The sequence below is a fragment of the Nyctereutes procyonoides genome, unplaced genomic scaffold, assembly GCF_905146905.1.
Source record: "Nyctereutes procyonoides isolate TBG_1078 unplaced genomic scaffold, NYPRO_anot_genome, whole genome shotgun sequence".
In the NCBI taxonomy this organism is placed as follows: domain Eukaryota; kingdom Metazoa; phylum Chordata; class Mammalia; order Carnivora; family Canidae; genus Nyctereutes; species Nyctereutes procyonoides.
The window spans coordinates 6,177,366-6,459,490 of NW_026575025.1; the positions used below are offsets into that span (position 1 = coordinate 6,177,366).

General features: G+C 54.2%; 5 protein-coding genes, 1 long non-coding RNA gene and 1 other non-coding gene across 16 annotated transcripts; 1 reads left to right on the forward strand and 6 right to left on the reverse strand.

Annotated features, from left to right (window-relative positions):
* Window positions 1-6,516: 6,516 nt before the first annotated feature.
* NAP1L4 (nucleosome assembly protein 1 like 4) lies at window positions 6,517-50,374 on the reverse strand. 5 transcript variants are annotated; one of them, XM_055310685.1, is made up of 17 exons: window positions 49,486-49,591; window positions 41,533-41,651; window positions 31,589-31,619; window positions 30,656-30,714; window positions 27,785-27,884; window positions 25,767-25,908; window positions 25,454-25,540; window positions 23,741-23,872; window positions 22,924-22,995; window positions 19,756-19,895; window positions 18,341-18,486; window positions 15,908-15,930; window positions 15,545-15,664; window positions 13,128-13,157; window positions 12,644-12,700; window positions 10,959-10,996; window positions 6,517-7,704 (listed from the first exon to the last, which is right to left on the reverse strand). In XM_055310685.1, the coding sequence occupies exons 3-16, from the start codon at window positions 31,600-31,602 to the stop codon at window positions 10,991-10,993; spliced, it is 1,128 nt and encodes a 375-aa protein (XP_055166660.1). In that variant the 5' UTR covers window positions 31,603-31,619; window positions 41,533-41,651; window positions 49,486-49,591; the 3' UTR covers window positions 6,517-7,704; window positions 10,959-10,990. The 5 variants fall into 5 exon arrangements, with proteins under 5 accessions (XP_055166660.1, XP_055166630.1, XP_055166639.1 ...); XM_055310655.1 differs by lacking the exon at window positions 10,959-10,996 and adding an exon at window positions 48,593-48,724 and having other exon boundaries at window positions 49,486-49,585; XM_055310664.1 differs by lacking the exons at window positions 10,959-10,996; window positions 49,486-49,591 and adding an exon at window positions 50,163-50,374.
* Window positions 22,186-22,308, reverse strand: LOC129503260 (small nucleolar RNA SNORA54). The gene has a single exon (XR_008663143.1). It is a non-coding gene; the product is annotated as a small nucleolar RNA SNORA54 (small nucleolar RNA).
* A 6,685-nt stretch (window positions 50,375-57,059) lies between the features above and the next one.
* CARS1 (cysteinyl-tRNA synthetase 1) lies at window positions 57,060-105,456 on the reverse strand. 2 transcript variants are annotated; one of them, XM_055313905.1, is made up of 23 exons: window positions 105,373-105,456; window positions 96,286-96,534; window positions 92,106-92,197; window positions 91,289-91,377; window positions 90,671-90,767; window positions 90,180-90,278; window positions 89,174-89,323; window positions 78,300-78,440; window positions 77,982-78,070; window positions 75,995-76,116; window positions 71,562-71,674; window positions 70,917-71,045; window positions 70,440-70,569; window positions 70,232-70,335; window positions 69,770-69,867; window positions 69,366-69,555; window positions 68,960-69,028; window positions 66,577-66,658; window positions 60,667-60,747; window positions 60,065-60,132; window positions 58,481-58,540; window positions 57,961-58,044; window positions 57,060-57,378 (listed from the first exon to the last, which is right to left on the reverse strand). In XM_055313905.1, exons 1-23 carry the CDS (start codon window positions 105,395-105,397, stop codon window positions 57,244-57,246), a joined length of 2,496 nt encoding a protein of 831 aa, XP_055169880.1. In that variant the 5' UTR covers window positions 105,398-105,456; the 3' UTR covers window positions 57,060-57,243. The 2 variants fall into 2 exon arrangements, with proteins under 2 accessions (XP_055169880.1, XP_055169886.1); XM_055313911.1 differs by lacking the exon at window positions 96,286-96,534.
* Window positions 105,457-106,800: 1,344 nt separating this feature from the next.
* On the reverse strand, window positions 106,801-126,063 carry LOC129501496 (tumor necrosis factor receptor superfamily member 26-like). 3 transcript variants are annotated; one of them, XM_055312665.1, is made up of 11 exons: window positions 125,963-126,063; window positions 119,652-119,739; window positions 118,319-118,447; window positions 115,888-116,002; window positions 114,755-114,834; window positions 112,430-112,537; window positions 112,024-112,062; window positions 111,897-111,922; window positions 110,380-110,652; window positions 108,821-108,863; window positions 106,801-107,765 (listed from the first exon to the last, which is right to left on the reverse strand). In XM_055312665.1, the coding sequence occupies exons 1-11, from the start codon at window positions 126,032-126,034 to the stop codon at window positions 107,461-107,463; spliced, it is 1,278 nt and encodes a 425-aa protein (XP_055168640.1). In that variant the 5' UTR covers window positions 126,035-126,063; the 3' UTR covers window positions 106,801-107,460. The 3 variants fall into 3 exon arrangements, with proteins under 3 accessions (XP_055168640.1, XP_055168656.1, XP_055168647.1); XM_055312672.1 differs by lacking the exon at window positions 108,821-108,863 and having other exon boundaries at window positions 107,598-107,765; XM_055312681.1 differs by lacking the exons at window positions 115,888-116,002; window positions 119,652-119,739; window positions 125,963-126,063 and having other exon boundaries at window positions 112,024-112,537.
* Window positions 126,064-131,041: 4,978 nt separating this feature from the next.
* On the forward strand, window positions 131,042-133,000 carry LOC129503110 (uncharacterized). The gene is made up of 3 exons (XR_008663118.1): window positions 131,042-131,105; window positions 131,681-131,754; window positions 132,755-133,000. It is a non-coding gene; the product is annotated as an uncharacterized LOC129503110 (long non-coding RNA).
* An 8,574-nt stretch (window positions 133,001-141,574) lies between these two features.
* Window positions 141,575-192,489, reverse strand: OSBPL5 (oxysterol binding protein like 5). 3 transcript variants are annotated; one of them, XM_055315048.1, is made up of 22 exons: window positions 192,362-192,489; window positions 165,483-165,639; window positions 163,221-163,303; window positions 158,876-158,956; window positions 158,536-158,637; window positions 157,379-157,582; window positions 156,569-156,653; window positions 154,751-154,922; window positions 154,286-154,481; window positions 152,363-152,547; window positions 151,773-151,854; window positions 150,466-150,564; window positions 150,010-150,106; window positions 149,049-149,147; window positions 147,174-147,271; window positions 146,616-146,705; window positions 146,392-146,528; window positions 145,776-145,961; window positions 145,383-145,509; window positions 144,163-144,307; window positions 143,527-143,629; window positions 141,575-142,562 (listed from the first exon to the last, which is right to left on the reverse strand). In XM_055315048.1, exons 2-22 carry the CDS (start codon window positions 165,616-165,618, stop codon window positions 142,424-142,426), a joined length of 2,646 nt encoding a protein of 881 aa, XP_055171023.1. In that variant the 5' UTR covers window positions 165,619-165,639; window positions 192,362-192,489; the 3' UTR covers window positions 141,575-142,423. The 3 variants fall into 3 exon arrangements, with proteins under 3 accessions (XP_055171023.1, XP_055171024.1, XP_055171025.1); XM_055315049.1 differs by lacking the exon at window positions 192,362-192,489 and adding an exon at window positions 178,081-178,097; XM_055315050.1 differs by lacking the exons at window positions 141,575-142,562; window positions 143,527-143,629 and adding an exon at window positions 143,630-143,695.
* A 40,901-nt stretch (window positions 192,490-233,390) lies between these two features.
* MRGPRG (MAS related GPR family member G) lies at window positions 233,391-234,251 on the reverse strand. Its single transcript, XM_055309592.1, has one exon. The coding sequence runs from the start codon at window positions 234,249-234,251 to the stop codon at window positions 233,391-233,393; it is 861 nt and encodes a 286-aa protein (XP_055165567.1).
* Window positions 234,252-282,125: the final 47,874 nt, after the last annotated feature.

Here is a 282,125-nt window from a genome sequence, read left to right on the forward strand (position 1 = left end):
CTCCCTGGGGGGATGCCCACTCCTGCCCCCACAGACTGGCCCCCAAACGGGAAGCAACCCGTGCCTGTTGACGACAAAAGAACAGATAAACAAGACGTGGGCCATCCACACGCTGGACGGTCACTCAGCCTGAACAAGGAGGGACGCGCTGACATCTGCCACAGCGTGGGTGGACCTGGGGGACCTGATGTTGTGACACGGGCCAGACACTGGGGGACACATCCTGAAGGATTCCACCCACACGAGGGCCCTAGAGTCTCCAAATTCACAGGGACAGAGAGTGGACGGTGGTCACAGGGGCTGAGGGAGGGATGGGGTCAGTGTCTCCTGGGGACAGAGTGGACGGTGGTCACAGGGCTGGGGAAGGGACGGGGTCAGTGTCTCAGGGAGACAGAGTATCTGTTTGGGATGATGGACAGTCCTGGAGACGGACAGTGGGGACGGCTGCACAACAGTGTGAATGTGCATAGTGGCCCTGAGCTGTGGCTTAGAGTCAGTGAAGATGGCCCATTTTATGTGTATTTTACCCACAATTTAAGAAATGTGTTTACATGTGAATATGCACGTGTGTGCAGATGGGGGACACGTGCACAAGTACTGTTCTATTTGGTCTGTGTCCCGAGTGTCCCCAGGCGCCTGCCTCCCTTCCTGGGCAGAACCCTGCAGTTTCGCCTGGTGGTGCTCAGGCCACGCTGGGCTGTGCGATCGTTGTAAGCGACGTAAGCGATGAGGCACGATCACCCCGGGACGCCCCACACACAGGCAGGATGTCGCTAGGACTGTGAACCGTGTGACTGCTCTGAGACCGCGTGCCCACCGCCCACGCTCCCCGCTGAAGGTGCCAGGGGCCCTGCATTCACGCAGCTGCTCTCCAGCCCAGCGGCCACAGCCTGTGCTGTCTCCATGGAGCCTGTGAAGGCCACTTGGTGTGGTTACTTGGGGTTACCTAATGTGACAAGAGATGCCATTAGAGACTTTGAGAGGTCATCCCGGAATATCCGGGTGCTCCCTGAATGCCATCAGTGTCCTCCCTAGAGAGGGTGGAGGGCATGCAGGACGCCTGGGGCCCCCAGCCCCTGGAGGAGCGATTAGGACCCCCCACCCCAGCGCCCCTGGAGGGAGTGGGGCCCCACCTGCGCCTGGATTTGTGCTTCGGGTCTTCACAAGCCTCGAATGTTCCTTTGTCACAACCACCCCGGCCACTAACAAAGCCCTAGGTGTCTGCTGCCAACCCTCCCCTCATCCTGCCACACGGCCTGGTGGCAGGTGAGGACCAACACAGCGGTGGCATTAGCTGGCTTTGGAGGGTGGGGTCAGGGCTTCCCAGAGACCGACCACTGCTGACTTTTGAGCTGGGTTTTCAAAGATGTGTAGTTGTTCTCCCCATCACCGGGCCTCCCCCAGGCAGGACAGGGGAGACGTCCAGCGTGCCCCGCGTATGTCTGCAAGATGGACGGAAATGCTGGACTCAGGCTGTATGGCCGAGGAACCAGGGGAACGGAGGTGCCCCTCTTCTTGGTGGGGACCCCTGGAGGCTTCCTTCGCACCAGCAGCCCAGGGCCCCTGTGGTCTCTAGGCTCTGTGTACGTGCCCCCCTCAGGAGCTGCCGAGGGGCTGGGGGTCCTAGCCCAGGTTCCTCAGCACCCCCCACCCTGAAGGCCAGAGTCCTCATACTCACTCTGCTGCCACCCCCCCCTCCAGGCCCCATCCATCCCGTCCCTCTGCTGCCCCGCACTTCTGAGCATCTTACCTGGACGCCTCTACCTACCTACATGAATGTCCTGGGGCTGTGGTGACAAGTGACCACACATCTGGTGGCTTGGAACAACACAGATCTCTCTACTCCCAGGTCTGGAGGCCAGAAGCCAGGTGGTGAGCCCCCGGCCCTGCACCTTCCTGAGCTGTTTCTCCTGCCAGGGCTGGGCCTGGGGGAGCACCTCACAGTCCCCTCCTCTGCTCAGCTCTCCCAGCTCAGGGAGGGCAGCTCTGCTGGCATCTTCCAGCCCCTGCCAGAAATGGGGGCAGCCGAGACCCCAGGCCCTCCCTGCAGCCTGAGGCGGAAGCCGCCAAGCTCCGCCCAGCAGTGCCTGTGTCCCCCTGGAGTGCACAGTCCACCCAGGGCTGGCTCCAGGCTGGCGGCACGGGGCCACGTGGGCAGCCCTGCCTGGACCAAGGCTTTGGGAAGGAGGGTTCTCCCCATGTCCCCGAAGCAGAGGCCAAGCCCCAAGGAGGTTCAGAGACTGGACTGCCTTCCCCGGGCTCCTGAAAGCCCCCAGCCCGGGTGGGAGGAAGGAGCCCATGGAGGGTGTGGGGAGGGATCTGCCCCGTTTCTCCAGGAGCCCGGCTGGGCCAGGCAGGCCTGCTGGGTTGACAGGGAAAGTAACATCCGGCCGCCACCGTCACTGAGCTGAGTCAGCTGGGCCAGGCTGGCAGGGAATGGCTCAGTGGTGACATCCTGGGGCGGGCAGGGGCTCCACCCAAGTGCACCGAGATGACTTGGCCTCAAGGCGGTGTCTGGGCCTCCCTCTCCTGGTGGGAAAGCAGGCTTCTGCGGGCCACTGTGCCCTGAGCCTCGGGCTGAGGAGGGTCCCAGGCGGACAAGGTGCCTGGATAATCACACCAGATCCAGAGAATAGAAAGCTCGGTCAGTGTCAGCAGAGGAGGGGTCCTGGAGCCCCTGCTCTGGGGGCTCCTGCCTGCCGGCATCTCCTGGTGGGTGCAAGGCCAAATGACTGGGCCTGGGGTCCCTCAAGCTCCCCCACCTGATATGGCTGTGCTCCCTGAGGCTGGAGGGAGGGCGTGTCTGCCTCTAGAGGAAGGGAGATGGGAAGTCGTTCTGCTTGAAAGACCGTCAAGGCAGCGGCCAAAGTTCAGATGTGGCTACAGGCTGGGCGGGCTGGCAAGGGGTGAGGGTGGCAGTGCCCTCCAACGGAGGCCGACCCCACAGTGGCCTCTTCTTGGACCAGAGGCTTGGCTGATGGCCGGAGGTGCTCTCAGTGTGCCTAGGCTAAAGTCCAGGTTGGAGGGTACGTCTCCCACTGCCAACCCTGGGGCCCCCTCTGCAGCCCACCTGGCGTTGTTCCGGTCACCCCCTGGGCACTCGGGGAAGGAGGAGACGGGGAAGACTCATTCTGAGTGGAAGGCAGGCCAAAGGCCAGCAGTATCACCACGACAGGTTGGCTGAGGTCAGGGCACGGGCCATTGGCCTGACTTCTTGAGGGGAGCGGGAGTGCAGGCCACTGGAGGGTGTGGGTCAGGGCCACAACACGGTAGCCATGAACCCCTACAGCAGACTGGTCGCCAGAGTGGAGCAGGTGCTACGGACGAGGGTGTGGGCAACCTCGGCTACTAGCCTGGCCCTGGGTGGCCACAACTCCCAATACACCCATGGGAAAACAGGAATTTTTAAATGAAATGACCCGGATTTGGGGGCACTTCTGAAAAGGCTGCTCCATTGAGACACAGTTTACATACCCACAACCAGACATACCCACGCGAAGCAGTTCCAAGAGTTCACCTCTCCTGGGGTGCCCCGGTTAACCCGCACGTTTGCCGCCCCAGCAGCCTTGGTTGCTGCGTGGACTCTAGAACCCACAAAAATGGGTCATGCACAGGCCCTTCCGTGTATCCGGCTTCACTCGGTCCACGTTTTCAAGGTTCCTAGGCCATCCTGTTGCGGGCTATGCCCCACAGTCTGCCAGGACAGAGCCGAACACTTCCCAGAAGTCAGAGCAGAGGTGGGCATACTTGGTGGCTCGGACACAGCAGCTGAGCCCCGGGGCAGCCACCTGTGTCCACACAAGTCTGCATGGGCAGTCTGGGTGACACAGGAGACCGAGGTCCTGTGGCCTCCAACAGAACCAGGGTGGACCAGGGCAGGCAGTCTAAGGAAGGAGGAGGGTATGGGCCACAGAGGTCATGGGGATGGGAGGTGGCCCTGGACTTTCAGGAACTCTGAGAGAAACTCCATGCTGGCCTGGGGACCCAAGGGACGCCTGGGTAGCTCAGCTTTGCTCAGGGTGTGATCCCGGGGTCTTGGCATCAAGTCCCACATTGGGGGAAGCAGGGAGCCTGCTTCTCCCTCTACCTGTGTCTCTGCCTTTCTGTCTCATGAATAAATTTTAGGAATCTTAAAAAAAAAAAAAAAAGGGTGGGGGACCAAAAGTGGAGGCCAGGAAGGCCTGGCTCCAGGCAGTTCAGGGATCAGCGGGGAGAGCAGGCTGGCTCATGTGGAGCCAGTGACTACCGGAGCTGCTGCAAGCGCCCCAACCCCTTCCCTGAGGTGCCAACAGAGGCCTGGGCAGAGGCTGCACGTGCCAGGCTCCTCGGCCAGGGGACAGCCTGCCTTCCCTTGCCTGTGACTGCCCAGGGGTGAAGTCAGAGGACAGCTGGACAGGCCAGGAGGCAGCACTGTAGTGGACAGCTGGGGACGACAGAGCTTCTTAGGGCTCTGAGCAGGAGTCTTGCCATCCAGACACTTGGGACAATGAAGCACCAGAGAAGGTCCCGGAGGCCATAGGGACCCCGCTCTGTGACTGAGCCCACATGTGGGTGGGTGTGGCATGCTCATACACTCTTATCCCACAGGGAAATGGAACCTAGTGCCTCCAGAGACAGTCACAATCCAAACACTCCTCCCGCTGCCCGCTGTGGTACCATCTGTACCACGTATTTCACCACCAACAGCCAGGCCGTCCAACTCCCCGTCCCACTGACCCCAGGTGCCCAGTCGCTCTCTCCAGCTTCCTATTCAGGCCAGACTCCAGAGGTGGCCGCTGTGTACGCGAGTGCGCAGGTGCATACCCACACGGGGCTGGCCACTACCTGCTCCTAAGTACCCCGCTCTCAGGGGCATGGACTTGGCCAGTCTCTGAGGGAAGGCCCAGGCTGCCCTCCTCCACCCCCAATGCCTGACATTCCAAACCACCACAGCACACACTGGCCACGCACTCTACACACACGCACCCTGGACTTCCGCCAGAGCCTAGGAACTGCTGGGCAGAGAAGCTTTTACAGAGCATGCCCCCCACCCCAGCCATCTCCTCAGCGCCCATCAGCCAGCGCTGTGCCAATCAGAGAAAACTCTTCCTAAGTGACCCACATTTCATCAGCAAGGCCCAGCAATCTTTAGGCCATTGCTTCATAGCGAACATGGGTCCGTCACCACTGAGGATGGTCAGGAACCAGTGGGAAAGGATTCCTCTGCAAGGTCATGCTCAGTGACCCCTGGGCCAGTGGGATCGGATGCTCCCAGAGTTGAAACTGTCCTTGCGAACTTCCTGCAAATCACCTGAGCACATTTTGTGCAATTGCTGCTAATCCTGTAGTGACCCATAAGCTGTGGATTTACAAATAGGTTCATTCTGGTGCTCCAGGGGAACAGAACACTTGAAGAACTTGGGAAGCCCTGACCAGAGTCCACAGGGATGAGAAGCTACCCCAAAGGTCCAGGGGCCCATCCCCAAGAGGTGCTCCCAGCTGAGAGGATGGGGAGCAGCACTCAGGCATCATCTCTGCAGACTGCCCTCAGGGGATGAGGTTTTAATTCTGGGTCAGCTGGAACAAGGCACCCTCTAGCACCCGCAGGTTTGTCGGGTGGAGGGTGGGGGGCCAGACCCAGGTGGGGGCTCAAACACAGGTCCTTCAAGTAGTGAGAACATTCTGGTTCCAGTTGTCTAGGGCACTGGAGGCCCTTGGCGCTCCTTCTTGACACTCCCAGGAAGAAGCCAGGCCCCCAAGCAGGCGCCAGGTGAGCTGGGCTGCAGGAGAAGCTGCATGCATGCCTTCTTCTAGCACCTGTAACTCCCTGGTTAGGTTCATCTTTTTTTTTTTTAAGATTTTATTTACTTATTCATAGACACACACACACAGAGACAGAGGCAGAGACACAGGCAGAGGAAGAAGAAGCAGGGTCCCCAAGGGGAGCCCAAGTGGGACTCGATCCTGGGTCTCCAGGATCACGCCCTGGGCTGCAGGTGGCGCTAAACCGCTGTGCCACTGGGGCTGCCCTCCCTGGTTAGGTTCTGAGCACAGGCTTGTACAGCAGCTGTTTCTGGGGGTAGCGTTTCCTCTTATGAAGGGATGGAAGCTCCACCACTACAGTACAAGTGAGAAGATCAATCAAAAGTGGCCCCTACATGACAATCTTCCTTCCTGGAGCCTTGTGGACCTGAAAGGTATACAGCGCTCTCCTAGGGGAGAGCAGACTCTTTCCCAGGTAGCAAGGGGCCCACCCAGGGAGTCCAAGCCCACCCTGACAGTGAGGTGGGTCTGAAGTACACGTGTAACAGGCAAACTAAACATTGGAGCCTCTTCCTAAGAACCGGTTGTAAAAGCCTCAAAAACAACTCAGAAAGGCTGAGGCCTGAAGCCCGGGGGCTGCCCGTCCCCAGGGCTCTACAGATGCAGTTCAAGAGGATGCACAACCACAGGCAGGGGCTGCCGCGTGGGGGCAGGTGCCAGTACCCCTGCCCGCTCCTCCCACCAGGTTCCCCACAGAGACTACACAGCACAGGATTCATGTTTCACAACTTTAATAGAATATTCTAACTATTCTGTACAAATTGAAAACACCGTATTCAGTTACAAATGTATTATAAGTAAGGCTGAGCACTCTACAGGCCTGGTCAGTGTGGACACTGCATCCCCGGCAACAGAGACCCTGGTCACACACTCGGAAACCCCACACGCCAGCCAAAAACAGGTCACTCTGAACCCAGGGCTTTTAAGACAAGATGAGCATGAGGCCAAGAAATGGGGGTACTGACAAAGCAAGACTTGACATGTACACACTAACAGCAGTGCTTCCCAGCCTAGGCCCCTCACCACAGAAGCCTGGCGAACCCCGGCACTCTGCCCGCAATCCGCCCCCCAAAGCCGTGTGGTCTGCATGTCGTGGAAACGAGCCCCTGCCCTCAGCTGAAGGCAGGACGGAGCGAGGTTCCTTCTACACAGGCCTCACTCCCTGGGAGCCACGACCACACCCACCTGGCGAGTCACCAGGTCACCAGTCACACACATGGTTTTAGAAACTGTAAGGACAAGTGATAGCATGTGTCCCAAGCCCTCACAAAGAGGAAAGAATAAATAAATACAAAGATGAACCACAAATGCTCACGCCTCAGGGCTAGGGTGCACCACAACCCCTACCCCACCCCGAGGAAGACAAAACCAGAGAAAGAATGTTCGAAGGAGAACAGGACCCTACTCTATCAGCTCTCCTGAGACGATGAGAGCACAGGAGACCAAGTGGTGGCAAACACAAAGCGTATGGGTTTCTTCAAGTGAAGAAGGATCCAGTCTGGCTGTGGAGGGGTGTGACTGGTTCTAGAAGCCCTGGAACCACATCCCCAGACAACTGCCCTTGGCGTCAACTGACCTTCCGCCACCCCATCCCCCTAGGGTCTACAGAGCCCTCCGGAAGGCAGGGCCTGGGAAAGTCCACTGAGCTGCACTGCACCCAAGGCCACAGAGGGTGCTGGAATCAAACCTCCTATTTCTGAAATGCATTTAAGTTGCCACTGTACAGGTTAAGCAAAATAATAAGGATAAAGGAAAAGTTAAAGTCAAAATCATGCACTTGAAAACAAGTTAGAAGCACTGCCAATACGGTGGTGCTGCCGCCATGACCAGTCCCCGACGCCGCACCTGCGGGACGCTCACTCCTCACTGCTGTTTGCACTCGGATGGCTGGCTGGGCTCCTTCTGTCAACGAGAGAAGACAAGACTTGTAGGGAACCAATGCTGTCGACCAGGTATCTCCAACCAACAATGCAAACCAAGATTCAATTGACTGCCTTCATTCTTACTGAAACGATGGTTACTGAAAACATACTTTTAAGATTGTAATTTAAAAAAAAAAAAATCAATTTCCCAGAAATAAAGTCTCAGTAGGGCAGCCTTTCTGGTTTCAAGACATGCCGTAAGTCTAAGTCACAGCCCGTGTGTTGGGAAGGAAGAACGTGTCAGGGTCGGAGACTCAGTGCAGAAAGGAGCCCATGCTCCAACACTGCATAGCAGCCTCAGAGCCTCGGGCAACCCCCTGCCCCTGCCCACGTGACAGCAGCAGGCTCCCCTTTCTGTTCCTCGCCTCCCGCTAAGACAGGCTCAGCACCTGAAACAGTGCCACTCCAGCGTGGGCCAGAGGCAGCTGAGCAGCCCCAGAGTCCTGCCAGCACTCCAGAGTGCTCTCTGCTAACGGGCTGTGCTAGCAGACCACAGCTGGGAGGTCACTCCAACAGCTCCACACAGGCATGGCTTGATCCTCCCAATCCCTCCCCAAGTGGGATGTCTACCCCTCCAGAAAGGTATCAGGGAGAGAGCCTCCCCCGCCCCCAGAGGAGCACATTCACTTCAATACAACCTAACACATCTCACACCGTTTAAAAGCGCAGTCAGCAACCCCACGCATTCTGTGCGGAGGCCAACAACAGCCTGAGAGACAGACGAGATTACTAACCATTCTGAGTAAATAAGTAACTGACACCTTCTATGGCTGGAGCTGGACTACATTCTTTGGGAAATCACATTTAAGATACAAAGAAAATTACACATAAAGGATTCCTAAAGACAACCGTGATCTCAGATCCTGGTCTAATAAGCTCTTTATTTGGAAGTCTAAAGGGAAGAGCACACAGACATCGCCGGGACCCACCAGGTCTGACTGGCCCCCGGTCTCAGCCCAGCACCGCCCAGCAGTGGGACACTCTGGGAGGGGGTCCTGCTCATCTAGAACAATGAAGAACCCAGACACCAAAACAAACACTCCAGGTTGGAAAAGATCAAACTCAAACTGTGGATCTGGAGGCAACCCAGGTTAGCGGCCAAGGAAATGACCCACTGGCTCTCAAGCCTGGCTGGAGAAGCGAGGAGGTGCTCCCAGCCTGGTATGGCCGTGGCAGGGGTGGGAGAGTAGCTGGCAACGTTTTGACGGGGAGGGGAGAAGTGTGTGTTTCCACAGTTGTATTTCCAAGAATGAGGTGGGTTAGAGAAGATGGAGCTAAGAAGTGGGAACACCATGGGAACGGGCAGGCAGCACACCTTCCTGAATACGTGTGAGTTACACACGTACAGTGTTTTATAACACTGGGCATTTTACAGTATATGCTGTTTGAATGATATATTTATTTTTAACCAGGAGAATGTATTATCTATTTGTTTAAGATACCTTCAGCAGCTTGGGGTTTAGATAAAGTCTGCTGGAGAGCACGGGGCCAGGCAGGGAGGCAGGCAGGTGGCCCAGCTGAGGACAGCATCTGCACAGACACAGGCCCTCGGCTGTAAAGTCAACACAGAACCCCGAAGCTTCTGATGTCAATTTTATCAACAAGACACTTGTTTTCAGCCTGTAACACAGGCCAAAACAGGATGACAACTAAACCCAGCATCCTCTGTCTCAGGCCACAAAGTCCAATGGCAGCCGGGTTACTTAATGCCACTGATTATCAAAGGACTTAGGTATTTCCAAGGCACAAACTAACAACCCAAACCTGCCTGTTACGGAGCCATTTAAAAGCCAAATTTTAACAGGTGACAACTGCCACCAAGCACACAGCTGACCAGCACAGCTTCACAGGGGCACACAGCCAGGGCCCAAAAGCCTGTGTGACTATGGAGGGAATGGCCTCCCCCATCCGAGAAGCCGGGCCCCTGACAAGGATCTGATGACACTACTGAGGTGCTGGCTGATACTGCAGTCACGTGCCGGTATTATTCACGGTGACTACACCCCAGGAGGGTCCCCTGTCTGAGAGACTCAGGCTGAATAGGTTAAGGATGCTTCCCAGTGACTGGCAGGGTGAGACGGGTTGGGGTGGAGCAAGCCTGGTTGGTCAATTCTTTAGACATGTGGGGCAGTAGGAATCAATCAAGAGCAACAGAACACACTGTCCTATATGCATGTAAATGATCCAGGTGTCTCTTCATCTCACCTAGTTATGACGTTTCTTAACCAGGAGATAGCTGTGCTACCTCTTCACCTCTTAGTTCTCTATGTGAGCCCACCCGAGCGAGCAGAAAGAAAGGCAATGCAGAGAGACTCTCAAAGGCCTGTGGTCTGCTTAAATGTCAGGATCAGCACGAAGCCTTAAGTTCAAGTCCTAGCTCTCACAGCCCCTGCTTTACACACTGACTGCCGCTGCTCTTAGCACAGCACCAAGAACCCCTGACATTTCCAGGGATGAACATCACTGCACCTGCCTCCTGTGGCACCTTCTGACCAGGTGCAACACCCCTACCCTCAAGTGAGGACAGTGTTCCCCAAGGGCGAGGAGCTGATGGCTGGAACAGAGCTGCAATGGCCCATGCTGTAGCAGACGGGGGTGGCAGGTGGGCACAGCTAGCTCTTGCCCAGCCAGTCAGAGCACTCCCAATAACACGCAACAGCACCTGCTCCGAACACTAAGCCACACAGATACCACAGCTTTGGAGATAGTAACTCTAGCACATTCAAAGGTCAGCGAGCCCTTAATGACCTACTGGTCTGCACCACACCTGAATTTAAAAAGTAGAAACAATCAATCGAGACTCATCAAGAAAAAGCACAGTGGGCTGCTTCCTATTGCACAGGTGTGGCTCATTCCAGGGTGGCCTGTGCAACACGGTCCTCATGAAGACTGCACAGTGCCCACCTCCCAGGGCCCTCACGCTCTGTGCTCCTGCTGGAGGGCAGTCCCGTCCCCAATAAAAATGCCACACCAATCACGCCTCTCCGTGGTCAGCAACAAACACTGGGCTCAGCAACAGGAGCCAAATGTAGTTTCTGACGATCAGTTTTAGGAGTACATACAACAGACACCTGTGCAAAAATACTGTTCTTCAGAAAGCCCTGAGCTCAGCCTAGCACACTAGAAGTGTGCCTTGGCCAACAGCTTCCTCTTTATCCACAAAGTCACAATAAAGCACTGTTATAAAGCACAGATCAGAAGATTGGATTAGGAATGAATGGAATTCCACCTTACCTAGAAACGCATGAATGATTAACAGACAAAAATTACACCTAAATGGGGAAAAAATTGAAAGGAACTGTCAGCAAAAAAGAAAGCAAAATGCACAAGATTATACAGGCGGAAACAGCCACTTTCTCATGACACGACTGACTACAAAATCTTGAGCTTGAGATGAGCAACCCCAACCCACCACAGCTGTTCATTTAACACCAAACATCCCTTCTCCCTTGTTTGCCTCCACATGTGCAGACTCAGATATAACAAATCCCTCTGAAAGACAAGACCTGGGCCCTTCTGGCTGCACAGGGCTGGCGGTCCTGGTGCCTCCCAGTTTATCATCCCACCCCTGTGCCCCACCAATGAAGATCCACGGAGCGCCAGTCCTGACAACCCTATACTGTGCCAGATTACTTGTGAGAGAATGCCCTTCCAGAAAACAGACGTGGCAGGAGACAGGTTTGGCAAGGAGAGAGAAGAGGACAAACAACAGAAGGAAGTGACAAGCGACGGAGTAACGGAGCTCCCACTGCAAACCATCCTCAGTCTCTGTTCTCAAATCCAAACCATGAATGTGTGTGTCAGCACCTCCCCCATTCGCCCAGTGTGAGCCACCTGAGGCAGGGCCCCCATGTTACAGAGCTGAGCACAGGGGTGCTTGCACTACAGTTCTCCCGTGATAGGCCAACTGTGCAGAGGTGAGTATGTCTGTAGGCTTATTCCCAAAGCAGTATTTATATGGTACATTTAAAGAAGTTTTAAACCCACCTCTCATCCTTCCCTAGAAGGAGCTGTAAAGCATGCATTTACAGAAACATTTGGGTGTTAAAAAAACAAACACACACACACACTTACAGAGCTGGGTTATTACACTGATAGTTTAGTGCACATTCCACTCTGGGCAAAAACGGAGGACAAACTATGTCTAGTTAAACTGAGACCCAGGCTATAAATGGCAGGTAAGTTGAGTGTTCCAACAGCCTGTGATGTATTTAATACTAAGATGTAGTGAGCTTTCAATTTCTCATGCTAGCAAACAGAGGACATTCATACTACAGCTTCAGGACTACATTAAAGCAGTTCTGGATTTAAGAGATGTGTTAAGTGGCAAAGTAACTTCATTTTAAGTTGATCTGACCATCAGTAAACATTCAGACCTTCAGGTAAAATTAACAGGGTTGCCACTCTCATTTTGTTTTTTTGTTTTTGTTTTTTTTTTTTGTTTGTTTTCTTTTTAGCAATGCTTCCTAGTTTACTTTCAATGATTAGAGATATTTAGACATAGCTTGTGAATATTCTCAGCCCATAGGCAACTACAAAATTATGTCTACAATTCAATTACTCTATTAAAAAAATAACCCCCCAAAGTTCCTTCTTTATACCTTTTCCAAAAACAAATAGATGGAACAGCTTATTGATGTGGTCATTCAGCCATTACCCTGAAAGGACTAAGGGTCTGGAAAACAAAGCTGCTCTCCTGAAATAGCTTATGCAAAGAGAGAGCTTCTGAGTAAGCTTGGAAAGCCTTCCTTCACTGGACACTCACCAAGCACTAAATCCTACCGAAGGGGCTACTCGTGCCTATTCCTGGTCTGTTTTCCATGTTCTAACTAGAGCAGGACAGGTACGCCAGGTGGGGACACAACCCAACAGCACAGCAGCATGGCATCGGTGGACACGGCAGCTCCCCAACAACTGACCTTAGGGTTAATGTCGGCATCGTCCTCATCTTCTCCCTCCTCGTCACCTTCCAACTCCTGCAGAAAAGGATGAGAGCGAGCTGAACACACGGGACTTAAACTCTTGTGGATCGCACACACTCCACACAAATGAAAGCCACCCTCGAATTCAGCAGGAAATCCATGATCACGGTCCATAAGTGCTTAGGTCACTTCCTCTGGACACAATGATTTCTAGGCACCTTTTTGTTCTCAGTGATAATGGACATAAACACACTGCTGAAAATGCGATTTGTTTGTTAAACCAACATTTCCTATGTCAATCGAGGGGCTGGCGACTGGGCAGAGGGCCAGCACCTGCCATCCACCACCCCCTTCCACTGGCTTCAACAGGGTGGAGGCCCCGAGGCAGCTCCACACAAGGTTCCATGACCTCCAACTGCTCTGGCAGGGGAAGCCTAGTGCAGCCTCAGGGAAAAGATGCTCCATGTTCACCATGTCTTACCTCCTCTTCTCCTTCCTCACCCTCTTCAAACTGAAAAAAGAAAGGAAACAGGATTTAGGTCTCTAAAGCACAAGGGCAGCCTGACCCAGGCACAGTCCCTGTCAAGTGCCCCCACTGGTCAGGCCTGTGGGAAGCAGAAGCATGGCCCAGCCTCTGGGCATCCTGGCCCTTGATGCTGTGGGGCCGTCTAGCCATGAGGCCTGCTGTGTTCATAGGATGCTGGGTATCTGAAAACCACTCAAAACAAGGCCTGAGGATGGGGAAGGGTGCAGGAATAAGATGGTCATCATGACACCATATTGGGACCCCTTGGGAAACTGGCTAATCTAAGCCAAACAGGAGCATTTTACTATGCAGATACATGAATTCCAATAGTATTTTATATCTCCTACAAGGGTATTTATTATTAGAAACATGATAAAACCCTGGTGTTTAAGTGTGAAGAGAAGCCTAACACTGTAGTTGGGTGGTTGTGAATGAATTTCTTCTAAGTCCAAAGACACCACAGGTCAGACTTTCATTCAAACTCCACACATCAGACTCAGAACAAGATCAAACACAAAACAAACCTTATCATTACTGCCTGAATGCTACGAGGGACATAAAAATTTAGTAGGCTTTTTCTTACAAACATTTCATTTGTTGGAGCCTGTCCTTAGTGACAGCCCACACAAAACTTCTAAGGGCTTAAGGGCTGGTGGGGTCCACACACCCCCCCAGTGCCCTTCAGCCTCCGAGAGGGAAAGACCTTGGTCTGATGTCTTGTAGGGAACTACATTTTAGCTCAGATTGGAACTACCCTCCAACAGGCTCAAGCGTGGATCTTCTGAGGTTCTAAGTATTATCATTTCACTCTTAACGTGGAGGGGCCTAGAGGGTCCTGTTTCAAACACACCTCACAGTGACATAGAACAGTGCTTCCACAGTGACTGCAGAGCTCACAGGAAAAGCAAGCTAAGCCTAGAGAACATGGAAGACCCATTCCCTCCTGCAACAATGTCCAGCTGTTGTGCAAGGTTTCCAACAGAGCAGACACCTGAAGTTTACCTTTATCCTAACATGCACTATGTAATGGTGCCAAGAAGTGCTATTTTAAAGAGCCTGACAAGTCACCAGAGTCTACCGTTAACCCTGTTTTCAGATGAGGACACTGCAGCACAGAGGCCACACATCTATGAGAGGTAAGTCGGGACCCTGGTCTAATAAGCAGTCTTGAGTGCGGCTCCCCCTTCTAACCTCTAAACTACACTGCTCAGCAGCAGCACCCATACAAAAGCTGTTGTGAGTGAATACACACACAGTCCTAGTCAGTATTACACACTCTGCCTGCATTTGAAGTAAATCAATATATAATGAGCTGCACGTTCGAGTTTTAAAATTGATAGGTATATGATCAAAACTGTGGAGACCATGCAGTCTAGAGATTTCCACTGTGTGTCATCACTAGACTGTTTTGGCTACATTAAATAAAAACTAAACACTCAGTTGACCTCAGTTGCCTAGAGCTTCATTTTACATCCTCAAGCATAACATGGGGCCAGTCCTACCACACTGGACAGAGCAGGCACGCTGAAGACTGTTCCATCATCACAGAAAGTTCTACGGGACTGTGTTGGTCTACAATCTGCTGTGTCAACTTAATAACTTGAGCACTTACACGAGGCAACACTACACTGACTTGTGCGTGTCCATGTCTGCCTGCCCCAAAACTACCTCCCAGCCCAGGGACAGACAAAGCAGTTCCAGATTACACAGCCAGCCCACTCTGGATGGGCCCATCTGCACAAAGGAGAAGTGCGAGGAGCAGGCCCTCGTTGCCTCTGGGCGCTAAGCAGCTCAAACCTGCCTGGCTCTGGCTGTCCCCATCTGAAGCCTTGAGAAACCTCTTAGAAAGGAAACTCAGAACCATCCAGGAAACCTAAGAGCTCTAAAAGCAAGGGAATAAATATCTGAAGCATACTTCTAACAGCACACTATTAAGACTTTATTCCTACAAATCAAGACGACACGGTGAGCCGAGCCCAGGTTGGAATGAAGAACAATCTCAGGTGACCATCAAAAGCCAGCCAGCTAGGCTGTGCTCAGGCAGGGAGAGAGGAAGGAGGGGACTTTGCAACCACACCATCCTTCTGTGCACCATGGGTTTCAATTTTTGGGGGCCAGCACACCACAGGCTAGCACGAGTCCACTCTGTCCTAACCTTTTGCTGTAGCCAGACTTCCGTAAATGAGATTTTCCTCCCATTTCCAAGTCACCCAAAGCTTATAGACCTTAAGCAGGACACGATGAGCACCTGGGGTCTTTTGGGGATGCTGTCCCTGGAGGGGGCTGGCACTCTGCTCTAAGAGTACCCCAGAGCCCTGCTTGTCTGCCCTCCCCCGCCACCAGGGGACCCCCAGGGTCTCCCACCCACATACGTTGTCATCATCCTCTATGGCCTCCCCTGTGAAGTACAGCACAGCCCGCGGGACTATCCGCTCACGAAAGAAGTGTCCGATTTCAAAGTCAGAGGCTAATGTGAATTCCGAGTCTTCATCCTAAGGAGGTAAGACCCCAATGTTAACCTGTTAACTGAACACCACGCCCCCCACCCGCACCGTGCCCCTCACTCTGGGGACCCAGCATTACTGAAAGTGGTGGAGCACATGGGGCTCTGCCCCATGGTGTAGTGAATACCACACACCCCAGGTGTCAGAGGATTAAGGAGGGAGGAGGGACTGAATAGAAGGTGGGCAACTGCTCTGGAGATAATGAGATTCTGATGACAACACAAAGCTTACCAGTGATTCTCCATCCCCAGACGCTAGAAAAAAAAAAAAAAAAAGACAAAACATACGCACGTTACACTGACAACCAAAACCTTTCCAAGCCTATGCAGGCAGATCCATGGAGGTAAGGTGGGACCGTGCACAGCTGGAGCCCCTAATCTCCCTGTGGCCCCCACCAGACCTGTTCAGAAACCTGCTCAGGATGCCAACTGGGGAAAAGCACTTTCCTTCCTAGTTTAGTGGTAGCAGGTGGAAAGGCCTATGAAGTGGCTCCAGACTGTGGCCACTCAGCGCATTTACACTTTAAGGAGACTGTACCCGTGTCCTGCAACCCTGCAGGATTCTCTTGGGGGAGGAAGATCCTGGAGCCTTGTTTCTAAAGCACCACACCTCAGTAGGGTTCACACTGTGTCCATTTGGAAAGGAGGAAGGAGAGAACACAGTGCTGAAGCATTCTTCCCACACAATGGAAAGACTCCCTGTGGGCAAGAGGGTGTTGCTGGTTGCTCCCCACCAAAGAGTGCAGCACAGGGGCAATTACACACACACACACACACACACACACACACACGCATGCACACACGGTTGGCCAGACTCTGCTGCTGCACCAGAGCCTGACCCAGAACGAAGAGTGACGGCAAATACAGGAACTTAAAACCACTCAACAAAGCCCAGTGATGCTCAAATAACAACCACCATTCAAAACCCAGACTTTAGAAATGCTTGTTCAAGGCTCAGTCTTGCCAGGAGCGGGAGGCTTACCACCCTGGCCTCAACTAGCTCTTCCTGGCTTGGCTGCTCCCCAGGGGCTGGGCACCCATATGTGTCAACACCACCCCTATGGCGCACGTTCCCTGAGCCTTGGCATGTGTGCACCACCACGGGCTAAGTTTTGGGTCTGGGAACTCTGGCCTGGGTGCCAAGGACTTTGCTCATGTGACTTTGGGACAGGTCTTATAGATTTAAGGAGAAGTAGGGCGCCAGACCAGACAGCTTGTTTCCTTCATTTTAAAACACATAATCTGAATTTCAGCACCTTTTCCTTGTCTGCCCTGTCACTACTATGGTCACCTTTGATTTGTTTTCACAGAGCTCATCACTTGATATCATACATGACGACTTTAAAAATAGCTATGTTTACATGTAATTTATCTACCAGAGAGCTTAAGTGTACATTAATTACCCCAGGACATTTTCAGAGTCATAACCATCACAGGACAGTTTTAGAAACCCAAAACTCACCCCCCCCCCCGCCAAATTCTGAGTCCACTTAATTTCATTTTGATTATTAAATTACTTAAAACCCAATATTAAGAAACCTTCTGGCAAAGCCACTGCATTTAGGAACCAAAGCCCCTGTTTCATGGAGAATGTATGCAGGTGACCACCAAAGGGGATTCTCTAATACAAGGAAGAAACTTAACAACTACATTTTTGGCTAGTGTTACCACCAAACCAATACACATTTGCATCCTCTAGGATCAAAGACGAATCCCAGAAAGATACAGGGTGGAAGGGCGAATGTCATAGCCTGAGAAGCCAGGGCCCTCAGCTCAGAGACAAAGTCATGGTCTGAGGCTCACACTTGAAAATGGAGCCACCCTGTGGGCAAGGGAGAAAAACTCACACGCCCACCAATTACCTGTGGCAGGGGCGGGCAGTTCTAGATTTCAATCACTTCGTGTTCACGGAAAATAAAGAGAAAATGTTTTCTCCTATTCTAACACTGCCAACCCGCCTGGCCTTCACTTTCAGGTTTAAAAAATTTTGTTAAGGGATCCCTGGGTGGCGCAGTGGTTTGGCGCCTGCCTTTGGCCCAGGGCGCGATCCTGGAGACCCGGGATCGAATCCCACATCGGGCTCCCGGTGCATGGAGCCTGCTTCTCCCTCTGCCTGTGTCTCTGCCTCTCTCTCTGTGACTATCATAAATAAACTAAAAAAAAAAATTAAAAAAAAAAAATTTTGTTAAGACTTCTCAGTAATTTACCCTCAAAACCTGTTGCTCAACCTTCACTTGGTCACTTTATTTTATGACTTAGGTGGAAAAAAAAATTAGTTTCCAAGCTAAGTCTTTCAAAAACAGAAATCCATGATCTGTAAACCCCTCAAGTTCTGTCAAGTCACAGAGAAAAACAAAACAAAACTAAATTTATAAGAGAGAGGGTGGGGAATGATCCCCAAGCTGCGCAGGTGTAACTGGAGTACAACCAGGGACAGAGGCAGGGCTGTGGCAGGAAGGCCTGCCAGCATGGAGCTCAGGGCACACACTGGGCCCTCCCTCCACCCCTACCACTTCCGCACCTCATGAGCACCAGCACCACGGCCCCTAGCATAGCAACTGTGTCTTTAGCAGTCACACTCACCAGAGGACCTGCACCAGACTCTAAGGGTAAGGCAGGGACTTCCCGTAATATATAATCACCATCCGCAACACAACCCACTCACCTTTCAGTGGGCTGAAGAAGTTGAAAAAAGAGTCGTTGGGAACTTGTTTGGTAATTGTTCTCACTGTGCCTCGTCCCTTATGTTTCTGCTTCTTCTTGATTGTTTTGACTGTAACATTTTTCCCTTTCTTCCAATCAATAGCACACCTATGGGGACAGTCAGCCATCACACATGCAGACACAGGCCATAAGAAACACCGACCACGAACACCCATGGTACCAAAGCACAGCTAGAGGACCTGGACAACGTAGGTAGGCAAAGCAGCCTGCCAGCCGGATCGGCACATCTACAAAGTCCATGTGAAGGCTGGAGAAAGGGAAGTGGCCAGGCGACCAGGCTGCCACCGCGCTGGCTAGCAGCACTGCCTGAAGGTGGGGGTTCTGTGACCACAGTGGCATAACGCCCCCCCCCTTGCCAAGTACTCAGAGGGTGTTTCCTATTACCAAGCCGGGTCACAGCTGGGCTAAGAGGCCCAAAAGACGCTCAGGAGCTTGTCACCTGCTGCCTCTGTCCAGACCCCAGAGCACCCTCAAGTCACCCACTCACACACCTGGATTCTCCAGGCAGGACAAAGTGGAGAGGCAGCAAGTTATAGCTGCACAAAGGACTGGCTCCAGGCTGCTGAATGGGCCTTCTTGGGTGCAAATGCAAACCCTGTACCACTGCTCATCCCTCCGTCACTGTGGACCCACAGGGAACCCCTGGCAGCATGAGACTGGTGTCTGCTTGGGAACATGCCTGGTAAGCCGGGCCTACGTGTCACCTAACAGCCTCCCCTTGGGAAATGCTCTCTCAGTCACTCTCACCACTCGAGCCTAGAAGGGTTTTAAGAAAGCTCTGGAACTGCTCATCTGGGAAGATTCAGAAGTACTTGTCCCACGACTAAGGTAATTGTGCCAATTCAAAGACAAAACAATTTCCCAAACCACCTCAAACACACCAAGGGGAAAGAACTCTAAGCCACCTTCTCTTCCTGGTGATTTCCCCTGAAGTCACCAAGGGGCTCCATCATGAGTCAGATAACAATTAAACTGCCCCACCAATTTCCGAATCAAGCAACTGACCCATACTGCCCTGCACGGACTCATTTTCTTCACTCAACAAATACTGAAGGTCACTTATCAGTTCAGTGAGGACAGTGTCATGTAAGGGAGCTTGAGGACCAATCCCTCCATCTGATGAGGAAGCTGGGCTACCAGCCCCCATGGTGGCACATGTGACTCCATGACACATGTCCCAGCACAGGCGGTCATACCCCCCAAAACAGAAAGACTATTTAATAATTTAAATCTTTGTCCACTGGGCTTTTAAGAAGATTAATGACATTTTGCTTTATTCTTATTTTCTCTTACTCGTTAAGTTCTAAAATTATCTGTTTTTATTTCCAAAAAGAAGCTGAAATGGTATGTACTTACCCATCACAGTCAACTATTTCAGGACCTTCGAAGGAAAAGGGGTCGGCCTTGTCTGGTTCTGACTTCATCTTGTATGTTTTTGTCAGGACTGAATTGGTAAAGTAGTCGTTGGGTTCAAAGTGGAACTCTAATACAAAAGACTAAATACAGAAACTCAGGTCAGTCTACAAACCACCAGTGACAGACTATGAACGGCATGGTATGTACTAGAGACCAACTCCTCCCTGAGCAGAATGTCACAGAAACCACTACTGAAAAGTTCAACAGGTATGGCCACATATCAAGAAAAACATCTTTATTACAAAAAAACAGCAGCATCAAGTTAAAACACAAATGGCAGGTGAGGGAATACCTGTCCTGCGTGCCCCTCTGAGGCACCCTCCCCAGTGGAGGTCCAAGCTCTCCTAGGGAACCCCAGCTTCTCCCTGCTGCTGCAGGGCCCACCCTGACAGAGGTGGGGGGTCTGGACTGGGAAACCAGGCGTCAGGGGTCCAGCCCTCCGCCCCTTCTGTACTTGGGCTCAGGCACAGCACTGCCTTCTCTGCTGTATGAAGGGGCCCCTCTATGCAGGGATGGGACAAGTTCATCTTTTGTTCAAAAGCACTGTATAATCTGAAGAGACAAGCATAAGAGGAACAATGGACGCAGGGTGTGTAGAAAGCAGCAGACACAAAATCAAGAGGCAGTAGAGGGGATCCCTGGGTGGCTCAGCGGTTTGGCACCTGCCTTTGGCCCAGGGTGCAATCCTGGAGTCCTGTATCGGGCTCCTGGCATGGAGCCTGCATCTCCCTCCTCCTGTGTCTCTGCCTCTCTCTCCGTCTCTCATGCATAAATAAATAAATAAAATTTTAAAAAAAGAAAGAAGAAAAGCCTGGGAGGCAATCCCTTGCCCCGCATGGCCCACAGGGCCCCACCTGGTAGCTCCAGTCTGAGCAGAAGCAGCACAGGAACACTGTGTTGCTGCAGCTCAGGTACTAAGCTTGCAATTATTTCAAAACAAAGGGAAAAAACCACGATTACAAAAAATAAAGTGTAAAAAATATGCGAAGTGAACCTTTGAGTCTTATAAAGGTCCACCTCTTTTAACCCAGTAAAACTGTACTAAACGGAATCTAAACTGAGGAAACCACCCAAAATTTGAACAAATGATTTAGGTTCGAGTGTGCTGATCATAATGCAACAATTCAAAATAGGGTGGAGGTGGCAGCGGCATGTGTGGCCAACATTAAATAAACCATTTTATAGCCCACAGAGGCAATAATAACTATTTCCCCACCCAGCAGAGCCTATACAACATTGTCCACAGATGTAATTCCTTTTTGCTACAGGGTAAGTTTAGAGACCCTGAAGAGGAGAGGTGTGGTCACGGGAGAAGCAAACACACTGGCCCTGCTTCATTCTGAGGCTGGATGGTTTTTATCTCTTGTTCTTTTTTTTTTTTTTTTTAAGATTTTATTTATTTATCCATGAGAGACAGAGACAGAAAGGCAGAGGTATAGAGAGAGGAAGAAGCAGGCTTCCTGCAGGGAGCCTGATGCAGGACTTGATCCCAGGACCCCAAGGATCACACCCTGAGCCAAAGGCAGACGATCAACCACTGAGCCACCCAGGCACCCTCGTTCTAGTTTTAATGTCTAAAATATCTCGTAACAATTTTAAAAGGACAAAGGTTATGGGGAAACAGACTCCACAGTTGAGAGTTACTTCTACACGACAGATGATGCCTCCTCACTCACAGTAAGTGCGTATGACTTTTATAACGGGGGAGGTAACGAGGGGGAGAAAGAAGACTGGCTGGTGATCTCCCAATACTAAGGCTCCTGTTTGTCTATAAATCACTGTAAGAGATGGAGGAAAATGCCAGACAAACTGAGAAAGAAAACAGATCCAGAAAATCACCAAACAAGTGTAAGAACAAAAGAAAAGAACTGAGCGAGAGGGAAAAAATAAATTAATAGTTAATAAATGTGAGAAAGAAGTGTTAGGGGAAAAAACGGACACAGAATCTTAAAAGAGCATGCACTCCACCACCACCCCACCCCCAAACACAAGCCAACAAGCTCTGGCTGCCCCATGTAGCCTCCAGGGGGTGCCATGGCCCAGCCTCGTGTTGATAACCAACAAGAAGGCCTTGTTGATAACCCAGTTAACCAGGTGCAGTAGGAAAGGGATTCCCCTCAACCTTCGAGCTGACATCACTTCAGCTGGTGCCCAGCACCCCACATCCTCAGAGGGAAAGCTGAATGTCACCTCCCAGAGTGACCCAGGCAGGAGAAGTGAAAGGGACAGAACCAGCGTATCCCCCTGCCCCTTGCCCCAGTAAGTACCTGCAGGAGCAGGGAGAGACATCCCGCGTACACTGGCCCTCATTCCTGAGCTGGGGCCAGTGCTCTGCAATGGGGAGGGAGGAGCCAGGCCCTAGGTCCCAGGCTGTGTCCCCAGGACCTGAACCTGAGAGCCACGAGGCAGTCAGTCAAGTGCCGCTGGAACTGCTGTCACACCGGAATGGAGCCCGTCAGCCACAGCCAGGCTAAGAGGCCACGAACAGTGCCTCTATGAGGACCCAGCTCACTCAGGTTGGCAGGCCCCATTCCCCGGAGGAAAGGAAGGGCTGGCTTCAGTCAGACTCCTCTCACTAGCTACTAAGAGCTGTTTTGTGACAGTCAAAGCAAGGACACGTTTTTCAGGTTTGTCTAACTGCGGTTATTTTAGGTAAAACTTAATAGAGGCTTCTTTCATTAGCATCTTGGGTTCCTATTAAAGTGCTGCTCGTATTTGAGTATATACCTACCATCCTGCTTTACAGACATTAGATCCTCACAAACCTGAAAGATACTGAGAACAAAGACATTGTCCCATTTGACAGGAAACAAGCTAGGTCAGGGAGTGTCAACTAAGTGCCAGACACCTTGGCAAGGGAGTCCACTGCTGCAGACTCCAGCACCCACCACATGCAGCCCATGCCTCGAGCTGTCAGGCTGTGCAGTGCTACTGGGCAAGGCCCAGGAAGGCCACGTGACAACATTCTAGTTCTTGGTGAGCATCTTCCTCAGGACCATCCCCCGCAAGTATGTGACCAGGTTTGTATCCCCAACCCTGGCTCCAAGCCCCTCACCCTCAGTGCCCTGACCTTTTCTGATGCCAATCAGGAGCTCAATCAGTACTCACCATTGGCTGCCCAGGGTCTGAAAACTTCACTTTAATATCCTGCAGGTGCTTCAAGATAGGCTCATCATACTCCTGATCATAAAGAGGAAAAAAAAAATTCTAGTGGGCTTTTTCCAAACAACACACACTACCCCCTTTGACTGGACATCAGACACAATCCCAGATGCTGGGAAGCAGCCCTGGCTGGAATTCTGGCCTCATCAAGTAAGTCCTAGGAAGTCATCCAAATCTGTGCATGGACCACTGGGCCTAGGTGACAGCAACAAGGTGCCACTTCTCTCTGGCACAGAGCACTGGGAACCATCAATGCCAGGCAGGATAGGAAGGAGCCCAGCTGCTTTTACACTACCACTAGATGCCACTAAATATAGGATCGACCAAGCCTGCTGGTCCTCACATCTCTGGAGAGAAAACCAGAAACAACAGCTAGGTCAGCAAGTTATGGACCCTGTTGGCCAATTTCCTGGTCTCCTGCCCTCACATCTTCCCACTTGTTCATTCACAGGAAGATGAGGAAAGGTTCTGAGTCTGTTGGTAAGTGCTCTAGGGGGGAGGCAGCAGGCCTTCATGGAGGTAGGAAGACTACAAGTCTGGCTCACTCTCAGAGGCACAGGTCTTCCCAGCAGCACTTTCAGTGTCAGGTAGCATGGAGGCTTCTAACAGTGAGACCCTGGCCCCAGGAGATCAAGACCACACATATGAGCTATTGGTCAAGTGCCTTTCCACCCCCCAGGAACAACTGCTAAACACAGAGTTAAGTGGTTAACAGATAAATAATTAAGACCGAAATCACTCTATTAGGTGGAAATTTGCTTACCTGGACTAATTCACTTAGCATATCTACATTTCTAAAGATGGTAAACCAGAACTCTGGAATTCCTTTGGGGTTTGGCTCCTCTGCTGTTGCTGCTTCTTTTTCTGCTATGACTACTTTATTTTTCACATCTCCCTAAAAAAAAGAGAGAGAGAACAGAATACTTACCACAAAGTAATAAACTTATATTCAACCGCTTAATGCAAAATGTAAATTTCAGAGTCCTGCACACACTTCTATCAAAAACTGTATTCTATGCATCTGCATCTCCAAGCCAACCATGCATGTCCCATTTTTTTTTTTAAATATTTTTTATTTATTTATTTTTATTTATTTATGACAATCACACAGATAGAGAGAGAGAGGCAGAGACACAGGCAGAGGGAGAAGCAGGCTCCATGCACCGGGAGCCTGACATGGGATTCGATCCCGGGTCTCCAGGATCGCGCCCTGGGCCAAAGGCAGGCGCCAAACCGCTGCGCCACCCAGGGATCCCGCATGTCCCATTTTTAAAGTGACTTTAAGGAACAAAGCAATCAAAGCATTCCATTCAGATGTGATTCTGTGATATAATTTTAAAAGATGGTACAATACCATCAAACTTGGGAAAGGTGCCAAGTGCCAGCTCTATGAGATGTTCATCTTGGGACAACCTGCCATCCAGACTGGAGGACTCCAGGGCCCTTGGCAACAAGGAACGCCAAATGGTGTGTACATCCACTGGTAAGGAGGTGGCTATAAATGTCTGCACAGAAACTCCCATGCAAACATCAGGGAGATGACCGGACAAGCATGTGCAGAGGGATCATTTCTAACATCAGGGCCCAGGGAAAGGGCAGGCCCAGGGAGGTCAGGCACAACACTAAATGGAACCACTTTAAGTGCAAATGCTTCACCACATGGGATTCTTATGCGCAAATGATAAGGAGCTTTTCAAATTAATAGAGGCAGATCTTTCTTGAGCAAGAAGGAAATGATTCACAACTAGATTCATCCATAGCCACAGCTTCAACCAGGCCAGTTCTACAATATATTTGAAAGATCAAAAACATACGGTCACTAAAACTAACATACACTTCAAAAAGAATTCTCTAAAAAAGTAATCCTGATGGAATGGATCATAAAAAGGATAAAAATATAAGTTGCTTGTCTTCCAAACAAGAATCAGGCGGACAAAGTTACCCCACAGCATGCTGGAACTTTCTGGGACACTGGAATAGGATCTGCTGAAGGCTATGAGCAGGGGATGAGAAGCTCCCAATCCCAACTGGCTGGGTGCACTGTGGTTCCTTCACCGCCACTGCTAGTCCTAGAGGAGGGGGGCCCTGACCATGTAGTGAGTGGAGACAGAGGTGTCCTCTCCCCTTGTGGTGTCTGGCTTTTGTCCTGATGGAAGACATCTCCTGATGTTTTCAATTCTGTTTGTTGGATCCCACAGCTCACTATCCTACAGCATGGAGCTGTTTAGACTGAGAAGGGAAATCACATCTGGTTCATGGTATTAACTGACTGACACCAGGCTGCCAGCTGCTCAGTGCTCCAGTCATAAGGAAATCTAAAGGACCAACCTCAGGGTGAAACAGCACCTAAAGTTAGGAGCTCTCTGTTCTTGGTGACGGCATACCATGGATTAAAAAACGTTCAGGTTTCTTACCTCTAATAGCACTAAAACAACACAAGACGCACTCATTCAAAAAAAAAAAAAAAAATACTCACAGCCAATTTATCTTCCTCTTCATTTTCACTGTGCCACTCTGACTCCGCATCTGTTGGCTCAACATCACCAGTGATGAATTCCCTTCTCTAAGTAAGAACGAGACCTTCTTAGAGTTACAGCAACTCAGTCAGAAACTCAAAAGTTCATTCAATTTGCAAATATCTGCGAATACCCAATGCTTTTATAACTTCAGACCCAAAATCTTAGGGTTTGAAGGATAACCATTCAAGGGTCCCCCACTCCATAAGCATGGAGGTCTCCCCTGAAGAAAGCTCTGCCCCTGCACATGCAACGTATGAGAGAGCTGCCCACCTTGTCGAAGAGAGGCTGGTACAGCGCAGCATACTTCCTCTCCAAGTCATGGACCTCCTCATAGAACTTGGCTTCTATGTGGGCGCACCTCACCTGAAGCTGTTTCAGTGCATTGATCCTTCTCTTCACAGCTTTAGGCAGACTGAGAGGAAAGGAAGTCAAACATCCTTATGTCCACTAAGTAAGGCAGCGTGCTTTTCAATCTTCTTAAAATAAATTCAGACTAACAGAATTAACATCCTTATTATAGAAATGAGCTCCTACACATCATTAGAAGGATAAACATCCCAAAAGGTGGCAGGGAGATGCAGGCGGATAACCCACAAAAGAAAAAACACAGGTAAACATGGAAAGAAGGTTCCCACAAAATGTCCAAAGAATGTTAATTTAGAAGAACCACTGTCTGCTCCTCACCAAGTTGGCAATTAAAAAAAATCTCCCAGGTTTGATGAGAGTAAAGGTAAAGAAGCCCTCTAACCAACTCATGCACCTTCAAGGCAAAGCTGAACCTGAATGTTCCTTGGGTCCAGTAACTCTACTTCAAGAAGTTACACCAAGGAAATAACCAAATACTTATGCCTGAGATGTCCACTGAGGCATTATTTGTAAAAGTGAAAAACTGGAAATAACGACAAACTGAACAAGCACAGCTTATCCACAATCATGTTTTCAAGGAATATTCAGCACCCAGTGGAGGTTCATGCTGACACACTAAGTGGAAAATCAGACACAACACAGACAAATGGGGTCTGTTCCCTTCGAGAGCCAGGTAATTTTGAGCTTCTTTGCTTTTTCATACTTCTCCACAAGCAGAGTCCATGATGAGCAGAGAGCTGGACGAGGGGCTTAATCCCACAACCCTGAGATCATGACCTGAGTCAAAATCAAGAGTCGGACAACTAACAACTGAGCTGCCTAGATACCTCAGTACTTTCTGTATTCTAAAAATATTTCAGTTTGTATGCATTACTTTTATAAATCAGAAAAAGCAAAAAATCCTTTTTAACCCATCAAAACTATATGTTTAACCTGAAGCCCTTGGTCACTATGTAGAACAAAGAGCAGATTACTGGGCCTCATCACGGCCCCCACAGCCCCCATGGATGGCATCCATATGGGCTGAGCCCTGAAGGCAGGGCGAGCACTAGCCTGGGCACTCAACCCTTCCTCCAACAACACACAGCATGGTGTCAGCTGCTCCTATGCACAGTACCATTTAGACAGTACACCAGCACAGCCTTAAATCACAAAGGGCCCCTGCTACCCTATCCACAGCTACCTCAGGGGAAAGGCTCTCTACCAAGATTCTTAACTAGGCCCATCTCTAGGACTACTGCTGGCAGGATAAGGTGGAAGCACAGTGGGGGCCGAATGAAATGGCAGACATAACAGAACACCTATATTTCTTTTCTGAATTAATCACACAATTACAATGACCTTTTATCTCACTCTACCTTTCCAATGGAATAAAAATAACAAATGATTTTAAGCAAACTGAGCCCTACTATCCTAAATCCAGCTGTCCTCCAATCAGTTACAGTAACTCCACACCGTCCTCCCAGCAGGCACTGACCATATGGCATGTACAACATGGAACTAATTCTATTCCATGAAACTTTGCCCCTCCCTGCAGCATTTCCTTTCCACAAACGCCAACCCACCCGCCCAGAGTCTAGCCAGAAAACTAGAGACCATTATCATCCTCACCTCTCCTACTCCTAGGCAGTATCACCACGTCCACCTGCGGAGAGCAGGGAGTGGTTGCCTGGGAGCCAGCAGGGAGCCAGCACCCCACCCTGAGCCCTGCCCACAGCCGTCTCTTCACCCCCCCACCCCAGGCCTGTTCTTCTACCACCCACTGAGCCCAGGGCTCTTCTTTAGAACCCAGTGCACGGTTCTCAGGACCCAAAGTCTGCTCAATAAAAAAGACACTTACTCCTGTTCTAAGGAACCAGGAAATCGGTCTTTTCCCCTTTGTTTCTTAAAGTTGTACTGCATCCCACGAATAGCATACTTACGTCTCAATGTAACTTGAAGGAGTATGGGCGACATTATCCAGCCGTTCCTGTAAAGCTGCCAAAACTTGAGGATTCTGCATCACCTGATCAGTGAGCTTTTCTATTAAGAAGTAAAAAACAAGGCCAAAAATTTAAAATATGCCCAACACGGAACAGCCAAGGGCTGAAAATCATCAGTGCACATCTACCCAGCTTTATTTACTTTAATTTCTAAATGCAGCAAATGGTTTCTTAAAAACATGTTTTAAAAAATACTTAAAATTTATTTTTTTTAGATGGGGAGGAGCTGAGGGGGGAGAGAATCTCAAGCTGACTTCCCACCTAGTGAAGAGCTCAACACGGGGTTCAATCTCATGAGCCTGAGATCATGACCTGAGCCAAAATCTAGAGTCAGATACTTAACCAACTGAGCCACCAAGGCACCTCTTCTAATGTATTTTAAAGGCATCTGGCCCCATTACTCAGCTGAGCAGGCGGGTCAGCAATCCACTGAAGGCCCAGGGCAGTTCTAGTTCTTGCTTCAGCTGTTTAAATCTCTAATCTCCCAAACCAAGATGTTCTCACTTCTCAGTCCAGGGGCCTTCTCTCCCTCAGACCTGAAGGGCCCAGAGGCAAGGACAGGGACAAGGTGACTGTCCCTTGGAGGAAATCAGTGCGCACTCACGGCCCAGCTCACATCCCAGGAAGCCCCCTACTCACACTGGTTCCCAGCGTGCCAGATGGGCAAGCGCTCTGGGCCTCCACCTTAACCTACCCAACCTTTCCGCCCAAACTCGCCCCCTCATGAAAGTCACTGGCCTCCTGTGCCATGTTTGTGCTGTTTCCCAATGAACAAACAAGACATTGAGGGGAAGGAAGGGTCCTTCACTTAACCAGAGAGTGGCAAGACACCTGGCCCACAGCACAGTCTCAGTGTTTGCTGAGCTGATGTCTGCCTCCTGACACTGTCCAGGAACCCGAACTTAGCACCCTCACCAGACTCATAAGGCACCTGTAATCTCTCTCTGCCTTTTGTACAGAAGTGATGTGGGCAAGCAAAGGATACGAAGCAGGCAAATCAATTTTAACATTTTAATTATTAACAACTGCTAACATGAAGCACGGTGTATTTAATCTATATAAGTGTGTGTACATAAAACATGAATGTGTGCAATATGTAAAAACTACACGTGTACACAGACACACATCTCTCCTCTACCTCTGGCCACTGGAAGGCAAAGAAACGATGACACCCAGTGTCTATATTCTGATTTTTTAATCTCTCTCTAAAAGGAATAGGGCCCCTTGGAGAAATAAATGGTAGATTCCAGGTCCAGAGCAAGAAAAGTTCAAGGAAAAATGGAACATCACTTAGCATCACAAAGCTACAAAGTACTTGAAACTGATGGGGACATAGCAAAAGGACACAGAAGCCAGCCTGAAGGGACCTGCATTGGCCAACTGAGACAATTTGCATACTGAAAATACTGATGGCAAGCAAGCAAACACTGAAGGAGAAATGACCTAGGAATATACAGTAACAGCAAAGTGGGGGCTGGGAGGGTAGGGAGGGAAAGCCCATCTCTGACAGATGTAACACACAGCAGGACCACCAGAATTAGAGAAACGCACTCATGCAACCACCAGTGCCATTCCGGACTCTACAAGGATCGTCATCACCACTAGTGGAGGACAGGGTAGTCACAGGATGACCAGCAGGCCACTTACTAAAGGGACCCTCACTACGGGGAAGGCTGCCAGACACGTGCCTCCACCAAGTCCTCTATCTCAGTATCCCCGGCCCTTGCGCTTCCCCTGCATCAGGTCACCCATGTGGCAGTCTGAACCTAATGAGGAGGAAACAACCTAATGAATCCAAAGCCTGGGCAATACATAAGACAGCGGGGCACACAGCCTGCGGATGTGTCACTGCAGGGTAGGATAAAAATGTGGGAGTTCTAGAATAAAGGAGACAGAACTAAATTCGGGATGTGACCTTTGGCTGGCCCTGGGCCTGAGTGTGGGCAATGGTTAAAAAGGAACAACCGAGAAAAGCAGGGGAAAAGCAACATGACTACATATTGGCTAACAGCGTCCTGTCAACCCCTGCCTTTCTTTTCTTTTCTTTTCTTTTCTTTTCTTTTCTTTTCTTTTTTAAGGTTTTATTTATTTATTCATGAGAATACACAGAGAGGAGAGAGAGAGAGGCAGAGACACAGGCAGAGGGAGAAGCAGGCTCCATGCAGGGAGCCTGACGTGAGACTCAATCCCAAGACTCGATCCCAGATCTCCGGGATCAGGCCCCAGGCCAAAGGCGGCACTAAACTGCTGAGCCACCAGGGCTGCCCAACCCCCGCATTTCTTGGTTGTGGTCACAGCATTGTGTTTGGGAGCATTCATCCTAGTTTTTAGGAAATTTACACAAAACTGTTTTAGGAGAAAAGGGTCAGGATACCCACAACTTGCTTTCAAACAGTTTAAGGGGGAAAAAAAGTATGGATATATACATTTTAAAATGGAGGATAAAAGAATACATCTATGAATTCATGGACAAAATGATATGAAGCCTGGCATTTGCTTCTAAATGTTTAGGGAAGAAGAAAGAACACAGATGTAAAAGACTGGTCACTGGCTGACCAGCTCCAGTAACAGGTGGCAGCAGGGACCAGGGGACATGCTAGTCACCCTACTTCTGGAAAGCCTGAAGCTCCTAGCATAGGAGTTTTTAAACGAAGTACCATTTCCCACTTGACCAACTCTAACTTCCCTAAACCTTTGAAGCACAGTAACCCTTCACTTATATTATTGCAATAAATGTTTCAAGAATGGAACACACTCTGCTCTGCACACAAACTCTTCAACTGTTACCTTCCCCACGGGCAGTGAACTGACCTGTGTTACTTGCATTTTTAGCAGCCTCCAAGGCATCTGAAGGAACACCATCTGAAAAACTAAAGAAGTACATTTTATAAGTTATTACTATCAAGAAGTTCCAAAAACAAAAACCACAAGGACATTAACATATTTAAAAACCTCTACAACGCCTTCATATTTGGACAGAGCTATAGATGCACAGGTGTATCTACATTAAAAAAAAAACAAACAAACCTATTTAACAACCCCTCATCCCCCATCCCCCTCCACACCCCATAGTTCTCATCTCCAACCCTGACCAAAGCTTCTTAGTTTTCATTTCTATAGTTTCTTTCCCCCAAAATCTGCTCCCCACCCTCAGACCAAACCCACTAGCCAAGTTACATGCATGCTATAGTTTGGTCAGCTGCTAAAGGGATCAAAGAAGAGCCACCTTACCAAGTTTTTAGGACACAATGTCCACTGTGGCTCTGTAAGCTCACCAAAGTCTCTACAAACAATTAAACTCCACAAAAACAGCTATATCGGTTTTCAAAGATGTCTGGATAGAATTTCTCACCAAAAAAAAAAAGAATTTCTCACCAAAATTAAACCATGTCAAACACTACACAAGACTAACATAACCTTCAGAACAAGCCACAAACAAAATCTTTTTTTCACTTGACCACTAGAGGCTATACAATGTAAGGATGGTGTCAAGTTAATCAAATGACTTCACCTGGGAGGTTTAAGGCCTGCAGAGCAACATGACTGCTTCCCATAAAAGGTTTTCCAGTATCAATATTTGAAACACTTCCTATGTTGTGAAGCAGTTTCTTCATGGGCTCAAACACACCCTGGTGGGCGGGGGGGAACCATTCAACCAGAGCTTCTAATGATATTCACTGACCGGTAGCTTGGCTCATGCTCATCAAACTTAAACCCCAATAAACAAAATCCATTTTGGCTTACCTGTTATCTGCCATCTGAATGTTTTGATCTCCTAAGAATTAAAAGAGAGTTGTAATGATTAACATCACTAAATATTCACAAAGAACTTTTCAGGGTGTGTGTAGCAGCGGCTATCTACTATGGGGGATGAGGGTCTACACCAGGAGGAGCAGGAAGGAACTTTCTAGAGTAATGGAAATGTTCTAGATCTTGGACAGACTATTGGGTTTCTCGGTTTTTTATATATATATTTACATATTATATATGTTTATATATATTATATATCTTATATATTTATATATATATTTACATATGATACACACTTACCAAATTCATCAAATCTTACACTTAGGATCTGTGCATTTCAGTGCAGGAACACTTTACTCATTTAAAAAAAAAATCTTTTTGGTGCTAAAATAGAGCTCAGAGTAAGATTAATCAGTTCTAATCTTTACCTTCTCTAATAAGCTTCAGCAATATGGACATATTTATGCTACTAGGTCAATTATTTTGGAACTATTCAAAGTATTTACTAGTGCTTATATGGTCTTTCACATTCTAAGTCACAGGAGAATTTTTATTTTTTTAAAGTAGGCTCCACACCTAGCACACAGCCCAACATGAGGCTTGAACTCACAACCCTGAGATCAAGACCCAAAGAGTTGGGTCTGAGATCAAGAGTTGAGCTGAGACCAAGAGTTGGATGCTTAATCAACTGAGCTCCCAAGGCCCCCCAAGAGGCTACTTGAAATTTTACTTTATTTAATTTAATCTATCACTCCTACACGGAAGATGGTAGTGTTTGTGTAAAAACAAGGTGTGACATACACCAGTACAACCCACTTTTACGAGACATATATAACAAAGGATTATCTCCGAGTTAGGTGGTTTTCTACTTATAAACATTAAAGCTAGGTTCTAGGACACTTACGCCTTACAAAGAACTGGATATTAGGGAAATTTCAAAACCGTGTCTTAAGTGCATAGCTGAACAGAGGTGGTGAAGCTCCTTCATCTCAGATGTAGAGAACACACGTCAGAGACCCCCTCCACCCCACCCCCTGCCAAAGCTCTTCCAGTGACATATCCAATGACAACATTGAATACAACTGGTCAATGTTTTATTCTCAGGTATGTGAGCAAAGCTCAAACTTCTCCATCACAATACTTTAGGGTGAAACAAAACAACAAAAACCTCTGTATTTAAGGAAAATAGCTCCAAATGGAATTTAGGATCTGCAATGGATTTGTATTTAACTCAACTGCACTTTTCTTTGGTCATTTTGTTTTTGCACATGAAGCCCAGGAGAGAAACAGCTTAAGGAATGCTCCAGTGGCTGTGGTCGCCCTCCACCTTGGAGGCCCACGTCAATGAGAGCTAAAAACTCATCAGTGGTTCCTATCACCTGTTGCTAAGTCCAAAGTCCCTCCAAACAGAAACCTGAATCCCTACCCTTTCCAACAGTCCACCTCAACACGTATCCCCGGTTCCTGTTCCTCTTGGGTTTACTGCAGGCATACGGGTGCAACCACAGGATTCCCAAGCTTCCCTTCTCTTCTCCACACTCCACAGACAAGTACAGGGCACAGAGGACTTCAAAATAACATCCAATGACAAGAGCCTACGAGCTGACGTCCATACCTCCCAGTCACCAGCTGTGGAGTCCTGATGGCTTTCCCAACAACACACCTTTGCTGACGTCCATGTGAACATCTTTGTGGCTGCCCAGCTCCCAATTCTTTACTTACACAGCACAAGCAGGATTACAACAGCAGGCTTTCTGGGTTACAGAGCAGGGACAGAAACTGGTACCTACTGCCAACCCAGTCACACAGCGACACCAGCTCTAATTCACCTGTACTGTGTAACAGATAGATCCCATACTACCTCGCACTGGTTGCACACACACTGACTGCTGGCCAAGAGCCTGCTTTCCAGAAGAAGCTGTCATGGCCAGTTCAAGGGATGGGCTCCAGTTTTTACCCCATCATTGAAACACCCAATCAAGCCACACACCTGAACCTACCACCTCCTCTACGAGCCAGGGCCCCATGTGACAGGCACTCTCCAGTATCTTCTACCCAACACCAACTCTGCCAGGGAGGCAACAGTGTGTAGGAGAGGACACGGAGGCTGGGCAAGGTGATACACCTGACCCAAGGTCACCCAGCTGCTATGATGTGGACTTAGGTTTCTATCAACCTTAACAGAAAGGAGACAGACCAAGGCAAGCTACATTACTGGAAACAGAGCTTCCTTGGGAAGAGTAGAGGAAGTGTGATTCAGGAGCTACAGCTGAGTCCACTGAAGGTTCACGCCCGGGTGCTTTTATGAGCAGAATATGAGAGGGGAAAATCCAGTTAGGACCTACACAGCAAGTTCAATGGTTCAAAGGTGGAAGAGATTCTTGGTGGACACTCACTGGTGGAAGACAGTTTCCAACTCCTGTCAATCAAGCTTTCATGGGCAATTAGCCTGACAGTCCTCAAGTCCGCTGTTCTGAGGGTGCATGTGTGAGACTCCACTTTGTAGCCTTCAGTTCCATCTTAGATCTACATCCTCTCAGACTTCCCCCTCTGATCCACATCTTTCACAGAGGGCTCTGCTGATCAACCAATCTGCATGGGGCCTTGTTCAGTCAGAGATGTGGGTAGCTGTGAGCAGACAGCGCCCCCTCGGAACTGAGGGGACATCCTCAGATGTCTGTCCCTCACAGAAGAGAAATGGCACCAGGTTATCCAGACTCACTGAACTACCAACAGTCAAGAAATGGGGAATCTTTAGTCATGTGTCTCCCAGCTGAACTTCAGGAGAAGTCTCAGAAAGAAAAAGAACTCTAGTTTGTACATATGTCTGGGAGGATTACACCTAGGGCCAAAAGTCCAATTACAGCTACTGGCTGGAAAACTTCCTCGACCAGTTTCCCCAGCTGCCCAGATTTAATAAGTCCTTGGGGACCCAGCTTATTTCAGTTCACACTTTGATATAACCTTTCCTAATTTTTCATTCTTGCATTATTTACCCCAATTTGTTAGCATATAAACAGCATTCTTCCCCTCTCTGCTGTGTAGGGAGAAGGCACAGGGCTGCAGGTTTGAAGACTACTTCTGCGACTGTCTAGCTGGGCTCGCTGATATTCTAAAAGCTCTAACTGGAGCAGCGAAGGTCATACCACAACCACAGACTCCAAGTTGCCTTTACAAGTTCTTCCACACAACCCAAGAAAGGAACAAGGCCCAGGCAAAGGCATATCCAAATCCCTATCTACAATGGGGGTATTCCTGGGCACCCACCCAAAGTGTCATCCATCCCTGTTACCATGTACTCTTTTTTTTTTTTTTTTTTTTTTTTACCATGTACTCTTTTAAGACAGTAGGAGAAAACCCCCAAATTGGATACAGGGTGGTAGGCAGAGGGTTTTCCTGCTTTCAGTGGCAGGCGTATGGGCAACATCTCCACAACGTCCTTTCCAGGGGAAGTGTGGAGTGTTATGTTTCTGCCACAGAGAAAGAAATGACAAACGTTTTCTAAAGACAGGATGTTAGGAAGACCCCTTTGCCCAGATTTTCCCCCTGGAATCAAAAAGAGGACCTCATGGTCAAAAACACAGTCATTTACATATAGCACACAGTGCCCAATGCTGTTAGCATCATGGAAATGGTTATAGGAATGTCTTAAATTTCAATATACTTGGATTAACAAGTGAGTCTGATGGTTGTGGATGAGGTTCTAATGCAGTTTTGGGGATTTTTGGTACACTGAATTAAGTTCCCACCATTCACTGGATTTTTGATCAATTCCCCAAGAGGTACCACTGAAAAGCAGCACACCAGCTTCCCATCCAAAGTACCCTACCAGAGGTACATTAATGGAGAACTCGTAGTCTCTTAGATGCCAGTGGGAGTGTACTCATGATCATCTGAGTCCTGCACCACTGCAGTCACAAGTGCTTACCAGGACATAACCTTGACTTCTGCCAATCTTGTAACTGTCTGTGAAACACAGAATAAGGTCTTGGGTAAATGCACAGACTTTAGGGACACCTGGGTGGCTCAGCAGTTGAGCGTCTGTCTTTGGCTCAGAGCATGATCCCAGGGTTCCGGGATTGAGTCCCAGCAAGGTGTTATCAGGGTCCCGATGAGAAGCCTGCTTCTCCCTCTGCCTAGTCTCAGGCTCTCTCTCTCATGAATAAATAAATAAAATCTTAAAAAAAAAAATAAATGCACAGACTTGAGGGTTCTCCTCAATGGGTAAGGAGCACCCAATGGAATGCTATAATGTCTGGTGCCAATTTACCAGAAGGGAGAATATGTACAGCTTCAAAGGCATGAGAGAAAAACCCTGAACCTCTGCTAGAAAGCTTCTCCCATCCTTCCATGGGTAATGGTCAGGCCACCAGTTTGAGTTTATCCTTAGTGTTAATTCCAGTGCAAATCCAACAATCAATAGGGTTGGTGGCATCAGAAAGTTTTTGTAAAGTGGGAACAAAGGAGTGTGTTACAGGCAAACCAGGAGGTGGCAAGGAGGCTAGCAAAAGAACAATTACAACTTTAGGCAGCATGACTCAGTTCCTGAGAGACACAGACTTCCATGAAGGGGGAGGTTCTATAGGCCTGGCCCCAGTACCTTGGGAAGGCTGTCTACTTCCAACGTCATGCATTTCAATCCTTGAAAATTTTTAGTTTTAAGCCACCAGTTGAGATGCAGGCCCTCTGAGGTTTGGGGGCCTTTTTAGATGGCACACATGAATCTAGGAGTCTGTCTCTGAGAAGCGGGTGGCACAGGGGTTCCTCAGTAACACCTGGTAGGCACCTTTCAATGAAGCTGAAGTGAATCTTTATGGAGACATCTTTTCCAGCAGATGCCCTCTCCTGGCTATAAAATGTGATATCTAACATCTTTTGTCTCATGGGAGCTTGCTGTGGAAAGATTGTTCTATCACAGCATGATTATTCTCAATGGATTTAATTAGACCCTTGCAAAACTAAGTATGTACCCGTTTTTTTTAGTTGTGGGTCAAAGCAAGCAAGAACTAAATGAATTGGCTATCCTGTGATTATTTCAAAAGTTCAAAGTTTATGAATACTGAATGGAGTAGACTGAAGATTTAGAAGAACCAGCAACAGTACTTTTAGCCAAGATATCTGGAGGGTTTCAACTAATTTAGCAAACAGCATGTTTATAATTCCATTTGTACACTGGACCAGTCCTGAAGTCTGAGGATAAACAGAGTGGAAATGTAGAACTGGCCAGATGGCACAGACTTGTCCAAGTATTTAGTGGTCCAGTGAAGTAGGTCCCCTAGTCACCATGGTGTTCCCCATGTGGAAAAGTCTTTGCTAAAAAGGAGTTTAGCTACAAAAGAGGCAGCTGCCTTTCTACATGGAAATGCTTCAGTCCAATGTGAAAAGATGCAAATTATCACTAGAACATATTCATATCCAGGAGATGAAGCAAATGTATGACATTCACCCACCAGGCCTTGAACGCCATCGTGTCCCAGGGTGATGCAAAGAAACATCCTGGGCAGAATGCAGAACCAGCAAGATAGCACTTCTTGTGGCCTTGCTGAGGTTTCCTAATACTGATCCATAAACATTATTTCTCAGGGGACCAATGGTATAATCCAGGGACAGTGGTCTGAAGAAGAAAAGCTTTAGATTTTCTGGAAGAAAAAGACCAGAGCCCCTCTTCTGTGTGGTACCAAGAGCCTTTCCTTCAGAGGCCAGTTGTTGCTCTTCCCTGGTTACTCCCTCAGGTCCTGAGGGGATGGGGAAGTGAGGCAGCAGTCTTCTGGGCTATGACAGAGGTCTGGTCAATGGATCTAAGAAGGGCAATGTTTCTTACAGGGGCATCAGTAAGGTGGGTTCCTTTGGCTTCCAGTGACTCAGACTTGCGACACCTAGCAACAGTGAGAACTGCTGGCGTCAGTATCGTGGCCAACAGATTTGGGGCATGAGAGCCATTCTTAATTTTACCTCCACTGGAAGTGAGAAGCTCTGTTGTTTCCTCTAAAATCCCTAAGTCATGCGCCACTCCAAAGGTGTACTGCTATCAGCATCAATGTTTGCTGTCTTGCTTTTGGCTAAAATGCATGTTCAAGTGAGGGCATCTATTTCAGCTGGTTTGAGCTGAACCAAAGGTAAGCATCCAATAAAGCCTCCACAAACTCCAAAATGTTATCACACAGCCAGCACAAAACCCATCACTTCCACGGTTCAGGTAAGAGGCATCAGTCAACCAGGGAAGATCAGTATGTGTCAGAGGAGTTTCTTATAAGACCTCACAAGGGGTCGACAGTTGATCTGTGAAAGTCAGATAGTCATGGGGAGTTCAATCAGGGAAGAAGGGTAGCAGGGCTGAAACTGTTACCATGAACAAGAGGTCTTCACAGGAGATAAGAGCTTGCTGAAAGGTACTGGGCATGGTGTGACTTCAGGAGAGCCTCCAGAGCCTTGAAGCATAAAGACAGTCTCTTCAGTGGTAGGACCTGGGCCTACCATTGGTCCCCATGAGTGGTGGCAGGCAGAGCTTTAAGGCAGGGGGATGGATCTTCAGGTAGTGGATCTAACTCTTGGCCAGAGTAGCCAAGGGATGTGTGATAGCTGCATGTTTTGGGGTTAGTAGTCTGAGGGCATCCCCTTCCTTCTCATATACAAAAAGGAAAAAGGGTAGCTGATTATCTGGGTGTCAAAGGATAGGTGGACTTAATACTTTCCTTCAAAATATTTCTTTTGGGCAGTCCGGGTGGCTCAGCGATTTGGTGCTGCCTTCAGCCCAGGGTGTGAACCTGGAGACCGGGGATCAAGTCCCACGACGGGCTTCTTGCATGGAGCCTGCTTCTCCCTCTGCCTGTGTCTCTGCCTCTCTCTCTCTCATGAGTAAATAAATAAACTCTTTCAAAAAAAATTTTTTTTAAGTTTTTAAATTTTGTTTAATCATGGGAGACACAGAGGAAGAAGCAGGCTACCTGCAGGAAGCCTGATGTGGGACTCAATCCCAGGACTCCAGGATCATGACCTGAGCCAAATGGAGACGCTCAACCGCTAAGCCACTCAGGCGCGCCCCCTATTTCCTTCAAAGTCTTAAAAAAGGAGTTATATTGGTTATCCCAACAATGAGATCAGGTGTGGTATTCTTTCATATGGCACAAAGGGGCTTAGCTATTTAGAAGTTTGGAATGCAGCTGTGACCCAACCCAAGAAAACTCTGTAATTCTTATTTGGTTTTAGGGTATAGAAAGTTTAAAGTACCTTGAAGTCTTTCAGAACTTAGGAGTAGTGCTCATTCTGAGATTAAATTGTCCTAAATCTTGGACCAGAATTTGAACAAACTGCAATTTTTCATTCAAGACCTTGTGTCCCCTTAATGACTACGATTTTTCACAGGTGAACAGGTCTTTAGGCGAGCAGCCTTGGGAAAGTTAGCCATGAAGGAAATCATCTACATATCTGTAGTAAGATGAAGCCTTTAGAGAGACCTATGATATTTAAGTCAGCTGCTATAACTTGTGTGAAGTAGGAACTCTCAGTAAATACTCCAGGCACGACTGTGTCTATTCTTGGCCTTCCCAGGTAAAGGTAAAAGGGATATTATATTTTTATATATACTGCTATCAAAAGAAATAAATACTATAAAAATGCACTGCGTAACTATAATAAACAAAACAATGGTGATCCCTGGGTGGCTCAGCGGTTTAGCACTGCCTTCGGCCCAGGGCGTGATTCTGGAGATCCCGGATCAAGTCCCATGTCGGGCTCCCTGCATGGAGCCTGCTTCTCCTTTTGCCTGTGTCTCTGTCTCTTTATGTGTCTCTCATGAATAAATAAATAATTAATTAAAGAACAAAACAAAACACCACGCCTCCTGTAGGGCTGGATACCAACAGTGTGTATGGACTAGAGACAACAGGAGGAATTACGGTATTTATAAACTGCCTTGAGGTGCTGGACCAAAGTCCATCATTGGCCATGGGAATTTTTAGTGAAAGAAGGATATTTCAAGGACTAATACAAAGGATAATGACCTATTGTCTTTATGACAGGCCTTATGCCCTGGTAAGTCCTCTTACTATTTACAAGATACTGATTTATTCTTGGGAGAGGTTCTGAGAGGTCAATCTGGATATTAACGGGAGGGGCACCATGAATTGTGCCTCAGTCTGTTGAGGATTTTGCACTAAAAGTGGGGGGTACTAGGTTTAGTAGTCAGGATGAGTCCCAAGTTTGGTCTTCTTTGGTCTACAGACTGCAATTAAAGGGGCCTGAATGTTCTGGAATACTGGATTTGAACTCAAGGAATATTTCCCTTTCCAGAAAGAAAAATAAAATGCAATGTATTTCCCCAGGAAATCTCATCCAAGATAATTGCATGGGAGCCAAATCACTGAGGATAAATGGCTGGTTGACTTGCAGAGATCCCAAATAAAAGAATATGGGCTGAGAAACGAGCATGTTGTAGTTTATCCAAGACCCCCACTATTTGCACATATGTATTACTCCAAGGAAGGGAAAATTTAATTTGGATTTGAGCACTGATAGATTAGTTCCTGTATTAACTGATATTGTGAGAAAACTCATTCCTAATCTGGACAGTAGTCTCCCAATCCTACATAATTCCCTTCCCACAAGGCTGGGGAAGAGTGCCCTCAGGATCTCATCACTGGGTTGGTTTGGCTATTGCCTCTTGGGGGTTGCAAGTGCTTGGATTTCAATTTATAGTGGCCCCTCTTCCAGTGTGTAGACTGTCTGCAATAATGGCATGGTCCTGTAAGACATACCTGCTTTGTGGTCTCCACCTATGGGAGGCTCAATGCCAGTCCCATACAGGTTAATCTGAAAGTTTTATGTCCTTGCTTCATCCCATTTACAACCACAGAATCAAACCCCACCAGAGTGGACTCAATATCTATGGGAAGTCTAGAATTTTCCTTGAAAACAGCTTAGGGTCATGGATAAGTCACTAACAGTCACAGTCAGACCCAACAGGCTTTTGGGTGCGTGCCTGAATCTTATTCTGGTCCATGGGCTTGGGGAAAGCCCTAGGGATGACTTCACATAGCCTTCTGGCTATGCTGCAAGCTTGGTCATATAAATGGCTGGTAGCTGGCCTAGCTTAAACCCTAGAGATTGTTTTCATGCAGCACTGGGCCTGACCTTCTCCAACAAGTCTATGGACTAACTGACAGAGATCTGAGCCCAGGCTGGTTAAGTCAAGGTTATAATACTGAATTCCTCCACCCATCTATGAGGATCCTCATAGTTACTTTGGGAAGGCCCTTAATTATAGCCCTAAGCTCAGCTTTTGTCCATGAGGTGCTGGCACTTTAGGGTGGTTTAGCAGCATCCTCAGAAGACAGAATTGTGAAAGGGATAGTTTTAATGGGTTATGGTTGAAGAGGTTTCAGTGACAGAAAGAAGGACGTCAGACAAAGGGGAGGATAAGGAGGCAAAGGGTATGGAAAGAGGTGAGCCAATGCAGGTAGGAGGGAACCTTGGCTAGCACCAAGAAAGAGGCCTCTGACACTGTATTTTTATCCATCTTTAGTTGTTTATTCACTTCAATCAGTCTGGAAACAATATTGTGTAAGGAGGCAATTTGAGAATCCTGAACACGTTTAGAAACCTCCAGATACCAATGAAAAGAACTATCCCACTTGGACTATTTAATTTTGTAGCCATGTTCTAACTTAGTTGGGACAAAGACAAGCCTCAAAGGATGAAATGTCCCCCACAACAGCCATCACAGCACTAAGTTACCCTTCTAGTAAGTATGACCCATGTAGGCAGAAATAGGCATGAGGAAGGACCATTACTTCTTAATATAAAATTGGCCAGGGTTCCTGAAAGAGGGCTACCCTTAGAACATTTAGATGACTGGGATCTCACTACCAGATTAAGAAAAAAGAGGATTGACATGTTCTGAGAGTTCAACCAAAAGAAGGGACTTGATAACTGAGACTCACCAAACCAAGAGTTATGTCAACTCGTGGAAGCAAAGAGCACAAAGGGCTCAAATGTGGGTACTTTGCTCCTCAGTGGCTGGCTCCTTCAGATCCCACTCCTGACACCATGTAACGTAAACCTAGAAGAAAAGAGGTAAACTGAGGCAAGGCCAAGTTACCAGACACTGAGTTTACACAGGAATTGCAGATGAACTGCAATTTGGGACAAGGAAACTGCAGTGAGCTACAAAGGAGTCCACTCAAGGTCTAGGGCAGGTTGCTTTTGTGGGCAGAGTACAAAAGGGAAAATTCAGTAAAAATGTCATGCAGTGAGTTCACTGGCTTTAGGATAAGGAGAGATTCTTGACAGGTGCTCACTAGTTGTAGAGTAAGTTCTGATCTTCTGTAAATCAAGGATTTGTGGAAAATCAGTCTCAGTCTTTAGGTTTAATTTTCCTAAAAACATGTGCATGAGATTCTCCACGTCGTTTCCTTTGGTTCATTATAGATTAAAATCATTGCGCATTTCAAATCTAGACCCTCCTGATCTTTCCCTACCACCACCAATCACTTCACTTCCGGCTGCCGCTTCCACCTGCTTAACTCGAGATGATTGCTGCTGTCCCTGGAACAGATGACAATCAACAATCCTGCAGTGCAGTAGCATTCCCAAGTAGTACGCCGTCTAGAAGAATGGAGAATAATCATGCCCCTCCTATGCAGTGCACTATGTGGTCCCAGGGCCCTCAGCAGTGTCCAGCACAAGAGCTAAAGAGCTATTGAGTGAACACACACTCCACAACAGGACACAGGCCAAAAAGCTTCACCTTCCCGTGGAAGGACGCCACTCCAAAGGAACAGATTCCGTTCACACAACAATCCACTTTATTTCCAACTATGTGAAGCCATGCACTATTTAACACTATTTTTGGTGACATGATGACAAAGCAGTTAGGTTAAACCCAACATAACACTTGCAAAAACAAAACAAAGTGCTCAATCAAGGACAGAAGGAGAAAGAAAATACAATAAGCTTACACAACAGGAAAGAGACTATGTTTAAGGTCTAAACAATTCAAACACAGGACTCCGCATCTAAACACAGAAGACACACAGTGACCTGGTTCTGAGGCCAACCCTGCCGTCTCCTAGCTGTGTAACCAGGGCTCCGACACCCACAAACTAGATGGGGCCTCCCGAGGGGCTGCTGTGAAGTCAGAATGACACAGGCGAGGTGGCCAGCACACGACCTGCTGCAGGCCTCCTCCTCCGGCTTCTGGGACTGCAACACGCTTACACATTGCCCTGCTGCTTGGCAGGGACCAGCAAATCCAGTTCCTCTCAACAGTTCTCCCTTTATATAAGGAAAAATAACCTAGAGTTGGTGACATTATGAATGAGCTAGAATTCCATTTGTCACTTTTCATGTTTAGCAATCCAACTAGTTCAAAGAGAAAGTTACAAGGAACTACTAAATTTGTAGGTTTGAGAAATACAACTACCCATTTGTTTTAAATTTTGGTGTGCTGAAGCCTCATCTGAAGGTCTCCTTTACCTAAAAAGGTAAGTATATCAAAATATGAACACGTCATCAGGCAAAAGAATATCCAAAAATATAAAAAGAATACAGCAATTCAGGTCCCTTGTAGGACTAACAATTTTAACTGGGTCTACAATTCTACATTTGGGCTGATATGCAAAATTCCATGATTACATGAATGAATGTTTTGCTTTTATTTATAGAAGATACCTCACAATCCTATTTATGAATTTCTCGCCCAAACAAAAAAATTTCATGGGAAAAAATTTTCAGTTTTTAATTTTCCACTATAACAAAATTCCCAATTTTATTTTTTATTTATTCTTTAAAGATTTTATTTATTTGTTCATGAGAGACACATAGAGAGAGGCAGAGACCCAGGCAGAGGGAGAAGCAGGCTCCATGCAGGGAGCCCGATGGGGACTTGATCCCGGGACTCTGGGATCACGCCCCAAGCCAAAGGCAGACGCTCAACCACTGAGCCACCAGGCATCCCCAAAATTCCCAATTTTAAAACACTTATTAATCCATAGGCACACTTGGGTGGCTCAGTTGTTTAAGCATCCAACTCTTGAAATCAGCTCGGGTCATCTCAAGTTCATGAGTTCAAATCCCGGGTTGGGCTCCACGAAGGGCATGGAGCATACTTAAAAACAGTAAAAACAAACAAACAAAAAAATCCACCACAACACTTAGCCTATAGCTAGAGTAATATAATTTCAAACTGGGCCACTTTTTTTTTAAGATTTTTATTTATTCATTCATTCATTCATTCATTCATTCATTCATGAGTTGACAGAGAGAGAGAGAGGCAGAGACACAGGGAGAGGGAGAAGCAGGCTCCATGCAGGGAGCCTGATGTGGGATTCAATCCCAGGTCTCCAGGATCATGCCCTGGACTGAAGGTGGTGCTAAACCGCTGAGCCACCCCAGCTGCCCAAACTGGGCCACTTCTAAAAGACAAAAGAGTAAGCTGGAGAATATCGTCATCCTTCACATAATCAAAATTTTTATACATTATCTATCTTAAGTCAAAAGTTCTCAACGTCTTCCCATGAAATGACTGAATAACCAAAATTAAGTTAAATGTAACCAATGTCTAAGACTTTAGAATCTCATTAGTCTATAATTTTTATTAAATGAGGATGGTGTTAAATGAACCCTATAACAATCATGTGGTTCACATAAGTCTAAGGGATGGTGACCCTACCCTATGAACCTAAGGTGAAGTCTGATCAGCCCTGGGGTTCAGGTCCAAGTCCTCCAGGAGTACCAAATCACGTTTCAGCTTAAAACCACATCAGAAAGGACAAAGGAACCATCCACTCTAAGAGGGATCAGGATACCCCCTGCAAGAAATCCCAATGTTTCCACCCACAAGGCATGGTCAATATATGAAGCCCTGGGACAGTCCAGATCTCATTTATAGTGCCCTGACCTGACTGGTTGATTTTTTTTTTTTTTTATCTAGCCTATCATTATGTTCCTTAGCATTAGAAGGTAATTGTGTTGGATTCAATATGCAAGCAGGCAAGTGAAAACATGTCTAAAGTAAACAACCCAAATAACTTACGTAAGTTTCTAATTTAATGGAAAATGTCCATGTTAACTATGTTTGTACTCTTAACAAAAAAAGTGCCCGGGTCTTGAACTTCTAAAGATAGTCTTGAAGTTGGGTTCAAATGATTTTGATCACATATAATGATAGAAAATCTAGTATACATGATTTTCCTTTTCCTTTGGGCATTTATAAAAATTTTTAATTAAAAAATCATATGTAGGGGTGCCTGGCTGGCTCAGTGGTTGGTTGAGTATTCCAACTCTTGGTTTCAACTCATGTCACGATCTCATGGGCAGTGAGATGGAATGCCACATCAGGCTCTGTGCTCAGTTGGGAAGGTTGCTTGAAGATTCTCTCCCTCTGCCCCTTCCTCCCTCACATGCTCTCTCTCAAATAAATAAATCTTTTAAAAAATTAAAAGCAAACAAAGAAACAACAAAAAAAAAAATCATGTATATGTTTACAGATGAACGAAGATCAGCAAATAGTTAATTATTGCAGGTAGGTGTCAGATACAGGGGAGCGTTACTTTTCCATAGGTTTTAAACTTTTTATTATCATGTTAAAAAAAAAAGAGGGATAAACAATGTAAGTTTGTCTTTGCAGTGAAGAACAAGTTCCATGAGGGAAGGGACTTACCTACTTGCTCAATGCAGCAATCCCTAGACCTAGACCTAGCACAGGACTTGGCAGGACACAGCAGCCAAGCAGTCTTTGCTTTACTCACTCACTGCTGTGAAGTAACAGCCCACCCAGGTGCTGCCTGCGCACAACTCCACACGTACCTTAGTCTCTCCCATGGAGTTTCTTAAGACACAGAGGAAGTTAGGGCTGCTTACGAGATCTAACTGCCACTAGACAAGAGCAGACCATCTCTTCAGAAACTTGCTAGAGACTAAGCCCTTGGTTTTCCGGAAGAAAATAAAAAACTTATTTCCTTTCGTTCACCAAACATTCTATTTTTACTTGAGGCAAAGTGGCTCTTCATTGCTTTAACTCCAATTTCCTCTTCCACTCTCCTTTCTCTGCAATTCGTTAGTATATGACTAAACAAGGCTAATATTTCAAAATTTTCCTTACTCCAGTATTTAAAGGTCTTCTCACTCTGTAGGGTCTTCCCGCTTCACCCTGTTTAAATATCACAACGGAGGTGCCTGGGTGGCTCAGTTAGTTAAGTGTCCGACTCTTGATTTCACCTCAGGTTATGATCTCAGGATCGTGAGATTGAGCCCTACATTGGGATCCACACTCAGCATGAAATCTGCTTAAGATTGTCTCCCTCTCCTTCTGGCCCTCCCAGACTCTGCTATCTATCTATCTAATCTATCTATCTATAAATGAAATCTTTTAAAAGTTCACCACCACCCAAGTCCCTACTCCTTCTCTACTTTTCTTCTCAAAAGCACCCATCACCATCTAACTTGTTTATCTGTCTCCCACTACAGAAATATGTTTTGTTCAGTGCAATATTCCAGTACTTAGAACTCTGTCTAGCCAATAGAGAGGCCCACGAAGGAATGAATACAAAGCATTAAAAGCTATTTCCTGGGCAGCCCGGGTGGCTCAGTGGTTTAGCACCTGCCTTCAGCCCAGGGCCTGATCCTGGAGACCCGGGATCGAGTCCGACATCAGGCTCCCTGCATGGAGCCTGCTTCTCCCTCTGCCTGTGTCTCTGCCTCTCTCTCTCTTTGTCTCTCATTAATAAATAAAATCTTTAAAAAATAAATAAATAAAAACTATTTTACTACACATGCAATTTTTATTTTAAAATTTTTATTAAAAAAAATAAAAAAATAAAATTTTTATTCATTTGGCAGAGAGAAAGAGAGTGCGCATGCGCACACATGCACAAGCAGGGGGAGTGGCAGGCAGAGAGAAAGAGCAAGAAGCCTGACATGGGGCTCGACCCCAGAGTCCTGGGATTATGACCTGAGCCGGAGGCAGATGCCCAACTCACTGAGCCACCCAGGTGCCCCCACATAATGTTTTAAAGTGTAATATTTACAAATGTATTCTTATAGCCTTGGTAGATAAATGTCTGAGGTGTACGCTGATTCTTTGTACCACAAAACTATTTACTAGAAATCATCTCGTCTTGTTTGAAACAGGCTTTCTGGATAATATTAAAATGCACACTACCTAAAAAAAAAGTCATGAGCCCAGAATGGAATAACATCTAGTTTTAATAGCTGGCAGAGTATACTTGTAGAAGGAAATTTAAGGCTACACAGTGAGTGGTCAAGATAGGTAGCAGAGACCACAAAGTGCTCTCTTATAGTTTTCTCACTACAGAAACACACTACACCTCTCCTGCTATTAAGTACTCGTGAAATTTAAAATTAAAATGTCAAAGAAACCAGCTCTGCCTTCTCTAAAGCGCGCAGGGTAGAAAACCAAAGGCTGTCAAATGAAAACATATCTACGTCACCACAAAGCCACTTGTTAAAAAATTTCTGGGCAGCCCGGGTGGCTCAGCAGTTTAGCGCCACCTTCAGCCCAGGGTGTTATCCTGGAGACCCGTGATCCAGTCCTGCATTGGGCTCCCTGCACAGAGTCTGCTTCTCACTCTGCCTGTGTCTCTGCCTCTCTCTCTCTGTGTGTCTCTCATGAATAAATAAGTAAAATCTTTAAAATTCTTCACTGCCCATTGATAAGGGTCTCGGAAGGAGTAACGACAAATCCCCTCCTGCTGTCTGGGAAGGCAACTACTAGCTAAACCAGTAGTGATCACGCAAAGTAAGCCAAGACCGGATGACAGTGACTTCCTTTGAGGAACCTGCTCTCGCCCCTTGTAAAACCTCTCAGTGGAGGACTGGCGAAGCTATGTAATCACCAACCTTTCGCTGTGGATGCCTGAACACATTTCCCAGTTCAAGTAAGCATGTCTTAGGTAGCAATTCCAGACCGAACTCCCCATAAGCTCCTCACTGCTGCCTCATCATTCACACGCGGGGCCATCACTCCCAGCACTACTCCCAGCACTGCAGGGTTCTGCCCATTTCACAGAGCTGACGGGGGAGGTCTTCAGGAATGTGCATCACCCTCCCACCCACAGACACTATATATTACTGTTGCAAAACAAACCAAACAAATGTAAGTTCTCTGGCAAAATTCTTGGCAATACAACATAAGTTTATGAAAACAGTTTCAAAACGTTTTACAACTGTGGACAATGAAAATTAAAAAAAAAAAAACAAAACCTAAAAATAAGTATTCTGAACTCTATTGTACCATTTATACGTTCACCTCTGTAGTCCCCTCTTGCTGAAACTAAAAGACTATCAACTGCTCAAGAGAAGAAAAATGCTGAAGAAGACTTCCATCCCACTGAGGCTGGTGGGAACTGCAGATGCAGGAAGCTGCTCCCAGCACCAGGGGCCGCTGAGACCCCGACAGGCTAGAAACACCGTCCTGAGAGACTCAAGTACAAATCCACACACTGTAATGACACACACACCGACTCCAGGGACTTCATCTCTGCAGAACTATGAGCTACCTCACACAGGTAAAAATCCCTACACTCAAAAACACCACAGGAGACTCTGGTCCTCTAAACGGCCAATCCTCGAAATTCTAAAAACGCCTGTACACGGAGGACAACAATCCCAAAGCAAAAGTAAACTTTTCGGAGTTCAGTTCACCAGCATCATCAAAACAAAAACGACTCCATCAGCTCTTGCAAAGAATCCAATCTCTCCAATCGCTATACTTGTTTTGAAAAATAATGCGAAATTCACGAATGCGTTTAATGTCCTGTTTACGACACAGAAGTACAAATGACCGCAGGTATCGTCAACCCCGATCGCCTCGCCGGCAAAGCAGGAAAACGGCTACAAGTGTGTGTGTCAGAGCAGGGACCTCACACAGCAGGATGCTGTGGTAACTACCGGTTTACACGACAACTAAGGAATTCGAGAACGGTCATTCTCATCATACCACAAGTCTTAAGATCACTGTTAGGACGACTCTGAGTGACCTACCTACTTGACCAAACAAGTCCCTTCTGTCACCGTAATCCTACAAGAAATGAAATTTCGCCAACCGTATTTCTATTGACCAGAAGGGTCTTCTCCTCCACGGGACGTCTGAAACCCCGCACTAGGATCCTTTACCTCAAAAGATGAAAAAAAAAAAAAAAAAAGATTCCTTATCCAGAAACAAGGGAAAAAGCAACAAACGGAAACCCTCCAGGCGCCAGGGTTCCTTCTCCTCGGCGGCCTCCCCGCGGCCCGGGTCCCCTCGCGCACACCGGGGGCGCCCGGCCGGCCCAGGCTAAGGGCCCCCGCGTCCGAGCCGGCGGGGACCGCCCCGGAGCCCGAGCCGCAGGGGCCCGAGCCGGGCTCCCACGACCGCGTCCCCGCCCCGCGGCCCCCAGGCGCCGGGCCGGGCGGGAGCAGCGAGCACGTGCGCACGGCGAGCCGCGTCCCCGCGCCGCTCCGCTCCGCGCTCCCGGAGCCGGGTCAGCGCCCGGGGTCCCCCCGCCCCGCGCGCTCCGCAGAGGCGGCCCCGGCGGACGGCGGCTCCGCGGCCCGGCAAAGCGCCAGGCCGCGCACGGGCCGTGCCGTGCCCTCCCGGCCCCGGAGGGCGGCTTCCCCGCGCCCCGAAAACAAAGGGGCCCCGCGGCCGGCGCTCCCGTCGGGGCCGCGGCGGGGGCGCGGGCGGCCGCCCGGGAACAAAGCGCCTCCTGACCTTCAGCGCCGCAGCGGGGCGGGGGTCAGCCGCGGCGCCCGCTCCCCCCGCCGCCCCGGGCCCGCCGCCCCGCCGCCCCGCCCCTGCCGCCGCGGCCTGCTCCCCCCGCCGCCCCGGGCCCGCCCCCGCCGCCCCGGCCCTCGGCGGCCGCGGCCCCTCGCCGGCAGCCCCAGCGCGCCATTACCCGGCCGAGCGCCTCGCGTCCGCTCCTCACGCCTCCTGCGGCTGCGGCAGTGGCGGCGGCGGTGGCCTCGCTCGCTCCAGGGGCTGCGCCGCCGTGGCCGCCAACAACGCCGCCTCCCATTGGCCGAGCCCCCTGGCCCCGCCCTGCACAAGCAAGACGGCCTGCGATTGGGCGGACTCGGCGCAAGTCAACTACGCTTCGGCGCCGCCGGCGACGGCCCATCAGAGGCCGCGACAGGAGGGGTGGGGCGTCGCGCTGCGTCGCGCTGCGTCGCGCTGCGTCGCGCTCAGACCCGCGAGCTGTATGTAAATAAGGTGTGTGACGTGTACGGCGGCGCGCGCCCGCGTTCCTTCCGCCTCCTTAAGGGGCCGGGGCGCGCGGAGGACACGTGGAGGGCACCTGCCGCGCCGCCCCGAGCCCGCCGAGCCCGCCGAGCGGCTCCAGCTGCGCGCCCGCCCCGCAGACCCCCGGCGGCCGCACCGCCCACGCCGCTGCCCCCCGGGCCGCCTGGCCTCCGCGCCCGCCGCTCGCCGCCCGCCGCCCGCCTCCCCGCGCGCGCGCCCCCGCAGCCCCGTCACCGTCTGTCCGAGAGCGCTGGGCTCCGCGGCAGGACGACGGTGCGGGTGGAGAGCGGAGCGGGCCGGGCCGGTGTCTGCGGTCCTGCCCCCGGGCCGCACCTCTGCGCAGTCGGGCGTCCTCGAGACTGTGGCCCCTGGCCGGGCCGCCTCCCCGCGCGGCTGGGCGGCCGCTGGGAAGGCGGGCGGCGAGGGGGACCCGCCAGCCCTCCCGCTGCTGGCGCATTGATGATGCGGCTTTATTTTCCTGTGGCCCCCACGGCCAAGCACCGCGGGCCCAGGTGCTGAGAGCGCCGCAGAAACCACGTCCTTGTGGTCGGCGGGCTGCGAGGCGGGCTGCGAGGCGGGCTGCGAGGCGGCCGCCGCCTGGTCTCGGGGCTGCCCCCCCCCGCCCCGCCCCGCCCCGCCCCGCCCCGCCCCTGGCGACGGCCCTTCCTCGCCCCTTCCAGCTGCAGCCCCTCCCGCTCGCCCCCAGACTCGTCTCCATCTGCACAGGGCCTGTCCATGCCACCAGGTTAGGGCGGCTGCAGGGGCCTCATGTTAACTCCATGGCAGCTGCGCAGGTACGGGGGGGCTGGGGCTGAGTCTCTTGGGGGCTGGCACCCGCCCCTGTGCACACTCAGTCATCCTGGCCAGCAGGCTGGGCAGGGGACCCAGAAGTAAAAGGGCAGGTTCCTGGCCCAGAGCCCCGACCTTCCCAATTCTAGCTGGGTGGCCTCGACAGCCTGTGCTGCAGTTCCTGCACCTTCAGCCATGGGCACTTGTCATACCCCCTTCACGGGGCTGGTGGGGACTCCACTCCATGTCACTGGCCAGTAGCTTGGTGCTGGTGTCCACTGTTCTGATGCCCCCCCCCCCGGGGGCCAGAGGAGGGGACAAGGTACCTGAGGCTACCTGAGGCTCTCCTAAGGAGACTGTCCTGTGAGTGGCTTAGCCTGAATCCTGCTCCAGATGACATCTGGGCCCTGCAGGCCGTGGTGTTCAGTGACTGGGAGCAGCCACCCCCTGAGGGGCCAGAGACCTAGCTCCTGGGCCCAGTGGTGGTCCAGACACTGCGTGGAGACAGCAGGCCAGGCATGGGCACCATGACTATATTTTGTCCCCTGTTACAGCCATAAATGGATTTACTAAGATGACGTGTTAAGTCACAGCAAATGTATTTTTCTGTTAAAGAGAACTAAGGTACGAGAATGAATGTCTCCTGTGGTTTGCGGGGCAGCCACTACAAAGTACCCTGAACTGGTGTCTTAATCACAGGAAAGTTCTTTCTCCCAGCTCTGGACAGTAGAAGTCTGAAACCCAGGTGCGGGCAGGGCTGTGCTCCCTCCAGAGGCTCTAGGGTGTGGATCCCTCCTGCCACTTCCAGGTCCTGGGGGCTCTGGGTGTCTCTGGGCTGGTGGCCAGGTCCCTCCTGTCTCTGCCTGTCCTGCATGGCCTCTTGTGTCTGTGTCTCTCCTTATAGACATCAGCCGGGTGGTGCTTCCGGCCCACTCCTATGCAAACCCATCGTGACCTAAGCACACCTGCAAAGACCCTACTTCCAAATATGGTGGGTTGTGGAGTTCTGGCTAGACATGAATGGCGGGGGCGGGGGGATACTATTCAACTCAGTACAATGTCTGTTCTGGAACCAGCATTCCCTGTGCCCACTGTCTACCTGTCAGGAAGTGGTCCCTGTGGGGTAGTCTCCCTCTGCTTCCAAGGGGGGGCAGCTGCTCCTGGCCTGGAGTTTCTGGAGCCTCCACTCCATGTCAGGGCTGAGGGACGGAGTCCTGCCACTGCCCAGCTCCATGCAGGGCTCTGCCCTCCCCTTCCAGTCCCCAGGGACCTGGGGTGGGACACCCAGTCCCACCGCCTGCCGTGGAACAGTGGGCTCCCTCTCTCACCACATCGGCTTTACACACCGGCTCCCAGCACTTGCGACTCTGTGTCTGAAGGTACCACCCTGCCTGGACCATAAGCTTTGAGGATCCACCAAGAGGCTTCCCAAGAGCCCCACATGAAGGTGGGTTCCATGTCACACCCATGCCCAGAAGGGAGGGCCAGGCCCCCATCTCCTCCCTCAAGACATTTTCATTCTGAACAGTCTCCTTGCCGCCATCCCAGGCCCTCAGACAGACAGACACTCAAGCTTTGCTGACCCCAGAGCCTTGTGCGGATGCCTCCTAGTTACCGAGTGGACACAGTCCTTTCTGATTATCTCCCATGCAGCAGAAGCACCAGCAAATGGATCTGCTCTGGGCTGGGTTCCTTCTTAGCCAGGACAGTCCCTACTCTTCACCAGCTAAGGCCCCCCTCATGCCCTTGCTTTGAGGTCACAGCCAGTTCTCCTGCCCAGGGGTCCCTAAGGTGGCTTCCCACCCCCACCCTCCACACTGTCTACCTGCACCCTGGCAACCTCTGACCACACCACTCTTCCACCCAGCATACTTCCAAAGCTCCCTACTGCCCTCCAGTGAACTTAGAACTGAGGCAGTGGGGTGGGCATCAGTTCATTTCAAAGTCCTCAAGTGATGCTAAGTGCAACCAAGATTGAGAAGGGCTGGGACCAGAACGTCTAGGGAAGGGGCCCTGAGGCCGCACCTCATGGGTTTCCCAGCATCTCCCAGCGCCCTCACTTTGCCCCTGCCCAGCTCTGAGCTCATGCACACCTGGCAATGGCTCCTTTGCACAGGTCCTCCGTGCCCTCCAGACATGAGGAACTCAGAGGATTGACCTCCAACACCCCCTGCTCCGTGCCCTTTCTGCTCCTCTCAGTCCTTGACCTCATTGGCCTTGGCCCAGAGATGTCCCGGGTAGACATCTGGCCCCCAAATCCAGAGGAGGAGACAGAGACACCAGCTGGATAACTGCCCCCAGTCCCAACTTCAGACCTGGCTGGAGCACAGCCAGCCTGGCCCTGGAGGGGACCTGCCCCCTCGTTGCTCAGGGGTGCTGCTTGGTGAATAACCCCTGGAGCTGGCAGGAGGGAGGGTGCACCAGGCCTCAGGGGCACCCCAACGTCCATCCACAGGGTGGTGGCTCCAGGCTACTTTGCAATAAAAGGGACATGGAGACACGGGGAATGAAAGGCCCTCCTAGGGTGTGGATATTAGATGGTGTCCACAGACCACCCAGTGCGGAGCGTATGCATAAGCCTCAGACCCTCGGAAGGAAGGAATCCAGGAGACGGTCTCCAAAGCCTCACAGGCCCTCTGGGACAGCCTTATAGGGATGCTCAGTCTCTGTACTAGTAATTTTCTGCATGGTTTCATTTTTAAGCTAGTCTCTGATAGTTCTGTAATGAAAACACCAAATATTTCACTTTGGGAGAAGCAGGAAGACAAGTCTGGCTCCCAAAGCTGGAAAGACATTTCATGCACAGACTTTTCACAGGTGAATTAATATTATACATTTGAAAACCATTTCCACTCCATTTTGTTCCAGAAGGTTCTCTGGCAGCTTGTGGGGCATCGAGGACACTCCTCCCCAGTCTCCTTGAGGGGATGTATTGGGGGGGGGGCACGACTCCACCAGAGGCCACAGCCCAGCCCGCAATTCACCCCCTAGGCGCCCCACCCCCAAACCCGGCACTCGGAGCAGCGGGGACGGAGGCCAGCCTCCCAAGGTGCACCTGTTCCTGCAGCAGCAGACAGGGCTTGCGTCCTCCACGGAAGATGAGATGATTTCCTGGCGGCAGGCTTTAAAGGACACATGGGCATGAAACATTTCACACAGAAAAGTGGAGGATGGTGTGGGAAGAGAGGCCACCATTCAGCAGTGATCCTGGCCGCTGACCCACAGCCTCCTGCCACTGTCTCCCCTTAGGGATCCTGGTGGACACAACTGCCATGATCACAGCGACAACTGACAGAAGCTCCTTGGTATCATACCAGACCCAGTGCGCATGCCGATTGCCCAGCTGTTCTCAGGGCCAGTTTGTTCAAACCCAACAAGGCTCCTGTGGCCTGTGGTGGTGTTTCTCGTTTCTGCCATTCAGGTCTGCCTCCTGCGCCCCATCCATCCCCCCGCACCAGAGCCCCCGGACAGCCCAGCAGCCTGGGCATTCCTCCTGGAACAGTCGGGGGTGCTCCCCGGCGGCACTCCTCCCCGCACTGCGGTAATGCCCTTGAATAGGAAGTGACACAGAGAGCCTTGCTCCTCCTGGGTGGGGGAGCTGGACCAGTGCACAGGTATCTGCCCACCCCCGCCCAGATCTGGCTCTCATGCTTGTCCCCTCCCTGGGCAATGTGGAGACCCAGTGCCAGAGAAGGAGGAGGGACAGGCTGAACCTGTAAGGTGACACGCCCATCTCCCCTAGCCCCTGTGCCCTACGAGCCACCTGCAAGGTGACACGGTGGCATGGTGAGAATAGCTGTTCCCACCAACTGTCACCCTGGGGGCCTCAGCAGCCGCTGGCAGGCCTGGCCTGGATCAGGTGCCGCACTCGGGTTGCAGACGGAGACGGTCTACTCCTGGTGTCCCATCACTTCTGTGAGCTGGGACCGTGCATGAAGTGCAGCCTCCCCTCCCGCTGGAGCCGCTGAGCCGCCTGGGTACAGCTCCCTGCCCCAGAGAAGTAACTAAGTCTGCAGAGTAAGAAGCTGACACAAAGTCCACCGCCAGGGGTAGCGGATTATTTCTTGGCTTTCTTTGCTTCTGAGAATAAGTATAAATGGCCACATTTCAATTAATCCTGGTTTTCAATACTCGAGTTGTCCCAGATGCGGCCAGTGGAAGTTCCTGAGGCTGTTTTACTATTTTGCAGTAGAGATTCCCGAAAAGCTGAGGTGGCACAAGGCCCGTGCACCCTTCCTGGGGCCCCCTGATGGTGTCCTCTTGCCTGGCCAGAGCACAGAACAGCCCCGGGGGAGCACCGCCCCCCAATCTGGTCAGCCCCTCCTCTGCCCTCTGTTCCCATAGATCTGTGTGTCCAGGGCAGCCCCAGTGGCACAGCAGTTAGGTGCCGCCTGCAGCCCGGGGTGTGATCCTGGAGACCCTGGATTGAGTCGCACGTCGGGCTTTCTGCCTGGAGCCTGCGTCTCCCTCTGCCCGTGTCTCTGCCTCTCATTCTCTCTGTGTCTCTATATAAATAAATAAAATCTTTGGAAAAAAAAAAAAAGATCTGTGTGTCCAGAATGTCACCCAAGTGCAACCATATGGTATTTCCACTCAGCAGGATGCCCTTCTGATATAGACAGTTTTTGGGTTTCACTAGTTTGTCCCTCTTCTGACATGACTCCATCAGCCTTCAAAAGCTTCCCTTTGAGGACAGATGGCTCAGGGTCTCCTTGTGCTTCTGCCCTGGACCTGGGGCGGGCCGTTTCTTCCAGGAGCCTCGAATCAGGCTCTGTGAGGGCTCCCAGCAGCAGAGTTTGTCCCCTGTCTACACAGCCAGAAAATCTCGACTGTTTAAAAGTAGATTATTGGGGCACCTGGGTAGCTCAGTGGGTGGCTGCCTTTGGCTCAAGTCATGATTCCAGGGTCCTGGGATTGAATCCCACATCGGGCTCCCTGCTCAGCTTCTTCCTCTCCCACTGCCCCTGCTTGTGTTCTCTCTCAAATAAAATCTTGAAAAAGAAAAGGTCGAATGTCAGTTCATATTGTTTTTTCTAATTTGTATTTGGGAATATAGTGATTTTCCTTCTTTCCTTTTACACTCGAGTTTTTTCTCTTGCATCAAAACCTGGGTTGCGGACATCAATATTGTATTTGCTTATTAGCAGAGGCCACCACGATGTTGCCAGTCCCTCGCGCTGCTCTGGAACCTTGCATCACTGAAAGTTGCTGTGCCCTCCCGTGGAGCATGGTGGGCGTCTCGGACTGCCTGCAAACTTGAGAGGATGGTGGTGGTCATGCTGTGGGACCTCTGAGGTTACATCCAAAAAGGCACATGGCTCTTCTCGTGGACACGCACCTCCAGAGCTGAGGCTGCCTGTGGGAGACCCTGGTCCAACACCACCAGGTGGAGCCCCACTTACCCAGAGGCACTGGAGAAGGTGGTAAAGTGATAGTTGTTTGCAGCCACCAAGTGTTGGGATGATCTGTCGTATAGCAGTAGGGAACCGGAATGAGTTCATTTCACTGTGTTTTGGGGCCTTGTTTTCTTATTGGTTTAACTGCTTGTACGTGGAATGTTTAGAAGTCTGAGAAGCATGCTGTCTCAACACCAAAACGCCCTCCCCACGCCCCACCTCGGTTCATAACCACCTGCTCCCCGTGCCTTCGGTGCTCCTGAGTTGCACCAGGCACCTGGGGAGAGTCAACTGCTCCATCAGTTCTGGGAAGCAATGCTGCAGTGAGTGGGATATCTCCTGGAGTTTCCTACAAGCGGGGTCACAGGGGCAAGGGCTGAGGATGCCTACGACCTGGTGTTGCCCACCCTCTCCCGCACCCCGGAAGGGCTGCCAGTGACACTCAGCGTTTCCTGACCTGACAGCCCAGCACTGGCGCCTCTGTCCTGTCTAACAGGGTCTAACCTGGCGCCCTGCTTCTGCAGGGCTCAAGGGTGCTGGTTCTGCTGCACCCTCGTTAGGCCAGTTAGGCTCTCCAGTGTTGGGGCGCACTGGATGCGAGGTCCTGGTGACAAACAGCTGCCCTGCTGAGTGTGCTGGGACTTCCCCCCCTTATCTGGGCCGGCAGCTGTGCAGACCTGGAGCAGGGGCCAGGGCCCACCCTGCTGAGCCAGCCCTTTACCACCCCTGGAGTGTGGAGCTGCTGGAGGAGACGCTGAGCTGTGTTTACTCATCAGAACCAGAGGGGCCCAGTGAGCAGCCTTTGTGTGGGGTGTCCGTGGGCTCACCAGTTTGAGCCTGTCTTTTTCCTACTTAAATACCTCCAAATGCACCCACACACCAGAGATTAGCCGATAGCCATCTGCATGGGGGAGAGATTTCTCGGCTGGCTGAAGCAGCTCAACTGAGCCGAGCGCCTAAGTCGGGACCTGCTGAGCCAGCAGCCGGGAGCGGGTTCCGCACAAGCGCTGAACGTGCAGCGCGCCGGCACACAGCACACCCGGCCTCACTGTTGGGAAACATTTATTACTGAAGTCTCAAGCTGATGACGGCGTGGCTTCCGTGAACACAATCCCCAGCGTGGGAGCCGAGGACCACTGTAAACATGATCGGGCGTCATCACTAAGGACGCAGACAGGAAGTCAGCAGGCCACCAATGGCTTGGTTTAGACACTCAGTCCCCTGCCCTTTCATTTGAGGCTTCCGTTTTGAGCCATTTGCAAATACTCCTTGTGGCGCTTCTCCTGAGCTTCATAGAGCTTCTTCACCTTCTTGGCTTGCCCTTTGCTCAGCTCTTTGCCGTCCACGTCGTGTGTGGGCAGACCCTGAGAACAGGGAGAGCACGGGGTTATCAGGGTGCACCTGATGCCCCACTCGGAGCCCAGGGGCACATGGATTCAGCCCCTGGAGCTGCCTGGGCACGTCCTCACCGCACGTTCCACACTAGTGCACTGATTCAGCAGCACCTCTCCCAGCCACTGGGAAGACAGTGGCTGGTCTGGAGGCACCCTCCCGCCTGGGAGCTAGGGCCAGTGTTCCCTCAGGACCAAAGGGGCTCAGTTTTCATGGGAAGGTGGTGAATATGTATCAGAACCAGTAAGGAGAGCCTGAGGGTCTAGAGGCAAAGTGGCTGTGAATGCCGGGACGAGGAGCTCTGGAGACAGTGCCCACGGCTCCCTGACCACACCATGGCCAGCTTGTGAAGGGGACCTGCTCTCTGATCCAGGCCACGACGGGGCTCGGCTGCCGCGATGGAGGGAGGCTGCCTTGGGTGCTCGGGGCTGCAGGCACGGACCCTGAACGGCGCTTCCCCCAAACTGCACCCCAGACAGAAAGGCTGCTCACTCAAGGCTGGAAGCCCTATTACTCCCAATTTAAAGGTGTGACAAGAGAAAAGAGGTTCTTACGTTTTCATCAAACTTGGAGTATTTGTCGCTTTCTGACAAGAACATCTCACTGGGTGGGATCTTCATCTTGGCCAGCTTCGCTGCCTGGAATGCAGAGCCCTGCTCACTGCAGCCCAGCCCACCGGGGAAGGCGTGAACACGCGTCACCCCAGCCCAGCCCTGGGACTCAGAGGGACACAGAAGTCGGGCAGGGTAAGGCCCAGGCAGAGGGAGTTGAAGGAGGGACAAGTCCACCCCGGGCGTCGAGCTTGCTCTACAGGGGGGAGGGTTGTCCGAAGGAGTCTGTGACACGGCCTGGAGCCTGTGGCTGCCAAGGGGCAGCTCTCCCAGCCAGACCTCTCCCTCACCAGGGCCTCCCGGCCTCCCTTTGCTCAGGTGCCATGTGGGGGTGCGTGGGGAGGCCGGGAGGATGCTGTGGTGGGCGCAGGTGGAGCAGGGAGGACCAGAGAGCTGGGGCACAGGGTCAGAGTAGGCACTCCCACCAGGGGAACCCGGGCCCCACGTACACTGCGTGTGTTACCTCTTGCTCCTGTTTTATCCTGGCGGCCTCCTCCTTCTTCTTCCTCTTCTCCTCTTCAACCTACGGGAGCAGCAGGAGCCCCGTGAGCCAGATCTGCTCAGGGCCTCTGGGGGCAGGAAAAGGAACAAAGCAAGGCCTGCTGGCCCCCCGGTGCCTGGACTCTGACCCAGCCACCCTGTGGACAGCTCTGGATACGTGGCGAGCCCAGCTGTGGGGGGTCTGTCTGGTGAGCAGAGACAGCATCACCAGGGCCTGGAGGGGGCGGGAGTTAGCAGGTGCCAGGACATGGGGCCTGGGCCAACCACCAGCCTGGGAGTGGGAGCAGGGCAGGGACCCTCAGCCCGGGTGTTGGGTGGCACCCGTGAGGGGAAGTGCGGACTCAGCTGTGCCACAGACAGGAAAATGCCCTTGTAGGCATCTCGGGTTTCGGGGCTTCCTAGTCAGCAAGGCTGTCGGGTGGGCGGCTGGGCACAGGCAAGTGTGAGGCTGGAGAGAACCTGGGGTACCGGGCAGGGAACTTTGGGACTGGGTGAGGGCAGCGCAGGGCCAGCAGTGGGAAGTAGAGCAAGGGTCCCCACAAGCAGGGGCCACAGGCTCGGGAGAAGCAACCAGTAGAGCAGAGGAGGCCGGGAACAGGCAGAGGTGAGGGTGGCATGGGCTGGGCGGGACTTTCTCTGTGAGGACACAGTGTCTGTCCCCTGGTGGGAATGGCCATGCAGGGAGGCTGCAGTCCTGGTGCTCATTCAGGCACTGCTGACTGGATGGGCCCCACTCAGGGGAGACAGGAGCAAGGCAAAGAGGGCCATGGCCAGCGGCCGCTGCGAAAACCAGCAGGCAAGGCCCGTGTGGGCAGGGCTGCCTTTTGGCACCCTCATCAGAGCCCCGTGTGCCTTTATGCTCCGCATGCACTTGCACCACGGGGAGGAGAGTGGTAAGCTGAGGCATTTGCTTCTTCCCCAACCCAGGGGCAGGGGTGGGCAGAGCCAGCCCCATGTCACCTCTAGAGCCGGGTCACCTGCTGCGCTGCCCTAGGTGAGAGCCCAGCCCCAGGGACAGGACACTAAGCTGGGTGAGCAAGTGGGGCAGAAATGGGAGGTGCAGTAGGGGGTCCCCGGCTCCCAGGAATGCCCAGCTGTCACCACCAGCTGTCCAGAACATGCCTTGCACTCGCCTTACAAACCGTGCTCCCACGTCACCCGCACCTCCTGCCGGTGCTCCTCATGCACCCAGGCCCCTGGCACCAGCCCCACACTTCCTGGGTGGACGAAGGGCTGCCTGGCAGGTCCTCCCTCAGGGACAAAGGACACAGCACTTCTGAAGAGCAAGGTGCGACCAAACTCGTCAGCTGCACGGTTTACAGAAAGGGACTTGTTCTCCCTTAAACTCGGGGGGTAGCTTTTTAAAAAGAGGACCCTTCCTTAGAAGGTAGACCCTTCTTCTGCTACTGCTCCGCCCAGTGGCCCAAGTCCCATGAGGTCCCCTGGTGACAATTCTAGAGTTGGGACCTCACGAGAGAGCTCTGGCAGGGCAAGCACACAGCGCCAGCAGTCTCCCGTGCCCGCGCGGCTGCTCCAGCACACTCACTCGTCTCTTCTCCTCTCTCTCCCTCAGCAGGGCCTCTCTGTCTCCCAGCTTCACCACGGTTGGCAGCCCTGAAAAGCCAGGTGGTTGGTGAGATGAGGCCCAGCCCCAAGCCTGCCTGCACAGACCTTGGGCCCCTGCTGCTCATGGGGCTTCCATGTTAACTGTACTGGTGGGGAGGCCTCACCACTCCCAACACAAGGCCCAGAAGTCATCAAAGGGGACATGCCGCCTGAGTATTTAAAATCTAAAAATTTCCTGTGCAGCTGAAACCCCCACAAAGTCCAGACACCATGAGCCTGGCTGACAGTCCTGCAGGCCATCTTCTGAGTGACAGATCACAGGGAAGGGAAGCCAGTGGCCATAGGAGGGTACACAGGAGGTGTCCTCAACAGCCAGAGCAACAAACCTCCAAGGGCCCCCCCTCCCACGGGGTCACGGGGGCGCCGCCCTGGGCCTCCTCATCACATAAAAGCCCATCATCCTCTGACCCTGGCCTGGGATTCTTTCAAAACCAGCCTCCGACCCCAGCATCCTTCCCACATCCCTGCCCACCACACCCGAAGCTCCTTACAATGGCCCCAGAAGGGATTAGAAGGACCCACCTTCGTGATCTTCAAGCCGCACCCCAAGCTCGGGCAAGATGTCATCCCGCAGAGCATCACTGAGCTGCAGAACCTCAGGGACTGTGGACAAAGACAGAAGTTCAGTCTGACCAGATGCACAAATGTGCACCTTCCCCAGCGCCCTGCAGGGAGTTGAAGCCCAGGCACTGACGACTCTGCTGCCATGAGTATGGAGCAGCCCCCACAGATGGCCAGGGTTTATACAGCGCCTGAGGACCCTGCTCAGTGGCAGGTGTGGTCTGGAGATGCTCCTGGACTGCTCCTGAGAGTCAGAGCAGGAGAAGCCAGGGCCGCACAAAACCAGGTGGGCAGCTTGTCCAGGGAAACCAGGTTTCTACTCATAGGAAAGAGGCTCAGAAACCATCCCAAGCGCCCTGGTCAACTGGGAAGGTGTCCAGCCCCCACAGCCCTGGCCTGGTGAGCCAGAAGAGCAGCCGCGTTCCACACTCCAGGACCCAGGGGCCCAAGGCCACACATGCTCTTAGGTCACCCAGAAGTCCTACAGAGGCTCCCTGCGTTCTTCAGGCCATCCTCAGGCATGCCTGGCCTAGGGCAACGCTCAGCTAGGTCAAATACATCAGCGGCACAGCACCAGCTGTCAGGAAACCTGCTCGGATGCTCCACGCTCCCTCATCCCCTCGCCTTGTGAACCGTGCTCCTGAGTCCACACGCACCTCCCATCCTCCCAACATCCTCAGGGCGAAGCAGCTAGGCCCAGGACCCATGGTTCCAAGCAGCTATTGGTGAGAGCCAGAAATGGGTCTGGAGGCTGGGGTGAGCCCCACAGCTGTCAGCTTCTCTCACTGATGCACAAGGCCCAGCTGAGGGACAAGGAAGGGCCAGAGGCCTGGGGACAGGGGTCCACACTGCCCTTTGGTAACGCTGCCTCTCACTGCTCTCAGCCAGGCCTCGGCCCACCCCAGGCGTGGGCTACAGCAAGCAAGAAAGATGACACACACCAGCAGACAGAGTGGGTAGGGATGAAGAAACCATCAGTGTGGCCTCTGGGCCTGAACAGGATGGTCCCTGCAGGTTCAGACGTTCTTAAACCTCTGGGTCAGTCTGTGGGTCCCAGAGGCAGAGCGAATGACCATGGACTTGCTCCCTCCCAGGCACCACAGATGGCGGCAGATCCAGTAGCACCTAGTTGAGGCCGGTCAAGGCCAGGGGCTCTCAGGGAGCCTGTACTGATCCTGCAACAGCAATCACAGAGTGTGCCCCAGCCAACCTCATGGCCATCCTGTTCCCAGGAGGCTCAGGGACAACATGGCAGGGGGAGGCAGTCTGTTTGCCTCTGAAAACGAAGAGCACAGGAGGGCCTCACCCAGAAACTCTACAGGGGAATCTGGCCTCAGTGAAGGAAACTCAGTGGTTCATGTCTGTGGAATGGGGACATGTCACCATCTCTGAGGGTAGCGACGAGCGTGATAAGATGCCACGTGTGGGAGCAGGCTGTGCGCGGCTCTGCTCACAGGGTCTGGCGGCACCGGGACGAGGCATTCTGTATGTGGCTGTCTATCAAAGCCAGGTCTCAGACTCACAGCTCCCAGAAGGCTGCCTGCCCCACCGTGTGGCCTGCTAAGTCCCCAGCCCATGCCCTACATGCACTTGGGGAAATTGGTGTAGAAGCTGGGCTGTCACAGGGCACGTGACAGCAATCCATCTCGGAAAGCTTTAATAGCAACAAATCCTGTAACATCAGGTGACAAGAGTGCTGGCACCCTGCCTGCCTTATCGTACGGTGGACACACTATGACCAGCATCCTTAGCCCTCCCTCAGGCACCAGCCTGCACTCCAGGCCCAATCCCAAGTGGCTCTGCACACCTTGGCCATGCCCCTGTGAGGAACATCTATGCCAGAAACCAAACACCCCCCAAGCCTCCTGCCCAAGCCTCTGCTGCACCTCATCCATCTCTGCAGCACTGGCCATGGCCCACGGGAACACTCACTGTCCTCCCCAGCTCTCCCAGCCTTCCCAGCATGGCTGATGGGATAACACCCTTTATGCTTGCTCCCTGCCCTTACCCTGCCCACAGCCCCATGGGGATGGCTGGCCCTGGGGAGGGCTACACCTGGGGCAGGAGCTGGAGCAAGCTACCTAGAAGTGGAAAGGAAGCAAGCCAGGGCCCAGCATCACCACCGTCAGCCGACTGTTGGCACCCTGAGAGGTGGAAGGACGCCCAGGCCCACACTGTCCCCTGGGTCTGGGTTCCGCAAAGCTGAGGACAGTGGCCATCACCACCATGCTGAGACCTACCTTGTCCACATAACTCAGAATTCCCCCCCAGACTGTCTTTCCAAACCGTTTGATTACTTTGGGGGCACACCTACTACTCTACCATCTTCTGAGTCACATAATGACCGGGTCCAGTTGCAGAGGAAGGAACTCCCACAATCCCATGACAAGACAAACGACCCTATGAGATATGGGCACAGGGCCTGAAGAGACACCTCTCCAGAACAGATGCACACGTGACCATGAAGCCCAGGGTAAGGGGCTCAACATCACGTGTCATGAGGGAAACACACACCAAAGCCCTGGTGAGATGCCACTGCCAACCCCAAGGGTGGCTGGAATGAAAATAATCATTTTTGTTCATCCAGAAGACAGCAAGTATTGGTGAGCGCGTGGAGAGATTGGAGCTCTCCGGCACAGCTGGCAGGCAGGGGAAACGGGGCCGCTGCTGTAGAACACAGTTCAGTGGTTCTTCAAAGTCACACATACAGCTGCCATACAACCCTCAAGATTCCCCTCCAAGGGACATCCCCAGACCCTGAAAATGAGGCTCAACCAGACACTTGTGCACCTGTGTTCAGAGCAGCACTATTCCTGACAGCCACAAGGTGGAAACAGCCGAACGGGCACCCAAAATGTGTTGTGTGCATGCAAGGGACTGGTATTCTGCCCTGCCAAGGAGTGGAGTGCCGGCTGCGCTGCAGGAAAGCATTCTGTAAAGTGACAGAAGCCAGAGACGAGGGGCACATACTCCTCGGCTGCATGGACATGGGGTGTCTGGACCAGGTTGATCTACGGGTGCAGAAGGCAGGCTGCTGGGTGCGGGGCCAGGGGTTATGGCTGTTCCTGTGACCTGTGGTTGCACAGCACCGTAAACGTACTAAATGCCAACTGCCTCATTCACTTTAACAACAGGTAGTTGTCAGTTATGTCAATCTCACCTCAACGGGCTCTTTTTTTGAAAAAAAGAAAAAACTCCAGTTGGATATTTTTGAGGAATTCCATAAAGCATTCTCAAGCATATGGAAAAACACAGATCTCAGTAGCTAATACAACCTTAAGAGAGGAACAGAGACGGGGGCTGCCTCTGGGGTGGTGGGGAGAAGCAGGAGACCGAGAGCGTGGACACCACCATGGCCGGGGATGGGGAGGAGACCCCTTCGCTGCCTGCAATGCCGATGGGGGTACTGGCAGGCTCTGGGGTGTGTCTACCCAGGGAAGATCCAGGTTTGCAGCTCTGGCTGCAGAGCCTAGGACTGAGGAGAACCCCGGATGGAGCAGGGGTGTCACTCGGGGAAGAGGCGCTGGCAGAGGTGGGGCTGTGACCTGTACAGCAGAGGCCACCCTGAGCAGCAGGGTAATGCAGGGGAACTGCTGCCAAGGGTGAGACCACCACTGGCCCAGCCACCACTGCTGGCACGGCTCTCCCAGGGAAGGAAGCAGCTGTGCAGCCACCACATGCCCAGAAGAGGAAGATGGGCTTCCCTGCGTGTGGTCCCTGGGGGCGCCCCTGGCCACAGGTGCCAGGCACCAGGACCTCGTGGACCTATTGACTCCAAGAGGATCTGACTGTAGCAGGTTCTAGGAAAAGAGGGTCTCCATTGTGGTCATCTGCTAACGAGCATAAGCTCAGCAACATTTTGTGTGAACACGCAGTGGAGACACCCCATCAGCTTTTCCTTCAGAGGCTGCACCTGCCTGGCCAGTGCTTGTCCTCGCCTGACTCAGAGTCCCTGGAGCTCGAGCACTCAGAGGGGTGGCGCAAAGGGAGGGAGTGAGTCCTCCAGGGCGACTGCTGGCAGGGCCAGACACAGGAGTGGAGAACAGGCTGGACACTGCACAGGGAGCCCCATCAGCTCCCCAAAAGGAGGCTCAGCAGAGGATGCCCAAGGCCACAGGAATCTGCCCATAGACAAGAGAATGAGCAAAATGCAACCTGCACACACAGTGGAATATCACCCAGTCCTTACAGAGGAAGGACATTCTAACACCTGCCACAACATGGATAGACGTTAGTCATACCGAGTGAAAGAAGCCAATGACAAGAGGACAAACACTGCACGATTCTATGTATATGAGGTCTATGGAGATCAAATTCATATGGAGAGTGGACAGTGGTCACAGGGCCAGGGGAGGGACGGGGTCAGTGTCCCCTGGGGACAGAGAGTGGATGGTGGTCACAGGGGAGGAGGGACAGGGATCAGTGTTTCCTGGAGGTCAGTGTCTCCTGGGGGACAGAGCCTCACTTGGGACGATGCACAGTCCTGGATGGAGACGAACAGTGGGGAGAGCTGCACAACAGGAATGCGCTTCAGACCGAGCTATGCTCTTGCTCATAATCAAAACAATACATTTCATGTTACAAACATCTTAACAAAAATGAAACAAATGAAGGGGGAACGACGTTCTGGGCACACCTGAGTCCCTGCCCTTCTAGCTTCTTCCCAATTTCCCCAGCCTCTCCTGGTCAGCCGCCCCAGCCCACACCAGGGCTGAGCTCTGGCCAACATGACTGTGGACATCCTGGACCGCATCTTCTTCATCTGTGAGGTAAGCACTGGGCATCTGGGAAACTCGGCTGAAGGCAGGACCCCAGAGCCTCCCCTGAGCCTCTCGTTCTGTCCATCCTGCTCCCCGGGAACAGCAAGAAACAGCACTGTCAGATCCAGGCTCCTCCCCGAGGGGCCGTGGCCTTGGGGCTCCCTGCCCTCTTGCTCTGTCCTCCCTGCAACCGGCGCAGCTCCCTCTGGAGGCTCCCTGGCTGCCCCATCAGTCCTCTGCCTGCTCCATTCTCAGGACACCCCACCTGGACCCACTCTGCAGGGATGGTAGCCAGACGAGCGCGCCAGGGGTGCTTTCCTGTCACAGAGAGGCCTGGGGAGGGAGCGCAGCACAGCAGGTGACAGGTAGCATTTGCAGCAAGTGACTCCTGCACAACTCTCCCTGGCAAGGCTTGAATCCCTGCCCTTTGCTTTCTGCTTTGAGAAATGCTGAGCCGCAAAGGGGGCAGCGTGCATGGGAAGAGGGCTGCAGAGCAGGCCTGGCACGTTCTCGGTTCAGCATGCCCATCGGCACACAGACGGCGCAGGGTAAGATGTGCGCCCCTGCCTGATGGCGCCTGGAGCTCTGTCTCACGGTCGGCAGTGACACAGCATGCTCCAAGTCCCCAAGGACACAAGACGGCAACCAACCTCGGGAATATCGGCAATGCCAGCTGGCTGGGCACGGTGAGGTGGCCCCAGGGGAGGCCCCTTGGGTGCCAGGCAGCTGTCTCCCGCCACACTGGTGCAGCAATAGTTGCAGCAGTTCTGTCTCCCCCAGCTCCCCATGCTAGCCTCCAGAAGCAAGGATAGGTGCTGGCAAGCCCTCTGGCTGCCGGACACACCCAAAGTGGACATGAGCCCCCAGCAGGAGGGAGGGCAGGCAGCAAGATCTGCCTTTCCATTCAAGTAGCACAGTCGAAGAAACCCTGCGTCTCACATATGCGTCCTTGGCCCCCACCCAGCTGTCCTCCCTGTGGGGGACGTGGTGTTGAGAGACACAGTGCTGTCACGACTTGAGGGGGCGGCATTGCAGATGTACTGCCCCAGGCCTGGCGCTGCTAACATCTGTTGGCGCCCAGGGCGGCCCCCCCAGCGAGGAAGAGCCTCACCTTTTTGCTCTCGGGCGATCTTTCGCACACCTTCTCTGAACTCGGAGAGCACCTGCAGGTACGGCATGACCGTGGATTCCAGCTGCAGAAAAAATGGTTTCAAAAAAAAAACAAAAAAAAAAACAAAAAAAAACAAAAAACGGTTTCGCTCAGAGACCAGCTCCGCCTGCATTTTCAGCCAGGGCTTGGCAACAGTGGGGGGGGGGGCGGGTAGGATGGGGGGGGGCGCCACTGCCATGGCCACTGCCTCTGGGCTGGGACACACTCTCCACCTGGCACTCGGTCCACAGCAAGTGTGCGGGTCCCTGTGTGGACAATGCGGGCCAGCGAGAGAAGAGCTTCTGTCCCAGCCCAGCCAGACAAGTTCTGCAAGCCACTCTGCTCAACTATTCTCAGGAGCGGCTTTGTCTCCTCTCAGATACAGGGTTAAAATACCCCATCTATAGTTAAATGGCTCCACGTGGGTGTCTGTAGGGCGGGTTCTCTTCTGGGAGACTACACTGGTCCCTCCTGGGCCAGGAGCCAGACCGTGTCTGCGTCCAATCTGTGGCCACACGCATGCTTGTGCAAGAGGAAGGAGTCTCCAGGAAGTGTCTACCACACACACACATGCGTGTGCGCACATACATGGACTCGCATCTACACCAATGGTTAATGACCTACAGGAACCTGGAGATGCCCCGGGATGGAAAGCCTGCCAGAAGGAAAACCAGAGACAGTAGAATCCAAACTGGAGAAACAATGATTTCATAACCATCTTTTCCTTGACATCTTTCCTATCTTTCCAGTAGGTTTTTAAGCAAGGTCTCCCCCTGCCTCCTAATTAAGTCTTTTGGTGGCTCAGTAACCAAAGCAACAATCTAAATGCAGAAGCCGACTAGGCTGATGAGCCCACAGTGACCTGGCCTCTCGCTGTCCAAGCACGCACCTGGGCTGGGGTGCTGAAGTCGTGTAGGCTGACCGGGGATCGGGATTTTAGTTCCTTATGTCCACCGTGCTCAGAGACTCCTGTGGTGGGCCTCAGCGCAGTGGGGGATGGAGGCCTTAGCCAGCGTGCCTGCAGCATCTGTCTGGAGGAGACCTGCCCCCACGGTCTAGTGGACCACACCAGCATGTGCTATGCACCACTCAACAGTAGCCTGATAAATATGTAGGGCCATCTTCCCCATTCCTAAAACAATTCAGATTTAGAAGCTGACACATAAACTTCAAATGGTGTAAAGCGCAGATCCCACCCTTTGGCCTGGCAGGTCCCGCCTGGTGGTTGCTTATTCCAATGCTCAGCCTTCAAAGGGCCCACAGAGGTCACATGGAAAGGCCCCCACACAACCACCGCACTAAAAGCATTATTTTAAGTTCAAGAGCAGGCGGTCTTTAATGTAGAAAGTGGTTTTTTTCTTTTTCTTTTTCTTTTTCTAAGAAACTAAGTATCTAGCATCCCTTGTTCAAGAAAATACCACAGCTGCGTAGGTTTCCTTTCTGAGAAACACTGAAGAAGGTTAATGCCTTTAGAACAACTAGCTTTATGGCTAATCAAGCCCCTGGAGAGGTGGGCACCAAGCTGAGGCAGTGTTTCTTCACAACACAAACTGGTTTCTCTGCAGAAATCAGTTCTTGGGGAGACACCTATACGTTCCCCCTGCAGAAGAGGGTTCCTCACACCAGCCACTGTCTGGAAAAGAATTGTAAAAAGAGTTTGCCTTTTTACCTTGTATGTGCTTCCTATTTTCCTTTAAATGAGTTCTACCTAAATATCTACTACATATTCTCTTCAAATCCTTAAAGATCACTCCTACAGAGGGAGGATAGAAGTGTGTCTGAGACGAGCCTGAACAAGCATATGCCATGAAGGACAGCCATCGTGCAGCAGAAACTACCAGTACCAGGGCGACACCGGCCACTGCCCAGGAACTTTCTCCCCACCAGACTCATGAATCAGCATGCTATCTGAATCCCCATGTACAAGGACATGAGCACATGGGCATCTATGCCATGTGGCTGCAGCTTAATCAAAGATGGTCCCATCGAGCCTGCCATCCTGGAATTGAGCTCTCAGACAGCAGCACAAGCACCCCCAGTGAATGGTCAGGGAGCGAGGCTGCCATGGCCTCTGCTGACCTTGCACACGTGTGGTGAACAGCTATGTTCAATTCCCCCAGCCAGGTCCAGACATGACCCGGGGCCCATTCTGGAAAGTCCAGTGCAGATGGAACCTAATGTGGGTCCCCAAATGTCCACAGCGTTGGCCCAGGACATGAACAAGGAAGGGGAGGGAGCAGGTGTAGAAGGCAGGATGGTGCTCCTCCAAATGGGCACCACTTCTTAGGGGTGGGGGCGACCCCCAAAGAGGGAGCATCTCTGCACCCAGGTGTGCTCTACTCACATCTGGGCTGGTTCCAGGTCCTCGCACTGGGAATCCCAGGGAGCTTTCCTCTTCAATGGCCCCAAAGATCTAGAAGAGAAACAGACATGCAGGATGAGTGTGTCAAGGGGTCCTGACAAGTGGCCTACGATGACCGGATGCCAGGCCCAAGTGTGCCCCCATCTGCCCTCTCCGGGGCTCTCTGAGTGAGGTCACCAAACCATGGGCCCAGGCCTCATGAGCACAGAGGTATGCACAGTGAGTAGTGTTGTACCAGGCGGGAAGGCAAAAGTGCCCACAGTGAGGACATGCATATGCGTTCTGATACACTGGAGCACAGTGTGAGCTGAGGATGGGAGCAGGTCTCAGCCCCTGTAACCCATTCTTGCTGTGTGCACATGGGGCCTGTGGGTCGAGGACCGCCTACCTTTAGCATGCGGGTGAGGTATAGAGCGATGCTTTCCAGCAAAGCCCGGTTGGGCCTCCTCCTGGCAGCCTTCCTGGTCGCCATGTATAGGTTGCACTGGCTGACCAAAGCCCTCATTTCCTCCAAGACAGTGCGTGTGTCCACGTTGTCACAGAGGGCTTCATGAACCGCTGCCTTCTTGTCGTAAAAGCTGAGTGAGAGGAACAGGAAGGTCGGCGGGTGACATGGTGCACACGTGCCCGAGCGGTCCAGCGGCCGGATCATGGCCCACTGGGTGCTACATGTACTGGGTATGGTTTTGCACACACGGGCGTGATGGTGCTATGCCCCCCACTCCACTGCTGGGCGGGCCATGGGTGGCCCATAACGCAGGCACACTTGCGAACCCCAGAGCAGTCTCCTACCTCTTGTTCAGTTCCGTTTCTTCATCTTCCCACTTTTCAAACCGACCACTAATATCAACGGGAGCTCGGAGGAGGTCTTTCACATTTAAGAAAAACTCCTGAAGTCAGAAAATTCAGTTTAGCGGCATTTAGAAAACTTCATTTGAACAGCATCAGAGAAAGAGCTATCACGGTGAGGTGCGCCTCCTCTGTGTATCATCCGAGAAAGCAGCGCGCACTGACACCAATGCCAGAGGCCAAAGGTTGGAGGGTGTTCCTTTGAGGCAGGAATGCATTCCATTCTGGGTTTAGCCTGAGGTCCTGCCTCTGCTGACAGGTGCGCTGCTAATGCTAGCCAGTCAGCAGGCCTTTCCGGGGAGAGGTGCAGGGCCAGGGCACACCCCGAGAGTGGAGCTGCTTCTCTGTGTCAGTGGACACAGAGCAGGCCTGACCCTGCCGCAGAGAGGAGGAGAGGGCACTCACGTTCATGAACTTCTCGTACTGCAGTGCGGACTCCATAGTGTTGCTCGAGTAATCCAGGGTGTCCTTCCAGGAGTGCATGAGGAAGGCCAGCCGCAGCTGCCGCGCTGGGAGGGGAGATAACAGGGTGGTACCCTCAGCCTCCCAGCCTCTGCAGAAATGGATGTCCAGGTCTCGGGGCGGGGGGGCGGGGGGGGCGGGGCAGCTTTACCTGAGTGCTTCTTCAAGGCGTCTTTGATGGTGATGAAGTTTTTGAGTGACTTGGACATCTTGCAGCCAGCGATGGTCAGGTGGCCCGTGTGGAGGAAGTAGCGGACCCAGCAATCATTCTCGAAGTAGGCCTGCTCAGGGAGGGGTGCAGAGGGCACGGTCGGGGCACCATGGGGCACCGTGTTCCCGCGGTGATGCAGAAGCGGGGGCTGCCTCTCCGAGCTGGGACACCTGGGGCTCAGAGGGCCGGCCCTGGTCCAGGAGCCAAGAGGCTCTGGTCTGGGAGCCAAAGCTCAGGCTGTTCATGTGGGAAATTGGACCAAACGGTTGGGGTTTGAATCCCACCAGCAGGACCCTGGTGTTTGCATGAGGCTCTGCTCAGCACCTCACCAGCAGCACCCCTGGCTGTTTCCACCACTGCAGGGGTAAACTCAAGCCCACCCACCCAGTTGAACCAGTGACCCCAGCCCCTGCCTACCTCCGACTGAGCCAGCTCGTTGTCATGGTGGGGAAACCGGAGGTCAAAGCCTCCGCCATGAATGTCCATCGAGGCTCCCAGGAGAGTGCCCGCCATGGCAGAGCATTCAATGTGCCACCCTGGACGCCCCTAGAGATTCAAAGGACCCAGTGACCGACTGGCCTCCCCCCTGGGTCCCAGCCTTCAATTTTCCCGTGCTCATAACCCTTAAAACCTCTGAGCCTCATTAGAACAGATGTTATGTTCCACACATGAAAAACTCAGGGAAGCCCTTGCTGCCTAGTTCCCAGCAAGCTTTGTAGGCCGAGGTGGGGCTGAGGCTCACGTTACTCCCAGAATTGCCCAGCATTTGACCAGAAGCACATACCAGCAGCCCCATCCCGTGGCTCTGGGCCACCAGGACTGCTGACACAGGGAACACCAGAGGGCAGACTCACCTCCAGGAGCGGGTAACACTCAGAGTCAAAGGCCACCGGGATACAGGGGCCTCGGAGGTAGTCCAATCCGCCCCCACCCCAGCAGCACGTGGGCAGAGTCCCGGAAAGGAAGTCACAAGCCCAGAGGCCCGCGAGGCTCTGTGGCATCTGGGTCCCTAGGACAGGGTGGATGGTGCCGCGGCAGCCCTGTGCCTTCCCAGGAGCACACCTTTCCCCACGGGCACGGCCAGGACGGCTCGCCTGGCTTGGAGGCTTTCCACAGGGCGAAGTCGTTAGGAGACCGCTTCTCACTCAGGCGGTCTGCAGAGATGCTCAGGTCACCTGTGGACACGAGGGAAGCAGGTCACCCAGTGCTGCGTGGTGGGCACGGCAGTGTCACTACAAGGCCGCTCTGGTGGCTACTGGCCAGTGCCTCTCATTTCCGCTTACTTCTTCGGTTAGCACGCCGCTCACTATGACCACGTCCGTGCTGCCCAGTATGTAAGCTCAGGAGTCACAGGGTGATTCCCCAGGGGCCTCAACCACACCCACCAGTTCTCCAGACGCCCCTCTCCCCACCCGCACCCTCAGCCTCATCCCCCGTCTAGGACAAGTCAGGGTACTCGGCTCTGCGGGGTGAGGCCGTGGTATGGAGCCCGCTCTCACGGTGGGGTCTAGTACTGACGGCCTGCACGGCTCCCTGCCTTGGTTTCCTGAGCTCTAAGCACCAGCTGAACCTGCCATGCATGGCCCCTTGGGCCCGGAGGTGGCAAACCAGGACAGCCCTGCTCCCTCTGGGTCAGTTCGGTTCCCAGAAATGGTCAGTCAGGGCCAGATCCCTGGGGACGAGCCAGCTTGCATCCGGCAGGAGCAATGGGAAAGGAATGCATGATCATGGTAGGAGACGTCTTTGGACCTGCGGGACGCATTAGCGGCCGTGAGGGTCCCCTTCAGACAGTGACCAGGTGAGTGAGGACAGCGCCAGGGCCTGCAAAGGCGCCCCGGTGCCCCGGTGCATGGCAGCAATGCGCCCTTCCCTGGGTGCTGTGGCCCCCTGGCGGGCAGCTCCGGAACAGGAGTGACAGCCCCGCCTAGTGTCCCAGGTCGCAAACTGCAGCCCGACCTCCATTACCAGCACCTTTCGAGAACCTTGAAGTCGCCCCAACAGCCTGACAACAGCCTGACAACAGCTGCAGGGAGAGCACCACGCTGATGGTGTTTCCACAACAGACCTGAGGCTACAACACGGGCGCACTGAGTAGGAAACTCGGAAAATATGAGAGAGAATCAGGAAGCAAATGCCAGGATCACAAAGTAAGGGAACTAGGGGCACCTGGGTGGCTCAGTGGTTGAGTGTCTGCCTTTGGCTCAGGTTGTGATCCCCGGGTCCTGGGATCAAGTCCTGCATCAGGCTCCCCACTAGGAGTCTGCTTCTCCCTCTGCCTATGTCTCTGCCTCTCTGTGTCTCTCATGAATATATAAATCTTAAAAAAAAAACAAGAACAAAAACAAAAACAAAAAAACCCGAAAAGACAAAGGAAGGAATCTACCCAAGCAGCAGGGCAAACCCCACCTTTGCTCCTGAGCAGGTCACAGCCACACCAGTGGCTCAGAGTCTGACCCAGTGCCAGCACATTCTTTCAGTGACCCTGTGTTTGGCAGATGATGTGTATTTAGGCTTTTAATTTCCATTATTACAAACATAGTTACTTGTGAATGTACATGATTTTTAAAATTTATGAAAAATTCTGTGACAGAGCTAATAGGATCCCCTTACACACACGCCATCTCCCGCGCTTCAAAAATGTCACTTTGGTAATACTCGCTATTTGCTCTAGATTTTGTAAGGAGTTGTCACACCATCCCTTCTACTCCCCTGCTGTCCCTTCTTGTCTCCCTCCCCAGAGGCAACCCCTGCGACCCCAAGGCGGCTCCAGGCCCCCCTCTCCACTACTGTCCTGCACCCCAGAGGTTGTCCCATCGCCCTGGAAGCAGGACTGTTCCCAAAGGAGGGCACGTGCCTCTGTATTTGCTGCTGGATTCTCCTGCTCTTGTCCCTGGAATACAAAGGGAGTCTAAAGTCCGTGTGGAAAAAAAAGGTCCAAGAACAAGCCATATTTAGGAACTCCGGAGGCATCCGGCTGGCTTCATCAGAAAAGGGAGACTCTCGACCTCAGGGTTGTGAGTTAAAGCAAGCCCCACGTTGGGTGTAGAGATTACTTAAACTAAAAAAAAAAAAAAAAAAAAAGGAACAAGAGGAACCCAGCTGGGGCCAGATGGCAAGGTCTGCTGTACAGCTGCGTGTGCCCTCCCATCCCCAGGGCTCTCCATCCCCCAGACCGTGGAGGCGGCCTCCTGCACCCTGCCAGTCTGTGCGCTCCCTGGCCTTTAAGACTCTGCCGTCTCTAGTCACATTGGTTTTGTCTGGATATATCTGTGAATCTTCTGTGTTCATTCATCAGTATTGCGACATGTTTTCTCATTTCATTCACCTTTGTGAGGAAGCAACTGCTTACTTTTTATGATTTCCGCTCCACTCTCTCAATTGTTTTCTCTTGCTCTCTCCACTGCTCCTCCCTGACCTTTCTGGCAACTCACCCCACCCACCTTCCATCTTTGTTCTTTAACAACTGCATTCAGAACCACAGGCTGCCCTACCCAGCAGGTTGTGCCGTGGGAGGCATTCCTGCAGCTGAGTGGCGTCCCCCGGGGTTTCTTCTGCTATGGTCACTCAGGACTGTGACTGTAAACATGTCTGTACACTGTCCGTGGCCCTTTAGTCCCGGGACCCACCCCATGGTGTCATGCACAGATGACACAGTCTGTGAGACAGGCGACTCCAAGGGAGCCACAGAGAACTCTGCGGCCATGTGGGTCTGGCATGAGTACAGGCGAGGGGCCCTGCCCTGATTAGTGCTAGAAGGCAACCTGCTACACAAAGCCCCACTCCTCATGCACCCCAGGCATTGCATGCCTGGCTGAGCCATCAGCTTGTGATCCGAGCCTGGCGCCTCCCTCCCTCGCTGTGTCTGTCTCCAAGGATGCCGGGCTGCAGGGGCCACGCTGCTGTCCACACAAGCCCCCGACTGCCCTCCAAGGAGATGCCTCCTCTATGCTGACAAAATGCCTTTAGCTTGGGCAGCCCGGGTGGCTCAGCGGTTTAGCACGGCCTTCAGCCCAGGGCATGATCCTGGAGACCCGGGGTCGAGTCCCATGTCAGGCTCCCCGCAGGAAGCCTGCTTCTCCCTCTGCCTATGTCTCTGCTTCTCTCTCTCTCTGTGTCTCTCATGAATGAATAAATTTAAAAATTTAAAAAAAAAATGCCTTTAGCCTTCAATGCCCTGGGGTCTGGTGATGATGCTACTGAATTTAGTCTATCTACCCTTAGTCCACACCACTCATCGTTTCGTGTTAGGTTCTGATGTCTCTTTGTGACAGAGTCCTAAAGGTGAAATTACTTGATCCAAAAGTATGAACACTTTTATGGCCAAACTACCTTCCAGAAAACTGGAGGGAAAACAGCACGGGCCCCAGCAATCCCTGTACCACGGGAATGATGCTTGTGTGGTCTGCCCGAGTCCCTGGAAGTGTTAAGGGTGGAAAATACACCATGAAAGACACTCCTACTTTAGCCTGGTCCAGAGAAAGCCACATGTCCACATTTAATACAGATGACCCTGAACAACGCTGGGCAGGGGGCTGGGGGTGCTGATCCCAGCATGCACTTGAAAATCTGCAAATAATTCCCCAAAACCAAAACCATGAAGAGCCCACTGCTGGATAGAGCCCCAGCAACAGCATGAATGGTACATGAACATGTGTCACACACAGTGTTCTAACCAAATGTAAGCCAGAGAAGAGGTTATGGAAAAAAACAGAAGGGGATGTGTGCAGTACTGCCCTGCCCTTATCCAGAACAATCTGCAGGTGTGTGCCCCCGTGCAGCTCATACCTGTGAGCGTCAGCTATACCCAAATCAAGATGAGCACAAGGGCTGCTGTGATGCACACGTCTTGGTGGGACGAGAGAACCGCTGTACTGAGGTGCTGCCCAGGCACCGATGGTGTGACACCCCTGCTCACACCCAGAGCTGGGACGCTCACGCAGGACCTGACCCTAGGGTTCCTGCCTGGCTTGTCCCGGGGCACCTTTCAAAATAACCATGCAAAGGTGAGCCCCAGCTGCCTCATAACAAACAGGTGCCTGCTGCCCGGCTCTCTGGCTCTGCTCTGCCCCCGTCTCATGGTGCCTACTCTGAACCTGGGCCCCACTTCCTCTGCACAGGAGTATTGAAACTGCCTTCAATCTAAACAGCTCTGGGGTTTTCAGTTCCCAAAGCAGGAGCTCAGACGCCAAGGGGACTGCCTGCCAACCCTGTGTGGGTGACTTCTACACCCTCGTTCAGTGGGTCACAACCTGCATATTCCAAACACACCAGTGCTGGGCGCCCAACACACTGGCCAATGTACCACCCTGACCCTCAGGTGCTCTCGCCACCATGAACGCCAGCCCTATAGCCCCGGCCCTGAGGTCTGTCATGCTTTTCAAGATGGTCTTGGATATACCGGCTTTTTTGCTTCCCTGGAAAACTCCTAAAATCCTGAGGGAACGAGGCTGCGTTGCCTCAGCTGGAACACCCACCACCTGCACCCAGCTGTTTACCTTCCCCTTCCTGCAGGGCTTTCTGGTCTCCAACAGCCTCGGGCACCAGCTTCCCATAGGAGTGTCTCTCACTGGAAGCAAACTTCACCGTATCGAAGTAGACGGACCCATTTGAAGCATAGCTGGAAAATAAGAAGTAGGGTGTGGGCAAGCATGACAGATCTGAAGACGGCCCAGAGCACCTCACAGGAGGACGACACAAAGAGCCAAAGGGTGACACAGGCTGTGGGCCGCTTCCCCTCGGCTCTGCCCTCCATGCCCGGGGCCGGCTTGGGCCTCCCGCAGCTCTGTGATGCACCCAACCCTCACCCGCGGCCACCGCGCAGGCCGAGCACCTGACAAGGACACTTCATGCCCTGGAGGCCAACCCCTCCTTCCCTGCCTGGGCAGCCCGTCCCTCTGCAGACCCTGTGCCCGGCAGCTCCTGCCCTGCCCCTCGCCTCGTGATAGCGCAGTCCTGGGTGCCACGTCCTCACTCTAGCTACATTCTACCCACCTGCGTGGCCCAGCCACGGCTCTCTGCCTCCCAGAAGCAGATTACTCCAGCCCAGAATGATCTGCCTTCTCCCACCACGGCCTTGCCCCGATCACTCAGTTTGGCACACACCCTGGTGTTGCCCTGCAGCGATCATGTTAAGTGACAGGGAGAGAGGAGGCACCATCACTCCCGGGCGGCCTGTGCTGCTCCGGGACTGTGCTAGGGGTTCTGCATGTCTCACGTTGTTGGGTGGATGCCTCGTCTGCCCTGCGAAGCAGGAAGCGAGCTCCTAGAGCAGGAGCGCCACAAACAGGTACCATGTGCTGTAGACACAACACTCCCATTTGAGCCTCCATTCATTGTTGATTTCTGACCATATGGACTTCGAACACTTGCACAGTGTTTCCCGCAGTCAGGTGGTACTAGGATCATAGACCGGGGCCAGGGCAGAGTATGTGGAATCACAGCCAGGTGAGGGCCCCCAAGGGAACACACATGCCCTGGGAGGTGACTCAGAGATAAATGCCCTCACTGCCCGCATGGCAGGGCTGATGCCTCCAGACACCTGGCAGGTCCATGCTCACCAGTCTAGGCCCCATGCTCATGCTCTTAGCTCCGGGCACCCCGGTGGACTGCAGGCCACGAGCTCCTACAGCACCCCCATCCTGGCCTCGGCCCAAGTAAAGGGCCTGCACAGCCCACCTGGCGGGGCTGGGTCCAGGTGCCGGCCTTCATGAGCAAGTCAGTGCTGGGGACTCCTGCTGTAGGCAGGGCATAGCCAGCAACACCCTCTTGCTTTTCCTCCTTGCCTTGAACAAAGAGATGGTGTCCCTACAGCTAAATACCTGTTTGATGGCAGCCAATACCAAGGAAAGCCCAAAGAGCTCTCTTATGAAGCAAGCCTGAAGCTGAGGACCCAGTGGGACAGAGCACAGAGGCCTGCCACGAGGTCAGCGTGTGAAGGGGTGCTGCTACAGTGAGGCTGCAGGCTCAATCATGTCCTCCCCAAATTCATATGGTGTAGTCCTAGCCGCCAGCACCTCGAAACACAAATGTATTTGGATAGAGCCTTCCCAGAAGTTAGGTGAGGTCACCAGGGTGAGCCCTAACCCAGTGTGACTCCTAAGCAGGTGTCTACATAAGAGGGTAACATCAGGACACTAAAGGAGCCCAAACAGCCCATGTGCAGAGCGACAAGTGTGTGAACAGTTTGAGACAGCCACTGCCTGTAAGTCAAGGAAGGGCTGGGACAGATCCTTCCCTCAAGGCCCTCAGAGGAATCTGCCCCACTGGCATGATGGCCTCAGTCATCTGCCATCTGGAGCTGTGAGGAAATACATTTCTGCTGTTTAAGCCACCTGGTCTGTGGGCTTGGTGACAGCAGCGCCAGTGGCACCCTATCCCCCAGAGGGTCCCCGGCTCTGCATCCCCACTCAGAGACGGAGAGGCTGCCTTCTTGGAAAGCCTTCCCTGGATGGAGCCCTGCCCCGCAGAGGGCGCACATCTTACCCGTAGCCATTGTCCACAATCTTCTGGACGAAGTTCACAATCTCTGGCACGTATTCACTAACGCGGGTTAAGACGTCTGGAGGGAGAACCTGGGGACGATGAGAGAAAGTCCCAGTTCTTCCTTCCGCAACAGCAGCCTCAGGCGAGCGCCCAGGGAAGCAGCAGGACCAGATGCTGGCCAAGAAGCCCCTCGTGCCCTCAGTTCTCATTTTAAACCTCATTTAGCGTGCGTGCAATTAGGATGATGGCCTGGGCCACATGAGGCCTTTCAGGCACCAGGGCCCAGAGAGCAAGCGTCAGTCCACTGGCTACACTTACGTTCAGGGCTTCCATGTCTTTGTGGAATTCCTCTTCCCAGAACTTGGGCAGTTTGGAGAAAATAGAATTGTCAGTGACCTCACTGCCGAGTGTGGAGTCCAGCCAGTCAGAGAGCAAGTCCTTTGCTTCTTCCAACAGTACCTGAAGAGAACATGCACAGGCATGTACAAGTTTATAACAGGACTGTGTCTTGTGCACTTGGTCTGTGTTAATCACGGCCTCTAATTCAAAGATGTGCCATGCAAAGCCCTGCTCCATGAGGAGCTGCCACTTCCAAGAGACCATGGTGTTCACATAAAGGGCTTAGCACTGACGCAAACACACTCTGTAAACAGGGGCTTCAGAGGCACGTTCGGGAGGTCTGACTCCTGCCAGCATGGTGCAGGCCAGGAGCGCATGGTGCAGCAGTCCATGGCCAGGACACCGGACACACCGGTGTCAGGTGATGTGCAGAGCCCCCGTCCTAGACAGAGGAGTCAAGACCACAACGTCCTGCCAGATGCCGTCAACTGAAGACACCAGCTCCATTTCACACACCACACGGTGCAGAGTTAATCCAAGACATGTCCTGTCACCACAGCACCACGTCACATAGGAGACATGTCCATCTCTGATGTCATGGCCTGAGCCTTGAAGGCTAGCGGGGACCCTGAGGTTCGGCTGTGGAGGAACCCAGGGTTTTCAGCATGTGAAGGGACAGGGACGTGGGGACAGGAGGGTGGTCTGCAGTTCACTAGTGGGGGCGAAAGGGCAAAGAAGGAAGGGTGGAGGGGGAAGTGGATGTGGACACGCAGGTTGAGTGCATTTGTATGCATGATGCCGACAGAAGAAGGGCAGCTAGATGCTTCCACCAAGAGTCCCAGGTAGGATACCCCTGTGAACACTGCTGGGCTGGCGAGGGGTGAGCGGGACTTCTCAGCACTCTCAGTCCAGAGGCGTGGCACACCAGAGACCCAGCCCCAAGCACAGCACTTGGGACGAGGCCACCCCCGAGCCTGGCCCCCTCCCCGCTGGCCCGCTCACAGCAGGCCCTTTTGCTCCGTATCCCACATCTGGTGCTGAGAAAAATGACAAGCCATAGCACAACGCAAAGAAACAACTTGAAGACACAGAGCAGCAGCAGAAGCAGGTGCAGCAGGGATCCTGCAACTCCCAGCCCAGGGGCTTAAAACCACCAGGATGGACACGCTTGGGACTCTAATGCATAAGCCTGACTGCAAGCTAGAACAGAGGGGCAAGGTGAGCAGAGAGAAGGATGTCCTGAGAAAATGAGGAGACTCTGGAGATGGATGACCCCGAGACAGAAATGAAGAACATCTCTGATGGACTCACCCATGGAGTGGATGCGGCCGACAAGAGGATCCCATCCCAGTGCCAGAGGCTCCCAATGGCAAAGCAGACCATCCACGTTCTTAGGGACCCAACGATACCCAACAGAATGGCCAAGGACCACAAGACAAGCACAGAAGGTGTGACGTGTGCCCATGGGGAGGCCACAAGGAAAGGATGGGAGGAATGAGCGGAGAAACACCTGAACTGCAGACACAGGAAGCTCAGAGAACATCTGGCAGGACGAATGTCCAAAACATGACACCCAGGCATTCCACAGACAAGCTGCAGAAAATCAAAGGTGGGAACCTAGCAGCTCAATAGTTGAGCATCTGCCTTCAGCTCAGGTCGTGATCCTGGGTCCTGGGATCAAGTCCCACATCAGGCTCCCCATAGGGAGCCTGCTTCTCCTGTCTATGTCTCTGTCTCTCTCTGTGTCTCTCATGAATAAATAGAGTCTTTGAGAAAAAAATCAAAGGTCATAAAATCCTGAAAGAAATCAGAAGACAAACACCTTGCCTAAAGGAATAAGATAAGCACTGTATTTGACTTGTCCCTGCAAAGCATACAAGCAAGAAGAGACACGGGGGATATTTAAGTGTGGAGAGGAAACACTCACCACCCCAGAACTCAGAACTCTGTGAGCTTATCCTTCAAAAACAGAGGTAAATAAAGGCTCTCAGGCAAACAAAAATCAAGGGAACTTGTTGCCAGTAGACCTACTTTGCAAGAAATGTGAAAAGAAGTTCTTTAGAGAGAACAAAAATAATAGAGGTCAGAAACTTGGGTCTGCACAGTGAAAGAGAGAAGATGTGAAGGTAAAATGAAAATTTTTATTTTTCCTTTTTAAAAAAAATTTTTAAAAAAATAAAATAAAAATAAAAAAATTTTATCTGACAGAGAGGGAGAGAATGTGAGTGTGGAGGGGCAGAGGGAGAGAAAGAATCTCCAGCAGACTCAGCTCAACCAACTGAGCCATGCAGATGCCCCAAACCTTTGGTTTTTCTTAACTGATCTAACAGATAAGAGTTTGTTCAAAATAGTAATAGCAAGAACATGTCAATCTGCATGCTTATGTACATCCTTTATGCACACAGAGCATTCCCACTCCCATGTTTATAGACATGTAAAATGAGCGACAGCAACAAAGTAAAGACAGGAGGCAGAACTAGGATCATTCTATTATTGTAAAGTACCCCCGGGGCTGTGTCGTATAGTGTCTTTGAAAGTGGATGGAAATTAGTTGTGAGTGTATGTTGCAAACTCTAGGGCAACCTAAAAAAAGGTTAAAAAGAAAAAAGTACAAAATTATATGCCATAAGAGGAGAGAAAGTGAAATCACGTAAAATGCTCAATTAAAACTACAAAAAAAAAAAAAAAAAAAAAAAAAAAAACAGAAAAAGAGTTCCAAAAATAGGAACAAGGAGCAAGGACATCAGATGGAAAACAGTACACACAGTGGCCAGGGACCCGACAATCTTCATGTCACTGGCAATGTCAGTGGTCTAAATGCACCAGTGAGTGGGGGGTGCTCAGTCAGTGAAGTGCCTGCCCTCTGCTCAGGTCATGATCCTGGGGTCCTGGGATGGAACCCTGCGCTGGGTTCTCTGCTCAGCAGGGAACCTGCTTCTCTCTCTCTTTTTACCTTTCCCCCTGCTCCTGCATGCTTTCTTTCTCACAAATAAATAAAAATCTAAAAATATAAATAAAATAAACGCACCACTTGAATGAGTCAGGTGGATCAAAATACAAGCCCCAACTGTACATTGTCGACGAGGAATCCACTTCAGATATAAAGATACATATACATTAAAAGTAAATGGCTGGAGAAAAAAGTACTATGGTAGCACAATTCAAAATCAATCAGGAGTAGCTAGTTGCAGACAGAGCAGACAAGCAAGGAGAGTCATCAGGGATAAAGGAGAGCCTGACAGGACACGGGGGTCAGTTCTTCAAGACAGTGGTGCTGGAGGTGTATGGGCCCAACAGCATGGCATCAAATGACATGAGGCAACAGCACACAGAACTGCAAGGAGAAACAGGTGAGTCCACGAAGGTAGCCAGGGCCACCAGCAGCCCTCCTCAGCCGTGGACAGAGCAGCAGGCAGCAGATCGATATGCATCCAGTGGCACTCAACAGCACCAGCATCAGCTGGATCTAATGCACAACCACCGACCACTTCATCCAACAGGGGCAGAACATTCTGCTCAAGACCATGTGGAATATGCACCAGCACACACCACGAGCTGGGCTGTAAAACACGCCTGAACAAATTTAAAAGGCCAGAAATCATACATTGCATCTACTCTCAGAGCACTGTGGAACAGAACTGGAAATCGAGAAAGAGAGCAGGAAAATCCCCATGATGCACGGAGATCAACCAACACGCTTCCAAAGGACACACAGGTAGAATCTTGAGAAAAAATTTAAAATTTTTGACCTAAATGAAAATGAAAACACACCTTATCAAAATTTGTGAGATACAGCAAAAACAATGCTTAGAGGAAGTCTGTAACACTGGGTGTACCAATTAGAAAAGAAAAGAGGTCTAAAATCAATCATCTAAGCTTCCACCTTAGGAAACTAGAAAAAGAAAGGTCCAGGTCCAAAAATGGAAGAAAAGAAATAATAAAAATTAAAGCAGAAAACAGGAAATCCATTAAGAAAAAATCAACAAAACCAGAAACTGGTTCTTTGAGAAAATGAATAAAATCGATGAGCCTCTAGCCAGGCTACTACCTTAGAAAAAGGAGAGAGAACCAAAAACCAAAGAAAGATATCACTACAGAACTCACAGAAATTAAAAGCATAATAAAGGGGACGCTTGGATGGCTCAGCAGTTGAGCATCTATCTGCCTTCAGCTCAGGGTGTGATCCCGGGATCAGGGATTGAGTCCTGCATCGGGCTCCCGATAGGGAGCCTGCTTCTCCCTCTGTTTCTTCCTCTGCCTGTGTCTCTGCCTCTCTTTCTCTGTGTCTCTCATGAATAAATAAATCTTAAAAAAAAAGGCATAATAAAGACATACTACACACAACTCTGTGCACCCAAGTTAGACAACCTGCATTGATAGACCAATTCTTTGAAAGACACAAGCTACCAAAACCCACACAAGATGATATAAACAATCTGAAAAGTCTATTAGCTATTAAAGAGATTTATTTATTTTATTATATTTTTAAAAGATTTTAATTATTCATGAGAGACACAGAGAGAGGCAGAGACACAGGGACAGGGAGAAGCAGGCTCCCCTGAGGCGCTCTATGTGGGACTTGATCCCGGGATCACGACCTGAGCCAAAGGCTGATGCTCAACCACTGAGCCACCCAGGTGCTCCTATTAAAGAGATTTAATTAATAATTCATAACTTTCCCAAACCGAAATTGCCAGGCCCAGAGGGATTCACTGGTGAATTTTACCAAACACTTAAGAATAAATTATATCAATTTTCTATAGTTTTTCAGAAGACAAAAGCAGAGGGACTACCTAACTCATTCTAGGAGGACAGCATTACCCTGATGCCAAAACCAAAGACATTACAAGAACAGAAAACTAAGGCCAATATCTCTCATGAACATGATGGAAAAATCCTTAACAAAATATTAGCAAGCTAAATCCACAAAAGTCTAAAAAAAATTATATAGCATGGCCAAGCTGGATTTATCACAGGTATGCAAGGGTGGCTCAACAATATAAAAATCAATTAATGTAATTGTTACATCAACAGACTAAAAAAAGTAAAATGCCATGATGGCTTTGAAAGATACAGAAAAAGCAAAGAACAAAATCCAACACCCATTCATAATAAAAACTCTCAGAAAACAAGGAAGAGTGATAAACTCCCTCAACTTGATAAAGAACATCTGTAAAAATCCTAGAGCTAACATCATACTTCAAGGTGAGAAACCAGCTCACCATTAAGATCCAGAACAAGGCAAGGATGTTCCCTCGGGCCACTCCTTTCCAACCTCCTACTAGAAATCTTTGCTAATGCAGTAAAACAAGAAAAGGAAATAAAAGGCATATTCAGGGATCCCTGGGTGGCGCAGCGGTTTGGCGCCTGCCTTTGGCCCAGGGCGTGATCCTGGAGACCCGCGATCGAATCCCACATCGGGCTCCCGGTGCGTGGAGCCTGCTTCTTCCTCTGCCTATGTCTCTGCCTCTGCCTCTCTCTCTCTCTCTCTCTCTCTCTCTCTCTCTCTCTCTCTCTCTGTGACTATCATAAATAAATAAATAAATAAATATAAATAAATAAATAAATAAATAAATAAATAAATAAATAAAATTAAAAAAATAAAAGGCATATTCACTGGGAAGGAAGACATAAAATTATAACAAGTGGGGATCCCTGGGTGGCGCAGTGGTTTGGCGCCTGCCTTTGGCCCAGGGCGCGATCCTGGAGACCTGGGATCGAATCCCATGTCGGGCTCCCGGTGCATGGAGCCTGCTTCTCCCTCTGCCTGTGTCTCTGCCTCTCTCTCTCTCACTGTGTGCCTATCATAAATAAATAAAAATTTAAAAAAAAAATTATAACAAGTGGAATGTGATAAAAGATTTACATTAGCACGCCCTAAAATGAAATAGTATAAATCTAACCGGGTACAAGATCCACATGAGGAAACTATAAAATTTTCATGAAGGAAACCAATGAAGAACTAAGTCAGCGGAGAGCTATTTCATATTCACAGATAGGAGAGTCAACATTGTCAGGATGTCAGCTCTTCCCAGAGTGATCTGGAGATCCAAAGCAACCCCAATCTAAATCCCAGGATGGCATTTTACCCATGTCAACAAGCAGATTCTTAGTTTGTACGGAGGCCAAAGACCCCAAAGAGCCAACTCAATATTGAAGTAGAGCAAAATTGGAGGCCTGACACTACCCAACTTCAAGACTTCCTATAAAACCATAGTAATCAAGACAATGTGATGTTGCCAAAAGAGATAAATAGATCAAGGGAACAGAAGAGAGAGCCCAGAAATAGACCCACACAAGTACAGTTCCCTGTACTGTGACAGATGAGCAAAGGCCATTCAGTAGAAGAAAAAAAATAGGGTCCTTCAACAAAAGGTGCTGTAGCTACCGGACATCCATATACAAAACAACTCTAGATCCAGTATTTTCACCTTCCCAAAAATTGACTCAGGATGGATCACAGACCTAAGAGTGAAATGCAAAACTGTGAAACTAGAAGATCACACAGAGGCAAATCTACCCTAGGCTGCGTGTGGCAATGACTTTTTCGCTGTAACACGGATGGCACAATCCATAAAAGGAAGAAGTGGTGTGCTATACTTCATTAAACATTTTTGCTCTGGGAAAGACACTGTCCAGAAAATTTAAAAAATGAGTTACAGGCTAGGAGAAAATATCTGCCAAAGACACATCTGATAAAGGACTATAATCCAGGGATGCCTGGGTAGCTTGGAGGTTGAGTATCTGCCTTCAGCTCAGGGCGTGATCCTGGAGTCCCAGGATCGAGTTCCACGTTGGGCTCCCTGGAAGAAGCTTGCTTCTCCCTCTGCCTATATCTCTGTTTCTCTCATGAATAAATAAATAAAATCTTGAGAAAAAAAAAAGGGACTACTATCCAAAGTATATAAACTCAATAATAAGAAAACAATCAACCCGATAAAAAATGGGCCAAAGACCTGAACAGGCACCTCAAACAAGAAGATACATAGATGGCAAATAAACACATGAGAAGAGATGCTCCACATCCTATGTCTCAGGGAAATGCAAATCACAACAACGAGATACCATCACACACCTATTAGAATGGCCAAAACACAAACACTGACAATACCTGATGCTAAGAAAATCCAGAACAAAAGTAACTCTCATTCGCTGCTGGGGGGCCGGGGCGGGGGGATGAAACATGGTACAGCCACTTTGGAAGATGATTTGTGGTTTCTTACAAATCTGAACATACTCTTACCATATGATCCAGTAGTCATGCTCCTTGGCATTGACCTAAAGAAGCTGAAAACTTATGTGCACATAAAAACCTGTACACAGATGTTTCTAGTGGCTTTTTCACAATTGCCTAAATTTGGAAGCAACAAAGATGCACTTTCGTAGATGGATGGATAAACAAGCTGCAGTCCATCCAGATGATGGAATGTTATCTAGAACTAGAGACAAATGAGCTATCAAGCCATGAAAAGACATGGAGGACCCTAAAATGTACACTTGGCGAGAAAAGCCCATTTGAGAAGGTCACACGCTATAGGATTCCAACTCTGTGGCATTCTGGAATGGGAAAATCATGGAGGCAGCAAAGAGATCAGTGATTTCCAGGGGCTGGGGGGAGGGATGAACAGGCGGAGCATGGAGTCTTCTTCAGGCAGGAAAAGTACTCTGCAGAGTAGATAGGAACCATGACACAGCTGTCTACACCCATAGAATGTGCACCCCCAAGAGAGAACCCTGGTGTCATCTGTGGGCTCTGGGTGAGGACACTGTGTCGGTGCTGGTTCATCAGCTATAACACACATGCCAGTTTGGTGGATATGCTAATAGTGGGGGAGGTTCTGGGGGGAAGACAGGGCACATGGGCAATCTCTATACCTTCCTCTCAATTTTGCTGTGAACCTGAAACTGCTCTAAAAAACAGGTCTTTAAAGCCACAGATGAAACAGAGAGACAGAATGGAGAGGACCAACCAGTCTGAAACAATGCTTCCATTCAATATTTAAAATCCCGACAGTGTCTCTCCTGGAATAGGACCAGGTGAGAACTCAAAACATACCTGAAGAACAAACACAGAATAAACACACCATGACAGCTCACCCAGGATGGGGGAATTGACCAACAGAAAAGAACCTACAGACCCATACACACAGAGCTGTCACAGAACACAAACATACTAAGTACAAAAACAAAAAGTGGATATGTTGGACTGTGTTAAAAGTAAGACCCTCTGCTATTAAAAGTAGTGAAAAGAAAAGCCAGAGACTGGGATAAAGTGCAACATATTTAAATGACAAAGGATTAGTGTCCAGGAGTAAGAATGCCTATAATCCCATAAGAAAAAGATAGCTCAGGGCAGCCCAGGTGGCTCAGCGGTTTAGCGCCTGCCTTCGGCCCGGGGCCTGATCCTGGAGACCTGGGATGGAGTCCAACGTCGGGCTCCCTGCGTGGAGCCTGCTTCTCCCTCTGCTTGTGTGTGTGTCTCTCTCTGTGTGTCTCTCATGAATAAATAAAAAATAATAATAATAATAAAAAGAAAAAGACGCTCAGTGGAAAATGAGGCAGAGGATGAGTGCTCAGACGAGACCTCATGAGAGACCCAAACCACTAGTTTATGCCCCACTGATAGAAGGAAAGAACCTGACACTCTAAAGTGCCAGTGTATACCCAAATTCATACAACCCCGGAAATGTGTCAGCACAACACACTTGTACAGGCACTTAGGAAAGCGTTACCATACTGCAGGCCCCAACTGCCACCCCCCCCAGAGGCCAGAGCCTCCTCTGGCTGCATCCCTGTGAGACCCTTAGATGTGAGGACAACTCTACATCAAGTGCCATGTACCCTTCCAACAAATCACTGGCTGCATGGGTGGTGCCGGGGACTGACAGCTACCCATCTCCCCAGTTACATGCCCTGCAGCCCAGTAGTTCCACCCCCAGGTTTACAGCCTTAAGAAGCTCCTGCAAATGTGGACCCAGAGACACACAGAAAACAACTCAGAGCTCACAATCGGATGCTCAGCTCACTGGTCATAAGGAAAATGCAAGCCCAAACCACAACAGAATACTGCCTCACGCTCATCGGGGAGGCTACTGTCAGAAAAACAGGCGACTATCCTGGCAGGGATGGGGACAAACTGCGATCGTGGTGCTGCTGTGGAAAACAGTACAGCGGCTCCATGGAATCTTGAAAATCCAACTGCCACACCTCCTAGCGATCCCATGTGGAAGTCTCTGCACAGAAGAACTCAAGGTAGGGGCTTGAAGGGGATCTGCCCATCCCCACTCACAGCTGCATTCTTCATTACAGCCCAAAGGTGAAAACAGTGTCTGTCAGAGCCTGGGATCAGCGATGTGCTACACGCATACCATACAGCGCTATCTAGTCTGAAGAAGAAAGAACATCAGGACACCCACCACAGCCTGGAGGATGTCATACTGAGGGAAAGATGCCAATCATGAAAGGACAGACACCATAGGATTCTACTTCTATGTGGTCCCTGGAGTCCCTAGATTCACGGGGACAGAGAGAGGACAGTGGTCACAGGGCCAGGGGAGGGACAGCATCAAGTGTCTCCTAGGGATAGAGTGGACGGTAGTCACAGGGCCAGAGGAGGGACAGGGTCAGTGTTTCCTGGGGACAGAGAGTGGACACAGGTCACAGGGCCAGGGGAGGGATGGGGTCAGTGTCTCCTGGTGACAGAGAGTGGATGGTGGTCACAGGGCTGGGGGAGGGACGGGGTCAGTGTCTCCTGGGGACAGAGAGTGGACACGGGTCACAGGGCCAGGGGAGGGACGGGGTCAGTGTCTCCTGGGGACAGATAGTGGACACGGGTCACAGGGCCGGGGGAGGGATGGGGTCCATGTCTCCTGGGGACAGAGAGTGGACGGTGGTCACAGCGCCAGGGGAGGGAGGGGATCAGTGTCTTCTGGGAACAAAGTCTCCATTGGGAATGATGGACAGTCCTGGAGACAGACGGTGGGGACGGCTGCACAACAGAGTGAATGTTGCCCCTGAAATGTGCACCTAAAAACAGCTGAGATGGTAAATTTTACAATATGTATATTTTACCATACTTTTTAAAGAAAAGGGTATTAGTAGAACCATTAGGAAAACAATTCACAGCGGCATTGATGGTAACAAAGGGACGTGACTGCCGTCCAGGAAAGGGAGAAACAGCTGGACCCAAGACACCCACCACAGGAAGGCCAGCTACCATGTGGGGCCCCACGCAGAAGCACGCTGAGCGAAGGCTCATCCCTGAGCGGTGTACACTGGACTCTTTCTCATTAAGCTCAGAAAAAGACCCTGCCGGCAATGTAAACTAGGTGAAGAGGAAAGTAACAGGGAAGCAGAAGCTGGGCTGGGCCCTGGTGCAGGTCTTCCCCGGTCTCCAGACAGACAGCTGAGGTGGCGTCTTTTCTGGAGCCCCCTGAGTGCTGGTGAGGATGGCCAGCAGGGGGGTGCTGGCGTGAAGAAGGGCCATGGTGGCCAAAGCTGCTGCAGATGCCTGCCTCTCCAGGGGGCTGGGGGGTAGGGCCAGAAGAGGCCAGGCCACCTCGGGTGCCCTTCCCCTGTGTGAGGCAGGAGCCAGCCCGGGGAAGCCCCGCAGCCCGCTGCAGCCTCCACTTTCCTCCGTTCTCTGCACAGATGTGCCACCAAGAAACACAGAAGAGGCGGCTGGAAGACCCCAGAATTACTGCTGCACATACTCCAGTGGGGCACCGGCCTTCCCTCTCTTGCACCACCCCAGGGTGGCCAGGCCAGGATGCCACTCTCTGAGTCACAGGATGGACCCTGCAAGTGGCTGGGCACCCTAGCAACGAGGAGTGGCGAGTCTGCATAGACCTCACCTCTGCACAGCTGTCGGCCACTTCTGCGGGGAGGTCATTCTGCATGGCTCTCTCCAGAGGCTCTGCAGCCAGCTGCACTGTGTGCTGAATACGCTCCAGCATGTGCTTTTTGTCGGGGTCCGTGGTCTCCTGTAACTTCACTGAGAAGAGCTACGAGCACAGAGAGGCAGACCCATCAGCCGTGGCTCAGTGATGCCCCGCGCTCCCCCAGGAGTTCTTCCCACTTTGTGCATCAGGAAGACACTGCCTCCCTAAGGGGATGGGTTCTGTTCCCCCGATAGGCCCTAGAGCCCAGATCCTCACACCCCCCTGGCCTGGGTCTCTGACATAACAGGACTGTGCTTGGGGCCACAGGGGCGTCACCTGGGGACTTGGTGGGTATCACGAGGGCACCCGTGACCTGAAGGGCCCGCCCCTGGTCAGCCTGAGACTAAGCCCTAATTTCATTTCTAGTTTTTCTTCTAGAGATTGAACACATATACACAGCAATAATTACTAGTACAGCTACTAAAATAGTAATTACTATTACAGAGAATAAAATGACTTATTCTAACCTTACTCTGTTCATGCAATAATTTGTAGCACTGTTGTTCAAAATGAAAATATTAAATTGGAAAGAACTAATTTCTTCCGATTCTGAATCTCCAGTGCCACCATCGTCGGAGGCTCAGCCCAGCGTCCGCGTTGCACTCGGGATACCGTGTGGCTGAGACCTCACCACGGAAGACGCCATCGGAGCATTTGGAGCACTTCATGAGCACAGGTACATCCATGCCGCCGTGACACTCCCCCGTAAGTGGCAGGCACAGACACCTACTCCACAATTCCATCCAAGTGTGTCTTTCCTGGCGACTCTTCCTTCCCAGCGGCCAGGTGACCACATCGATCAGAACTCTGGTGCCCCTCCTGGAGCGGCTTTAGTTCTGTACACTCTGTGAAGCCCACCAAGGATGGCCACTACTCTAGGGACACTGAGGAGTCAAGGAGCAGACAGCAAGGGGCCCACCTTCAGGGCGGCGTGAACATCCTCCAGGAGCTGGGCCGCCCGTGGCTGCTTCTCCCGATACTCCTCAAACAAGTAGTTCTGCCGGGCCCTCTTGATGATCTGGAAAGATGAGAGGGCAACTGGGGGTCGTGTGCCAGCGCAGCAGGCAGGCTCTGAGCCCCAGGTGGCCAGCGCTGAGACGGTCCCCTCCCCACTCTCCTTATGTAGCGCCACACACAGAAACACATGCTGCCACTGGGCCTGCGGCTACGAAGCCCCATGGGCTGACGTCTTATCACCTGGGCCCCTGGATGAGGTTTCTCACAGCATCTACACATCTGAATGCATAACATCACTTGTATAAACCGTGACGCTAACCCACCGAGGGGATCCACATTGTGTGTTATCAGGTCGAGACCTGTGCTGACCGAGGCCCCCTTATTTTATCTACAAATGTCGCTTCCTCCCTCCTGTCACCTGCTGTTCACAAAATGTCCCAGTTAGAGCCCTACCTTGTCATCCACATCTGTGATGTTCATGCAGTAGAAGACATCATACCCGAAGTAGTCACGTAGCACCCTCCTCAGGATGTCGAAGGAGATGTACGACCTAGAGTACACAGGGACAGACCCTTCCTACAACTGTCATGCACCCCTCCCACCCCACCGGGTCTTGGCCCTGAGAGCAGCCCTGGGGAAGGCTTCTGCAGACCTCCACCAGCCAGCTACCATCCTGTATCGTGGGGCCCGTGAGCACCATGGAACCCAGCCTCCTCCGTGCCTGGGCACCCATCAGAGCTGCAGGGCAGGGAAACCAAGGCTCACAGAACAAAACATCTGTATGCGGCCCAGGATGCTGGCCACAGGGAGACAGGGCAGCACTCTTGTGTGTACTCTCCAATTTTTCCATCATCAATATGGATTACTTATGGAATGAAAATTTTTATCTTTTTTTTTTTTTGAAAATTTTTATCTTAAAAACAGGAAATGAAAAGCTCAGCACTGATTTTTCTTTCAAATCTCAGGTCCCCATAGTAGAACAGAGATCTCTAAAGGACTGAGATGCTCCCTGTGGGACCCTCACCTTCACACCCAGTGACCCCATGCTAGGCGCCCAGCAGCGGCTCCTACCTGGCATGCCCCATGTGAGACGCATCGTACACAGTAGGCCCACAGCAATACCACGTCACCTTCTTCCCATGCTGAGGTATAAACACGTCCTTTGTTAAAAATGAAGGAATGACAATCATCAGAGGTGTAAGAGGCACAGTGCAAGGTCATCCAAACCAGACATGAAAAGCACCCCATGGCTTGTTTAAATGAAATTCAGCAAGAATAATTTTGTTTTACTGACAAATGTCACGGACGTCAGGAGTGGATGCGCTCAGTTACTCCTGGATGGAATCCCCGAGACCCTTGTCGCCCTGTCTGCCCCATGAAATTCCAATCGGCCCACGGCGGAAGCCACTGGCCACGCTGAGCAGAACCAACCAAGTAAACTCCATTCAACTAGGATCCAACCCCACCTTCTTCTCCAAACCTGGTCGGCTGCCAACAAGGCCAACCAGGTCCAGTACTTTGTTTTGTTTTGTTTTGTTTTTTTAGGTCCAGTACTTTGCCTGTTCTGTTTGGCTTGCACCTCAACCCCTGCTGCTACCACGTGACCTCTCTGAAAGTGTGCTGACCCCTGGCCTGGCTCTGGGTGATGAGGGATCGGGGGGCTCCAGGGCTGCAAGCCAACAGGCAGGCTTCCCCTCAAGGTAGGACCCTGGGCATGCTCTGCACTGGGACCACATGGAGAGTGAGTGGCAAGTGCTGACAGATCTCAAGTCCTGTCTCGACTGACAGAACCACAGAGCCCGCCGTACCAGACAGATCTGGGTACTGTGTTCGGCAAGGATGCATGCGGCTCCTAGAGCCTGCACCCTCCCACCTGAGCCCTCCTTACCTTGTTCCGGGTGAGGCTGTTGTAAAGGCGGAGCTTGCATGGAGGAGACCCAGCCGGAGGGGACCATTGAGGCTGCCCCCGCCGGCTCTTACCTACAAAGGCAGAAAGAACAGAGATCATGGAAATGCGAGTCACACTGCACCCAAACACTTGGTCTTTACAACACATACTGCTCTTGGTGAAACGTGACACAGGGCTCAGCGGTGCGCAGCTCTGTCAGCATCACCCACATTGCAACTGCTTCTCTATTTTGCTTTGCTCACATTCACAGTGGATCGTATGACCCTAATCACAGCATGGCTTGGGAGCACCTGCGAGACGTGGTCACACCCAGTACAGCCCCCTAGTCCCCAAACCCAGGCCCTCCCGGCCGCTTACAGGCAGTGCAGCGGACACAGCTCGTGGGCTGGGAAGGGGCACGGGCCCTCCACTGCCAGGCTCTACTGCAGCACCTACCTGGGGGTGCCTTGCCCGCCCCCTGCCCTTTGTGGGCCACTTCCCAGAGCAGTACAAGACTGGCCAGACCAGAAACAGCTCACAGCCATAGGAACTCAGTAAGGATAGCCTCCACCCAGCCCCAACTCCATCAGATAGGGGCAGGCAAGTGGCCAGCTCCCCCTCAATTCTGGTCCCCATGCCCCACAACACACAGGTCACTTCCTGACTCGACTGAGCCGAGACGCTGTGGCCTCCACCTCCACACTAGTGCCTGACCAACTCTGGAAACAGTGTGGGGTGACTCTGTCCCTTGCAGCCTCCCAGGACCCCGAGTCCTCCCAGCTCCTGCCACCACTCCTGTTCCCTCCTCAGCGCTGTCTCAGGGGCTGCCCCTGCTGTTCCGTGTCCTGGGCCCACACTTCTGGCTGGACGGAGGCCTGAACCCTGAGAGCCAGAGGGGGTACAGTTCAGTCCCGGGCATCTGGTGTCCTGCGCCTAGAACCCAGCTGTCTTCCCCAGCCCTTGCTCACAGAGCACAGGATGGGCCCATGGCCATCTCCACACTACTTATTCCATCTTCCCAAGCTGCCCTCCTCCTGTCCACTCCTGCCTGCCCCTTGCCCCTGCAAAGGGCTCGCTCTCTCATGCTGGACAGACTGCCCACTGAGACCCCCACAGTCCCGTCACAGAGGAGTCAGTCCCACACGTGGCGTGGCCATTAGCCAAGATGTGGCATCAGCCACAGAGGCTGACTGAGGTAGACAGACGGAGGAGAGGGGAGGAGGGAGGAGGGAGGAAGGAGGAAGCTGCCACATGGATGTGTGTGTGTGCACACGCTGTGCATGAGCAGGCAGGCGGGGAGGGAACAGTCCGAAGGAGAAAGGGGAAGTCGCAGCTTCCTACTCTGGGTGATCGGGTGATCGCCAGCACACCTCGGCCACAGACTTCACTGTGTGGGCAGGCCTACGCCCTCAAGGAAACAGCACTGCTTCTCACTGAGATTAGGTATGCATCTTACGCCCTTGAAGGAAACTGTCTGGGACTCAATGATATGCAATCGGCCCGTACGCCACCATCCATGTTCTCTCTCACTCAGACCTCGTAACTCCTGAAACAGTGACAACATTGCCATCTGGGGTGAGCAGGGACATCGGCCAGAGCCACCACACACTGACGGGAGCCAGCGGGCCAGCAGGAAGTGTCAGGGCTCATGGCACAGAAGCCCCATGCAAGACCATGGACAGTGGCAGGACATGGCCAAAGGTGAAGGAAAGGGAGCCTGGCCACCCTCCACAGGGCCACTACAGTAACACAGCCAGTGGCGGGTTCAAGGAAATCTGGTGTATACCAATTCTGATTTGCAAAGGGGAAAACTGGAAGATACCACATGAGGAAATCTGTCACTGTGTTCCCTGACACCTTCAACTGCCCTGCATGCCCGTGTGTAACCACGGCTCGCCCAGGGCAACGGCCCACCTCCACGATACCCGACAACCCAACAACCCTAAGCCATGTCTCTCTGCACTTGGCACACGCCTCTGCCGCAGCAGTTGCCACCCTATGCACTGACTCTTTGTTTCGGCTGCTGCTTCTGCTTGAACTAATGAACACACATCCATTCATCCGACACACACCCAGTTCCCCCACCAGGCTCTGTCCTAGGCATGGGGCTCCGCACAGACACACATCCCTGACCCAACAAAACCGCACATACCACTCAGGAGACATAGGTCGATAGCAAGGCTCTAGGGAGGTGGCAGGGCAGACAAGGGGGGCCAGTCAGGCCCCGGGGGCACTGCATCCATCCCACCCCCAAGGGAGGAGAGACACACAAGTGAGGAGCACAGAGCAGAGAGCAGTGCCGTGCTATGACACTCCTAAGCCATGGGGCCTTCCTCGGCGTCTCCTGCCTGGGACCTGGCAGCCGTGGCAGCAGAGAGAGTCCCCGAGGGAAGTCCCCTGCAACTTCCAGGCAAAGGACGCAGCGGGAAAAGCCCCGGATGGAGTGGTCCCTCTGTGCAGGCACTGGGGAAGCAGGTGGAAGGAACAGGGGCTGTCCACCCCCCACTTTCCATGCTTGACAGGACACCTTGGGCTTTAAGGCTCACAGCCATGGGGAGGGACATGGAGGGACAGACGGGGTGCCAGCAGCAGGAGCAGCAATGAGATGTCATGGATGCCAGTGGAATGGACTGGGAGGGAATGTGGATAGGGTGCTAGGGAGCAAGGGACTGGGAGAGGCAGCACTCATACCCCAGATAGGATGTCAGAGCCTTGAGATGAGCGGTGCTCGATTCTGGCAACAACAAGGGGGTCGGCAGGTGCTCGAGTACTGGCCTCCCAGAGAATGGGAGAGGGCTCTAGGACCAGGCCTACTTACTGGCCACCTCCTGCCATAGCCTGCGCACACAAGGGGACTTGGAGGCAGAAGGAGTCAGGAGATGCTATGAGTGACACCCAGGGTGTGTCTCCCCTCCCCCGCCCATCTCCAAGCCAGCCTAGCTCTGTCCATGTGCTCTGCCTTGAGTGGCCTTCCTCTGCACGGCTAAAGGCATTTGGTCCTTCTTTCAATGAGGTCATGGATGGGGCACAAACCAGGCACTTGCCAAGGCTGGGAGCCTCAGATCCCCCCTGCCCTCTGCCCCTGGAGAGTGTGCCTTGGGAGCTGGGACCCAGGGGGGACAACATGGCACCTGATTCCACTGATACCACTAGGGTCACGGTGCCACATGCCCAGGAAGCAGACAATGTACACACAAAGCTCCCACCCTATGCTGAGGAAGGCTTGTCCAGAAAACCAAGTCACACTGCACTCTGGAAGATATATGATGCTCCCACCTCCATCTGTTACGGCCAGGGACCCAGCACAGACCAGGTCAGCGGTGTAGGCATTGTGATGCCCCCCATGCCCCACCTGAAGGAGTCCGGAAAAGCCCCCAGGAGGTGCCCAGGTTGGCTGACAACCACCAGAAGCAGCATGTGTGGCCTACCCCTCCCATGAAGCAGCATGAGCACCCAGAGCCGCAGGAGTAGCTGAGCTGCTGGAGGCCGTTGGACGATTATGGGACAAAGCACCCTGGGGTTCACTGCAGGAGAGAAACACAGGGCCTGAGCCCATAAGACTTTCCAGAAGTTCCCCTAAAATAGCTGGTGTCACACTGTCGCAGATGCACCAGTGCTCCCAGGCTCCAGCTCAAGCTATGCGGCAGGATTTCATCTCAAAGCTGAAAAATGATTTTTTTTTCTGATTTCTAGATAGTTCAATGTCAATTACATGGTTTTAGGATTTAACCATTCTAAATCTCATGGATGCACACATGGCAACGCATGGAAAGAATAAAGCAGAAGCAGCAACGGCAAATCTGGGCCAGGCCAGCCATCAGCTGAGAAGGCCAGGCTGGAGGCTGCGGCCCCAGCCCCCGCTGGACCCCTCCAGGTGGCATGCTCCCACTATGGCTCTGCACCATGACCCCTGCATTGCTCCAGGCAGCTCTGCTACAGCCGCCACAGAAATCTTGATCCGCAAGGGCTGAGTGCTCGGCATGGTCTGTCCTAACCTCCACTCAGGGGGTACTGGTCAGCCCACCAGGACGCTGCCCTGCATGTGGTGACAGGAGCCAGCCCTGTGGGCTCCTCTGGGACACTGTAGCCAACGAGCACCGCACACCTCCAGGGCCTGACCTTGGAGGCAGCGGCCGACGGGAGAGGCCCTACCAGCTGGGGAACTCGCTCTGCTACTCACTTGCTTGGCGCCCACAGGGCTCGCCTCTGGCGCAGGGGCCGCCCAGGATGGCTTCTATGTGCCTGAACCACCGAGCCACGTGGAAGAGGCGCGTGTCAGCGGGAGGGGCGGAGAGCTGCCTGAACGCATCCACATCTGCCTGGGACAGGGAGTACCCCCGGACATAGCTACGCGTGCTGAGGTGCTCGTTCAGGGCCTGCACCCTGGCTGCCTCGTCACTAATGCTCAGGATGGACCGGTAGGCAGGAGCTGCAACGACAGAGGCACACGGACGGCGTCAGTCAGGTGTGCAGAGGCCTCGCGCAAGAGTCCAGAGACACACAGGGCTCCTGGGTGTCAACCTGTGGCTGCCGGGCCGCTGAGGGCCACTGGGGAATGACCAAGGGGGTTTCAATTCGTGGAAATGAGACAGTTCTGGAACCGGACAGAGGTGATGGCTGCCCAGCAGCATAAGTACATAAATGCCACTGAACTGTACACCTTCCATACGATTCCAGCAGTGAACTTTACGTTATGTGAATTCCACCTCAACTGCAGGAAAACCACCCAGCATGCACAGCCCCTTCTCTGCAGCGGCGCACCTTCTGTCTGGGCGCAGGGGCAGGGGGCCTGGTGTGCACCCAATCCTGGTGGGCGCCAAGGGCGTGCCAAACCCCTGCACCTGCATGGTTTCCAGCAGCTGAAGGCCATGTTTCTGGGAGGATTACAGCCCCGTGCATCCCCAGAACACCTGCTGCGGAACCGATGGTCCAGCCAAACCTGCCAGCAGGCCTAGCCTGCCCTCCCTTAGGGCAATCCAAAGGATTACGGTTTGTGAGTAGTGTATCTCCTACAACCCGGAGGGGACTCTCAGTAACCTGAAGGTCACTCCTCCAAAATGGAATCATCAGGAAGGGTGGGTGGGCCCCCTCTCCCATCTCTGTGGAGGCACGGCCAGCCGGAATGGCCTTGACACTGACCGGCCCTGGGTGACTTTTCACCTCCTCCCCGGTACTGAGGTCAGCTCACCCCTCCCTACCTACCTCCCCTGAGAGCCACTGCTGGGCACCCCTTCACATCAGTCACAGGATGAACTTGTTCTTACCTCCCTAACTAATGTTCAACTGTGTCTACCTCTGGTGTGGGGGGCTCAGCGTCAGGAGCTGCCCAAGCCTGAGCAGCAGGAGCACAGACCCAGCCCCACTCTAAAATAGGGAGGCAGAGACCAGGCTGGTTGCACTAAGCCAAAGATCCTACAGCCTTGGGCAGGAGCCTGGTACCCCAGCCCATGAGTCTGAGCTGCATTTAAGGCTTAATCATCCAAGTTGTTTTATCTAGATTTTCTGAGCAAACCATGGAAGAAGGACCAGTGCTCATTCGCTTCCACAGACACCCTCTTGGCCTGAGACCCACTCAGAGGAGGAAAGCACGAGCCCATCCCCTCTTTGCCAGGTGCACCAAAAGGTCACTGGGTCACTGTGCCAGACCCACAGCAAGGACAACTCCCAACACGGAGGCGATGTGGCCCTACACAGCCACACTCCCATCTGACACTCTTCTTCCCCTATCTCTGTTTACCTGCCTGGCACGGGAACAGGATAATCACTCAAGCACCCATCCGAGTCCTGAAAGCAGAAGGCAAAGCATGCATGTGGCATGTGAGGAGTATGCACGCACACGAAATGCCCTTCTGCACTTGCTTCCACCACAGGGGGACCTTTGTGCAGGCCCAGCCAACAGCAGACATCAGCAAGGATGAGCCAACAGAAGGATGACAGCCAGCAGCATTTTCCAAGCTGGTGGGATGCAACACAGTCTGCTTCTCGGGGACATCCTGAACCCCAAGCACTTCATCCACAGGTAAGGGGTAGGAACCTACGGAGCTCCTAGAGCTCTCAAATGAATGCTGTGCTTTCCCAAAAACTCACCTGCTTCCCTCCCTGGTGCACCCCCAGGGGGGCCACCATCTGAACGGCCACCTTTCTGCCCTGACTGGAGTCCCGCCCCTTTACAAATTACCCTCAGGAGTACCCATGGCCATGCCTGGGCTATCTGGGAGCTCCACCTGCACACATGTCTGGAACACAGCCCTTCGCACCATGGCTCCCACACTGGGGCCCAGCCCGTCATCTCTGTGATGTAGGCTCCCTGATGAGCAGCCTGGCTTGCCCAACACAGTGGCCAGAGTGGCCTGCTGAGAGGTGCAAGATCACATACCTCCTCCTCGTCCTCCAGACCACCCCCACCTCACATGGATCCCCAGGTCTGACTTCAGCCCCTGCCCCCACCCTGCCCACCCTATCCAGGCACACTAGCTCACCATGTCCTTTCCGGGCTCTCTCATCTCACCCTCCCTTGCCTGCCTGCAATGCTCCCCTAGAGATGGCCGGGCTCCCACCCCTCCTCAGGGCTCTGCTAGGTGTCATCCTTCCATCAGGTCTCCCTGGATGCTGTTCCAAATGACCACCTGCCAACTGCAGCCCAGACCCCCACCTTCCTGCCTTCTCTCTCTTCACACTTACCTCTAACACATCACTTCCTTCTTTATGTCTGCCCCACACCACACTTTATTTCCTCAGCATATACCTTCAGCATCTAGAACTAAGCCTGGACACTCAACACATTCACTGAGTGAATGGAAACTTCTACTTCACCTGCCACCATACCTCCAACAGCTTGGCAGCCTGTCAGGTGGCTGCTGGAACCCTCTTCTCATGATGAAGAAAACTCAGTCCAGCAGGAGGAATGAAAGTACCTGGCAGGGGTGTGGGCAGAGCCAGGGCAGGGACACATGCCCCTCTGCACCCCGTTCCCTGTCTCCTGTACAGCTGCCTGGGCCAGGCCACCCCAGGCCGGAGGACAGCGGAGCAAGAACAGTGCCATCCGGATCATACCTACCTCTTACCCGGAGAGCAAGCAGACAGGGACACACCTGTCTCACTCCACAGGTGTCCCCGTGAACAAAGCAGGACACTAACCATGGCCATCCCTGAGGAGCAAAGTTACAAGTGATTCATATTTCCCATCTTTTTCTCCACGTATCCTCCACTAAGTACATTTTTATTTTTTATTTGTATTTATTTTTAATTTTTTAAAAAGATTTTATTCATTTATTCATGAGAGACACAGGGAGAGAGAGAGGCAGAGACACAGGCAGAGGGAGAAGCAGGCTTCATGCAGGGAGCCCGACGCGGGACCCGATCCCAGGACTCCAGGATCACACCCTGGGCCGAAGGCAGGCGCTACACTGCTGTGCCACCCAGGGAATCCCCCAGTACATGAATTTTTAAAATGAGAATGTTTTTAAAATGAGGTAAACGTCCTACACACCACGCTGGCTTTAAAGCACTGGCGAAAGTCTCAGGGAACCCCCGCGCTGTGGGGCAGTGGCTCAGGAGGCACGGTGCCCTGCTGGTGTCGGGGCCCCAGGCCTCCTCTCTGCCTGCATAAAACAGGCTTGGAATAACACACACCTCATAAAGCTGCTGTGTCTCAGTGAAATTACACTTGCAAATGTTTTAAAATACTGCCTGGCACACAGCCAGCCCCCCATCCATTTGCCACTTATTATGATCGTCCCTATGTTATTATCCTAATGGCCCCTGGAGGAGTTCACCCAGAGAGTACACACGCATTTAAAATCTACTGTCTGGAGTAGTCTAGGCCGTCACAAGGGAAGGATCTTCTTGGGAGGGGCAGGCATGGTGCCTGGGGAGCACAGCCCGATGACAGGCTTCTAGGCTGTGGGGCGGGGGTGGACAGTCACTGTGCTAACTGTGGTGGCTGCATTTAAACGTCTCTTAAGGAAACCAACAAAAAAGAGGTCAACTTTGAAGTGGTCATGGGTTTTGCCCAGCTGTCCTCTGGCTATCAGCCCCAGTGCTGAGATCAGATGCGCAGGCTCGTGAGCAGGGGCCCCACATGCAGCGGTGGCCCTCGGCCACACGGCAGACGCCTGCCCCACGTCAGTGTTGAGGGGACGTCGGCTCTAAAACGCGCCAAGGGAGAGACCCCTACTGACCATGGGAATGTCATTACATGCACAGCCAGTTCAGACTGATATTTTAGCCAGTATTTCCAATTTCAACAGCTGAAGCCTTTATAAAACCTTTTCTGAGATCATACAACCAAAAAAGCCAGGTAATCTCTCAGGATAGGTAATGGCCACATGAAATCAATGGCAGTCCTGACAGGACATGGCTAAGTGCATCACTCTCCCTCTCTTTGGTCCCTTGTCACCAGCATTTAAGCATCTGTCTTCATCCTCCACTCCAGTGCACCTGCCAGGCCCCCAGAACCCTTAAGAATCAGAACCTGGGGCGTGAGGTGGGCCAGCAGTGGGTACCGACACCAGCTCCCTGGGGGCCCCTATGCTGCCCGAGGGCCTGCAGGCCTCCGTCCTGCAGACCTCCATGTGGTGAGAAGACCCCGGGCAGCTTGCTCAAGTGCAGATCCCTCAAAGGGGCTCAGGTCACGTGTGTCTGTGTTTCAAAGACCAGCCTGGGCTCGAGGGATCAGCACCCCTCACCCAGTCCCTGGCACTGTACACAGTGCTAAGGATTACTCCAGGCCTCATCTTATGTGCTCACAGCACCCAGCCCTACAAACCACATCCTTCCCACAAACACTCCTCTGGCTCCCCTCTATACCCTCCTGTCGGGATGCTCCCCTCTATACCCTCCTGCCCAAGTGGCTCTCAGAAAGGGGACTGAACAAGCTTCCCAAATGGATTCTTTCTCCACATGATTCAAATCTCAGAGAGCAGAGGCGCATGCATCCTTGCTCTTCACCACCTGGGGGAATGCCACCCACTCCCAGAGTCCGGGGTGTCCTCCCATAGGCCGAGGGCTCCTAATGCCTTCTCTAGCACCCCTCTCCTGAGTACTGGCCCCTGAAGTCCAGCTATCACTCATCCATGGGTGTTCCTAGGCAGCATGCCTTGCCCCCCAAACCTGGGCTCAGGTTCTGGAGAGTGGCACGACTATTGTCCCCTCCTGGGTTAAAGCTTGGGTGCTTTGCTCTTACCCCTACACTACCCACACCCAGCACCAGCCCTGGTCCCCGAGCCTGCCCACTTCTCATGCCATCACTGCCATTGCTGCCACTGTCCTCCTGCTCAACCTGCAGATGGGGGAGGGTCAGGTGATCTTTCCAAAACCCAAAGGCAAGACCTACATTCCAAAAATGTGCACAAGGCCCTTGTAAACCTGGCCCCGTGGCCTATCTCCGGCCCTCCTCCACCCCCTGGCCTCAGGAACTTGCAGGAAAGCAGTGTTTTCTGTCAGGAACCCTATCCCTTTCTTCCTCTGGGCTTAGCTTCCACCCTTCTTGTGATCTGCTCTGCCCGCCCCTTCCTCAGGAGCAGAGTGCGGGATCTCCATCTCCAGGCTCTGGGCCTGGCAAGGAGACCACTGTCCACCACTGCCACATCCAGGTCTGGCCCAGTGGAGCCACCCCTGTGGTTCCCCACGCTCCATTGTGCGCGTGGGATGGCTGGCAGAGAAGGACCCAGCTGAGGTCCCGTCAGCTTGCAGAATCACAGAGCTCAGACTCTGAACAAACTCGCAGTTCTTGGCACACCAAGTGGCAAGTACTCTGGGAAGTGACCAAGGAGGGAGCTGCCATATAGCCCTTAGAGCTTTGAGGCCCTCTGTTCCAGCCCACCTCAACATTGACCTATCTTATGGGTCTTGTCCCTACTGGACAGAAAGGCCCAGAGAGGCTGAGACAGATCACCCTTGTTTGTGGTCAGACCTTCAGGGCCCAGCACCCCCCAGCAACGCAAAGCAGGTGCTCTATGTATACTTAGATTTACTAAGTGACAGATCTATTTAAGTAAATCTTTTAAAACTGTTATGACGCTTTTCCACGGAAACAGAAGCTCTAACACTCTCACATGGCATTTTTATCCTCCCTTGTCTTTCACAGACCTTCTGGTAATCTGAATCACAATCAGCTGCCCTGATAATAAGAGGGCAATCAGATGGGACCACTGCCACCAGGACACTGAAATGGCTTAATCTCTACCCAAGGGCATCATCTCTTACAACTCTTAAATAAAAGCAAATACCAGGAAACATGGAAACATGAGCTCACAGATGAGCAAATATTTGTAGTCTATAAATACGTACACTCATTTTTCTTCAGGGAAACATAGCAAAGCATATTGGCTTTATTTTGTCTGCCTTGACACACTCTGGAATTGGGGCTGTAGTTGTTATTCTGAATGGAATCATTCAGATTATCATCAAGGGCAGCCCACGAGGGTGGTTAAGATCCCCGCTGCAGTCAAACTGCCAGGGCTGGAAGTCTGGCTCTGCCTCTGGCTAGCTGTGCGACCCTAAACAAATCACGGGACCTCTCAGAACATCAGAATTCTTGCCTGGACAGGCAGATAAGGGCAGTATCTACCACAGAGGGTTGCTCCCAGGATGAAAGGCCACAACAGATGTCTTTAGACCACTGCCTGGAAGAGACACATGCTGAAAAAAATGCTAGCTATATAAACGATTATCACAAAAACCTCTGAATTACACAGCATAAAAAATTAAACAGCAAGTTTGACCAAACACAAAGCCACTGAACAGTGCTTTGAGCCTACAGGGCAAGGCCTCTGAGATGCGCTCCATCCACCAAGGGGTCCTCAGAGATGAGACTTGTCTTTCTAAGGCTTGGAATGGGATGTGCACCTTCAAGCTACAAAGGAGAAGCTGTAAACCCAGTGTCATCACAGGGAAGCAAACAGACATTCTGAATCTATTTAAGGAAGATGATCTGAAATGGGAAGAATATTCTAAATGAGGACCTCCTTGAAAAGCCCAGGGAGATGGTCACTTTTGATGAATCCAATCTTTGGAATAAAAATACTTTTAGAAACTGGAAACCAAGCATACCTACAACTCTAATACCTATACACAGCCTTTCCTATTTCATTTTCTTTCTTTCTTTTTTTTTTTTTTTTTTTAAGGATTTTATTATTCAAAGAGAGACGCAGAGACACAGGCAGAGGGAGAAGCAGGCTCCATGCAGGGAGCCCGACATGGGACTCGATCCCGGGTCTCCAGGATCACACCCTGGGCTGAAGGCGGTGCTAAACCGCTGTGCCACCAGCTGCCCTTCATTTTATTTTCTGATTCCTCAGGGGATGGTCATAGACTCTCATCCTTGGAGGAAACCGAGGGACAGGTGTGTGTATGAGGGGGTGGGTAGTAGTAAAGGAAGAGCAGGTGGGCTGTCCCCCAAGGCCAAGCACTGTCTGGAGGTATTGCCCTAACTTATTGGACTAGGGAAATCTATCAGTTGTCCAGACATACTGAGTGATTAATTCCAATTTATAGATCAATCTCCAAAAACAAGCCAATTCTTACCAAGGCTCCAAAAACCTAAATTTCTAAAGTCATTAAAAGAAAAAACCAGGGACGCCTGGGTGGCTCAGTTGGTGAAGTGTCTGCCTTTGGCTCACTCAGGTCATGATCCCAGAGTCCCGGGATTGAGTCCCGTGTCAGGCTCTCTATTCAGTGGGGAGCCTGCTTCTCTCTCTGCCTCTGCCTGCTGCTCCCCTTGCTTGTGCGTGCACGCTCTCTGTCAAATGAATAAAATCATTAAGAAAAAATCAGTACGTCATTTATGTTCAAAAATGAAGCAAAACCACGTTTTCATTAAAACAAAACAAAGAAACAAGCTCCAGGTTTCAACCCAGACAACACAGTGCCTATCTTGTATCAGGTGCTGCTCTAAATCCTTTTAAGGGGGTTAAGTAGCACATACTGTCCCTCTGTGCTGTGAGAAAAAGGGCAGAGCTGGGACTCCAGTCCAGCCACACCGGCTCTGGACTCAGCACTGTGAACATGTGCTGTTTTACTGGAGTCTGGATGGACTTCTGAGGATTGCCTGGCTCTAGGGCAGGTGGGGACAGTGCTGGAATCCAGGCACACTTGTCGGGTGAGATGCACCATAGCTGGTATGTGGGTACTGGTGTGGGATAGCCCATCATTTGGGTGCCTCCCACATCCTTGGGTTACCCTGGTGGTCAGAGCTCCCTACTTGGAACCCCAGAGCCCTAAGGAGCAAAGGGGACCACCTGGTGCCAAGGAGGCTTTGCACAGCCTAAAGTGTGGGCGGGCTGCCACACATGCATGTAATTTTCACCAGCCAAGAGCAGAAGAACTCTAGCTCCATTTTTCCAATGTAAAGTTTGCTACAGACTTAGGAATCCTGGTGACAACCTCTGGTCCTGCCAGCAGCAACAGCCCTGCTTGCAGGATAGTGGGAAAAGATCCGGTGCTCTTCCCAGGTCTGCCTATAGACTCCCTGGTCCAGCTCCTGGTGATATCAGAGCCCCAGGTGGGCAGAGCTGCTCCCCGGGCCTCCCTGGCAGCAGTAAAGTGGGGTAATGATGCTCTGACTAGCCAAAGCCCAATGCCAACGTCGGCAGAACCCCAGATGAAAGCCTTCGTAAAATCCCAAGCCTTTCATGTGCGTGTCTGCGTCCCCCCAGCTTCTTGTGCTCACCCCCAGCTTGCTGCCAGGCTAGAAGCAAACTGCAACAATCCCAGGGCTCTGCCTGTCTCAGAGTACAGTGAGGTCCCACCAGGAAACGCGGGGTGGGGCTCTGGAGGACCCCAGCAAAGCCTGAGGAGGAGGCTGAGGAGGGGGTGGCCGAGGGGCCTCCGGGAGCCCAGCGGAGCTCGGGCAGCGCAGGCCCAGGCTAGGGGTCCCAGGGTAGCTCACCGCCCACCGGATCACCCCAGTACCCGCTGCACCCCCGGGCACGGGGTCGCCCTGCCTGCTGGCCCCGGGGACCCGCCGACACCCCCAGGCCCCGGGTCTCCCTGCCTGCTAGCTCGGGCACCCGCCGACACCCCAGGCCCTGGGTCGCCCTGCCTGCTGGCCCCGGGGACCCGCCGACACCCCCGGCCCCGGGTCGCCCTGCCTGCTGGCCCCGGGGACCCACCGACCCCCCAGGCCCCAGGTTGCCCTGCCTGCTGGCTCCGGGACCCGCTGACCCCCCAGGCCCCGGGTCGCCCTGTCTGCTGGCCCCGGGGACCTGCGGACCCCCGGGCACGGGGTGACCCCGCCTACCCCGCCTGCCCCGCCGCGCGCACTCACCCTGCTCCCCAGAGGAACCTGACATCTTAGAAATTCCAAACCAGCGGCCCCTATGCCAGCTTCCCAGAATCTGATGCAACCACCGCCCCGGAAGTCCCGCCCAGCACCCACCCCGCCTTCCGGGATACGCCCGGTCGCCAGGCAACCACCGCGGACTCCCGACGCCCGGGCTCCGGGCATGCTGGGAGTTGTAGTTGTTACTGCGCCACGCGCGGCGTCTTGGAGCATCCTCGAGGCCACAGGGTCCGTGTCCCGACCTAAGATGCGGGGGGCGGGGGGGACCGGAGGCGCGGGGCTCGCTGGAGGTGTGGGGGTGTTGGGAGGATGTTGTAGTCCTCCCTGGGACACAGGCATTAAAGACAGAATCCACGCGTGCCTGTTTAAGTTAGCATCGCACCAAGGGAGGTAGGGACAAGCCCAAGCCCAAGCCCCAGCCCCAGGCTGGCAGTCGAAAAGGGATGGAGGACTACTTGGAAAGAAGCTTAGAAGATGGGATTGGGGGACACCTAAATGGCTCAGCGTTTCAGTGCCTTCAACTCAGGGCGTGATCCCGGGGTCCTGAGATGGAGTCTCGAGTCCAGCTGCCCACAGGGAGCTTGCTTCTCCCTCTGCCTCTCTGTGTCTCTTATGAATAAATACAATCTTTAAAAGATGGGATTGGAATGGATGGGAAGTGCATTCCTGTCGCAGTACCATCCAGCAGATAACCTAGCAGAAGGCAAACCATGGAGAACTTCACTGTTAGTGCAGAATGCGCAGGAGCAGCCCTGGCAGGAGACCGGGTCTTGAGGGACAGGCCAGGGCTTGACCTTTTTGGAGCATCTTGTAAGCAGAGTGAAGAATGGTATGGACCCACTGAAAGTTTCGACAGAATGAGGCATGACTGGATTCGTGCTTTAGAACTCAGACATTGCCGAGGCCTGGAGATCCAGGGAGAACAGGACTGGGAAGTCTTTACAGTCTACAGGGCAGCGAATGACGGCCTGGTTTAGTTGGGTGAGTGCACGGTCCTGGGAGAGCCCCACAAAGCAGCAAGCCCTGGGTGGGGCCTGGGAGACACGGGAGTTGGTAGCGAACCACCTCTGGGTTAGCAGAGTGATTGTAACATTTACTTTCACTGGAAGTCAAAGGCTTGGTACTGAATGGAAATAAGCAGGCTAATCTGTGAACACATCCAGGAACTGATGTTTGGGGTGAGGAGGGCAGAACAGAGCTCACATTCTGAGGCCTGAGTTATTTCTGGACATAGAGACCCCTGGGGAACACAAACCAAAAGAGGCTTCTGCAGCTTTGGACCCCCATGCCAGAGCCCTCCCACTGGTAAATTAAATCCTGGGGGTCCATGTCTTCCTCTGTGCACGATACCCTCTGCCAGGGATAGCACACCCAAAGTTGTGTAGACACCGGAAAGAAGAGGAAACATTATTTAAGATAAAAATTTTATTAGTTAAAAATAAATAACAAAAGTGCTTGACTGGCTCCATTGGTTATGCATGTGGCTTTTGATTTGAATGTAGTGGAGCCCGCCATCAGGCTGGGCGGCCTGCTTAAACTTTCTCCTCCCCTTTCCCTCCCCCTCTGCCCTTCACTTCTGCACAGTATCAAAATAAATACAAAAAAACCACAAACACAGGAAAACACAACAGAAAAATTCATACTCACTAAACTAATGCTAACTTTACAATAAAATTAAATGCTTCACTTATTGCGGTCAGTGACTGAAAGCAGTCACTAACGTGCGATTGAGGAATACTGCATTTCATTTATATCCTGTGCATTTCATTCACATCCTGGACATTAAAGACTTCAGCACAAGCAGCTACATTGTTTTAAATAGAAAAACAATTTCCCTTGGGGAAAGTTCCCTGAGGAATGTTAATCTAGTGATGACCTGCTCACCCCTGGTTACACCTTGGCCACGGGTGATCCCCACAACTAATCTTGGCAGAAAGCACTCTCACTAAAATGTAGTGAGACACTGTTAACCGACGCACATGATTCTTTCTAACTGAAAACTGAGAAGTTTCCAAAAGGTAGACATTGGCATAGGTCAGATCCTGTGTAAAGGCATAATCCCATGCCAAGAGTTTAATCTGAGGTCTCTCCATGTCTGCCTAAGATGCCTTCAACAAGTAGTACGTTGATAATATTTTCCAAACACATATGCAGCTGCATTTTATGTAGGGCAGCCAGCAGTTTAAAAACTGAGGCTTCCCTTCCCAGCTTGTTCCTCCACCTGAGGAGCATCTTATGATGCTGCTCCATCAAATTGTCTGGGTTTTCGTGCTTGCAAGTTTCAATGTCCTTTTCTTCAAGACCGATAAGTCTCATCAGCGATTTCCAGTTCTTGTCCAGGATCATTTCTTCAAATTCATAATAGAGCCTGGTGGTACCTGAAAGAAATAAGAACAAAAAGAACACTTTACATTTCTGGGAGGACTGTGTGGAACCTCTTGTCACTACTCCCCAGGGGTGCAGTCACAGGTGTCTCCTCCTGTCCCCTGGGGACTGGGCGCCAGCTAGCACACCATACCCAGGAGGTGAAGGTCCTGTGCAACCCCCTACCAATGTCACAGATTGGGTACGAGGCCAGGAGACTGAGGTGGGGCCACAGCTCTTGCCCTGCTTGTTGCTCATTACTGGAGCTTGGGAGAAGGAGCCAAGGATCCGGGGCTGCACGGGGATCCACAGTCTGCTGCAGTTCACCTGCCCTGCTTCTCTCTCTTAACATCTCTTGATAGAGGCTGCAGGCTGCTCAAGACTGAGGCCTGGTGTCGGCTGGGGACCACGGTTAGGATCTGAGACCTGGCACAAGTTTTGCAACCTATCAGTTTCAGACTGTCATGTTTTTAAGCCTGGACAATGGGGCGGTCTTGTAGAGCTGCCTGTGAAGATGAACTATATAAAAAGCACCTGGCACGTAGTAGGTCTCAATCTTTGATGACCACCGAGAGGGGCCTATTCATCAAGGAACGACAAGCATTCCTACCACCATTCATTCCTCCTTAAAGACATGAACATGTCATAAAGTCAAAGCGGTATCCAATTTCTATGAACCGCCCCCCCAAAACTCATGTTTGACAAGTGCTGTTTCCCCTAACGTCATTCTTGAGTGTGAAAAAGCTTATCTCAGGTTGGCACACGGTCCTTGGAAACAAGGACACCAGGCCTTGACACATAGGCCAAGCAAGATGAAGGCTTAACAGTTGCTATAAATGAGGAATTCAGGGGCACTTGGGTGGTTCTATCAGTGAAGTGTTTGCCTTTGGCTCAAGTCATGATCTCAGGGTCCTGGGATCAAGTCCCACATTGACCTCCTTGCTCAGCAGAGTCTGCTTCTGCTTCTCCCCCCTCCCTCTCTCCTCCCCCTGCTCATGCCCTCCCTCTATCATTCTCTTTCAAATAAATAAAATCTTAAAAAAAAAAAAAAGGAATTCAGAATATGTACCTTCATTTGATGTATCTTTTACAAAATATCTCTTTGCATATTCCTGTGGAGGGAAAAAAATAAAATTGTTCCAAGAGAAGGAGGCTGAAACAGAACCACAATCTGGTTTGAGGAAGGAGCAGGGTGGGGGCAGGTGGGCCTCTATGGACATGTGATGTCCTTCGAGGAATCCACCATGGGGGCAGAGAGCTCACAAGCCACTTATGTCCTATGGGTCACTGTCCCCCAGGACATGCCCTGGGCCCTGAGGCAGCTCAGTGGCCCCTGCTTGGGCAGGTGGGGAACTACTTTGTCTACTTTGTCACCTGGGGGTGACCTGCTCTGCTCCAGGGAATGCTCACAGAGAGCACACTTGTCCATAGAAATGCACAGTGAGATGCTAGGAGACTCAGATGCAGTCTCCCAGTGTAGGCCCACACCAGCTGCACCCAGCTGCCCATGAGCCGCAGCTCCAAAGCCCACTTCTCTTACGGGGGAGGTCAGGTTCCCCATCGGTGTCAGGCTACCTACTGTGGACATGAGAGCCGGGCCTTCAGACCCCAGCTCTGCCTCACACCCAGTGCTGTTGGCCCCAGAAAATGACTCCCTGCTCTGTGCACTGGCTGCTTGGCTGTAAAACAGGGTAAGAAGGGAGGTGTCCTCGTGGCACAGCCTGAGAGGGAGCCCCCTGCCTCCTGACACTCAGAGCTCCCAGCTTCTGTACTGACTCCTCTCAGAGCCTCGGGGAGTCTGAAGACACTCAGGGGCTGTCTCCCTCAAATGATGCCTAAGGGCACCCGACCCAGGAATGCAGTTTCCACAGTGCAGTCTGCAACCTCAGCACCCATGCCAGGGGGCCCCAGGGTCCACGGCATCTGGCACAGGAGCCCTGGGACCTCTTCCCTGGGACTCACCTGTGCCCTGCCTGTAGGATTCAGAAGCCAGGCCGCATCATTCCCTAAACATGGGCTCTGTCCCCCTCCTCCTGAAGAGCCCTACTCTCCAGAGCCACTTAGCGGGTGTTGGTGTGCCAACCCAAGACATGCACGAGCTCAGAGGCTGTGGCGTCATGCGCCTGTGGGCTCCTGTGGGGAAATGTGGAACTGCATTTCCCTGGACACTAGACTCCAAACCTGTGTATGTGACTGCAGCCAGGAACAGGGTTGTGGCGGATAGTAAAGTTATGACAAGGTCATGGGGGGCCCACTCCAACAGTGACTGGTATCCTCACAAATAGGGGAAATTTAGACATAGACTCGCACATAGGGAGACGCCACGTGAGGATGGAGGCAGAGGGTGGGGTGACGCTTCCCCAAGGAGCCCCAAAGACTCCAGAGGCCTGGCACAGATGGGCCCTCTCAGCCTCGGGCAGATGCTGCCCTGATGACACCCCGTCTCTGGGCTTCCAGCCTCCAGGACACGGAGACAAGGAACACCTGTTGTTTAAGCTGCCCCAGGAAACTCACACAGGAATTGTGCAAAAGCATGCATGGCACCAGTTAACACCGAGCTCTGCACACACTGAGTGCTCCATGAGCACAGGCTGTTATTACTCAGACCCCCTTGGCTGGCTCACGTACCTGTTCCAGACTCTTAAGGGAGGAGGACACTTCATTCTGGTTCTGTGACACAGAGGCAGCCAGAGCAGGAGTCTGTAGCACCTGCTCTGGAGCTGGGGGGCTCTCTCTGACCATCACATCCTGCAGCTCGATGCCCTCCTCGGTCTCCTCCAAGGGCCTTGGGCAGGGGATGTCCTCAAGTTCCTCCTCCAGCAACAATGTTTCTATGTCCAGGGCTGGCTGGTGATTCTCAGGGTTCGAAGGGAGCAGTGTCTCAACCTGCAGAGGGCCATTCTGTGGGCAAAGACAAAGTTATTTTGGTCACAGCAGCCTGCTGCACATATTCGGGAGGGAGGGGGATGCCAACTATCTGATGGGTAAGCAGGAAATGTAGATTTTTTTAAAAGATTTTATTTATTCATGAGAGAAAGAGAGGCAGAGACACAGGCAGAGGGAGAAGCAGGCTCCCTGCAGGGAGTCCAAAACAGAATTCGATCCCAGGACCCCAGGATCAAGACCTGAGCCAAAGGCAAACCCTCAACCACTGAGCCACCCAGGCATCCCTATGCAATTTTAGAGAATATTTCATGGGGTGAAATCCTTGCTCTGCCAGCAACTCCTAGTGGGGGGCCATCCCAAGACCCCCCCAACTCAAGCCTTTGGTGGGTTGAAGAGAGGCCCCCCAAAAATACAGGCAGATCTTGTTTTACTGCACTTCTTGGGCATTATTCTTCACAGTACTGAACCCCCAGGCACCCCCCAGCACTAAAGCATCTTTTAAGTAGGGTATGCACACTGTTTTCTGAGACACTGAGCTATTGCACACTTGACAGACTATACTATGGTGTAAACATAACTTTCATACACTCCAGGGAAATGAAGAATTCATCTAACTGGCTTTATTGCACTGTGTGCTCTACAGGCAGTGGTCTGGGACCAAACTGGGAGCACCCCAGTGTTGTGTCTACATGTGCACATCCTAACCTCTGGTACCCCAAAACGGACCCGACTACAGGAATTCAGACTGGATTAATGCAAACCCTAAAGCTGGTGGTCAGTGTCCTCCTGAGAGACAGACTCTGTCTGAGATGCATAGACTCGTGATGAGAACCAGAGATGGGGTGATGCCTCTGCTGAAGAACCAGGGTTACCAGCCCTGACTGCAAAGGCAGGAAGGAACCCCCCACAATAGCCTCTGAAGGAGCCAGCCCCACGCATTCCCGATGCCAGAGTCCAGCCTGTAGGTATGGAGACAAGAGGCTCTATTGCTTCATGCTTCCCAGTGTGTGATGACCTGTTACAGCAGCGCCAGGGCATCACGCAGAGCCTTCTGCCCCTCTCTGCCTTATTTTCCATTCTGGCCTAGACCTGCAGAATTTAAGTCTTCTTCCAGCACATTCTGGGGCTCTAACAAGGCAGGTGCAGATGCAGCTGGGAAGGCAGGGGCTCCCGCACTCCCGCCCCCGGGATGTCTGCTGGGACTCTGCATCCACCAAGGCCTGGAGCTATCATCAGGCAAACTGCAGAGCAATACTTACAGTGCTGCTTCGTTCGTCCACCCTTCCTGAAGACGAAGAAGAGAATAAATTAACAAAAAGGGCACCTGTGAGGACAAGGACTTCCATGAGGGAAAGAATTGCTCTGAATTCACGACAAAGTACTTGCCTTTCAACAAGCTGATGAACCTCTGGTAGAGCCACATACCTGCGGAGAGCATGGGAGGTGAGCTTCCTCGGGGCACTCTGCCAGCACCGGGGCCCCTGCCTCCACCCAGGCACCCCCATGCGGACACAGCACTGGTCTCTCCCCACCTCTTGGCCCACAGCACCTCGGACATGGCATCTGCAGCCAGCCGACCTGACCTGGGCTTAAGACCTGTGTGCCAGAAGCAGGTGGCAGGCAGCTCCCAGTGCGTGAGTTCCAAGCTCAGGCACAAGAGCAAGAAAATAAACAGCTGTGTTCTAAATGTAAAAGGCCCCATCGGGTCTCCTAACACCGGCTCTCCACTTCTGACCTCCTGATGCGGTTGCTGAGCTGGCTTTTCCAGGACTGACCTGACGTGAATTTATACCTTTCTTTTTAAAGCAGTAAACGAGGAGAAAGATGAGGGCGACGATGATGATGATGGTGATGAGGACCAGCACAAACATTTGGAGGGACGCACCTTCGGGTTTCTTTTCTGGAAGGAGATGTAGCAGAGAATGGTGGAGTAGGTTCAAGCATACTTTCCTTGCTCAAGTGACATGCTACAGCCAAGTTCCCGCTCCCAGGAGGGCCTGCAGCACTGCAGTCTCTCCAGGCCCCAAGCCCTCTCCCGCTGATCATCGTCTTGAACGTCCCAACTGGGAGGCAGGAAAGGCTCATGCTTCCTGGGTCACAGATGAGGACCCCAGGCTGAGGACGTGGGATCCTGCTCAGGTGGCTGGAGGCGGGAGGAGAGAGAGGTCGGCATCGCCAGGAGTGCAGCAAGAGGTCCTGGTATCCCAGGACGGAGCTCTGGCGTGAGGGGTCACAGCCACCTCCAGCAGGAGGCAGAGGACGGCCAGTCCTGACTGAAGCCATTTTTTGACTCAAAGATTTTCTTTGTGCTCAGATTAGATCTTTCCTAATCTGTTCTTTTTTTGGGTGTTAAGATATCCTTTAAAAGTACAAGTCACACGCATCAAATTTTTTTGGTGGAAATCACCAAGCCAATTCTGCAAGGTAAATAAATGGACACACCAACGTCCAAGAGCAGCCTGACAATATGAAGAGCTGGGGGACCCTGTGCCTTGGACGTCGAGGCCCGCTGTAAAGGTGGGCTTGGCCTGAGATGGCACAGAAGGAAAGCCTCCCACTCATAGGGATGCTCGCTTTACAACCACCTGACACTGCCTGCAGGTGAAAGGGGATGTCTGCAAAATACTACATGGGCTCATTTGTATGTACGTCTGGAAAGACACACTGAACCTGGACCTCCTACTCCATGCCACGCAGAAAACGAGGGCCAGGGCAGCCGCGGTGGCGCAGCGGTTTAGCGCCACCTGCAGCCCAGGGCGTGATCCTAAAGACCCTGGATCAAGTCCCACATCAGGCTCTCTGTATGATGCTTGCTTCTCCCTCTGCCTGTGTGTGTCTCCCTCTGCCTGTGTCTCTGCCTCTCTCTCTCTCTCTATGTCTCTCATGAATAAATAAATAAAACCTTAAGTAAATAATAAATAAATAAGAAGATTTAAAAAAAAAAAAGAAAAACGAAGGCCAGGTTCACTGTAGAACAAAATCAGAAAGGTAAAAAAAACACAAACTGTCTAGAGGGGAGCCCAGATTTCTCACATGGGACACAAGCGCTCCAGCTGTACAGAAGCCAGTGATAAATGAAGGGCGTGAACCAGGAGATCCCCCGGCGTAAGGCACCCTGCCGAGGAGGAGATACTCCCAACACAAAGGGACTTTAGCCTAATTTTGTCAGTAATTACCAACCTTTATAAATACAGCTCACCCCTGAACAACTGAGTTTTGAACTGTGAGGATGACTTAGGTGCGGATTTTTTTCAATAGATATGGTACGGTACTATACACGTTATCTTCTCTTCCTTACGAATCCCTGGATCCCGTTTTCTCTCTAGTTCAAGTTGTTGGAAAAATACAGTATATATGATACATGTAACGTACAAAAAAAGGAGAGAATCAACTCTCCGTGTCACCACTACGGGTTCTGGTTAACTGTAGGTGATTAGTAGTTCATATTTGGGGGGAAGAGGACAGAATCAAACATTGTACATGGATTTTCGACTGCGTGGAAAATCGGCACCCTTCACCCCATGTTGTTCAGGGGTCAGTTTTAACTATCAAAACTAAGAAAAAACCCTGCCTATGATTCTATATCAAAGCAGGCATGAGTCTTGCACAGACACTCAGCCCAAGTATCTGTACAAGATCAAAGGCTTCGGGCATCACTTGTGCCTGCCTCAAATCCTCATGTCCCTCCACAGACGGAGAGCCCCTTGAAAGCAGGGACCTGGTGCATGGCTTTAGGGATCACATGAAAGGAGAGATGGGAAGGGGTGCTACTAGGCAGGAGAAAATTGCAGGCCTCACGGAAGCCAGCCATGCCACTCCCCACCTGCTCCGTGGGGCACTGGACGTGAGGCAGGACATGCCAGCCCACACAGCCGTAGCTCATCACCATGGTATCGGTTTGTTTACTCAGAGGTCTGTGAATCATGGCCCGTGGGCCAAATCCAGCCCATTGCCTATTCCTACAAGTCAAGTTTTAATGGTACCCAGTCAAACATATCTGTTTACTCTGTCTTCTTTTGCTATGGCAGCAGAATTGAGGAGTGACGACAGACCGTATGGCCTGCAAAGCCTAACCTGTTTCCTTTACGCAAAAAGTCTGCTGACATCAAATTCTTACCTGGTATGTCTGTAGTATGCTGCGTGTTGCAAACTGTATCCCTTGTGGCATTGCAAGGCAAGATGACATGGCCAGGACAACTGAAAAAGTGAAGAAACCTGGAGCATTATTTCTCCCTGTCAGGGTACAGCCAAAACATCCTTCTCACCACCCACAGGCCAGGGGTTAGAGGAGCCTCAGCTCCCAGGATGGCCCACTAGCTTTCAGGAAATCACTGCCTGGCATCTCCCCAGCTGTCTGGTCCAAATTGGTCATTGAAGAGTAAAGCTCTGTCCCACCCTCTGTGGTGTATTGGGGGAGGGGGAGCCTCCCTGTTTCTGCATAGAGCTGAATGTGACTGTGAGCACTGGCCCTGCTGTAACTGTAGAAGTTAGTGCAAAGGTGAAACACATGGAAAATGGGACATGCAAGAGAATCCATAGAAACCAGAACCTTAATCAAACCAGACCTGAAAGCAGTCCTTACTACAGACTTGCCAGATACATCACTGTCCCCATTAAGGTCCTCCCAAAATCCGTGCCCACCCAGAACCTCAGAAAATGATCTCATTTGGAAACAGGGTCTTTGCAGACCTGATCACATTACAACGAGGTCACATGAGACTGCTCGATGACTGGCATCCTTACAGGAGGGAAATTTGTGTTGGGACAGACAGAAGGCCATGTGAAGAGAGAGACACACAAACATGAGAAGAGGACCTCGAAAAGACAGAAGCAGACTGCAGGTAAGCCAAGGAGCACCAGGAGTGCTGGCAACATCAGAGGCCAGAAGAAGCGAGGCAGGGTCCTTCCCTAGAGCCTGCAGAGGGAGCACGGCCCCGACTGGTTTCAGACTTCTGGTCTCCAGAACTGTGAGAGAATACACTTCTGTTGGTTTTCTCAAAACTACCCAGTTGTGGCGCTGTTACAGCACCACAGGACATTCACAGTGACGATGGTCATTCTGCTCTGCCACAGGGCGCCGTCTTCTCCCGGGAATCCTCTATTGCTCCCTCCACCCCTCGCTGGGCCCCTCCATGCCCTTGCCCCTCCCGGACACTGCTGCCTGTGTCTAGACGGTCTCCACCACTACTGGGGGCTTAGGGTCTGCAGAACTGTGGGTACGGGAGGGGCCCACACCCATGTCTCCAGGACCTTTTACATCGGAAGCAGTTTTCCACGCAGTTTTCCGAGTCACAGAAGTAGATGCCAGACTTGCACTGGCACTGCTGGTCACGGGTCGCTGTGCACGGAGAGACTACCTCCTGGTCTATTGAAAGGTCAAGGCTGAGGGTCAGTGCTAGGCCAGGGCCGTCCCCTCCCACACAGGCTACGCCCAGCACCTTGGTGGAAGGCATGAACCCTGACCCCACCAGGGCCACCTGCTCAGAAACCACCCATACCTCTCCATTTGCCGCGGGCCCCACCAAGGACAGCGCACTGCTGCCCCGGGTGCTGTGTGCATAAAACCTCAGAGGGAGGGCAGCCCGAATGGCTCATGGTTTAGCGCCACCTTCAGCCCAGGGCCTGATCCTGGAGACCCAGGAGCCTGCTTCTCCCTCTGCCTGTGTCTCTGCCTCTCTCTCTCTCTCTCTGTATCTCTCATGAATAAATAAATAAAATCTTTAAAAATAAATAAAACCTCAGAGAGAGAGCAAGGACAGCAGACAGGGGACCCCTGCCTCCTGCCATGCTGACATCACCCCCACGGGGGGAAGGGGGGGCCCTTCCGCTGTCCTCAGGTTGATAAGGACTTCTGCTTCTCTGCTCTCCCCCACGAATGTTTGACATCTGCACCGCAACTCCATCAGCCTGCTAGACGGTGACAGCACGTCTGTCTACTCCAGCGTTTTTTACGTGTCTGCTGGTCACCTATGTCTCACCTTCTTTGCCACATCTGTCTCTCTACTTGAGTGTTTTTTCAAGCCTCCTTCCTAATTTGTTTGTTCTGGATGTGATTCAGCATGGTTTGTAACATAAATACATCATGCAATAATAGAAGTTGGTCATTTGAACGCAGTCACTTTCACCCACCTCATTCTTACAGTTTGTGACTTTTAAGACTCCCATAAAATGTTTTTCCACTGCCTCGAAGTCATACTCTATATTTTCTTTTTCTTTCTTTCCTTTTGTTTTTTTAAAGGTTTATTTATTCATGAAAGACACGGAGAGAGAGAGGCAGAGACACAGGCAGAGGGCAAAGCAGGCTCCTTGTGGGGAGCCCAATGCGGGACTCGATCTCAGGACCTTCAGGATCACGCTCAACCACTGAGTCACCCAGGTGCCCCCATACTCTATATTTGCTTCTTAAAGGTTGACTTTTCACATTTGGCCTATGCTTCAGGAGTTGACTTGTGTGGGCAGTGGAAGCCTCCTGTCCTGCATTAGAGCCTGCTCTGTGTGGACAGCCAGCAACCTGTGCCAGCGAAACTTGAGATGCCACCCTTCCTCCTAGGGGTGGTAGGGGGCTCAGTCACCGTGCCACATACCACCTTCCACATGGATGGGGCTGTCGACTCTTCCACTGGCCTTACATGAACATCACACGCGGTCTCACTGCTTCTTTGCACTAAGCCTTAACACATGAGAGCCAGTACGCTCTTTCCATTTTTCCTGAGTGTTTCGGTAACTGTCAGCTCATCAGATTTCATGAAAATGCCTGTTAAGTTTTTTTTTTTTTTTTTTTTTTTAAATAAAAATTGTGGGGGCACCTGGCTAGCTTAGTCAGTTAAGCGTTCAACTGCTGGTATCAGCTCAGGTCATGATCTTGAAGTCATGGGATGGAGCCCAGCATGGACTTTGCTCAGCACAGAGTCAGCTTCAGTTTCTCTCTCCCTCCCACTCTTGCTCTCTCTCTCTCAAATAAATAAAACCTTAAAAAATAATAATAATAAATAAAAATTCTGTATTTAAAATATACAGCATGATTGAATTATTTTCATTGGGATTCTTCCTGGGAATGCAGAGTCTAAGATCCATATCATGGAGAACTGATTTCTTTAAAACATGGAGTCTTCTTACTTATTATGTAGATTCATGTGTAGATTTATTTAAATGTTGTTTGTTCATTTTATACATCCTTTGCTAAATTTATCTCAAAGAATCCTATTTTTTGTTAATGCAAATAGTATCTTTTTAAAAAAATTACATTTTTTAAAACACTTTGGGGATGCGTGGGGTGGCTCAGTGGCTTAGTGTCTGCCTTCGGCTCAGGTCCTGATCCGGGGATCTGGGATCGAGTCCCACATTGGACTTCCTGCATGGAACCTGCTTCTCCCTCTGCCTATGTCTCTGCCTCTCTCTCTCTGTGTCACTCATGAATAAATAAGATAAAATCTTTAAAAGTAAATAAATAAAAATAAAAAATACAACATTTTGCTGCTAACATATAAATATAGATAAATCTTTGCATATTATTCCTGTATATAGTGTTCCTAAAAATCCTGATTCTGTGTAGACTGACTAAATACACGGCAGCTCTACCATTGCGCTCATCTGTAATAATTCCTTGGGGCAATGCTGACAAGCTGAGTCGAAGGGGGCTATGTTTTACAAATCCCACTGTGCCTGGCTGTAGCCCACTTACCCTCTCGGCACTGACTGCACAGCCGACAATTTGTCTCCGCATTTCGGTAGGGAAGGTAGCTTCCAGGTTCACACGGGCTACATACCCCAGCATCATGGTTTCTATCACAGTGTTTGCTGACATAATGGCCTGTGAAGGGGGGGCACATAGAGGTGAGGTGGGGGCCCAGAGCAAACCCAACCCGACCCAACCGAGGCCTCCACTTGGGGACCAGCCCTCAGCAATCATTTCCTTGGAGCATTCTAGTCTGACAACTTGGCCACATGTGTCTCAGGAACCCAGGGACTTGATGCCCCTCGGCTTTCAGGGACATCTTGCAGGACACACAAGCAGATGGTTTTCAGCATACACCCTGGAGCCCACCTAAGAACCTGACAGCGTCTGTGTGTCCACCCCTAGCCCTCCAGAGTGGGCTGGACAGCTTCTGGTGAAGTTACAGGGGACACTGGAGGTCTAATGACAGAGGTCTTTGACCAGTCTCAGAGGAGCTCTCAGTTCTAGGACCTGTCTCGTGCAAAGGCTGTAGCTGAGTCAAATCACACCTTGCTGGGAGGAAGTTGTCACAAACTGCAATTTGTAGAGTCTGAATTACAAAGTTTCCAGTTGAAACAACTGTCAACTGTCTAATTCACCTCCCCATGAGCTGTGCCTGTGGGGGGGGGGTGCCATGTGCACAAAGATGAGGACACACAGATGTGCAGTATACAGACAGAGGTGTTAGGAGCGTACAGGGTGAGTAGCCCAGGTAGGATGTCTGGTCCCTAAAACAGGTGTCCTGCTCCGACAGAGCGTGGGCATGGAACATACAGGTGGTGATGGGTACAGGTGTGTGGTTGACCCCTGAAGCTCTCACTGTAGTGAGTACACATCTGTCTGCATGTGTAGATGAGGTGACATAGAATGGGAGGGGGGTGCAGCCCCCACCTGCTTTATGGAGCTCATTCAGAGTATCCTCATGCAGGTGAGTAAGCCTCCATGAATGTGCTGTGCTTAAGGACAGCAGTGGCCCCTGCCCTGCTAGAACCAGCAGGTGTCCAGTCACCCCAACGGGAGGGGAGGTAAGAGTATCCAGCCTAGGTAGGAACCCCCAGCTTGTCCTCCACGTGCTGTAGGCATCTCACCCAACAAAACAAGCCCACAAACCTGTTTGTGTGAAAGCCCTCCAGAGTGGGGGCACAGAGGGGGTGAGTGGGTGCCAAGGAGAGGTCCACCCACCTGAGCCAGCAGAGTTCTCCCCACCCCACCTCAAGCTCTGCTCCAAGAGCCCACAGCCTTCCTTCTCTAGCTTTGGAGAGCCACCTCACAAGGATCCAGAAGATACTCTGGGACTCACCAGCAGGGCACTGTTCACAGCAGAGGTTGAGACCCTCAGGTTCATATTCATATTCCTTACAATTGGACACAATGGCTGCCATGGGCACCTTCAATCAGAAAGAGGAGACGGGTGTTATTAAGAGAAGCCTCTGCTACAGATGGAGCCACACACACCCTCTATCTGGACACACAGGAGCAGAGAGGTGGACAGTCACCTACCACTTCATGGGGGTGGAAAATTCCTATGTAGCTCTGTGCTTTTGGACTCGGTATATGGAGCAGTGTTACTGTGGGGGTAAATGTTCGTTGTTTCCAAACACATGTGGTACAGCCCACTGTTCTGTTGTTGCTGTCTCACCTACTGGCTCGGCCAGAACTGGATCCTGCACGCGATGGATCCTTTGGGAATAAGTATTCCTTTTTTTTTTTTCTTTTTTCTTTTTAAGACTGATTTATTTCAGAGCACCTGGGTATCTCAGTCAGGGAAGTGGCTGCCTTCAGCTCAGATCTTGCTCATCAGGCTCCCTGCTCCGTGAAGACCCGGCTTCTCCCTCTCTCTGCCTCTCCCCCTACTTGTGCTTGTGTGTGCTCTCTCGCTCTCTCTCAAATAAATAAAATCTTTAAAAAAAGTATTTATTTTAGAGAGTGCACGAGCAGGGGAGGCAGAGGGAGAGAGAGGCAGAGAACGCCAAGCAGACTCCATCCTGAGTGTGAAGCCCAACATGGAGCTTCATTCCCAGGACTCTTGAGATCAAGCTCCTGGGCCCAAATCAAGAGTCAGATGTTCAAGGGATGAAGCCACCCAGGGGCCCCCAAGTACTTTTTTTCGTTATAGTTAATCTGTTCAGCAGCCATATCTGTGTTAAGAAAGCACATCACCCACCGGTTGGGAACCTGCTATCCAGGTGCACACACACTGCTGACTGGTCACGATATGGTTCTAATTTTTTGCATCCTTACTGATTGGTTTCTGCTCAATCTATCGGGTTTTGAGGTATATTAAAATCTCTTACTAAGTTTGAAATCGTAGATTTCACCAGGCAACTATGTCAGTTCCTGCTCTTGTGCTAGTGCCCCAGATCCTTGCCATTTGCTGAACTCTGCTTTGTAAACTTGCCTGCTCAGTGATATTTATATGTAACCCCTGAGCTGCTGCTCATGGCACCTCCAGCCACACACAGAACTAGCAAGACTGCCTCTCTCTCTCTCTCTCTGTGACTATCATAAATAAATAAAAATTAAAAAAAAAGTAACTGTCTGAAAGTGTACACTATGGTGGCATCCAGCCCTTTCACACTGTTGCATAACCATCTGGAATGTTTTGGTACTTCAAAAGTCCAAAGGTATTTCAAAATGAAACCTGAAAAATTAAAAGCCTTGTTAAAAAAAAAAAATCTCAAAACAAGAGGAAAGCCTTTTTTTATAAAAAAGATTTTATTTATTTATTCATGAGAGACACACAGAGAGAGGCAGAGACACAGGCAGAGGGAGAAGCAGGCTCCACACCGGGAGCCTGACGTGGGACTCGATCCCGGGACTCCAGGATCACGCCCTGAGCTAAAGGCAGATACCGAACTGTTGAGCCACCCAGGCATCCCAGCAGCTTTCGTTTCTGGAACTCTCTCAGGCAAAAACATAATGGGAGGCCATTTCCTCCCTCCTGCCAAGGTTTATCAGCTCAGCCCGCAAGGGGGTGCTCCGCGAGGGCAGATGACACTAGAAGAAGTGGGGACTTGCCCTCCCCATGTCAAGCCAGTGTCAGGCCACAGGTCCAGCCCCCTCCGCTGGCCTGCCCACTTCCTCTGCTGGCGGGCGCTGCCAAGCCCCCAGCTCTCGGAGCCCGGAAACAGTACTTCAACCCACAGCCAGAACCAGAGCAGGGGCAGGAGGGTTGGTGGCTTCAGCTATACCCCTGGTGGCCCATCGTCTGTACCCTGAGGACTCGGGACAAGGGTGGAGGCAACATCGCAGCCCCCCTCCAACTCAGCAACAGGAACATGATGCAAGATTTAAAAATATTGAATCAGTCGACTGCTCCCAGCTTTGGTGAGTAAGTTTTTCCCGGAAATTGAGTTGGAATATGAAAGCAGGCAGGCTCTGACCAAGTGCTAGGTCCCCAGGTCCCCTTTCATCTTTATTTAAAATGTTTTCATTTTGGGCAGCCCAGGTGGTTCAGCAGTTTAGAGCCACCTTCAGTCCAGGGCCTGATCCTGCAGAACCAGGATCGAGTCCCGCTTCAGGCTCCCAGCATGGAGCCTGCTTCTCCCTCTGCCTGTGTCTCTGCCTCTCTCTCTCTCTGTCTCTCATGAATAAATAAATAAAATCTTTAAAAATAAAATAAAATGTTTTCATTTTAAATGCATGCTATTTCAGCATGGATTTTTTTGGTGGCGGGGGGGTGACACGGATTTTTCATTTTCAAAAAAGTATTACCTCGTATTCTGAGTTTTTTTTGGTAGATTTTTTTAAAGATTATATTCATTTATTCATGAAAGAAACACAGAGAGAGGTAGAGACACAGGCAGAGGGAGAAGCAGGCTCCATGTAAGGAGCCCAATGTGGGACTTGATCCCGGACTCCAGGACCATGCCCTGGGCCAAAGGCAGGTGCCAAACCACTTAGCCACCCAGGGATCCCCTTTTTGGTAGATTTTATACCAGACACGTGCCAGACTCCCCACCTCCTAGACCTCGTGCAGGGGACTAAGGGGTCCCCAGGTCCCCAGCTATGGCCCACCTACCAGCAGCAATCCCCCACCCCACAAGGCTCGCCCCAGCCACAGGTCCCCCTGCTCCCTGCACCACCCACCCCAGCTCCTCCACACCTCAGCTCAGGCTCCCTCCAGCCCCTTTGCTTCTGTACCAAGAAATCACTAAAGAATTGCCCACTAGACAGACACGCAATGCCATGTGGGAACCGCAACCACATGGAAAAGCCCTAAAGAGCCCGCAAGAAGTGAAGTACTTGTGTGAACGAGAACACGCCACCAACGGGAAGTGAGCGTCTTCTTCCCGGCCACCCCAGCCTCCCAGACTGGAAGGGCCTGGGAGGGGTCCTGAGAACCCAGAGCCAGGCAGAGGAGAAGAGAGGCATTTCTCCTACCCTGTCACAATCAGACTGGCAGGCTAATTCCAGAAGCTGCAGATTTGAAGTTCTCCCCGCCCTAAAGCTTCAGCATTTGTGACAAGAAACTGATGAAAGGGGCGCCTGGGTGGCTCAAATCAGGATCCCAGGGTCCTGGGATGGATCCCCTCAGCAGGTTCCCTGCTCAGTGGGGAGGTTTGCTTCTCCTTCTCCCTCTTCTCCTCCCTCACCTCTCCCCTCGTGGTTGCTCCCCCTCCTTCAAATAAATGTTAAAAAAAATAAAATAGGGGCAGCCCTGGTGGTGCAGCGGTTTAGCGCTGCCTGCAGCCCAGGGTGTGTGATCCTGGAGACCCGGGATGAGGATGAGTCCCACGTGGCCTCCCTGCATGGAGCCTATTTCCCCCTCTGCCCGTGTCTCTGCCTCTCTCTCTCTGAATGAATAAATAAATAAATCTTTAAAAAAATAAATAATAATAAAATAAAATAAAACTGATGGAAGAATGTACCCTGAATAAGCACCAAACACCATATTTTGAAGCATGACCCACCAGTCTCATGGGCTAAAAGCCTCTCTGCTTTTGCAGAGAGAAGGAAACCACTGACAAAATGAAGTGCCCATCTACTGAATTGGAGAAAATACTTCCAAACGATAAATCCAACAAGGGCTTAACATCCAAAACATGTAAAGAACTCATACAAACTCCATAAAAACAAAACAAAACAAAAACAAAACAAAAAAAAAATCAGGTTAAGAGATGGGCGGAGGAACCAAGTAGACTTTTTTCTAAAGGAGACACAGATGATCAACAAGCCCACAAAAAATGCTCAGCATCATTCATCAGGGAAATGCAAATCAAAACCACAATGAGATAATACATGACACATATATGATCCCGGGGTCCTGAGATCGCGTCTTACATCGGGTTCCCTGCAGGGAGACTGTTTCTCCCTCTGCCTATGTCTCTGCCATCTCTCAAGAATAAATAAATAAAATTTTTAAAAAGAAAGAAAGAAATTAAAGAATCTGGAAGTACAAACTTCCAGTTATAAAACAAGGAAGTCATGGGGACGAAACATAGGATGTAAGGTACAGGACGGTGACAGTTACAGGTGGTAACTAGGTATTGTTATGATCATTTTGTAACAGATATAAATGTTGAATTATTATGCTGTACACCTGAAACTAACATAATATTGTGTGTCAACTACTATTAATAAAACAGAAAAGAAAAATTCACAATAAAAAAGGAAAAAAAAGAGCGCGTCCCTGGGTGGCTCAGGGGTTTGGCGCCGGCCTTCGGTGGATGGTGTAATCCTGGAGTCCCAGGAACGAGTTCCACCCACGTCGAGCTTCCAGCATGAAGCCTGCTTTGCCTGTGTCTTTGTGTCTTTGCCTCTCTCTGTGTCTCTCATGAATAAATGAATTTTTTTTTTAAAAAAAAAGGGAAAAAAAGAAAGGTGTTAGGTACGAATGCCCTCCAGGCAGATGACGCCAAGACTGGACTGCACCCAGGAATACCAAACAACCTCAAACTGACAGACTGTCCGTTATTTAGGAGCACTAAAATGGGGCGCGGGGGTGGGGGGGGTGCACATGCAGTTAAGCATCCAACTGTTGGTTTCCACTCAGGTCATGATCTCAGAGTTGTGAGATAGAGCCTTATGACAGACTCTGCACTCAGCTCTCCCCCTCCCCCTTATACTTCCCAAAATAAGCAAAACGTCTTTAAAAAGTAAATAAATGGCACGTCTGGGTGGCTCCGTGGTTAAGCGTCACCTTCAGCTCAGGGCATGATGCTAGAGTCCCAGGATCGAGTACCGTATCAAGCTCCCTGCATGGAGCCTGCTTTTCCCTCTGCCTGTCTCTCTCTCTCTCTCTCATGAATAAATAAATAAAATCTTAAATAATAATAATTAAAAAAAAAAACAGAAAAGCATCATTTTTCAGGGAGAAAAACAGCAACGCTGTAGCCAAACTCGGCTAATGGCCGGGTGCAGAGAGCCTAGGCCTCTCACCCTTTGCAGGCTCGAGGAGTACCGTCGGCGAGTAATCAGTGTCTAGTGCCTTTTCAGACTAACACTCAGAGGCGGGAACACTGATTTTCTGCCCGAGGCTCTCCGACACTTTATCAAAATCTTCAGGGACGCCTGAGTGGTTCAGCGGTTGAGCATCTGCCTACGTTCCGGGCTTCATGGTGTGTGGGGGGATCGAGGCCCACACCGGGCTCCTTGCAAGCAGCCTGCTACCTTCTCTGCCTCTCTCTCTATCTTCATGAATAAATAAATAAAATCTCAAAAAAGCAAATCATCGCATCGCTACGACGCCATTTCTGCCAAGATCATTTTTAGCAAATGACGCAACTTTGAGCTAAAGATTCTGCCTGGCGTGGGCCTGGCGGCGCAACGGTAAGCGCATGTGCCTCCGGCTCCGCGGGTCATCCCGGGGTACCGCGAACCAGCGCGCCTCTCATGAATAAATAACATCTTTAAAAGGAAAAAAAAAAAAAAAAAGAATGCACGGCGGCGCAGCTCCGGCCCCCGGCGAAAAGTCGAGGGAGATCTACCGACACCCGCTCCCTACCTAGGCGCCCGGGGCGCGCTGAGTCACCGCCGCCCAGCCAGGCCGGGGAGCCCGCCCGGGTGGCGCCGCGCCTGGCCCGCCCCGCCCCGACCTGGCCCCGAGCCCCCCCGCGCGCCCCAGCCCCCCCCGCGCGCCCCAGCCCCCCCCGCCCCGCCCCCCCGCAGCCCCCCCGCGCGCCCCAGCCCCCCCCGCGCGCCCCGAGCACCTCCCCGCGCGCCCCAGCCCCCCCCGCGCGCCCCGAGCACCTCCCCGCGCGCCCCAGCCCCCTCCGCGCGCCCCAGCCCCCCCCGCGCGCCCCGAGCACCTCCCCGCGCGCCCCAGCCCCCCCCGCGCGCCCCAGCCCCCCCGCGCGCCCCAGCCCCCCCGCGCCCCAGCCCCCCCGCGCGCCCCAGCCCCCCCCGCGCGCTCCAGCCCCCCCCGCGCGCCCCAGCCCCCCCCCGCGCGCTCCAGCCCCCCCGCGCGCCCCAGCCCCCCCCCGCGCGCTCCAGCCCCCCCGCGCGCCCCAGCCCCCCCCGCGCGCCCCGAGCACCTCCCCGTGCGCCCCAGCCCCCCCCCCCCGCGCGCTCCAGCCCCCTCCCGCGCGCCCCGAGCTCCCCCCGAGCCCCCCCCGCGCGCCCCGAACCCCCGTTGGCCTCGGCAGGCCCCGGGAGCCGAGCCGTGCTCACCCCGGCCTTGAGGAGCAGCAGCAGGGGACAGACGGCCCACACCCGCCCCAGGACGCTCCATCCGGCAGGCATCGCTGGTCACGGAGGACGACGGCGAAGCGCGCTCCGGGGGCCTCCTTTATAGATAGCCTCCTCCGGTGGGCGGGGCGGCCCTGAAATACAAGTTTCCGCCGTTTTTTGTTTTTTTTTTTTCCTTTGGTCCGGGGAGGAGTCAGTGGCCCTACAGCCCAAGAACAGGAATTCCCCTCCCTGCTCACAGCCCCTTGGCTCGTCCTACCAGAACTTTCCAGCCCGGGTGACGAGGAGACGGTGCCACTAGTCCCATTCATTCGTAAAAGGACGTGTAATTAGGCAAAGGAAACCGACTTTGGGATTCCTGAGGGGGGTGCTCAGTGGGTTAAGCATCTATCTTCAGCTCAGGTCAGGATTCCAGAGTCAGGGGATCGGGCCTCTCTTGGGGCTCCCTCTGCCCCTCCCCCCTGCTCCTGCCTGTTCTCAATCTCGCTCTGCCTCAGATGAAAAAATCCTGTAAAAAAAAAGAAAAAAAAAAAAGAAAAGAAACTGTCCTTAGAGTGAAAAGTGAGCAGACAAGACAGGCCCTGGGGAACGACCCTGTGTAGATTTGCTAGGCTGCCATAGCACAGGACCACACGCTGGCTGGTTTAAACAACAGAAATTCGTTCTATCTCAGTCCTGGAAACCGGAAGTCTGAGAAGGAGACGTTTAGCAGGGCTGTTTCCTTCTGAGCCAGAGATTGTTTGCAGTCTCCGCCCAAGCATGTGGTGATGTCAGCTAATTTTTCCCACTCCTTGCTTACAGAAGCATCACCCCATTTCTGTCTTCATCCTCACACAGTGTTCTCCCACTGTGCGTGTCTGTGTCCGAATTTCCCCTGTTATTTATTATTATTATTAATATTATCATTTTTTAAAAGATTTTATTTATTCATGAAAGACACAGAGACACAGACAAGAGGGAGAAGCAGGCTCCCCACAGGGAGCCCGATGCAGGACTGGGTGCCCAGACCCAGATCATCCCCTGAGCCAAAAGCCACCCAGGCATCCCCATTATCATTATTTTTAAGTAGGCTCCACAGCCCAATGCAGGGCTTGAAGCCATGACCCTGAGATCAAGACCTGAGCTGAGATTGAGTCAGATGCTGGGACAGCCCGAGTGGCTCAGTGGTTTAGTGCCGCCTTCAACCCAGGGCGGGTTCCCTGCATGGGGCCTGCTTCTCCCTCTGCCTATGTCTCTGTGTCTCTCATGAATAAATGGATAAAATCTTTTTTTTTTAAGATTTTTATCTATTTATTTATTTATTCATGAGAGAGAGAGGCAGAGACACAGGCAGAGGGAGAAGCAGGCTCCATGCAGGGAGCCTGATGCAGGACTCGATCCTGGGTCTCCAGGATCAGGCCCTGGGCCAAAGGCAGATGCTCAACCACTGAGCCACCCGGGCTGCCCTAAGTGGATAAAATCTTAAAAAAAAAAAAAAAAAAAGTCAGTGCTCAACTGACTGAGCCACCCCGGGGCCCCTTATTCCAGTTATAGTTAACATACAGTGTTATATTAGTTTCAGGTGTACGATACAATGATTTGCCAGTTCTGCACATTACTGAGTGCTTATCACCATAAGTCTTAATCTTCACCTAGTTCATCCATGCCCCCACCCACATCCCCTTTTATAACCACCTACTTGATCTCCATAGATTAGAGTCTGCTTTTTTTTTTTTTTTTTTTTTTTTTTTTGAGTGCCTGGGTGGGTCAGTGGGTTAAGCCTCTTAAGCCTCTGCCTTCACCTCTGGTCATGATCCTGGGGTCCTGGGTGGGGCTCCCTGCTCAGAGGGTAGCCTGCTTCTCCCCTCCCCCTGCTTGTGCTTTTTGGTTCTCTCTCTCAAATAAATGAAATGTGAAAAAAAAAAAGGTCTGTTTTTTTGGTTTGTCCCTTTTTATCTTTGTTCATTTTTTTTAATTCTTAAATTTGACATGAGTGAAATCATGATCTTGGTCTTTTTCTGACTGATTTGTTTCACTTAGTATTATACTCTTTAGCTCCATCCATATGTTGTTGCAAGCAGCAAAATTTCATTGTTTTCAAAATTCCCCTTTTTATAAGGATACCAGTCATGTTGCAAAAAGTCGCAGCCTCCGTCCACTATGACCTCGTCTAGCAAAGTACAACTGCAAATCAGGTACTTATTTCCAAATAGGGCTACATTCTGAGGTACTGGGGGTTAGACCTCCACACAACACAGGAGTGGAAAAGGAATGAAATTCATCTCATAACATGAGGTTACAAGGTTATGGTGCAAAGCCACGACTCTGGAAGCACCTCCTATACCACAGCTGGGAGATAATAGTGAATGAGTCCTAGAGCAGCGTTTGTTCTTTTTTTTTTTTTTTTTAAGATTTTATTTATTTATTCATGAGAGACACAGAAACATAGAGGGAGAAGCAGGCTCCCTGTGGGGACCCTGGGATTATGACCTGAGCTGAAGGCAGACACTCAACCACTGAGCCACCCAGGCACCTCCAGCATTTGTTCTTTAGTCAAATACACTATAGTAACCACTGCCGATGCCCATTCCAAGCACTTTGCGTATGTTCTTTTTCTCCATAGTGCCGGACACACACAGAGTGCCGCTAGTTAAGCTGTCGAAATAAGTGATGCTCCAAGTCCCAGTGCAACACAGACATTTGTGTAGTCGCTGGGGAATCAAGAGGTGAAACAGGTAAAGAAAGGGACTTGGGGCAAGGAGGTGCTGTTGCCAGAATGGCTGGAGCTCAGAGTCAGACCCCTGCTGCCTCCAGACCACAGATTTATTACCTGGGCCGGAGGTAGGATTTTCCACCCTGTTAGGTCTTTGATGGTGCTGGTTGCCCGAGGAGCATGAGGATCCTGTTAGGACCTGCCATGGCCACACTTCTTCTCGTTCCATTCGAGATCCAAAAAAATCAAAAGCAGGACCTTGAAGAAATAGTTGGACATCCATGTTCTCTGCAGCATTACTCATGATGGGCAAAAGATGAAAGTAATCCACATGTCCATCAAGGTGTGAATGGATGAACTAAATGCGGTCCAACCACAAGGAAGAATACTATTCAGCCTTGGAAAGTTAGGGCACTCTGACACCTGCTACAACATGGATGAAGTTTGAGGACATGATGCTTGGTGAAGTAAGCCAGTCACAAAAGGACAAAGGCTGTCTGAGTCCACCCCTGTGAGAACCTGGAGGACACAAGTCCATAGAGATAAAAAGAAGGACGATGGGTACCAGGAGCCGGGACAGAATGGGGGCTAGTGGGTAAGATGGGAAATTTTGCTGTGTTTATTTTAGCACAATAAAAGAAAAGTCATGAAAAAACAACAACAACAACAACAACAACAAAAAACCAACCAACCCAAAGCCAATGGGTGGCAGTATAATATCCAGCCGAAATGATGCAGGGTTCCAGGGATCTTGTCTTTGCAGAGTCGAAGAATGAATCTCATGAACATAAAAGGGTGAGGTGATGTCTATTAAGTGAAGGTGAGAACAGAAAGAAAGCTCTCTAGAGTGAGAGGGGTCCCCCATGGGTTGCCACGAGGGCTTTATTGGTTGGTCTTTTACTGAAAACCAACACGGGAACTTCAGTCTTCTTGAGGTCAGCAGTGGTACCACCACGATTACTTCTTTGAATACCTCATCTCTGAGGTATAAGACAAACACAGTGCTCTGTTTCAGTGCATTTTATCTGTGGTTTCATTACACCACATTATTTCTGCAATTTCTGGTGACCCTGGTCATGGAGGCTCCTGCCTATTCCTCCCTACCCAGCCCCACCTGTCCCTCACTACTTTTTCATCACCTAGCCTCAAGGAATAGAAGGGAGAAAGTCCTTCCTTCTCCCTAGCACCGGTTTCAGAAAGTGGCATCTGGCTCGCCAGCTTCCAGTCTTTCTATGCTCAAGGCTCACTCAGTGCTCAAACTGAGAAAACAGATTTTTTCCAGTTTCAAGTCCTTCCGCAAAGTGAGTTAGCATTTCTCTGGATCACAATGAATAAGGTTTCTTCCTAGAATACCTACTCTATTGTGTGTGTGTGTGTGTGTGTGTGTGTGCGCGTGCGTGCGTGCGCGCCTGTGCTTCCTTTAAAGCCCCAGGGCTCAGGAAACTCACACAGGGAGGTCACCAAACCACTGATAGGGATCTTACTTCAATTTGCAATTCGGCCGGATTCCCCATTTCCTTTTTTTTTTTTTTTAAGATTTTATTTATTTATTCATGAGAGACACGCAGAGAGAGGCAGAGACACCGGCAGAGGGAGAAGCAGGCTCCCTGTGGGGACCCCGATACAGGACTCCATCCCTGGACTTGGGGACCATGCCCTGAGCCAAGTGCTCAATCGCTGAGCCACCCAAGTGTCTGAGATTCCCCACTTCTATTTCTTTTTTTTTTTAATTGTTTTATTTATTTATTTACGATAGTCATACAGAGAGAGAGAGAGAGAGAGGCAGAGACACAGGCAGAGGGAGAAGCAGGCTCCATGCACCGGGAGCCTGACGTGGGATTCGATCCCGGGTCTCCAGGATCGCGCCCTGGGCCAAAGGCAGGCGCCAAACCGCTGCGCCACCCAGGGATCCCTCCCACTTCTATTTCTATCAGGTGGTCGCTCTTCTCTCCTAAGGATCATCAAAAGCACCACTCCCAGGATGCCCGGGTGGCTCAGCGGTTGAGCACCTGCCTTTGGCTCAGGGCATGATCCCGGATTCCCGGGTTCCAGTCCCACATCAGGCTCCTTGTATGCAGCCTGCTTCTCTCTGTCTCTCATAAATAAAGTCTTTTTTTTTAAAGTGCCATGCCCTGTTTAAATGGTCAAACACCCACCAGAGTGAGTGGCAAGAGAACAAAAAAAGCATCCAAACTGGACAAAAGAAACAAAACTCTCCCTTGACTCAGAGATGTCATCATCTTACTGCAGAAAACCACAGACTCTACCAAACAACAGCCTATTAAGATGAGTAAATCCTGGACAGAAGTCTGATGGGATTGACTTTTTTAGTCTATGATCACGGAGGCAGGGACTTGTGCCGAGTTCCATCACACCCAGAAGTGGAGAGCCAGCGCATTCCATTCTGGAAGCAATGGCCCAACCCAATCACAGGTGTGCGGGGCAGGAGGGAGCTGTGCACTGCGGCTGGAAGCCTTCCAGGGCGCCCCTGGGCCTCTGCAGCGGGCAAGGCGGGTGGCCACTGTGGGGCTGGGGTGGAGGCACTCAGACTTCCGTCAAAGCCTCCAAGAAGCAACAGTGACCAGTGGAAACACTCCTCAGTGTGTATGCCTGGTCTTGAATGACTCCGACATAACTCGAATGCCTGAAAGGCTGGCTTATCCTATAGAAACCCTTCGGGCACCTGGCTCCTAAGGCACCTAACAAGAATCTGTAAGGTGCTCTGAGCCTGGCGCAGAATCAGAAAGGAAACAATGCCCTTGCAGGTTTGAACCAGTCTGGTCTGGAAAACTCTAGCAACCCCAGGGGACAGGAAGCTTGCTTCCTCTGGAAGAAGGCTCTTGGAAGGACAAGCTGTGGCCAAGTGGTAGGGAGGTAAACAGGATACCTTCCTCGGACTTTTATCATCTCATTTTTATTCCGGTGTAGTTAATATACAGTGTCATATGAGCTTCAGGTGTACAAGATATTGATTCATTTTATTTTATTTTATTTATTTTTTTAAAAAGATTTTATTTGAGAGAAAGCACATGAGCAGGGGGAGGAGCAGAGACGGGGAGACATGCTGACTCCCCATCAAGAAGTAAGTCAATCGGAGAAGGACAAACAGTGTATGTTCTCATTCATTTGGGGAATATGAATAATAGTGAAAGGGAATATAAGGGAAGGGAGAAGAAATGTGTGGGAAATATCAGAAAGGGAGACAGAGCATAAAGACTCCTAACTCTGGGAAACGAACTAGGGGTGGTGGAGGGGGAAGAGGGCGGGGGGTGGGGGTGAATGGGTGGCGGGCACTGAGGGGGGCACTTGATGGGATGAGCACTGGGTGTTATTCTGTATGTTGGTAAATTGAACACCAATAAAAATTAATTTATTAAAAAAAAAAAAAAAAAAGACCGGAGCCAGGGATCCCTGGGTGGCGCAGCGGCTTAGCGCCTGCCTTTGGCCCTTGGCGAGACCCTGGAGACCCGGGATCGAATCCCACGTCGGGCTCCCGGTGCATGGAGCCTGCTTCTCCCTCTGCCTGTGTCTCTGCCTCTCTCTCTCTCTCTCTGTGTGACTATCATAAAAAAAAAAAAAAAAAAAAAGACCGGAGCCAAAGGCAGACAGAGCCACACAGGCGTCCCCTAGCCAAACTTTAAATGCTTCGTTGTCAAGGGCCATTTCTATCACTGCAGAAAGTTCTATCAGACAGTGCTATGTGAGATCTGACAGGAGGGGGAATTCAGTACTTCACAAATCAGGACACAACAGCAGCTCAGCTGAAAGGTCTCACATTTATTACTGAACCAACCTACTGGTATAGAGGCATAGTAACAGAGAAAATCATTCCCTTGATAAGACATGTCTATTGGCCAGGTAGGAAGGATGTTTCCATATTGATAGGATAGGAACATGTATCTCCATGCGGCTTAAATATGTGTGCCAATTATGTCTGCTATTTCATGATGTGCGATGCTTCCTCATAGACCCAGCTTGGTTCTTCTCCAGTGCCTCCTCTTGGATTTGTACCTGATTTTATTACCAGTTTTCATCCGAATCAACTGGGGAATAGGACAATTCTGCTTTTGTTTCTTGGCCAGGAATCGCTTGATTCTGAAAGTCTTGTGAGAAGACATGGCGGTCACAGTCAACCACACGCAACCAGGATGGCGGCGGAGACATTGATTCATTTTAAAGAATTAAAATGATCTTAGCTTGGGTAGCCCTGGTGGCTCAGTGGTTTAGCTCTACCTTCCGCCGAGGACGTGATCCTGGAGACCCAGGATGGAGTCCCAGGTCAGGCTCCCTGCATGGAGCCTGCTTCTCCCTCTGCCTGTGTCTCTGCCTCTCTTTCTCTCTCTCTGTGTGTCTCTCATGAATAAATATAAAATCTTTAAAAAATAAATGATCTTAGCTGTAGAGCACCAGCATCCAGGAACACCTGTTTGTCAAAGCAGGCAGAGAGGGAGTGATTTTGATGCTTCCCATAGGAGTCACATTTGGTTGATGCAGGCAGGTGGGGTCCGGGAACCTGGAGGGGATCCCCAAGGACCAGCCAGGAGGGTCCTGGCACCGTGCAGGATAGAAATCAAACATGAGCCAGCGGGAGGAAAGCAGAACTCACTGAGGGTACGGAGAGAGTGCAGGTACAGACAGTGTCTGGGAGATCCAGAAAGGAAAAGGGAAAGAGTCTCTTCTTTGCTCTGGGTCTGGGGGTTTTACAGATTATGAGCTAGTGTATATGTCCTCTCAGGAACCTGGTAGAGCGAAGACAAGGGTCCAGGTGTCCTTCATAAAACAGTGATTCCTTGGGGCCCAGGGGTCTTGGTTGGGAGATGTCCATCACTCGTGGTCTGGAGTGTGCCTATGATGGCTTTGGCCAGCCTTTCTCACCAAATCTTTCCTTAGATGTTGTCTGTTGTGTCTATTGTGCTGGGAGACTAAAGAAATCATGAGCTCCTTGTCCCTTATAGGGAGGACATGCATTATTTGCACTATGAGGCATGTGTAAAGTGGGGGTCAGGTTCTAGCAAGAATAGAAGAAGGAAAAGGAGCAAAACCCAGATTTTTATGGGCTCTCAGGTCCCCTACATCTTGGAGAACCTCAGTTCCAGCTGTATGTAACCAGATAACCACAATGTCTGCATTGCCAACCAGAGTATGACTGTGCAGGGCTATGAGTGACAGCCCTGTTTCTGCTCAGCATTAATTAGGGTTCGAACTGAATTTTCAGATTTAAAACCATTTCCTCCATCTCTTGAAAAAAACAACTTTCTTTTTCTCAAAAAAAAAAAGTATTTTAAATTCAACCTTATTCAGCACAGGAATTTGGGTTTTTCTTGGTTTTGACACTTTCTGACAAGTTACTCAGAAAAGGGGTATCAGTACACTGGGTGAGAAGTACTTAAACCCATAGATGGGGTTTAAGTCAATGAAAAATGGATGTATCGAAGTGAAAACACACACCCACACAAAACCTTGTATATAGACGTTCACAGCATTTTTAATGCTGTAATCATTAATCGCCGGAAAGTGGATACAACCCAAATGTCCATCATGAGGTGCAAAAATAAAGAAAATGTGGTACCCATACACTATACCCACAATTAAAAGGTGGAGCAGGGCAGACATACTGTTCCATCTTCAGCCCTCTGTCTTATTCATGTTTGCTCAATGACCTCTCTTGGGGCCACGTGTCCTGGCCCCCTTGGAGATCAGGATCCACACCTTAGAAACACCTCAGAGGGCCCAGATCAGGGAAGGCTGGTTTTGGCCTCCCATGAACCTGTCAGAGATGACATGCTCTTTCCCCCTCCTGATGCACAGGTGGTACCACAAGATCCAGTTAACGGTTAGCTGTCAAGTGCAAGCAAACCCTCTGGTGACGCCACCGTGTCCTCTGCATGTCCCCCTCACTGTACAAAATCTATGGACTAAGGTCCAGACCTGCGGACAATAACCACAGAGCTGGATTGCCGTTTGCCGGATCCGTCAGCAGTGAGTCACCCCGAGTAAACTGTGTGAACTGGGTGGAGTGGCCGTCTTCATTTTCTGGTCTCAAAGTGCCTTCTTGGTTTCGGGGACACTTTACCACCCCCCACTCCCGCCACTTCTAACGAAAGGAATGAAGTGCTTGCGCCCTGCCACAGCACAGGTGAACCTTGAAAACATTTTTCTTTTTTCTATTTTTTTTTTAAGATTTTGTTTATTTATTCATGAGACACACCACAGAGGCAGAGATATAGGAAGAGGGAGGAAACACCCAGAAGTCCCCAATTTTTTCTACCTGAAAGAAGCCAAACAGAAAAGGCTACCTATGGCGCGATTTCATTTATGTAAAATGTCCCAAATAGGCAAATGCATAAAGGCAGAAAGTTGATTGGTATTTTCCAGGATCCGGGGCAAGCTTGGGGGAGGGATTATGCCATGAGGGGATAGGATTGGAGGAATAGAAAGCAATCGTTTCATGAGTATTGGGGTTTCTTTTGAGGGGGAGATGAACGTGTTTTGGAACTAGGTAGTGGCAATGATTATACAATGTGGCACACATGCTAAAGCCGCTGTATATCATTCACTGTATCATTAAAGTGGGCACAGCAGGGAATTCCATGTCTTAAAAAACATAGTCACAAGATCCAACCAATCTAGCTTCAGAATTTCAATCCACGCCCTATTTGATGATTCTCCCAGAGCCACTTGGGATCCTGCGGGGGTGGGGGGTTGGGGGGGTGTCTTTTCTTGACTCATCTTCCAGTTCCAGCCTGGTGAGGAAGGAAGGGCACAGGAGGAGGCTCCCCATCCCTGGGGCTGCCCCCTGTAGGCTGGCACTGGCTATGAGTGTGGGCGTGGGGTCTGTAGAAACCCCTTGTGGGATCTCCACCTCGGTCTCCCTGGGGGTGGACCGCTCCCCTGGGCTGGGTCCCATCAAGACAACTTGAGGACAGTCACCCTCTATCTTTGTGATCTGGTGCTGTGTAACAAATCACTACAAACCTCACCTCTCAAACACACACATCTCCTGCTCTTGTGTCTATGGGACAGGAGTCCAGGCATCACTTAGCTGGGTCTTCTGCTTGACATCTCAAAGGTGGAAATCACGGTGTCCGTCGGGGCTGCTTCTTGTCAGAAGCTGCCTGAGGGGAGGACCCAGCTCATGGGATTACCAAACTCACGGGATTATTGGTGGCATTTATTATGGGCCGCGGGGGCCAAGGGCCTCAGCTTCTTTTTTTTCTTTTTAAAGATTTTATTTGAGAGAGGAAGTGAATGAGAAAGAGAGCACAGGAGCAGGGGCAGAGGGAGAGGAAGAAGCAGACTCCCCGCTGAGCCGTGATTTCCACCACCCCACAACCCCCCCATACCTCCACCCACCCACCCCTCCCCCGTCCCGCCCCCTGTCCCCTGACTCCCTTTGACTTGGGGCTTGATCTCAGGATCCCGGGATCATGACCTGAGCTGAAGGCAAATGCTTCACCAGACTGAGCCACCCAGGCGTCCCCAAGAGCCTCAGCTTCTTGTTGGCCTGTCCTGGGTTCACCAAGTACAGCCAAGGAGGAATGCACACTCTTGCTTATTATTGATGATGATGATGATGATGATGATGATGATGATGATGGTGTCTTACTTAGATTTGTGGAAAGCATTTAACCGCATAAAACACACAGGGGGCCGTTTATAAAAAAGGCCATGTTTGTAAACAGCAGCAAGGATCCAAACAGAACATAGGATGGTAATGAGGGGAACCTGCAGGGGTGTGTGTGGCCAGCCCCACTGGGCCCGGAGAGTCCCCTGCACTGATTGAGACATCATGTGGTGCCATCTGCAGACATCCTTCTCCAAGACACAAGGCACAGCCACTTCTGGCTGAGCCCAGCATTCCAGCATTAGGAGCTCTTGGTCACGACACATCAGTCCATCGGGGTAGTGGACGCCAGTAAACGTCTCCCCATCTTCACCGTGTGGCTGCTGGTAGCAGTAGTCATGGACAATCAATGCGCCGTGGACCCTGTCCAGCATATAGGAGGACTGCAGATTCTCTGGACAGATGGTTGGGAGCTTCCTTGGTAGAAGTTTCTAAAACTGGGGTGCCTGGGTGGCTCAGTGGTTGAGCGTCTGCCTTCAGCTCAGGTCATGATCCCGAGGTCCTGGGATCAAGTCCCACATTAGGCTCCTCTCAAGGAGCCTGCTTCTCCCTCTGCCTATGTCTCTGCCTCTCTCTGTGTCTCTCATGAATAAATAAATAAAATCTTTTTTTAAAAGTTTCTAAAACTATCACGCCTCTGTCATGTTCCTCTCTGGTAATGATACCGACTCTCATGGATCCACAGAAAGTCCTGTTGGGGGGCACTGTCTAATTAAGGGTGGGCAGGTCAGTAAGTTCTTGGCATTTTCTCCAAATTTCCCTTTTATTTAAAAGGTGTCTATAGAAACCATCCTCCAAAACTTCTTGTCTGGAAGTAATTTCAGAACAGGTGGCTTTTTTTTGGCCAGTGTTGGTAGAGGTGATGGTGAAGGCCAAGGTGACATGTGGGTGAGACTGGCCACAGCTCAGGGGAGCAGCCGCCCAGACGGCCACCCCAGCCCAGACCACCAGGATGCTGGACAGCAGGTGCCCGAGGAGCCTGTGGGGATGGAATTCGGACAGAGGAGGCTGCTCACACCTCAGCTGCCCCCACAGTGCCCTGCCACCTAGGTAGTGACCTAGTGACCGGGCAGCAGGACTCAGGGTGGGCATGTCTGCAGGTCCACACTTTCCCCAATTGCTCCGGCATCGAGGTGGGTGACTGTCCTGGTTCTCTTCTTCTTTTGGTATTTTTTTTTTAAAGATTTTATTTATTTATTCATGAAATACACAGAGAGAGAGAGAGAGAGGCAGAGACACAGGCAGAAGGAGAAGCAGGCTCCATGCAGGGAACCTGACTTGTGACTCGATCCCGGGTCTCCAGGACCAGGCCCTGGGCTGAAGGCAGCGCTAAACCACTGAGTCTGAGTCCGGGCCTTACCCTGGGGGGCAGAGACCACGGTCACAGCCAGGCATCCCTGGCCTGCCCAGCCCCAGCCCAGCCCCCCTTGTCTGAGGTGGGGGCCACAGCAGGAGCTCCAGCTAATGGATGCCAGTGGGAGGTATGACTGTCCTCCTGGTCTGGGATGCTGGGGAGTGGGAGGCGGTAGGCCTGACTCTCCCTTGCTGCCTGCTGGGACCCCTGAGTCAACACTTGGGGCAGAGGAATCCTGGAAAGCGGGGAATGCAGAGTTGATTTGTTAATCACAGGGTCAAGCGCCTTGAACGTCTGCAGCCTGGTTTTGACATCTGTGGAACAGCCATGAGAACATGTGCCACTGCAGGCTGAGCAGGGGTCTGAGGTTGGGGGCCTGCCCAGTGTAGGGAGCATGTCATGCCCACTGACCTGTGCCCACTGAGCCACCGGGCCACCTGCCTTTTTCTCCTACTTTGTCCAAGACACAGTTTCTCTTCTTACAGAAATGCATGTATCATATTATTTTTTTAGATTTTATTTATTTATGTGTGAGAGAGAAAAAGTAAGAGAGAATGAGAGGAGGGAGAGGGGCAGAGGGAGAAGCAGGCTCCCCGCGGAGCAGGGAGCCTAACCCTGGCCTCGATCCCAGGACCCCAGGACCCCCTGAGCCAAAGGCGGATGCTTCACCGACTGAGCCACCCAGGGTTAGAACCACAGGATGGAACTGTAAACTGTAAATGAGGCTCCCTCTGTGACTGTACCATACCCCATGCATCTGGGGTCCTGAGATGTGCAGGTCACCCTTGCAGTCCTTGGGGGCTATGTCTCAGAGTTTTGGAGCAAGATAATTACTGGATTATTATAATTTCTTGGAAACTATGAAGCACAAAGCTGTGCCTCTGAGGGCTCTGGCCACCTGCCCCACATTTGCCCCTTGGATGGCTGTGCTGTGGGGGATGAAAGGAACCCCACCCTTTCTGATCTTTCAGGTATTGTGGTCCCCCCAAGGAAGAGCATCTCGTCCAGGGTCAGTGGAAGAGCTGGGACAACAGCCCAGCTGTGTGTCTCCCCAGCTGGGCCTCACCACCCCAGGAGGGCCACTGTTATTTCCCCTCCTTGCAGATAGGGAGAAGCTGTTGGCAGAGGGACTGGGCGGGGTCTGAGGCTTTCCTCCTCATGACAGGTGACAGCGAGCCCCCCTTGGCAGTCACACTGCCCCCAGCCGACTGTCAAGGCCCCAACCCTGGCTCAGGTGGCCACTGCAAATGCATATCTTTCCCGCATCTGTCCTGCATCCTCTCTGCTCAGTACCCAGCAATGGGGTCAGGTAGGGGGCTGGCTAGCTGAATGCCATGGAACCAGGGAGAAGGTGATTCTTTTTTTTTTTTTTTAATTTTTATTTATTTATGTATGATAGTCACAGAGAGAGAGAGGCAGAGACACAGGCAGAGGGAGAAGCAGGCTCCATGCACCGGGAGCCCGATGTGGGATTCGATCCCGGGTCTCCAGGATCGCGCCCTGGGCCAAAGGCAAGCGCTAAACCGTTGCGCCACCCAGGGATCCCAAGAAGGTGATTCTTTCACGGGAACTGGACACTTTCTCCGTGGGGGTGAACAGAACACAGCTCCTGTACTCATGACCCCCCCCCCCAATGCCCTAACCCTCCTACAATGCCATCCAGGGCAAGGACGGACCCCACACTCCAAGAAGGAGCTAGCAGCTGCTTGCTGCACCCAGATATGCTGCTTCTCAGGGCCTCCCAGTCCTGCCTGGACCTGGTCCTTCTGCTAGAAGTTCTTGCTACTAGAAGTTGCTGGTCAGGTGCCTGGGTGGCTCAGTTGGTGAAGCACCTGACTACAGCTCAGGTCATGATCCTGGGGTCCTGGCATCAGGCCCTACATCAGGCTCCCTGCTCGGTGGGGTCTGCTTCTCTCTCTCTCTCTCTCTTTTTTTTTAAAGATTTATTTATTTATTCATTCAGAGAGAGCGAAGCAGAGACACAGGCAGAAGCAGGCCCCATGCAGGAAGTCTGATCCGGGACTTGATGCCGTATCTCCAGGATCACACCTCAGGCTGCAGGTGGCACTAAACAGCTGCGCCACCAGGGCTGCCCTGCTTCTCTCTCTTCCTCTGCCTCCCACTCCACCTGCTTGTGCGCTCTTGTCTCTTCCATTCTTTGTCAAATAAATGAATAAAATCTTAAAAAAAAAAGTCAAAAAATTTTTAAAAAAAAGTTGCTGGTGATATATCTAAGGAGATGAGAAATAACAGTGTCACTGGGAAACTGGATCTCTTGAGGAAACTGCAGACTTCTGGATGCTGAGGAAACCTCAGGGTTTTCTGTAAGCAGGGTGAGTCAGAGGCTCATTTCCCTCTGTAGCACCCTGCTCCCCCATCTGCCACCCTCCCAGCACAGTCTGGCATGGCTGCCCTGGGAGCCATGCCACGCACATTTCCAGGGTGGACCGGGAAGGGGAGCACTGAGTAGGGGGACAGGGGACAGCTCTGGATATCCGCAGCATCCTGGAGTATCACCACTGGTGTCTACATACCCAAGAGTTAGCCCAAAAGACCCAGAAATCCTGTCTGTCCAGATTTTTTCTATCCCAAAGTGCTGCATGACGCCCTTATAACCATCATCTGGGCTTTGGGCCAGCTGTTCCTGTAACGTTTTGTCCACCCAGCTTTCTTTCCCTTGTTCATTTAGAAACAACCTGTGGCATGCCAAGGACCTAAAGATAATTTATGGGGATTCTGAGGCTGCATTGGGGCGGCTGCTGACTCAGGCTCTGCGGGAGTGGATGGGTCTGGCTCTGGGAGGAAGTGGCTCAGAGCTTTCTCTCCAGAGCCACGCCCTGGTATTAAGATGTGAGAAGCTGTATCTCCAGGGCACCTGTTCCCCAAAAGTGAGTGGATGGGCTACCCCCGGGGATCCAAACCAGCCTGTGGGCACTCTCCTCTGGGGGACAATCCCCAGGGGTCCAGGCGGCCTGAGGCTGGCACAAGGCCTTCCCTCTGCCCACCCCGAGCCCCATTCTTCCTGGAGCTGCAGGGGCCGAGCTGGAGGGGCCTGGAAGTAGGAGTGCCCCTCTCTCGGACCCCACTGACCTGCCTCTTTCTCTTCACCTGTTACCCTCCATGTCCTGTTGGGGGCAGGGGGAGGGTGTCAAATGTCCCTTGGCTGTGGCCTGTGAGGTCTGTGGCTAATTGTCCCCACCCCTCCTTCAGCGCCATCTGGGCTGTCCCTGCAAAGGCAGGCCCACTCACTCTGGCCCTCGTGGCCATGAGTACCGGGGCTGGTGGCCATGGTGGAATCAAAGCAAGAGCTGGGCTGGGGACAGTGGGGGGAAGGAGATAGGGGGAGGTGGTTGTGGGGGGAAGAGGTCAAGCAAATAGGCCTCAGAGCCACCCGTAGTCTCAGAGCTCCCAGAGTGGGCAGTACCACCCATGTCCTCAGTGGGCTCGTCAGACAGTGGACGGGACCCCTGCTTCCTGGCACTCACTCAACAGCATGGGCCTGCTTCCCACTGTTCCCTGAAAACTGCACCCCCATCCTCCCCTGGATCCCTCCTCTCCATCCCCCTGGCCTTGGCCTCAGCCCCTCCTGGGCATCTGCAGCCTCAGACAGCCCCTAGCTGGCATTGTGTCTGTCCCAGGGAAGACCTGCTCACCTTTCCAGAAGTCCCCCAAGAAGAGAACACAAACTGTCTGTACTCGTTTATTTCAAGGGATGGCGCACAGACACGCCCCCCACACTGGGGGCAGGGAACAAGAACGTGGCCACGGACTGGAAAGTGGCACGCTGAGTTCTGATGGCACTGCCACCGCGTAGTTTAAGGCTCTGTGTGTCTACACACGCGGATGCTCATGCACACACGTGCACGCACACACACACACAGATGGCACTGGACACAGAAAAAGAGGCAAGACGCCAGACACTGCTTGCAGCCTGCCTAAAATATTGCAATTGCGTTTATTAAAAAAGTGTAAAACGGGAAGACTGTGCATCCGTCCGAGCAAAGTGGCAAACTTGGGCTTCCCTGACTCAGGGAACACCAGTGCCGGCGAAGCCGACCCCACGCACCACTGCCCACACACACACACCTGCGCTCAGGTGTGCCTGCCCGCCCCCCACCCCCGCCACACCCAGGCTGTGTGAGGTGGGATGGGTTCCACTGGTATGTATCGTGGGGATTCTGTCCATACAGCACAAAAACAGACTAAAATCCAAATGCTCTCTCTAGAGTAGCTCCAGTCTGCCCCAGATACCACTGGAGGCCTCTCGTGGCACGACTCCAGCAATGCACGCTGGGTGTCAGGACGGACAGCCCTGGGCATCGGGATGGAGGAGGCTCTGGGAACCTCTGGGACTCCTGGCTTGCTCTGCAAAAGCTCCCTACTCACCCCGGCTGGGGAGTGACCAAGCAAAGTCTGGGCAGGCCCCTCACCCCCGCCTCCGTCCATCACGCGGGACAAGTAGAAGCTGACCAGGAAAGAGCAGGCGAGTTGGCCAGGGGGTGTGAGGCATGACGAAAGCTGCATTTGGCTTTAGCATTAAGGCCGGCACTGGGCGGAGGGTCCCACAGGAGAGGGACCTCCTCCCCTGGAGGAGCCCCGGGTGGCCCTCTGGGGCCCTCCTGCCGTCCTCCTGCCGCCCCTCTGTCCACAGCAGCCACGCTTGCCGGCTCTCTCTGCCTCCCCCGGGCTGGCTTAAAGTGCTAGGTGCCTGGGAGGGAGGGCTGGGGCTGGCCGAGTTCTGCAGGCGCTGCCCGTGCTGCCCACAAAGGGCTCTTATTTGAGGATGTAGTTAATGAGCAGCTGACACGCCAGGAACACACAGAGCAGGAACCAGGAGCGGGGCCTCTGCAGGAGGCCCGGGGCTGCTACCTGCCTGGCCCTCGCCGTGGAGCTCAGCATGGCCGAGAGGTGCCTGCAAGGACAGGGGAGGGTGGCGGCTGAGCCAGGGTGGGCCCAGAGGGAGTGCATCCCTACCCTTGGCGGACCATTATGGCAGGGGCCCAAGGGCACGGTGGATGCCCCGGGCACACATTCCAGGGAGAGGGAGTCACGGCTGGGGGAGCTGGGCCTCTTGCAGCCTCTTTCCCATTCTTGCCGTGACAGGCTGAGCTGCACTACCCTGCCCCAAAAGTCATATGTCAGAGTCCTGAGCCCCAGTACCTCAGATGGGACTCTATTTGGAGATGGGGGGTCTTTCAAGAAGTGATTCAGTTGAAACGAGGTCATCGCAGTGGGCTCTAATTCAGTATGACCAGTGTCCTTATAAGGACATAAAGGACACAGACACACATGGAGGGACAACCCCCTGAGGACCCAGGGAGAGCACGGCCGTCCACACACATGCAGAGGCCTCAGGAGGACCAGCCCGTGCCTGGACCTCGGGCTTCCAGCCTCCAGAATGGGGGACAGCGAGCATCTGTGTTTTAAGTCCCATCCGTGGGACTGTGTCACGGCCACCCCAGGGCACTCATATCATCACCTGGGACTCAGCCACGGTTGTGTGTCTGCAGACACTTCTGGCTCTTCCGACCACCTGTTTCCTAGCCAGCCTCCCCTGGTGCCAGGTGACTGACTCAGCCTGACCTACCCCAGGCTCCTCCAGCCCACATACGGACTTTTCAGGAGCTACCAAGCATCGCCAGCTAATCCTGTTCAAGTAGGACTCCCTACAGCATGCCCCTCCCCACCCCACCCTGCCCAGGGCAGAGCTGGGCACTCTCCTCCCATCCTCATGCCACCAGGCCCTCTGCAAATCCTGATGGGTCTAGCTCTGAGTAACACTGCAGGTCCATGGCCAGCTGGCCTTGGCTGCACCGCTGGCTCTCCTGCCTTCTCCGACATGGCACCCCAGCCGGGTCCCTGGGAGCGAGGCCTACCTGTGCAGCTCCTGCTGGGCCTCCCGGATGGACACGATGGCCTCGTGCAGTGCCTGCAGCCGCCGCGCCTCCTTCCCACACCGAGGGCAGGGGCTTTCGCTGCCTGGGATGTCCGGCCACCGGTCACGGGACACAAGGGACAGGGGATGGAGGGAGAATCAAAGGCGAGCTGGCATGTTCAGGGAGCCAGCATGTAGGGAGGGTCCTGGGGTCACGCCCAGCTCGGGCCCCTGCCCCACCTCTTGGGAGCCTTTGGGGGGAGCTAACAACACGGGGAGTCGAGGGGCAGGCACGGAGGGAACCCCCAAGCTCAGCTGGCCTCCACTCAGCCCTGGGAGACAGAAACGGCCAAAGCACAGCCTGTGTACTGGAGAAGCGTGGACAAAGTCGGGGAGGAGCAGGCATGCCCATGAGGGTGATGGGAAGCAGAATCAGAGGCTCATGCACGGGTCAATGCTGTCCAGCTCACGCACAGTCCCTGCCAGCCAAGGGAGGCACCGAACCCTGGGAGCGCACCCCACTGGTCTGCCCCTGGGCTCGGGAAGGCGTACTAGAGGACCCCAGGGAGGATGGGCAAGGTGGGCCATACACCTGACTCTTCCCACCCTGCAGAGTAGCTGGCCCAGGAGGGCTCACCAGGAATGAAGTCACCGTCCTCCTCCTCTTCCTCCTCATCTGAGAGCTCTGGGCAGGACTCAGGTGTGGAGCTGCTCTCGGTGACCTGGCTGTGGCCAGAGGGCTGGTCGCTGGACTTGCGGAGCCGCCGCTCTGGGCCAGGACCCTAGAGAGAGATGGAGCCACTGCAGCTGGGAGCATACCCACGTCCCCTGTCCCCTGGCCTCGGGGACAGAGCAGCACGTTTATGTCAGGACGGCTCCAGGAGAGGGGGCTGTGCACAGTTCTGACTCGTGGGCCAGGACAGCTGGTCCTGCCTCGCTGTGCAAGCTGACAGCTAGGGCTCCCCTGATGTGGAGGGGACAGCTCCAGTGGGACCTCCAGGATTGGCTGACCCCCGATAATTCCCCAAAGTACAGGCCAACTGGAGAGGCAGAGGGGGACCCAGGGTGCATCCCGGTGGGTGCCTGTGGGGGGGCACCCGGCCTGAGGGGCTACCACAGGTGGGGAGGGTGGGGACATGTGGGCAGTGAGATACCGCAACCCTTGCTGGCTGGGAAATTGGGGCCACCAGGCAAGAAGGGCATGCCCGTCCTGCCCATGTAATCGCTCGTTTCCAGTCCTGCACGTGGTAGGCAGCCACCACGGGTGCAGAGAACCTGCAGCACGTGGGGTGCTTGTCACACGGTGGCCTCCGTCCATGTGGCACCGTGCAGAACATGCCAGGCTTCCCTCACAAGCCAGACCCTGGTGTTTGTCTCAGGAGATTTTGGCATGCCTCCTGGAGCCTCCCTGCCTTCATTCCCTGCCTCTCCTTGGCACCTCTGTGCAGGTCGCTCCTCCTTTCGCCTGGGCAAGTCCCCAGGCTGCCCTGAGCCTCCACTCCCTCCTCTGCAGGCTGGCTCTGTGGGCTCATAACATTATGGAGGGTGGCTCTGGGGAGCAGTGGGCTGGGGGCTAGCATACCTCTACCCGGTGCCCTGCATGCAGGGGTGCCCCATGAACACAGCCTCCTGCAAATCCAGGCATCTTGAGTGCCATGCAGGGCAGGACAGGGGATGGGCTGGGGGCCAGAGGAGGCCCCTCTGGGAGGGGTGAGTGTGTTTGAGCGGGTGGGGGCGGGGGAGGGTGGTAACAGAAGAGGGAGGGGCAGGCAGGTGAGAGTGAGGGTGGGGGTCCAGCCTGACAGTCCCCTCCCGCTGTGGAGGTCCACCCCAGGCAGGGATGCTGGGGCTGCTGACCTGGTGCCTGGGCCCCGGACTGCCCAGGAAGGCGGTCTGGTGGGCCATGGTCTCCCGCCGCATGGTGTACAAGACCCCATCTTGCTCAAACTGGGCGATGTCCTTCAGGGGATCCCAGGGGCTACGGCTGGAGGGTCCAAAGGGCGTCCATCAGCAGGGCCAGCGGCCGTTGAGGGGAGGGTGTCCCATCTCAGCTTCCCAGCAGTGGCCAGAGCCCCCAGGGAGCGACCGTTGCCTACTCGTGTACGTAGGGCCCTGGGCAGCGGCGGGCCAGGGGAGCGCCCACAGAAGCCTCCCTTGCCCCATCATGCACTCCTCCAGGTGGGCAGGAGCCCCCAGGCAGCTCCTGGGGCCCAGGGGTGGGCGGACCACCCACCACCCGTTGGCACTCACTCCTCATGTCGGTAGCACCACTCCTGGGTGGTGGGGTCCAGGTGGAACAGCTGTGGTTTCCAGGGCGTGAGGTTCTGCTGGCGCTCGCGGGTCCGCTGCCGCTGTGCCTCCTCCAGTGAAAACTTCTCCTGCGTGGCCTTATGCTGGTCACCCTCGCTGATGGCCCTGGTGACGTGCTGCCAGAGCCTGCGAGCAGGGCACTTGCTCTGAGCGGGTGACCTGGACGGTCCCACCCCTGTGGCCTTGGAGGGGAGGCTTAGAGCAACGTCCACTTGCTTGCCCCCAGTGGCAGGGGGCTCGCTGTCTCTTGGGATGCCCGTGTGTCCTAGAGCGGCGTTGATTCACTGCGAGAGGGTCCTCCTGACCCCGAGCTCACACCTCCCACCTGCAGGGCACTCCCTGTGGAGCTGCCAGGCACTTAGGCCTGCTCATCCTGGGCGGGAGTGGGGGTGGGGGCTCTTCTCAGCTGCCCCAGCAGGACGAGTCATCTGTCACAGGGGTGCGCTCTGGCCCCCTCCCTGCCAGGGGACTCCCGGGACGTGCTCGCAGCACGGAAACCCTGCCCGGCCACGCCAGGCCTGTGTCAGCGGGTCCCACGGACGCCAACGGGCCTCACCTCTCTGATTCTAGCTCCGTCTGCTCCTCAAATAGCACAGTGCGCCGTTTCAGCCTCTGCCCACGGACCTCCCCGCTCGGGTTCCAGAAGAGCTCCGTGCTTCCTCTGCCCTCCTCCTTGATAAACACTTCTCTGTCCTGTCCCAGACAGGGCAGAGGGGTCGGCCCCATGGTTGTTCCCGCAGCCCGTGGCCCGCCTGCGCCTGCCCGACGGCGGCCTCTTACCCAGTGTCCGGTGAGACGTGCCAGGACTTCTTCTCCCGACATGATCTTCCCCGAGATCTGGTTGATGCTGGTGCTGCCCCCAAAGAAAGGCTGTGGGGGCACCCAAGACAGGGCTGCTGAGGGGCCAGCCGCCTCTCCAGGACCTTTGTGCCCCTCACTGAGCTGGGGGTGGGGGAGGCCCCTTCCTCATGAGGGTGCTGGCTCTCAGGCCCCAGGACGCGGGAGGTTGGCTCGGACAGGACCCAAAGCTGGAGGCGGCCATGCTCCCCCAATGCCTCTGCTTGAGCTCAAGGATGCAGGGGGACTACCAGGCCTGTGCACCCCACACGAGGAAAGGGTCTGTGCCTTTCCTGGCTGTGCTGTGTGGCCTGTGGGAACCCCTTGCCCTCTCTGGGCCCTGGCTGTGCTATGGAGATGCCAAGAACTGTCCCCTCGTCTGTGCGCATATGCTCCAGAAACCACTCCTGGGGTGCAGAGGGGGCTTCCCCATGGCTAGGGCCCACTTCTCTCCAGTACCCCCCCCCCCTTGGGGGCTGATGGTGCCTTGGCCTGAGCTACCTTGAGTTTGAATTCCAGCTCAGCTTGGAAGTTGTTCTTCTCACACTCGATGGTCACTCTACCACCCAGCTCCATGGTCATGGTGCCATACAGGATTCCTGAAACACAGTCCCTGTCAGCCCCATCACCTGTCCCAGCCCAGCAATGCTGACCCCTGGCCCAGAGGAGGCTGCTGGCAGCCCCTAGGACTAGGGTGAGAGGGATGGGGGAGGGGACAGGAGCCCCAGGAGGCAGAGTGTCAGGGATGGAGAGGAGCTGGTGGGGGTGGGGTGCAGAACCCAGGGCCACGCCTGGCTCCCAGAGACCCTCTGTCCCCAGAGATGGGGTCTCTGCCCCAAGGGCTGCTCTGTCCAGGGAATGTCCTGGCCCTCGCCGGCTCCTTCCTCTAGGACTCTCTTCCCAGGCTCCCTGCTCCCAGGACATGCTTATCAGCATCTGTCATTTGCTTTGCTGTTGGGGCCTGAACGTGGGGACCTTGGTCTTCCCTGCTCACTGCTGTGCCTGGGACTGGCCTGAAGGACTTGTTTAGATTAATACATAGATTTCTCAATTAATGAATCTTCTGTTTCTGGACAGCTAACTAAAGAGAAGAGCTGTGTGACACTGTGATTATCAGACACTTGGACGTGTGTGAAAAAATGAAAAGAAAAAAAAAAAGGACAAGCCAAGTGACATAGCAGAAGGGCTGGAAACACCCCGCGATCCGCCAGTGCTTGGGCTGGGAGCCAGGGCCTCCTGGATGCCCCTTGCCCTAGGGGCGTCCTGGATGCTCCGCACCAAGTGGGAGGGGCTGCTGTGGGGCCCAACTCTCCACTGCTGGGGTGGGGGGTGGGGGGGTCGCTGACAGAGATGCCGGCCTTCTCTGACTACACCTGCTTTTAAAGTTTTGACTTTGGATCCAGGAAAATACTGCATTTCCCTAATTACAAACAAAAATGAAATAAAAAAGCAATCACTAAGGAGCAAAAGGAAAAGGAAACAAAAGCACGGGGGGGGGGGGGTGTCTGCCCCAAGGCAGTTGGAGGGGTCATTGCTGATGGGGACTTTCAAATCCCAGTAAGGCTCACTTAAGACAAAGTCTTCTTAAAATGAAAGCACAGGCTCTTTAAAGTGAAATGACCAGCGGGTGAGAGTCACTCCAAGCGCTGTACAGGGTGTGTGTGATGTAGGACCAGGAGAGAAACCACACGTGTGTGATTTACAAAAAGGGCCTTTCGGGGATCCCCGGGTGGCTCAGCGGTTTAGCGCCGCCTTCAGCCCAGGGCGTGATCCTGGAGACCCGGGATCGAGTTCCGAGACCCGGGATCGAGTTCCGCGTCGGGCTCCCTGCATGGAGCCTGCTTCTCCCTCTGCCTGTGTCTCTGCCTCTCTCTCTCTCTCTGTCTCTCTCTCTCTCTATGTCTATCATGAATTAAAAAAAAAAAAAGGGGCTTTCCCGCCTCCGGGAGGTGGGGGGAGGGTGTGTGTGTGGGGGTGATGGGTGGAGAGAGGTTGTTTCTGGCCAATGGGAATTACCAGGCACTGGGCTGACTTGAACCGGAAATGTGTAAACTCGTGATCTTTCTTTAAGAAGAAGAAAAAAAAGGTGCTATGTTTTTTTTACTGGAAAGTGCCCGAAACAATAACAAAACCACTCCCAAGAAGCAGAACTGTCTTGTGATCTGACCCCTGAAAGCTGGCTCCTGACAGGAAGTGGTCACTTTGGAGTGAAATGCTAGCCTGCATCAGGAGGTCCATTCCCAGCTGGAAAGCCTGGGGGAACCCTCAACAAACAAACGAGGACCAGAGCGTCCCCAAGGAGGGCGAAGGCACCAGCCTGGGCTCTGCCCTCCCCGGGGGTGCTGGAGACAGGGGTGAGGGGGTGGGCCCTCTCACCTTTGCAGTGGGCATAGGGCATAGTGAGGGTATAATCCTCTGCCCGGTTCAGGAAGGTGAGCGTGGCCTTGCCGTCCAGCAGAGCTGACAGTGAGTTCCCTGCAGAGATGGGGGGTGGGACCAGTGAGTGGACACAGACCCTCAGGACTGGGGGAGCCCATCCCCTGTGTCGTGTGTTCTGAGCTCCTTTCCAGCAGGTGCAGACGGTCCCCAGTCCCTCCAGCAGTGACTGTGGGCGGCTGGACCTCTCGGATTTCACCTGCGGAGCACTTCCTCTCGGAGACTCAGATTCTGGGAAAGCCCCACCCAGGGTGCCCAGGGCACGTCTCCCAAGTGAATGTGCCACGGACACCGAGCAGCAGGTAGCCCAATCCCCTGCTCTGATTTTGAACATCCCTGAGGTGGGGGCATGGACGGACAGGCAAAGAGAGGACAGTCTGGAGGGATGGGAGCACAGGGGCAGGGGCGGAAAGGGTGGGCCCAATCTGCACACCCTCTGCAGGCCGCTGGCACCTGTCCACCTGCCGATGTGATAGGCGAATAGAAGCAGATGCTTTCTGGGTGCCTACAGGGCCAGGCTCGAGGGCGGCACGGCCCGACACTGCGGCCATAGGAGTGTCCTACCCTGTGCTGACACAGTGGCCAATGGCTTGTGATGTGTCCGGGCAACAAGGAGCTGTGTTTCCAGTTTCACTTCATTTTGATCAATTTATAGGGAGATACTGCCCCAGACAGCTCAGCTCTAGATGGCACCGGTGAGTGCAGGTTCTCATCTGGGACCCTCACCGCATCCCCACAAGGGGTGCCCTCCCCACAGCTGAGGGGTGGAGGCCTGAGCATGGGCTCTGCCTGACTCCAGGGTCTGAACCCTGCACCATCTGTGGGTCCCTGACCCAGAGAGGCAGGAAGGGAGATAAACCCGGTCACCAAATCCCAGGTGCTGCCCCCGCACCCCCCTTACCGTAAAACCGGGACTTGGCTGTGATGCTGCCACTAATGCAGAAGCCGTCCTTGCGGTTGCTGACGTGGAAGGCGGACACGGGTGGGTGGTGGGACACCTGTGGGCAGACAGGCACTGTGGAATGGCTCCTGGGAGGAGGGAGCCCAGCTTCCTGCCCCTGCCCCCTGCCCCCCTCCGGCCCCAGGAGTCCTGTGGGGCTGTTCCCGGCTCTCCCTCCTGCTGCGCAGGGAAGTGGAGACTGAGTCATGGGCCTGGTTGTGGTCTGGGGTCCCCGAATCCCTGCAGAGTGCCCTAGGGGAACGGGATGTGTGGCCCCCCCACCCAAGGAAACACTTCTGCTGTCACGGTGCTGTGCTGTGTCTGCGCCTCCCGGGGGAACCCCGATGGGTATATGGGGGCCACTGAGAATGGGCACAGGGGTCAGACGGTCCAGCCTGGATGCGGCCAGGGCCTTGCCTGCTCAGCTATGTAGAAGGTGTGGCTGTTGGTCTGGGGGTGGAACCAGCAGCAGCGGAAGGTCTCCCCCAGGATGGGGTTGTAGGGCTTCTTAATCCCCTGCAAACAATGAATGAAAAGGTCGTGTGAGGAGCTGGGTGGGCCACGGACCCCAGTGGGATGGGGAGTGGACTGAGGGACAACTTGGGGAACTGCCCACTGCCCATACCCCCAGTTGCCCACAGCAGGGAGGTCTCTAGACGGGATGGCCTGGCGGGCCTGCGGCATGTGAGGATGTACCCCATGTCTGCTTTGGGGAGAACATGCTTTGCCCATGGTTTACATTCTGGGGGTGGGGGTGGGCTGCCTATGAGATGTCCTGCCCAGTTCTCGGCTCCGAGGGGGACCTGAGACCCTCACAAGGTCATGCCATCCCTGGACTCTGGACAGAACTGGTACACAACCTGTTCAAAGTCCCCAGTGGCTTCTACTGACCCTTTAATAAAATCCCAAACCCCACAGCCCTGCTCCCCCGCCCACCTCTGCTTTAGCCACTCTCACCACCTTCCTGCTCCCCAAAGGGCCCAAGTCTATCCCCACTGCAGGGAACAGGCCCCCCCCCTCAGGAGAGCCCTCCTTCCGGGCCCAAATGTGGTCCAGCTCAGGCCCCCTGACCTGGTCTGAAGCAGCCAGCGGCCCCTCACACCACCAGCTGGACTGTCATTTCCAGGTGTGTGTGTGTACACGCCTCCCCCTGCAGGCCGGGCTCCCTGAGCAGTCAGTGTGTGCAGATGCCCTTGAGGACACCTGCCGCTGCCCTTCTGAGCCATGCCTGCACTCAGGCCTGCTGAGCCTGGGGCCCCAGGTGCACACGGTGGAGAAGTGGAAGCAGGGTGATGCTTTTACACTCACGTCCTGCGGTCAGGGGACCGGGTGGGGCTGCAGGACCCTCCTGTCTCTACCACCTCAGCAGCCCTTAGTTCTGGGTTCTCAGGAAGGTTTCCATGACTCTGAGACACACCACGAAAACCACAGGTCCCAGGGGCCCCTGAAGATGCAGGGTGGAGAGCCCCTTTCCCGGCACCGTTGCGTGTGGTAGCTGTTTCTTCAAGGTGTGCAGGGCCCTTCAGGGAATGAGGACCGCCCTTGTGAGCCTGGCCTGGCTAGGGGGGCTCCCTAGGTGGAAGTCAGGGTCCTGCCCCCATCTCCGAGCACCTGGGGCCACGGTGGAGACCATCGGGACCCTTCAAGGCCATGTGGACTCTCTGGGGGGCAGGTAGCTACGGGCCGGGTGGTTGGCACCCCACCTCCCCGCTGGAGCCTCTCACCTTGGGTTTCTTGTAAAAGCCGGACAGGTACCACTGCAGGACAAGCTTGATGCGGCTGTAGGCGTCTCCCTCGAGGGCAGCCCTGTGACAGGCCGGGAGAACCCCTCACTCCAGGCCGGGATCCTCGGTCCATGCTCTTCCCTCCCACCGTCTGTCCACTGGGCTGGGAACAGGCCACTGGGGCCCCTCCAGGAAGGGAACCCCCACTCTCCCCCAGCCTCTCTGTGTGGGCTCCTGAGCCTACAGCTCTCTTTCTGGCCCCCACAGCCTGTAGGGTTCAGTTTGCAGGCACTAAAGCCATGGCCCTGAGCTCGGGACACTAGAAGGTGCTCGGGGCTGTCCCACACTCACCTGTGATGGCTGGGGCCTGGGCCTGACATGCAGCTGCCCCCTCCTCCCTCTTGCCCCAGCTCCCTCTGGGACTGGTCTTGGAGACCGGGCCCTCCAAGGAGCTGAGCCAGTGGGGACAGTGGACTGAGCTTAGCCCCAGGGCCCCTCCTGGAGACATCCACGGGGGGAGAGGCAGGGGCTATGGGAGGCTGGGGTCTCTGGGGGTGCATGGATGCATGGGAGCACCCCGCCCCACTCACCTGGACAGCAGGTCGGCGTGGTAGTAGTAGTCAGAGAGCTTGTCCAGGAAGGACCGCGGCTCTAGGACGAACGTTGGCAGCACCACACGGGACAGGTCCATGCCCGGCCGCAGTTGCCTCAGCAAAACCCACATCAGACTCTTGTTCTCCTCAGACACCGTCTCCACCTGGGACGCCTGGCCCAGCTGCGGGGAGAGGGGCTGCGGTCAGGTCCCCAGCCCCGTGCTGCCCCAGGGATCCACAAAGTGTAGGTGGCAGACCAGCCACGGCAGGCTCCGGCTGGAGGAGGTGTGCTTCCTCGGCCCGGCCCCTGGGACCCAGCCACCCTGCCCTGCCCCGTCTGACCCTGGCCGTCCCCAGCCCGTGTTCCACCTTGGCCCAGGGGGGACACCTGCAGGCTCCCATCTGCCTCTGCTCCTTGCCGACCTGGCCAACCTGGGTGCTCCCTCGGTCTGTGCCACCACCCCGCCCACCCCGACTGCTGAAACGCGTCTGTGCATCGTGCCCAGCTCTGCGGCCATGGCAGGATGCCCCTGGCAGCAGGTGCCACACACACAGGGAGCCTCCCGCCCCCGCCCGCTGAATCTTCACGGCTGCCAGGTGACGCAGGTGATGCAGGGGCTCTGGGCCTGTGTCTCCCTTAGAAAGGAGCACCCACTCGTTGATAAGTACCTTTCCTGATACGTCTAACCTTTATCACAGCTGCCCGCACACGCGTGGAGACCGACACGGGGCCTTGTCCCTCTGGGTCTGGGGCCCCACCTCCCACTCCCCGCCAACCAGCAAACCCCCAAGGCAGCAGAACCTCAGGGAGGGTCACAGCAGCGTGGCCAGCTCCGTGGGGTCCTCACACGACGGGGCCGTACCGCGGGGACACTGGCCCTGAGGGAGTCCCAGCCAGCCTCGGGCAGAAGTCCAGCCCATCTTCCCTCACTGGGGACCCTACCGGCTTCCTGCCATCGCTGCCTCTGCCTCAGGCCTGGGGCATAACTGGACTTGGCCGCCTACCCTCTGAGCCCCCACGGAGCCCCAAGCTGGATTCGGGCGCAGGAGGCAGGGAGTGTCCCATGCTGCCCGTGTGCCCCTTCCTTCTCCCAGGACTTATTCTTTGCAGTGGCCCCTGGGCACCAGCACTGTGGTTGCCCCTGCTTTCCAGAGGGGACAGGTGACTTGCCCAAGGTCACACAGCTGGTGGGGTGTGAGCTCAGGGCTGTGTTTGGGGCCTCACGGCAGTCACCCCCAGGGAGCCAGGAGCCAGGTTGCCAGCAGCCCGTCCTGCATCAACATCCGTCACTACCCTCCCGGGCCGCCTTACACAAGTTGCTTTGCCTCTCTGTGCTCTCACACCTGTCCTTGAGACCCCCTGCCAGGCCTCCCCAGGTTCCTCCGCGGAGCAGAGCCTTGTCTGTGCTCAGCCTCTGGAGAGTCCCTGGGGCTGCTCGCACTCTGCCCCGAGACCCTCACGTGCATCATCTCCCCCACTGTGGTCCTGTCCCTACTCCCAGCTACTACCTCACCAGTGCCGTCCCAGCTGGACCGCAACCTGACCGTCCACCTCCCATGTGTCCTGAACCCCGACTTGACCCTTGTCTGTGGCTCCCCGGGACCAAAACACCCTTGTCTCCCTCCTGACAGCAGCTCCTCCCCAGGGACCAGGGGCTTCTACCTCCACCCCTTGGCATCCCAAAGACCTCACCTGGATCTGGGGGGCCATTGCCTAAACCCCTCAGTGGTTTCCCCAGCACCCTCAGCCAAGCCCTCGCCAGCCACCTGCTCTCTCGGGGTCGTGGATGTCTTGACGTTCTGCTCCCCAGCCCCTGGGGACAAGGGGCTGGCCAGGCACTGTGGCCTCTGCTTGCATCAGGGAGGTGGGTAAGGTGCAGGGTGACACCCCGGCTCTCTGGGGGGGGGGCAGGCTCTCACCTCCCCGAACTCCTCGTGGACCTGCTCCATGTACGTGGTCCTCCTCGGCAGGCGGCCCTCCAGGGTCTCTGAGTGGGCACCCCCACTCTCGTTGGTCTTCCCGCTGTGGTCCTGGGTCTCGTTATCTGACTCCTCAGCGTTCTCTCTCTCCGACTTGTCTGAGAACGCATCGTTCTCCAGGGAGGACCCGTTCAGCCTGGAAGGGAAGGTGGGCTGTGGGTCTGTGGTCTCAAAGGTGCGGCCCAGGACCCCCCCACTCTGCCCCTGGGCAGTGGAGGAGGCCTGCCTCCTGATCTGAAGTTCAAGGGGGCCAGGCTCCGTGGTGCTGGGCCCCCAACCCCCTTCCACATACAAGGAGACCCCACGTGTCACTCTCAGTGATAGCCAGGGTCCTGGGGTCCCCAGCAGGCAGGAGACCCAGGCTTCTGGGAGGGGCCAGCCCTCGCCCGCCGCACCCCTGCTCACGGGCACAGGTCCTGGTCGTGGATGGCAGCCGAGGAGGGCAGTCCACAGAGCGAGGGGGGTGATGCGTCAGGTGAGGATCCAGGCTCCCCGTCTCGGCCCTGCTTGCACGTGCTGAGCCGCAGGAGGCTGGAGCAGCGCAGGGCCAGCTCCAGGGCGTCTAGCCAGCAGCGGCCTGTGGGGCGGCATGGGGTGAGCTCACTCCAAGCCCGGGAAGGCTCCCTCCTCTGCCAGGGACACCCCTTCCCCTTCCCTACCCTCCTGGAGGTCCTGCCCAAAGTGGGCAACGCTGCCGTGTAGGAATGCGTGGGTGCCAGTGGCAAGGGCTTACGTGGGCAGGGACAGAGGCCTAGCCAGTGAGCCCCCATCACAGAGAGACGTGTGCCGGAGGAAAGTGCCCTTCAGAGGATGCTCACAACACTTCCTCAAGGTCACATGTCACTTAGCAAGAGCCCCACTTCCACCTGGACACCCGAGGCTTTTGCATAAGCGATAGGTTTCAGGGGGCACAGGGGGCTCCCGCTGGCCTGCGGCACAGGCCAGGAGGGCAGGTGGCAGACTGGAGAGGGTGCTGCTGACCGTGGCAGGCAGACTGGCAGACCAGGACAGGAGGACAGGGGGTGGATGTGGAGGCAGAGCCAACCAAACCCCTTCAATCCCTGCTGCCTTCCTGGTGGAGGCTGCCAGCGGGTTACACCAGCACCACCTCCGTGGCCCGGGGGGTAAGAGCTGTGGGGACGTGTCCACCAAGGTGCCTCCCATGTCCTGCTGTGATTACTAGCGGTGGGCCTTCCACTCACAAGCATGTTGCACATTACGTGTAATTTTGGGGGGCGTGGCTGGGGCCTGGCACGGGAGGCAAGGATTTGCAGGGTTGGTGGCCCTGGTTCTCAAGGGGACATCTGGGGTCCCTACAGGGTTTCACTGCAGGCTTGACTGGAGCCTGAGGGGCCAGCCTGGGCTGTGCATTCCTGGGGGCAGCTGAGGGGGTGACCAGAGCAGTCCCCGCAGGACACAGCCAGGACGCCCAGCACTGCTAAGAGGGGCAGGCTTTGTGGCTGCCACAGAGGACTAGACTCCCTGATTGCTATGCATCCTTCGAAGCCATTCCAACACTCCTCCTTGTCCTCCAGGAAGGCCACTCTGCCCCCCACAGGGGCCGTGGTCGCCCTTCCTCTCTGCTCACAGCCCCCTCTCTCATCAGGAACCCGGCTCATGCTTCAGTCCCATCGGCCTTGTCTGATAGCTTCTTGCGCCCCCACAACCCCAGGCCCAGACTGTGGGCTCCCCAAGAGCCAGGGTGGGGAAGCGGCATCCGGCCACCAGGAGGTGGCGTGGAACCAGTGGCTGGGCCACCAGCCGCACTGACCCGGAGCAGCCACCGGAGGGCGCTCCAACCAGGTGCGCGGCCCTGGGCAGTCTGCGGACTGGGATTCCCATCCAGGCCGGCAGGTTCCGTCGTACGTTAAATGAGGAAGATGACAGTGGAACCTACTGAGTCAGTGATGCCTGGTACGGGCTTCGCGCGCAGTAGTTGCAATCCGGTGGCTTTAAATACGGTCATCAGATCGTCACAATGACTGGGGAGCCCGGCGCTGCTATTCGTGTTCTGTCTTGGGGAAACTGAGGCTCAGGGAGGGACTAGTAGTGGCAGGCCTGCGTGGCCCGAGCTCAGGCTTGTCTGGTGACATGTGCTGTCTCCTTCCCGGGTGGCAGTGGAAAGGCCCAGATAGGGACCATGTGCACCCGGTTTGTAATTCCACCGGGGCACCCGCTGCATGTGGGGTCACCAGGGAGACTGCAGGGCAGGCAGGGACTCACCGTCCGACTCAGAGGCGGCCCTGAAGATCAGATAGCTGCTGGGGAGTGGCTGCGTGATGGAGCCCACACTCTCACCCTTGGGGCCCTGGAAAGAGAGAGACAATTGGGTGTCACTCAGGGGGACACCCAGGGACACGGGCAATCACGCAGTCCCACGCTGACACACACACTCGGCTTCAGGACCCCCAGGCGGGGTCAGGCACCCGGCAGCAAGACAGGAGTCACTGATGAGCTGGGGGCGCCACCCTTGGCTCTCTAGCTCTCGAGCTCTCGAGCTCTCTGATTTAGGGTGGCCAGAATCGGCACACGCAAATTTAGGACGCCCAGATAAATTCAAGTCTCGAGAAATAGTAAAAGTCTTTACAGTAGAAATATGTCCCATGCGATATTTGGGACATCCTTATACAAAAACAAAAAACAAAAAACAAAAACCCTATTTGGTGTTTGTCTGAGATCCTAATATAACTGGCCATTCTGGACTCCACCTGTAACCTGCCCCCCATTGGTCCTGGGTTGGGCAGCGTCCTGGCAAGGAGGTGGCTGGGTGAGGTCTGGGCTAGTTCCCCGGCCTCTGTCCATTGTGTCACCAGGCCGGGAGCCCCACTGCATACTCTACCTGGAGGGCCACACCTGAGCCCCAGCCACCCAGATATTGACCCCACGGCCCCCGGCTGCTGGGTAGTAATGGGCCCATCTGGAACCCCGAGATTGGCCTCCTGGCCACCCCTCAGTGTCTGTCCCTCACTGGTCCCCTGGGGCCTGACCTCCTGAGCCCTGGGCATCCACCCCCATCCCCTCGCCCCCCATTACCTTCACGGCCCAGACAGACTGGTCCAGTGGGTGGAAGAGCTTGAAGCAGAAGCCATCCTTCTTGGACGGCCGCTCGATGAGCTCGCAGCAGTGCAGCAGGACGGTGCCCACCCACTGGCCCACCTTGGGGGTCTTGTAGATGAGCAGCACCCCCGGCTTCAGCACACACCACAGTTTGGTCCAGCTCTTCAGGGTTCCCCGGATCTGCGGGGAGGGAGCCACTGTTGGGGAGGCCAGCACCCTGGGGGCACCCGGATGGCTTGTGGGGGGCAGGGGGGCAGTGGGCAGAGTTCTCTTCTAGCTTTCAGGAGGAGCTCCTAAATCATAGTGAATCCAGGCAAATGCACTGCAGCCAGGAGCAGATTTCCTGGTGAGGCTCGAGGCCGGGTTTGAGGCCCTCCCAGGGTCCCGGGGAGCCAGCAACGGGTGCAACTATTGTCAGCTCTGTGAACTCTGAAGCTTGTCATCGCTGTTCTCGTTCCAAATAAATATTCGCTTTTGTACCTCACTATTCATAATTTTGTAGGAGCGAGAAAAGGGGCCCACGTGGGCCTAGGTCCTGGGCAGGTAACTGGGGGCTGGTGCACCTGTCCTGTTCCCCTCTGACGCAAGCCCGGGATTTGGCAGCTTTCCCTCCACCACTGCTGGGGTAGATGCAAGCCCCCGGGGCTGAGAGCACCACAGGCTGCCTCCATGAGGCCTGAACACAGGCCTCTGACCCCGAGCCCAGGAGCCGTGCAGTGTCCCCCTCCCCTGTCCCCCTACAGGGCTCTGCAGGCACCCTGTGACCCCCCCCCCCATCTGCAGGCCAGGTCCCCTCTTAGCCTGTGCAGCATGTCTAGGAGGCCTGGAGCACTGCCTTTGCAGATTTAGGCAGGTGAAGATGAGGCCACATGGGGGTGGCGGGAGCCGCGACTCGATGACATCTGGACACAGACACGGGAGGGGCCGCGTGAGGCAGAGGCTGGAGTCATGAGGCCGCAGCCCAGGGACGCCCGGAGCCCCGGGAGCTGGAGGGGCAGGAGGGACCCTCCCCGGGGGCCTCCGGACAGAGCACGGCCCTGCCTGCTGCTGGACCTCGGGCTCCGGCCTCCAGAATAGCAACAAACAGCCGACGGCCGGGACTCCGATCGGGGGTGGCCAAGTGGACAACACACCTTCAGGCTGTCAGCCATGATCACCACGCTGGGGTCCGTCAGCGCGCTGAACAGCTGCCGCGTGGCTCGCTTCTTCTCCTGCCGGTAGTTCTCCTTCTGTACCTGGACCAGGGCAGCCACGGCCAGGTCAGGGCAGGGGCCACGAGCCGCAGCTCCTCCGCCGCCAGGGCCCCGTGGTCCAGCCCTGGGGGGGGGGTGAGGACAGGGACAGGGAGACGAGAGGGAGGAACAGGGGCGTGGAGGCGGCTGGGGGTGGCCTGTCCCCCACCCGCTTTGGGAGGCTGGGGCGTGGGAACCTCACAGGCCTGTTCATCTGTCCCTTTCCGGGGCCCGTGCCCACCTTGAGAGCCTCCTTTTTGGTGACCTTGCTTGTTGGGGACACACATTCCTTGTCGGACCCGTTGTACAGCCTGTACTCTGCCTGCAAGAGAGAGTCAGGGGCATTGGTGTGCGGTTGGGGGCTGCAGAGGGCCAAGGGGCAGCCGGGTGGGCTGGGGGTCACAGAAAGGTGGTCCTGTCCCCCACTGCATGACACCCTCTGCTCACTTCACTAGCAATCCCGGGGGCTGGGGACACAGAGATGGGGCTTCATGGTGGCCAAGGACAGGATGCGGATGAGAGCTCAGAGGTGCCCAGAAGCGTCCGCTCTAGCCATGGCCACGTGCCCAGCGTCTGGGCGGGGGCCACACGAGCAGCGGGGACTCCCATCCCCGGTGCCCTGGAAGCTCCTGAGCACAGGGCCATTCCCCGCGTGCTCTCCTGAGCCCACCTACGGCTGCAGGGGGGCGGGTGGGCCGGGGAGAGGGCTCAGCCTGCCAGGCCTCCTAGACACGCTGCACAGGCTGAGAGCAGCGGTGAGGGATCTGGGGCTGGAAGGGGCCGCGGTCCTTCAGCAGATGGGGAAACTGAGGCCCTGAGGTAGGGTGAGGGTAGTCAGGAGACAAAGTCAGGCCCAAAGGCTAGCGGCAGGGCAGAGCAAACCACGGTCTGCAGCCCACCCTCCACCTGTTTCCGTTCAGCCTGTGAGCTCAGAACAGTTGCCCATTTCTAAGTGGTTGAAAAAAGTCAAAAGAATATTTTCTGAGACATGAAAGTTATCTGATGCGTGGCTGTTTTCTCTCCGATGGTAGCACGAGCACTTGAGACGGAGCCAGGGCAGCCTCAGATACTCGCTCTCGGTTCTTTCCAGAGAGTTCACCTGCCCTGCTCTGCTCTTGGGCTGGGTGCCTGGGGCTCTCGCCACCACCACCCTGAGCCCCTAGACCTGCGAGCAAGCCCCCCAGCCTGCTGGAGGGGCCGGCGGGACGGCAGGCAGCTGTTGGCACCCGGAGGATCTGGGAGGTGAGGTGTTCTGCTTGCACGGGCTCACCTAATTCCCACGACAGCCCGCGGCACGGGCCCAGTTACTGTCCCGTTCGATGGACTAGGAAACTGAGGCCCAGAGAGGTAAAGTCACTTGCCGAGGCTGCGAGGCAGGAAGTGCCGTCCAGCAGGCCGGTCATCCCCACAGCACCGCATGCCAGGCCTGGCTTCAGGCGCTGGGGTGGGAAGGAGAGTCAGACTAGCCACAAGTCACAGAGCTGCGAGAGCCAGGGGGTCATTCTCACTATCCACATCCTGCACAAGAGAAGACTGTGGCACAGAGAGGCTCAGAAACTGCCCAGAGTCACACAGCTCATGAGGGAGGGGCTGAGCTGGGATGGATCACAGAAGGGCAGGGGTGCCCTGGGAGCCGCTGAGTGCTGGACTGATGCCCGGGCACTCTCCTGAGCCTGCCGACCGTGGCCTCTGCTCTAGAAGCAGTCTTTGGACTGAAGCAGAAGTGACGATGTGTGTGCTAGACATTGGCAGCAGGTGACCGGTCTCTGGGGGCTGGGGCTGACCCACAAAGATGCTCCCAGCAGTCCTCCTGGGGAGCTGGGCCTTTGGTGCACTGGCGTCCCAGCCCCCTTCACACAGGCTGTTCCCCCAGCCCAGGATGCTCTTCCCTCTGCTGGGAGGCCCCCGCTCCTTCCTCAGGCCCCACCGAGTCACTCCCCGGAAGGCTCTTCCCGCCCTGCTGGCCTCACACCCTGGCGGCATACACCTGCCCTTGGCCGGCCCAGCGCCTTTTGCAACTGCAGCCCCATAGACGTCCTGCTTGTTGTCTACAACTCCCGCTGGGGGCAGTGAGACCCCAGCACGCACGGCAGCAGGGGCTTGGTACCTATGTTGAATGAATGAATGAATGAATGAATGAATGAATGAATGAATAAACGGGGGACCTACCACCCAGCTCTCCTCCAGGTGTGGCTCCATGCAGCTGTGCTTGTTTTAGGCAATAGAAGTGGGCTCGGGGCCTGAGGGTCCAGGGACCTGGGGGCGGTGGGCAGGATGGGGCATCTGTGCCCGGTACCCCCCTGTGCCTCAGCCCAGCAAGGCCACTCAGGCTCGGGTCACTGCAGCCCTGTCTGCCAGCTCCTCTGCCCTTGTGGCCACCCCAGGACCCTGCCCAGGCACTATCCTGTCCCCAGGCCCTTCCTCACCCTCCTGCACGCTGCTGCACATCAAGGCACAGTGTGATCACACACAAGAAACCCGAGTCAGAGCGAGGACCTCCAGAGTCTGACCATAGACACGCAACCTGTGATAGTTACTTAGAGAAGCCATTTAAAACAAGCTACAGGACAGGGGCCCAATGTGCAATGGCACATCTGACAAGAGTGTGACATCTATCATATAAAAAGAGCTCTTACAACCCAACAACAAAGACAAACAACATGATTCAAAGACAGGCGGAGGACCAGAACAGACATTTCTCCAAAGTTGTTATATGATAGTCAAGAAGCACACGAACAGATCATCAGTCATTAGGGACCCGCAAATCAGAACCACAGAGAGGCACCACCGCATACCCACTGGGACCACCACAACAGCAATGAAGGAAAACCCAGAACATCCAAGTGTGGTGGAGATGTGAGAAAGGGAAGCCCTCCCTCATTGCTGGTGGGCTCATAAGCCTCAAATAGTTAGATATAGAGTGCTTGAGAATTCCATGTGACCTCAGAACAACCATCTGGCCCCACAATCCTGCTTTTGGGGGCACCCCACAGAGCTGAATGCAGGGGCTCCAACGTAGTCGCAGAAGCAGAAGAACAAGGACAGTGCAAATATCCACCAACGGATGAATGGACAGGCCAGGTATGGGCCGGGCACACATGGAATATTACTCAGCCCGAAACAGGAGTGAGCCTGTTACACGCTACACACCACTCCGTGGGTGAACCTCAGAACACGCGTAGAGCCAGATGCTAGACCAAAAGACCACACACCGTGTGATTCCATTTCTACGAGATGTGCAGAACCGGCAAATCCACAGAGACGGGAGGTGGAGTGGGGGCTGCCGAGCTGGTGAGGGGGAACAGGGAGGCTCTGATGGGACTTTGGTCCGGGGCACAGAAATGTTCCCGAACTAGACAGAAGTGGTGGTCGCACAGCACGGAGGGGAGGAGGCAGTGAGTGCCAGTGAAGCGGGCACTTACAACGGCGGGGTTTATGACATTTGAACTTCACCTCACAAAAAAGATAAGATCTCTTGTGGGCTCGTGTCTTTTCCCAAGGCTGCACCTCTCAGGGCAGCTCCAAGTTGCCCTTAGGAGCCTGGGGGTGTAGGCACCTCACCCCCCGACCAGGCTCTGACGTGCTGCAGGCTTCCTCTTTCTGTCTGGCCACCTCACCCGCCAGGACGTGGGCACCAGGAGGGCAGGACTCCGCTCTCTCCATGAGCCCCCCATCACTGCACTCACGGCCGCACCTGCTCTCAGGAGCTGCTCAGACCTCATTATGGAATGGTTGGGATCCGACATTTGAACCAAGTCATGTGTTTCTGATTGTGTTTGTATGTTTTACTGGGTTGTAGAAGGTCACAATTATGTTTTTAGTGTTTTTATGCCATAAACTCATTTCTTGAAAAAATAAATAAGCCCAGTGCCACCCGGAGGGTTAATGGATTAACAAGATACAATCCATCCATGCAATGGAATACTCGTCAGCCTGAAAAAGGCAGGACATCCTGACACCTGCTACAACACGGGTGGACCTGGAGGACGTGGTGCTGAGAGAAATAAGCCATGAAAGGACAAATACTGCGGTCCTCCTGTGAGGACCTTAGAGGGTCAGTGTGTCCTGGGGACAGAGAGTGGATGGTGGTCACAGGGCCGGGGGAGGCACGGGGTCCGTGTCTCCTGGGGACAGAGAGTGGATGGTGGTCACAGGGGGAGGGATGGGATCAGTGTCTCCTGGGGACAGAGAGTGGACAGTGATCACGGAGGGAAGGTTCACACCTCCAAGATTTGCAGACAACGGAAGGACCCTGGGTCTTCCTCTTGCGGTATCTCCCGTCCCTGAATGCCACCCAGCAGCCCACACAGCTCTTCTCCAGGCCCCAGCCTCCCTGGCCTCCCCAGCCTCCTTGGCCTCTGTTCTTCAATAAACCAGCTAACAAGCACCATTTGTGACTCCGTCCTTGTCCCAGGCTCCCCGGATGTGGGGTTCAGAGCTGCTCCTCCAGGCACACGTGGGAGGGGGTGACAGGCCAGCTGGGTGCCATCTGCTAACCCCCATCCCCCCCGCCCACCCCCAGCTACTTCCTGTGGCCCCTGGGCAGACTCCCCATCCTTGAGTCCTCCCCCCAGTCAGGCTCTTACCGGAGGTCCCTTTGTGGCAGAGCTGGGGGTCGGAGGTCCTTCATCCCTCGGCAGTGATGGGCCATTGGGCTCCATGTCCTTCCCTGCAAGAGTGGCCAGAGTGAGGACCAGGGCTGGCCCCTCCGCTGGCTGCCCTGTGTGAGGCAGGGAGGGGTGGGCACGGTAGCCTGGGCAGGGCAGGAAGCCAGCTGAGAAACTGAGCGACACCTGCCAGGGTCCCTCCTGGGAGGAGCCAGGAGAAGAGGCCCAGCTCCCATGACCTGCCGGGAGGAGCCCAGGCACGTGGCACGCTGGTGCAGCATGGCCTCTGGGGCCCCACAAGGCCAGGCCCCACTTTCAGAGGGAGAATGCAGTGTCCCGGTTTAGAGACACATAGCAATTCAGGGTCCCCTCTCGCCCTGACCCTCAAGGAGCCAGATTCTCAGAGGGAGGTGGCCAGACACGGTCCCTGTACCCCGATTGGGCAGGTGTCCATTTCCCTCTCCAGCTTGATTGAGGAAGACGAGGGAAACTCCAGGTGTCTGGATTTGATCCTCAGTCACCCCTTCCTCAGCTCCATCTGTTTTGAAGAGGGTTCCCAAAGCTTGGGTATACAGGCAGGGGGTGGCCTCAGACGAGGAAGACAGTGTGCCCTCCAGCTCACTGCCGGTCCCGGGTGGAGAAGCAGAGGTGGTAACCGCTGGGGGAAAGCCATCCTGGTGGGGCCTGTGGACAGGAGCCCACAGAACAAGCCCTGGCAGGTGCTCTGCAAACCCAGGAGCCTGGGAAGGGGCCGGGGGCCTGGGGACTGAGCATCCTGCCCTGCGGAAAAGCCAGTGTGGCTGCCTGAGGAAATGGCTCTGTCCCTGGGAGTCCAGGTTCACCTGGCCCAGGGACAGTGGCCACTCCAGGTACCAGCTGGGGAGGCTCCCTTGATGCTCCTGCTTCTGCACCTGTGCCCTGATCCCAGGCCCGGACTGGGTGGTGAGCACTTCCAGCCTCCCCAGTTCAAGGGCTATCTTCGGGGGTCTGTCCTGCAGCTGCCTCTCCTGGGGTGGGTGCTGCCTGCTGGCCTGGGGGGCTGGAGGCCCTTGGAGCACCCACAGGAGTGGCTCTGTGGCAGCTGGAGGCCGGCACTGGTTCCTGCCCCTGCCCACACCCCCCTCCTCACCCCTGCCCCCAGGACCTGCCACTCCTCCCCTCCTGGGAGAAGGTCCCTGCTTGCTGGGTCCTGGCTGCATGGGCCCACCTTTCTGGGGATCAAAGACCCCTTAGACTGGTTGCCAGCCAGGACCTGTCCTCTCCCGCCCCTTGCTCCCAAGAGGATGCAGCATCAGGGAATGGAGTCCGGATTTACCTCTCCAGGCATCCTGTGCCCCTGGCCCATGTGATCTGACAAGGCACATTCCATGTGGCCTGTTTCTGTATCTGCTTGTGGGGTTCTGGGTGGGAGGTCCCCAGAAGCCCCCCAGGTCCTGACAGTGTGTTGGCCTGAGGCTCTCCTGGTGTCTCCAGGGGTAGGATGGACGCTGCTGCCAGGAAGGGCTCGGGTCCTCTCTCCTCCCTCCCGAGGCAGCGGGTGAGGGGCAGATAGGCTGGAGAAGGTGAGGTCTCCCAGGATGGGAGGAAAGGCAGGCCTTGGGAAGCAGCGGTCATGGACAGCAGGAGCACTTAGCTTAGTCTGCTGGGTGGCCAGTGAGGACTTAGTGATGGGGTAGGGAGCACGGAAGCCAGGAAAGCACCAGCAGGTGCACATGACCCTGTGCCCTCTGGGCTCTGTGCTTATCTACCAGCGGCATCCAACAGTGGACTGTTCCCTCTCAGAGCCTGGGACTCCTCTATAGCTTGGAGTACGTATTAACATCCCCATTTTACAGATGAGGAAACTGAGCCCTGAGAGGTCCTGCTACTGGCCCAGGGTCACCCAGCCAGGAGAACTGGGGCTGGGATTCAGGCTGTCTGTCCTGGGAGACTAGGCTTGGGGCCACCCCACCACAATGCCTCTCCAAGGATGAGCTGTCCCCAGAGCCGGGGGAAGGGAGCCCCCGGCCGACCCCCACCACCGAAAGGCTGTCACCTGGCCCCACTCGTCCCAGGGCTTACATGCCCTGCTAGCCCTTTTGTAGCAGCAGCACCTGGGTGGCGGTTAGCAGAGCGAGGCTGTCGCCCTCCCAGCCGGGGCGGCACAGAGAGGGGAAGGGACCTGCCCGAGGTCACAGAGCCAGGCTGCAAAGCCAGGAGGACCCAGGCCCTGCAGCCACCCCAGCCCCTGCTGGCACTGACCTGGGCTGAGGGGGTAGAGCTCATTTTCTCCACCAAAGAGCAGGTTCCGGCTGAGTTTCCGGGGGTCAACTTTCTGGGGGGTGGAGGAGGGCGGACACAGTGAGAAGCGGCGCCGGAGAAAGGCCTCCTCCTTCATGGCCTGGGCGCTGGGAGGCTTCTGGAAGGAAGGAAGGAAGGAAGAGACCTGGTCACACTTCAGGCAGAGAGCAGCGGCAGCCCCAGGGGCTGGCAAAGAGAGCAGAGGCTCTCCAGGGGGCCGGGGTGAGGGTCAGCAGTGGGGGGTCAGCCCCGGACTTCCAGGGCCCGCGAGGGAGGACAGAGCCCATGCTGGAAGCCAGGCCCAGACCAGCCCTGGTGAAGTGCGGCCGATCACGGGTGTAGCAGTCACCCTTCTCTGGGAACACCCCACCCCCAGGCCCAGTGCTATATTGGCTCTGTAGGACCCCGGCCACAGCCAGGTGGACCTGAGATGTGTCACTGACCCATGCAGGGCCACCAGACTCCCTAGTGACAGAGCTCCATGCGGGGAGACAGCTGCTGATACACACAGGGGAGGTGGCCAGAGCTGCCCCGAGAGGGGACAGGCAGCCCAGACACCAGGGGCAGCTGGCCTGCCCATCCTGCCTAAGGCCCCCACTGTGACACCCTGCCTCCTGCACTCCCTCCCTCTGCTTCGGCTCCTCCTTGGGGGTCTCTGTTGCTGGCACTGCAATAGCATCACACAGAGAGAGCACAGGTGTGCTTAAAGCCAGGGGTGCCCCAATTTACACCCTGCCCAAGCCCTGACCCTCCTGAATGTGCTTTCTTCCTGCCCCAGGCCCAGCCCACCACTCATGAGCCGACCTCGGCCTCCTCCTGGGTCCTCCTGCCACCTCACAGCCCAGTCCCGGGCAGGCCTGGGGCAAGCAGGTGACAGATGACAGTAAGTCCCCCAAACCATCAGCCCATTTTAAAGAAGAGGAAATCACAGCTCGGGAAGCTGAAGGCCTTGCCCCGTGGCAAGCAGGGACTCCGGCTTCTACTCCTGTGGTCTGTCTACTCCCTGAGGACGTGCTCCAGAAAGGCCCCCTGAACCATCTCTCCTCCAGGTCTGGGGCCACTGGACCACCTCCCTGGATGGGTGCATGGCTCCCTGCCAAGCCCAGGACAGAGGCCCCACCCATTTCCTCCCAAGGCCCTGGGCCTTTCAGGGCAGGGCTCAGACACGGAGGGCCTTTCCTGCCGTGACAGGGCAGGGCTTCGGCGTGAGCAGGTGGTCCTGGGGCATGGGTGGCCTGGGTCTTTGGTGGCAGCCCCAGAACCTCCTCTGTGCCCCCCGCCAGCCCTCCAGACCCTCCCTTTCTAACCACTATCTTGTCACCTGGCTGAGCTTGTTACCTTTGCTGTTTCACAGGCAGGAAAACTGGTTTCAGACAGGTTGGGATTTTGGCCGAAGGTCACCAAGCTAATAACTGGCAAAGCTTGTGCCTGAGCCACCTGGGACTGCCTCTAAAACCTGGTTCCCAGCTGGCACTCCCACTGCCTCCGCTTGGCTTCTGGCAAACCCGCTGCTGGGCCAGAAGGGCGGGTGTCTGGACGGCCGAGCCCTTCTTATCAGTGTCAGGGGACACGTGCAGCCTGCCCAGGTGTATCAGGCATGTGCTGGACCTGGAGAGGTCCCCAGGGAGAGTGAGGAGGGATGCTGGCTCACATAGGCCTCCCTCACCTGGAGCCTCACTTCTCTTAGGGGTCAAGTCTTGCAGAGTTGGTGCAGGTGGAGGCGCTCTGGCTCACACTGCCTGAGACTGGCTCACAGCTCAGGCTCAGCTCTCCAGGGCAGAGTGGGGAGGGCGTGAGGATCCTGGCTGCCTTCTCAGACCCCCTAGTGTGCCTTCTCCCAGCACTGCTAACCGCCAGTGGGACTAGTCTGTGAGCTCCACCATCCACCCATCTACACTGTCCTCCCTCCTTCCCTCCCGACCATCCAGCCACCTACCTATCCTTTCATTCTTCCACCTACCTATCCATCTACCCAACATCCCAGTCATCTATTCATCTATTTATCCATCCATTCACTTGTACATATACCATTTATCCATCCATCCATCCACCCATCTATCCATCCATCCATCCAAGTCTGACCTCTTATCTCTCCCTCCCTCCTCCAGGGATCTTTCTAGCCAGTCAGCTCAGCAGCCTGATATCCCTCCTTCCCTTCCCATTCGCTCCCTATTAGCCCAACAATCAGACCCATCAGAAGTGACATTCAAATGACTGAACTGCTGGCATGGACATCCTGTGATCCGAATGCAGTGTGGGGTGTGCACCAGCAGACATGCCCTCTGTCCTGATGCCCCACACCAGTGCTCGGCCCCTACAAGCTGCCTCTGACCTGCTCAGACAGGGAGGGCAGGCCTCTCACTCAGTAGGGCTCCAGGGTCTACTCGGCTCTGCTGAATTCATACCTCCCTTTGACTTGCCAATGCCCACCCCAGCTGCTGCAGACACTGGGTGCTTCTCTCTGCTGCGGTGGAAGCCGGGGCGAGGTGCTGGGCAGCGGATGCTATTTCGTCCACAGTGAAAGTAAATCCAGGTCACGTCTCCCCAGTGGCTCCTTACGGCCCGGCAAACAGTCCAGACTCAATCCCTTGGCCCAGTCTTCCAGGCCCTTGAGACCCGCCCTCCCTCCTACTCACTCTCCCAGCCACACGGGCCCCCTTCTGTCCCTGGAAAACGCATGGCCCGCTCCCCAGGACCCTGCTCTGGAACGCCCTCCCTGGAATGCCCTCGCCCACATCTCCTCCTGGCAGGGGGGTGGGGGGGGGTGTCCTTCCCACACTGTTTAAATGTCACTTCCCGGAGGGCTGGCCCCCGCCGACGCCTCACACAAGCAAATTCTCCACATAACACGTGGTATTCTGGAGCCTTCTCCCAGTGTTCCCTTCTTGCTAACTGTTCACATAGGATACACGTTCTAGGAGAGGGGGTGGCATCTGTCCTGTTCACTGTCCAATGCACGCCAGAAGCAGGGGCTGACAGTGGGGCCTGGGGCTTGGGGATCCCAGAGGTGAACAAAGGCCACACAACCAAACGCCCTTGGGCCTCGTTCCTCCTTATCCACAGGTCAGGGGAGGATCCCCAGAGAGGTGGCCAGGGTCACAGGGTCCCGTATCCCTGGAGATGTTCCTGTTCCCATCTGCCTGCCACGCCAGGTGTTGAGCACCAAATGCCCGAGCCCCGCACTCTGGGCACTGCCAGGAGGTGGGGTAGGGTAGGGGTGCCTGGCACGGGGAGGCTGTCAGCTGGGAGGACCGTCAACCTGATGCTGGGCAGGTGGCACCTCCTCACAATGAAAGCTGAAGGCTCACAGGCCCTAAGGGTGCACCCCTGCTCCCTGGAGCCCAAGGGGAGGGAGACAGGGCTGAAGAAACAGACCCTTCGAGCCAGCCCCCAGCTGGGGCTGCACCCATGGTGGGCAGCTGTTCCTTACCGCCTGCTGGGACGCTCCCCAGGCCTGGGCTCCAGCTGCTCAATGCCTCAGGTGCACCCTGTCTGGTCTCCCATCTGGGGGACAAGAGCCCTCCAACTTCAAGGAGCCATGGGTCGGTCCCCTGTAGGGCTGGCCCAGAGCTCTGTCCCCGCCTGGACTCGCCCCATGTCCCCGAGTTCTTACACTTGTTTGGGCACCTGCCAGGTGCCAGGCTCTCTGATGCTGAGCCAAGGCCGACCGGCTGACAGCAAGGCCTGGGGAGTGGGCACGGAGCCCACCCCAGCCCCTGGCCCTGGGAACCAGCACACTGCCCTGCCCCCATCGCCAGCTGCCTTCCGGGCACTCTCCTGCCTCTGAGCAACGACCTCACTGTCAGCTGCCTTCGGGGCACTTTCCTGCCTCTGAGCACCATCCCCTTCACCGGCGCCCAGACGCCCACCTTCGGGCCAGAATAATGGGATCCTTATAAAGAAAGGTCACTGGTGCCTTATCAGGGCTCTGCAGGCCGGACGCACAGCCCGGTTTTCTGGGCCAAAACTCACCAAGCCTTAGCTCTCAGGGAAGGGCTGAGGCCGAGAAGGAATCTAGCGGAATCCAACAGAGTGGACTCTTCCCCCACTGCCGGCAGGCGCAGAGGTGGGGGGACGGTTCTGCTCACAATCCTCCCATCACCTGCAGGGGTCTGGGGACCACACGGAGCCAGGGAGAAGTGTCTAGTCTCTGATGGCTGCGTGCCACGGCCAACCACACTTGTCTGGGTCTCTACGTGTAAATGGGACGATTCCTCTGAGCGGGGGGGGTGGGGGGGGTGGGGGGGGAGTGGGGGGGGTGGGGGGGTGGCAAAGTCCCTGGCCCAGAAGGTCCCGGAAAGGGCCTGCAGAGGTGGAGACAGAACAGGTGAGCCCCACCCCCCACCATGCATAGGAGCCTGGCCAGCAGTCACCAGCAGCCAGCGTGATGGGCTGGCCCCGCTGGACCGGCAGGAGCAGGAGAAGCAGGTGCTCACGCACGATCACCAACGTGGCTGTGCTTGTACTTTCATCTGAACCCAGTGGCTTGTAAGAGGCTGTGGGGAAGATGCTCCGAATCACAGGTAAGCTCAGGGATGAGGCAAAGTAAGGCCACCTTTTCGGTTCTCCAACCTCACGTCTGAGGGAGAGGTCAGCAGGTGTCAAGGCTGCTGACCGTAAGGACCCTACAGATGGAAAGCCACTTGGGTCCTCAGAGCCACCCCATGGAGGCCACCACCTGCTCCAGCCCAGCAACAAGGGCCCTTCCTGAGAGCAGACACCAGCGTGAGGTTCCAGAAACGTGCTGGGCCGCCGCCCCCTGGCTGCACCGACTACTTGGGCTCAAACCGGGTGACGTGAGTAGCCCTTGTGGGAACCTCTCCAGAGCACCCGGGCATGCATCTTGGTGTGTGGGAGCTGGTCCCTTGGGGTCACCCATGCCCATCCCCCGTGCATCTGGACTGGTGTTCGGGCCCTAAGAGCCTTTGGAACTGGGGTGTTTCCAGTCCATGTGCTGTGCACCCCTGAACCCCTTTATCTGTGTTAACCCACTGGATGTGATGCTTATGACTCCAGAGAGGTAGGGAGAGACGACCTTATCACCCTGTTTTATTTTACTTTATTCATTTTAATTTATTTTAAAGATCTAATTTTAATTTTATTTTGTTTTAAGATTTTATTTATTTATTCATGAGAGACACAGAGAGGCAGAGACACAGGCAGAGGGAGAAGCAGGCTCCCTGCAGGGAGCTCGAGGCAGGACTCGATCCCAGGACCCCGGGATTATGCCCTGAGCCGAAGGCAGAGGCTCAACCACTGAGCCACCCAGGGGTCCCTCATCATCCTGTTTTCAAGATGCAGAAACCAAGGCCGCCAGAGGGGAAGCGACTAGCACTCCTGGGCCCTTTCTGGTGCTAAAGCTTTAAGCCCTGAGTCCTTTCTGCACTTTGGAGGGCTGAGGCCAGGGCCAGAAAGGAGAGAAGGGGACCAGGCTGGGAGGGGTGGGGTGGGGGAGGCAGAAGCAGGGCTTCCCTCAGAGAAACACTCCCTAGACATGGCCAGGGAGTGTGGCTGAGCTGTGGGGAGGGGGCAGAAAGTGGCTTGCAGGCTTGGGTGTGCTCAGGCTGACTCAGCCCAGTCATGTGGCTGTGGGACAGGGCCAGGCCCTGGCACCCACCCACCTAGCCTCCTGACCCACACCTGGCCTATGGCAGGCTGAGTGCCATGGTCCGCTGGCCCGGGCACCGCCCACTGGCACTCCCCGGTGCACACTGTTCCCACCCAGTTCTAGGGAGTCCTGGTCCCGTGGCAGGACTCCACATGGTCCCCAGCAGACCTGACCCCACCATGTCGCCCCAGACTCTGCCCACTGTCCCAGCTGAATGGGGACTGGTTTTCAGATTCAGACAGCAGCCTGGTGGTGATGTTCCCTGGGGCGGGGCTGTGGTGGGGAGGGTAACCAGAAGAGGGGGCATCCTGGCTCCCAGCTAGGAGACCTGAGCCTGCGGGGCTCCCCGGCCTACTCTCAGGGTCCACATCTGAAGCAAGGAAATGGCTTTGAGCCCCAGGGGGATCTCATGCCACCTTCTAGGAGAGATGCTCACCGTCCCTGTTGGGGGGCCTGGCCTCTATGTACAAGTCCTCACCACACCTGGCGTGCCATTCCTGGGGAGGCGGCCCCACAGGCCGCTGCTGCCCTGGTAGCGGGAGAGACAGGCAAGCAGTCAGGTGGCTGCCACGGGGGGCAGGTGGCCAGAGCTGAGCGCACCACCGTCTGTAACCCTTGGCTGCTCATCTCGCCCCCCCCCCCCACATTATGGGGCTGAGCCTTGAGCATGGGCAGGCAGCTCCAACAGGAAAGCTGGACAAAGTGGCTCGAGCCACGTGTGCCTCACTGCCCTCCCCCCAAGGCTGGGACCCCGAGGCTACAGGAGGCAGGGGCTCTCATGGTTGGGGGAGGGGGGCACTGCTGGCCCCTGGGGAGCCCTGGTGCTCGGGCAAGCCTATAGTCTCCTACACTCACCCCATGCCACCCTCATGGGACCCTCTGTGACTCTGGGGTCAGTAGGTAGGTAAGTGTGTGGGGCCCCCTGGAGGAGCCAGCAAGCAGAGGGAACCAAGGACAGGGGGCTGGGATGCGGGGAGTGGAGAGGAAACTGAGGCCGGGACCAGACCCTGCTGGGGCTCTGGGAGGGAGCATTAGCCCTGGGCTGAGTAGTTGGGAGTGGCATGGGCAGGGGTCCACCTGGTGGCAGCACTGCCAAGGATCTCCCGGTGCAGAGGGAATCCTGCCCAGGCCCCCTCAACAGCCCCCACCATGCGGGATTTCATCAGCAGGGTGAGCCCTTAGGAGGAGTGAGGGGATGGCCCCAGGGCACCCTCCCTGCTCAGACAGCTGGGTTCCACTCTGGGTGTCTCAGGATGGGGTGGCCCGTGGGGATGCCCGGACCACTCTGTGCCCTCTCTCCAAGGCAAGGTTCAGGCTGTCGTGGGCTGTCTTAAATGCCAGCCTGCCCAGCCCCAAGCTGCTCAGCGTTGGGTGGGAGGTGCCCTGGCACGAGCAGGGGAGATGCACCACCATTCTTGAAGGAGCCCCTGGTCCTGTGCTGCTGGCATGTGGGATCAGTGGAAATCGGATGTCCAGTTTTCCCACAACATAAATCCTGCCTGGGCTGGTTCTGGGATGAAACTGGAGCATCATTCCCACACCATGTCCGCCAGCCCAGCCTGGTCTTGGGGCCCTCAGAAAGAGGGACAGCCTGGACCCCTGGGGGTGGGCAGGGTCCTCCCACCCAGCGGCTGCATGACATCAAGCCAGAAACTGGGGGGCTGCTGGAGGCTCCCGGCTCCCCATCCTCTGGGCTCGTACCAGCCTATATGCACAGACACGGACACACAGACACAGACACACAGACAGGAGAACCCCGACCGATACCCCGATGTGACGGTGCTCTCTCGCCATAATCCCCAACAGGATCCCCACAGTGAGAACTCTAATGCAGCAGGTGGGAGGCTGCACCAGCTGGGGGGACCAGCCACTCACCTTCTCTGCCTTGGTGTCCTCACCTGTGAGGGCTGAGAACAGCACCAATTCGCAGGCTTACCGCGGAGGCCGCCTGAGATAAGACTCGGGAGGGGTTTGCATAGTGCTGAGCGTGCCCACAAATGGGAACCACTGCTGTTGGTAATACTAAGCCCTAAGGAAGTGTGCCTGGTGTTTGCAGGGTGCAGGGGGTGACCCAGGTCCTGAGAGGGCTTGGTGCCAGGGCCCACAGAAACCAGTGTATCCTCCCTTTGCAGGGAGCCATCCCCTGGGAAGCCACCACTCGGGAGACGAATCTGAGGGTGGGTGGCCGGGTGCTGCAAGCCGTGCCCCACAGGCTGCAGAGGCCAGACGTGCATGCAGGGACCCCGCAGCCGCCTCCGCTAGTCTGTTCGTGACCCGGCGCAGTCCATGAGAGGTTCCCGCAGATCCTGCCCTGCTGCCCACTCCTGTGATCTCTCGTCTGGGGGAATGTAACTGAACTTAGGCCAAGAATATCTGAAAACACGTCATATAGAAGACGCACGTCCAACAGCCACCCATTCAGCGTAGGATCCCAGTGCTTCCTCCGTAATGCCCACCTGGCTCTGGACCACACAACCACTCCCTGGCCATGCAGGTCCCTGGGTTGGCATGAGCCTCCTTTCTAACCAAGCCCCCTGATCTCTGCTCTGCGGGGAACAAGGCTCCAGATCTGGCGGGAGCACCTCCCTGCCCTGAACGGCTGCAGACACTGGCCCCAAGCTGTCCCCTCTGCTCCTCAGCGTAGGAGGGGGACAAGGAACCACAAGGGACCCGCACTCGGGCTCTGAGGAGCGTAATACTGGTTGGTGTGCCAAGCATGTTCACTTAGGGAGCAGCACCCCTGCCTTCCTCTTCAGCCTCTGGATCTGCCAGCAGGAGCCACTGAGGCCTATTTCACAGGAGACCACGACCCAGAACTGTGGCTGCTCCTGCCAGTGGCGAACCTTGTCTCCACCCACATGCAGTTGTGCAGACACCCGCTGCTTCCTGCTCATTTGCAAGTGGCCGGCACCCTGGCTTCCTCCAGGAGACACTGCACCAGAGCAGGGCATGAACCCCAGACTCCCTTCTGCCCTAGCTCAGAGCCTAGGCCCCTGGCCCCTTGCTCCCTCCCTCAGAGCGGGGTTTCCAAAAGGTTTCAAGCTCATGCTTGCTCAGCATTGAGACGGAAACAGGTTTCATGTGGTGTTGGGGGTTCTGTCACCACTTGAGGGGCACGGAAGGGACCTGCCTTCCATGAATTCGGAGATGAATCCTTGTATAAACTGGAAACTCCCTCCTCACCGACGGGTCTCCATTCTCACACAGCAGAAGCTCCACCAACACGCGCACACTACCCCTGCACTGTGTCCTCACTGGCCCCGGATGCTGAATGAGTCAGCAGGTGGGCAGTAGGCACGATTCCCCGCCTTCTGCCTCCCACTCTGTCCAGGGACAGGAGGATCCAGTCTTGAAAGTGAAAAAGAACCCAAGCATTCAAATGCTTCCTTTTCCTGTCTTCTCTCCATTTCACAGATGCAGTAACTGAGGCTCCGAGAGCGAGCTGACTTGCCTAGAGCCACGTGGGGGGTGGAGGTCCCCAATACCAGGCTCGGCCTTGGGCAGGTGATACTGGACCCCCACATCTCCCCACATTTGCTGGGACCGTTCTGAGAGTCAGGACAGATGCTGAGCTGCAGCCTGCAGACTCCTTGCTGTATCCCCAGGCTTCCCGGCCCTGGAGGGGAGCCCAGGAGCCTCCTGAGCAGACACGCTGTCCCTCTCACCCCCATTTCTAGGTCCTGCACACAGTGGGGGCGGCTGTGGCCCACTCCCACGGCCCAAGGCATCGAGCACCTACTATGCGCTGTGCTGCCCTCACCCTAGTGCAGCCTGACCCTGCAGGCTTTGCTCAGCGGGGGACTGGCGTGCACACTTCTCCCAGGTGAAGCTGGTGGGGAGTCTCCCACGGGGTCTCCCATGGCTGCAGGCTGCCCTCCCTTCAGCCTCCAGCATGAGGCCTTATTCCCCTGCTGACTGGCGGGGCAGGCAGCTGCTGGGGTGTGTGTGTGGGGGTGGGGTGCTCACTTTCTAGGCCCCCCTGTGATGACCAACCACGGCAGTTCCTGGTGACCCCGAGTCAGGCTGTGGGCAGCCCAGAGTCCTGGATTCCACCTGCCCCTCCCTGGTGGCTTATGGGGAAACTGGTTTTGTCAGAAGTCATGTGTCTGGCAGAGAAAGTGGCCCTGCCAGTCAGGTGGGACCAGGCTGGCACAGAGCCAAGCACCCTCTTCCCATCCGGCCATGATAGGGGACAATCCAGGGAGGCCACCTGACATCTTAAGGATGTGGTAGCCAAGCCTGCAGCCCCCAGGCCCACCCACCAGCCCCCTTTGCCTCCTGGACCCTTGAGCCCACTGTCCCAGCCCTGAGCAAACCCCACATGAGGGCCCTCAGCTTCCTGCTGAGAAGTGTCATGTGACATTGGCCTGACCCATGAAACATGGGGTTCATGCCGAGGATCCTCAAAGAGGCCAAAAGAGAAACCAAGGCATGTCCCCAGGGCAATGTAAACATACATGTTTGTGGCCGTGGCACAGTCCCCTGCCAGCCAACGGATGGATAAACAAGCCTCAGCCCGTCCACACAGAGACCAGTACTCATCCATGGAAGGGAGAAAGTCATTAAACGCCACCACTCAACAGGCTCGTCTGGAGGGCGGTGTGCGGGAATGCCTGCAGTGGCAGCTTTAGGTGAGAGGCGCCACTTTTTTAAAAAGCTGAATTTTCGGGGCACCTGGGTGGCTCAGTGGTTGAGCATCTGCCTTCAGTTCAGGGAGTGACCCCAGGGTCCTGGGATCGAGTCATCCACCGGGCTCCCTGCAGGGAGCCTGCTTCTCCCTCTGTCTGTGACTCTGCCTCTCTCTGTCTCTCTCATGAGTAAATAAAATCTTTAAAAAAATAAAAAAATAAAAAGCCAAATTTTCATGACTTATCCCACTTCCATTGAGTATCTTGCCTGCCAGACTCTGGCTAACCTCAAGCTGCGTGGCACTGACCCAGGACCTGAGGCCCTCGCTCTAGGAGCGTGGTTGGCCTGCCCAAGCCCATTTCACAGACCCTGAAGCAGCACCCACCCAGCCCCAAATCCTGCCACCCGTGAGCTGAGCTATCCAGTGGAGTCACTGAGACAAGCAGAAGGGTCCAGAGACCCCCGGTGAGCCGGGTCCCCAAGGCTGAGCCTCCCAGAGCTGTCAGGACTGAGAAACCACCCCCGGGGAAAACGAGAAGGCAAGGTTTACCCCAGCGTTCTGAGCCCTACATTTCGGTCTGTTCCCGGACACACTGGTCACACTATGAGATGACAAGTTCCAAGGCATGAAGCACCACCAGGCACCTCATGAGCAGCAGGTGACAGCTAAAAACGACACTGAGAGTGACAGGGGGCTGGCCCTGGGTCACAACATGTCCTTCTGCCCACCAGGTCAGGTCCTCACAGCCCGCGCAGTCCCTTCATCTGCACCCGCCTTCGCTGGGGTCCTGCCCTGGGAACCTCCTTGGTTCTGGAAAAGCCTCAACTCCCAGTCCCCAGGATGGTGCTCGCTGGGCGGGGGTGGGGGGGGCGCTTCCCCATGGTCCCCGGCCCCACATGGGGTCAGACCTCTGAATCATCAGTGTGTGGGAGGGCTCCTCACTGGGGTGACCACATGGCCCCCTCCAGGCTCTCCTGTCTAACAGGGGCAGGACGTTTGTCATCCTCCAGAGCCAACAGTGGCCAGTGGAGACGAGGTAGAAGGCTGGTGGGTATGGTGGGCACTACCCGGCAGGGCTGGGCTCCCTCCCCTCCTCCGGGTGAGAAGCCACGCAGCAAGCACCAAGTCCCGGGTCCCATGTCAGCCACCAACAGCAGAGGTGGCCAGTGGGGGCGACACTGGGTCTTGATGCTTTTTGAATAGAACTAACACGTTTCCCCAAAGTGGGGGAGCAGGGGTGTCCTGGGGCTGCCGTGACAACCAACCACGTGCTGGGCGCTTGGCTGCAGAAATTTATTCTCTTCCGGCCCTGGAGGCCAGAAGTCTAACACCCAGGTGTGGGCAGGACCCCACTGTCTCCGGAGGCCCCAGGGGAGGGTCCTTCCTGCCTCTTCCAGCACCTGGGGGCCCACGCGTCCCTGGGCTCTGCCCACCTCTCTCTCCCAGAGGTCACAAGGCCCCTCCCAGTGTCTGTTTTAAACTCCCTTCCCCATCCCTTAAAAGTCACTGGATCCGGGTCCACCAGACAATCCAGGATGACCTCCTACCAACTCCCTTCATTTGGGTCCATCTGTAAGTTCCAAATTCCAAGTAAGGTTCCATTCATGGGTTCTGGGGTTAGGACTACAACCAATGTTTTGGGGGGTCACCATTCAACTTATTGCAGGGTTCTGGGTCCCCCAGTCCAATGGAGACCTTTGGGGTGGGGGTGACAGGGGCTTGCAGGTACACAGTGCTCACCTTTGCTTGTAGGAACCGCCCCCTGGCCCTCATCACCTCTGCTTCCCCTCCACCCCGTGCAGGCCCCTTGCTGCCCCTGATCACCCTCAGCAGAGCTGCCGTTTACCCCCTCACCCTCGTGACCCTCCTTGACTAACCTCCTCGGGCTCCAGGCCCTGGATGAAGCCTCAGAACCTCCTGCCCCCGCCCCTCCAGCATGGAGCCCTGGCAGACACTGGAAGGTGGCGGCTCCTGCTCCTGCACCAGCGCCTCCCCGCTGCCCACGGCCTCCCCTGGATTTGGCAGCAGCCCAACTTGGCCCTCAGCGGCTCTCACCCCCTCACCCTACTGAACCACCCAGCGAGCCAGCGCCACTCCCTGTGTGCCCAGCCCGGCCACCGCGGAGGATCAGACCTGGCTCCGCCCAGGACCAGCGCGGGACCCCGAGGCTGGGAACCACCGAGTCCTTCGGGGCCTGTGCATCCCAGGGGTCTGTGCCAACAGGAAGCAAGTTCTGGAGGAGGTACCCAGCACTCGAACCCTTAGACCCTGCCCAAACCAGCAAGAACCAAGTGCCATTTAGAGCAACATGCGTATCTTACCGATGAGAACACCAGGGCTGGGGAGGGGACGGGTCTGTGACCTGGAACAGGTTACAGAAGGAAGGTCCTGCCAACTCCCAACACACCTGGAGGGTCCGGGTGGGCCGAGAGCAATCCGGGACCAGCTAGAAATCTCGCTCCAAATAGTCACAGGTGCAGCTGTGCCTGTGATCCAGGGCCTCCCCAAGAGAGGCCCGCCCGCTGCCCTGCCCGGGCCACACCAGCCCCAGCACCTCGGCCCCAGGAGCCCAGAGAGCCACCTATCTCACTTCTCTCTGGACAGTCCTCTGGAGCACACGGAGGGAGGGGAGCCAGGGGGCTCTCTGTGGGAAGGCGGGAAGGGGGGGTCTTGTGAGCCAATCCCCTAAGGGGAGCCCCTGAGCAAAGGGGTGAGAGAGAAAGAGAAAATGCAAGGAGCCTCGGGCCTGAGAGGAGGCCAGGAGGCCCCCTCGGGCAGGGAGGCGGCCCCCGGGACAGGGTGTGGGTTTTTCGAAGGACTGTTAAGCTGTTGGTGGCCGCTGGTGGTAGGCTGTGTCCCCTGGGCTCCTGGGAACGGGCAGGTTTCTTTTCAGGAGGTGGGCTGAGCCCGGGAGACCTTGCAGGGCTTGGGAAATACCTCGTGGAGCCCCCATCACTGTGGAGGGGGGGCAGCACCTCTGTTCACTCCTGTGCCTCCCACACTCCTTCCTGCCACGCCCAGCGTGGAGGGGCTGGGATTTTAGATGTGGCTCAGGGGAGCGCAGGGGGGCTTTGGTGCTACAGCTGCCCCCGCCCCTGGTCCCCAGCGATAAACACACAGGCCACACCTCCTTGGAGTGGGGACGGAGTGGGGACAGGCCAGCACTGCTCCTGGGGATCTGCTCGCTCACGCTACCCCCAGGCTTCCGTTCTCCCCAAGGCCAATCCCGGCACCTGCACCTGGTGAGGTCACTTCTCCCTCCCAGCTCCAAAGTGGGAAGAGACTGGGATCCCAGCAGAGGCGGCTTTCCCAACAACAGCACCAGTGACCGGCTGCATGCCTCGCCCAGGCCTGAGGCCGCCAGGGGCAGGTGTTGTCCTAGCCGCTGAGCCTGGGGCAGCCTGCCTGGACACTGGGACTGGGCGGGGGTCCCCAGGGCCCGGCTGAGCCTGGCAGAGGCTGGAGAAAGGGGTGCTTGGCTGCAGCCCTCGGGTTGGATCTGCCTTACACTGTGTGCCCCCAAAGGGCCTGCTGTGGGCTGCCTTTGACCTCGAGATGCCCGGGGCAGGAGGAGGGGCTCGAAACAGGCCGAGGTCAGACCACAGTGACAGATCAGGGACCCCCACCCCCACCCCCGTACCCTGCAGGTCATGTCCCGGGTCACCCTGCTCAGAAGCAGGCCCCATGAACAGTGGGTGATGGAGGTGATGGATGCAGGGACTGAGGAAGGGCAGTTTGTAAACATGAGTCAAAACATCAAGCCCTTGAATCCTCTAAGCCATGGATCCGACTTCCAGAGATTTATTACTGGGAATAAAATCCCATCTCATCGATATCTGCGAGGAGGTGCTCTATGGAGTTATTTACAGGAGGGAAAATGCCAGCACAGGTGGGAGCTGGCCAGTGAGGAACGTCATGACGTGGACACGAAACGTGGCCACACAAGGGTAACGGGATCTGCATGCGTAACGGGCGTGGGGGGTGGTGGTGGCACGGTGTGAGGCAGGGCTGCGACGATGGGACGATCGGCATCCGTCTGTGTGTAACCAGCGTGCGTGGCAAGCCTTCTCCATCGGGGCCCCTCAGTGAGTGTGTGTGGCTTCACAGGAGGAGCCCGCCCCCAGCAGAGCCAGCACCAGGCTGAAAATAAGTAAGGAGACATGGAGGCGCTGCTTCCTGCGGGGGACGCAGGGGACGGTCGCCCGCCGGTGCCCCGTGTCCAGCCAGCATTGGGCAAGGAAGGTGCTAATGAAGGCTGCCCACCCAGCGGGATGTGTATATATTAGGTGCTTTGTATGCGCACTGGGCTGACTGAACAGCTGATCCCTCTCACCTTCAGAGCAGACCCCTGGGCAGCCCTAAGTGGCGAGGAACAGACTAGGGGTACACCAGGAGCAGGGGAGGCACCAAAGGAGGCAGATGCTGGGGACTCTCGCCCCAGAAGCCCACCGCTCCAAGAGGGAGGAAACAGCACCCAGAGTCTCTCTCGGGCATCTCCAGGGAGGGTGGGCTCAAAACCACGGGAGCTCCTCAAGGCCCTGAGGGTCTCTGGGGTGTGACCTCTAGAACCTTCTCCACCGCTTTGTGCTGTGCAGTGCGGGCCTGTGGGGCCCCAGGTGTGGATGACGAGGGGCGCTGTCCCGGGAAGGGGGCACTGTCCTGGGAACGTGGTGTGGACCTGGAGGGGCCCCGGGGCCCCGTGCCTCCCACACCTCCTGGAACACAAGGCTCTGCTCCTCCACATGCCTCCCTGCCCATGGTTACAGAGGCAGGTGGCACAAGGACAGCAAGGCAAGGGGAGAACAGGAGAGCACAGAGGCTATTTTAAACCACACTCAGGTGGATGAGACGCAGCCGCCTTTGGGGTTGGCGTCAGGGACAGCAGGGTGCTCCGCTCCACTGTCCCCTCTGCTTCTGTGGGTCTCACATTTTTCGTGCCATACAGTAAAAAAGGAGAGGCTGAAAGCTTTCTCTTGAAGGCATAAAGGGAGAGTTTCCTAAAAGCCTCAAAGCAAGAGAAGAAATGGGCACATTTGAGTCCCATCCTCCCAAGTGAGGCTCAGAGTTTAAAAGACTAAAAAGGTGCCGGGCACCTCCAAGGATGCGGAAAAGGTGACAGCCAGCCGGATGGAGGCCCCCAACCCTCCCGAGACAGGGAAGGCGACTAAGATCCAGAGCCGGCGGGGCCACGAGGGGAAGAGGAGGCTGCGGCCACTGCCGAGAGTCCTCGCAGGCCTGCAGCCCCTCAGAGCGTGGACTCCCAGTGGTCGGGAACCGGCCTGGCAGGGCAGCCCCCCGCAGGGCCCCCCAGGCCTTCAGCTTAGCCCCTTTCAGAGGCCCCAGCCCAAAGACACGGTCGCTCCCAAGGCCCCTGCCCTGGCACACAGCAGCCTCCTCTCCCTTCCTCCCTCTGATCATCCCCACCTCTCCCTGACCTGACATGTCAATGGGCAGCCTCTGCCCTGGCCAGGTTCCCCGCAGCTTGGGGCACAGACCAGTCTGCTCCTTGGACATGGCCGGGGTGCTCTGAGCATCAGGTGCTGGCACACAAATGTGCGAGCTCCTCGTGCTCCCTGCTCCACCCTGAGTGCTCACTACCCCTCCCCTAGACACACAGCTGCACATGGGCGCGTGTACACATGGCCACACGCCCTCAGCAAATCAGGAGTGATCCAGACATCTGAACCCAATCAGCTGCCATGTCCCCCGTTCACGTCCCCAGTCTCCCCAGAGGGCACAGATGCCCGGGTGTCATGCTCGGATCTGGGCAGGAAGGGGCTTCGGGACTCCGAGAGTGTGTGTGCAGTCTCCTGTGTCCGAAACAGTCCCCATGGCAGTGGGCAGCGAGGAGTTGCTCTCAGGGCCTGGAGTCCCAGGGCCCTAGGGGACGTGGCACTTTTCCCTCCTTTTTGGTCTGGAGATGGCTTTCTGCTTTGGTCCCCAGGCACCCACACACTCTGTGGTCACACCAGCCCTGTCCTTAGGTTCTCCCCTCCAGGCCTGGGGTCAGCAGAGAGCCTCCCAGTGAGGCCACCCGATGGGGGAGTGCCCAAGGCACCCAGGCCTGGCCACTGTAGCAGGAGACAGGGAGCCGTGGGCCGAGAGGAGCTAGGTCTCAGAGGGGCCGGTCTCCTGCACCTTGGATGCCGGGGCCGGTGGCTTGTGCCCAGCAGGTGCAAGTGCTGTGGACGTTCCCTGGATGTGCAGGTGAGGGGAAGCAGGGCTTACCCTCTCCCTCCTGGGGGATGTACCCCGAGCAGTCACACCCCACGTTCTTTCCCAGTTCAGCTCTGGGCACCTGTGTGACTCCTTGCCTCTCCAAAGGCCTCAACAATCTTGCATATAAAACAGGGCAGTCCCCTTGCCCACATCCAGGATACTTGGGAAGACGTACCTGTGGTGTCACCTCCGTGCTTCCTGAACCTTCCCTCTCCTCCCCACCATCCTGGTCAGATGAGCCCAGCTCTTAATTCTCCCTTCTCTGGGTCACTGTGAGCTCCTGGTGCCACCTGCGGTGGCCACCCTCTCCTGGGTGCAGTGGGTTGAAGGGTGTCCCCCCTCAAAGACAGGTCCACATCCACACCCCAGACCCGTGAATGTGGCCATCTTTGGGTCTCTGCAGATGTGACCAAGTGAAGATGAGGCCACAGCAGGGGAGAGTGGGCCTGGTCCAATGATTGTGTTCCTGTATGAGGACAGGACACTGAGAGACACAGGAGGGGCCCCGTGAAGATAGTGGAGAGGCTGGAGTGATGCAGCCACCAGCCTAGGGACGCCTGGAGCCCCAGAAGCTGGACGAGGCAGGAAGGACACTCCTCAGAGCCTCCAGGAGAGGGCCCTGCCCACACCTGGATTTGGGACTTTGGGCTGCAGAACCAGGAGAGTAAGTTTCTGTGGTTTCAAGCTCCCTCCCCGCCCCACCCCTACCCCAACTCCCGTCCCGCCCCAGTGTGTGGTCCTCTGTACAGCACCCCACCACCACCACCCTACAGGACACCCTCTAAGTTCAAGATCAAAGCCGTGAGCAAGAATGGCCTGAACCAAAGGTGAGTGAATGCTTCCTTCTTCTGCCCCAAGGACGAGGCTGAGGGTCCCCTGCTCTGGACAGCACCCAGACTGGAAGAAAGTGACCTTTGCACATGGCAGGCAGGAGACCAGGTGGGACCGGACGGCTCTGCCCGAACATGAGCACCCCCCCTGCTCCCCATTGGGGCCCGTCCAAATCAGCCCCGTGCCCTATCCCCCGTGAGAGCTTCGCACGCCCTCCTGGCCCTGTGCAGCTGAGCACACCATTCCCAGCATAGGCTCGGTTAAGAACTGGCCCATGACGCTGCAGATGCCAGCCCGTCCCCCGGGAAGGGGTCTCCAGGCAACGCAGCAACACTGCGGCCCCGGTGGCCGGGGTCACCTCCTGCTGTCCGTGCGACAGCCCGGCCTCCCCACTCCACTGGCTCCTGGAAGCCCCTGGAATTGGCCACCGAGGGCCTCCTCTGCCTCCAGAGCCAGATTCCAAAAGTGCACGTCATCTCCATTCCCCGAATGGGCAGACACCAGACAACGCTGGGTGACCATGGAGGCACTGATCCTCGCTGGTCTCGGGGACAGCGTTCCTCTCTTTAAACTCTCTCTCGAGCCCCCTGACTGACAAGGGAGGAGAGTCCTCGTCCTGCGGGCCACCTGCCTGCCACCGTGTCAGGGAGGCAGGGGGACTGGGGTGCCGGGCGGCTGCAGCCAGCCAGCACCCAGCCGCGGGGCTTCGCACGGTCCCCTGCTGTTTAGCACAAGTGACGATGATTCTCTAGTTTGCAGCAACAACGGAAAGGTTCTTTTTAGATACCAATTTGCTTATGTAAAAATAAGTGAGCGGATTTACAGAGCCATGCTTCCAACAGCAGAGGCGGCGGCGGACAAGTGAAGCCACAGAAAACCACCGGAAGCTGTCCTTAAAATGCCAGAAGCCACTCAGAGTCAAGGGTGGGGAGGGGGTATCCCCAGCCAGGCCAGAGGCCTGTGCTCCCTTCGCCCGAGCAGGCCCAGCCCATGATTCCCGGGGTCTCAGCCACAGTAGCCTCTTTTGCCATAAAATAAAATGTAAATACAGAAAAACCACACAGACGTTCAGCTCCATGAGCTTTTCTAGACAAGCACCATCCCTGTCCCCCCAGGTCAGAACCTGAGCCGTCCTGCCACTCGTCCTGCCACCCGAGGCCATGGGGGGCTGGCCTTCCAGAGCCCATCAGACCCCCGACTCAGGCTGCACCTCTAAGGATCCAAGCTTGAGTCCTGCCTGCTTGGAAACTTTTGCCTCCTATGCCTCTGTTCTGTAGTCTGCTCCCTGGCTCACAATTTATGTGAGGCCACTGGCATCTGACCACGAAGCTTCTGGACAGGCCGGGGGCTCTGGCGCTGCAGGCTGGCTGGTTGGCTGGGCAAGGCCTGGACTGCGGAACCCTGGGCCTCTCTTGAGCTTGAACAGAGCAGACACCTGTGCACCGCCCCAAAAGTCTGAGCACAAGTGGGCACGGACACCCCCTGGCTGCTGCTAATAACCTTGAGGGTCCCCACTAGACCCTGGGCTGGAAGGGAGAGCACACAGACAACAATGCCTTTGAGCAACCAAGTCAACATCTCCATTCAGAGTCTTGTTCACAACTCACGGACAAACCTCAGGTCCTCTTATAGCACCCACTCACTCTTGCTTCGTACACGTTTCTAACAATCTTATTTATCTGGTTGCTTTCACAGGAGTGGGCTAGAAGCAGAAACAAGCTTTTTTTAAAGATTTATTTATTTATTTGAAAGATCAGAGAGAGATAGCAAGAGCACAAGGGGAGGAGGGGCAGAGGGAGAGGGAGAAGCAGATCCCCGCTGAGCAGGGAGCCCCATGCAGAACTCGATCCCAGGACCTGGGATCCTGACCTGAGCTGAAGGCAGACACTTCACCCACTGAGACACCTAGAGGCTACTGAAACAAGCTTTTTAAAGAAGAAAATAAAATAAAATAACTGACAACCCTCCAACAAGAAGCATAAGAAAAGGAGTCTGGGGCCACTGACTTGAGGGACAGACAGCCACCATGGCCAAGTTGTCAGAAGGGAGGCCATGTGAGGAGGTGATTCCCATCCCAACTGCACTGCACACAGAGCCAGGTGGTCTCGGGCAGGTTTCCTCGCCTCTCCAAGAGCTGGTATGCCCGTCTATCAAATGGGGACACTAGTAGGGCTTCCTGCATAGGGCTGTTCAAAGTGTTAAAGGCGACAGTTCATTTCAAACCCTTCGAAAGGGATCCCTGGGTGGCACAGCGGTTTAGCGCCTGCCTTTGGCCCAGGGCGCGATCCTGGAGACCCAGGATCGAATCCCACATCGGGATCCTGGTGCATGGAGCCTGCTTCTCCCTCAGCCTGTGTCTCTGCCCCTCTCTCTCTGTGTGTGTGTGTGACTATCATAAATAAATAAAAATTTAAAAAAAAACCCTTCGAAAAATGTTAATCACTAGTAAAATTAATTGTTGTCATGATCCAAAAAGAAATGTCACTGGAGGTCCTGGGACTGAGTCCCACCTGGGGCTCCTTGCTCAGCTCAGCAGGGATCTGCTTCTCTCCCTCCCTCTGCCCCTCTCGCCCCGCACATGCTCTTGCTGTCTCTTTATCTCTCAAATAAATAAAATCTTTTAAGAATGTGTCACTGCGAAAGGGTTAAATTATTTCTCACTTACACCTTAAGGTTGCAAGGCATCATGTGGACATAACTCATTTTGGAAAGAGTTCCTCTGAGTGTGTCCAAGGGTCTGCAGGGTAAGCCTCCCCTCTGGCCTGAAGGGGTGGGTCCCCGGGGGCCACACACTTAGCAGGGACACTCCTGCTCTTGCATGCAGCCCGGGGTGCGACTGTCCAGGCTCAGCCCAGGAAGTGATGGATGGCCACGTCGGGGAGAACAGGCGCACCGGAGATAAACAGCATGTTCCTTGCGCTTTCAAGATTTAAAAATAAACTGAAAAGCAGACACAGTTCAAAATAATGATCAGGTTGGGAGGACAGTCATTTGCCTGTGTGTCTTCCTCCTGCCGTTTGTTAAATCGCAGCGTAAAGACCGACCGGCGGCCCGGGCTGCCCTCTGGCAGACGGCGGGAGTACAAGCTGGCAGGGCCCCGCAGCAGGGGCCAGCAGAGGTCCCGAGTGGGGGGTGCGGCCGGGGGACTCACCTGGCCTCACCAAGGGTGATGGACTCATGTCCACTTGGCCTGGAAGAAGTTCTTCCTCCTTTTTTTTTTTTTTTTTTTTGCTGCACTTGGAGTTCTGGGCAGGGCTTAGAGGCCCCATTTACAGCTTCCGTGGGCAGCCCCACCCAGGTCCTCCCGGCACCGCCCGCTCTTCCCACCCGTGCTCCCGGGCTGCTTTGATGGCATGGGCCACAGACAGCTGAGCACCCCCTCCTCCTCCTGAGTGTGGGGCGGAGGTCTCCACCTGCCCCTCACCGCCTGGCCACGTGTTTCCATCTGGGCATCTCTGGGCTCTAACCGGCTTGGAGCAGAACTCAGCCGGACCCTGTCTCTCCGGACCCTGGTCGCCTCTGGTTTGGGCTACTTTTGTTCCCAGCTTTATCGAGGTATGACTGGCAAATAAAATTATGAGATATTTACAGTGCACGTCGTGATGAGTCCACATCCATGCACGTGGTAAAAGGATGCCCCCTCCCCCATCGAGTTAATACATCTGTCACCTTGCATCTTTATCTTTTTTTGTGGAGGTGAGAATGTTTAAGTGCTACTCTCTTAGTACATTTCAATTCCTCAAGAGTCGTCATGTGACATATACCTGTTGTTTTTAATGAACGGGCCGCATTGGTCACTAAGACCCTCCCCTTGGAGGACCCTGGCAAACATCTTTGTAGCATGTGCCCCTTGGGAGAAGCCATCAGCCTGTAGGCCTGTGCTGAGGCCAGGGGAGACCATGGGAGAGCCTGTGGGGTTCCCATGGGGACAGATGCGATGGGTGGGACCCCAGGGCAAGGAGCGTTGGGGGACTTGCTGATAAAGTACGTCTGGAGCCCAGGACCCTGGCCCTACTAGGAGATGCGGCCCCTGCCTACCCCTCCTGGGCCTGGGACCTGGGAAGACCCCCACTGCACAATCCCTTTGTGACTTGAACTCAACACTTTCTATGTGTCCTTTGTTCCAGCTGCTCTGGGGAGGTTGGGGGGGAGACTGACACCCCCTCATCTGCTGGGGTGTCACCAGAAGCCACTTGGCCACATCCAGCTGGGCTGTTCATGTGTGCACCCTCAGACCCCGAGACCCCACCTCAGGCCAATGCCTCGGAGCAGCTCCTGCCTCTGTAACCAAGGAGCCCCTAACATAAAACACACTCCAGGGATAAAATGGAAACAAGCCAAACGTCCCTCAAGAGGAGAATGGAAAGAAACTGGGCCTCCCTTACACAAATCAGAGAAGGTGAGCACGTTGGACCAATCACTTGTGACCATGCAGCTCAAGAGAAGTTGCAAAAGGCTGTGTACATGTGTTTTTGCGAGTTCTCTGCCACTCCGGAATGATGAGGAACGAGAGGGCATGAAGGGGACATCGGCCAGAGGAGCCTGCATTTGTTTGCAGATCCATCCGTGTATAGTCAAAACATAAAAACAGCCCTGGGAATGTCAGCTCGGAAAGCCTCTGGGAGGCATGGCACCGTGCAGGCTCAGGCGGGTGCCCAGGGCCCTGTGCTCTGCTGGACCGTCCAGTCCTTAAACCTAAAGCGAATGGAGTCAGACATCACGACCTTGGCAGCATGGGGATTGGCTGGCTGTATTCTTTTGTGAGGTTCCTGTATTTAAGCATTTCACAATCATTAGCCATTAATCAAAGTTTTCATTGATGATAAGGAGTTGGTGCCTCCCCGTTCCAAGAGCCCAGTGGCTTGGCAGCGCCTGAAGCAAGTGGAGGGCCAGCTCTGCACCTCCCACATTGCCCTAGCCACTACAACGCCCGTTTCCCAGGTGAGAACACCAAGGTCTGGACGGTCAGAGGAGTCCCTGCCCCGTGTGTGGACCGCTGAGCCCGTGTCCTAACCACCAGGTGCTGCATCCATAGAGCCCCTCCGGGAAGTCAGGGGCATCTTCTACAAGGGGCAGTGTTCCCCGACCCGGGTATCCGGCTAAGTGAGCTCCGGCTACCTGCCTGCCTCTGCGTAAAACAAAACACCCAAACCAAACAAACAGAAGCAGCAGCTCACTGACCGGTCAGCAAAAAGCAAATAATAGTTTCTGAGCAAGTGGGAAGGGGGAGCCGGGGCACTTAGATTGGAGGGAGTTGGGCCAGGAGCAGGAGAGCCAACACATACGAAGAAGGGAAAGGGCACAGGGGGCGAGGTGGATTCCTGCCAGGTCACCCCAAAGGCCATGGGCTCCACAGAGAAGGTGCCAGGCCAGGGCTGACCTTCCCTAAACGTCTGGTCCCTTGCAGGATTGGAAGAGCTTTCTGGGCAAGGGAACAGCATATGCAAAGGCAGAGAGATACAGGCGGCAGGACTCACCTCCTTCCATCTCACTATACCTACAGCTCAGCTTGGGGCTTTAATGCAAAGTCCCAGAACCCCTCCCCCTCCCCAGCACCCCCGCGGGCCTACTGTGCAACTGGCCTTGGGTCAACATGGATGTGTGGTTCCAAACCCACAAGGAGCTGGGCCACAGTCACCAATGTGCGGTTGACGCTTACCCAATGAGGATGTAGGATGCCGTCTCCTGATTTCTCACGGGATTGCTGTGGCCCGCATTTACAGTCGGGCAAGGGAAGTTTCGGGAGGTAGAGACTGCCGCCCCTAGCAGCTGGGGTTGAGAATCCCTGAGCCGTATCCTCCTCGGCCAGGCCTCCAAGCCCACCATGGTCCCTGTCACCATCTACCCTTCAGCCCCCGCCCAGCCTCACCCCCACCCTGATACCCCAGGTCCCTGCAGGGCGCTGGGGGCCTGGCCCAGGCATCTCTGTGGCTCCAAATCCAGGCTGTCAAGCCACCTCACTGCCCTGCTCAGCCTGGGGCAGAGCTTGGTGGGGTCGGGAGGAGGAGGGGACAGGGATCCAGGGCTCCCTGGGACAGGGTTACACTGCTAACCCAGCACTAACCCAGAGACCCCCGAGAGGGCTTTGTTCAAGGGCCCATTGCAGAGAGGTCAGAGGATGCCTCGCACCCTGACAGCCACTCTGGTCTTCAGGTTCCAAGCGGGAGGCAGGGGGCAGAGCCCATCCCGTCTCCCAGGGCTGGGGCAAGGAGCCCACAAACCCACGGCAGACCCCTGGGTCTCCTGAAGGCCTTGTCACCTCCACAGTAGAAATGGGAGGAACGTGAAATCCACCCCCGGTCCCAGGTGATGGAGAGGTCTCCTGGAGCGGCTGAGGCACAGAAACCCACATTCCACTGACACCATAAGTAACAGCAGAAGGGCTCTTCCCTGGGCTCTGACGGGCAGCACGGGCCCCTGGCAATAGTTCTCATCCCAGAGCTTCGAGACTTCAGGTCTGAGTGCCACGGGTCCCACTCCTGGCCTAGGGCTCTGGACTTGGGGGCCTTCCTGACAAGTGGGGTGGGCTCCATCCCATCAGGCAGATCTGGCCTTTCATTTCGCTGCTCCACTGATCGCTGGTCCCCTGGGGCCGCTGTGCTCAGGGAACCTGATGTGCAGGTGCCTAAAGGATGCTCTGCCAGGTATGGCCCACGGGCAAGCGGGAAAATCCCACGGGCACACCCCCACATCCTGTCCCTCCTGCTCAGCATCAGCTGGCCCTTTAAGCGACCTCCTGGTGCCATTCACCCCAGGAAGCCGCAGGAAGGCCTCCACCACAGGTCCTTCCTCCTCTTGGCCTGGATGCATCTCTGGGATCTGTGATCCTGGTGGCAGGGATTCCTTCCCTACGGATCCCTGAATCTCTCCCAGGCCGCCCCACATCTCGGGCCTACAACATTCCTTGCCCCCGATGGCTTATTCCCCGGACAAAGAACTCCAGGCCGGACCCATTGTTCTGCCCCCATCCCCAGTCCCTGCCCAAGTCCTAGTTCTCAGTCCGGCAGGTCCTGACCGCATGGCTGGTGCCCACTCCCCTTGGCAGCAACACCAGGCCAGCAGAAGCCAAACTCACACCCGCCCACACACGGTCCCGGGGCCCTGGCTCAGAACAACGGCCGTGCGAGAGGAACACCACGCTCCGAACTCCAAATTCTTTATAATCAACCACCGCTGCCATGCCCTGCAGAGACTCCCCTATCTGCTTAGACATCTCCCCAGACCAGCAGCCAGCGCCAGGAGGGTTACCGATCCAGCCCAGCTGCTGCAAAGCCTCAGAGAGCTCATCCTTCGGCTCTAAGTTCTGTTTCCTGGACCTGTAGGTTTGGTAGGGTATGGGGCAAACCTGGCACCCAGAATGGCACCCTATTCCTTCAGGGCAGCCCTGAGCAGCACGAGGACCTCCCAGGGTGGCCTGCCTGGCCACTGCTGGGAAGTCGCCACACCGTCCTTCTGTACCACCCAGCATCTGGCCCCCCAACACGGGACGGTGCCACCTCTGCCACTCCCTACAGCCAGACACCCAACCCAGGGGCCCCACGGGGGGTCGGGGAGGGGGATACTGCATCTGACGGTGCCCATCATGTCAGGATGTCCGAGTCCTCTTGCCATGCACTGTGCGCCCCTGTGCTTGCGCCTCTGCAGCCCCCATCCTGGGGCTCAGGCCTCACCCATACAACTGTGAGTGGGTATGCATGGTTTCTCAGCTGCGGCTGCACACCTGTCGCTTGAACAACAAACGGGTAAGGGGTGGGGCATGCTTCTATCACCTTGGGTGAGACCCCCTCCACCTGCACATTGTGTGTGTGTGTGTATGTGTGTGCATGCACACTCACACTGGCTCAACCACAGAATCAGCAGAAAGCACAAGTAAAAACACAGCCACCAAAGACCAGCAGTCTTCAAACCACCGGCTCCACAGGGAGGGTCTCTTCCCTCCCCGATTACAGCACATCAGGTTAGTCTCCCAGCTCAGGAAGCTTCCAGGGAGAGAGATTTCAGGACAGACATTGATCCTGGACATTCTCAGCATAGTAAATGCCATCCTAAGGGGGGGAAGGGCTGCATTCGGCATTCTGTAAAGAGCCAGAAGCAGACCTTTGAAGACAACAGATTGGTGGCCTGACTCCGCACCCCCGGGCCCAGGAAGGAGGAGCCTGCAGTTGGCTTCCAAGATGCCCTGCCCAGGCCTCTGCACAGGCCCCCCCCTCCCAAGACAAGGCGGGTCACAGGGCCCTCGCCTGGCTCATCTGCTTTGTCACCTTTTCTAAACACAGACAAGACAAGAGACACCCAACAGACCCACTCAGTGCCTGCCTCCCTGGCACCTCGGCCACTGCCCCACACACGTGCTGGCAGACAATAGGACCTGCAGATCCGGAGCTGGGAGCCTGATGGTGGGCTGTCAGATGCCCCTGAACTGCCTCCAATTCAAGGAGCCACAAGACCCTGCAAGACCAAGCAGTTGGGGTGAGAACACAGCCCAAAGACCACTCAGCCTGCTATTGCTGAGGCCAGGGTTTCTGCCCTCTGGGGCCTGGATCCACACAGCGCACACAGACCCAAGGACACACACATCTAACCCAAAGGCTGTGCCCATGTCCCTAGCTGTGACACCCTTAGTTTGTCCCCGGCCTGCGGGCTGTAACCTGGAGACAATCACAGAGGTTCACCTGTAAAAGGCATTTTGAAGGGGTTCAGGCAGACGGGCAGACACATATCTGTATGATTTCTTGTGTAGACAGAGCAGCAAAGTGTGAGTAAAATCCCAAATGGCAAAAGAGCAGGAATCCAACCAACTGCTCCAGCAAGGCCAGGCTCGGCCCAGCGCAAGGACGCGTGGGGGCCGAGAAGCCTACCGCACCCCGCAGGACCTGTCCACATCCCCAGACTTTGGAAATCCTAACTCCAGCTGGCTGCTGACAGCAGACAGCCCGCGAGGGGGGAGGGGCGGTGCCTGGGGAGCCCGGTTGGTCAGTGGCCCCAGGGCTGCTGACAGCGCCCCCTCCCCGGCCCACCTCCCCGGGACCCCAGGTTGACTCCTGTCTGCCCTCCCACTTGCTAAGTCTCTGTCTTTAGGGGGTCGGTGGCCCAGGGATGGTGGCTGTGGCTGGTGGGTGAGGCAGGGTCTTCCCTCAGCCCGGGCAGCCCCTCGCTCTGGGGCCCAGACACCGCTGCCCCCGGGAAGGCCGGGCGCGGCGATGCCACCGGCGGGGTGCGCGCGGGGTGCGCGGGGTGCGCCCCGACCCAGGGCGGCCGGGCTGGGGGCGCGCGAGCCCCGCCGCGTCCCCCGTCCAGGCCCCGCGGAGCGAGCGGGCAGCCGGCTGCGCGCGCCGCTCCCACTCCCGGGCCCCGCGCCCCCCGGTCCCCACCCGGCTGCGCCCCAGTCCCCGGCCCGAGGGCCGCGGTTCGGGGCTCCCGGACCCCCGCGGCCCGCGGCTGGCGGCCCTCCCGACGCGCGGGGCCCTCCCGGCCGCGGCCCCGCCGCCCGGCCCGGGCCCCCCGCCGCCTCCCCGGCCGGCCGCCCCCCGCCCGCCGCGCCCCTGCGCCTACCGTGCGGCGACTCGGTGCCGGCGGGCGGGCCGGGCGCGCGGGGCTCAGCTGGCGGCGCGGCCCGGCTGCAGGAAATGCCAGAGGACTGATCCAACCGCGAGCCCAGGGAGGGAGCAGGGAGGGAGGAGGAGGAGGGAGCAGGGAGGGGAGGGGAGGGGAGGGGAGGGGAGGGGAGGGGAGGGGGCGGGGAGGAGGGAGGGCGCGGGAGGAAGGAAAGAGGGAGGAGCAGGGAGGAGGGGGGGCCGCGGGGGGGAGGGGCGAGGAGGGAGGACGGGGAGGGCTCGGCGGCCGCAAAACCCGGGTGGGATCCCGGATTGGGGCACAGGGACCCCAGGCTTCCTCGCCCCCCTACTCCCTACCCGGGTCTCATATGTGGCAGTTGGATCAGGCCCCTGGGCAGGGTTGACGGTGGTGAATGAGCCTGGGGGGTCAGGGGGGTAGCCTGGAGGGGGCCTCCCATTTACCAGCTGCCAGATGGTGCAGTGGTCACAGATGCTTGGCCACTTGCAGCCCACCCTTGCACAGTCCAGGGTGCCCCCTCTCTCTTCCTGGGCCCCAGACCAGTTTTCTTCCAGGCACAGAAGCCACCAGAACATAGAAGGAACCCCAGAAACCCAGGCCCTCTGTCCTTGTCTTACAGGTGTGCCAAACACCCCGTTTCTAGCAGGACCTCTGGCCAGGAGCTTACTGGGCGCCCACCTGCACGTTTCCTCCCGTGTGTCCCCCTCATCCCTTCTGCTCCCAGAGAGCTTTTTAGATCTTGAAGTCCTGTTCTATTAAGTCACTCATGCTGCAGGTGGGAGCCGAGCAGCGTGAGGGTCTCCCCAGCCCTGGCCACCATGCAGTCTTTGGAACTGCAGGGGGCCTCCTGAGAGCATCTACCTTCCGGGGGCAGAGACAAGATGAACCTGATCCCTTCCAGGCACCCCCAGCCCGAGTAGGCCATGCCAGGGCACAGAGCCTTTTCCAAATGGAAACCCTCAGCCAGTCTGCTCCCCTCCAAGGAATGGGACACCTTGGCCAAGCCCCAGTCTCCTCTCCCAATCTGAAGCTTCTGGCTCACAGGTGAATGTCCACCTTTTTATTTATGTTGGGTCAAGTGTGTCCCAAGGGCAGCCCCTAAGCCTGACGGTCAGGGGGATGCAGCAGGACCACTAGGCAGGACTGTGGGGCAAGCCTGGCATATTTGACTGCCCACTGGGGCCCCTTTCAGGCCCTGGGACTGGAGAGAGCCAGTCTCCTGGGGAGAGCCACTGCAGCAGGGCCCACTTGAGCTCTGCCCCCAGCCAGCCGGGTGTACCCCCCAACCAAATCCCTTCCCCCAGCCTCAGCACCAGGCCCACCTCTTAGACCAGGTGGTGGTTCCCAGGGGCACAGAAACACCAGCCACTGATGGTTATGAGGGGCTTTGGGTTAGGGAGGGGGCTACTACCTTGGACTGCTCTGAGTGCATCCCCAGGACTAGCCTGCTCCCACCCCATAGTCACCTTGCAAGGCCTTCGGATGCAGAACTGCTCAGACAAGATGCTCAGGGCCATAGCGGACTCCTGCTCTGCGGCCTGCGGCAAGTGGCCGCCCCTTCAGGAGATGGTCTGCTCAATGCGCAGTGCAGGGCAGATGGACACCGGCCGGGACTACTCCTCCCTCTCTGAAGCCTCTGCACAAGCTGGGGTGTGGTGGCCAGGAGCCTAGCAAACTGCTGGTTGCTGGGCCAATGCGTGAGGGACTGAAGAAGAAACAAAGCTGTTCTCTCCTGGGGTGGAGGTCTCAGGGGCCACTGTAGGGGAAGTTTCCAGTCACTGATGATCCTGGTGACTTGCAACCAGCTTGATGTCACAAAATGACGCTGCTGAGGTGTCAAAGGGACACCTGGCCAAATATAGGGATGGGGGTGGGAAAGACTGTCCTCCCAGATGACAAAGGGGGGGGTGGGTCACAGGGTGGAGTCTGGACAAGCTTAATGCACTCACTGCGATGGATCACTAGGTGGATCACCAGGTGACCACCTGGGAAGCAAGGAAGGTGCCACCCTGCTAGACCCAGCACTAGGTGTCAGCAGCATGGCTGACCCTGGACTCTTCCAGAAAGACCCCTTCCAGCTTCTTGCCTGGTTTGGGAGAGGGAGCATGCTCCAGAGAGCAGCTCTGTCCCTGGGCAGGTGACCTATTCCTCTGGGCCTCAGCTCATCCACCTGTCAAATTGATGTGGTGAATGGGCATTGTGGTCAGTGTGGAGGACCAAGACTGTGGAAAGGCTCGGGGATGAGTGGAGTGGGGTGGGCTAGCTGCTGGGAGCTGCGGGGTCTTGGGCAAGTCCCTGCAATCCTCTGCCCTGGTTTCCTCACCTATAAATGGGGCCAAGAAGAGTAGCTTTCCTTCCTCCCCCGTCCAGAGTGGCCATGCATACCCCGGGCAGGAACACACTTCTGAACTGAACCCAGGGAAAGGAATGGCTCTGGGGGCACTTGGGTGGCTCAGTGGTTGAGCATCTGCCTTTGTCTCAGGTCATGATCCCAGGGTCCTGGGATTGAGTCCCACATCCAACTCCCCACAGAGACCCTCCTTCTCCCTCTGCCTGTGTCTCTGCCTCTCTCTTTGTGTCTCTCACGAATGAATAAATAAAATCTTAATAATAAAAAAAAAAACACAGGTGCAGGGATAAAGCCTCACAAGCCCTCACTCCTCCCGCTAGACCTGGCTAACTCCCTGGTGAGGGTTGGGGTAGCCGGACACCATGGAACACACCTAGAACACACCTGGGCCCCTTTCAGAGACCGTGGCTGCAGGGATGGGCTTCCCTGGGCTCCCTCCTCTGCAAGGCCCGGCACTGGTGGGCTGAGGTCCCCAGGAGGAGAGCTGAGCCAGGTGAGGTGCCCGCTGTATCCTTGCCTCTGCTTTCTGAGCCGGCAGGATCTGCAGTACAATTTCTCCCCATTTCTCAGGTAAGGAGACTGAGGTCCAAGTTGTAAGGGTGTAGGTGGGATGCCCTACTCCTAGCTGGGCCGTGATCCTGTTACTCTGGGGGTCAGGGGGGCAACCTGGAGGTTTGGCCAGGGCAGTTGAACCTGGGCCTGGCTGCCTTCCCTGCTGCCCTGAGGGCAAGTCCACCCTGGGGGTGCGGCATGCAGAACTTGGGGACAGCTCTGGAAGCATCTCTGCTGTGAGACCCTTCACCCTCTAGGCTGTTCCCTCACCTGGGCAGTGGGGCTAAGGTAACACCCACAAGTGGTGTATGTTGAGTTTGAAGCCTGATGGTCTCCAGAACACAACAGCTAATTCTTAAAAATGCTTGTGGCATTTATCCATCTGTCACCATGAGTCTGGGACTGTGTCTTCAGCTTCTACGTGTGACCCCGCTGCATCACCCGCTCTGCATAGGTGGGGGTCACCATTGTCCCCACAGCAGGGAGGGGAGGTAGAGGCAGAGCTTCAGGCCACGCACGGGTCAGGCCCACCCCGCTGGCAGCGGCCGGAGGCAGGCTCTCCCTCTCTGCGCCTTGGGCCTCAGGCCTGGGCGGGCCTGGGCGGTACTGGTGTCTGCGGCCTCAGCTCCCACGGTGGAGGGTGGCGCCGGCAGAGCCTGAGGGGGGGCCCGGGGAGGAGCAGGGAGGCTCCGTGTCCCCTGACATGACCCTCCTTCCCACAGAGACGCCGCTGTCCTCACACCCTGAGTCACCGAGCCAGGTGCCGGGGGCTGAGCAGGGGCCGTCTTCTGTTCTCTCAGGGAAACTGGGGAGAGTCCAGCTGCAGACTCTCCTTCAGAAGGCTGGGGGGTTCCTGCCACCAGGCTGGGGCTTCCTGAGCAGGCCTGCCTCCCGGGTGGCGCTCACACGTGCCCTCTCTGCCTTTCCGTGTCTCTTACACACATACCCGTCTTCCAGAAAGCCGCGGATTCAGGCAGACATCTGATGGTAATAAAGACATGCCTTTCCCACCTCTCTGGGCGACAGTACTTGTGCTACCTGGAGGGATGAGAAGGCGCTATTTATAGGGCAACACCTCCGTGTCCAGACTTGGGAGGCTGGTGTGGCCTTCGGGACTCATGAGGAGCGTGTGTGCTGTGTGCTGGTGAACGTGCTCATGCACCCGTACCCAGACCCCCTCGCACATACAGAGTTGGTTCTTGCAGGTGGAAATCTAGGCCAGCAGACATGTCTTCTGGCTCGTGCATGGGGCTAGTGCCTGCAGCATCCTCTGGGGCACTGAGCACTGAGAAGGGAGCAAGACCATGATGGGACAGCTGCGAGGTGGGGTGACGTGCTCAGGGAAACGCCCCGAGGGTGGGCAGTGCCCAGGGAGGGGGGCCAGCTCACTCACCCCCAGCCATATTCTCTGGCAGGGCCCACCTGCAGCTTAGCTGTGATATCCACTGTGTATCAGTGGCCTCTTCTCTGGGCAAGAGCAGCACGCAGAAGCTGGAAGTCAGCCGGAGGAGGTGCTGGCAACCTTTGGAGTTTCTTGGCCTGTGGTTGCATTCCTCTAGCCTCTGCAGCTGTCGGCCCACCACTTTCTTCCCTCCCACCTCTTGTGACACTGTCTTGAATCTCCTCCTTCTTCTTCGAAGGACGCAGTCATTGGGTTTAGGATCCACCAAGATCATTCAGAATGATTTCATCTGGAAATCCTTAAGTACACCTGCACTTACACCTTATGTCCAAATAAGTCCATATTCACAGGTACTGGGGGTTTGGACATGGGTGTGTCTTTCTGGGGGACACACGTCACCCCACTATGGCAGGTAACTATTACACCTGCAGTGCTTGTATTAGCGAGCTTGTCCTTGGTACGTTGGGCTTCTTTCCTGTTCTAAATGCTTTTGTTCTGGTCTTCATGTGAGGACACAGCTTTAGTGTCCGGGAAGCCAATGACTGGAGCAAATCCAGGCTGGACACCCGTGCCCTGCCCTCCCTGCCCAGTGTAGAGAGGATAGAATGAGCAGGGAGGGCTTTCCTTGGAGCACTGAAGGCCTCAGGCTTCCTCGGGGGCTGCCCTATCTGTCTGGTGATCACCAGTCAGTTGGGGTGACCCAGTGTCCCAAGGCACAGATTTTGGAAACCTGCTGGGGCTGAGGTCTGGCTTTGTACAGTCTGCCTTTGGGAGAACCATGGGGAATCTGGCACATTCTCTCTTCCAAGTCCGGGGAAGGCTTGGGGCTGCTGCCTATGACACATGGACAGTAAGTGCTGAAAGAGCAGTTTCCAAGGCCGGATCTGCCTTTGGGACTCTGCGGAGGGAGCAGCAGGGGGGGGGGTATATGTGCCCAAGAGAAGTGCTACCCTTTCTTCTGTGGAAAACCTGATGTGGAAACCTGTCCTGGGGAGGGTGGCTCTGCAGATTCACTGTGCTGAGTCTGGTGGTGGTCAAACGTGCTGCTCCTGTCACCAGGACACTGCTCAGCAGCCACTCTCTTATGGGGCTGGGTTTTGGTTAGCAGGCATAACTTGTCCACCAAGAGGCTGATAAGAAGCCCAGCAACATTATGGGAAGGTAACTGAGAATGTGAGGAGGGAAGATCATGCAGGTCACATGACATGTCCCTTTGGAGCATGCACAGCTCTGGGGTACTTCTTTGCCCCTGCAGGAACACCAGGGCTCCCTGCAGCTGCGGTTGTCTACACTTACTTTGGAGGATCTAGAGCAGCAGTTCTCAAAGTGTGAACTTGGAACACTCCTGGGCGTCTCTGAGACTATTCCAGGGGTCCAAAACACAAAAGATTATTATGTTTCTAGAATGCTATTTGCCTTTTTCACCTTTATTCTCTTATAATTGACAGGGGAATTTTCCAGAGGCTACAACCATGTGATATTTCAATATGGAACATGGAAGCAGATGTGAGAATCTAGCTGGCTTCCATTAAGCCAGATGTTAAAAAGACTCTCCAAAAATGTAAAACAATGTCATTCTTTCCAACAAATACTTTTATTTTGGAAAATATAGTTTTCATAAATAATGCATTATTTGTGTTAACATAATGGGTTTGTCATTGTTATTTTTAAATGAATAATTAAATAAATATATTTTAAAAATTAGAGTAAACATTGACAGACTAGTCTACAGAAGCAAATGTTCTCTGTGGTCCCAATAATTTTTTTTTTTAATGGAAAGAATCCTGAGATTAAAAGGTTTGAAAGCCACTGATATAGAGGATACTAGAAAGTGTATTACAGAGATTTCAGTATGGTATGCTGGAATTAATTTGGGCTTTAGAGTCAGAATGGGATGTGAATCCAGGCTTTGCCACTCTCACCTTCTCCTCTCCTATTATTATCATCTTCATCACCATCACTATCATGATCATGATCATGATATTCACCATCATCACCACCATCATGATCATCATCATCACCATCATCTCCACTACCACCATTATTGTTGAACTCACCATCTACTCTCAGTACACCAAAGTACATGAAACACTTCAATGTAATCTAAAAAATATACAAAAAGTCTATTTGCTGAAAATACAAAACACTGATGAAAAAAACACCAAATAAGACATAAACAGGGGTACCTGGGTGGCTTAGTTTGTTAAATCTCCCACTCTTGACTTTGGCTCAGGTCATGATCTCATGGTCGTGAAATTGAGCCCCCCCCCACTGCCCCTGTGCTCAATGGGAGGTCTCCTTGAGATTCTCTCCCTCTAGCTTGTCCCTACTACTGCTCCTCCCCCACTACTTTTGGGCATGCACACTCTCTCAAATAAATAAATAAACAAATAAATAAACAAATCTTTTAAAAAAAGACATAAACAAATAGCGAGACATACCATGTTCATGAATTGGAACACTCAATACTGTTAAAGGCAAAAGTTAATTTGCCTTTAACTGGTCAATAGATTCAACACAATCTCAATCCAAATTCCCGCACGATTTTTTGGTATAGAAAGCGACATGCTGGTTCTAAAATTTGTGTGGAAACTCAAAGTAACTAGAATAGCCAAAACTGTTTTGAAAAAATAAAATAAAATTGGAAAACTCACACCGCTTTATTTTAAGACTTACTCTAAAGTTAGAGAAATCAGTCTTGTGCAGTATTGGCAGAAGAACAGACACAGATCAATGGGACAGGAACAGAGCCACACATATATGGTCAATCAGCTCTTTACAGAGATACAAAAGCAATTCAATGGAGAAAGGAGCATCTTTCCAGCAAATGGTGTTGAAATAGTTGGATATCCACATGCAAAAATAAACACACATATACCTAGACAAATACATAAGCCTTGGTACATACCTTGTGCCTTAACCAGAGATTAACCCAAAATGTGTCATAGACCTATATCTGAGACATAAAACTATAAAACTTCTAGGAAAAACATAGGAGAAAGAAAATCTTTGTGACATTGTGTTAGGCCACATTTTCTTAGCTATAATACCAAAAGCACAATCTGTACCAGAATAAAATGGTAAATCAGACTTTGGCACTTCATCAAAATTAAAAACTCCTATTTCAAAAATGCTGTTAAGAGAACAAGAAGATAAGCCACAGGCTGAGAGAACATGTTTGCAAAACACGTATCTGATAAAGGACTGGTATTCAGAAAATATAAAGAATTCTCAAAACTCAGTAAGAAAACAAAACAACCCAATAGGGGATCCCTGGGTGGCGCAGCAGTTTGGCGCCTGCCTTTGGCCTAGGGCGCGATCCTGGAGACCCGGATCGAGTCCCCGTCGGGCTCCCGGTGCATGGAGCCTGCTTTTCCCTCTGCCTGTGTCTCTGCCTCTCTCTCTCTCTCTGTATGACTATCGTAAATAAAAAAATAAAAAAAATATATTAAAACAACCCAATAAAAAATGGGCAAAACATTTGAGCAACCATTTTACCAAAGAAGCTTTGCCTGTGGCAAATAAGCACATGGGAAAGCTTTGGTCATTAGAGAACTGCAGATAAAAACCATGATGAGCTAGTGCCACACACCCATTAGAATGGCCAAGGCAGATAATGAGTACCCAGGGCTGGCAGGGTAGGCAGCAACAGAGCCCTCCACACCGAGGAGAGCAGTGCAAAGTGGTGCAGCCAGCCAGGATGATGGTTTGGTGGTTCCACATACAGGAAAATAGATACTGACCATGAGACCTGCCTGTTCTACTCCTGGGTATTTACCCAAGTGAAATGAAAACTTACGCCCACACGAAACCTACATGAAAATGCGTACGTACAGCAGCTTGACTTCTAATCATCCAAGGCTGAAACAACCAAATGTCCTTCAACGTGAGGGGGTAAAGAAAATGTGGTACGTCCCTTCAGTGGAAAACTAGCCAACAATCAAAGGAGCAAACCATAGACACACTCAGCAACATGGATGAATCTCAAATCGCTCCAAGTGGGAGAAGCCAGACATAAACACCTACGCATGGTATGATTCATATGATGTTCTGGAAAAGGCAAAATGTAGGGACAGGAAACACGTTGGTTTTGCCAGTGGTTCAGGGCGGAGTGAGGATGGACTGACCACAGGGAGACACCAGGAGATTCTGGGGGGTGCCAGAACTGTTCTTCACCTCACCTCGGTTGTGGTGGTGGTTACACAACTGTATAGCTTTGTCAAAACGCTTACAGCTATACCCTGAAAAGGATGGACTTTACAGAATATAATTACACATCAAAAGGCATGTTGGTGGAACAATGAAAAAGTGTATATATAATTGGTAAGCGACAATTTGAAAATAAAGAACTGAGGTCTGCATATCAAAAAGAAGTGAGTGGGGACCAGACACCTTGGCTTGCATGGAAACACGCACCACACCTTATAAGTACTCTGGAGAGGGCCCAGCATGTACAGGATCATGAGCTCCAGCTCTTTCCAAAAGCACCTCTGGTCCTGGTTACCTGGAGTCTTATTGCCAGGGCCAGGGCAGGGGACCCAAGCCTTCAAAGGTATGGCTCCCAGGACATAGGGGTGCCTATGGACATAGGTCATCAGCCAAGGCTGGTGTAACAGCCCCGTGGGGCCAGCTCAGGGTAAGGGAGCCGCTGATGCTCAGGCTTTGGAGGGCTGCCCATGGGTCTGCAGTGAGAAGGGCTGGAGGTGGCCCATCATGAACGTCGAGGCCTTCAAAGTCTCTGAAAGTATACCTAGAACCCAGAGTGTGCCCAGCCAAGGATGACCACAGCCTTGTCTGGGGTGGGAGAGGGGCAGTGTCTGTCACTGCAGGCCTCAGGGTCCTCCATCTGGCCCTCTTTGGAGGAGTTTGGCCACAAGTATGGGGCCATCCTCCCAGACGTGGCTCCTGGCTGGGGGTCTGGCGCTGTTCCTAGATGTGGGTGTGTGCCATTGGAGGCGGGGCACTCAGGCCCTTCCCTATCGCTGTTCTCCTGAGCTGTCAGGGGCTGTGACAGGCCAGCCAGCAGCAGCCCTGCAGCTCACACCTTGTATTGCTGGCCAACGAGGAAGGGGCACATGGTGGACTTCTGGGGAAGGGGGTGCTGCAGAAGGCTCAGCTTTGGAGGGGCCTGGGCAGTGGGTGTAGTGGGAAAGGCTTCACTGAAGATAGACAAGACAAAAGGGAGGCTGTGGATTTGTACAAAGAAGAGAACAGGGCCTAAGACTCCTGCCTGGGGGCGCACAGGTCCGGGCTGAGCCTGCATCTCCTGCATCTCCTTGGGGTTGAGAGGTGGACTCCAGAGAAGCCCTCTTGTGGGGACGACCAGCGTCCACCACTCCCTCTCCTTCCTTCCTGCTTCATGATGAAAACCAGTTCCTTGAAGTCCACGCTGCCCATCAGAATTGTAACTCTGCCTTCCAACAACTGACCATAATTGCCTTGATTTTTATTCGAGGCCCTATTTTGTGGAAAGAATCTCAGCAGGTTCAGACTTGGGGATTTTTATATTTCCACTTTGGGCCTCTTGCAACTTAGCGAAGTCCAGGCCTGGATAACGACGTGCAAGGAACGGAGCTGGATCCCTATCTTAAAGCACACACATGGATGAAAGATCCAAGTGGATGAAAGATCCAAATGAGAGACCAGGAGCCTTAAAACTCCTAGAAGAGAACATAGTCCATAACCTCTCTGACATTGGTCTCGCGATCTGTTTTCGGGCCTGTCTCCTCAGGCAGCGGCAACGAGAGATAAAATTAACAAGCGAGCCTACAGCAAACAACAGCTTCTGCACAGCAAAGAAAACCACCAGCAAAACGACATGGAAGAAGACATTTGCAAATCGTGCATCCAACAGGGGTTAGTATCCAAACCATATAAAGAACTCCCTGCAAGTTATATTAAGAAAAAAGCCAACCTGATTTAACAATGGGCAGAAGGCACGAACAGACATTTCTCCAAAGACACACGAAAGGCCAGCAGGCACAGGAAAAGATGCTCACCATCCCTCACCACCAGGGAAATGCAAATCAAAGCCACAGTGAGATACCACCTCACACCAGTCAGAATGGCTAAAATCAGAAACATGAGAAACAGCAAGTGTTGGCGAGGATGTGAAGAAACTAGACCTTCTTACACTGATGGTTGGAAATGCAAGCTGTTGCAGCCACTCTGGAAAATAGTATGGAGGGTCCTCAAAAAGTGAAAAGTAGAGCTACCCCATGATCTAGTAATCACACTACTGGGTATTTATCTGAAAAAGAAAAAGAAAAGAGAAAACACTAATTTACAAAGATATCTGCAGTCCTGTATTTATCGCAACAGTATTTACAACAACCAAGATATGGAAATGATCTAATTGTCCATCGACAGATAAATGGATAAAGAACTGGTGTACACACACACACACACACACACACACGCACACGCACACACACGATGGAATATCACTCAGTTCATAACAGAGTGGAATCCTGCCATCTGTGACAACATGGACAGATCCAGAGGATATTGCAAATAAAACAGGTCGGACAGAGAAAGACAAACACTACATGGTCTTGCTTCTGTGTAGACTCTAAACAAAACAAAACAAAACAAAGGATTCTCAAACAGAAGCAGACCACAGAAACAAACTGGTGGATTCCAGAGCAGAGGGTGGGATGCAGGGGCAGCAGGGGAAGGTGGCTAAGAAGCACAAGCTTCTGGTTGTCAAATAAATAAGCCACAGGGAGGTATGGTTCGACATTGGGGGAGGCTCTCTACCGTGTAATGACTTCGCAGGGGACAGGTGGTGGACTCGCTGGGGGAATCACATCCTACTGCATCACCATGACGTACTCCTGAGACATCAGCTGTGCTAGAAGAAGGAATATGCTGATGATCATTTTAAGTCTCAATCTTAACATATCAGTATATTTCTCTTTGATAGGTGCCATTTCTTCCCTACTGCGCATTTTTATCAGATTTCTTGCACCAGCCCAATATCCTCTAACTTAAGGTCACCTGAAATGGTGGCTCACCTGCTGGACCCTATGTGTCCCATGGGCCTAAGGCAGGTGCTCTTCAAACAAGAACAACTCAATCAAACGTGGCGGTTGGACTCATCAGACATGTTAAAAGAGAAGTGTGAAGATCCAAGTCCCTGAAATTCATGCGAACACCTCTTCTGTGGTAGCTTTCTGGCCCCTAAATTGATCTGTTTTCCCAGTTTTCAATTCCGGCTCCACACAGAACACACAATCAATGTCACACGAGCCACATAGCCCACCCAGGAGATACTCGACAGAAGATTAATCCCGGGCAAACGGACTGCATGAGTCACTGTGTGTACAGACAATTAGCTAGCCCTTCTAATCCTTCTAAATCTTGATGCGTTCCAGTAATAAAGTGCGTTTAGCTACAATTTAACTGAAAATGCTCTTTTAAAAAAATCATCTCCTAGTTCTGCCTTAAAAGAGAGTATAACCGTCCTGTTTGATTTTTATTCTCAGACTTGGTGACAGTAGGATTTCATGTAATTCTTTTTTATTATTGTTCAGTTGCTGGAATAAAGAGAGGAAACTTAAAAAAAAAAAAAGTCTAGGATGACACCATTCAACCAAACTTTCTGAAGCGATGGAAGTGTCTGGTAAGCCCTGTGGCCCAATTTGGTGGCCACCAGCCATGTGTGGTTGCCGAGTGCTTGGAATATGGCTCGTGCAACCGGGGAACTGAATTTTAATGAATTTGGCGTCTGTTTGAATGGGTCAGTGTGACTAGTGGCTTCTGTGAAGTACCGTGTGTGTCTAGACTCTGAAAAGTAGTTTATCTGCTTTTCTGCAGTGTCCTCTCTCCCTTCACACTCTCTACCTGGTGGAAAGGGTCCAGGGCAAAAAGGAACTGCCCACTAAGATGTCCGTATGCCTCAAAGTAATCTACGGAATCAATGCAATCTCTAGAAAAATCCCGGTGACTTCTTTGCAGAAATAGAAAAATCCATCCAAAAATTCATATGAAATCACAAGGGCCTCCAAACAGACAAAATGATGTTGAAAAAGGACACAACTGGAGGATTTATGCTTTCTAATTTCAAAATTAACTACAAAGCTACGTTATCAAAACAGTGTGATCCTGGCACAAAGACAGATGTACAGACCAATGGAATAGGGAGCCCAGAGATAAACCCTCATTTATACGGTTAAACGATTTACAACAAGGTTGCCAAGACCACTCAATGGGGGAATTTTCAGGAAATGATGTTGAGAGAACAAGACATGCACATGCAAAAGGGTGAGGTTGGACCCTACCTAATAGCATGTATGGAAATTCATTCAAGATGGATCAAAGCCCCAAGTAAGAGCTGAAGCTATAGAACCCCGAGAGGAAAACACAGAGAAAAAGCTTTGTGACACTGTGTTGGGCAGTGATTTCTAGGATGTGATGCCAAAGGCACAGGCCACAAAAAGAAAAAATAGATAAAATGGTCTTGATTAAGATTGAAAACTTCGGGCAGCCTGGGTGGCTCAGTGGTTTAGCGCCGCCTTCAGCCCAGGATCTGATCCTGGAGACCCAGGATCGAGTCCCATGTCGGGCTCCCTGCATGGAGCCTGCTTCACCCTCTGCCTGTGTCTCTGCCTCTCTCTCTCTCTGTCTCTCATGAATAAATAAATAAAATCTTTTAAAAAATGATTGAAAACTTCTGTGTGTCACAGACCACTGTCCATGGAGGGAGAAGGAGACCCACAGAAGGAGCAAATATCTGCAAACATATGCCTGATAAGGGGTCAATATCCAGCATATATAAAGATCTCCTGCACCTCAACAACAATAAACTCTATTCCAAAACGGGCACAAGACATGAAGAAACACATCTCCAAAGAAGACATACAAAAGGTCAATAAGCACATGGAAAGATGCTGGACATCACCAATCCTAGGGGACATGCAGATTGAGGCCACAAGGAGATACCACCTTATGCCCATCACGTCAGAGGAGCGGCGCCCTTGCCGCCCACTCATGGAGCAGCTTGCCCCAAATCCCGGAATGCAACTATGGAGCATGTGGTGCATTGAACCATCTTCGTGTACTCATGCATTCGTTCCTAGGCCAGGGAAGATGGGGAAGAAACAAATGTTCACAAAAGCTCATGGTATGGCCTATTTTATGCATCAGGTTGACTGGTCTAAGGGATGTCCAGGTGGCACAGCACTCTTCTGGGTGTGCCTGGGAGGGTGTCTCTGAGACCAGCACCTGATTGATGCAGCAGACCCAGTAAAGGACCTGCCAGTGGGGTGAGACCAGATGGACCAGGAGCCCAGATGGGACAAAGAGGTGAGGAAGAATGAATTCTTTCTTTCTTATGGAGCTGACACATCTACCTTCCCTTGCCCTCCTGGTTCCCGGGCTTTCGGACTCTGGGACTCACACCTGCCCCCCCCCACCCCTTTTCAGGCCTTCAGACTCAGGCCGAAGCACACCACTGGTTCCCTGGGTCTCTAGCCTGCTGTCTGCAGATTGCAGGACTTCTGGGTCTCACAACCACAGGAGCCAACTGCTGTGATAAGTCTCCTCCTGGTACAGACCTCTCTGTGCCCCACCGGTTCTGCTCCTCTAGAGACCCCTGGCTGATACACCCATAACACCCTGTGCAGGCGAGCCTGGAGAGGAGGCGGTGGGGTGTCCCTGGTCCCCCAGGGCAATGCACCTCTGTGCTCAGGTCTCAGGCCTGGGCAGGGCATCCAGCAAGGTGGTCCTTGGCAAGGTCCTTGGAGGGCACCAGGGAGGAAACCCTGAGCCTGGCCACCTCGCAACTGAGTCTGATGGTGGGCTGGGGGCTGCCAGGGACGCCCTGTGCACCTGCTGTGGCCTGCTTTGCTCTCTCTGAGTCTGATCATCACTTTCAGTGCCAGTGGATAAGGGATTCTCTGTGTGAGGTCACTGGACAAGTGCTGCTGGACCAGGCAGTGCCATTCATCCTGGCTGGGGGTGGGTGGGCTTAGAAATTCAATGAACCTGCTAACTAAGCCTGGCCCAGGTGAACATGGTTTCACAGCCTGGACGTTCTCGGTTAACTCAGCTCTTGGAGGCGCTGTCCCAAGGATGCACACGTAATCTGCCTGGCGTCTCTGTCTCTCTCTCATATCCCCCTTCCCACCAGTGGTGGAGGTGACAGATGCCTCCTGCTGATGGCTGGACGATCCCTGGGCCCCCGCTGCCCCCAAGGGTTGATGAGCGGTCAGGTCTACGGACGGCAAGGCCTGGGAGGCAGGACGGACAGGTGACTTATGGGGACCTTCCCGTGTGCCCACTGGCTTGGGGGGGGCTGTCACCGTGGTGCTCAGCACAGACCATGCCGTTGCCAGTTTATGGATGAGGATTTGAAGCTCAGAGAGGTTCAGCACGTTGCCTGAGGTCTTGCCGCCCCAGTGACAAAGGAAGGATTTGACTCCATGTATGTCTGAGCGATGCTTTTCCCGGCTGTGGGGGTGTGAACATCATGACGGGGACAGGTGAGCTGAGAAGCCTGGGCACTGGTGGCTCTGGGCTCCCAAGTTCCCCAGACACTGGCCCTCAGGCTAGGACTCACCCAGGGCCCTTAATAAATCCAAATATATTTTTAAAAGATTTTACTTATTTATTCATGAGAGACACAGAGAGAGAGGCAGAGACACAGGCAGAGGGAGGAGCAGACTCCAGGCAGGAAGCCTGAAGTGGGACTCGATCCCAGGACTCCAGGATCACGCCCTGAATTGAAGGCAGATGCTCAACCACTGAGCCACCCAGGTATCCAAATAAATCCAAATATTGTCTGAAGGAGAACCTCATTAATTTGTTACTGGGGTGTGTGATACAGATGCTACACATACATCCCCCCCCAGACACACTTGGGTCACACACATTAATAGAGGTATAGTGTGTGTATCGTAGGAGGTGATGATCCTGATATATCATAACCTGTTTAAGTCCACATGAGCTCTTGAGATCAGCAATGGGCACAAAAAAAGACACAGATAAATGGGAGTGGGCCCAGAAGAAAGCAGACTAACTGGTGGGGGGGGGTCACGTGGTTGGGTCCTGGGGTGCATGTGTGGAGGAAGTGGGGTGCTTGAAAGTGCTACCCTGTTGTGAATGACCCCAGGGGCAGAACCAGGGCCCATGCATTCTCTGGAGGACTTGGAGGCCGCAGCCAGCTTGGTGACTGGTGACTCCCGAGGTCTGTGTGGGCGAGCCGGCGGGGTCAGCCTCCTGCGCAGGGGACACGGCGGTCTGGGGTGGGAAGTCGGGCTGTGACTGTGTGTCCTTCCAGCCCCGGGGTTCTACGACGAAGGTGTATGCGAAGGGGAGGGTCTTCACTGAAGATTTTTTTTTTCTGTAGATTTTTATTAATAAAAATAATCTTGGCTTGAACCACGGATTTCAAAGCGTTCAGATTCGGGATGTTTACGTGGTGTAGCTGATGTCAGCATAAGCAGGAGCGTCAAGTCAAGGAACCGGCGCAGCGCAACGCCAGTCCCTGAGTACAAGGAGTCACACGTGGTCAAGAGCAGCAGCGGCCCAGGGGGCAGAGGGCAGGATGGGCTTGGGGGTGGCCGGGAAAGGGGGGGCACGGCCTCGGGGCTGCACTCTTGCTGAAGCCAGGATATCAGTGGATCTTTGATTCCTTGGGTCACTGCTGTCCTGAGTTCCACACGAAGGCAGACGTCTGGCCCTCGGGGAAGCGTGAGGAAGCCCTGGGCCCGACTCTGCCTGTGCTGGGCGTGGGGGCAGCGTCGGGGGTCCGGGCACGCCCTCGTAGCAGCAGGTCGGCGGTGAGCGCCTGGGTGCGGGCAGGGGGCTGCTGGAGCAGACGCGTGTCCCCTTCCTGGTCTGGCCTGATCCAAAGGGCTGTCGAGGGTTGGTGCCCAGGTGGGCCCGACGTGGGGCTGGTCAGCGCGGGTGCAGAGGGGATCTGGGGCTCACCAGGGCGGAGTTCTGAATGCAGATTCCAGGGCCCTGGCGGAGACCCGCTAGCTCCTGGGGGCGCCAGGGTGTTGGCATTTTCCTCCAGCAGGTGATTCTTAGGTTCAGGCAGGCTCCTCCCCCTGAGGAGGGCTGCAGTGAAGGGACGGTGCAGAGCAGGAGGGAGCAGGCCTGGGGAGCAGCGAGCTTCTGGGAACCCACAGCTCCTAGTGGAGCAAGGGGTGTGAACGTGGGAGGTGACGCCAGGACGTGGGCTGAGAAGGTGAAGGGGAAAACCGTAATACAGTGGTCAGGCACGTCCTGCCACCTGGCGTCCTCCCTCCACAGGGACGTGCTGGTCCCAGCCTGCACCATTCTCCTTCAGCTCTGGGCTCCGGCCTCACTGCCTCCTGGAAGCCACCGTGGACATCCCCTGGCTCACGCCCCTCCCGTGAGTCAGGACCATGGAGCCCAGTGGACGGATGGATAGACCTGACTGTGAGCACCGGGGGGAGGCCCCCCATCCGTCTGGGTTGTTTGTAAAGTTCCTGGGAGGTCTGGGGGCTGAGCAGGGCTGGATGTCCAGCAGGCGAGTCAGGGGAGATTCCAACGTCCTTGGTCCTGCGAGGTCTTACTCTCCAGTGGTTTTCGTCTGGGAGGTTTGGTTCCGTGTATCCGTGTAGCTATGAACCAGCTCTCTCGGTGGCTCCCCAGAGAGCCCCCCGTGATTGCTGGGCCCCCTCTTCCTTATTTCCAACCTGTGTTCCGAGTCAGGTCATTGGCCTCTTGTGGAGCCCCCACCTCCTCCCATAAAGTCCCTCCCTAGCAGCCTACAGGCCTGGCCCAGATCCCCCACCTCCCTGCCCAAGTGCACCCCCAGGGAGTCCTGCATAACTGGTGGTGAGGAGGGGAGGGTCCAGGCCTCAGGAGTTTAACAAGCGCCCCAGGTGATGTGACTGCACAGCCCGGCAGATGAGCTGGGTCCTTGGGGCAGCCCCCCAGCCCCCAACACCGCAGGGAGACCACAAACAGGGCCCCCCAAGTTGGCTCATCTGCTGAGCCAGCCCTGGGAACTGAACACCAGACACGAAGGGTCCTCCGAAGGGTCACGGAATGGAAAGGAACAGGGATGGAGGGACAGCTTGGCTGGAATTGGCTGCTGTCCTATAGAAGCAGGAGGTCCGGAGGGTGTGGGGACATGACCCCCACCCCCAACGCACGCACAAACGCCTCTCTATTTTAGAAATAGGTCACTTGGAGCAAAGCACTGTGAGTGGTAGTCTCACACCACCCCTGTGGGCTGCTGGGATTTCAGCCCCGGGCTCGCGGAGGGGGTATGCCAGGGGGGCGTAGGGGGAACCTGCCAGGGGCCTGTTACCCAGAGAGTCACCGGGGCCCCCTCGGCACCTGGAGAGAAGGGGGGAGGCTGGTGTGTCAGAGAGCTGGCCTTTGTGGAGGACGGGGAGCAGGGGCTGTCCGCCTCAGGGACATGATCTGGGGGCAGCTGGCACCGAGCCCCACGGCTCATAGATGAGAGGGTGTGGCCGGGGCTTGGATGGGACAACTGTCCGGGAAGCCCCCGAGGCCTGCCGCCAGCCCTACTTCTTTCCCGCTGGCCCATGTGCTCTTTCTGGCATGTTCTGGCCTCCTGGCCAGAGTAGGTCTTTAGGGACCCTGGGTCAGATCCTTCCTGACACACAGGAGGCCCGGGGACGGGGTGGGGTGGGGGGGTGTTCTAGGAATCGTGATCCCTGCCCTCCTGTCCTGGTTAGGTCACCCCTTTCTTGGCTAGAGAGAGGAGTAGCAGAAAGGGGAGCCTCCTACAGGGCACCTCCGCCCCAGTGCCGGGTATGGGGGCCTCTGGGGACTGAGACAGCCTTCTTGGCAGACCCAGATGGGCTCCCTGTGGGGCCCTGGCTCCTCTGTAGCACCCTCCTCACCTCCCCAGCCCCTCCGTCCCCTTCCTGCCTCAGGCTGACCAGGGGCTCATCTCTGCAGCCCTGCAGGTACCCCCAGTCCCTTGGTGGGCAGGGTTGAGGGTGGACGCTTTTTCTGCAGGACCAGCTGGGCACTTGCTGCCTTCTGGGGCTCTCTTGCAGGGTGCACCCCCTTTCTTAGGGAGCTCCCCAGGTTCTCTGAATGTGCTTGATGGTCCTGGATACCCAGTGCTCCGCATCCTGGTGTGCTGACAGGACACCCTGCTAACAGCCCCCCTGCTCATTCACACTAAGGGTGTGAGTGATTGCCAGGAGCTTACACTAAGAGGCTTTGCGTCCTTCCTGGGAGGCAAACCTTAATCATCTCGATCCAAAGGGATGTCCGATAAGCATCTCTGCCTCAGAGAATAGCTGTTGAACTAGGGGGTGGAGAAAGGTGCAGATGAATCATCAGATCTGAGACTCATTTCAGCCGACAGCTCTGGGTTACGGGGTTATTGTGCTGAGCCTCAGCCTCCCCCTCCCATAAAATGGGGCTTTTAACACCGCCTTCTTGGCTGGGTTTTTTGGAGGGCTCAATGAGAGAATGCCTGTGAGCAGCAGGGCCCTGTGCCTGGCATGCAGCGGGCGCTCCACTGATGCTCTGTGCGTCTCAGTGGCCAGGATGGGTGAGCACCCGTGTGGGCGAAGGCCTGGCCCCGCGCGGCGGGCCTCATGAACGCATCAACTCGGAGGTGCTGTCGGTCGGTTCCCTGGTTCCTTGTCGCCAGCGCTGGCCTTGTGAACACGGTCACCTCTGGCTCCCGCTGGGCACTGCTGGGCTCCACTGGGGTCTCAGCCCTACCCACCTGATCTGCCTGGACCTACTCCTCCCCCTGGGCCCACCCGCTCCTCCTGCACCCACCGGCTCCCCCTTCACCCGCTGGCTCCCCCTGGGCCCACCCCTTCCTTGAGTGAGACTGATTCTCCAGGGTCCAGTTTAGCAGACCCTTACCCCACAGTGACCTCTGCTGGGAAGAAGGGGAGTTGCTTCGGGGAGAAGTGGGAAGTAGGAAAAAAACCTCACAACTGCCCAGAGGCAAAACCCACCAGCCTAGAACTGGCCCCTGCCCGGGGCTGGCCAGGGCCACAGCCAGCTGGAAGTCTCTCTGTGGGCTGTGGAGCCGGGGCTGGCAGAGGGCCCTGGGGAAGGAGGGCTCAGCTCACAGGGGAAGCGGCCAGCCTGGGACTCCAGGCTGGGATGCGGTGATGCCTCTACCAGCCAGGAAGGCAAAGTTTGCCAACGACCACCAGAAGCCAGGAGAGACACCTACACCTAAACCCCCTCTGTCCCCAGGAGGAACCAGCCCTGCCGACATCTGATCTCAGGCTTGCAGCCCCCGGGTCTGGGCAGAAGTAAATGCCTGTTGCGAGCCCCCTCTGTGGTGCTTGCTTACAGCTGCCCCAGGACACTGAGACACACCTGCTGTGCAGGTGGAAGAAGGAGGCATCCCGGGGCTCGTGAGTGGGTGACAGGTGACAAGCAGGGGTCGCAAGGGCACTGATGCCAGGTGTTGATCACTTGGCCTGTGACTGGCCCTTCCCTGCTTTGGAGAAAGGAGAAAAAGTCTCAAGTGCAGGTCAGAAGAGAGGGGCTGGGGGGTGGGGGTCTCACAAGCTCAGGATCTTGCCTGGCCTTGGGCCCCAGGCCCTCCCCACCTCCTCTGGGGAGGCTCTGGCAGCTTCAGGCAGCAGGGCCCCAAGCCCCGGATCCCCTGCTCATGCCTCTTTGCCACCCCCCTATCCAGCTCTCCTGACTTCGTTGATTTTCTAGCTTGACTGTGAACCCTGCCAACTGGGGTGGTGCCCATGCTGGTCTTGAGACCCCCTTGAATGTTTTGTGATGTGTGGGGGGCCAAGGTGACAGCATCTGTGGGAAGCCCTTAGCCCGGGCCCTGGCCCCTGGAGAGGCCTCCTTGCTGATGTGCTGGCCGTAGCAATCCCGGCCTACACACCTCCATGTGTCCTGTGCCCTCTGCATGATGCAGAGAACCCTGGAGCGGCAGAGAGAAATGAGTGAGAACCTGCTCAAGGAGAGAGGGAGGAGACAGCCTTGCCGACAGGGGGTGAGCTATAATTTAAGGCAGCTGACAGGCCCCGTCTGTGCCGGGAGGCCCGCGCGAACTGCCTTCTCCTTCACACACCTGCCAAGGACGGCCAGCAGAGGCCACTGCAGGTGCTGTCAGAGCTCGGGACCCAGGAGGCTGGCCTGCATGGGCCTGGCTCCGTCCACCGGTGTCCTCTTTGGAGGGGCCCTGGGGGTCTGGTCTGCTCTGCAGGTGGGCTGGCAGGTGGTGGCCTCAAAGTTGGTCAGTCGGGGTGTTGTAACCAGGCTGCCCTGGGCTGCATGCTGAGTGCACCTTGCAAACCTCACGGGGAGCAAAGCAGAGAGGTCTCAGCTCCTGGCTGCTGCCATCTGGGCAGACAGACGGTAAATAGGGAGACAGAGGGCAGCAGCTCACCCAAGGGCAAGTCACCCCAGAGACCCTCTCTCAGAGCCCCTCCTCCCCACCCCCGGTGGCTCCCAAATGTCCTCAGCGGCAGGGGCAGCCAGGTCTCTTCTTGATGGCCGGGCCTCGCCATGAACCACTGTGGATTGGGCCTGGGATGAAGGAGTCTCTCCCCTGCTCCATTCTGCCCGCCACCGCCCAGGGGCTTCGGCTGGGCTCCTGCCTGGGTAGCTGGGTGCTGGGTCTGGAGGCGGGTGTGAACCCAAAGGCCCTGTGTGCCCCCCTGTGTGGCCAGGGCATTAGCTCCCTGCACCCCTGGCCTCTTCCTTGGCACTCCAGGCCATGCTCCCTGCTCTGACGTGGCCCCGGGTTTCCCACCCGCATGTGCCTTCTGGCTCCTGCTCCCCTGGGCTTGGAACCCCCTCCCTGATGGGCTGGTTCCTTGGACCCCAGCCTCCTGGGTTGGTGACCACAGTAGGAGCCGTTTGACCTTGAATGTGACTGAATCTCTGGGGCCCGCAGAATTCCAGGTCATTCCAATGACCAGATGAACCCGCCTTGGGCGTGGGAACATGTGAATTGGAGATATTGCTCCCGTGATGGTGTCAGGTGACTTGCAGCAGGGCTCCTTGCCAATTAATGGAGGTCCCTGATCAGTTGTCTTTGGGGTCACGAGAAGGGAAGTTAGCAGGGTGGGGCTCCCGAGTGTGGTTTACAGATGGAGGGGCCACATGGCAGGGGACTTGGGGTGGCCCTGCTGGCAGCCAGCAAGGAAACGGGGCCTCAGTCCCACAGCTGCAAGGGATTGAATTTGGCCAAGCACCTGGATGAGCGTGGAAACAGACTAGTCCCCAGAGCCCACAGGAGCATCGCTGGCCAGCACCCTGATTTCTGCCTGTGAGCCCCTGGGCACCGGACACAGCAGGCCTGCCAGGACGGTTGGCCCACAGGAGATAATAGCTGGGGGTCATTTTAAGCTGCTAAGTTTGGGGCAATTTGTTACATAGCACGAGTTAACTAATACAACAGCCACATGCCTCAGTTTCCCCAGCTGTAACTGGCCGGGGTCATTGCGGCCCTGACTCACAGGTAGTTGTGAGGATTGATGGAGGGGCCCCTGGGTCAGTGCACTTAGGAAGCAGGAGGGGGGCACGAATCACTGTGATCGAGTCACTGTGATCGTGAGAGCACCTCACACTGGGCTGGCCCTGGGCCTGACTGGGGCCAGGGAGCCTGCACACACCCCACTGCTCTGTTACTCACTTGTTCAAGTCTTTTCCCTGGGGCCTATGGGTCAGGGGTGGAAGGGTGGGGGCCCCGTGTAGTTCTTCCTTGCATCTCCTCGCCGCAGAGGACTGGACAGGGCCCATAGATATTTGGTGAAAATATTCACAGCTAGACAGAGGAGCCGCTGGTCAGAGAAGGGGTGTGGGACCCACGTGGGGTCTGGCGAGCCCTTGCTGTTGAGGGCAGAGCAAGCCTGACTGAGGGTAGGGACATGAGGTGGGGGCTCCTCCCCCAGCCTGCGAGCCTCCCTCCTGCAGAGCCGGTCCTGGTGCCCAGATGGGTCTGGGGAAGGAGCCAGGGCAGCTCAAGGGAGGGAGGGCAAGAGCCAGGGCCCCAGGGCTCCGCGGAGGGCAGGGGTGTGCAGGATGGGCACATGTGTGACGAGGATGGACAGGCCAGCCAAGGAGGGCCATCTGGAAGATGCTCCTGGCTTCTGGCTCATGTGGCCAGCTGTAAATCAAGGCCTAGAAGGACTCCGGGACACATCCCAGGTTGCCTGGTGCTGGTTCCCCTGGCTGGCCGGGTCTGTGCATCCTTGCCTGCCCCAGCCTCACCCGGGGCTGGGGGATGGCAGGGGACAGCCAGGGTGTGCCGGGAGTCTGGGCAGCAGGGCCCACGTGGGACCCAGGCGGTCCAGGGGGGCTCCTTGGGAAGGGTAGCAGGAGCCCAGGCAGCAGGCTGGGTTTGGGGCTGTCCAGCCCCCCTTCTCATTGCTTACACTGGCCCAACCACACTCCCAAAGTACCTGGAAGAGTCACCTCCTTCTGGGGCTCCTGTCAGCTCCCAGCCCCTGCCCCCAACCCTACCCATCACCATGGGTTCCCTTAGAGAAAAGAGGTGGGGAGGGGCCAGCATCAGGGGAGGGGCCCGGGACCAGCACCTCAGCCTCTGCCTGGCTGTGTGCACAGCACCCCGAATCCAGAGCCTCCCTCCCCTTTCCCGGGTCCCTGGCTGTGGGGGAAGAGATTGAAGATGTGAGGTTGCTACTTAGTATTCCTCTCCTCACCTCCTCCATGCTGGCGGTCAGGGTGAGGAGCCAGCCAGAGGCAGTGGGAATGTCGAGGAACTGGGAGCTATGCTTCCTGAGCGGCCGCAGGCAGGACCCACACATGGTGTCTCCTGGGAGGGTGGCCGGCCAGCCTGGGGCAACTTCAGGGGCTGGGGATGCAGAGCAGACCTGATGTCCCCTTGCTGTGGAGGCTGGGCAGCTGCTATGGGGCAGTCTGGGTGGCTCCCCTGCTGGCCCCTGGTGGTGGAGGGATCTTACCTGCTGGGTTGGGAGGCTCAGACCCAGGCGGGCAGCTGCGGGGCAGGGCCGTGGGGCCAACCACCCTGGGGGCAGAGCCCAGAGGGTCACCGGGCCCCTGCAGAGAGCCATCTGTGTAGCCTGCATTTATGGGGCATTTCACCAAGCACTGCTGCCTCCGTCTCCAGCACGGGACTTGAAGCTCCCGGCCTGTGGGTACTGTATCTCGCCCCTATAGGCCTGTCTGGCCCCTACCTACCTGAGACATAAATTTGTTTTCCCCACAAAGATGAGTGGAAGACACAACATTAAAGCTAATGATTGTTTAGTTAAATATCCAATGACAACAGCCAACACACACGTAAAGCATCATGTCATGATGTGCCACTACCCCCCCCCCCCCACACGCACAGACGGGGTCATTTAATGCTCACAAGGATGGCCAGGTGGGCACAATTATTTATATGACCATCTCCATTTCACAGGCGGGGAAAGCAAGGCAGAGAGAGGGTGTGGGCACCTGCTGAGGACACACAGCTGGGAAGAAGCCAGGTTGGGGTCCAGGCCCCACCGTGCCGTCCCCATCGGGCCACCCAGCCCAGTCCAACCAGCTCTTGGCCAGAGAACCCAGGGCTCCAGCCCGAAGCCTTCCCTTGCGAGTGCACCGAGGGTCCTGAGCAGGCCACTCCTGCCCCCGTGGGCGCTAGCGGAGCTGTCCTCTCCTGGGTTGTGCCACAGTGGGCCTGGGCCACAGCCACCTCTGTTACATAAACACCGGAGGAGAGCGCCCAGGGGAGGGCCACCGCCAGTGGGACCAGCACCAGCACTTACACAGCGGCAGCAGGAGGGGCGGGTGGCTAGAACTGGGAAAAGTGAGGCACTCTCATCCAAGGACGACGCAGCCAGGAGGGAGCTGGCACTGCACCCTTGCTCTTTCTGGGCACCTGAAAGTGACCTCCAGCTGCCCCACACAGGAGCCTTCGGTGACACTGTCCCCCCATGATACTGGGGGCCCCGGATCTCAGGTTGAGGGGCAGCTCCCCCTAAGGTCTCAGGCCTGAGACCAAGCTGCCTCCGGCTCCGCTCTTCACAAAGTCCCCACCAGCCTGGGGGGCCCGGGGAGTTGAGGCCACGGACCCCACGATGAGCTCCCAGGTCCAGAGGAACCCCCCCTACCACCCAGAGCACCCCTCAGCCTTGTCCACCATTCTGCTAACGCCCCTTGCAAGTCTGGTTTTTAGAAAAGAAACAGTTGAGGGAAAAGAAGTCACAGGCATTGAGAAGGGGAGAGCGCGCTGCACAAGGGACCGCGAAGGGGGCGCCTGTCTGCTGACGAGTCCCCAGGATCCCGTCGCCAGTCGCCCGGCTGCCCTGCCCCAGGAGGAGGCCGGCTCAGGAGGTGCCCTGGAGGTGGCGCTGGCCCGAGCGAGCGCCCGGGATGTGGGTGCAATGCAGCACCGCACGGCCACCCGGCCCGGCCCGCCGCCCACCGGCTCCGCGCACGACTCCGCCGGGCTGGGCGCTGCTGGGGTGCGGGCAGAGCAGGTGCCCGCGGGCCGCCTGCAGCCCCCAGGGAACTTGGAAGAAGTCAGCGGAAACCTGGACGCTCCCGCCACCTGCCGCTCCCGGCCCCCTCCCCACGCGGCTCCGGGTCCCCAGTCCCGCGTCCTCAGTGCCCACCAGCCCCGCCCCCCGCCTGCAGGGGGGTGCCCTTCCCCCGGGGCCCAGGAGAGCCCTCCCTCCTGCCCCGGCGCACTCACCGTGCAGCAGGGCATGTGGGCGCTGGCTCGCTCCCCGCTCCGGGTGGGTCCCCTGGAGTCTCAGCTCGGCCGCCTGCCGTGCCAGCCTGCAGAAGGCTCGGCCGAGGGAGGCCACGGCCCAGGTGCCCCGCGCCCGGGCTCTTCTTGGCGGGGGCCCTGCGGCTCCTGAGCTGGCCCCGGCTCGCAGGGACTCTCTGACTGGTGGCCGGCCGGCCGGGGATGGGGCCACCCACAGGCAGCAGGGTGTGGTGGCCACTGGCCGGGCAGGTTGGGGGTCACCGCAGGTCCGGCCCGTGGAGATCCCGCTGCACTCCCGGCTGCTCTGCTTGCACTCTCGGAGCCCGCAGCCGCCAGCAGCGGGTCCAGCTGCCCAAGCCACCTCCTGGGCGCCAGACAGATCTGGTTCCAGCCCTGGCTGCGTCCTTCTGAGGTACACGAGGTACAGGCTGGGGTGTTACCTAACACCCCCTGCAGCCTTGCCTTCTGTCTGGCAGGTTGGCTTAGGGATTGCAGCGGGAAACACCTGAAGACCCTCGGGACAGGGTGGTAGGGCCCCACATGACCTCCTGGCCTCTCCCTCCAGGCAGAAGTGGGGCAGAGCCTGAAGCACAGAGAGGGTGGGTGACTGCCTGGGTCACACAGCACGTCAGGGGCACTGGAGAGTCTTCTGTATTCGAGTGTAATTCCCCATCCCCTTGGGTATCCAGCTCCTCCCAGCACCACTGCCAGCCTGGCCCAGGCTGGTCCTGCTCAGCCCTGCCCTCTCTACCCTCCCCTTCCTCACCCATCCACCCAGCCCAGCCCACCTCTGCTCTGCCCACCCAGTCCTGCCCTGTCCACTCTCCCCTGCCTAGCTTGTCCATCTCAGCCCATCCCATCCCAGCCCTGCGCTTTCCACCCTCCCCTTCCTCGCCCATCCATCCAGCCCAGGCCAACCATCTCTGCCCACTGAGTCCTGCCCTGTCCCTCCTCTCCTGTCCAGCCCAGCCCAGCCCTGCCCTGCTCTGCCCATCCAGCCCTGCCCTGTCTACCCTCTGACCAGCCCAGGCTGGTCCTGCTCATCCCTGCCCTCTCTACCCTCCCCTGCCTAGCCCATCCACCCAGCCCAGCCCAGCCCTCTCTGCCCACCCCTCCCCTGCCCAGCTGTGCCCAAAAGAAGGCCTGCAGCTTTGCAGGAGCAATAGTTGATGAATATTTTTTGAGAAGCTGGACTGGAAGAGCATCCATGTGACTCCTAGTAGGAGTTAGGGAAGCAGGCAGTGGAGCTGATGGTCTTCATCCAGACTGTGTCAGAAATGCCACCCCTGGGCCTTGGCTGTGGGTGTCTCTGCCTCCCCAGTGCCAGCCTCTCTTTGGGCTGCAGAGTCACCCTTGGGCTGCAGGATTCAGGGCTTAGGGGGGGTGGTGGGTGCAGACGGTGACCTGGGCGGCCAGAGCTTCAGTCCACTTCTCCCTGCATGGTCTTCTAACATGACCCTCGCACTACTCCTTTGCCCAAACGTATCATATTGAGGTGGAGGCAGAAAACCTTGGGCATCCAAGGCCTGGCTTTGTTGACACACTTTGCCACCCTCTGGGCAAGTCCCTCAGCCTCTCTGTGCCTCGGTTTACCTGACCTTGTTGGAATATGGAGTGGTGATCTCTGTAGGGAGACATAGCCGAGTTCACCGTGTGTAGTAAGTGCTCAATAAACACACTGTGAACCATTCTTTCTCTCACTTGATCCTCATAACACTTCCCGGCAGGTGGCAAGCCCCCGTTTTCCAGATGTGGACATGGGATCCCTACGAGGCTCACTGAATCATCCCGGGGTCCCTGAGAGGATATCTCAGATAATGGTGAGCCTCAGGCTGGTGTCTGATGTGCCCCAGGGGGAAGGGCAGCTGGGCTGAAGGAGGTTCATGGAGATCTCCGGGGTGTGGGGTGCAGGGTGACAGTGTGTGCAGGGTGACAGTGTGTGCACCCAGAGGGGCTGCTGGAAGATGTAGCTGAGATGGCGTAGGTGAGGCAGGGGACTTCCCATTTTGACACCAGTGAGGTGGAGGCAGCCTGTGGGCCAGGATCCCTCTGGGAGAGGGTCAGCATGGCAGAGGAGGGAGTGGGGAGGTGGATTGGAACCCAAGTGATGAGCTCACTCTCCCACACATGCAAAGAAGTTTTGGAGCTGAGTCACCTCCAGAAATGGAGAACCCTAGCCTGTTCCCACACAGCCTGTGGCTATGAGCCCGTAAGCCCTCCCAGGGCAAGGCATCCAGGGACTGGCCATGGCTCAGGGCTGTGATGTGGCCTCTCGAGACCCAGGACAGGCTGCAGGGAAGGCAAAGCTCTGCTAGCTGCCCTGCCGTCAGCCTCCAAGCCCTGGCCTGTACTGGGACCTGCCCCGGAAGCTTCTCTGATGGAAGGTGATGCCAGGAGGCACTGGGCTGATTTGTAGGATCCCTGGGACAACCCTGACATCATGATGGCCTGGGATCACAGGAGCAGGGGTGAGCACCCCACATCCAAGCCTGAGAAGTGAAGGCTGACAACCCCTCCCTGCCCAACTCTATAACATCTTAACTCCCAAAGAGACTCCAAGCAGCACTCTTCTCACTTCAGAGATGCTCATCTGTGGTTATATCTGTCATGTTCATTTCTGTCTCATCCATCTTGGGGGCTCTTGGCATTCTAGGATATTCTGCACACATCAGCTGGAGCCAGGGGCTCCCAGCATTTGCCCCTGAGAGCTCCTTGTAGGTCTGAGGACAGAAGACATGACTGTGTGGCCAGATAGAGGCCAAGAGGAGCCAGCTAGAATCTTCCAGGTGTCATGACAACGATGTGGGGCTTGGGGCTATCTGATGGCCCACTCCCACCAAGGGACGGGGGCACCCCAAGCAGATGTGAGTCACAGGGGTTTGGACCTCTGCTACTTGGGCTGGAGCACAGCTGAGTGGCCCAGTTGCATACCCTCTCAAGCTCCCTGTAGCCATCAGAATTCTGTGGGTGTCCAAGGCCTTCTCTGGGACCCACGCCTTGTGTTTTGGACCCAGGACCTGGGAGTTTTTGGAACGGAGTTCAAATGACCTTGCTCTGATACAAGGATCAGAGGGAAACTCCAGTCTGGTAAACAGGAAGGGCAAGGTGATGTGTTTTCATTTGAGTTTCCTTTTATTACAAAGGGCAGACATTTTGTCCTTTCCGACAAAGGGAACTTCACAGAACCACCGGGTTTGGCTGTGGCCCTTAATCAAGCTGTGTGTGGCTTGGGAAGCTTTCATTTTCCAGGGAATTTGTGAGTCTCAGCCAAGAGGGAACATTCAATCTATTCTTTGGCTGTCCCTCCTTCCCTCCCCCACTCCTTGTCCTTTCTACCCACTTCTTTCCCCTCCCTCCTCTCCGTTCTCTTCTGCTCTCCTCTCCCTTTCTCCACCCTCCACCCCTCCTGTTAGTGTTTATCAAGCCCCTAACAGGCTTTTGCCTGAAACAGAGAATATCAGAACATGGCTCCCCATGCCCATGCTCACCTGAGCTTACAAACAGGTAAGTATACCTGATGAGTAGGCTAGTGTCAGGTAGGATTTAGAGATGGCTGAGGTCAAATCCAGGGACCTCGGAGACTCTTCCAATGGAGGAGACCATGTGTGTGTTCACGGCCAGGGAGGGAGCCGAGGCACACAGAGGTGAGTGTTGGGTAGGTCATGAGCTGAGATGTGGAGTGTGGAGGTGTGGGATGGTTTTCTTCCTTCTTCTTTCCTTTGTCCTTGGCAGAGAGTTGGGGATGCCTTGAGGAGGAGAAGGAGGAGGAGTTATGGTGAAGAAGATGGTGATTGTGATTATTATGATGATGATGGTTATGATTATGGTGATGATGATGATGATGATGGTGGTGATGATGGTGACAGTGATGACAGTGATGGTGATGATGATGATGGTGATGATAATAGTGATGGTGGTAATGGTGATGATGTTGTTGATGATGGTGGTGCTGGTGCTAGTGATGGTGATGATGGTGGTGATGGTGGTAATGGTGAGGATAGTGATGATGTGATGGTGGTGCTGCTGCTGATGGAGATGATGTAATGGAGAAACAGAGTGTGCTGTGTCAGTCCTGTGGTACAAGGTGGCATCACTGACCCTAGGGTCTCCTGGAGGACTTGTGGGTCCCCCATACCCTCTTAGCATTTAACCTTGAACATCTGCTCTTCCTGCAGCATGGTTTCTGGCCAGCCCTGTTCCCAGCCCAGTCCTAGGAGCCACTCTTCATTCTGCCATCAGTTTGTCTGACTTTACCCCCAAGTGTGATGCTAATGATAGAACTTCAGATCCCATGAGGGTCAGCAGAGGCAATATTTTAGAGCAGGGAATAACCCCATCCTCAAATCTGTTCCAGAAAGGCTGCCCTATGATGGGGTTGGCCTTCTCCCTGGGCACAGATGCTGAGCGGAATCCTAATGAGACGTTAATGAGGAGAAAGCTTGGCCAGGCTGGCCTTGCTGGCTGCAGGGGTACCTCTCCATCTGTCTGCTTGGGGCTCCCAGGTCTCTCTGGCAAGACAGGGCCTGGCTCCCCATGGGAAGCTGCCAAATGTCCTTAATCGGTGTCTCTGCAGTGGCCTCCCCGCCTTCCTGCAGGTCATTAGCCAGGCTGCAGGCCACCTGCCACCCCCTTGCTGGAAGGCCTGCACACTTGTCTGTAAGGCAGACAAGTCATCCCTAACAGATCCTGCAGGGTCGAGAGGAGGAGGGTCCTCTTCAGAGCCCTCAGGGTGTGTGGCTCTCAGCATCACAGATGTGCCCACACATCTGTGGGAGGGGACCTGGCTCTGATGCTGCCCAGCCGTGTAATCTGAGGCAGGGACTCTTTGTCTGGGCCTCAGTTTCTCCTTCTGTATGATGAAGGGGTCCAGTCAGGGTGGGGTGAGTTCTCATCCTTGGAGGGGAATTCAGTGCCGTGTACTTTTTGTTGCACATTAAACATGGAGGAATGTTCATAACCACAACGAAATGAGCCCTTTCTTCTTTTTTCCTCGAGGGTCTCTGGGTCTGTTTTTCACCAAAGAAACAGGAGCAAAAGGACCCATTCACTTTCCTCTTTAATCAGTGAAGAGTGGTCTTGGCTCAGGATGACATCAAGGAAAGAGGTCCTTGAGGTGTGTGAGGCACACCTGCATAAAGCCAGGTCCTCCTGGCCCCACCTTTGTGGCCAGGTGGAAATGTGGGTAAGGTTTGCTAATCTCTGACATTCAGAAGAGGCCAGAAATCTGTTTGCTCTTTGTTCTTTAAAGATTTTATTTATCCATTCATGAGAGACACACAGAGAGAGGCAGAGACACAGGCAGAGAGAGAAGCAGGCTCCATGCAGGGACCAATGCGAGACCTGATCCCGGGACTGCAGGACCACGACCTGAGCCAAAGGCAGATGCTCAACTGGTGAGCCACCCAGGCATCCCAGAAATCTGGGTTTTGATGTGAAATTTCCCAATTGTTAAGTGCTGACAATTAATTTAAAAATATTTAATCCCTATGAATGCCAGAAAAGGTACCCATCTGCAGTCTTGCAGGTCACGAGTTGCTGACCTCTGGCCCTGTGTTGTGTCAGTTGAGCCCTTGAGCCAAGCAGGGTTCCGGGTTCCCAGGAGGGGTGCTGGGAGGTCTCCAGGGTATGAAGTGTTCTTGTCAGCTGCTCCAGACAATGAGTTTGAAGGAGCTGGGTTTCTTTTCAAAACCTCTGCCTGGTGCCTGGGATTGCTGGAGGCTGGTCTGTTGTAGACAGATAGTCCCCAGCAAGCTCTGGCTGGCAGAGGTCAGTCGGTGGGTGGGATGCCAGGATACCGCATGAGGGTACAAAGGGAGCACAGGTCTGGGCAGAGGGCATCCCTGGACCTGAGAGCTAAGTTTTCCTTTAGCACGTGTGTAACTGCAAATCCTTAGTTCCTGCCTGGGGTCAGGTCTGTACTCCGAGAGGAGCACAGGGCTGAGTGTGGAGACTCAACACCCAAAGGCACAAAGACGCATGTTGGGAGGCGTGATGGCAACCCTTGGGGCCCCTTCTCTGGGAGGGGGTATGTTCACCAGCAGGCACCTACGGAAGGAGGACACCAGCTCTCCAGCCTAACTGTTCTATCACTAAGTCCTGCTGATTTACCCATAAGTCATAGGCCTGTCCCTCCCCTTTCCCTCCTTCTGACCATAACCAGCTGCTATGGACTGAATTCATATGGCGAAGCTCTAACCCCCAGTGCGGCCTCCAAGAGGTGATGAGGTTGTGAGTGTGGAGCTCCTGTGATGCACTCAGTGCTGTTGTAAGAAGAACCACTAGAAGACGATTGAACTGTCTCCACTGTGGGAGGACAGTGAGAAGACGGCCACCCCATCACACAACCGTTGGTGTTTTCTCTCTCCAACTCTGCTTCTACCATCTTCTTCCTGCTGCTTCCTTTCTCTGGCCCTCCTGTCTCCTTTTATAAGGACCCTGGTCTTTAATACATTGGGACCCCCAGATCACCCAAGGTAACCCCTCATCCCAAGATCCTTAATTGAATCACATCAGCAAAGTCCCTTTTGCCATGTAAGGAGACATCCACAGGTTACATGGATTAGGGTCTGGAGGTCTTTTGGGAGCACTGTTCAGCACACCACAAGCACATGTGTTTATAGTTGTGTTTTTGATGGACAGATCCCTTCATCATCAAAGAAAAGTCCTGGTTCCTTTCTAGTAACAATTTTTTACTTAAAGTCGATTTTGTCTGCTATTAGCCTAGCCACTCTAGCTCTCTTTGGGTTATTGTTTGCATCACAAATCATTTTGCATTCAACCTATTTGTGCCATTGAATCTAAAGTGTGTCTTCTATAGATAGCATATAGTTGTATGATTAAAACACATCTATTCTGGTCATCCATGCCCACATGTGGAGTATTTACATTACAAAGGGCGTAGACATTGTTGGGGAGGCATTATCTGGGGAGGCATTATCGGAGAGGCTCAGTGAATCCCACCAAGTAGAACGAATATTAAAGCAACCCCATCTAAGCACTTTGTGGTCAGGCTGCTGAAATGCAGAGGTAAAAAATTCAAAAGGACCCAGAGAAAAAAGACATACTACATTGAGGGAACGAATGATAATAATTAAATCTGACTTATCCTCTGAAATAATGGGAGCCAAATGCCATGGAATGACATTTTTTAAATGCTGAGAGAGAGAAAATCCTATTAATCTAAGTTTTATATTCAATAAAAATATCCTAGAATATAAAGGGAAATAAAGACACTTTCAGACAGACAAAAGCTGAGAGAAATTATGGTCATTAGACATTAAGTACAAAAGGAAATTTTTAAGGCTGAAGAGGAATAATGCAGATGAAAGAAATGGAGAGCTCTGGGGATAAATATGTGATGACTATAAATGGACACTTCTTAATTTATTTAGAATTCTACTGACCATTTAAAGCAAGAGCAATAAAAATGTAGGCTGAGGTTTATTACATATATAGAAATAAAATATATAGCAATAGCCCAAAGGTCTGGAGAAGGGCAGGTGAAATGTTTTGTTTTGAAGATTTTATTTATTTATGCATGAGGGACAGAGAGAGAGTCAGAGACACAGGCAGAGGGAGAAGCAGGCTCCCAGCGGGGAGCCTGATGCAGGACTTGATCCCAGGACCCGGGGACCATGACCTGAGCCAAAGGCAGACACTCAACCACTGAGCCACCCAGGTGTCCCTGGGGCAGGTGGACTTGATCACTGCTGCAGGGTCCTTGTATTGTTGGTGAAGTGCTAAACTATTAATTGTGAATAAATGAAAGGGGTGTGTCACAGTCTCTGTAGAAATCTGCCAGAATAAAAACAGAAAGCCAATAGAGAACATGAAACAGAACACCAAATATATATTTTTTAACCCAAAAGAAGGCAAGAAAGGAAGAAAAACAGGATAATGAACATGAGGATAAATAGGAAGCACATGACAAGATGGCGGCCTGCACTCCACCTTGTCAATAATTATGTTAAATGTAAAGGGACTACGTGCTTTGATTAAAAAGCAGAGATTTTCACGTTGGATAAAGAAACTATTACCCAACGATATGCTGTTTACAAGAGACACACTGGAGCTATAAAGATGCAGGTAGATTAAAGGAGAAGAGTAAAAAGTGTGCCGTGTTGGCACTAATCACAAGACAGCCAGAGTCACTATATTAATGTCAAGCTGAGCAGACTTTCAGGCACGGCATTGTTAGTTTTTTTCCAAAATGAACAGTGGAGAAATAAAAACAAAACAAAACAAAACAAAACAAAAAAAAAACCAAGCATAGTCAGGCAGTAGGTTCGAGAGTGCTTTAATGGGGAGCACTCCCGGGTGAGGTTCCATGACCCGGAGAGGTGGCCCGAGACAGGGAAATCGCACCGGGGTTGGGGAGTGTGGGGGTTTTTAAGCCTTATTGGTTCCGGGTCTGGATCCAGGTGGGTCCCTTGCCATATTAGGTCCCTAGGTGATTGGCTAGGGGTGGGGATAGTACAGACGATGGGGGGTGGTCTCTGGTTGGAAAGTCCTGGATGGAAAGTTTCGGTTTCCCGTCTAGGCTTCGATTTGCTGGAGATGATGTGGTTGTCATGGGTGCTTTGGCGGGAAGATCAGCCATTTTGACTCAATTTGAGATGTCCACCATTTTGGGTGCCCCTGTCTCTCAGCCAGCCCAACAGACATATTGCCAGAGACAGAGGGGGATTTCATAATGATTGTACTAGTAATCAATGGCTTCATAACAATTTACTCTAAAATTTTGCATCTTAAAACTTTAATAATCTCACTGCTTCTGTAGGTCAGAAATTTGAGTGGGACTTAAGTGAGTGGCTCTGGTTCAGGATCTGTCATGTGGCTGCCTTCAAGCTGTGGACCAAGTCTGTGGTCACATGACGTCTCCACTGGAGCTGGAGCATCCACTTCCAAGATGGCACACTCACTTGGCCGCTAGCTCCTAGCCTTAGTTCCTGGCCACATGGGCATCTTCACAGGCTGTGTGACATGGTGGATGACCTCCCCCAGCACCAGTGACCAGAAAGGGCAAGGAGAGAGCCACAGTGTCTCTTGTGACCTGGTGTGTGCACCACACATCATCATGTCTGCTTCGGCCCATTCTTCCAAGGGATTAGCAGTGCCTCCCTCCAGGCAGGGAAACAAGTCTCCATGCTCAGGTGGGAGGGGCTAATAATAATCTCTGGATTTATTTTAAGATCCTCGCATGAAAAAGTGGTCAGTTACAAGAAGCACCTAATAATTCTAAATGACTGTGGGTCTAATGACACAGGTTCAAAATACTAAAAGCAAAACCTGGTTAGAAATAAATGGAAAAATTCAGATCTTCGTTCACTGTTGGAAATCTTAGCACTCCCCCCTCAGTAATTGGTTGGACAAGCAGTAAAATCACTCAGTAAGAATGTAGGAAAACTGGGGCGCCTGAGTGGTTCAGTGGTAGACTGTCTGCCTTTGGCTCAAGTCATGATCCTGGGGTCCTGGGATTGAGTCCCCCATCGCGCTCCCTACAGGGAGCCTGTTTCTCCTTCTCCCTATGTCTCTGCCTCTCTCTGTGTGTCTCTCATGAATAAATAAATACAATCTTAAAAAAAAAAAAAGAATGTAGGAAAACTGAACATTATTTTAAAAATCGAGCTAGTTTGGAAGATTTTGGAAAACTGCAACTGACAATGACAAGTGTACAGTCTTTCCACGTGCATGTGGAACACCCACCCTGATGGCCACAAGCCAAGCCACACACCTGTCTCAATGAACCCCAAAGAATTCAAGGACAGATAGTATATTTTCAGACCTCAAAGGAATTGTGTTAGAAACCAATGACAAAACAAAGAGATAAATAGAAATACTCCAGATATTTGGAAATCCAGTGACACGCTTTTAAAAGAAATCACAAAGAAAATTAAGAAGTATTTTGAATCGAATGATAATGAACCGAGATAGGCGGGAAGCAGGTGGGGCAGCGCCTGAAGAGGAAACTAGCTTTCATGCACCTTCCAGAAAGCAGGAAAGATACAAAAGAAATGATGGAAGCTACTTAGTTCAGGCAGCTAGAAGAAGCAGAAAGAATGAATCCCCCGGGGAGTGGAAGGAAAGACATGATGAAGATAGACAGGAACCCCACAGAATAGACCACAGATGAACGACAGAGGAAATACAGTAAAATGAAAAGCTGGTTTTCTTGAAAAGATTAATGACATTGATCAAACTGAACAAGAACCATCAAGAGAAAACACAGATCACCCACAGGAGGCACAAAAGAGAAGGCACGTGGATGTAACTCACAAGTTCGGGATGGGGCACGTTGTATCTTGTTTTAGGTTAAATTCCTAAATTCCTGTTTGGTGGAACAGAAGCATTCCTTGAAAAAGAAGACTTTCTGAAACTAAGGGAGCAAAAGAAAGGGAACCTGAAGAGCCCTCTATTTGTTAAAGAAATTGAAATTTTGTTCTAAAACCTGTTCACAGACACTGCAGACCTGGATGGCCCCTCTGGAGAAGTAGTCCTGGCCTCAGCCACCCTCTTACAGAGAACGGAGCAAGACGGGGTAACTCTGATCCCCCAAACTGACAAGGACGTTACCCAGAAACTGAGTGAGAGACCAGCTCTCAGGAACATAAATGCAGATACTCTCATTACAATATTGGCAGATCAAGTCCATTGATATGTAAAGAGGATAACAGTATGGCCAAGGGGGTTTTATCCAAGGAACACAGGGTCAGCCTTGAGAAATGAATCTGTGTAAACCTTATTGTTGTCTTCATGCATCAGGTTTCTAGTTTTTTCTTTGCGGGTGGTGGTGGTGGTGGTGGTGGTGGTGGTGGTGGTGGAGAGAATCCTCAAGCGGACTCCACGCCCAGGATGGAGCCCAACGAGGGGCTCTATCTCACAACCCTGAGATCATGACCTGAGCTGAAAATCAAGTATCGGATGCTTAACTGACTGAGCCACCCAGGCACCCCTATATTGCTGTCTTCATAAATGAAGCAAGGTATTTGATAAAATTCAATACCCGTGCACGACTTATAAAAACCCAAACTCTCAGAAAACTAGGAATAGATGGGAATTACATCAATAAGACAAAGGGCATAAGCAAAAAAGCTTATAGATAACATTGTGTTTAATGGTAAAACAATAAACACCTTCCCTATAAGATCGGAGTAAAGCAAAGGATGTCTGTGTCTACCATTTCTATTCAACATGGTGTGACAGGTCTTGGCCAAAACAGATGTGGAGGCCGAGAAAGATCAAGGCCATCCCACCTAAAGTTTAGCATTAGCACAAGTACAGCCATCTTAGGTCCCTGTGAATAAGAGCTGAACTTTATGGGGGGGGGGGGGAACTGCAGAATGTCCTCAATGTCCTCGGCAGGTAATCCCATATCAGAAAGACAACAGAGCCCACACCCATGGTAGAAAGTCTCATATTAGAATGAGAACAGAGCTCAATGCCCTTGAAAGCCCCACATCAGAATGTAAACAGAACTTGGAGAAATTCTTCCACCCCTTCTAATCCCCTAGACTAGCCTATAAAAAACCCAGCTGTAACCCCCTTGGGGATCCAAGTCCCTGCTCCTGCTGTGTTGGGCACACTTGGACCCAAGCTCGAGCTTGCTAATAAACCCTCGTGTGCTTGCATCGGTGTCGACTCCTTGGTGGTTTGTCGGATTCGCAATCTTGGGCACAACACCGAAAGTCGAAAGACTATCTCGATTTGCAAATGGTGTGATCATTGCATAGGAACTCCTACATCATCTTCAGAGAGACAACTAGAAGTAATTAGTACGTTTAGCAATTTGTCAGGATAGCTGTTAGATCATACAACCAATCGAGATCAACCTAAAAAAAAAAAAATCCAACAAACTGTCAACCAACAATTGGAAAATGAACTCCAGAGGTTAGTCCATGCAGCATCACGAAACCTCAGGTACGTGGGACCAGATTTTACAAAGCATGAACAAGGTACCCGCTACAAAAGAGAACCAGCAGACACCCAATACTTAAATAAATGGCGTGTGTGGAGTAAACCACGCGCGTTAATTGGAAATCTCCCTACTGTAAAGATGCCCGTTCTCCATGAATTTTGGAGAATGATTGAATAGATTCAACACAATCTCAGTAAAATTTTCAGTAGACTTTTGAAGACATTGTCAGGCTGGTCCTAAAATTTATACAGAAGCGCAAGTCTTGTCATTGTAGGACGTGGACCATGTGATTTTATGACAGGCTATCACACTACAGTGATGGACTCGGGTGGTGTTGGCATAAGGCTAGGCAAGTGGAGCAGGGAAACGGAGTCCAGAGATAGACCTACCACGTACAGTCACTTGATTTACACTAACGGTGCCAGCGTGCTTCAGTCAGGTCCCCATCTTTCTCTTCTCCACAGCAGGTGCTGTGCTTCAGGCCTCCCCATCCATGGCAGCCCTTTCCTCCTCACCCCACATTACCTTTGGGAGGCTTAGGCAGATACCCCCTCCTCTGGGAAGCCCCCCAGCCTTCTGAGTGAGGATATCTGACCCTCCTCCTCACTTCCCTCACACTAGGGCACCCAGGAGATTTGTCATCCACACTGGGACACTTGGGAGTACAAAGGAACACTCTATTGGCACCAGGGCAATGTTGGTAAGCTGGGAGTGTCAAGGGCAAACTGGGGCCCTCCCTCAGCCTCTGGACACTTCAGTGCACAACCCTCACTCACATGCTGTCTTTGAACAGTGTTCATGCCCATCCCTTCTCCAGACCCCAAAGTCCATGTGGCCAGGGACCACACCATGGTGCATCTGCATCTTTTTTTATTTTTTATTTTATTTTATTTATATCTTATCTTATTTTATTTTATTATTTTATTTATGATAGTCACAGAGAGAGAGAGAGAGAGAGAGAGAGAGAGGCAGAGACACAGGCAGAGGGAGAAGCAGGCTCCATGCACCGGGAGCCCGACGTGGGACTCGATCCCGGGTCTCCAGGATCACGCCCTGGGCCAAAGGCAGGCGCTAAACTGCTGCGCCATGCATCTGCATCTTGAGTTCCCGTCCAGCACTCACCTCGGGGTTGGCTCTAATGATGTCTGTTGGCTGGAAGGGGAGAGTATGGCTGAGGGGGCATGAGGGGCTGGGGTGGCAGGACCCTGCAGGGGGCCCTCCTGTAACCAACGTCCAGCTCAGGGTTCAGGCCCCGGTCAGTATTCAGGCTGGCCAGGAAAGTTCTAGAACCCAGGGCCAGCCCAGTCTGATTCCACTGAGTTGCACTTCAGATCATTGATCCTTTGACTGTATCATATATGTGATCACCCATACGCCCTTCTGCCTGTCCATCGTTCAGTCAGTGCTCCCTGAGCCCCTCCTTCTGTCTGTCTGAGCTCCCAGCACAGGGGAGGCAGCAGTGGATGCAGTGGATGAAGCCACCTGCTCCCTGACCTCCGGAGCTCACCTTCTAGCCAGGTACATGGACAAGGACAGGTGAGCAAGTAAGGATGCAGGACACAAGGTGGGAAGCCTCTCTGGACCAGGTGGTCACCTTGAGTGCTCAGCCAGGGCAGGTGCGTGCCAGAGAACATGGTGCCCACTGACGGCTGGGTGGGACGTGCCGAGAGCTGCAGGGTGGGGTGGGGTGTCAAGGTCAGGGCTGGCTGGGGACATCTGCAGCTCTGCTGGATCTGGGAGGAAATGCAGTTGGCCTTGAAGGTCAGGACAGGCGGATAGCACCTGAGGTCGCCTCTCCTCAGGACAAGCTGCTTTGCCTTTGTTGCTCTGGATCAGATCTGCAAGGAGACACTGCTCCGCCCCCGATGCAGCCTGGGCTCTGGGCTGTCAGGTGACTTGCTGGAGGTCACACAGCTAGAGAGGTGCCAGCAGGATGGGAGCCCAGCGCCGTGACAGCCTCATCTCTCCAGGATGGAGGACACTTACTGGCTTGTTTGGGCTCAGGCTGGCATCCCCACGACGCAGCAGCGGGTTCCTGGCCAGAGGTCCCTGCGCTCCCCATCTGTCTAGATTGGGCTGTTTATCACTCGCCCCAGACACTGCTAGCCGCCTGTCCCAGCCTGTCCCCCCACCTGTCCCTGCCGGCACACAGATGGAAGGCCCCACATGGGGCCCCACAGCTATTTCCTAGGGCTGGGAGGATGGGGCACCTCAACTCTGAAGCCACGCCCCTAACCCTCATCCTATTCTGGGGCCTTCCAAGGAGGCCACACCCCTCTTCGGGGTATGACAAGCAACGTCACAAGAATGGACAGCCCCTCTGCACCCCACCCCATCCCACCCCTAAAGCAGACTCCCCGACCTGCTGGGGCTCCGGGAACTGCACCCACCCTCCCCAAGCAGCAAGATGGCCTTTAGACTTGCTAAGGAGAAAAGGAAAAGACGTGTAGATAAAATTAAATGTCCTTACAACCTGCAGCCCAGGGACAAACACTAGAGCCAGACAGAGTGACCTTCCTCCGAGAACTCCCAGCTGCCTAACGTTACCGCTGTGCTAGCGGCCAAAAGCTTCTTAGCCTGACAATGGCCAGACCTGCAGGATCCCGGGGGTCTTCTTTAACATATGAAAATCCTTTTGGAAACTTCCCACACCCTGCTCCTCCCAACTTGAAAGTACGGGATCACCATCCCGCCCAACCTCCGTGCAGCTCTTCCAGCCCGCGGGTCCTGTCCCCCGGCTTTAATAAAACCACCCTTTCGCACTGAAATCATCTCAAGAGTTCTTTCTTGACGGTTCGCTCCCGGCCCCGCCTCACGTCAGACCCTGATGTCCTCTGCTGGCGTCACGGGAAGGCAGGGGGCTTGGCGGCGTGGCCAGAGCCCGCCCTTCCCGGGAGGCACAGAAAACCTGCAAAAGCCGGTGTCTCTGGGTTGTGAGTGCTGACAGGTGACCCTCCTTTCCACTTCTTAAATCCCTCTGAAGTCCCCAAAGCAAGCAACGCATCATTTTTCTGCTGAAAAACATTTATAACTTTCTAAAACAAATCTGTGCTTGTAAAACGCTTTGTTGTGACAGGTACAGAATTAGCGTGCATTCGGTGTCCTCCTTTGGGTACCAGCTGCTGTTTCTGTGGGTCTCTTTCTACTGGAGACAGACGTAGCCAGAGGGTTCTCGCCCAAAACGTCTCCCTTTGGCTCCAAAGAGATTCGGTGATTCATCTTTTCACTATTTTCTGTAGGGCTTCAACGTTTTGACAATGACCATGGACTATCTTTTTTTCTTAATAGTCAGAAAAGACATAAAGTGATTTGCACTTTGAAAGCTAAAAAGCATGGCTTTGTGCCCCTCCCTCTGTCCTCCCAGTTCCGCCCCATCCCTCCCCGTCTCTCTCTCCCTACTGTCACAGGGAAAGCCCCAGGGTGAATCCCGCCGGGCAGGGTCTGCAGGAAGCAGGCAGGGATGGGGCAATGGGTGGGAGAGCTAAGGATACCGGGGAGGTGGGGAGGATGAGGATGAGGATGAAGTCGGGGGCTGGGGGCTGGAGCACCCCTGCGGGTGGCAGGGTGTCCGGGGCCCTTGGTGGGGGTGGGGCCGGAAGGGCAGGAGTCCAAGCTCCGCACACCCACCCCTGCAGAGAGCTAGCTCCCTGCTGCGCACATTCGGGTGGGGGGGTGGCTTAGGTGAGGACACAGCACCTTCTGGCGGCCGGTGAGGAACTCCCAGGGGGCGGGGGACGTTGGTGGGGGGCAAAGGACGAGGCTGGGTTCTATCACCCTCCTCGGAGGAAGCATCAACAGCGCGGCCCTAGTGGGCGTGGAGCACGGACATCCCAGCACCAGCAGCCACCCCTCCAGCCCCTTCTTGGGCCCTGCGGGGCCACCCTTCCTCAGCCCCGGTACCTGCAGGGTGGGGGGAGGCAGGAGCTGGGCCAGTGGATTCTGCCTGCAGTCTGCCGGTCCCCGCCCTCCCTTCGTCCCCACTCCCAGGCCTCCCCCACATCCTCAGGCTCCAGGGGCTGCAGGGGTCAGGACCACCACCCTCGCTCTGTCCCTGATCAGCCCTTAGGTCCCCTGGGCTGGTGAGCTGGGGCTGGGGGTCACCTGGGAAGGATGGGGGGGCGGGGGGGGCCAGGGAAGCCCCTACATGAGGCTCATGGGCAGGGACAGCCCGCGGGCCCCCCGCTGGGCCTGCTTCCCCAGGGACCTCTGCAGCAGGGCCCGCAGGGGCTGGCGCTGGCCCGGCTGCCAGCCGGCCATGAAGTGGAGGAGTGGCTTGGCGCTGCCGTGGACGCAGGCCAGGAGCATGGCCAGCGGGAAGAAGGCGGGCAGCAGGAAGCTGAGGAGGGGCTGCAGGCTCCAGTAGAGGACCAGGGGCAGGCCGCAGAAGCAGAGCAGGAGCGCGGAGCCCACGGTGACGCCAAAGAACTGGGGTCGCGGGCGCTGTGAGCAGCAGGCCACCCAGATGAAGAGGACCAGTCCGGCCACGCAGGCCACGCAGGCCAGGGACAGCAGCCACGTGACGCTGGCCGCGTGGTACCGCAGGCAGGTGAGCGGGCGCTTGCTGGCCCGCAGCAGGCCGCAGGTGTGGGCCGGCAGCAGCACGGCCGGTGGGGTCAGGGCCCAGACCAGGCCGCAGACGAGGCCCGAGGTGTGCCTGGGGCGGTGGCCCTGGTAGCAGGTGGCGAAGAGGAGAGAGAGGCAGCGCTCGGCGTTCAGGGCCGCCAGCAGCCAGAGCCCCGCGGCGAAGCCCACGAAGGTGACGGCGAAGTAGAGGTTGTCCTTGGAGCCCAGGGCGGCCTGGGCGATGGAGAAGCCCACCTGGAAGCCGAGGAACAGGAAGTCCGCGGCGGCCAGGTGGAGGACATACACGGAGAAGGGGCCCTTCTTGATGTGGAAGCCCAGATGCCAGAGGACGAGCCCGTTGCCCAGCAGCCCTCCGAGGCCGATGGCCAGAGTGAGGTAGAAGAGCACGTTGGTGAAGGCTCTCCAGAACCCGAACATCCTGGCTGGCTCGGCGGGGGGTGGGCCCTGGGAGGAGGGGGCGTGGGGGAGTCAGGAGGTGGGTGGGCAGGAAGCATCGCTTAGCTCGCGGGGTGCCAGCCCCGGGGGCCACCCTCCCTGGCCCACACCTAGCCCTGCAAGGCCTCAGTGACCTCTGCAGGAGGAGACTTGATCATAAGGGGTGCCTGGTGCAGGGTGCCTGAGGTGATGATGGCTGGCAGGGTGCTGGGGGGTGCGGACCCTGGCCTCCCCCTGGCTAGCTGGACCCAGTGAACGCACAGAAGATTTATAGGACCCTGCACGGTGGCAGAGGTCAGCATTAGGTGGGACAAATCCCTGCAGGTGAAGGGACCCCCATGCGGCCCACTTGGGGGCTTCCCGCCTCCTTCGTCAGAGACACTGCCTCAGGCTTCCCACAGGAGGGCCTGGCCTGCACTCCTGCCAGGTCCCTCACCCTGGAGGGTCTGCGAGGTGGTGTCCACTGATGGCCACAGGGACACGTGCTGTGCTGGTTAGGGAGGAAGAAGGACGTGGTGGTGGGGACAGCAGGTGGCTGGGGGGCTGAGGGAGCCCCTGGCCTCCCCTGGATAGAGGTTAAACCACTGGTACTCCTGTTGCCGGTGGCTTGAATGTGGTGCTGCTCAGAAGGCTTGGGGTGACCGTGGGGACCGTGGTGACAGGTTGCAGGGCCCCGGGTCCTCTGGGGAGAAGCTAATACAAGTGTTTGCCACCAGCTGCTCTCGGGAGCTGGAGGCCCCCAGTCCTGTCCCAACCCAGGCCCGGGGCCCTGTGGGGGCCCTGTGGGGACAGGACGGTCTCCAGGGCAGGGAGAGCTCTTGGGAAGCCCCTCCCTGTCCCGTGCCCCTCCCCCAGGACCCACAGGGTCCTTGTTTGCAGCCCAGAGATGTAGACCCTGGCTCCAGGTTAGGGGTGTGGGGTGCGAGAGTGATGGAGGGAGGACAGAGGCAGAGATGGGCTCCCCAGTGCCCTTGGGGTTCCCCCACACACCTTTGTTGCACTGTGTCCCCGCCCTGGGCACCCTGACCCCATCCCCACCTCCCTGTGACCCATCTCCCTTAGGGACCAGCTCCTCTTTCTGTCCCTGCTCTGAACACCTCCTGCTCCCCACCCGCACCCCAAGCATCGTCACCAGCACACTCTGTGGTTGCCCTTGTGCCCAGTGGGGTCTCGCCTTTGTCCCTTCGAGCCTCGTCCCAGATCAGGGCTTAGGGCAGCTCCTCCTTAGAGCCAGCAACCAGGGTCGGCCTTTGGTGTCCTGGGGTGACGGCAGTGACCCTCCCCTCTCTGGGCTGAGAGGTCCCCAATGTACACCCAGGGGACTGCCCAGACTTTGCTGCTCAGAGGGAAGTGGTAGCGAGGCACGGCTGTGCCCGGGAGGGCGGGGGGGCACTGCCTGGAAGGAGGTGGGAGGCTGGGGTGCTGGGCTGGGCCGCCTCTTGAACTCAGAGCAGTACACCTGCCCATTCACCTATATGGGGACCCAGAGCGCCAGCTTTTAAATAGTGCCACGTCGTCTGCTTCCCCATCCCTGTGCCCACCTCCCAGAGTCCTCGGGAAAGTGTCTCCTCCCTGGGGGGAGCAGGTGCAGGGGCCCTGAGTCTTCTCACCTGCTGTTGGGAGCCTCTCTGTGATCCACGGGGGCAGCTGCACTCACCACCTGCCTGGGCCCTAAGTCCTCTTGTGTCCTCTGGGGCCCAGCTGGCTGGACCGAGGGCGTCCGAGCCAGTTCCCTGGAAATGGTAGGAGTGTGCTGCCCATTCAGAGGATGAGCTCAGAGATGTCCTCAGTGTGGGCTGGCCCATGCCTTCCTCCTTGGCCCATCCTGCACGAGAGGGTGCCCTGCACCCATGCCTGCTGCCTGGAGGGGAGGAAGTGGCACTGGGCACCCCAAGTCCAGCCAGGAGGGGCCTCACCTTCTGGGCGGTTCCACTGAGGTGGTGCTTCCTCCCAGGGTCCTTTGGTTTAGTGCAGAGTCGCATGTGAGGCAGGAGCTGTGGGCGTGTCCTGACCCTCTCCGGCAGTGTGACCTTGTGCCTCAGTTTTTCTGCTTCTCGGACGGACCATTTGTGTCCAGCTTAGTGCCTGGCTTGGGGCTGGACCTCATGATGGGTGGATGTTGCTGAGGGTGGTCCATAGAGGTTGGCCCCCCTTCACAAGGACGCCCCAACCCCATTCCCACCCACACGCCCGCTTTAGACCCTGGCTGGGGTCCTGGCCATCAACAGATTCTTTGGGGTTAAAACACTTTCCCCAGTTTTGTTCTGCAGAGCCACGTAGCCCGACACATTCCTGACGAGGAACTTCCTTTTCCGTGGACTGTGTTCTATAGCTGCTGGAGACTCTCCGAGCTCACCGTGGCTCAGCGTCAGAAGTGATGTCGCAGAGCCGCTGTTTCTCAGATGGCTGCGAGCTCATTTCCACAACATGAGTGTCCTGCCCTGGAGGGCGAGTCCTTCAGCACAGCCTGAGAGCCCGGGCTGAGGTCGATGATACCCCAGCTCCCAGCATTTCTGCACCGTGCCTAAGACTGTGAGCAGTGTGTGCAACCTGCAGGCCCAGTGGCTGGGTGTCTTTCTGCAGGATGCAGCCAGCCACCCGCCTTGCCTGCTCCCCCTGCACTGGGCTGGTGCCTTGGGACCCTCCTCAGTGTCTCCGGATGCCCCCTTCCCCCCCCACACACACAACTGCCAGTTTTCCTCAAAGGTCACCCTCCCTGGGAGCTGTCCCCAGCATGTCCCTGTCTCCCTACCATGCTGATTGTCTTGTCCCCACCCCATGGGTAGGTCCTACCTGGTGTTTTCTATCCACTGCCACTAGTGAGGCCTCATACATGCCAGGCCCTCAGGTGGTGGCAGTGCTGACAGCAGCAAACACCTGCGTGATGCCTGCTGTGGGCTGGGAGATTCATCCACGTCCAATCCCTGCCAGCTATGGAGGTGGCCTTACTGGAGCAAAGGGTCTTTGCAGAAGTGAGTGAGGGTTTTGAGAGGAGAGCATCCTGGATTATCTGGGTGGACTCTAAACCCAGTGACAGGTGTTCTTTTTTTTTTTTTTTTTTATGATAGTCACACACAGAGAGAGAGAGGCAGAGACACAGGCAGAGGGAGAAGCAGGCTCCATGCACCGGGAGCCCGACGTGGGATTCGATCCCGGGTCTCCAGGATTGCGCCCTGGGCCAAAGGCAGGCGCCAAACCGCTGCGCCACCCAGGGATCCCAGTGACAGGTGTTCTTAGAAGAGAAAGGAGACACAGACACAGAGAAAGGAGAGGCCATGTGACCACAGAGGTAGAGGCTAGGGGCGTGAGTAGGGTGAGGGACACGGCCACAGCCCAGCGGTCCCAGGAGCTGGAAGAGGCCGGAAGGACCATCCCTGGAGCCTCCAGGGGAGCCAGGCCCCGTGACACCTTGATTCAGGCTTGCGGCCTCCAGGCTGGGAGACCAAGTCTGCGGCAAGCGGCCATCTGTGGTCCCCTGTTGTGGCTGCCCCAGGACAGGGGCAGGAGGCTGCTCTGCTGTGCACTCCCACGGGGCATCTCACTTCACTCCCGGTGCTGCCTCCAATGCATTGGGTCCCCCGAGCTGCGGATGGGCACACTGAGGCTGGGGAAGCAGGGACGAGTTATCTGAGGTGGTGTGGACCTCATGGGGCAGCAGGGCGGTGGCCAAGCGGCTGTGTCTGTGCGTCTCTCCCCAGGAGCATCCGGGGCGCTCAGGTCTGGAAGCCTCCACGTTCTCAGACCCTCAGACTTGGGGTGGAAACCAGAAACATCAGGTGTTGTTTGGACTCGTCTTTCCCGAGCTTCTTTCACAGCTGGTACCTTGTGTCCTGTCCCCAATCCTGACCCTGCCACCTGAAGTCTCCACTGTGTCCAGTGGCTGGAGTTAAACCACTTTGACATACAAAACAGGCCACTTCACACTGTTCAAGCCCAACTCAGCTCTGAAGCTGCGGGTGGGCCAGCATGCCTCCCTGTCTCCGGGTCCGGGTCTGCAGGTATGGGCTTGGCCACCTCTTAGGGACATGTCTCAGAGACTCAGTGAGGAGCCCATGCTGGGAGAAACGAGGTGGGGGTTCCACAGTCACCCTCCCATCTCAGCCTCAGGACAAAATCACCCCCTTCTGAGACTCAGACCCCTGGGGGCAGATGGCAATAGGGGGCAGAGGGAGGTAGCCCCACTCCTTGGCCATGGGGCATCCCAGTGCCGCACCGAAGCCACTGGCCGGCCTACAGAGGTGGTGAGAGCATGCCTTAATGTGGGCATTACTGTTCTCCAGACACATCAGAGGACGATTGTCAGTGGAGAGGCAGGTCGCTGGGGACCCCTGCCAGAGACCACCTGCGATCAGGAGTGTGGGCAGGAGTGTTTTCTGTGGTTTTGGTTGGGACGGGCTAGTCCGGGTGAGAAGGCTGAGGATGGGCCGGTCTGTGTAACTCGGGCTCCAGGGCGCAGGGGCCATCCCTGCCGTGGGACACCTGTCCCGGGCTGGTTAGGGCAGGAGAAGGTGGCCTGTGGGCTCCCTGTGGCTGCTCTGCATTTGAAAGCACTTCCCTCCCAGGCCTTGGTTTCCTGTCTCTGGGAGGGACAGTCCCTGCAGGATTCCCCAGGGCCTGGGAAGCCAGAGCTTCAGAAATACATAGAATAAAGGGAGATGCTGCAGAGGGAGAGCAGATCTGGGTCTGAGGCCCTGTTGGTTCTGCCTCAGGCTCCCGGGCTCCCTAGGGGGAGGGCAGCCTGCTGGGCTGGGAGCGCCCCACGCCTGCCCGGAAATCAGACCTCTGGGCCCGCACTCGGCCCTGCTGCCTCCGAGGTGCATCCTGGCCTGGGGTGTCCATGTTCTGAAACCTTGGCTCCCCACAGCTTCCCTGTGCCGTTGGCGGGCCGTCGTGCACGTTAAAGTTTGATCGTTTGTCCAACATGAACCCTTGACACGTGGCGGCTTTTTCTAACTTTGATGGTAGCTCTCATGGCTGTAGAAAGAGTCTAGGCTTCTCTCAACACACCCTTTCCTTCTAAAAACCAAGCTCAGCCCCCATCACGGCTGCAGGGAGCAGGTGCAGGGGGGACGGCTGGGTGCAGACCCCCGAGGCCCCAGAGCCGTCCCAGGCACCCTGGAGGGGTGGGTGGGAGCAGGTTTTTTTTGGGGGGAGGGCGAGGCCTTCTGGAAGTGGGGTGCATTTTCATGAAGAAAAGACCCAAGTAGGTCCAGCAGATCTCGTGTTTGGGGTTGAATATTTTTGTTGTTTTTCCCCCTTCTGAGGTAATTAAATAGCTGAGCCCTGAGCCAGCCTCACACAACCAGGACACACCCCTGGGAGACAGTAACCCTCAGGCTTCATCCAAGTTGTGGTGGGTGGGGAGGGCGGGCAGCTCCCTGGGCCCCTGGCTGACAGGCTGCCCTGTGGCCCTAAATGCGCAGGCGTGGGGCCAGCCGCCCTCCCCACGGCCCCTGCAGAGGGGGGCAGGCTCCCATACCCTTCCTGGGAAGGCCTGGCTGCCCGATCGGGGCCCAGTGAGGGGCCTGTTCCCGGGAACACTGTCCTGGGCAGAGCAGGTCTGGGGGCTCCTGGGGTCCTGGGAGTGGGGGGCACTGGCTCTGGGCCTGGGGTCCGGCCTCCTCGGACCCTGACCTGCCTCCCTCCCTGGCCTGTGTCAGGACACTGGCTGAGGTCAGAGAGGGTGCAGGTAGGGCAGGGAGGCGACAAGTGTAGGCTGTCCTTGCTGGTGGAGCTGGAAGCTCTGCTCCCTGGTTGGCCAGTGGTTCCAGCTGGAGTGCCGGCCCGCCCGAGGCCAGTGTCCTGGGATCTTTGAACCCCGGGACAGGCCTAACAGGCCAACCCCAGCTGGCCTCAAGAACACCTCACCAACTGCCTGGCCCATCAGGCCACACACATGCTGTCACAACCGATGACCAGCGATGGGGTTGAGCCCAGTCTCCATAGAGACCCCAGAGCACGTGTTTCTATGATTCTTCAGGGGAGGTACCTCTGCTCACCCCTGATAAGGAGGCATTTAGTCTCCCCAAGCCCTTGGACACTGGGGGTGGGCTCTTTGGGAAGGGCTGAGCACAGAGGGTCATTGACCTGGGTCTTCCCCAGACAAGGCAAAGGAGGGGTCAAGGACGGCCAGTGTGGGGCTGAGAGCCTGGCTGGCCGCCTCGGTCCGATGAGGTGGAGGGCGTGGTCCGAGAAGTCATTTTGGGACTTTGGCTGTCTTGTTGGTCTTGAGGGTCCTCAAGAGGGGATCTCATCTGTAGGATGGGAGCGCTGTGCCCTTGTGCATGGATCCCCTGGAGTAGTGTCCTCAGCAAGGTTCTGAGTTGTGCTTTTTCTCCTGGGCTCTCCCTTGCCTGGGGGAAGTTTACACCCGGGGCTGAAAGCAGAATTTGAGGCCACTTCTTCTTCTGGATCTTGTTTCTGCAAACTGAGTGATGGAGTTGGATAATCCTGTCCTGGAGGTGATGAGGACACTCTGTACCCCAGGGCCACGCCTGGCTCCTGGCATGCCAGGAGGTGGAAGGCACCACGCCGCGGGGGCTTCGAGGTGCTCCGGGGGAAACGGGCCGGCCCGGGGGCTTCTCATCTCCTGGGACTCCTAGACCCAGTGTGCCATGGCACTTGGGAGCCTGGGGCAGGGCACCATGGCAGTGGGTTGTGGCTTTTCCACCCACCCAGGGTGCTTCCTCCTTGACTCCCGGAGCAGTCAGCTTCCCTGGAGGTCTGGGTGAGCTGTGCATTGCCCAGACCCAGGGAAAGAGAGAGAGAGAGAGAGAGAGAGAGAGAGAGCGTGTGTGTGTGTGTGTGTGTGTGTTGGGGGGGCTTCCGAGGCACGAGTGGGCCCGTGGAAGCAGCTCTGTCAGGCAATCGAGCCTCAGAGCCTTGAGCATTGGGCTGATTATAACGACTGCCCCTGGGGCCTTCTGGAAGCTCATCTTTGAGCCCCAAATTCTGCCCCTACATTTCGTCTTCTACACAGAAACAATAACCAGGGAAGAATGTGGGCTTCTGTGCTGGCAGAGGGGCACCATGGTGTAGGTCTGCGAACCACCTTGCTCTGTGATGTAACGAGTGGGTTCGTGACACGCACATTTCCCACTTTAACTCCCAATGACAACGTAATTAGCTGAAGAGAGGAAGGCTGCCAGCCACTTGCACAGGGTCTGCAGGGGGTCGGGCTTTGGACAGAATCTCCTGGAGTCTTCAGGTGGAGAGAAGAGCGGGCACCCAGGTGGGCGCTGGTCTGCTGGCAGAGGCGGATGTGGGGCCACCCCGTGACTCCCGGACGCTGAGTCCTGCCCGTGGGCCAGTCTCCGGCCAGCAGGGTCCTCCAGGGGCTGGGCTCTAGCCCTAGTGGGAGATGAGGGCTCTTCATCATGCCCACGTGCTCCATACCCGCAGTACCTGAGGCCCCTGGAAGGCAGGGCTTAGGGCCAGGCAGGGGGTGTGGTGTGGACAGGATTTCTGTATGGGAGGCTGAGTCCTGCTGAACTCCAGCATCCTCTGGCATCCCAGAAGGTCAGCATGGCCTGGCTTGTGCCAGCCCCCGGGGGAAGAGACCCGAAACAGAGACACATGTCCTCCTGTTCAGAAGAGTCTAGCTGAGGCCCCAATACTTGGGCCCGAAGAGAGCTGCACATGAGTTTTGGGAACTCCCGAGTCCACCAACCCAGACCCCTACCCCAACCGTGCAGTGTGTGTGCAGGAGTCATCTCCGGGACCCACAGGGAAGCTCCCAGCCCCAAAGCGGCTGGTGGGGTCTCTCTGGCCCTGTGGTTCCCACACAGGGCTCAGCCTGTCTCCTGGGGATCCTGCAGTGCTGAGAGGCTCAGTAGAGGTGAACAAAGGGGAGCAGACCGGAGGGAGGGCACATGCCCACAAGAGGGAAGGACAGGGAGCAGAGGCAGCCAGCCACACTGCCTGCGGAGTCAGCAGTGGGGAGGGCTGGGCTCAGCCAGCCTGTGCCCACTCTGCGTGGGGGCCTGGGACCCTGGAGCAGGGTTCTGCCTCTGGGCCCGGCTTCCGGCTGTGGCTTGAGCAGGAGGGGCCCTCAGCAGGTGGAGCACCTATAGTAGGGTTACAGGGTCCTGGGGGTGGAAGACCCAACAAAGTCCTTCAGAGAGTGGGCATGAAGGCAAGCATGGGACTCCAGGAGGTGTGGTGGGTGCAGGGGTGGATCTGCCTGCAGGTGGGGGTAGGCTGGGCCTGGCTACAGTCAGGACAGAGGAACCATCAGTCCTGAGCCTCCGGTGCCTGGGCTCCTGGCCCTGTGCTGTCTCCTTGAACGTCCCTGAGAACCTGGCCCAAGATTCTCCTCCCGCCAGCATAGAGCTGAAGGGATTGAACTCGCAATCCAGACCAGCAGCGGGGGAAGCAGCATTCACCCAGGCGTTCCCTCTGGAATCAGTGCAGAGCTGGTCAGAGGCCAGGGCACAGCCCGTCAGAGGGTGGAGGCCAGAGCCAGAGGGTCCACTGCTGGCGGCATCGGACTACAGCCTGCTCCCGCTGCCTCTGCCATCTGGACAGGAGATGAGCTCAGATGCCCAGAGGAAGCCCTGCTCCTGAGCTGTCCCCAGGACCCTGCCTGAGCACTGCCACCAGTCCTGCTGCTCCCCGACCCTGGGAGCCGTCCCCAGAGCCCTGGCTGCTCCTGCTCTGGGTTTACCAGCCTTTGGGGTCATTGGGCCTGTGATGGCAATGGGTCCCATGGGGAAGGAGCCACAGCAGTGCCACTGTCTCCACCCTCCTCCCCTCCATCCTCCTCCCCTCCACCTCCCCTCTCTCTCCCTCTTCCCTCCACCAACCTCCCCTTCCTCCACCCCCTCCCCTTTCCCTCCTCCCTCCTCTCCCCTCCTTCCTCCTCCTTCCCCTCTCCATCCCCCTTCCCCTTTCCCTCTCATCTCCCCTCTCCTCCCCTCCCCTCCCCTCCCTCCTGGGTCTTAACAGTGAAGGGGAAGCACAACTAATATGCAAAGAAGAAGGAAGTTCAATTTTTGGCTTCTGATCTTTCAAGAGTCTGGGTCCTGGAGGCTCTGTCCTCATCTTTGTGTGTTGAAAAATGTCCAACCTAAACTCTTGCAAGAGTGGCATCAGGTTTACTACATGTTTACATTCCCCTCATGTGGTCTTTCCAGCACTCTCTCTGAGCCTCGGGGGGCTCAAGTTTGGGACTCACGGCCCTTCTCCTGGAGAGCTGGTGCACATCTGTGAGCTCTGGTGTCCTCCTTTTGGACGGACAGAGCGGCCACCCTCGGAAGGCTGGACCCCTGCAACACTGTCCGACACAGCATGCCGACACACCGTGCTGCCATTTATAATGGTTTTGTCCTAACCCCAAACCCATCCTTCCTGTGGCTCAGGCTGTGCCAGCGGATGGGCTGGGCTGGGGCGGACACTGCAGGGCTGGGGCACGGGGTCTTCCAACTTCCAGGTCTGTTCCCTGTTCCTGGATTTGGTTTCTTGCACCCCAGGCCTGCCCCAGTGACTGCACACTTGACAGAAGAAGGTGGTCCCCGCCCTCGAGGAGAAGGCACCAGGCAGCCCCCGCAGGAACACTAGGCAGCAGCCTGACTTCTAGATTGTAATAACTCTGGTCTCGGGCTCATGTTCCCCAATACCTGGGGCTGCAGGTCTTGCAGTTGGGGGAGGCAACTTCCCTCTCTGCCTTTTTGGTTCTTCAGTACACAATGGGCCATCCCTGATATTAAATTCTCGTGGTGAAAATAATGTGGGGGGGCCTTTGCTTCCTGACCGCATCCTTGCTGGCATTGAAAGTGGCCCTGGGGGGGATCCCAGGAGAAAGGTGGCCATCACTGTAGCCCTGCACAGACCTGGCTTATAATCACAGTTCAAGCTGTTTAGCTGTGATTTTGTGGGATCGTTGGTGGAGTTTAGACAATGTGCTCATTTCGTTGCATTTCCTGACTTTACAAACCACTACCCATATAAGGATTCTACTGGGTCATGCACAAGCTTTTAGCACTTTACAGTTTGTAAAGAGCTTTAGAGTTTTCAAACCATTTCCAGTTTATTATTTCATTAATTCTGGCAGCATCATATTTCTCATTGGGTGAAGAAGCTTAGAGGGGGAGGCAGCTTGCCCCAAGTCACACAGGTTCAAGTGCCAGAGCCACAGTTTGATGCAGACTTGTCTGAGTCCGAGTCTGTGATGATTCAGCTTACACTCAGGAACCCTCATCTTACTAGTTAGTGAAAAACAAAATTCTGTCTCCCAAGAATTGAGAACAAGGCAAGAACATCTCCTCGCATTATTCTGCCTCACTCTGGCTCTGCAGGTTCTTGCCAATGTAATAAGGCAAGAAAAAGAAATAAGTCACATACATATAGGAATAAACTGCCTATATTCACAGAGAGCATGATTGGTTACATATAAGACCCCAAAGAGGCTATAAACGGGCTGTCAAAACCCAGAAGTTAGTTTGCAAGTTCCCAGGAGACAAGATCGATATACAACATCAATTGTATATTAGCAATGAGCAAGTAGACATAGAAAGGAAAATACCATTTACAATGGCATCAAAATCACGAATTACTTTGGGATTTAAATTTAACACAAGATTTGCAATTCTATACACTGAAAACTGGAAAATAATGCTGAGGAGTTAAAGATGAAATCAATGCTGGGACACCTGGGTGGCTCAGTGGTTGAGTGTCTGCCTTCAGCTCAGGTCATACTCCAAGGGTCTGGGCTTGAGTCCTGTATCAGGTTCCCCACAGGGAGCCTGCCTCTCCCTCTCCCTCTGTCTCTGTCTCTCTGTATCTCTCATGAATAAATAAAATCTTTTTAAAAAAGGATGAAATCAATGTAGAGAGGGTCCTTCTACTATGTACAATGTACACAGCAGAAGGGTCAGTGTTAAGGTATCTGTTCTAAAATTTCCTATAGACACAGTGCATTCCTGATAAAAAGATCATTCAGGCTTTTTTTGGGTACAAATTGTTAAACTGTTTCTAAAATGTCTATGGCAGACAAAAGAAGCTAGAGGAACCCAAATAATTTTCGGAAAGAACAAAGTTGGAGGAATTCTATAACTGGGTTTCAAGACTTATCATAAAGTTATAGTAACCTAGAGTCAACATGCAGATCAGTGAAACACAACAGAGTCCCAAAATATATCCATATACATGTGGCCAACTGGGTTTTGATCAGTTGAATAACTGAATGCTTACGAACAACAGCATGTCCACATGGGAAGCAGTTTAACCCCTACTCCATTGACACGAAACCTAACCCAAATGGGTCCCAGGCCTGTGTATAAGATCTAAAACCATCATACTTCTAGAAGAAAACTGTGAAGAAGATCTTCGCGACACAAAAAAACATGAACCATGAATGAACCTATGGATACGTTGAACCTCAACAAAATGAGAACGTTTTGCTCCTTGAGAGACACTGTGGAGGAGGTGAAACAGCAGGCCCCAGTCTAGGAGGTGGTATTCCCAGTATGTGTGTCTGACAGAGGACTCGGGTCCAGGACATACAGAGAATGAAACCTGGTGGGAGAACAGCACCCAGCCTGATAAGAAATGGACAAAAATCGAGCGGACACTTCTGTTCAAAAGCTAGAAGAAGCATCAAGGATGAAGAGATGCTCAGCATGGAGCACACGTGCTGCAGCCCATGCGGTGCGATCGCCCGTCCACAGAGAGGCCAGATGGGAGGAATCACCTGCAGGTGCTGGCGGTGAGATGGGGACTCCTGCTCTGCTGGCCGGGACCCAGATGGCACAGCCTTCCTGCAAGTCAGTTCGACGTTTTCTTATTGAATTAAATCTATCCTCACTATGTGGCCCAGAACCTATTCCTTGGAGTTTACCCAAGGGAAATAAAAAAAAATTGTCTAGACAAAGATCCATACTTGAAGATTATAGCAGCCTGTAGTAAAAAGAGTCTGGATGAGCTAGGCTTCTCTCAACACACCCTTTCCTTCTAAGAACCAAGCTCAGCCCCCATCACGGCTGCAGGGAGCAGGTGCAGGGGGGACGGCTGGGTGCAGACCCCCGAGGCCCCAGAGCCATCCCAGGCACCCTGGAGGGGTGGGTGGGAGCAGGTTTGCGGGGGGGAGGGCGAGGCCTTCTGGAAGTGGGGTGCATTTTCATGAAGAAAAGACCCAAGTAGGTCCAGCAGATCTCGTGTTTGGGGTTGAATATTTTTGCTGCTTTTCCCCCTTCTGAGGTAATTAAATAGCTGAGCCCTGAGCCAGCCTCATACAACCAGGACACACCCCTGGGAGACAGTAACCCTCAGGCTTCATCCAAGTTGGGGTGGGTGGGGAGGGCGGGCAGCTCCCTGGGCCCCTGGCTGACAGGCTGCCCTGTGGCCCTAAATGCGCAGGCGTGGGGCCAGCAAAGGCCCCTGCAGAGGGGGGCAGGCTCCCATACCCTTCCTGGGAAGGCCTGGCTGCCTGATCGGGGCCCAGTGAGGGGCCTGTTCCTGGGAACACTGTCCTGGGCAGAGCAGGTCTGGGGGCTCCTGGGGTCCTGGGAGTGGGGGGCACTGGCTCTGGGCCTGGGGTCCGGCCTCCTCGAACCCTGACCTGCCTCCCTCCCTGGTCTGTGTCAGGACACTGGCTGAGGTTAGAGAGGGTGCAGGTAGGGCAGGGAGGCGACAAGTGTAGGCTGTCCTTGCTGGTGGAGCTGGAAGCTCTGCTCCCTCCTGGGCCAGGGAGGGCCAGCGCCCCCCCAGGCCAGCTCCCTCTGGAGTTAAAGGCCAATGTCAGCCTCTGCCCAAGACCCAGTGGTCAGTGCCCCAGGGCAGGGAGGTAGTGTCAGACTTAGCTGGGCCGGAAGGACAGGGGATTCAGTCTGCACCGTGGGGAGGGGCGTGGGGGGTGGGTGCGGGCCCAGGCCGGTGGAGGAGGAGGATCAAGCACACCCCTCACCAGAGAGCCTCCCGAGCTTGTCCCAATGTGGACGGTGTGCAGAGTGCGACGAAGCTGACCCGGGGTGGTTCCTGCGGGGGTGCTGGGGGGCCCTGCCGACCACTTTCTGTTTTCAGGGAGTTTCCTTCCTGATTTATGATTACTTTGTTCATTCCTTTCTTGCTCTGTTTCCTAACTCAGCTGAGAATTTTTTCCCACCGATATGAATATTAAGATTTTCTTGTCTGCATTCCTTCAAATGCATTCCGTGGATCCTTGTGCTTTCATCATCGTTGTGTTTTGGAAATTCTGAACTTTCGGGTTTCATTTCCCGTATCATTCGAGAGTTGTCTTTAATAGAGTCTACAAATGTTCACGAGGAGAATCTTTTCCAGTTTGCACTGTGCTCTTAATTTCTAGCCCTATGGCCATGTTCATAGTTCAAGCCATTTAGCCCTGATTTTATGGGATCACATCGACAGGTTCTGGAATGTAAGCATCTTTTTTGGGGGGGATTGGAATTCCATTCACCCTGGTAGCACTGATCCAGAAGGCATTGGTAGTCAATGTGGATTCACTAGGGAGCTTGCCGGTGGGCTCACAGACGTGACCTCTGCACATACGCACAGTGTCCACAGGTCACTCTACAGGTCACTGCCAACCCTGCCAGCGGTCATGTCCACAGAGTGTGGTCCTGAAGCTGCCCCCTCGCCTGGCCGTCTAGAGGCCAGCTCTTGGGACACGGCTTCCGGGCCTGCTGTGTCCCCTCCATAACTTCTCTCTGGGACCCACTGGGAAATGTTCAACCACATGTTCCTGCTTCGCAAAACCATCCCAAATCGTAGACTCTCTGGTGTCTTCTGATCTGCGAGTTGGCTGGACCAGCTGGGTGGCTCCCCCTTGGGCTCTCTCTGGGGTTGCAGACAGGAGGGCCGCTGGCCTGGAGCCGTCGGGAGGCGCCATGGGGCCGGAGGTCCAGGAGAGTTTGCTCTCCCGCTAACGCTGGCTGTGTGGGAGCCTCGAGGGCTGCGGCAGGACCTCCCACCTGCAGCATCTGTAGTGTGGGCCACTCCCAGCCGAGGGAGGGCTCCAAGCACGGGGATGCTTTGGGACGCTTGGGGAAGCTTTAAGGCTTCCCACGACCTCATCTTGGGTGTCCCGAATGTCACTTCAACTTCATCTTGGGTGTCCCGAATGTCACTTCGACCAGGTGTTATTGTTCAGGAGGCCGGCCCAGAGCTAAGTGGAGGGAGGCTACACCCCAGACTTTCTAGCTCAAGTTACCACCCTGACTGTGAAAGCCCTGCCCCTGTGGCAGGGGGATGTCATGGCAGGGGACGGTCTGGGGTGGAGGGAGGGCCATGGCAGCAGATGGTGTGGGGTGGAGGGAGGGCCATGGCAGGGGGATGGTGTATGGTGGAGGGAGGGCCGTGGCAGGGACGGTGTGTGGTGGAGGGAGGGCCATGGCAGGGGATGGTCTGTGGTAGGGGACGAACGCTGCAGTTCTTAGATTTGTGTCAGGTGTCAGGAGGCCTGCCATCTACTCTCCAAGTGTAGGGAGAGAGCAAGCGAGCAAAACATTAATAGCAAGTCAGTCTAGAAAAGAACACTCAGGTGTTCCCTATGCTGTTCTTTTAATTCTGTGGGTTTGAAAATTGTCAGCATAAACAGTTGGGAGAAATTGTCCCGGGGCTCCTTTATTGGCACCATGTGGCCATTGGCTGGCAGGAAAATGAGGAAAAATCAATCTCGACTTAATAAGAAAATTTGTTTTATTGCTTCTCAAAGATAAAATAGAGGCAGTGACATCTACTGTCCAGGGCACTGTGTCTGGGCCCTGAGGGGCCGGGGCTCCTGGTGACTCGCTCCCTGGGGACGGAGCTGCTTCTCCAACACTGTGCTCTTCGCAGCGCCACAGAAGCTTGTGGAAGCATCACTGGGTTCCACCGTTTGGAACGGTTATAGACACAGCGGTCTCTCAGGAACGTGCCCTCTGTTCATTTAAAAGGTAAACAACGTGTACGTCCCGCGCAGTCTGCCTTCTTTCCTAGGGTCTGTCCATCGTGTTTCTGCCTCGCTCGCCTCCTTCCTGCCCAGGCTTCCAGGTTGCCGACTGTGGGGGGCACGATCTCAGCATGCCAGCCACGCCGGGTCCCACCCTTGCGGATCCCATGTGGGGTGGAACTCGGGTCCCACTCCACCTCCCAAGGGTGACCCCTGACAGCTGGACTTTGAGACTTTCAGGGGCTGTGCGGGCCGGGGGTGGGCTGCGCTCTGCCCCCCACACTCCCACCTTCCCTCCAGTGTCACTGTGTGCAGCACTGGAGGCCAGGCTGCCCATCCCCCATCTGGCAGAGCTGGACTGTCCCTGGGGAAGCATAGCCCTACTCTGTGCCCGACACCTTGGCGTGCCCTGTGTCCGTACAGCAGTTCCCCCTTGTTTCTGGCACCATTTCCAGTGACCCTCAAGTTGGTTAATTTGCTTCCCAGCAGTGGAAGTTCCTGCTTTTCAGTGACCTTTCCCGGGGAAATATAAGCAGTAAAATTAAGTATTCCATAATCAAATTAGATGTGTTGCAAAAATCAAATTAGTGTGATCTCCTACATGTGTTACATGTGACAAACCCATCTGGTGCAAATTTATCAATTATAGTACTTGCTCTCCCTGGACAGGGAATTCTAACGACCCATAATTGGGCCAAAATATTAAATGCAAGTATCATGTGGTTGTCTGGGGTCAGGTTTCTGCAGTGGGGAGACTGGCAGTGATACAAGAATCCCAGAAAGGAGGAGTGGGTTTGAGCCGTGTCTTTGAGTGCTCGCTCGAGGGGATCCCTGAGCTGCTCAGCGGTTTGGCACACCTGCCTTCAGCCCACGGTGTGATCCTGGAGTCCCGGGATCGAGTCCCACACCAGGCTCCCTGCATGGAGCCTGCTTCTCTCTCTGCTTCTCTCTCTCTGTGTCTCTCATGAATGAAGAAATAAAATCTTAAAAAAAAAGTTTAAAAAGAATAATTTATTGGCTGAGCTTAGCAACCTGACCCTGCACGGACGGAAGTTATCCTCAACTTTGAACATCCTTCCTGACTCGCACGGGGCCAGCCACCGGGTTCTGTTCTTCTGCTCGACCTGACTCACCATTTCCACTTGGTACCTCACATAAGTGCTTCCTCCCCCCGTCTGGGGAGCACAGTGCCTCCCGTCCATGAGCTCTGGACATGCTTTGTTCACTCACTACTCAGGGAAGTGTGGACTTTGCCCTTCTCCAAAGACTAATCTCAGGGACTCTCCCTTTCCTGCCAGCTGCTGGGACTCCCACTCACTGTGAGTGTCCTTCATGTTTCTCCCAGGGTTGTGTTGCTGTGCTGGTGGCTGTTACATCATATAGAAGGAAATAGGAGTTTGGTGACTTCCCCTTTTGTGGTTACTACATCATGAGATGTAGGATCTTGGCCTGATTAGATCTGATTTAGTGCAAGAGAAAAAATTTTCTCTGAATGTCTGATTCATTCGCTCTGTTTTCTTGGAAGATTGAGGAATGGACACAAATGCAATGGTCAGTTCTTTTCCTCTTTTCTACTCTTTATTCACTGTAGGGAATTGAGGGCGATATGTTGCTTCGATTTGACAAGGTGAGGCATGGTCCTGGGAGGAGCATCTAGGAGGTGCTTCTGGTGGATTTGCTTTTTTCTTCTGGATAGAGAAATACCTTGTGGATAGTGTCCACTACTAATATAAAGATGTTACATGGAGGCATGGTGGTTTTAAAACCTGCTGCAAGTGTTTTTGCCAGCTTTCCTATCAAGAGGCAGGGCATGTACCTCCTTTCTTGAATCTAGCTGGCTTTGTCCAATAGGGCATGGCCAAAGTGGCACCCTGTGACTTATGAGGCCAGGTCCAAAAGGGCCAGGAAGCTCCCTCCTTGTTTGCTGGGACACCTACTGTTGGAATCCTGAACCTCACGTACAAAGTTAACCTTTTCTGAGGCTTCCACGTGGTGGGGAAGACTGAGCCACGTGGAGAGGCCATATGCAGGCATGCTGCTTGACTGTCCCCAGTGAGCCAAACCTTTCATGTGTCCCAGTCAAGGTGCCCGTCAGTGAGCGAAGAGGCATCCAGGTGTCTGCAGCCCCCATCTGGAGGCCTCTTCATTCACTGCTGGCTTGAGCTTTCTCCAGGGGTGGTGGTTCATTGTGAAAGCACCTGAGTCTTTCCAGCTGAGGCTGCGATGCAGTGGATTAGAGACCATCCATCTCTCCTGTGCTCTGTTTTCCTAAATAAGAGAATCCATGAGCATAACAAAATGGTTCAGGTGTTTGGGGCCATTTTAAGGGGTGTTTGCTATACAGTAACAAACCAGAACTGGAGGATTGGCCTTAAATCTTCACTCTTGTCCACGAGTGAACGGTGGCCAGTTGTCTCAGTGGGGCAGTGGGGGTTACAGGGGAGGATTTTTCAGTGTATTGTAGGCACAAGTGATGATTAATGTCCTGTCCACATCTGGCTGTCACAGGAGTCCAGTGGGTACTTCATCTCAGCCTGCAGATCCAGGACCCAGCACTCCTACAACACTCATTCCAAGGCTGTATCCATTAGAAGCGTGGCCACAGCAGAAACAGACAAAAGGCCTAAGGACAGCTGAGGGGCAGACCCTCATGTAAAGCAGTGATAGATACATGGTGGGTGGGATGGCCAGCCAGTGGGCCAAGGAGGGGCTGTCCAATGAACCCGGTGGGACTCTTGGTTATCCATTTGGAAAAAGTGGCCTTGATCTATACTTTACTCCCCTTGATCTGTACCTTACTCCATATGTGCTCCATGGAGACCTATGTGAAGGATATAACTTAAATGTTTTTATTTTATTTTATTTTATTTTATTTATTTTATTTATTTTTTAACTTAAACGTTTTTAGAAGAAATTATACAGAAGAATATCCTAGTGGCCTCAGGGTAGGAAGAGGTATTAGGCAAATCACAAAGAAATGGCAAAATATAGGGAAAGAGCAATAATAGCAACTACAGTAAATATCCACACTTCTGTTTATCAAAAGCCACCAAAAAGAAATAAGGCAAGCTGCAGGCTGGGAAGAGACTTACAATAAGTATGATTAACAAAGGATTATGAGTAGCCCTGTAAAGAAAAGGATGGAGAGCACGAAAATGGGCCATGATATTCAAGACGTCCACAGAAGAGGAAACCCACATAGTCTATATGAGTGGAAAAGGTGCTCAGCCTCCCTAGCAAGCTGGTAACTGAAGATGACAACCCCAGGGAGGCACCACCTCGTGTTCCTGTGTTTCGGTAACAAAATGTCTCAAATCCAAGTACTAGTGAGGACATGGATCAGCAGGAGCACTCACTGCTGGTACCGGAGTGACAGGAGCCTGGCTGTTTTGGAGGGCCCTAGCACAGCCCAAGATGTGGTGCCCGGGGACCTGGAAATTTCTTCTTTCCATCTAATATGTGGGTCCATGTAGGAAGTTGTGGGCAGATCTCTGAGGTTCTGGGGCAAGGACAGGCCTTCTGTGGTAAAGAGTATCAAAATTCAGGAAGAAGCTCCCAGGGTGTCCTGGGTCAGTAGTAGAGGCTGAGAGCCTGGCTGTAGGCTAGCAGGTGACCATGTGCATGGGGCCACCCACCCTGAGCTGGGGTTTGCTAGACTCTCTGAGTCCAAATCAGCCAGGCAGGCAGCAATCCATCCTTAGCCAATGTGGTGCTTTGGGGTTGGGTATGAGCAGGTCCAGTGGGTCCAGGAAGTTTTAGGAACAGGTGGATCAGATCACCGTGTTACCAAAGCCTCTACTTTAGCTCTCTCTTAAGGACTTGAAGGCGGTCCCCTGGGCCAGATGGGGGTGTGTGTGTGGGAGAAGACATGGGGCTTATTCATGGGTAGGTTGAGATGTTGGTCCAAGCAAAGTATGAAAGGCTTCCACAGCATAGCCCTTACCAAGGGGTACCTGCAGAGGAGAGAGGGGAGGGGTAATCCTCACAGTGGATGGAGCTGTGGGCATCGGGTCCACGTTGTGTGGAAGGAGAAGTGGTCTGAAATAAGGAGGTACGCGTGCTCTCAAGCAGCGGCAAATAGCATGGTTGGAAGACCGCGAACGGGCAACCCAGCAGTTGTGACTGGTAAGGGCTCAGACTTCCCAAGAATGAAGGTTTGGGTCACCCTCCTAGGGAAGCAGCCACTAGATAGAGAAATGCCGCATGAGTGGTGGATGACAGAGATGATGAATAGTACTTACGGCCTTGGGGAGCAGGCACTGAGCCCCGTGAACTGTCTTCAGTGAAGAGTCCAGTTGGTCCTACCATGAAGGCTCCGTAATGGGTTGGAGTTAATATAGGGTTCAAGTGGGTCTGAACAGTGCAAGGGGCCCACTGGCTCGATGCCTCTTCTGCCTTACCCAACATCTTCCCACTGTCAATCTGATTCCAGGTGCAAACAGTGCCTACATGAGAGCTTCACACCTTTCATTTTGTGCTTCTCTGGCACCAAGATGTGAGAAGCAGGAAGGAGCTTGCTTGGCACAGGGGCAGCCCAATGGGATGGGAGGGCTAACACACCCTGGCGTGGTCCTTGAGTGATGGACAATTGGAGTCAGTGGGTGAGTACTCGTCTGTGTCAGGCCTGGGGTGAATAATTCTGAGAGGCTTTCAAAGGTTCTGGTGGATCTATGCCAGCTGCCCCACACCGTGGCCAACTCAATGCTCCCCTGTGCTGCGATCTTGTTTACTTTTCCAGGGTTCCCATTGCTGCCTCCGAGGACCACCTCCCAGATAAACCACTTCCACCCAAATCCTGCTTTCAGGGTTTGCTCTCAGGGGGGACCCAGGTTAAGACAACTTTCACACAAATGTGAGTTCTCTGTGCCAGGCATGGGAACCTGCTCCTGAGAACATTCCAGTCGCGCAGCCAAGTATTTCCTGTGTCTTCAGGAGTCATTTCCCTTTTGTACCCTGGTATGAAATTCAGACACTGCTGGCTTGTGGTGACCTTGGTTTGATGTCCATCCTCAGCCCTGCTGCCTTCCAGTGTGTCGAGGAGCCAGCGGCGGGGGTGGGGTGGGGAGTGGGGGGTGGGCCACAGATGTGACCTCAGAGGAGGAATAAGTAGTGTGCACTCCCGGACTCTGGTCTCCACACAACTGGTTCACTCCTCGCATTTGGACAAGTTGCTGTAAATGTAAGAGAATTTGCCAGTGGAGACTTTATGCTAAAATTTTCTGAAGTCTCTCCCAAATGCTGGGGTGGACTTTCACTTCCGGACGCAACAATCTGGTGAGCCAGTTACGTTGAAAAAGGTTCTGGTTATAAAACAATTGAAAATTCTTGGTAAAAAAATAAACATCCTTTTGAGTGAGTCACTGTGCTTCCTGTAACTTTGGGGGAATTCCAAGGACATGGGAAGCAAAGGGGAAGCATCACAGGAGGGGATGGCCCTGAGGGATGGATGTGCCACTTTCAGGAGCTTGGAGACTCAGGTTTAAGGGGAAGCGCAAAGCTGGGACATGGGTTGCTGCCCACTCTGTGAAAGGCAGGCCCGCCCATGGGTTCTGTGTGCCGGGACAGGGTGCTGGGGCGGGTGACTTTGGATCTGGGAGCTGGGCCAGAAAGGGCCACTCCTCTCGTTTCACTGTTTGGAGCTTTCCAAGAAAACCAAGACAAGTTTGGTTTCATATCCACTTGGGTTCTCCCTGGGGAGACCTCTCTACATCTTGGGCCTCCCCTGGCTCACTGTCCCTCCAGAAAATTCTCTAGGGCCTGAGTGTGAAGCCATCGCTGCAGCTGGCTCCGTCCTCCAGCCAGTGGGTCTGGCTTTTCTGTCATCAGCCACCAAATGGGTCACCCTGGGGACCCCGCCGCAGGGCCTCCTGGAGCATCCTGTGTGTGAGGGAAAGCCAGTGCGTTAGGAGCAGGTGCATTCTCACTGTGACGTCACAAAACCCCAACGTGGCATGTGAGTAGCTTCTGGGTGTCATTAGAGGCTACAAACTCAGTGAAAAAAATGACTGCTTGAAAAAAATGACCTATCCTTTCTTGTGTATACTCCCCTCCCTTTCCATCTCTTGCTCCCATTCACTGTGAGCTTCCTGAAGGCAGGCTCTTATTCTGTGGGAATTTGAGAAACCCTTGAGCAAAACTGCACCATAAAACGATGGCCTCTTAGCCACACCAAGACTGCGGCTTGTCAGGACCAGCCCCCTCCCCAAACCCAGCCAACCAAACCCAACAGCGGCGTGCTCCCCCGTGGGCCAAGCTCCCCCATGATTTCCCACAGCAACGTTTTGTATGGTCAGTGTCCAGGTCCTTCATGTCTTTCCATAGGATTATTCCGAAGTATTTGATTATTTTAGAATTTATTCCTTCGTATTATAAATAATGTTACTTCTCAACTTCACTTCGCAATTATCTACAGAGAGTATCCAGGGACTTTGCTACGTTTACACGTTGACATTAATAGGTTCTTTATGGAGGTTTGGGGCTTTTGTTCATATGGTCAGGTCTTCTGCATGTGATGACGATTTTGCTTCTCCCATTGCAATCTTTGCATCTTTATTTCTTGTTCTCACCTGTACCTACTAGCCTCTCTAGTTGCTGAATGCAACTTTCTTGCCTTGTTAATAAACTCAAAGATATAAGGGTTTTGATTAAGTATGTTTGCTATGGGTTTTCATATCAGATGAAGAAAGTTCCATTCGATTTCTAGTTTGCTGAGGGTTTTTATCATCAACTGTTAGTGAATTTTATCAAATGCGTTTTCTGTATCTGTTGAGATCATCCTATGATTTTTGTATTTTATTCTGTTTGTGTCATGGGTTATTTTGATTAATATTTTTTGGAGCATCATTATTGAGATATAATTTTCATACCATATAATTTACCCACTCAGAGAGTACAATTCAGAGGTTTTTAGTATAGTCACAGAGTTATGCGACAATGACCACAATCAGTTGTAGAGCATTTGTGTCACTCCAGAAAGAAACCTGGACCCTTTAACTGTTACCCCAAATCTTGGTCTCTCCCCACCCCCAGCCTCAAGCATCAACTAATCCACGTTCTGTTTCTAGAGATTTGCCTGCTGTGGACATTTCATAGAAATGCGATTACATAGTATGTGGCCCTCTGTGTCTGGCTTCTTTCATTGACCAGAATGTTTTCAAGATCCATCCCAGCTCTAGCAGGTGTCAGGGCTTCCTTTCTCTTTATGGCCGGGGATATGTCACTGTGGGATTTACCACCTTTTTTTTTTTTTTAAATCCATTCATCCATTGATGGACATTTGGGTTGTTTCCATCTTTTGGCAATTATGAACAGTGCCGCTTTGAGCATTCCCCTCTGTGCTTCTGTGTGGACACTGGCTTTTAATCACCCTGGGTGTGTCCCCAGGACAGGAACTGCTGGGCCACATGGGGACACACATGAGTGAAGATCTGCCAGACCTCAAAAGCAGGAAGTTAACGTTGCTCCCCACTGTCCTCTTTGGCCAAATCCCATGAAGTTTATGCCAAATGTCCCAAACACACGTGTATGTCAAAGGGACCAGAGTTGGTGTGGATTTGAGTTATTACTTTCTTTAGTCTTCCTGGCTCTGGAAACTTTTCAGTCTTCTTTAGCTTCCATGACCTTGATGTTTTGAAGATTATAGGTGAGTTATCCTATGAGATGTCCTCCAGGTTGTGTTGTGTGGTGTTTGCTCATGACCAGGCTCCAGTTTTGTGTTTTTGGTAGGCACAGCACAGATGGGAGGCCGGATTCTTCTCCTGCACCCCGTCAGGGGGCGCCGTCTTGGTTTGTGCGTGACTGATGGTGCTCACCACGGTTGCTTGATCAAAGTGGTGTCTGCCGGCCCCTCAATGTCAAGATACTCTTCTACCTTTTGTAATTAATAAATATTTTGCTGGAGAGTATTTTGAGGCTAATTATCTTCTTCCTTATTAGCATTCCACTGAGTTGGTCATTTATTTATGTTAGCATGTACTCACATTTTCCTATTTTGCTCAGTGGGTTATAATCTTACTATGACTATTTATGTATTTATTTATTTATTTTGAAAAGATTTTATTTATTCATGAGAGACACACACATACACAGAGGCAGAGATAGAGGCAGAGGGAGAAGCAGGTGCCATGCCAGGAGCCCAATGTGGGACTTGATCCTGGGACTCTGGGATCACGCCCTGAACCAAAGGTAGATGCTTAACTGCTGAGCCACCCAGGCATCCCTCTATGATTATTTAGTTTTGTGATCTGATTATTCCTGATTTGTCCAATGGGAGCCCCTTCAAGCTGGCTCATGAGTCCACTTGGCATGTTTTCAAATTCTTTAATGCTTTCTTGCTTTCTGTCATGACCAGGTGGTACAGATCCCCCTTGTAATTTTCCAAGCTCTACCTCTGGGATTAGCTGTTTCTCCTAGGAGGACTCTGCTTTCTTTTCATGAAAAATGATATTTAGAAACCAAGACCTGGGTTCTGGGTGTGCTTATAAAGCTTCTGGAATATTCCCTGTTCCCTTCCTCCACCTAAATTCTCCATCCAGACTGTGTCAGTGGACAGAGTGTATATATATGTGTGTGTATGTGGTTTGTGTGTGTATACATAAAGGGTATATATATATATATATATATATGTATATATATAGTGTACACACATGCAGGACACACATTTACATGTATATCTATTTCTCTATCCTCTATTTTTTAATATCTTTTAATATTTATACTGTTCTCTCTTCACTACATTCCAGAAAAGAGGAGACGGAAGGACCACACTGTCTCTACTTGTCCAGGTGAGCTCAAGTAGTCAGCTGATCCCTTCCCTGGGTGGTCACAGGGTTCACAGTTGAGAATCTCTATTTGGAACCCCAAACTAGGGAACTGGGGCACCTGCCCAGCCCTCCTTTCCACTGAATGCAGACACAGGTGTTAGAGCCCAGGTCTCTCCTGTTATACCAGGCAGTGAAGACATTCGCAAAGATGTAAAATGAGACTGTCTTCTCACTAAATTCTGTTTTAAAAGCATTTTTATAAAAACGCATTATATGTTGATATGGAATGGGCTGTGGGACATCTCATCTCCACCCCGAGGGCACCCAGCTGTCCCCTCCACCAAGGACCAGTAGCAGCATAGACTTAGATCACTGATGGGAAGGCAGACTCAGGATGTGCACGTCTCCCCTTCATAGTTCACACCCTAACCCCCCAGGGTGACTGTATTTGGGGATGTGGTCCAAAAGGCAATGACTAGAGTTAAATGAGATGCTTGGGGTGGACCCTGGTCCAATGTGACCAGGGATGGACACTTGGACAGAAGGACGACAGTATGAGGACACAGCGAGAGGACTCAGGTTCTGCACAGCACGGGCAGGGGCTTTGCAGGAAACCAGCCTTGCCGACCCCTTGCCCGGGAGCTTCTGGAGGCTGGAAGTGCAACGGGAGTCTCATCTTTGCATTTGAGTCCCCGGTTGGTGGTGTTTGGCTGTGGCAGCTTGCCATCCCCCAGGCAGTGGTGTTTGGAGGTGGGGCCCTTGGGGACATGATTGGGCTTGGAGGAGGTCAAGGGTGTGGGGCCGTGATGAGACCGGTGCCCCTGTCGGGGAGCCTCACTGGCTGAGGGGCCACAGTAAGAGAGCGGCTGCCTGTGTGCCAGGGAGGGGCCCTCAGCAGGAATGTGGGCTGGCTCCCGGATGTAGGACCTCCTGCCTCCAGAACCTTGAGAAAATCAATCTCTGGTGGAAGTCTCACATCTGTGGGACTTGTTAGTGACAGTGGCAGTGGATCGGGGATTCTGCTGTGCAGTCATCCAACAGCAGCACCACCACGTGTGAGTCCAGATCTGTCACACGCGTTGGGCTCACAGAAAGCTCATGAGTAGGACATGCTGCCCTGCCCTGGTCTGTCTGGGTCTGCGAACGGCTGAGAACCGCAGGGCTTGTTGTGATCCAAACATCCCCAGAGCTGCCTCGGTGCACGGATCCATCCTAGGAAAGAGGGGACGGAGGGCACACGGCTCACTGGCGAGATCTGCACGGTTTACAAACGGGCTGACTTCCGGGCAACCAGGAAAACTGGAATTCACGTGCTTGCATGGTGTGTGTTACATATTCCCACCAGGTTTTACAGATACTGTAGATCCATGACAGAAGCTCGGGGGATGTCCCTGAGGACACGATGGTGAAATTCTGGCTACAAGGTGGATGTCCTGCGGCAAGGACGCGGATTCTGAGCCCTGAGTGGTGGGTTTGATGCTCACTCACCCTGCCGGCCAATGTGGCCTGAGACCTCACAGGTGGGGGCATTGCGCTGCCTGGTGGTCCCTGCCTGCTGTGGCTTCAAGTCCATGTGGGGAAGAACCATGACCTAAACAGATCCTAATACACAATACATAATAAAAGTAAGATAATTGTATTAAGGAATCAGGTGACAAGGCGGGGCGCAACAGGAGCGGGCACTAGGTGCGGTGCTCCAGAGAGGCGTCTCTGAGGAGGGAATAGTGATAGTGAGGTTTGCATCCAGCACTGAGGGGCAGGGCAGGGGGTTGCAGGGCTCAAGCAGGGAAGGGGTTCACTGTGGCCAAGGGGACAAGGTTGGAGGCACACCCGGGGCCACGCTTGGGGCACTGACACCACCCTGAAGCTTATAGGCTCCCCTGGGACCTGGGCAATCGAGCCACGGCTGGGGCTGGGGGCTGGGGCATCCGGCTGAGCTGGAGACAGAAGACTGGTGGGGGGACCGTGGCAAGGACGGAGCCCGAGGCAGGTCACAGGGATGGGCTGATGACATGCTGCTAGTGGTCATGGTGGAAGAAGTAGGCAAACCTGGGAAGGCTCCAGGGCAGTGAGTGTGGTGGACGGAGAGCCGGGGAGGGGAGGTGGAGGGACCACAGAGCTGCCTGTGTCTGGAGCCCAGACAAGGTGGAGGCGGCTACTGAGCACACTGCTCGGGCCTAGATTTCAGCCCCCTAAACCAGGATCAGCTTCCTTCAGACGCTGTCTTGGGACTGTCCCCAACTTTCCAGGGAGGGGGGATGGGGGAGGGAAGGCTCGGGGTGTCGGGGACACGTGGAGGTGGGTCATCTGGGGGACAAGAGTGACGAGCAGGAGCGATGGAGGCCAGAAGTGTGGACAGAGGGAGGAGGATGCAGGACCCTTGTCCATTCTCAGAGGATCCTCCAGTGGGACCTGGGACGGGGGTCATCCAGAGGGGAGGTGGCTGTGACCCGGTGGCTCTGAGGGCACACACAGGTGCGGTTGTTCAGATGAGCGTCCACCCCATAGGTTCGTGACGGGGCCGACCCTGCAGCTGGCAGACCGGAGCCCTGAGGGTCCCCCCACCTTACATCTGCATCTCACTCAGCAGGGCCCACTGGAGGAGGGTTCTCAGGGAGCCTGGGCGCTGCCTCTTGCAGAGGTGCAGAGCCAGGAAATAGAGGGCCAGGTGAGCCGTAATGGCCACACTGGGCAGGAGCAAGAGGAGGTCAAAGACCAGGGCCGGGGACTCTTGTGGCAGGAGTATCACGACCGTGGAGGGTGGACCCGCGAGGAAGATGGTGATGACCACCATGCAGATGGCTATTTGGCCCTGGTAAGGGAGCACTGGGGCACCAGCAGGCCAGAGTCAGGCTGGACAAACATGTCCCCGGGCCCAGGAGCAGGTAAAGTGCCAGCAGTGCTGCACAGAGCCGGGTGCACACGGCGCCTCTGTCCAGGTGGTCACAGGCCTTGATCCTGGTGTGCAGACAGAGGGCCGGGGCCCAGCTCAGGGTGCTCGCGGCCTCTGAGGTGCACTGTGGGCGGTGGCCCCATGGGGGAAAGTGGGCGTCCACGTTGCGCTCGCTGCCCATGGCTGCCAGGAGATAGGCCCGCCGGGTTGGAGAAACTGGTGACCGTGTCCAGCACCATGGCCGTGGGCCATGTCTCCTGGGGGTGCTGCTCCAGGGTTTTCTCCGATGGGACGAAAGCAGAGCAGCAGAGGCCCAGGCTATTGACAATGGCCAGGTGAAGGCAGTAGGTGGCTTAGGGGCTGCTGGGGACATGAGGGCACAGAAGCCAGCACAACATGCCATTGCCACCAACCCGCAGAGGACTGCCAGCGCCGCGATGGGGAGGACGAACTCTGAGGACAAGAAACATCTGCTCCCTGTCTCATCTGCAGCTCTGGGGACAGCAGTTGGGGCCTTCCCATGGGGATCCAGGTTCTAGGAGGGGGTGGTGCTGAGTTGGTTCATGGAAGGCTGGATGCACCCTGAGAAGACAGAGGTGTGGTACCTTAGCAAGTCTGGTACCTGCTGCAGGCACTGTGGGTCACACTCACTGGGGGGCTGGTGGGGGGGTGGCTCTGCATACTGGGTCCCCAGAAAGACTCACACCTGAGCCCCACACCAGAGAGAGCAACCTCCATAGACCTGGCTCAAAACTGCCAGGTGTGAGTCTCTGTTGGATCTTGTGGGGAGAGTGAGCAATCTGTCCTGTCTTGCCTGGTGTGTCCTCACGTGTGGTTCTGAACATCCCACGTCCTGGGAGGCCCTGCAGCCCCAGGAAGACCAGCCACCCTGTGAATCTGAGGTGAGGGCCAGTGTTTCCTTTGGAAGCTGACATTGGGTTGGACCGGGTGGTCTGAGCCAGGCTGAGGCTGTGGCAGGACGCTGGGCCTGTCGGGAGAGCAGAGACCCCAGCACCCAGCACCTCAGAACGTGCCTGTATCTGGAGCTGGGCCTTTACAGACGTGGTTAAGGTAACATGGGGTCACCGGGGAGGCCTACAGGAAGGGGGATCAGGACACAGACACACAGTGGGATGACCCTGTGAGGACCCAGGGAGAGCACACACGCAGAGAGGCCCCAGGAGGACCCCACCTGCCTGTGCCTGGACCTTGGGCCTCGGCCTCCAGGACCAGGGGACAGTGAGCTTCTGCTGTGGGAGCCCTGTCTGTGGATCTGTGTTAGGACAGCCAGCACTAGTGGACACAGTTGTGATAAGAACATAACAGATGAAGTCACGTGAAGTAAAATCAAAGGAGCCAAGACCCTGGCCCGAGGAGGTCCAACCCAAGCCTGGGTGTGTGGGACCTCAAACACTGCTTCTAACGGGATGACCCTGAACACCCGCTGGCTGGTCCGAGGGTGTGGGAGAAGCAGGAGGCTTCCAGCGCTTGGGGGAAAGTCTGGACCCCCTCCTGTCCTGTCCGTCCGTCTTCAGGGACACCTTCCCGACACTCCAGGCATCTCAAGAGGACTTGAGATGGAAGCAGGCAGGTAGATCTTTCCCTTCACCTGGTGCCAGAGCCTTGGTGGCCGGTATCCCGAGAGGTCACAGTCCTGCCCTGGAGCTGGGGAGTGCTCTAGGCCCAGGGTCCTGCCGGAGAGTGATCAAGGTCCCTGTGCCCCCTGGGTCTTCCTGTGGGGAGGCCACTTGCAAATCCCAATGCGGGTCTTTATCTGAGACTTCCTATCTCCACCTCTCGTGATGCCTCAGCCTGCTGGACCCTCCAGCACTCCGCTCCCAGTGGCAGGACCCCTGAACAAAGGAGGACCTCTGAGAGAAGCCACCACCTCTCCCGCATCCATCTCCAGGTGGGGGTCTGTGGGGGGCCCCAGCTGGCTGCAGTGGGGAGGGGGCTGTGCAGCAGGGCTCTCCTGCGGGCTCCCACACGCTCCTGTTTTTCCTGTCGAGAACAGAGCTGGACTTTTTTTGAAGTAAAGATGTGGGAGTTCTTGCAAATCTGAGATGCTATTGACAGATACGAGTTTAGTGTCATCATGATATCTATTTAGTCCTTGTTTTTGTGGATTGTTCCACTGAACTTCTTCTTAAAGGGGAATTTTAAGAGTCCCCCTTAAAATTTCTTGCAGAGCTGGATTGGAGGTCACATATTCTTTCAGTTCCTGCCTGTCTTGGAAGCTCTTTATCTCCCCTTCCATTTTGAATGAGAGCCTTGCTGGATAAAGTATTCTTGGTTGCATGTTCTTCTCATTTAGGACCCTGAATATATCCTGCCAGCCCTTTCTGGCCTGCCACGTCTCTGTGGAGAGGTCTGCTGTTACCCTAATATTCCTCCCCATGAAAGTCAGGGACTTCTTGTCTCTTGCTGCTTTAAGGATCTTCTCTTTATCTTTGGAATTTGCAAGCTTCACTATTAAATGTCGAGGTGTTGAACGGTTTTTATTGATTTTGGGGGGGGGATCTCTCTATTTCCTGGATCTGAATGCCTGTTTCCCTTCCCAAATTGGGAAGGTTTTCAGCTAGGATTTGTTCAAATACATATTCTGGCCCTCTGTCCCTTTCGGCGCCCTCGGGAACCCCAATTAAATGTAGGTTTTTCTTCCTTAGGCTGTCATTTATTTCCCTTAATCTGTCTTCATGAAACACCGGGACACCTGCACCCCAATGTTTCTAGCAGCAATGTCCACAGCAGCCAAACTGTGGAAGGAGCCTCGGTGTCCATCGAAAGATGAATGGATAAAGAAGATGTGGTTTATGTATACAATGGACTATTCCTCAGCCATTAGAAACGACAAATACCCACCATTTGCTTCGACGTGGATGGAACTGGAGGGTATTATGCTGAGTGAAATAAGTCAATCGGAGAAGGACAAACAGTGTATGGTCTCATTCATTTGGGGAATATGAATAATAGTGAAAGGGAATATAAGGGAAGGGAGAAGAAATGTGTGGGAAATATCAGAGAGGGACACAGAACATAAAGACTCCTAACTCTGGGAAACGAACTAGGGGTGGTGGAGGGGGAGGAGGGCAGGGGGTGGGCGTGAATGGGTGACGGGCACTGAGGGGACACTTGATGGGATGAGCACTGGGTGTTATTCTGTATGTTGGTAAATTGAACACCAATAAAAATTAATTTATTAAAAAAAAAGCACAACTGGAATGTTTGTCCTCAAACAAGCTTTTTTAAAAAACTAAAAGCTGTGTGCAGATGTGCTGGTAATTTGTTAGTGTAAAGATGAGGAACTCCTGTATGACTCCACTTTTCAAAAAAAAAAAAATCTGAGATGCTCACACTGGATTCACTGAGGCTGGGGTGATTCTGCTGTGCGTGGCTGGGGCTGACGTTCTGGATTCTGGTCTGCCTGCCGCAGTGCCCCCAGAGGAGGCGAGTAAAAGGCATCGCTCTCTCTTCCCATCAATTTCAATAGATCATGCAGTTGGTTAATTAATTTCGAGTAAGTCTTTCTAAGCCAAGTGAGAGATCTACTCAGGAATCAGAACAGGGCCACTAAAAGAGCACTTTCATGCTTTACTTACTGACGACCTGCAGGTGCTCTGGTGTCGCTCACAGTGCCTGTGGGTGCGCCCTTCTCCCCAGGAGTGGATTCGATCCTCAAACTGCAGGCACGGCACACATGGGCCAGATGTGTCCTTGTGGTTTATCACTTAGTGGAGAGAGCCGGGAATACGGGCCCAGCAGGCAGTCAGATTCCAAAGAGCAGGGGGCAGAAGCCACAGCATGTCCAAGCCTAGACCCTTCTTCCCAGCACATGTCTTGGCAAGTCATCGTGGCTGACGCTGGCTGGAGGAGCCCCTCCTGATGGGGACGTGGGCACAGGGAATGTATGAATGTTTGCAATTTAAAGCTCTCTATCCAGCTTGATAGAGCTTCACCTAATGTCTGTGGCTCTTTGGAACCCATTTCCAAATAAAATTTACCAAGAATCATTAAAAACAATAAAACAAACAAAACAAAACAAAAAACAAACCTCTGCCATCTCTGTGTTGTTTGCTTTGGAGGATGATTATGAAGGAGAGGGACCTGTGAGGTAGTGAAGACTCTATTCCGTATCATGTGGTGTATATCAAGCATCTACAGAAGGACCAGAACCACGTGTGACCCTCAAAGACAGGCACACACACCACACGTGCCAGTCTTAGGAGTTAACCTTCTTGCCCTGGAGCCCTTGCAATGGCCCTGTGTGTTCATCTGCTCCGGTGCCCGAGGTCTAGGCGTGGGCAGTGCAGGCTTCTTGTGAGTCCTCTCTGCTTGAGTGTGGAAAGCCATCACTTCTCAGCCTTTTGGCTAAGATCAAGTGTTGAGTAGACGGCCATCCTCTCCCTGGGTCCCCACGGGGTCAGCCCTCTGAGCACACACACTGCTGGTGTCTGTCTTCTCATTAGGACACCAGTCAGAATGAATTAGGACCCCACTCTATGACCTCATTTAACCTGAATTACTTCTTTTAGGTCTTTAAAAAATTATTTTAATTTAAATTCAATTAATTAACATATAGTGTATTACTAGTTTCAGAGGTAGAGGTCAGGGATTCATCCATTGCATAGATGCACCCAGCTTTGGTTTTCTTTTTCAACATTCTTCTGGCTATCCAGGGTCTTTTCTGGTTCCATATAAATTTCAGGATTGTTTGTTTGAACTCCGTGAAAAACATTGATGGTATTTTGATAGGGGTTGCATTGAATGTATAGATTGCTCTGGGCAACATTGACATTTTAACAATATTTGTTCTTCCACTCCATGAGCATGGAATGTTTTTCCATTTCTTTGTGTCTTCCTCAGTTTCTTTCATGAGTGCTCTATAGTTTACAGAATACTTATCCTTGACCTCTTTGGTTAGGTTTTTTCCTAGATATCCATTGCTTTTGGTGTAATTGTAAATAGGATCAGTTCCTGATTTCTCTTTCTTCTGTCTTGTTGGTAGGGTATAGAAATACAACTGATTTCTGTGCATTGATTTTTATATCCTGCCACATTGCTGAATTCTTGTATGAATTTTAGCAACTTTGGGGTGGAGCCTTTTGAGTTCTCTATATACAGCATCATATCACCTGGGAGAGTGAAAGTTTCACTTCATTGTCAACTCAGATGCCTTTTATATCTTTTTGTTGTCTGATTGCTGAGGCTGGGACTTCTAGTACTATGCTGAACAACAGTGGTGAGAGTGGGCATCTTTTGTGTTTCTAACCTTAGGGAAAAAGTTCTCAGGTTTCCTGATTGAGAATGGTATTTGCTGTGGGCTTTTCATATATGGTTTTTATGATATTGAGGTATGTGTCCTCCCCTACATTGTGAAGAGTTTTCATCAACAAAGGATGCTGCACTTTGTCAAATGCTTTTCTATAACTATTAAGAGGATCATGTGATTCTTGTCCTTTGTCTTGTGTTCTGTATCCCTTTGATGATTTGCCGGAGGGGATGTGGGCGAGAGATGGGTAATATAGATGAAGAATATTAAGATCTGTAAACTTCTGGTTATAAAATGATTAAGTCAAGGAAATTGAAAAAGTAAGCATAGAGAATACAGTCAATAGTATTGTAATAACTTTGTATGGGGACAGACCGTGACTACACTTCTCGTGGGGAGCGCTGAGTAACGTACACAATTGTCGAATCACTAGGTTGTACTCCTGAAACTAATATATGTGTCAACTATACCTCAATAAATATTAAAGAATAGGGGCTTCTGATAGAAATCATGGCAGATTCACGAAGGCAATTCTACAGTCATTACAAATATGAAGACAGGTCTGCAGAGATAAAGATTTCTCAAATGTTCTTAAAGGTTAAACTTTTAAAAGATTTTTTATTTTTTAAAGATTTTATTTATTAATGAGAGACACACAGGGAGAGAGAGAGAGGCAGAGACACAGGCAGAGGGAGAAGCAGGCTCCATGCAGGGAGCCCGACATGGGACTCGATCCTGGGTCTCACAGGATCACATCCTAGGCTGCAGGCGGTGCTAAACCGCTGCACCACCGTGGCTGCCCATTAAAAGATTTAACTGAGAGACAGAGAGAAGCAAAGAGAGAGAGAGAGAGAGAGAGAGAGAGAAGAATCTCAGGAAGACTCCCAGCTGAGCTGAGAGCCCAGCATAGGGCTCAGTCCCATGAACCATGACATCAGGACCTGAGCCCAAATCAAGAGTCAGAGACTTAACCTACTCAGCCCTCAAGTGCCCCTCAAAAGTTCTTAGTGACAAACACATGCTGAGAATCCTTGGGTGCAGGAGGACATCTGTGACACCCAGGATATCTAGAGGGCAGGAGGCTGGGAGGACCTGAGGATGGGAGGTAGGATGCTGGGAGGGTCCTGATAACCCCTTCCCACCGTGTGTGGTACAAGGGCCCTCCCATGGACCTTTGACCTTCAAGGTGAAGGGCTAAGTGCTGACTGGACCACATTAACCTGCACTGATGATGCGAGACCCCATTGTGGGCAGAACTGTGGTGCCCCACGGATACCACCACTGCATGGCCCACTCTGTTTTGTGTCTGCAGGCAGTTGGTGGCTTTTTTACTCTACCTGGCTCACCACACTCCCACTTTCCTCCAAACCTAGTGTAGACATTAGGTGCGTCTCACACAGCAACAGGTCACAAGTGAGTGGGAGCAACTCCCGGCTCCACACAAGGCATTGGGGAATCTGTGGGTGCCAGGTGTGGGTGCTGGCCTCAAAGCTGGGGTAAAGACCACATTGACACCCATATCTGATATTGAGGCAGCTCCTGCAGTCCTTCCACAACACCATGGGAAGAGGGCTGTCACCATGCTGCTTGAGTCCAAGGGAAGAGACAGGCAGTGCGACCGGGAACCCCACTCCCCTGTAAGTGATGTGCTGTGCAGTGGAGACCCAGCCATGACCTTTCCAGTCCTTCCTAGACCCATGGAAAATGACAGTGATGACCCCGCAACCCAGTGGCCCGGGTAGGCCAGAGCAGGGCTTCCTGGGACCTCCTGGCTCCTAAATGGGCACACTCCTCACATGCAGGGAACACAGAGTCCCTCCAGGTGTCCCCAGACGCGTCGCCAGGCCATTCACATCTCGTTGCATTCATGGTGGGTTGTATTTTCACCCTCTTGCAGGCATCAGTTTTTAATTTTGATGAAGTCCAGTTCATTGCTTTTCCCCTTTGGTGCTTGGGCTTGTGGCATCTAAGGGAGACCTGTGAGCTCCCCCATGCACACAGGAGTCTCGCTGGCCAGCCCGTTCACTGCCTTGCGGCTCTGGCATCAGGCTGGGAGTCATCACCCCAGGCATCAGGTCAAGAGTTCCCTGGAGACTCATGGGCCCCTGGTGCTCCGAGGTCTCAGCATGACGGCACGTCCTGGGACAGGGGCTGGGAAGGTGACCAGTAGGTGGGCGAGCTACAGAGAGCGAGTGCCCGCGTGTGATGCGCCAGTCCAGCATGTCCCCCTCGGAACTCGAGGGTTGTGTCCACGCTCTGGGCAGACAGATGGGGATCTCAACAGGGAGCAGTGAGACCCGTGTGTTCTCTGAAGGGTTTCCTGGAGTCACACTTGGATGCATTTGGTTTGCAGCACCATGAGGGAGGACCTGGAGACCCTGCTGGCCTCGGAACAGGCCAATATAATAGCCGAGTACCATCAAGGTGAGGCCCAGAGAGAGCGCAGAGACGCTGGAGCGCCCACTAGAGGTGAGGACCAATACCTGCAAGAGCAAGTGAGGCCTAGCCTGGCATCAGAGCCAAGGATGAGCCAGGTCAGCGGGGACAAGGACCATAGTCATCTGGAACAAGTGAGACCCGGGGGACATTCCCGGGCATCAGGAGGAAGTGATGGCACACCTGGGATCGTAGTCATCGGTAGCGGTAGAGTTCAGGTGGGATCACAGGCAGAGTAGCAGGTGAAGCCCAGGTGGGGATCATAGTCACCAGGTCCAGGTGAGGCCCAGGCAGGGTTCACAGCCAGGGATGACGTGTAGGGCCCAGTGGGAATGATCAGCAGCAAGAGCAGTTATGTACCAGGCGGGGATCATAGCCAGAGTCCCGCAGATGAGACCCAAGTGGGTTTTGTGGCCAGTAGGAGCAGGTGAAGGCCAGACGGGGGTCATGGTCCACAGGAGCGCCTGATGTCCAGGTGGGTGTTTTAGCTGCCAAGTATAGGTGGGACCCACTCGGGGATCCTAGTCTAAGCCCAGCAGGTAGGGCCCAGGCAGGAATGAAGACAAGAGGATGGGCTCAGGCAGGGTGTGTAGGCATCAGGGGCAAATGAAGCACGACAGTGATCACACAGCGGGTGCAGGGGAGGCCAGGGGGGATCGTCGCTGGTCGAAGCAGGTGAGGCTGTCAGGCTGCTCCCATTGGACAGACAGGCCCTTCCTCTCGTGGGGGCCAATCTCAGAGGGTTCTGGGAGCCCGCGGTACTCCGGGAAGGGAGGAGCCACTCAGCTTCCAGCCCCATGTTCCTGGATCTGATTGGTCCCCACCACGGGGCCCCTCTGGTGCTGGCACGCCAAGCAGGGTCTCCACGGGACCCTTGGGACGACGCTGACCTCTCGCTGTGCAGAGTCTCGGACCATCACGGCTCTCTGCACAGTGCCCTGGACACGCCTTCATCCCTCTCAGGGGTGGTTTGCATTTGCAGGAACGCCTTTCTGGAGGCTGACCCACGCCCCAGGGCAGGGTCTCGGCCTTGAGGCCTCTGAGAGCCATGTCTGCGCTTGGCTGGTGCCGAGACACCCAGGAGACAAAGCGGGGACGTGGGCAAGAAGGAGCTGACCTTGGGGCAGGCCACAGGGCCCTCAGAGGAGTGGCGTCCAGCCTGTTTTGGGGAGAGCCTCGTGGCTGCATTCATCAGGGCGTCCAGTCAGGTCAGAGGGTGAGGAGCTCGGGGGAGCGTTGTCCTTTCTGTCGGAGGCTGGTCCGGTAGGGCTGAGGACAGAGGGTGCTCCTCACTGACCCCCAGGCCAGGGCCCCAAGGCCCACAGGGTCAAGGCCGGTTCAGGGAGTGACGGTGGGTAGCAGAGGCAGGCACCAGCCTCCATGTGGGGCCAGCAGGGCAGCTCGCGGGCCCCCGAGTCCCTCTCACCACCCAGTGACAAGGGACCCTTCGGATGGGTCACGGTGGGGCTGGTCAGGGGCTCCAACAGGACAAGAGGGAAAATGGGCCCGAGTGACAGAGGGACAGCCAGAGGGGGGGGAGTCAGGGGCCCGCAGGGGGCACGGCCAGGGTGCGGGAGAGGCAGGCTGGACGCTGGGCAGTCAGGCCCCGGGAGGCGGGGCACCTCAGCCAGACGGTCACGGGGGTACTCGGGTGGTGCTGACAGCTCTCAGGCGGGTCCCCCCAGGACAGGGGCAGGTCACCTCAGGGGGGTGCCGGGGCCCCCGCCCAGCCACCACCTACACCAACCCTCTCAACCCCAGAACGCTTAGCCCCTGCCCTCCCCCCACCGAGACCCCCGGACCGAGACCTGGAGACTGTGGGGCCGGGGCCCGGTCCCTGGGGCTCTGCTTCCCTCGCCTTCCAGGGAGAAGGAGCTGCCCGGGCCCGGCCCCCACGGGCCCAAGTTGAGAGCCCTTCCTGGCCACCGTGCAGGACGGGGTTTGGGGGTCTGGGGCCAACTGTCTGCAGACCCCACCCCCAGGCCGTCCCCAGGGGCGTCTCCTCACCCCTCTGTCCCAGCACTACATGTGCTGCCGTTAACGCGCCCCAGCCTCGGAGCCGGGGTCAGTGTGAGCGGCCCTGTGCCCCCTGGCTCCTCTGGGTCCGGCAGGGCGCATGGACGCGGCACCAAGCACCCACGTCCCACGGCTGGGTGCTCCTCTGTCCCACACGTGTCCTTTCCAGCAACATTGCTGGGAGATCTAGCGAGCAGACAAGTGAAGACCCAAGGAGGGCAGTGAGGGGTGCGTCAGGTCAGGGCCACGGTGCCCTGCTCCTTGAGGGGACACAGCCCCCCCAGAGACACCGGGGAGGCTGGAATCAAGCTGGAATCTTCTAGATCCTTCTTGCTCCCCGGGATCCATGGTACCGCCTGGGACCCGTCTCACCAACACTGCCTTCCTCCTGCACCCCGTCATGGGGCTGTAAGGGGTCCCCCAGGTGCGGGGACAGGTGCGGTTGCGTCTACTAGACATCGAGAAGGTGAAATCCAGGAACCCAGGGAAAGACCAGGTCGGGCCCTTAGTGGAGGCCTGGGCAGGAGCTGAGGGGAACCTGTGGGGAGGGTTGAGGCCACCTGCTGGAGAACCCGGGGTGGTCCCAACATCTCCCAGAGCCCCTCAGGACCAAAGGCCCCCCCACCTCCCTGCTGCCCCCAGCTCATTTCCTCTGTCCATGGAGCAGTGTAGGTCCAGGTTCCAGAGAAGGACGGGACTGCGGGGCTCTGAGCTCCTCGTGGACAGTTAGCATCAGGCTGATGGGAGCTGGCAGGCCTTGAGCCCAGAGTGGGGCCGAGCAGGTGGCTGGTGCCAGGTTCCTGCTGGACGAAGCAGAATGAGCTCTCGGGTGGGGACAGGGAGTGGAGGACAGCGGGCCGGGCCGTGCCCCACCTGGGGGAGGGGATCAGGACTCAGGAAGGCACCAGGAGAGAGACACTGACCCTCCCAGGCACCCAGGTGCCCTGAGATGGGACAGAGCCCTGGGAGCAGAGTCCAGGGAGCAGCCTCCTCCCCTGCAGGCAAGGTCAGGGCCCAGCCTGGTGTTCAGTCTTGGAGAGGCCTCTGTGCTGGGGGAAGAGAAGAGCCTCAGGGTGACCTTGGTGTCCCCTCCCTGCCCAGGCTGACCCCTGTGTCCCTCCTCGCCCAGGGCTGACCCCCAGGAGAACCTTCCCTGCTCACAGCACCTGAGCAGGAGCCATGACCCGGTCCCCGGGCTGGTGGGCACCTGTGCCTGTTCCTGGATCACAGGGAACAAGGAGGGCCTGCGGGGCACACTCACATGGTGGCCAGCAGTGCTCCCTGCTAGGACGGCAGTTGGTGACAGTTAGGGTTCTGAGTCCCTCACAATGCCCCGCCCCGGGTTTCTCCCCACAGGAAATGAAGGAGGAGCCTGAGGTCTCTTCCCCAAAACCAAACAGATCGACCTGGAGGTGAACAAGACCTTCCGCAGCCACGTGGTGTTCTGGGACCGCTGTGGGGTCAGGTGAGGCTGCCGGCCAAGCTGGGTTCTGGGGGCTCCAGGGACACTCCGGGGTCCAGGGGACGCCCAGGGGGCTTCTGGGTGAGGAACACGGGGGCTCTGAGGAGAGGGGGAGGGAGGGCAGCAAATCATACTCTCTCATGGTAAAGTGATTGGGACGACCCCTGTGTCCCCCCAAGTCTGGTGATGGCGAGGGCGCCCTGGCAGTGCTATGTGGGCCCCCAGCCACCGGCCTGACCCGTGAGGAGCAGGCCCTGCCCAGGTTGTCAGTGAAGCCCAGGTGAGCCCGGGGGTCGGCTCTGGACCCCCTCTGCACGGTGGTGAATGTGCACCGGGTGTGATCCTGCTCACTCAGCCGGCAGCTCAGTCCCCGGGTGTCTCGGGGGCAGCCCCAGATCGCCACCAGTACGTCTACCCGCCTCGGGGTGCTTCTGCTCGGTCCTCTCACCTGGTGAGCAGCCCAAGGACGTCCTCAGCCCCTGGAGCTGACACCTGGCATCTCCCTCGCTCTCCCCTGAGAGCCAAGCCATCCCCACCACCACTCTCTGTGCCTCCAAACGCCCCTGGAAGTCCTGGGCCAAACCTCCATGCCCTTCACACGTGAGGGATGCCCCTCTCTCAGAGCCCCCTGGGAATCGGGGCTCGAGAGACAGTGTGCACAGTTTGTAGTGTCTGATGGCGCCACGTCTCCCCTTGCTGGACCCTAGGGCTCCCAGAAACAATAGATTTTGGGAGACTTTGAGCTGAGCAGTTCAGTTAGTAGAGGGGATCACTGTCATGAAGCTCTAGGGAGGTTGTGGGGGCTCCTAAGGGATGTGGTGGGACTCCAGAAGGACAGGGGCTCCCTGACAGATGAGGGAGGTTGGGGGGAGCTCCCAGGAGTCCGCTTCTCTGGCAGCAGATTCTCCCTATGCAGGGGACTCTCCCAGGGAGGAGAAAGGGGGAGACTGTGGGCGCCCCCCCTTAGTTGGGACTTAGAGCCCTGAGGAACACACAGCACCCCTCCTCGCTCTGAGGGTAGTGGCCCAATTTCCTCAGCAAATCTCCACTTGTCTGCTCGCTAGATCTCCCAGCAATGTTGCTGGAAAGGACACGTGTGGGATAGAGGAGCACCCAGCCGTGGGAGGTGGGTGCTTGGTTCCGCGTCCATGCGGACTTGACTTTGAAAAAGCGGATCCCCTTTTTCTGTATACCCGTAATGCAAATTCCCTCCTGTTTCCCAGAGTTTGTTTATGTAATCTCTACCCCCAACATGGGGTTCGAACTTACAACCCCGAGTCAAGAGTGGCATGCTCCACTGACTGGGCCAAGGTAGATGCCCCAGTTTTTATTGAAAAGGTTCACATTTTTATATTGACTCCTATGATCTATGTTGAGTTAATCTTTGCAATTCAGAACAAGATTCTTCCCGCTTTTTGGCATAAGATTGTCCAGTTATTCCAGCACTCTTTGTCGAAAAGATCCATTCTCTAGTAAATGAGCTCTCTTCCTCTGTAAAAGAATCAATGCCCCTGACCGGCCAGGGTCTCCTCTGGGCTCTCTCTTCTGTTCCACTGATCCCAGGTTCCAATGACCCTGCAGTGGCTCCATTGCTAATACTTCATCGTTGGACTTGCGATCAGGTGACGTGTTGCTCACACGGTTATTCTTCTTTTCCCGAATCCTTAAGCTGTCCTACGCTTTCCATCTTTGCATGCGAGTTTGAGAATCAGCTTATCTCTACCTACAAAAAGTCTCCCTGGGATTTTGATTTGGACGGCTGTTGACCCGTACACCGTTTAAGACAACCGATGGCTTTACTGCAGCAGATCTGTCGATCCCTGAGCATGGTATGTGTCCCCATTCGTTTCGGTCTTTACAGGGGTCTTTCTTCAAAATGTTGCAGGTTTCAACCTATGCATTCCTTGCAAGCTTTGTGTAGATGTCTCCTGAGTATTTGATTTTTCTTGGAGCTATTGTAGATAATAGTCTTACCATTTCTTCCTTCTAAATGTGGTTTTTCTGTTGCATTCTTGCATCCCAGGACCTCACCAAACTTACGTATTAGTCCTACAAGTTTTTCTTATAGTTTCTTTGGGATTTTCTAATCACGTCCTCTGTGAACACAGACACTTTTCTATCTTTCCCACCTGGGTCCAGTTTTAAATTTTTCATTGGAGAGCCTTGGCTTCCAGTATGGTGTTGAATGAGACACAGAAGAGATTTGTCTCTTGTTGCTGGTGTTAGGGAGAACATCCGGGCTTCTTTACCCACGTGTGTGCTTCTGTCTGTTATTATGGATGCCCCTGACTGGTTGAGGGTGTTCCCCTTATTCTAACTTTCTGGGATGTTTTTATCATGAATGGCTGTTGAGTTTTACCAAGTGCTCTTTCTTATCACATGAGATGATCTGTGATCTTTTTCTTTTTTTAAAAGATTCCTTTATTTGTTAATTCATTAGAGACACAGAGAAAGAGGTAGAAGCAGGCTCTCTGTGGGGAAACCGATGCGGGACTCGATCCCAGGACCCCAGGATCATGACCTGAGCCAAAGGCAGATAGATGCTCAACCACTGAGCCACCCAGTGCCCCTGTGACCTTTTTTCTTTAGATTATTAGCATGACAGGATATAATGATACATGTTCAACTGCATGTTCAGGATAAATGCCTCTTGGGTGAGGTGTGTTTTTAAATATATATTATAGCATTTGAATTCACTGTTTTGATTGAGGATTTTCTTTTTTTAAGATTTTAAAAATTTGTTTATTTGAGAGAGAGAGAGAGAGCAAGAGACAACAAGAGCTGGGGAGAGGCATAGGGAGACAGAGAAACAGGCTCTAGCTGGGCAAATACCCTGATGCAGGGCTCGATCCCAGGACCCTGGGATCATGACCTGAGCCGAAGGCAGATGCTCAGCCGCATGAGCCATGCAGGAACCCTCTGAGGATATTCACGTGGCTCATAAGGATGTTTGTCTGTTGAACACTTTTATTTCTCTTTCTCTTTTTCTTTCTTTCCTTCTTCCTTCTCTAATTCCCTCCCTCCTCTCATCCCTGCTCCTGTCCTTCTCTTCCTCTCTCTCTCTCTCTCACACTCTGCTTCCCTCTCTATTTCCTTTTGCTCTTAGGTGTGGGTATCAGGTAATATTGTCCTCGTGAGTGGGGACCTCTTCCCTCCTGTCCTCTTTTTCTGGAAGAGATGCATATAACTGGTGGTCTTTCTTCTCTAAATGTCTGGTAGAATTTTCCTTTGAAAGCATCTGGGGATTTTTCAGTTGGGGAACTACAAACTCCATTTAAAAAATTGTTTATAGGGTTGTGATATTGTGCTTTATACTAAGTATGTTCATCCAGGTTCCTGGCTCACAGCTCACAAAACACATTGGAATTTCTGAGAGCAAAGGGCACATCTTCTGTTGCATAGCTTGGTCTCTTGTCCACAGTGGCTGAAATCCCTTCAGAGCCGTGAAGGTGAGGTGGTGTCTTGTTCTGCATTCCCAGCCCCACTCCACCGCAGCTGGGTTTACATTCATGAGGGGACTACGGGAAAGCCCTAAGGATGGGGGCTGGGTCCAGGGGGACCCAAATGTGACCTGAGGTTTGGCGCCTCCATCAAAACTCAAAAGGAAGGTCAGTCAGAAGGCTTTCAGGTGGGTGAACCACGTGCCAGGCCCCTGGCCCCAAGCTCCATCCGGTAGAAGGGCCCAAGGACCCCTGCAGACCTCACCCCATGTATCTCTCCATTTGGCCATTCATTTGTGTCCCTTCGCATCCTTTGTCATAAACCTGTAACCTACTAAGTCACCCGGCCTCCCTAGTTCTGTGAGCTGCTCTAGCAAATGAATGGAACCAGAGGACATGATCGTGGGGACCTCTGACTAATAGCTGGTCAGTCAGAAGCACAGGAGGCAGCCTGGACTCTTGCTAACACTGGGGGCTGTCATGCGGGAGTGTGTCCTCCCCGGTGGTGCTCTCTTCAGGCAGGTGGAGTCAGAACCGAGTTCATTTGGTGGCTCCCCTCGTCAGTGTCTGTGAGAACTGTGTTAATTCTTCTGTGATGTGAAAACACGTGTGCACAGGCACGCGCACGCGCGCGCACACACACACACACACACACACTGTAAGGACTCTTCTGGTTCTCTGTTTCATCTTGAGGGAGTTTGCAAGTGTGTGTTTTTGAGAATTGTTCCATTTCGTCTGTGTGTAGCGTTGTTTGTGGTTCCCTTCTTACCCTTCTGGATATTATTGAGATCTCTTTCCTAATATTGGGAAATTAGGTCTTCCTTCTTTTATTCTGTCTTGCTAGAGGCTTATCAATGTACTGATAAAAAGCCACGTGTGGCAGGATGAGCATCACATACCATTTTCCTGGTTTACAACATACAGAACAGGATCTGTGTTCTCTGGAACGTGTACGTGTGTGACCGAAGATCCATGTGGGGTACCGGACACAGATCAGGCTGGAAATGACCTTCCTGGTAATCCCACTGCAGGTGGGATTGGAGAAGGTACCCCAGGGGCTCCCATCATATCTCCTGAGGTTGGGCTCAGCCTGGGTGTTCATTATCTAAAAATCCCTGTGTATGTGTTGAAAGACTCGATACTAAAGCATATCTGCACGTCTGCGTTCCATATATGTATGGAAACACCAAAATCTCGGAATGTTTGCTGCTGAGCCATAGGATTGCAGGTGATTTCCTTTTGTTGTATGTATATGCTTCCTAAGTGTTTCTTCTAGAGAGTATATTATTATCTTAAAAAATGTATTTTGGTTACAGGAGTGTCCTGTCCCAGGCAGACATTGCCGCTCCAAGTCTCCCACACTTCCTGTTCTTACACCAGGACCCTGGACTCAAATCATCACCCAGGACTGGACAATAGCTCAGCCAGCTCATCAAGGTTCTTCTTCCCACCACTCCACTGGCCCATTAGGTTGTGGGAAATAAGGTGATATAGTGAGTTTTTTTTTCTCTTTCCAGGATCAGATGAACTTGGGGAAATGTTCCAAGTGTTCCCCAAAACCTAGAGCTGGGGGAGCGCACACAAGGATGTGCGTGCTTCTGTGCTGAGCCTCCTGTCCACAAGGAGGCTGCCAGCTTGTGGCCAGGAGAAAGCCCTGGCAAGTCAGATGTGCTTGTGCAGGAGGCAGCCCTCAGGGGCCCCAGCCACCCACTGCTCCAGCTTCCACAGTTGGAATACACAACTGCTTCATTTCATTTCTAGATTGAACTTTTGATCCCCACTTGCACACTTCTATTATGAGAGTAGAAGTTCCTATATCTAATGTTATGAGTGCACGTGGGCACACACAGAGCCATCTGGGAAATGCCTACACTGCACTGTCCAATAGGGTGGCCACAACCCTCGTAGCTTGAGCACTAGCTGTGGCTCCCACCGTATTTCTCCAGGGTAGCAGCTCATCTAGAAAGAGTGGTTCGGGATCCCTGGGTGGCGCAGCGGTTTAGAGCCTGCCTTTGGCCCAGGGCGCGATCCTGGAGACCCGGGATCGAATCCCACATCGGGCTCCCGGTGCATGGAGCGTGCTTCTCCCTCTGCCTATGTCTCTGCCTCTCTCTCTCTCTCTCTCTCTCTCTCTCTCTCTCTCTCTGTGACTATCATAAAATAAAAATTAAAAAAAAATAGAAAGAGTGGTTCTAATATGTCTCCCTTCATGTTGTAAGAGCACAGGCTGCTACTATCACATTACTTCAAAAAACCTTACAGAATACATAAAACAATGGTTCTCGAGACATGGGACACTAGAAGACGAAGGACTTTGACCCTGAGAGACCAGCAGCCCTTGAGGTAAGACATATGACAGCCCGGGTCCTTCTTAGACAAAGTTTCCAAACCACAGCAGAGGGAAGAAAACCCACACAACGTCCGGAGGCCTTCCTGGTGAAGAGGACAGAGCCCGGAGGCCAGAGGCCAGGAGGCTAGAAAGCTAGAGTACCAGACAGGAAAGGGTCTGCACAAATTAAGGAGGCCAGGCCCACAGGAGCCCCTTGACTGTCCAGCAGATACTAGTGAGCACTCGCATGTGCAGGAACTACCCAGCAGGACAGAGAGAACCCTCCAGAAGAACCAGAGGGAACAGTCCCCAGGAAACCCTCACAAGGTGCTGCAATACTGCCTGTTCCCAACAGCTTCAGGGGGCCTCACCCCATGGGGTGGCAGACAGAACATTCAGGAGGGGGTTCCCCTGACAGTGGGGAAAAATTAAGCCTGGACAAAGTGCTGCTCTCCTTCCACCCAACAAAGTGTAAGAGTAAGACGTGAATGGATCAAATTGTCCTCAAGTAACTCAATCTTCAAGCAGAGAAAGCTGGAACAGACCAGAGAGCCCAGAAATAAACCCACTTGTACAAGGTCAATTCAATTACAGTGAAGGAACCAAGAACACCCAATGGGGAGAGGATAGTTTCTTCAACAAATGGTGCTGGTAACACTGGACAGCCACGTGCAGAAGGAGTCTGAACCCCTTCCTCACACCACACACACGTCAACTCAGAATGGATTCAAGTGGGAATGTCCGACCTGAAACCCTACAAGTCCCGGGAGGAAACACAGGCGGTAAGGTCCCTGACCCTGGCCTTGGTGATGTTTGCTGGGTTTGGCAGCAGAAGCAAAGGCAATAGAAACAAAAGTAAACCAGCAAGGCTATACCCAACGGGAAAGCTTCTGCACAGCCAGGGAAGCCACCCAGCTAAGGAAAAGGGAATCTACTGAATGGGAGAGAATAGCTGTAAATCATAATGTGATAAGATGGATATTTAAAATACAAGAACTCACATCACAAAGGACCAGAAGACAAAAAGCACCAGATAAAAATGGGCAGAAGATCTAGACAGACCTTTTTCCCAAAAGACTGACACATGGCCAACAGGCACAGGAAAAGATGCCCTACATCACCGATCATCAGGGTTTGCAAATTAAAGTCCCTAGGAGTTGCCACCTCATGCCTATCAGAATCTCTGGTATCAAAAAGACAAGAAATATCAAGTGGGGGTGAGGATGTGGAGACAAAGGAAGCCAGACGCACGGTTGATGGGAAGGCAAGGTGGTGCAGCCAATGTGAAGAACATCATGGAGGTTCCTCAAAAAATTAAAAACAAAGCAGCCCAGGGGCCCTTACGCTGATGAACAGATTACCAAGAGCTGATATATCTACACCATGAATAGGAGTCAACCATGAGAAGGAACAAAATCCTGCCGCCTGTGACCATGTGTCACCACACCCAAGAGTGTGATGCCCAGTGAGAGAAGGCACAGAGAGAAAGATGAATACTGGGTGCTTTCATTCATATGTGGGATCTGAAAAAACAAAACAAATGAACAAGGATAAACCAAACGGAATCATTTTTTTTAACACAGAAAAATATATCTTTCTTTAAAAGAATGATATTTTCCAAAACAAACACGCAAAAAGAGTAAAGTGACAAGTGTGGCACTGATTTACAATTTGGCAGATCTCTTTAATATCTGGATTCACAGGGACGCCTGGGTGACTCAGTGGCTGGGCGTCTGCCTTTGGCTCAGGTCGTGATCCTGGGGTCGTGAGATCGAGTCCCACATCGGGCTCCCTGCACAGACTCTGCTTCTGCTTCTGCCTGTGTCTCTGCCTCTCTCTGTGTGTCTCTCATCAATAAATAAGTAAAATCTTTTTTAAGATTCTGGAGTGTCAGAGGACAGAAGACGTTTCATATCTGCCTCTGCATTGATTTAGTTTTCAATTTAAATTCAAGTAAGTAACATATAGTGTATTATTAGTTTCAGAGGTACAGTCAGGGATTCAGCAGTTGCACAGAACACCCGGTGCTCGTCCCATCACGGCCCTCGTCCCCATCCTCCCTTCCCCCGCCCCCTCCAGCAAACCTCACTTTCCTAGAGCAGACTCTCTTGTGCTTTGTCTCTCAGTCTGATTTTGTCTGATTCTACTTTTCCCTCCCTTCTGGTCTTGACCCTGGCGTCTGGTCGACATTGGCACGTGGAACCTCAGCTTTGTCTGCCTGGCGGACACCTGCCACGGGCTGGTGGGAGCCTGGGAGCGCTCCCTCTTCCTTGCTGGGGTCTGTCCCCTGCTTGCACAGAGCTCCAGGAGCCCCAGAAACAGGCTGGCTGTGCATTTTGACACCACAACACCTTATTGAACTTTCAACAGCAAACGGGCTCAGAGCCGAGGGTGTGATCTTCCCCTGGGGAGGGAGACCTTCCTGTCTACTGGAGAATGCCGAAATCACATGGAGGTGCGGGTGCTGGGGTCCCCCACCTTGGAGCCTGTGCTGACTCCAGGTGGGGGCACATTTCCTGGGGTTGGGGCCTGAGAGGCTGTTCTGAGGACAGCGGACCTGACCTGGACCTGCCGTGTTTGGGTTCCTGGGCTGGGTCCCAGCATGTCTGCCGGACCCCAGCCCGTGGTCCACTGGTGCCAGGTAACTGACTGCTGGAGACCCAGCACTGGGGAGTCTGCCTCCTAGTTGGGTGAGGGTGGGGCCCCCCGAGTCCCCGGCTGCCCCTGTACCGGGCTGTCCTGTTATTCCGAGCGTGGCCCTAGGTCAGAGACTTGGATCTGTGGGGCACGCCCAGGTCCCAGGAGGCCACATACTGCTCTGGGATGGCTCACCTAGCCTTGGAGCAGAATCCAGGACTGACCAGGGCCACAGGGGGCTGGACCTCAACTTCATTCTGGCCCTGAGGGGTGCATGTCATCTCTGCCCCCACAGAGTCCAGGACCAGACCAGCGCAGGTCCCTCTGGGTCCGGGGCTTGTGTCCTGTGTGGAGGATGCCTCCCTCCAGGAGAGACAGTGAGGCGAGGCAGGGCACGGTGCCGGCTGGCTAGAGCCTCAAGGCCCCCACACTCACCATCACGCTCTGCCCCAGAGGCCCACGAGCATTCAGCTCCCCTGTTGACACAGAGGTCCGAGGGCCCCGGGCGTGAGTGGGCCCGTGGGGCAAGCGGCTCAGCGCTGTCCTGCCTCGGCCTGGCTGTGCCAGTCACTGCCCAACGGGGGCATGGGCTGCAGCGGCCCCAGGCCAGGAAAGGTGTCCTGATCCCTATAGCATCATCATTAGTGGGATGGGTAGGCCCTGTGATGGGGGACGCCCCTCTGGGGAGGCCCAGGCAGATCCGGAAGGGAACAGGACCCAGTGTTCTGGCTTCAAGCCCATGTCCTAGGGCCACCTGCCTATACCCTCCTGGTTCACTGGAGGGTGAGGAGGGAGTTCCATTGCTGTGGGGGCAGCCGAGCCAGCGAGGGGCCCCGGGCTGGGGGCAGCTGGCTCAAAACCCGAGCCCCTGGACTTCCCGGACAGATGTACAGACATGGGCTCTAGGGAACTTCCCTCCTACAACAGTTCCCCGGCCTTGAGGATGGCCTGGCCGAAAGGGGTCCAGGCCACTCAGGTTAGGTGGCTGGGACTGGAAGGTCAGTTTGTCCATACTGGGCAGCATCTCAATGCTAGGAGAACGGAGGAGAGGCCTGGGCGCCGGGGACACTTGCTCCAGGCACAGGGGCCTTGTGGGGAGCCCTTCAGGTCCCTCTGGAAAGATGCAGACAGGGTTAGCGTCTCAGGCAGGCTGTGTGTCCCCAGCTGGGGGACCCAGGGGTCCTCATGGCCCCTGCGTGGCCCCCCTGGTTGACCCTGTCCAAAGCCCTTCACCCCGGGGATGCCCAGCCCCTGCAGTGAGTGCCTACTTGCCCAGCCCTGGCCTGGGTTCCCTGAATTAGGAGAAGAGGAGAGGTCCAGAGATGAGGGGGAAGGCCCTGGGGGCTGTGTCCACTGTGGCTGCCCCAGGAGGCTGAATCGGGAGGGGAAGGGGCCCTGAGCCCACCCGAGGGGCAGGACACACTTCATCCTTCAGAGCCGGGCCATGGAGGCCCGAAAGTGTCTAAGCACCCCCTCATCCTCCAAGGCCCAGGGCTGGGCCACGAGTCCTGCAGAAACTGCCAAAGACCTTCCAGGGGCAGCTTCAGGAGGCCTTCTAGGCAGTGGGTGTGAGTCAGACCCAGAGGGGCCCACCTGTGGCAGGTGCCCCCCCAAAGGCAGCAGCTCGGGGTCCAGCTGTGACCAGGAGCGCCACAGGCAGTGCCATGACTGGAGAGGCCTCATGCCTGCTGCTCCACTCAGGGGCCCCTGCTCAACCCACCTGCCTGG

Coding starts and splice junctions, on each gene's coding strand:
- CARS1 (XM_055313905.1), bottom strand. CDS start 105,397: ATGTCAGGTTCCTCTGGGGAGCAGG. Junction 76,117..77,981: donor ATTGTGGACAATGGCTACGG/GTAAGATGTGCG, acceptor CTTATTTTCCAG/CTATGCTTCAAATGGGTCCG. Junction 69,556..69,769: donor GAAACGGAACTGAACAAGAG/GTAGGAGACTGC, acceptor CCTCTCACTCAG/CTTTTACGACAAGAAGGCAG.
- OSBPL5 (XM_055315048.1), bottom strand. CDS start 165,618: ATGAAGGAGGAGGCCTTTCTCCGGCGCCGCTTCTCACTGTGTCCGCCC. Junction 146,529..146,615: donor CACGTCTCACCGGACACTGG/GTAAGAGGCCGC, acceptor TGTCTGGGACAG/GACAGAGAAGTGTTTATCAA. Junction 145,510..145,775: donor TGGTGCTACCGACATGAGGA/GTGAGTGCCAAC, acceptor TGGACCCTCCAG/CCGTAGCCCCTGGGATCCCC.
- LOC129501496 (XM_055312665.1), bottom strand. CDS start 126,034: ATGCCTGCCGGATGGAGCGTCCTGGGGCGGGTGTGGGCCGTCTGTCCC. Junction 114,835..115,887: donor AACTGCTTCCGATGTAAAAG/GTCCTGGAGACA, acceptor TCACTTTTTCAG/TTGTCCTGGCCATGTCATCT. Junction 108,864..110,379: donor CCCTTAAGAGTCTGGAACAG/GTACGTGAGCCA, acceptor TTCCCTCCACAG/GAATATGCAAAGAGATATTT.
- NAP1L4 (XM_055310664.1), bottom strand. Junction 23,873..25,453: donor AAGAGGAAGATAAATTGGCT/GTGAGTATTTTT, acceptor TCTTTTTTTTAG/GGAGATGTGAAAAATAAAGT. Junction 18,487..19,755: donor GAAATAGTTGACTGTGATGG/GTAAGTACATAC, acceptor CTGTCCCCATAG/GTGTGCTATTGATTGGAAGA.
- MRGPRG (XM_055309592.1), bottom strand. CDS start 234,251: ATGTTCGGGTTCTGGAGAGCCTTCACCAACGTGCTCTTCTACCTCACT.